The following is a 288,358-nucleotide window of genomic DNA, read 5'->3' on the forward strand; positions in this document are numbered from 1 at the left end:
AGTAGAATCTACACAGGAAGAGGCTGTTAGAATTGCTCCTGTAAGGGTAATAGCAGTTCCCAATGGAAAAACAGATGTGTCTGGAGCCACTCCCATAAGGAACATTGCCATGTACACTCCATTTTCCCGAATGGAATTAAGAACAATAGTGTCCGAATTTCCTGACCCCAGGAAGGATTTAGTTGCTAGCCAAAAATACATCAGGGATCTAGGTAACACTGTAGAACCCAACAACAAGGATTGGCAGATACTGCTAAGAGCTTGTTTACCTTCCAATGTTGACGCAACTCAATTTTTAGCTGATTGTGCATTGGATAAAGATGTACCGCTTACAGACGTGTACAACAAGGATAATGTAAAAAGGATAAATTTACAGCTAAAAGAGTATTTCCCAGCCGTTGTTAAATGGAATAAAATATTTTCCATTAAGCAAAAGGAGTCCGAAACGGCAATAGAATATTTTCACCGGGCACTATTAGAAATGGCAAAGTACACTGGTATAGAAGACATTAAGACCAACCCAAACCATCGAGAAGTAGCAGTATCTGTACTGATGGATGGTTTAAAGGAAACATTAAAGACTAGGGTTCAGACCACGCAACCATGCTGGCGAGGTCTGTCAGTGTCCGGCTTGAGAGAGGCTGCTATTGATCACGACAGAAACATCACTAGGCACAGGGAATCGCAAAGTGATAAGTTGATGTCCGTAAGTATACAGGCGCTGACCACAAGGCAGCCTGCGTATGTACCACCGAATCCTGTGGGTAAGGCAAGTGTAATAACATGTTTTTCTTGTAACAGACCGGGACACTATGCACGAGAATGTAGAACAAAGAATGTACAAAGATCTTTTCAACCCCCTAGACAACAACACAACACACGACATTGGGAGCAGGGTCCACAGAGGCGGAGTTTTGAGCCACATACAGGGGAAACAAAAAGATATCCCCCGAACAGAGATTGGCATGCCTCTGGTAGTTCCCAGCTAACTCCCCCACAAGTAGTTGCTGCCAATGGGATTCAGGGAGGTCAGCATACCCAATAGGGGTATGGCCATACCTGTAATCTGCAGCCAGTTAAGTTGATTGCCAGTCTTGGAAGCGAACCAGAGATTGCAATCAATGTGGCTGGTAAAACTTTAAACTTTCTTGTAGACACAGGGGCGGCCAAGTCAGTGATAAATTCGACAGTGGGCATGAGAACCACTGGTAGGACAATTCCAGCCATGGGAGTAACAGGAGTAGTCCAGCACTACCCTGTTAGCAAACCAGCCGAGATTACAATAGGGCCTTTGCATACCAAGCATTCCTTTTTGCTGGCTGCATCTGCACCAACTAATCTCCTGGGAAGAGACTTACTATGTAAAATGGGTTGCGTCATTTATTGTACTCCTGAAGGTGTATTCTTGGACATTCCTGAGAATCACGCTCAGGAAGTACGAGACATGCTAGACTCCCCATCAAAATTAATGTCACATTCCATTATGACAAATAGGAATCCATCCCAAGTAGAAGAGATGACATCTCAGATACCAGAGTCGCTTTGGACAAAAGATGGACAGGACACTGGATTAATGGCAAACGTAGCTCCAGTAGTTGTGCAAGTAAAAGATGGTAGGATAGCTCCAAAAATCCCACAGTATCCTCTGAAGCCAGAGGTGGAGCTAGGAGTTTTTCCCGTAATAGAGCGCTTGCTACAACAGGGCATTCTAGTAAGAACGTCCAGCACCGCAAATAGTCCCATCTTCCCTGTTAAAAAGAGTGGGGGGAGGGGTTACAGGCTAGTGCAGGATCTAAGGGGGATTAACAAAATAGTTGAGAGTCAGTTCCCCGTAGTGCCTAATCCAGCTGTCATCCTAATGCAAATTCCTCCCACTGCCAAATTTTTCACTGTTATTGACCTCTGCTCCGCTTTCTTTTCGGTACCTCTGCACCCTGACAGCCAATATTTGTTTGCATTCACATACAGAGGAGTCCAATACACGTGGACTCGGTTACCCCAAGGTTTCATAGATAGTCCAAGTATATTTTCTCAGGCTTTGCATGATTGTTTACAGTCTTTCCAACCAGACAGTGGATCAGTATTGATACAGTATGTGGACGATTTATTACTGTGTTCAGATTCACTGGAAGCATCTCTGAAGGATACGAAACAGCTCCTGTTTCATCTTTCAGACACAGGTCACAAGGTTTCCAAAGACAAGTTGCAATTATGCCAAGCTAAGGTAAAATATTTGGGACACTGTCTAACACAAGGACTGAGACACCTGACCGCTGATAGAATCCAAGCCATTAGAGACATGACACTGCCACAAACCCAGCAACAGATCAGGACGTTTTTAGGAATGTGTGGGTATTGCCGTAATTGGATCCCAGGGTTTTCCATATTGGCGCTACCTCTGCAGGAAATGGTCTCTTCAAACAAACCTGATCGGATTTCGCATACAGACGAATCCGAAACAGCATTTGAGAGACTCAAACAGTGTCTAACGCAGGCACCAGCACTAGGTATGCCAGACTATGGGAAACCCTTTGAACTATACGGAACAGAAAGTGCTGGGTGCGCAGCAGGTGTACTAACCCAAACACACGGTGACGCCAGCAGGCCAATTGCATACTACAGCGCCCAGCTAGACACGGTAGCACGATCCCTCCCCACATGCTTGCGTAGCGTTGCGGCGATAGCATTGCTAGTGACAAAAAGCGAAGATGTCGTGCTAGGCCACAACCTCACAATCCATACACCGCATGCGGTATCTGCCTTATTGAATTCTGCCCAAACCAGACACGTCTCATCAGCAAGGTTTACAAGATGGGAATTGGCATTAATGGCCCCAGTAAACATCACCATAAGGAGATGCAGTGCATTAAACCCTGCAACATTTCTCCCAGGTGTGCCTGGTCAGACACAAAGGGTGGAAGGTGAGAGTGATGGGGAAGGAGGATTTAATGCAAAGGAAGATACACATGATTGTATGGAATATTTGACCCAAAATTTTACCACAAGGCCTGACATCAGTGACAATCCACTGGAAGATGCAGAACTCACGTTCTACACGGACGGTAGTTGTCACAGACAGTCAGACTCGGGAGACTTGTGTACTGGATACGCAGTCGTGGATGACCAAGACACCATAGAAGCGGAACCGCTAGGCCCACCTCACTCAGCCCAGGTTGCTGAACTGGTCGCCCTAACCAGAGCATGTGAATTGGCTAAGGGTAAGTCTGCCAATATCTACACCGATTCTAGATACGCGTTCGGGGTAGTACATGATTTCGGAGCGCTATGGCGTCTCAGAAATTTCATGACGGCAGCTGGTACACCGATAGCGCATGCAGCTCACATAAAAAGGCTTCTAACAGCGATACAGGAACCCGATAGAGTGGCTGTTATCAAATGTAAAGCACATACATATAGCCAAGACCCAGTATCCCTTGGTAACAGCCGAGCAGACGAAGCCGCAAAGCTTGCAGCTGCTACCCCCATACAGACAGACACCACACAACTGATGGTATTTAATACCATCAACACACAGAAGTTGTGTGAGATGCAGAATTTGTGTTCCACACAGGAAAGAGCAGTCTGGAAGGCAAAGGGATATGGCCAGGAGTCCTCAGGGCTCTGGACGGATGGACATGGTAAACCAGTGGCCCCCAGGGCATACCTTTCATGTCTGGCTGAAGCAGCTCACGGGCTGACTCATCTAGGCAAGGAGGGGATGTGCAAATTGGTAAGAGCATACTGGTGCGCCCCAGGATTCTCCTCTCATGCGAGTAAAAGAGCAATGTCATGCCTTACCTGTCTGAGAAAGAATATTGGAAAAGCAATACCTACAGAACCATCCCATATCCCACCTGCCGGCGGCCCTTTCCAGGTAATACAAATTGACTTCATTCAATTACCCCCATGTCGAAATTTGAAATATGTACTTGTTTGTATAGATGTTTTCTCGAATTGGGTCGAAGCTTTTCCCGCAGCTACAAATACCGCTATGTTTACAGCTAAGAAAATTGTGCAGGAATTTGTATGTAGATATGGTATCCCTAGAATCATTGAAAGTGATAGGGGTACCCATTTTACAGGTGATGTCTTTCAAGGAATGTGTAAGTTGATGGGAATTGATAGTAAGCTGCACACTCCGTACCGTCCACAGGCGAGTGCGAAGGTCGAAAGAGTGAACAGCACTATTAAAAATAAATTGAGTAAAGTAATGGCAGAGACAGGATTGACGTGGCCAGAAGCTTTACCCATTGTTTTGTATAGCATCAGAACCACTCCCAGGTCCCCTCTTAACCTGTCCCCTTTTGAAATTCTATTTGGTCGACAACCGCATGTCATGATTAACCCTCAGGATGATTTGAAATGTAACAATGAAGTAACTGTAAAATACTTGATTAACATGAGTAAACAGTTGAGGAATCAAAATGATAATCTGAAGTTGGTGATTCCTGATTTACCAGATAGTAATTGTCATGACATTGAACCTGGGGATTATGTAATGATACGAAATTTTCTACGCTCAGGTTGTCTTATTGATAGATGGGAAGGACCATACCAGGTCTTATTGACTAGCACCACAGCATTGAAGGTTGCTGAGAGAGAGACTTGGGTCCATTCATCCCACTGCAAAAAGGTTGCCGATCCAGAGAAGTCCCGTGATAAGGAACAGACGGTAGAGGTTGTATCACTGGAGTGTCTGTTCCAGGAGGACTGAGGCGGCACCTGAGCCTTGAAGACCGAAAGCAGTTGTCGACTCCCTTCTCCCTTTTATTGTTTTTCTCCACTTCCCAGCCCCTCTCCCTTAAGATTTCTTTTTCCCCCTTCTCATTCTTCTCTATTTTTTCCTCAAAGATGGACTTGCCCCAAGAGACTGTGATCCGGATTTTGATGTTAATCATGATGTTGACCAGAGCAGTCTGTTCCGGCGAGAGTACCATAGAGGTCGAGAGAGGTTCTGGAATGGGTTCCGATTATGATGATGGAGGCGTAGTTTTCCAAGATCAACCAAACCAACAAGCAAAGGCGAGTATCAGAAAACGATCCGATAGAAGAAATTGTGATGGATTGTTAGCTGAAGAAAATTGTATCTGTAGGCTCTGTGATAATCTGGTTGAAGATGGATGCATAAAGAAATGCCAATCTAGTTTTAATATCCATATGGACCGGCATCCATTGAGTGACTATCACTCTCTAGTGGGTAACGTGTTAAACCAAACAGATTGTTGGGTATGCTCTCAAGTACCTCAGGGTCACAGTAAATCAGGGCTAGTACCATTTCCTTTAACGTTAGGGGAGGTACTTGAGCTAAGTGGTGGGAGACCGGTGGACCGGAGGTTTAACATCTCCAGCCCTCCTAGTTTGAAGCTCCACCAATACCATGTGGATAGGTCCCTCTTATGTTTTAACATCTCCAATCCCAGAAAACCGGGAAATTGGGAAGTGTCATGGAGCAACCTTACCATGACCTTTTCACACAGAGCAGATAGAATGCCTACAGATACAGAGCTCGTACGCCACATAACCAGTAGAGGAAAATCTTTCCGGTATCGATATACCTTAGGAAATAGGATTACTAGAGTTGGAGAGGTATCACCAGGATACTGTGCACATATCGTACAAACCGATACGTGCATTAGGCAGATGGAAGAATTAGGGTCAGGAGATTTCACCTGGAAGGTTTGTAACATGGTCATGTCCTTCTCCGTCCCTTATGTTCTCCCCGATGATGCATATTTCATATGCGGGAGAAAGGCGTACAAGTGGCTTGCCCCAAACTCTGAAGGATTGTGTTATATTGGAAAAGTATTGCCTGAAGTGATGACTGTAACACATGACAAAATGAAGGACATACACCGTGGTGCCCAAGCTCCTTATACTCACACTCATTACGAGCACCGAGTTAAAAGACAACTGTCAGAAAGGTTAGAGCATCCGGCCTCTGATCTTATCCATGAATCCACCGGGATTCAGGTTCTGGTAGCGTTAGATTTCACTCGTACCGCTCGAGGAGTGATGAATTATAGATACATTTCCGCACTCGCCAATTTGTTAGATAATATCACTGAAATGTATGATGACACGTTTAGATACACTGGAAGAGAACTTCAAGCTTACAAAACAGAACTAGTTCAGCATAGGATGGTTCTTAATTATCTTACAGCAGTAACAGGCGGATATTGTGTTACATTGGCAACACAGTACGGCATAAAGTGTTGCACGTATATCACAAATAGCACCGAGGACCCGGTAGAGGTCATAGACCAAAAGATGGACGATATTCTCCAATTGAAGTGGGAATTTCGTCGAAAACACAATCTCACCCTTGCTGCTGTAGGTAATGAGCTGACTGGTTGGGTGTCATGGTTGAACCCGCGAAATTGGTTCTCCGGTTTGGGAGACTGGGCTCAAGGAGTCATAATGGATGTTGGAAAGTTTCTACTATGTATCTTGGGTGTCATTATATCGATTGGATTGATATTTAGATGCGGGCAGGCTTTAATGAGGTGCAAACAAAGTACAAAAGTGATGAGCTTGAGGAGTGAGGAAACCGTAATTAACCTGGATTTGATTTATGACCCAATGATAGAAACCAGGATGTGATGAAAATGCGATTATACGGTCCGTTTCTTTCACCTGTTTTTCTGCTTTTTCTCCAAGATACAAAGACCCCCTTGGACGAGGAAGCTGACGAGACGAGATGTATACAGACAACGGATTGACCAAAGAAGAAGATTTGACAACTTTAAATATGGACACTTGATGAACTTTGCCATGGATCCCCAGTTTCCCTAGTACTTTTAAACTCACGCTAGCCCAACATTTTTTGTAAATCTGATGGCTCAGACAAAGCTATTTGCTCATGCCCAAGGAGCAATACAGCGCAAAGAAGACGACTCTCAACAGATACCGAACACAACTTCGACGACAGATGTACATTTCCCTGACATAGAATATCATTGCATTTTCCATAAGTGTTCTTTATCTTCATCTCTACAACCCTCAGGTAATGACACACATAGACGATAGGGAATACAGGCACAGATATCAGCAACCACATACCTCCCCCATTCATGTATCATCAACTAAAATGTGCTCCCCATTTTGTTCAAAATCCGAAAAGAGCTCGGTAAAGTTTGACAGCCCATCCACAGACCTGTACCACAGGATAAGAAGGAATTCAAATGTATACTTCGCAATACCTCGAAGCTTGATTTACAACACGTACGGCACGATGATACATGACCCCCCAAACATGGATTCATACACACATGCTTCTGCTATCTCACTAGGTCATACCCTCTTCACACCTTCACCTCTCTCCTCCCTTACCCAACCATGGAAATCAATTAACCCCTGACTTGCATTTTTCTCCTTAAATGTTTTGTGGCAGTTATTATTGACTGCCAAAGGGTGGACTGTCAAAGTCAGAAAAATGTCTCAATGCACGTTGCCATATTTGCACCGCACACTGGTCCGCGCTGCGCGTGCGTACGCTCTCCCGTGGAGGCGCATACCCGCAATAGCGTGCACTCGCAGGCGCGGTATGCGTATTTACGGTAGAGTTTATGTAGTCGTAGCGTGCGACTCATTCGTTACAAATGTTCACAATTAATGTAGTTTATAGATCATGGTCCCTTTGATAGATTCTGAAAGTTTGGTTAAAATACAATGTCCCAGAGCTGAGGAATCCCTCTTTATATCGTACGAAGGGTCTAACAGGAATCATACAGCAGTGTTTGGTACCCATCGGAAGAGTATTTAATTAGCAATATTCCGGTGTTGGTTTGGAGCGTATTAATCGCTCGTGCGAATAGTTATGGACATAAGAAGTTTATGTCCATTTCTATTATTTACACATACTCAGGTATGCGGCGGGAAACCCAGTTTCCCACCCACCTGAGCTGTTGGAAATCGTCACAGCCCACCTGTATGAATCACCCTATGACCTTTTGTTATGATACAGGGCCGAATTCCTTCGGCCAATGGACAATGGGATTGTAGGACCAGGAGATTGCATTGTGTGTGGGGCATAAATAGGCAGGCCGACCACATCCAGCTCTCACTCTTCAACGGTTCTCATTGCTGAAAATCGGGTGCTGGATGTCCAGGCGCATGCGATCGTTTCCCCTTGTGCGTAAGTTTCTCTCCGTAATCATTGTCTTTCTGTGAGCCAATTTCTCTCATCTCATCTCTCTCTCTCTCTCTCTCTCTCTCTCTCTGTTCTGTTCTCTCATATCTCCCCTAGACTAGGCTAGTATTGTATTGTATTAGATAGTATTGTATTGTATTGCATTTAGGTCAGTGTAGTATTGTCTTTTTGTATTTATTGTTTAGTTCTGTGGTTAGGAAGTCTCTGTTATATTGTAGTGTATCATTTGTACTGTTATCCCCTTTTACAAGTATATTAGATATAATACAGTTAATAGGCTTTGGAACCTAAACCAGCATCTGTGTATTTCCTATAGTGTTAAGTGTTCACTTGAGCGTCGGTGACGCTCAAGCAGCTTTGTAGTTAGTCAGGTTACACAAGGTTGCACTTACACCCTGTACTCACATTAAGGTATTCTGTGTATTTCTTTGGTATAAGGTTTAAACATTAAGGTATAGCGTTGTGAGCGTCTGCGCCGCTGGTGACCTCCTCGTGGTCTCGAGCGTAAGCTACGCCATAGCGAATCATTACTCTAGTCATAGCCAATAACGTGTCCTGTGATCCCTGGGCCGTGAGCGAACGTGACGCTTGAGCGTCTCGCCTACGGCTGAGCGATCGTTACGCAACTAGCGTACCATTACGGTACTTCTTAAGTAAACAGCGAACAGTGTTCTTAGCTTCATAAAGGGTTGTTTATACGACAAAGGAATTTAGCATTGTCAGTTACAACATAGAATCAGTACATAGAGCAAAAATAGAGAATCGAGCTCTATTACAGGAAGAATTAATTGGCAATGTTAAAAAGGCTAATGATAAAATAAAAGGTATAAATTTTGTAAGTAAATTTTCATCCCAACATAAACAAGTAGAAGGGATCATACGAAAACATTGGGGGATACTTACTAGAGATCCGTTATTAAAAGGTCACATAATGTCCGTACCGAAATTCATCTATAGAAGGGCCGATAATCTTAAAACCATGTTAGTTAAGAGTACTTTGGAAGTAGAAAAAAGACAAACAAGGATAACATCTAAAGGCTTCTATCGTTGTGGTAGCTGCAACATGTGTAAGAACTGTAAATCAGAATCTACAAAACTAACACATTATAAATCTAATCAAACACAAAAAATACTACCTATTAAAGATTTTATTACTTGCTGTAGTAAAAATGTCATTTATTTGCTGGAATGCCAATGTGGTACCCAATATGTGGGGAGGACAAGTAGAATGCTCAAGGAGCGAATGACTGAACACGTGAGAAACATCAGAAACGGTTTGGAAGGACACAGTGTATCCCTCCATTTTAAGGAAAAACACAAATGTGACATAAAAGGTTTAAAAAGTTTTTGCGGAATAAAAATTGGGAAGGGCAATTGGAGAACTAAAAATACAGAAATTAATTTAGCAAAATTAGAGATGAAAACAATATATGAACTGAGAACTTTAGCACCCAATGGTCTCAATATGGATTTCGAGACAAAATGGTTTATCTAAAATTATAATAAAAAAAACAGTATATTAATCCACCTGTATGGTGTTGTTTTGTCTTTTGTTTCTCCCAACCTATATGAGGTACCTAACAATTGGAAAAGACATGCTATGGACTGTGATTAAAACCCCGATGGAAGAAAGAAAAATACTGCACCTTTTTGGAGGACTTTATAACATCAAAAAAATACATATTGTGTTTGTAATCCTTATAGGCTGGAGCACTGACACCCTATCTATCACAGGGAAATGTATTTTTCAATTCCCACGAAACTAAAACAGGGTTTACTATACCCTCGGGTATACCTGCTCGCTGCCGGCTATAATATCGGTCAGCCACCAGAGGCATTTTAAATACAGCCCTATACATCTATTCCTTGGTTGATATATTTCACCCGGAGTAGGGAATTGGGATCTCCAGATAATTCTATATTGGTAGATACTTCCGTGTGTACGAGATAACATTACCAACCAATAATACTGGTTACGATTTCGGTCAGTCACCAGAGGCATTTTGTATACAGCCCCACTCACTTATTTATCCTTTAGTTGATGCATTTCCCCCGGAGGAGGGTGTCGGTATCTCTAGATAATGCTATAGCTGTAAGTGAGGTTATGCGGGTAACCCATATGGGGGATGTTTCCGTGTGCACTAAATAATATTACCAACAGAGAATATAAGTCCCTGTGTTTTCACATACTTCATTCATTTTTTCAGTTTTTGCCTGGAACATTATATACTAGGGAATAGGATATAGATGAACGGATCAGTCTGCACACGTAGGCAGCTCATACATTACGGGTTTCCTTCACTTAGTATCTCTCCCTTTTGTGTATTTTTTGTATTGTGTGTACAAGGTATGGGAATTAAATTGGTGGAGTAATCATGTAATACGAGACAGGCCACCTCATTAATCATTGATGATTTCGGTTAATGGGTTGTTAGAATACAAATACAGACTGCAGTAAAATAGATAGGTAAAACCTTAAATTAAATGGATGGACAATAGTATTTACAACAGGAAAAAGTTTTATGTGTATTGTGAATGTTTTGATTCAGCTTTTTATATTGTTTTTTAAACATAATTGCCTGTATAGCGAATGATTACAGTCAGCTGTATGTGCACGGAGAGTATAAATATCGGACTAGAGGAAGAGGACGGCACTTCTTGAAAAAGGGGAGTGGACTCCCAGAAACGCGTCGAAGCCGTCCTGTGTCCCGCATACAGAAGGTCCTGGAGATCGGTGATTCGAGTCCTGTGGAGTGCGCTTACCTGTCTGCAGCCGGTGCGTCCTTTCACGGGATTTTTCATCAACTGCCGAGACCCAGTTCCGATGCATGTATGTGGACTTACTTTTAATGACTATTTTGTATTTTAAATAAAAAATCCTTTTTTTTGGAAAACAAGTGTTGTCCTGCTAAGAACTCCTACTGGATACCAACACACAAAAAGGATAAAGATACCTTTATGGGAACGCGGGACAGAAATCTAATGTAAGTTACATCCTGTCAGCTGTATATTGAAAGAATACTGTGATACCAGTGAGCGAAATCCTTAAGCTGTCTAAAGATACCTTTATGGGCACACGTGAAAGAAATAACCTGTAAGTGTCTTTCCAGGAGAGAGAATACACAGGGGATCTCTGCGTGTCAATATTTAGCACCATTCACATTTGTGTTTGCATATAGAGCGCTAGTTTTAAGCAAATATTTTTTTTGTGTGTAAATTTGCTGTTAAATAGGAGGTATTGGGTGTTTCCTCCACTGCATTAGAACTAGCAGCAATTAACAAGCGCAAGGCTGCTATCAATTCCTTTGTTTAAAATATTGCATACACCCTCTTTAGTGGTCTTGCTGTTTGAAAGAGTTTTTTGTGAAAAGGATCTGTAAGAGGATCAAATTTGTCATATATAATAATGCTGAAATTTAGAAAAACCAGACAGGATATGTTGAAAAATTTATTTGAAGATAATGAAAATGTCTCACTCCAGGATGATGATTTAGAAGGGGCTATGAGGAGAATAGAAAAACTCCTGATAAGGGAAGGAAAAGCCTGGTGGGAAATTGTTACCCTGGAAAAATACATTAAAGAAAATATAATTCCCCGTGGGTTAAGGTTGGATAAAATGCCCTCGTTTGAAGGAGAAACAGAAGGTTTTAGAAAAGAATGGTGTAAAATCTTAGATATATGCTCCTTCAGTCTAATGACTCTAATCATTAGAGAGAAAAAGAAATTATTGAGTTCATTGGAACAAGAAATAGAAACAATGGACTCACTAATCAAACCTTCTGCAAATTTGGAGGAGTATAAAGAGTTGGAGGATAGAACCCTGAATAAAGTTGAAAGAAATGAAAGGGACCTAATGAATAAAAAACAAAAGAAATATTATAGAGATAAGGAAGATTATGAAAAGAATAATGTCTATCAATGGGTTAAACCGCAAAATCCTAAAGAACACACATTGACAGACACTAAAAAGGTGGAGGAAATTAACAACAAACCAGATGACAAAAGAACTTTATATAGAGGATATAATAAAGGACAATATTCCAGGAGACGTCAAAACTATTCACAGTGGGATAATGAGATTTACAATCAGGGCACTCCAACTCAGAACAGACGAGAATATAATTCTGGAGGTTATAGGAGGTCACCCATAGGGTTTAGACAACAAAGAACACAATATGGAGACAACTTTAGTCACACATTAGATAGAAACAAACACAAAGAAAATGACAGAAGGATAGAGGATAATTATTTGCAGAAATCATGGGAAAAGCAAGGATGGAATAATCAAAAGGGGGATACATCTGAAAGGAATCCAGGTGAAAATAGACAACAACATTTTTTAGAGAGAAGACCCAGGTATCCCAGAAACACCTAACAATAAAAAATAAAAACAAACGAGGATGTAGGGCAGGAAAATATCTGGGTCTCTCAAAAAAGAAAAGGTTTAATATAAAAAGAAAAAAAGATAATGACATCACCAAAATACAAACCCCTATAGGATTAGAGGATAAAGGTAAAACGAAAATATTTAATCTAAGTGATTATATCCTGACTAAAGAAGAAACTGAGGTCCTGGAGAAAGGGCTGAAATTTGCCCCATCCAGTAAGACTAACGAATTTGAGGTATTCGTAGACCTACAACGTTTCGTACGTAAGTTATCTTTAAAAAGGTTTTTCTCTGAGAAAGGTGAGGAGGATAATTTTGAGGAGGGCAACGTGAAGGTGTTCAGGAGAAAATCTAAATTCTTCCCAAAACACAAAAAGGGATGTTTTGTGGACACGTTTGAACGCCTAGTAAAAGAAGACCTAGAACATACGAAATTCAAACCCATAAAGGGAAATCTAAACCAAACACAAAGAAAAGCAATAGGCTCCCTCAAAAATAACAATTCAATTGTCATAAAACCTGCCGATAAGGGGGGGGGGGGGTGGTGGTCCTGAATAGAGATGATTACCATGCAGAAATCATGAAACAGCTGGCATGTAAAGAAACATACAAAAAACTGAGGGGTGATCCCTCTAATACCATATCAAAGAAATTAGATGTGTTCCTTAGTTTATATCTCTCAAATAGGACACTGTTGGAAACAGAAGCGGAGTACATAAAGCTGGATAATCCTTCTATACCAGTTATTTATGTTCTTCCCAAACTTCATAAGAACATTACCCACCCCCCAGGACGTCCAATTGTAGCAGGGATTAATTCTATATTGTCAAATCTGTCAGCATATATAGATAGTAAGATTCAACCCCTTGTACTAGAGACAAAATCATATCTAAAAGATACAGGTGCCACTATAAAGAAAATGAAGGAAATAGAGTGGAATGCTGACTATTTTTTAGTTACAGCAGATGTAAAATCTTTATATACTATCATTCAGCATCATTTGGGCTTAGAAGCCATGGAGTATCATTTAAGTAATAAGGGTACTGATGTACAGGAGAAAAATCTCATTTTGGATGGTATATCTCTGGTATTAGAAAATAATTTTTTTTGGTATGAGGGGGACTTCTACCTTCAGATATCTGGCACAGCTATGGGCACCAGGCTGGCACCGAGTTATGCTAATTTGTTTATGGCCCACTGGGAGGACAAGTCAGTATGGGCAGGACACCAGTGGGGTGCCAGCCTGGTGCTCTGGGCCAGATACATAGATGATATTATCTTTGTGTGGGGAGGAAATAGATCAGATTTGGACTCCTTCTGTGCATACCTAAATAATAATGATCAAAATATTGAACTTTCCTTCGAAATTAACAAAGAAAGGGTTAATTTTCTCGATTTAACAATTATTTCAGAAGGGGGTAAATTATTTACAACCAATTACAAAAAACCTACAGATAGTAATGCTTATATTAATCAAGAAAGCAATCACCATCAGAACTGGGTCAGAAGTATACCCAAGAGTCAGTTTAGACGACTCAGACGTAATTGCACTACAGATGAATTGTTTGATATTGAAGCATCCACTATGGATATGGATTTTATTCAGAAGGGTTACAACATAGAATCAGTACATAGAGCAAAAATAGAGAATCGAGCTCTATTACAGGAAGAATTAATTGGCAATGTTAAAAAGGCTAATGATAAAATAAAAGGTATAAATTTTGTAAGTAAATTTTCATCCCAACATAAACAAGTAGAAGGGATCATACGAAAACATTGGGGGATACTTACTAGAGATCCGTTATTAAAAGGTCACATAATGTCCGTACCGAAATTCATCTATAGAAGGGCCGATAATCTTAAAACCATGTTAGTTAAGAGTACTTTGGAAGTAGAAAAAAGACAAACAAGGATAACATCTAAAGGCTTCTATCGTTGTGGTAGCTGCAACATGTGTAAGAACTGTAAATCAGAATCTACAAAACTAACACATTATAAATCTAATCAAACACAAAAAATACTACCTATTAAAGATTTTATTACTTGCTGTAGTAAAAATGTCATTTATTTGCTGGAATGCCAATGTGGTACCCAATATGTGGGGAGGACAAGTAGAATGCTCAAGGAGCGAATGACTGAGAAACATCAGAAACGGTTTGGAAGGACACAGTGTATCCCTCCATTTTAAGGAAAAACACAAATGTGACATAAAAGGTTTAAAAATTTTTTGCGGAATAAAAATTGGGAAGGGCAATTGGAGAACTAAAAATACAGAAATTAATTTAGCAAAATTAGAGATGAAAACAATATATGAACTGAGAACTTTAGCACCCAATGGTCTCAATATGGATTTCGAGACAAAATGGTTTATCTAAAATTATAATAAAAAAAACAGTATATTAATCCACCTGTATGGTGTTGTTTTGTCTTTTGTTTCTCCCAACCTATATGAGGTACCTAACAATTGGAAAAGACATGCTATGGACTGTGATTAAAACCCCGATGGAAGAAAGAAAAATACTGCACCTTTTTGGAGGACTTTATAACATCAAAAAAATACATATTGTGTTTGTAATCCTTATAGGCTGGAGCACTGACACCCTATCTATCACAGGGAAATGTATTTTTCAATTCCCACGAAACTAAAACAGGGTTTACTATACCCTCGGGTATACCTGCTCGCTGCCGGCTATAATATCGGTCAGCCACCAGAGGCATTTTAAATACAGCCCTATACATCTATTCCTTGGTTGATATATTTCACCCGGAGTAGGGAATTGGGATCTCCAGATAATTCTATATTGGTAGATACTTCCGTGTGTACGAGATAACATTACCAACCAATAATACTGGTTACGATTTCGGTCAGTCACCAGAGGCATTTTGTATACAGCCCCACTCACTTATTTATCCTTTAGTTGATGCATTTCCCCCGGAGGAGGGTGTCGGTATCTCTAGATAATGCTATAGCTGTAAGTGAGGTTATGCGGGTAACCCATATGGGGGATGTTTCCGTGTGCACTAAATAATATTACCAACAGAGAATATAAGTCCCTGTGTTTTCACATACTTCATTCATTTTTTCAGTTTTTGCCTGGAACATTATATACTAGGGAATAGGATATAGATGAACGGATCAGTCTGCACACGTAGGCAGCTCATACATTACGGGTTTCCTTCACTTAGTATCTCTCCCTTTTGTGCATTTTTTGTATTGTGTGTACAAGGTATGGGAATTAAATTGGTGGAGTAATCATGTAATACGAGACAGGCCACCTCATTAATCATTGATGATTTCGGTTAATGGGTTGTTAGAATACAAATACAGACTGCAGTAAAATAGATAGGTAAAACCTTAAATTAAATGGATGGACAATAGTATTTACAACAGGAAAAAGTTTTATGTGTATTGTGAATGTTTTGATTCAGCTTTTTATATTGTTTTTTAAACATAATTGCCTGTATAGCGAATGATTACAGTCAGCTGTATGTGCACGGAGAGTATAAATATCGGACTAGAGGAAGAGGACGGCACTTCTTGAAAAAGGGGAGTGGACTCCCAGAAACGCGTCGAAGCCGTCCTGTGTCCCGCATACAGAAGGTCCTGGAGATCGGTGATTCGAGTCCTGTGGAGTGCGCTTACCTGTCTGCAGCCGGTGCGTCCTTTCACGGGATTTTTCATCAACTGCCGAGACCCAGTTCCGATGCATGTATGTGGACTTACTTTTAATGACTATTTTGTATTTTAAATAAAAAATCCTTTTTTTGGAAAACAAGTGTTGTCCTGCTAAGAACTCCTACTGGATACCAACACACAAAAAGGATAAAGATACCTTTATGGGAACGCGGGACAGAAATCTAATGTAAGTTACATCCTGTCAGCTGTATATTGAAAGAATACTGTGATACCAGTGAGCGAAATCCTTAAGCTGTCTAAAGATACCTTTATGGGCACACGTGAAAGAAATAACCTGTAAGTGTCTTTCCAGGAGAGAGAATACACAGGGGATCTCTGCGTGTCAATATTTAGCACCATTCACATTTGTGTTTGCATATAGAGCGCTAGTTTTAAGCAAATATTTTTTTTGTGTGTAAATTTGCTGTTAAATAGGAGGTATTGGGTGTTTCCTCCACTGCATTAGAACTAGCAGCAATTAACAAGCGCAAGGCTGCTATCAATTCCTTTGTTTAAAATATTGCATACACCCTCTTTAGTGGTCTTGCTGTTTGAAAGAGTTTTTTGTGAAAAGGATCTGTAAGAGGATCAAATTTGTCATATATAATAATGCTGAAATTTAGAAAAACCAGACAGGATATGTTGAAAAATTTATTTGAAGATAATGAAAATGTCTCACTCCAGGATGATGATTTAGAAGGGGCTATGAGGAGAATAGAAAAACTCCTGATAAGGGAAGGAAAAGCCTGGTGGGAAATTGTTACCCTGGAAAAATACATTAAAGAAAATATAATTCCCCGTGGGTTAAGGTTGGATAAAATGCCCTCGTTTGAAGGAGAAACAGAAGGTTTTAGAAAAGAATGGTGTAAAATCTTAGATATATGCTCCTTCAGTCTAATGACTCTAATCATTAGAGAGAAAAAGAAATTATTGAGTTCATTGGAACAAGAAATAGAAACAATGGACTCACTAATCAAACCTTCGGCAAATTTGGAGGAGTATAAAGAGTTGGAGGATAGAACCCTGAATAAAGTTGAAAGAAATGAAAGGGACCTAATGAATAAAAAACAAAAGAAATATTATAGAGATAAGGAAGATTATGAAAAGAATAATGTCTATCAACGGGTTAAACCGCAAAATCCTAAAGAACACACATTGACAGACACTAAAAAGGTGGAGGAAATTAACAACAAACCAGATGACAAAAGAACTTTATATAGAGGATATAATAAAGGACAATATTCCAGGAGACGTCAAAACTATTCACAGTGGGATAATGAGATTTACAATCAGGGCACTCCAACTCAGAACAGACGAGAATATAATTCTGGAGGTTATAGGAGGTCACCCATAGGGTTTAGACAACAAAGAACACAATATGGAGACAACTTTAGTCACACATTAGATAGAAACAAACACAAAGAAAATGACAGAAGGATAGAGGATAATTATTTGCAGAAATCATGGGAAAAGCAAGGATGGAATAATCAAAAGGGGGATACATCTGAAAGGAATCCAGGTGAAAATAGACAACAACATTTTTTAGAGAGAAGACCCAGGTATCCCAGAAACACCTAACAATAAAAAATAAAAACAAACGAGGATGTAGGGCAGGAAAATATCGGGGTCTCTCAAAAAAGAAAAGGTTTAATATAAAAAGAAAAAAAGATAATGACATCACCAAAATACAAACCCCTATAGGATTAGAGGATAAAGGTAAAACGAAAATATTTAATCTAAGTGATTATATCCTGACTAAAGAAGAAACTGAGGTCCTGGAGAAAGGGCTGAAATTTGCCCCATCCAGTAAGACTAACGAATTTGAGGTATTCGTAGACCTACAACGTTTCGTACGTAAGTTATCTTTAAAAAGGTTTTTCTCTGAGAAAGGTGAGGAGGATAATTTTGAGGAGGGCAACGTGAAGGTGTTCAGGAGAAAATCTAAATTCTTCCCAAAACACAAAAAGGGATGTTTTGTGGACACGTTTGAACGCCTAGTAAAAGAAGACCTAGAACATACGAAATTCAAACCCATAAAGGGAAATCTAAACCAAACACAAAGAAAAGCAATAGGCTCCCTCAAAAATAACAATTCAATTGTCATAAAACCTGCCGATAAGGGGGGGGGGGGGGGTGGTCCTGAATAGAGATGATTACCATGCAGAAATCATGAAACAGCTGGCATGTAAAGAAACATACAAAAAACTGAGGGGTGATCCCTCTAATACCATATCAAAGAAATTAGATGTGTTCCTTAGTTTATATCTCTCAAATAGGACACTGTTGGAAACAGAAGCGGAGTACATAAAGCTGGATAATCCTTCTATACCAGTTATTTATGTTCTTCCCAAACTTCATAAGAACATTACCCACCCCCCAGGACGTCCAATTGTAGCAGGGATTAATTCTATATTGTCAAATCTGTCAGCATATATAGATAGTAAGATTCAACCCCTTGTACTAGAGACAAAATCATATCTAAAAGATACAGGTGCCACTATAAAGAAAATGAAGGAAATAGAGTGGAATGCTGACTATTTTTTAGTTACAGCAGATGTAAAATCTTTATATACTATCATTCAGCATCATTTGGGCTTAGAAGCCATGGAGTATCATTTAAGTAATAAGGGTACCGATGTACAGGAGAAAAATCTCATTTTGGATGGTATATCTCTGGTATTAGAAAATAATTTTTTTTGGTATGAGGGGGACTTCTACCTTCAGATATCTGGCACAGCTATGGGCACCAGGCTGGCACCGAGTTATGCTAATTTGTTTATGGCCCACTGGGAGGACAAGTCAGTATGGGCAGGACACCAGTGGGGTGCCAGCCTGGTGCTCTGGGCCAGATACATAGATGATATTATCTTTGTGTGGGGAGGAAATAGATCAGATTTGGACTCCTTCTGTGCATACCTAAATAATAATGATCAAAATATTGAACTTTCCTTCGAAATTAACAAAGAAAGGGTTAATTTTCTCGATTTAACAATTATTTCAGAAGGGGGTAAATTATTTACAACCAATTACAAAAAACCTACAGATAGTAATGCTTATATTAATCAAGAAAGCAATCACCATCAGAACTGGGTCAGAAGTATACCCAAGAGTCAGTTTAGACGACTCAGACGTAATTGCACTACAGATGAATTGTTTGATATTGAAGCATCCACTATGGAAATGGATTTTATTCAGAAGGGTTACAACATAGAATCAGTACATAGAGCAAAAATAGAGAATCGAGCTCTATTACAGGAAGAATTAATTGGCAATGTTAAAAAGGCTAATGATAAAATAAAAGGTATAAATTTTGTAAGTAAATTTTCATCCCAACATAAACAAGTAGAAGGGATCATACGAAAACATTGGGGGATACTTACTAGAGATCCGTTATTAAAAGGTCACATAATGTCCGTACCGAAATTCATCTATAGAAGGGCCGATAATCTTAAAACCATGTTAGTTAAGAGTACTTTGGAAGTAGAAAAAAGACAAACAAGGATAACATCTAAAGGCTTCTATCGTTGTGGTAGCTGCAACATGTGTAAGAACTGTAAATCAGAATCTACAAAACTAACACATTATAAATCTAATCAAACACAAAAAATACTACCTATTAAAGATTTTATTACTTGCTGTAGTAAAAATGTCATTTATTTGCTGGAATGCCAATGTGGTACCCAATATGTGGGGAGGACAAGTAGAATGCTCAAGGAGCGAATGACTGAACACGTGAGAAACATCAGAAACGGTTTGGAAGGACACAGTGTATCCCTCCATTTTAAGGAAAAACACAAATGTGACATAAAAGGTTTAAAAAGTTTTTGCGGAATAAAAATTGGGAAGGGCAATTGGAGAACTAAAAATACAGAAATTAATTTAGCAAAATTAGAGATGAAAACAATATATGAACTGAGAACTTTAGCACCCAATGGTCTCAATATGGATTTCGAGACAAAATGGTTTATCTAAAATTATAATAAAAAAAACAGTATATTAATCCACCTGTATGGTGTTGTTTTGTCTTTTGTTTCTCCCAACCTATATGAGGTACCTAACAATTGGAAAAGACATGCTATGGACTGTGATTAAAACCCCGATGGAAGAAAGAAAAATACTGCACCTTTTTGGAGGACTTTATAACATCAAAAAAATACATATTGTGTTTGTAATCCTTATAGGCTGGAGCACTGACACCCTATCTATCACAGGGAAATGTATTTTTCAATTCCCACGAAACTAAAACAGGGTTTACTATACCCTCGGGTATACCTGCTCGCTGCCGGCTATAATATCGGTCAGCCACCAGAGGCATTTTAAATACAGCCCTATACATCTATTCCTTGGTTGATATATTTCACCCGGAGTAGGGAATTGGGATCTCCAGATAATTCTATATTGGTAGATACTTCCGTGTGTACGAGATAACATTACCAACCAATAATACTGGTTACGATTTCGGTCAGTCACCAGAGGCATTTTGTATACAGCCCCACTCACTTATTTATCCTTTAGTTGATGCATTTCCCCCGGAGGAGGGTGTCGGTATCTCTAGATAATGCTATAGCTGTAAGTGAGGTTATGCGGGTAACCCATATGGGGGATGTTTCCGTGTGCACTAAATAATATTACCAACAGAGAATATAAGTCCCTGTGTTTTCACATACTTCATTCATTTTTTCAGTTTTTGCCTGGAACATTATATACTAGGGAATAGGATATAGATGAACGGATCAGTCTGCACACGTAGGCAGCTCATACATTACGGGTTTCCTTCACTTAGTATCTCTCCCTTTTGTGTATTTTTTGTATTGTGTGTACAAGGTATGGGAATTAAATTGGTGGAGTAATCATGTAATACGAGACAGGCCACCTCATTAATCATTGATGATTTCGGTTAATGGGTTGTTAGAATACAAATACAGACTGCAGTAAAATAGATAGGTAAAACCTTAAATTAAATGGATGGACAATAGTATTTACAACAGGAAAAAGTTTTATGTGTATTGTGAATGTTTTGATTCAGCTTTTTATATTGTTTTTTAAACATAATTGCCTGTATAGCGAATGATTATAGTCAGCTGTATGTGCACGGAGAGTATAAATATCGGACTAGAGGAAGAGGACGGCACTTCTTGAAAAAGGGGAGTGGACTCCCAGAAACGCGTCGAAGCCGTCCTGTGTCCCGCATACAGAAGGTCCTGGAGATCGGTGATTCGAGTCCTGTGGAGTGCGCTTACCTGTCTGCAGCCGGTGCGTCCTTTCACGGGATTTTTCATCAACTGCCGAGACCCAGTTCCGATGCATGTATGTGGACTTACTTTTAATGACTATTTTGTATTTTAAATAAAAAATCCTTTTTTTGGAAAACAAGTGTTGTCCTGCTAAGAACTCCTACTGGATACCAACACACAAAAAGGATAAAGATACCTTTATGGGAACGCGGGACAGAAATCTAATGTAAGTTACATCCTGTCAGCTGTATATTGAAAGAATACTGTGATACCAGTGAGCGAAATCCTTAAGCTGTCTAAAGATACCTTTATGGGCACACGTGAAAGAAATAACCTGTAAGTGTCTTTCCAGGAGAGAGAATACACAGGGGATCTCTGCGTGTCAATATTTAGCACCATTCACATTTGTGTTTGCATATAGAGCGCTAGTTTTAAGCAAATATTTTTTGTGTGTGTAAATTTGCTGTTAAATAGGAGGTATTGGGTGTTTCCTCCACTGCATTAGAACTAGCAGCAATTAACAAGCGCAAGGCTGCTATCAATTCCTTTGTTTAACATATCCTCATCCTGGTGTACTTCAACAGTGACATCTTCAATTTGACTATCAGGAACTGGACTGCGGGTGCTCCTTCCAGCACTTGCAGGGGGCGGCAAATGGTCGAAGGCGCCACCGCTTCCTGTCCAGTGTTGGGAAGGTCAGGCATCGCAACCGACACAATTGTACCCTCCTTGGGGATTTGTGATTTAGAAGAACGCACAGTTCTTTGCTGTGCTTTTGCCATCTTAAGTCTTTTAAGTTTTCTAGCAGGAGGATGAGTGCTTCCATCCTCATGTGAAGCTGACCCACTAGTCATGAGGAACATAGGAGAGGGCCTCAGCCGTTCCTTGCCACTCCGTGTCGTAAATGGCATATTGGCAAATTTACGCTTCTCCTCAGACGATTTTAATTTTGATTTTTGGGTCATTTTACTGAACTTTTGTTTTTTGGATTTTACATGCTCTCTACTATGACATTGGGCATCGGCCTTGGCAGACGACGTTGATGGCATTTCATCGTCTCGGCCATGACTAGTGGCAGCAGCTTCAGCATGAGGTGGAAGTGGATCTTGATTTTTCCCTCCACATTTTTGTTCTCCATTTTTTAATGTGTGGAATTATATGCCAGTAATATAGTTATCAATAGCAATGGCCTACTACTATATATACTGCGCACAAAAACTGAAATGCACCACAGGTATGGATGGATAGTATACTTGACGACACAGAGGTAGGTAGAGCAGTGGCCTTCTGTACCGTACTGCTATATATTATATACTGGTGGTCAGCAAACTGTGCAAAACTGAAATGCACCACAGGTATGGATGGATAGTATACTTGACGACACAGAGGTAGGTAGAGCAGTGGCCTTCTGTACCGTACTGCTATATATTATATACTGGTGGTCAGCAAACTGTGCAAAACTGAAATGCACCACAGGTATGGATGGATAGTATACTTGACGACACAGAGGTAGGTAGAGCAGTGGCCTACTGTACCGTACTTCTATATATTATATATACTGGTGGTCAGCAAACTGTGCAAAACTGAAATGCACCATAGGTATGGATGGATAGTATACTTGACGACACAGAGGTAGGTAGAGCAGTGGCCCTCTGTTCCATACTGCTATATATTATATGCTGGTGGTCAGCAAACTGAAAAACTGAAATGTACCACAGGTATGGATGGATAGTATACTTGACGACACAGAGGTAGGTAGAGCAGTGGCCTTCTGTACCGTACTGCTATATAGTATATACTGGTGGTCAGCAAACTGTGCAAAACTGAAATGCACCACAGGTATGGATGGATAGTATACTTGACGACACAGAGGTAGGTACAGCAGTGACCTTCTGTACCGTACTGCTATATATTATATACTGGTGGTCAGCAAACTGTGCAAAACTGAAATGCACCACAGGTATGGATGGATAGTATACTTGACGACACAGAGGTAGGTAGAGCAGTGGCCTACTGTACCGTACTGCTATATATTATATACTGGTGGTCAGCAAACTGTGCAAAACTGAAATGCACCACAGGTATGGATGGATAGTATACTTGACGACACAGAGGTAGGTATAGCAGTGGCCTTCTGTACCGTACTGCTATATATTATATACTGGTGGTCAGCAAACTGTGCAAAACTGAAATGCACCACAGGTATGGATGGATAGTATACTTGACGACACAGAGGTAGGTATAGCAGTGGCCTTCTGTACCGTACTGCTATATATTATATACTGGTGGTCAGCAAACTGTGCAAAACTGAAATGCACCACAGGTATGGATGGATAGTATACTTGACGACACAGAGGTAGGTAGAGCAGTGGCCTTCTGTACCGTACTGCTATATATTATATATACTGGTGGACAGCAAACTGTGCAAAACTGAAATGCACCACAGGTATGGATGGATAGTATACTTGACGCCACAGAGGTAGGTAGAGCAGTGGCCTTCTGTACCGTACTGCTATATATTATATACTGGTGGTCAGCAAACTGTGCAAAACTGAAATGTACCACAGGTATGGATGGATAGTATGCTTGACGACACAGAGGTAGGTAGAGCAGTGGCCTTCTGTACCGTACTGCTATATATTATATACTGGTGGTCAGCAAACTGTTCAAAACTGAAATGCACCACAGGTATGGATGGTTAGTATTCTTGATGACACAGAGGTAGGTAGAGCAGTGGCCTACTGTGCCGTACTGCTATATATTATATATACTGGTGGTCAGCAAACTGTGCAAAACTGAAATGCACCACAGGTATGGATGGATAGTATACTTGACGACACAGAGGTAGGTAGAGCAGTGGCCTACTGTACCGTACTGCTATATATTATATACTGGTGGTCAGCAAATTGTGCAAAACTGAAATGCACCACAGGTATGGATGGATAGTATACTTGACGACACAGAGGTAGGTAGAGCAGTGGCCTACTGTACCGTACTGCTATATATTATATACTGGTGGTCAGCAAATTGTGCAAAACTGAAATGCACCACAGGTATGGATGGATAGTATACTTGACGACACAGAGGTAGGTAGAGCAGTGGCCTACTGTACCGTACTGCTATATATTATATACTGGTGGTCAGCAAACTGTGCAAAATTGAAATGCACCACAGGTGTGGATGGGATAGTATACTTGACGACACAGAGGTAGAGCAGTGGCTTACTGTACCATACTGCTATATATTATATACTGGTGGTCAGCAAACTGTGCAAAACTGAAATGCACCACAGGTATGGATGGGATAGTATACTTGACGACACAGAGGTAGAGCAGTGGCTTACTGTACCGTACTGCTATATATATAGTTATACTGGTGGTCAGCAAAATTATGCACTGTCCTCCTACTATATACTACAATGCAGCACAGATATGGAGCGTTTTTCAGGCAGAGAACGTATAATACTGGTGGTCACTGGTCAGCAAAACTCTGCACTGTCCTCCTACTATATAATACTGCTGGTCCCCAGTCCCCACAATAAAGCAATTAGCACACTGAGCACAGATATTTGCAGCACACTGAGCACAGATATTTGCAGCACACTGAGCACAGATATTTGCAGCACACTGAGCACAGATATGGAGCGGTTTTCAGGCAGAGAACGTAGATATTTGCACTTGCAGCACACTGAGCACAGATATTTGCAGCCCACTGAACATAGAAACTGAGAGGACGCCAGCCATGTCCTCTCACGATCATCTCCAATGCACGAGTGAAAAATGGCGGCGACGCGCGGCTCCTTATATAGAATACGAATCTCGCGAGAATCCGACCGCGGGATGATGACGTTCGGGCGCGCTCGGGTTAACCGAGCAAGGCGGGAGGATCCGAGTTGCTCGGACCTGTGCAAAAAAAGGTGAAGTTCGGCGGGTTCGGATCCCGAGGATCCGAACCCGCTCATCACTAGTAGCCATCCTTTCTTTAAACTTTTTGGCAGTATATCTGGTCAAACGGATCTATGTCTCTAGAATAATAGATTTTAAACCAGCTATATGTACACAGCATGCACATGTATCTGAGCAATGTACTTACAATGTGTCATGGCATAAACAGAACCAAGCCTGCACTTGGTTCTGTTTATGGCTGATGTGACCAGCCTTTATACGGTAATTCCCCATGAAGGTGACATTCATTCTGTGAGAAAATAGTTGCTGAGTAAGAATGTTTTCGATGAAGTGCATATACAGTAGATGCTTGGGTAAAATTGTTGGAGATGATCCGCACTAGGAACTTTTTCCTTTATGATTCTAAATATTATATGCAAATTAGGGGGTGTGCCATGGGATCGCAAAGCTTTGGAGAATATAAAAAGTAGGGTTACAGTATGTGTCTGAATCAGCAGGACCTTTTGATTAAAAAATCTAGGTCCAAACAGACTAATAAATTCCCATAGGTAACTCAATTTAACACTCTGTCCCCTGAGATTAACAGAGAGTCCAAAGAACTTTGGAATCTCATACAGTCAGACCATGAATTTGCGATGGAAGATACTAATTTGATGCCATGTTACTCTCGGTCTAGTAACTTACGGGACATCTTGTTTAGGACCAATATTTCAGACGTAGGTAAGAATAAACAAACATTTTCTTTCGGAAAATAAATGGTGTTGTTTCAGGTGTTCCTGTGTGACATGCAAGCATCTGATCATTGGTGACACCTTTTGCCATGCTCACTAAGGCAAAAAGTTTACTACCAGACATCATTTAACATGTGAGTCAAACTTTTAGTTTACCAAATCATATGCCCAAGTACCTTAACAGTCATATATAAAGGTAAAACTACCAGAAAATGTAAAGGAAGGATGGCTACCCACAGATGTAGTATTAAATCAGCATTAGCCACTAATGGATCGGAATAACCAGTAGCATGTCATTTTTTGGCAGCTGGTCATAATCTTTTCTCCCTCAAATATAGGATGATCGATCACTTTCCTCCGTTACCTAGAGGTGGGGACAGGGGAGCTGTACTTTTGAAACGGGAAGCCCTTGGATTCACCGGTTAGATATGGTCGATCCCAGAGGTCTCAATGAGATGAGGCCGTTTCCTGGCTCTTTCTAAAAATATTATATTTACCTTACCTAAATCATTTGCTCTGGTATTACTATTAATCAGTGTAGCGTAATTTCTGGGGTGTCCCTGTGGTATAAGTTTAATACGATACATGTGTATGCTGTGTACTTAACTTGTTTCACTTGTTAAAACTAATTATTCCAGAAATATAGATCAGATTTCAGTGTAGGATCGGTTCTGTTTATGCCAAGACGCATTGTAAGTACATTGATCAGGTACATGTGCATGCTGTGTATATATAGCTGGTTTACTTGTTAAAATCTATTTGTCTAGACTCTAGAGAGACTTAGATCCGTTTGACCAGATTTAAGTGCAACAGTGGTTGTATTTATGTCATAACCAGAATCAGTATCAGCTTTATTGTCCAGGTATACTTGCGTATACTAGGAATTTGTCTTCGGTTTGCTATACAACAGCAAAGTAGGTAACAAATAAGCAGGTGGGGGGGGGGGGGGGGCAAGTAAAATCATACAGATAGGAATACCATGGGGACACAAGTGAGTTACATGTACGTCTAGTCAGTCATTGTTCAGGAGTTCAGCAGGCGGACTGCTTGGGAAAAGAACTTTTGAGGCTTTTGGTGGACCTGTTGGGGACGGCCCTGTAATGCCTGCCTGGTTAAACATGCTGTGGCTGGGTTGTAGCTGGTCCGTTACCATCTGCGTTGCCTGTTTTTTATTTCTGGACAGGTACAGGTCCTGGACTGAGGGAAGGTCGGCCCGATGATCTTCTCTGCAGTTCTGAGCACCTTTTGGAGCCTGCATCTGTCTCTCGTGCTGGCAGAGCCGTACCATTCCACTATCAAGGAGCACAGTACCAACTCCACAATCGCTGAGTAGAAGAGGAGCAGAAGCTTCTGTGGGATGTTGAACTTCCTTTGTTGCCTGAGGAAGAACAACCTCTGCTGCGCTTTCCTGACAGTGGCGTCAACGTTGGACCCCATTTAAGGTCCTGGGAGATTGTGGTCCCCAGGAACTGGATTGAGTCCACAAGTGATACCATACTGTCAGCAATCATTAGCAGAGGTCTTCCTGAAGTCCACTATCATCTCGATAGCTTTGAGGGGGTTGAGATCAAGGTTGTTGTAGCTGCAACACTGGGCCAACCAGTCTACTTCCCGTCTATAGGCCGATTAGTCCCCGTCCTTGATCAGGACGATGACGGTGGTGTCGTCGGCGAATGTGATGATCTTTACCGATTGTGCCTCTGAGATGCAGTCATTTTTGTACAGGGAGAAGAGCAAGGGTGAGAGGACACAGCCCTGAGGGGCCCCTGTACTAATGGTCTGCGCTTGAGAGGTGAATTCCCCCGCTTTCACCACCTGTGTCCTATCTGTCAAGAAGTCTAATATCCAGGAACAGGTAGCTTCTGGGACCTCTAGGCAAAGTAATTTGGGGTGGAGGATGCTGGGGATGATTGTATTGAAGGCCGAACTGAAATCTGTAAATAGGACCCTCGCGTAGGTACCGGGAATGTCTAGGTGGTGTAGAATGTAGTGCAGGCCCAGGTGGATTGCATCCTCAACACACCGAATCGATCAATAGGCGAACCTGTATGCTGCTCTTAGTGGGGTTGTCCCATCTGGCGACTCATGTGTATGCGCAATTGAGCATGCACGCTAAGCTATTTGGATGATACATCATTCTTATCCATGTCGGAACAATATATTGCCTAATGTGCACCCGGCCTTAAATATGCTGGAGGCTGTGGACTATAATGATATATGTGTCAGCTTTTTGAAAACTATAAAGAAGTAAGGATCATTGGCCCTCATTCCGAGTTGATCGCTAGCTGCTTTCGGTCGCAGCGTAGCGATTAGCTGAAAACGCGGCATTCTGCGCATGCGTATGGCCCGCAGTATGCTCGCGTGAAGTACTTCCACACAAAAATATGCAGTTTTACACAAGGTCGAGCAACGCTTTTCTGTCACTCTGCTGATCGGTGAGCGATTGACAGGAAGTGGGTGTTTCTGGGTGGTAACTGAGCGTTTTCCGGGAGTGTGCTAAAAAACGCAGGCGTGTCAGGTAATAACGCAGGCGTGCCTGGGGAAATGGGGGAGTGGCTGGTCGAAACGCAGGGCGTGTTTGTGACGTCATAGCAGGAACTAAACTGACTGAGGTGATCGCAAGGAAGGAGTAGGTCTGGAGCTGCTCAGAAACTGCATGAAAATTTTTATGAGCAGTTCTGCTAACCTTTCGTTCGCACTTCTGCTAAGCTAAGATACACTCCCAGAGGGTGGCGGCCTAGCGTGTGCACTGCTGCTAAAAGCAGCTAGCGAGCGATCAACTCGGAATGAGGGCCATTGTGTAGTTCAGGAAAAATTGTGGATGAGAAATTAGCTCACCAACTGCAAGTATTGGTACCTAATTATTTCTTATCTCTCCAAACTTCGATGAAAGCTGGATACATATGTCTTTCAGATAAAAAATATTCATCTCATATCCCTATTGTAAACTTTTTGAACTGTATTTTACCTGTTGCTTCTGTTAATATGTTTCGCTGCATCTCTTTTAGACTCTATGGTAATCGTAATGCAATTTAATGCTGTTCACCCACTTCAGTTAGTAAACATGTGATTACATTTTATTTGTTAGTGTGGATCCAAAGTAATAAAAAATATTTTATTGTTGATATTTAATGTTTCTAATAAAATATGACATTTTACAGATTTGTTGAATAACTAAATATAAATGTATATATATTTTTTAAATATAAATTTTCTTGTCTGAATTGGGAGTGAAAGCCTGATCAAAACAGGTGCAAGGAAAGTATAAATGTGAGGCAAATGTGTGCAAGCCTTTCAGTGAACTTGGATGGTGATGTGAGTTAAAGGGAGATTTTTGTGAGATTTAAGAGTAAAATGCTTGGAAAAATACCATTGTTATAAACAATTAGTGAAAATAGAGATTACAGGTTGTAGCTAAGGCTTTAATAGGTAAGGTAAAAAGCTATAAACTGATTTGTGAGGGTCTAGGGATAAATGACCAAATTAAATGCCCCCTGATAAATTGGTATCCGGCCATTGTTAATGACACATTCCATGTGACGACTCCTTCTATGTTCCCCATGATTTTAAAGGGAAAATCAGTTCTATCTGGTCTGTGATGTACTGATCTGTGATCGCCAACATTAACTGCACATTTTGTACTCCAGAATGGTGAACAATCAACATTCTGGAGTACATGCTGCAAATATGAAAGTGTGAAGAGGGGAACTGAATTTCTCCTCTGAGCACTACTCCACTAATCTCTGCAAATGATCAATCCCCTCTGAGACAGACTCCACTGTGTGGTAAGGGGTAACACTAATGGGGAGAATCTATTACCACTGGTGGGGTAATACCACTAAGGGATCTGTTGCCATGGAGTGAAAAGTAGGTGGGGGTGGGAGAATACTACAATAGAAACATATAGGAAAAGTAGGAGGGTAAATAAAGTTACCATTTCATAAAAACTACAGTGAGTGGAGCCTTTGAACAAAATTTATCTGGTGTAGAATAACAGATCTACAGTTATTACATAGACAGTCAATAGTTCGACACCGTATAGCCAACGGGCATTAGGTTGATGGGGTCAAAAGGTCGACATGTTCAAATGGTTGGTATGGCAGTGGTCGACACACATATGGTTGACACAAGTTTTTTTTGGGGGGGTTGTATTTTTTTTAAACTTCTGCTTTGGTAACCAGCACAGCGAGCCACCTTGCCCGAAGCGTGGCATGCGAAGTAAGCCTGCGAGGGTCTACATTTCCACTAATTAGGGTCTCAGGATGATGAAACATACAAAATGACACCAACAGAAAAAAAAAGTGTCAACCTTTTTGTGTCAACCATTTCCATGTTGACCTTTTGACCCTGTCGACCTTTTGGCACATGTGCTCCAGAATGTTGATTGTTCACCATTCTGGGGCACAAAACGTTCATTTGATGTTGGTGGTCACAGACCACTACACCACAGCCCAGATAGAACTGATTTACCTTTAAAATTATGAGGGGCCAAGAAGGCGGAGGTGTCACATGGGATGTGTCAGTGACAATTTGTGATTTGGAGGAGTTATCTTTTGGGCCAAGCAGGGCCTGAAAATCCTATATCTGTTCAACGGGAGAGAGGTTTGCAACCCGGATTTAACATCCACCTTTTCTGCTGTTGTTTATGCCTTTGGAACAAAGGCCCTGCACGGTACTAAGCCAATTCTTTTATTCTGTGGTCAATTTGTATGTTTAATTTAAATAAATTTTAAAATTTTACACTGTGAGAGGCCATTGTACATCTCTTTGAGGCTGAAAACCGGATGGAAGTATTGATGGGCTAAAGAAGCTAGAAGGGAGTACTAATGATTACAATGGGGTCTATTCATGAAGCAGTGAAGAGAGTGGAAAAGTTGCCTATGGCACCCAATCAGCTGCTACATATAATTTTGTAGAATGCACTTTTTAAATGTTACAGTACCTCAACACTGATTGGATGACATGGGCAACTTCTCCACTGGCTCACTTCTCCATTCTATTCACGGCTTCATGAATAGATTCCTATATCTCTACCTTGCATGCAATGATATTGGCCTGATCCAGGCCAAAAGAGGGTATGCAGTACATTGGATTGGGTACGTGTTGTGGTATATTATTTGACCCACTGATGTGCACCATGAATAGTGGTTCGTTTATGTTTTTGAGGTAATCAAGAAACCGAGCTGAAAGAACAAGACTTTTTTTCGAAGAAAGGAACAAGGGTGTTTTTGAAGGACTGTTCCACTAAGACTACATTTATTCACATTATCTCAAATTATACCTCATGCCAATAGGAAGTGCTTATTCTACTTTGTTCATTATATACTAGTGGTACAGTGAGTACAGGTTAGCTTGTTTTATCTTGTGTATCAATGGAGATATTTAAGAAAATTCACAAAAAAATCACCAGATGCAGCATTCCATACATTATTATACTGACTTTTCCATCAAATTATTATACCAACAAAATAATTACACTGCAAGAAAAATGATGGGCTTAAGCGATATGTCAAATTCATGCTGTGCAACATATTAATTTAGCCTAGATAATAATGTAACAATCAGAACTGTTTATCACTTCCTCATAGTTTTAATAAGGTTCAGATACATGAACTTTAATTCAAATGAGACAGCACAAGAAAAAGCCCCCTGGCAATACTGTCATGTTAATTGGCAAGTAATGTACTGCAACATGGCAGCAGTGAGTAAACAAGTCAACATTTTGTCTGCAAGGGAAGAATAGGAGAACTCCACAAATCATTATTTGTTAATGTTCTGTGCAGTCACAAAAGTCTCAGGGGAATACACTAAAAGACTATTAGGCTTATTTATTTCTGGTACATCTGGTAATAATATGGAAATGTTGGAAACAAACTCATGACTATTATTATTATTATTATTATTATTATTATTATTTTGTAGGTTTGAACATTTAATCTGGAATGAGGTCAAATGCAGCACAATGTTATTTTATGTGAATCAGATATTCACCTTCAGAGACAAACTCAATGGAGTCCTACTTAATGTCACCTAAGGTTCTAAACATTTACCTAGTCCGGGCCAGGCCACCTGTGACGCTCCAGTTGTTGTTAAGCCCAGCATGCCCTGACAGAGTTTTGCTACAAGTTGAGTCTCCCATATCTAAAATGCTCCGGATCAGCAGCATTTTGAAAATTTTATATTTCCGTATATTATTAATATTTATTACCAGTTATTTATATAGCACACACATATTCCGCAGTGCTGTACAGAGAATATTTGGCCATTCACATCAGTCCCTGCCCCAGTGGAGCTTATAATCTATATTCCCTATCACATGTGCACACACACACATTCACACTAGAGGTAATTTTTGTTGGAAGCCAATTATCCTACCAGTATATTTCTGGATTGTGGGAGGAAACCGTTGTACTCGGAGGAAACCCACGCAAGAACGGGGAGAATATACAAACTCCACACAGTTAGGGCCATGGTGGGAATCAAACCCACGACCTCAGTGCTGTGATGCAGTAATGCTAACCATTACACCATCGTGCTGGAATATTTGCATAAAATAATGAGATATATTGGGGATGGGACACAAGTAAACACAGAATGCATTTATGTTTCATATACACTTTATATGCATACCCTAAAAGTATTTTTACACAATATTTTTTTATAATTTTGTTCATAAAACAAAGTTTGTGTACATTTTTTATGTCTCATATACACATAGCTTGATGATAATTTTATAAAACATTTTAATAATTGTATACATTAAACCAGTGGTTCTCAAACTTTAATTCTCAAACTGTGTGCCTAGGTACCCTGGGGTGCCGCAGGGCACTTGCAGGGGTGCCTTTGATTGGTGGTCCAGGACCAATTGAAATAATTTATGGTCAATGTAATAGGCAAAACAGTGCTGGTGGCTGTCAGTCATAAACTACCGTATGTGGACTAACAGAAGCAAATCTAGTCCCTCCCCACACAACTGATCCTAAGGATGACATAAATAGTTGAAAACATGTAATTTTTGTAAGTGTTGTTGTTCCTACAGTATTATTAACATCAACAACATTCATTTCCAGCAATTTACACTGTGAAATGGCACATTAAACTACGGGAGGGACTCGCATGCCAACAAAAACAAGCTAGATTCAGATTGTAGAACTGAGATCCGACCCCAAAGTGACCTGAGCCCTGACTCAGTTCGACTCGAAATCCAAAGATCAAGGGTGTTTGGTACTCAGCAAAAGTGAATCGTTCATCTCTAGTCTTTACATACGTGTTTTGGTGGTTTCATGTATCATTATGACATACAACGTGCACAAAGGTTGAAAATCACTGCAGTAAGGGGAGAATGGGCAGAGAATGGAATACATTATCTCACTTCTATGCTGACACTGATTGCAAGCTGGTGTCTTTTAGTGTAGTATCTGTGCCTGTGCTCACTCATACAAACAGACATGGGGGCTGATTCAGACCTGATTGGTGCTGTGCGTTTCCGCACAGCAGCAATCAGGTCAGAACTGTGCATGCGCCGGCGCCACTGGCTGTCGTAGCCCTGCGATCGCCTCTGCCTGATTGACAGGCAGAGGCGGTCGCTGGGCAGGAGGGGGCGGGCTGGCAGCATTTAGCCTCCGTTTAGGGGGCACAGTCCGGGCAACGCAGGCGTGCCTGGACCATTGGGAGGGAGGGCCACAGCGGCTGCGTGACGTCCCACGCAGCCGCTGCGATCCGGGCAGCGACGAGTAGCTCCCTGCCAGTGCGCAGGACACGCAGGAGCTGCGCTGGCTGGAAACTACTCCTGAAGTACAAAAGCATCGCCGCTGTGGGATGCTTATGTACTTGTGCGACGGGGCAGGGACTGACATGCGGGGCGGGCTAGCCCTGTGCTGGGCGTTCCCCCGCATGTCAGTGTGACTGATCGTAGATGTGCTAAATTTAACACATCTACAATCAGGTCTGAATTAGCCCCATGGAGACCAGGAGCTGTGATCAGCATGCTGTCAAATACTTTACAAACATGAAGCATTATGTTTTGCAGCAAGCTGCCAACAGTACAGTACAACAATAGAATGGTGAAACATGGTACTGCAGGCATGAAACAGAAATGTGAAAACAATGTGAATCTAGCAGAGCCAGATTACACTATCTAACAATTCCCTCCCCATGTAGATAAATGTTTCTTTCACCCTTCGTACAGGTCCAGTCTTTGTGGTGCATGTCTTACCCGAGGAGAGTAGCGCGGTCTTCATAAATGACCAACAAATTTGGAGCAGGAGCTCTTACGGTGTCTGCGGACTTCAATGTATCTGTGTTCACTCCAACATTATCATTGCATTGAAACAATTGCACTACTCCGGATAAGTTATCCAAACAATCCTCTGTGTCTACGGTTGTAGGATGATAGATAGACAGTGTCTAGTTAGACAGTCAATAGATAGACACCACATGTTAGACAGACATTAGGTCGACATGAAAAAGCTAGACAGTACAAAAGGTTGAAACTAAAAAGATAGACATCATTTTTTTGCATTTTTGTGGTTTGTGTGGATAGTTTTGACATCTGGGACCCCCAATTGTAGAAAGGCATCCCCTCGCAGAGCTTGCCACGCTCGCCACGCTTCGGCCTCAGTGGCTTGCTGCGCTCGCCACAAGTTTTATAGCCAACTCTATGCCGACATGGATAGAAAAGGTATGAAATAGTCCAAAACAATGTAAAAGAAAACAAAAACCCGTGTCTACCTTTTTTTATGTCGACCATTTTCATGTCGACATTTTGACCATGTCGACCCTTTGAGCCTGTCAACCTTTTGTACTGTCAACATTTTTTCATGTCGACCTTTTGACCCTGTTGACCTAACGTCTCTCTAACATATGAGCCTAGATGTAATAGGGTGCGATTTTTTAGGTGTCTAAAAAATCGCACCAAATCGCACGTTTGTAATTTGTGATTTTTTACTAAAAATCACAAATGCAATAGGGTGCGAATTTTAAGGTTAAAACGGAATTCGCATGAGATTATTTGTGGTTTTTAGTAGAGATGAGCGGGTTCGGTTTCCTGAGAACCGAACCCTCCCGTCTTCACTACCTGAGCCCAAATCCAAGTCAGGCATGGGTTTTCCCGCCTGAATCAGAAACCAGAATGAGGCAAAACGTCATCATCCCGCTGTCGGTTTCTCGTGGGGTTTGGATTCCATATAAAGAGCCGCGCGTTGCTGCCATTTTCACTTCGGCATTGGAGAGTGTAGCGAGAGGACGTGTCTCTGTCCTCAGTGTCCTGCATAAGTACAGTGGTAGTGTCTTGTGCTGTATCAGTCCAGTCACACTGGTGGTGTACTCTGCTGCCATATGTCCAGTGCTGCTGTATAAGTCCAGTCCAGTGGTACTGTGTTGTGCTGCATCAGTTCAGTGGTGGTGTATTGTGCTGCATCAGTCCAGTCAAAGTGGTGGTGTCCTCTGCTGCCATATGTCCAGTGCTGCTGTATAAGTCCAGTCCAGTGGTGCTGTGTTGTGCTGCATCTGTTCAGTGGTGGTGTATTGTGCTGCATCAGTCCAGTCACAGTGGTGGTGTCCTCTGCTGCCATATGTCCAGTGCTGCTGTATAAGTCCAGTCCATTGCAGTGGTGCTGTGTTGTCCTGCATCAGTACAGTGGTAGTGTCTTGTGCTACATCAGTCCAAACACAGTGGTGGTGTCCTCTGCTGCCATATGTCCAGTGCTGCTGTATAAGAACAGTCCATTGCACTGGTGCTATGTTGTCCTGCATCAGTACAGTGGTAGTGTCTTGTGCTGCATCAGTCCAGTCACAGTGGTGGTGTCCTCTGCTGCCATATGTCCAGTGCTGCTGTATAAGTCCAGTCCATTGCAGTGGTACTGTGTTGTCCTGCATCAATCCAGTGGTGGTGTCCCTGTGCTGCCGTATATGTCCAGTGGTACTGCTGTATATGTCCAGTGATACTGCCATATATGTCCAGCGGTACTGCAGTATAAATCCAGTTATACTGCCGTATATGTCCAGTGGTACTGCCATATAATTCCAGTGATACTGCCGTATATGTCCAGCGGTACTACCGTATAAATCCAGTGATACTGCCATATAATTCCAGTGGTACTGGCGTATAATTCCAGTGGTACTGGCAGATAAGTCCAGTGATACTGCAGTATAAATCTAGATCAGTGGTACTGCCGTATAAGTCCAGTGGTACTGCCGTATAATTCCAGTGATAATGCCGTATAATTCCAGTGGTACTGGTGTATAAATCCAGTGATACTGCCATATAAATCCAGTCCAGTGGTACTGCTGTATAAGTCCAGTGGTACTGCTATATAATTCAAGTGATACTGCCGTAGAATTCTAGTGGTACTGGCATATAAGTCCAATGATACTGCCATATAAATCTAGTCCAGTGGTACTGCTGTGTAAGTCCAGTGGTACTGCTGTGTAAGTCCAGTGGTACTGCCATATAATTCCAGTGATACTGGCATATATTTCCAGTGATACTGCCATATAATTCCAGTGAGACTGGCGTATAAATCCAGTGATACTGCCGTATAAATCCAGTCCAGTGGTACTACCATATAAGTCCAGTGGTACTGCCGTATAATTCCAGTAATACTGCCGTATAATTCCAGTGGTACTGCCATATATATCCAGTCCAGTGATACTGCCGTATAATTCAAGTGATACTGCTATATAATTTCAGTGATACTACCGTATAAATCCAGTCCAGTTGTACTGCCGTATAAGTCCAGTAATACTGCCGTATAATTCCAGTAATACTGCAGTATAATTCCAGTGGTACTGCCATATAATCCAGTCCAGTGATACTGCCGTATAATTGCAGTGATACTGCCATATAATTCCAGTGATACTGCCGTATAAATCCAGTCCAATGGTACTGCCGTATAAATCCAGTGGTACTGCCAAATAATTCCAGTGATACTGCCATATAATTCCAGTGATACTGCCATATAAATTCAGTGGTACTGCCGTATAATTCCAGTGGTACTGCTGTATAATTCCAGTGGTACTGGCGTATAAATCCAGTGATACTGCCGTATAAATCCAGTCCAGTGGATGTGCCATCCTGTATGACACTGCAGTGCCACTCCCAGATGGGCCAGGTGTTTGTTCCGCCCACTTGTGTCGCTTAGCTTAGTCATCCAGTCACCTCAGTGCAACCTTTTGGCCTAAAAACAATATTGTGAGGTGTGAGGTGTTCATAATAGACTGGAAATGAGTGGAAATGAATGTTATTAAGGTTAATAATACCGTAGGATCAAAATTACCCCCAAATTAAGTGATTTTAGCTGTTTTGATGTTTTTTTTAAATAAAATCATCCAGATCCAACACCAAAACCAAAACGCGAAAGGGTGGTTTTGGCAAAACCAATCAAGATCAAAAACATGAGCATGGAACCAGAACCAAAACCAAAACACAAAACACGAAAAGTGCCTGCCGCACATCTCTAGTTTTTAGTAAAGGAAACATGCAATTTTTTGTAATAAAAACTAGAGATGAGAGGGTTCGGTTTCTCTGAATCCGAACCCGCCCGAACTTCATGTTTTTTTACACGGGTCCGAGCGACTCGGATCTTCCCGCCTTGCTCGGTTAACCCGAGCGCGCCCGAACGTCATCATCACGCTGTCGGATTCTCGCGAGGCTCGGATTCTATCGCGAGACTCGGATTCTATATAAGGAGCCGCGCGTCGCGGCCATTTTCACACGTGCATTGAGATTGATAGGGAGAGGACGTGGCTGGCGTCCTCTCCGTTTAGAAATTAAAATAGATAGGAGAGTGAGAGTGAGACACTTCATTTACTTACTGGAGCTTAGGAGGAGTTATACTAGTGACTGATGACCAGTGACCTGACCACCAGTGCAGTTTTATAATTTATTATTATTTAATAATCCGTTCTGTTCTTGTTCTCTGCCTGAAAAAAACGATACACAGTGACTCAGTCACACTCACATACCATATCTGTGCTCAGTCCAGTGTGCTGCATCATCTATGTATAATATCTGACTGTGCTCACACAGCTTAATTGTGGGGGAGACTGGGGAGCAGTTATAGGTTATAGCAGGAGCCAGGAGTACATATTAAACAGTGCACACTTTTGCTGCCAGAGTGCCACTGCCAGTGTGACTGACCACTGACCACTGTGACCAGTGACCTGACCACACTGACCACCAGTATAGTATATTGTGATTGAATGTCTGCCTGAAAAAGTACACTCGTCGTGTGACTTGTGTGGTGTTTTTTTATTCTATAAAAATTCAAAAACTCATTCTGCTGACAGACAGTGTCCACTCCAGCAGGTCCGTCATTATATAATATATACCTGTCCGGCTGCAGTAGTGATATATATATATTTTTTATATCATTATTTATCATCCAGTCTACTAGCAGCAGACACAGTACGGTAGTTCACGGCTGTAGCTACCTCTGTGTCGGCACTCGGCAGTCCATCCATAATTGTATACCACCTACCCGTGGTTTTTTTTTTCTTTCTTCTTTATACATACTACATCTCATTATCATCCAGTCTATATTAGCAGCAGACACAGTACAGTACGGTAGTCCACGGCTGTAGCTACCTCTGTGTCGGCACTCGGCAGTCCATCCATAATTGTATACCACCTACCCGTGTTTTTTTTTTTCTTTCTTCTTTATACATACTACATCTCATTATCAACCAGTCTATATTAGCAGCAGACACAGTACGGTAGTTCACGGCTGTAGCTACCTCTGTGTCGGCACTCGGCAGTCCATCCATAATTGTATACCACCTACCCGTGGTTTTTTTTTTCTTTCTTCTTTATACATACATACTACATCTCATTATCATCCAGTCTATATTAGCAGCAGACACAGTACAGTACGGTAGTCCACGGCTGTAGCTACCTCTGTGTCAGCACTCGGCAGTCCATCCATAATTGTATACCACCTACCCGTGTTTTTTTTTTCTTTCTTCTTTATACATACTACATCTCATTATCATCCAGTCTATATTAGCAGCAGACACAGTACAGTACGGTAGTCCACGGCTGTAGCTACCTCTGTGTCGGCACTCGGCAGTCCATCCATAATTGTATACCACCTACCCGTGGTTTTTTTTTTCTTTCTTCTTTATACATACTACATCTCATTATCAACCAGTCTATATTAGCAGCAGACACAGTACAGTACGGTAGTCCACGGCTGTAGCTACCTCTGTGTCGGCACTCGGCAGTCCATCCATAATTGTATACCACCTACCCGTGTTTTTTTTTTCTTTCTTCTTTATACATACTACATCTCATTATCATCCAGTCTATATTAGCAGCAGACACAGTACAGTACGGTAGTCCACGGCTGTAGCTACCTCTGTATCGGCACTCGGCAGTCCATCCATAATTGTATACCACCTACCCGTGGTTTTTTTTTTTCTTTCTTCTTTATACATACTACATCTCATTATCATCCAGTCTATATTAGCAGCAGACACAGTACAGTACGGTAGTCCACAGCTGTAGCTACCTCTGTGTCGGCACTCGGCAGTCCATCCATAATTGTATACCACCTACCCGTGGTTTTTTTTTTCTTTCTTCTTTATACATACTACATCTCATTATCATCCAGTCTATATTAGCAGCAGACACAGTACAGTACGGTAGTCCACGGCTGTAGCTACCTCTGTGTCGGCCCTCGGCAGTCCATCCATAATTGTATACCACCTACCCGTGGTTTTTTTTTCTTTCTTCTTTATACATACTACATCTCATTATCAACCAGTCTATATTAGCAGCAGACACAGTACGGTAGTTCACGGCTGTAGCTACCTCTGTGTCGGCACTCGGCAGTCCATCCATAATTGTATACCACCTACCCGTGGTTTTTTTTTTCTTTCTTCTTTATACATACATACTACATCTCATTATCATCCAGTCTATATTAGCAGCAGACACAGTACAGTACGGTAGTCCACGGCTGTAGCTACCTCTGTGTCGGCACTCGGCAGTCCATCCATAAGTATACTAGTATCCATCCATCTCCATTGTTTACCTGAGGTGCCTTTTAGTTGTGCCTATTAAAATATGGAGAACAAAAATGTTGAGGTTCCAAAATTAGGGAAAGATCAAGATCCACTTCCACCTCGTGCTGAAGCTGCTGCCACTAGTCATGGCCGAGACGATGAAATGCCAGCAACGTCGTCTGCCAAGGCCGATGCCCAATGTCATAGTACAGAGCATGTCAAATCCAAAACACCAAATATCAGTAAAAAAAGGACTCCAAAACCTAAAATAAAATTGTCGGAGGAGAAGCGTAAACTTGCCAATATGCCATTTACCACACGGAGTGGCAAGGAACGGCTGAGGCCCTGGCCTATGTTCATGGCTAGTGGTTCAGCTTCACATGAGGATGGAAGCACTCAGCCTCTCGCTAGAAAACTGAAAAGACTCAAGCTGGCAAAAGCACCGCAAAGAACTGTGCGTTCTTCGAAATCCCAAATCCACAAGGAGAGTCCAATTGTGTCGGTTGCGATGCCTGACCTTCCCAACACTGGACGTGAAGAGCATGCGCCTTCCACCATTTGCACGCCCCCTGCAAGTGCTGGAAGGAGCACCCGCAGTCCAGTTCCTGATAGTCAGATTGAAGATGTCAGTGTTGAAGTACACCAGGATGAGGAGGATATGGGTGTTGCTGGCGCTGGGGAGGAAATTGACCAGGAGGATTCTGATGGTGGGGTGGTTTGTTTAAGTCAGGCACCCGGGGAGACACCTGTTGTCCGTGGGAGGAATATGGCCGTTGACATGCCTGGTGAAAATACCAAAAAAATCAGCTCTTCAGTGTGGAGGTATTTCAACAGAAAAGCGGACAACAGGTGTCAAGCCGTGTGTTGCCTTTGTCAAGCTGTAATAAGTAGGGGTAAGGACGTTAACCACCTCGGAACATCCTCCCTTATACGTCACCTGCAGCGCATTCATAATAAGTCAGTGACAAGTTCAAAAACTTTGGGCGACAGCGGAAGCAGTCCACTGACCAGTAAATCCCTTCCTCTTGTAACCAAGCTCACGCAAACCACCCCACCAACTCCCTCAGTGTCAATTTCCTCCTTTCCCAGGAATGCCAATAGTCCTGCAGGCCATGTCACTGGCAATTCTGACGAGTCCTCTCCTGCCTGGGATTCCTCCGATGCATCCTTGCGTGTAACGCCTACTGCTGCTGGCGCTGCTGTTGTTGCTGCTGGGAGTCGATGGTCATCCCAGAGGGGAAGTCGTAAGCCCACTTGTACTACTTCCAGTAAGCAATTGACTGTCCAACAGTCCTTTGCGAGGAAGATGAAATATCACAGCAGTCATCCTGCTGCAAAGCGGATAACTGAGGCCTTGACAACTATGTTGGTGTTAGACGTGCGTCCGGTATCCGCCGTTAGTTCACAGGGAACTAGACAATTTATTGAGGCAGTGTGCCCCCGTTACCAAATACCATCTAGGTTCCACTTCTCTAGGCAGGCGATACCGAGAATGTACACGGACGTCAGAAAAAGACTCACCAGTGTCCTAAAAAATGCAGTTATACCCAATGTCCACTTAACCACGGACATGTGGACAAGTGGAGCAGGGCAGGGTCAGGACTATATGACTGTGACAGCCCACTGGGTAGATGTATGGACTCCCGCCGCAAGAATAGCAGCGGCGGCACCAGTAGCAGCATCTCGCAAACGCCAACTCTTTCCTAGGCAGGCTACGCTTTGTATCACCGCTTTACAGAATACGCACACAGCTGAAAACCTCTTACGGCAACTGAGGAAGATCATCGCGGAATGGCTTACCCCAATTGGACTCTCCTGTGGATTTGTGGCATCGGACAACGCCAGCAATATTGTGTGTGCATTAAATATGGGCAAATTCCAGCACGTCCCATGTTTTGCACATACCTTGAATTTGGTGGTGCAGAATTTTTAAAAAAACGACAGGGGCGTGCAAGAGATGCTGTCGGTGGCCAGAAGAATTGCGGGACACTTTCGGCGTACAGGCACCACGTACAGAAGACTGGAGCACCACCAAAAACTACTGAACCTGCCCTGCCATCATCTGAAGCAAGAAGTGGTAACGAGGTGGAATTCAACCCTCTATATGCTTCAGAGGTTGGAGGAGCAGCAAAAGGCCATTCAAGCCTATACAATTGAGCACGATATAGGAGGTGGAATGCACCTGTTTCAAGTGCAGTGGAGAATGATTTCAACGTTGTGCAAGGTTCTGATGCCCTTTGAACTTGCCACACGTGAAGTCAGTTCAGACACTGCCAGCCTGAGTCAGGTCATTCCCCTCATCAGGCTTTTGCAGAAGAAGCTGGAGACATTGAAGGAGGAGCTAACACGGAGCGATTCCGCTAGGCATGTGGGACTTGTGGATGGAGCCCTTAATTCGCTTAACAAGGATTCACGGGTGGTCAATCTGTTGAAATCAGAGCACTACATTTTGGCCACCGTGCTCGATCCTAGATTTAAAGCCTACCTTGGATCTCTCTTTCCGGCAGACACAAGTCTGCTGGGGTTGAAAGACCTGCTGGTGAGAAAATTGTCAAGTCAAGCGGAACGCGACCTGTCAACATCTCCTCCTTCACATTCTCCCGCAACTGGGGGTGCGAGGAAAAGGCTCAGAATTCCGAGCCCACCCGCTGGCGGTGATGCAGGGCAGTCTGGAGCGACTGCTGATGCTAACATCTGGTCCGGACTGAAGGACCTGACAACGATTACGGACATGTCGTCTACTGTCACTGCATATGATTCTCTCAACATTGATAGAATGGTGGAGGATTATATGAGTGACCGCATCCAAGTAGGCACGTCACACAGTCCGTACTTATACTGGCAGGAAAAAGAGGCAATTTGGAGGCCCTTGCACAAACTGGCTTTATTCTACCTAAGTTGCCCTCCCACAAGTGTGTACTCCGAAAGAGTGTTTAGTGCCGCCGCTCACCTTGTCAGCAATCGGCGTACGAGGTTACATCCAGAAAATGTGGAGAAGATGATGTTCATTAAAATTAATTATAATCAATTCCTCCGTGGAGACATTGACCAGCAGCAATTGCCTCCACAAAGTACACAGGGAGCTGAGATGGTGGATTCCAGTGGGGATGAATTGATAATCTGTGAGGAGGGGGATGTACACGGTGATATATCGGAGGATGATGATGAGGTGGACATCTTGCCTCTGTAGAGCCAGTTTGTGCAAGGAGAGATTAATTGCTTCTTTTTTGGTGGGGGTCCAAACCAACCCGTCATTTCAGTCACAGTCGTGTGGCAGACCCTGTCACTGAAATGATGGGTTGGTTAAAGTGTGCATGTCCTGTTTATACAACATAAGGGTGGGTGGGAGGGCCCAAGGACAATTCCATCTTGCACCTCTTTTTTCTTTAATTTTTCTTTGCGTCATGTGCTGTTTGGGGAGGGTTTTTTGGAAGTGACATCCTGCGTGACACTGCAGTGCCACTCCTAGATGGGCCCGGTGTTTGTGTCGGCCACTAGGGTCGCTTATCTTACTCACACAGCTACCTCATTGCGCCTCTTTTTTTCTTTGCGTCATGTGCTGTTTGGGGAGGGTTTTTTGGAAGGGCCATCCTGCGTGACACTGCAGTGCCACTCCTAGATGGGCCCGGTGTTTGTGTCGGCCACTAGGGTCGCTTATCTTACTCACACAGCTACCTCATTGCGCCTCTTTTTTTCTTTGCGTCATGTGCTGTTTGGGGAGGGTTTTTTGGAAGGGACATCCTGCGTGACACTGCAGTGACACTCCTAGATGGGCCCGGTGTTTGTGTCGGCCACTAGGGTCGCTTATCTTACTCACACAGCTACCTCATTGCGCCTCTTTTTTTCTTTGCGTCATGTGCTGTTTGGGGAGGGTTTTTTGGAAGGGACATCCTGCGTGACACTGCAGTGACACTCCTAGATGGGCCCGGTGTTTGTGTCGGCCACTAGGGTCGCTTATCTTACTCACACAGCTACCTCATTGCGCCTCTTTTTTTCTTTGCGTCATGTGCTGTTTGGGGAGGGTTTTTTGGAAGGGACATCCTGCGTGACACTGCAGTGACACTCCTAGATGGGCCCGGTGTTTGTGTCGGCCACTAGGGTCGCTTATCTTACTCACACAGCTACCTCATTGCGCCTCTTTTTTTCTTTGCGTCATGTGCTGTTTGGGGAGGGTTTTTTGGAAGGGTCATCCTGCGTGACACTGCAGTGCCACTCCTAGATGGGCCCGGTGTTTGTGTCGGCCACTAGGGTCGCTTAGCTTAGTCATCCAGCGACCTAGGTGCAAATTTTAGGACTAAAAATAATATTGTGAGGTGTGAGGTATTCAGAATAGACTGAAAATGAGTGTAAATTATGGTTTTTGAGGTTAATAATACTTTGGGATCAAAATGACCCCCAAATTCTATGATTTAAGCTGTTTTTTAGTGTTTTTAAAAAAAAACACCCGAATCCAAAACACACCCGAATCCGACAAAAAAAATTCGGTGAGGTTTTGCCAAAACGCGGTCGAACCCAAAACACGGCCGCGGAACCGAACCCAAAACCAAAACACAAAACCCGAAAAATTTCCGGCGCTCATCTCTAATAAAAACATGGAGATTTTAGGCCATGTTTTTATTACTTACTCAGAAGCATGCACACATCAGTGAGATACATGCGTGCTTCTGTATGGAACAGTAAAGAAAGTGTAAAAAAAAAATGACGTGCAGGTCCCCCCCCCCAAGAGCATAACCAGCCTCTGGCTATTTGAGCCGTTCCTGGTTGCAAATATACAGGGATAAAATTGATTGGGGGTGCCCCATTTTTCAACAACCAGCACCGGACTCTTAGACCGGTTCTGGTTTCAGAAATACGGGGGACGAAAGAAGTAGGGGTCCCCCGTATTTTTTAAACTAGCACCGGGCTCCACTAGCCAGGAAGGTGATGCCGCAGCCGGGGAACACTTTTATATAGGTTCCTGCGGCCAAAGCATCACTCCCCCCAACTAGTCACCCCTGGCTGGGGTTCCCTGGGGGAGTGGGGACCCCTTAAATCAAGGGGTTTCCCCCTCCAGGCACCCAAAGGCCAGGGGTGAAGCCTGAGGCTGCCCCCCCCCCCCCCCCATCCCTGGGCAGTGGATGGGGGGACTGATAGCCAAAATTGTGTAAAAAAAAATTGTCTTTTGGTGTGGAACTACAAGTCCCAGCAAGCCTACCACGCATGCTGGTACTTGGACAACCACAAGTACCAGCATGCAGGGAAATAACGGGCCCGCTAGTATCTGTAGTTCACAACAAAAGAAATAAAAACACAACACAGGTTTTGAAGATGTTTTGCATCAGACAAGCCTGTCACAATAATGTCATCCAGATAGCATTGGGTACCAGGAACCCCTTGTAACACTTGGTCCATGGCTCGTTGCCAAAGGTCAGGGCCAGAAGCGATGCCGAACACCAAATTATTGTTTCTGTAAAGACCTTTGTACTGTATGTGTTAATGGTGAGAAACACCTTTGATTCATCTTCTATCCCATTTGTAGGCACACATCAGCTAAGTCAATCTTGTTAAACAGTTGTCCTCCTGCCAGATTTACAAAGATATCTTCAACTCGGCTCATGATCTGTCTGCAATACTGGATTTATAGTGACCTTGAAGTCCCCACACAGCCATACTGTGCCATTTTTCTTTACTATTGGAACAACTGGAGCTGCCCGAGGACTTCAATCCACCTTGGATCTGATTTTCTCACCTTGCAGCTGGTCCAACTCCAGATCCACCTTCCTCTGAATAGCGTCAGGGCCGTCTTTTCGTATGGGCTCAATGGGGTCTTGCCCAAGGGCCCCAGGAGTATACGGGCCCTAGGCTGATAGCTGAGGGTCCCCTCTTTCCAGGGGTACCAGATTTTTGAAAATCGGCCCTAGGGAACCGGAGATATCTTACTTGAAAGCAGTGGTCCTCAACCAAGCCTGGTAATTGCTCTTCCCAGTCTGATATCTCGGGTTCTGTCTGACTTAGAGTATTTATGAGGGTATAAGCCAAAATTTCGAACTCTCCCCTTTCAGTGGATACTGACAGCTTGTCTCTACTATGCCCAGAACCAGATATTTCAGCATTCAAGCAGCTGGTCCCTGCTCCAGCTCCACACGCCTAATATGCAGTTTTAGATTTTCCTTTGTGAATTGCTCTGGCTCCTGAACTCTGATCCCCAAGTCCCCAGAACCTTCTGAAAGGTGGGACTCTCTAGTTTTTATCCCATTCAAAGCTAAGAAATATATTTTCAGGAACTTGAGATATCTGCAGTCAAGCAAGCTGCCCTCCCACCAGAAAATTATAAATATTAAGCCCACTCCACTATCCACCCCTCCCCTACATATTAAACACCCCCTACCACCCTGGAAGTCATGTACCAGGGCTTTTTCATTCAACCAAATGCCCCCTTCTACAGTTTAGCCCCATCTGTGCAGTAAAGGAGTAATTAGCAGAAATTACTGTTCCAGGTCCTACATGCTGAGCGGAAGATAGAACACCCCCTACCGCCCGCGGGACATCAAAGCTGCCGCTGATAGCACCTCCCACACCTACCGCTGGAGGATGGGTAGGGGGCCCAGTACATTGCTGTGCCCAGGGGCCTACACTGCTGTTAAGATGGCCCTGAATAGCGTAAGGTACTGGGAGAGCTTTATGGAACCTGGTAACAGCTCCATATATGAACACTACCTTCCCTTTTATATGTTGCAAAATTCCAATGCCTGGTTGGAAAACAGCGTAGCTTGGTTAAGGACTGTCTTAAGGAACAAGGGCGGGGTGTATGTGACTCGACCCCACAATGCTGGGCTGCCTTTTTGTACAATGGCCCTCATTCCAAGTTGATCGTTCGCTAGCTACTTTTAGCAGCCGTGCAAACGCATAGTTGCCGCCCAGAGGTGAGTGTATTTTTGCTTTGCAGGAGTGTGAACGCTTGTACAGCAGAGCGGCTGCAAACACATTTTGTGCAGAACAAGACCAGCCCTGTAGTTACTTATTCTGTGCGATGATTGCTGCGACAAATGACACAGTAATGACGTCAGATACCCGCCCAGCAAACGCCCGGCCATGCCTGCGTTTTTCCAAACACTCCCAGAAAACGGTCAGTTGACACTCAGAAACTCCCACTTTCTGTCAATCTCCTTGCGATCGCCTGTGCGACTGAAAGCGTCGCTAGAACCTGTGCAAAACCACAATGTTTGTACCCGTATGCCACGCGTGCGCATTGCGGTGCATACGCATGTGCAATTTTGCCGTTTTTGTAACTGCTCGCTACGCAGCGAACAACGGCAGCTAGCGATCAACTCGGAATGAGGGCCAATGTCCAGAGTCTCCTGCTGGCCGTTATACTGCACGAGTACAGGCAAAACCCCGCATTGAGTGACATTGTCCCAGTATATGTTTTAAGCAATATCAAAGTTTTGTTTAATCTGACATTTTTAAAATGACTTTTGCACTCTTGCTGTGACATTAGAGAGACTGCTGATCCTGTGTCCTGTTCCATTTTTATAGGTTGGCCATTTACTCGTGGAGTGACCCAAATTGCTTACTTGTCACCCCCTTTTGCTGAAACACTTCCAAACTACCCAGATCATTGTCACTGTCTGAGTACACCTTGCGGTGTTCCAAAGAAAATTTATTGCTTAATTTACTGCGATTCGTTCTCTCATCAGAGGCCTCAGGGTGATATGTCTGCAACTGGCAAACCTGTTTAATAAGCCCTTTTTTTGTTGCATTTCCTACACAGTTTGTTCTTGACCCTGCAGTCCCTGATGTGTATCTGCACCAGGTTGGGCAGATGTAACATGTGCAGATAGACTTAGATATCAGTGGGTTATAGTGTTTTTGTGTGGGGCAAACACTGGCTGCTTAATTTATACACTTAATTTCTACACCCAAACCTAACTCTCTCTGCACATGTTACATCCTTCCCACTTGCAGTGCAACATGATTTTGACCAATTGCTAACTTTTTTGGTTTGTTAACAAACCTGAATAAGGCCTAGGAGGTGCTGGCTTGCTTCCTTTCCGGAGTTCCATAACATCTTTAGCTGCAGTTTCCATCAACAGTGCCACTTGTACTGCACGTTTAAATGTGAGACCTGTCTTTGTTAGTAAACGTTTTTGCACACATTAAAGTCCCACATGCCAGATGATCTCCCAGGGCATCACTCAGACCATCTCCAAACTGGCAGTGCTCCGACAGTCTTTTTAGTTCTGTCACATGTCATGTGCACTTCAGCCACTGACTCTGCCTTCTCTTGGTTTCGTTTATGGAAACTGTTCTGCTATTAGGAGAGGTTTAGGCATACCTCCCAACATTTTGAAAGAACTGGTCAGGACTTTTTGCGTCCTGTTGGTGCGCTCCTGAAAAAGGGGGCAAGGTCTCTGCAAAAGCCCCCTCCCCCCGTTTCTCTAGCATCCATAAGGGATATTGGGGACACATTAGTGCGATGGGTATAGACGGGGTCCAATGGAACCAGTACACTTTAAATTTCTTCGACTGGGTGTGCTGACTCCACCTTTCTATGCGCCCTCCTACAGGCAGTTTAGAAAAAAGTGCCCTCAGGAGAGTATGCACACTCTGCTAGCTCCAGAGTTTTTTTTTCAATTTATTTTAAACTTTTGTTTATTTCGGTATGCTGTTTGGGCAACAGCATACCTGCGCTGTGGGAGTTAGGGGAGGGGACGATCACCGGCCTCCTGACGTGCAGAGCCGTTTTCGCGCTGCAGGACCACCGTCCTGAGGGGTTGTTGTTCAGCGGGGCACTGCGCCTTGGCTGTAGCAACCGCAGCACGCCGCGCACCCCTAACAAAGCCTGAAGGTGATCGTCCTTGGTGAGTACACACCGGGGGCCCCACTAGGGGGGTCCCCCCGGTTCTTGGTGCGGCAGCAGCACAGGAGAGGCATACGGGTCCCTCCTGGGGGGACTGGCAACCGATGGCTGTACCTAGAATTCATGTATAGCTACAGCAGGTTTAGGAGACAGGGCCAGTATAAATATATAGAGGTGGCTCCGGTGCCATTACAGGGTGGGTGGAGCTACATCAGAGCGGGCTCAGCGGCATTTTGGCACTTTCCTCTGCATAAGCAGCAGCAGCTTTACACAGCTCCTCCAGACTGTCACACGCTGGATCACTGGTACAGGGTGTTTAGCTAGGGGGAGAGCCGCTATTTGTGCACAGATTAATTCCTATGAGGGATTTACATTGTAAAAACAGTTCTCACAGTTAGATTAAAATACTGACAACCTCACTGGGGCTCTGCAGCGTGGTGTGTGCTGGGTCCTCTCTTATGTGTGTCTCCTCTCACATTAAATAGGGCAGGCTTCCATTGTTATCAGTCTGTTGTTGTATGTGTACTGTGTGTTTTCATAAAGTTATGCAGTGTGTGTCATACCAGATTTTCCCTTCTCCCATCTGATTCCATATCATGTGAGCAGTGTAGTCAATCCTCACAAAATGCTGAGGACCATGAGGGGGAGAGTCATCAGCCCACTTGGCTGGGGGCTATCAAAACTATGATGTCTGATATGTCTTCTCAGCTCACTGCCAATGCCAATAAAACACAAGAACTGCAAAAAGCAGTAGCAGATCTAGATGCCAGAGCTGACATCCCCCATCCCCCCCCTGTCTTATACAGGTGCACAAAAACGTGCTTTGCCTGCACTTCTATCAGATTCTGATGATGATATACAGGATGATGGGGATGGTGTAGATCCCTTAAGTGGGGATTCCACTCTTACACAGGGTATTGAACCCCTCATTTTAGCTATTAGGGTTGTGCTAAAGCTCCCCCTAGAGGACGCTGCACTTCAATAGTCGTTTTTCCTCCCTCAAGACAAACGGACTGTCACATTTCCTGATTCCAAAGAATTAGATGATTTATTTAAGTTGGCCTGGAAGAATCCAGATAAAAAATATCAGGTGTCAAAACGGTTTTTGCATACATTCCCCTTTGCCCCTGAGGGTAGAAAATTTTGGGAAAAATCTCCGTCTACAGTCTTTCAGTCTCTCACCTCTCTATGAAGGCGGTACTCCCAGCTCCATGCTCCTTTACGGTAAAAGACCCGGGGGATAGGAAAATTGAAGCTACACTGAAATCAATCTACATTGCTGCAGGCGTATCTCAAAGACCGGTTATTGCAGGTTGTTGGATGACACATGCAATTAACTTCTGGGCTACTCAAATTCAGGAGGGTCTCTCGGGTGACATGACCCTAGTTACTACGGTGACTTTCCTAAAACACATTCAGGATACGGCAAGAGTCCTTTGTGGCTCCCTAAAAGAGATTGGCAATAATAATGCTAGGACTACTGCTATGGCTGTGTCAGCACGCAGACACATATGGTTACGTCAGTGGATTGCAGATGCTGACTCCAAACGCAATGTGGAATTTCTTCCCGTTACAGGTGAATGGCTTTTCGGAGGCAAATTGGACGCATGGATCTCCAAAGCTACTGCTGGCAAATCCGTGTTTCTTCCTTCGGGGGCTCCGCCTGCTAGACGTACCTACCCGGGACCATCTACTCAGTCCTTTCTGTCCTCCAGATTTCGATCTAGGGCCGTAGGTGCATCAAATGCAGCTAGAGGCACCAGGGGTAAACCTAAGAAACCAGCTTTTGCCGGCTCTCAAGAACAGAGCACCAGTTCAGCTTCTGCAAAGACCTCAGCATGATGGTGCCCACCCACCCTGGTAGGATCTCAAGGTGGGAGACCGGCTACATCACTTCAGCCACATCTGGGAAAGTTCCTGCCAGGATGCCTGGGTAAGGGACCATATTTCTAAGGGCTACAAGCTGCAGTTTGATGGTGCTCCTCCCCAACGATTTTTCAAATCAAGCTTACCAGCTTTGGAAAATATGCATATTACACTACTACAGGCCATCACAAAGTTGGTCCGGTCCCAAGTCATTGTTTCAGTTCCCCTGCAACAGCAAGGGAAAGGTTACTACTCCAGTCTGTTCGTTGTGCCAAAACCAGACGGGTCTGTGAGGCCGATTTTGAACCTGAAGTCCTTGAATCCTTACCTAAAGGTTTTCAAATTCAAGACGGAATCTTTGAGAGCAGTGATTGCAGGCCTGGAACGTCAGGAATTCCTAATGTCCTTGGATATCAAGGACGCCTACCTTCATATCCCAATTTGGCCTCCCCATCAGGCCTATCTGAGATCCGCCCCGCTGAACGATCACTACCAGTTCCAGGCCTTATTGTTTTGGCCTGTCTACAGCTCCGAGAGTGTTCACGATGGTGATGGCGGAAATGATGTTCCAGCTCAGGGTCCAGGGGGTCAATGTGGTCCCTTACCTGGACGATCTCCTGATAAAGGCGATCTCCAGGGAGCTCCTACTGCTCCATATAGATCGCACTATACACCTTCTGTCACATCACGGGTGGATCCTCAATCTATAGAAGTCCCACCTGGAGCCATCTCAGTGGCTCCTGTTTCTGGGAATGCTACTGGATTCTGTAGCACAGAAAGTGTTCCTCCCAGAGGACAAAGTGTGAACTCTCCAGGAAATGGTTTACATGGTTCTCCGACCGACTCGGGTTTACATTCATCTTTGCATAAGATCACTGGAAAAGATGGTAGCCTTGTTCGAGGCCATTCAGTATGGATGGTTCCATGCCAGACCCTTTCAACTGGACATCCTGAACAAGTGGTCCGGTTCCCATCTTCAGATGCACTGGACGATTCAACTGTCACCCCGAGCCAGGATTTCACTCCTGTGGTGGCTGCAGTCTTCCAATCTCCAAGAAGGTCGGCGCTTCGGAATTCAGGATTGGATTCTCATGACCGACGCGAGTCTGCGAGGATGGGGAGCTGTCACCCAAGGGGTGCAGTTCTAAGGAAGGTGGTCTGCCCAAGAGGCCCTACTTCTGATCAACATCCTGGAACTTCAGGCTATCTACAATACCCTGATTCAGGCCTCCCTTCTGCTCCGGGATCAAGCAATCCAGGTACAGTTGGTCAACGCCATGGCTGTGGCGTACATCAATCGACAAGGAGGGACAAAAAGTAGGGCCTGCATGAGAGAAGTATCAAGAATACTCCTATGGGCGGAAAGAAATGCAATGGTACTGTCCCCAATCTTCATTCCAGGAGTAGACACTGGGAAGTGGACTTCCTTAGTCGCCCACAATCTCCACCCAGGGGAGTAGAGCCTACATCCTCAAGTGTTTCAGCTGATCAGCGACCGGTGGGATTGCCCCCATATTGACTTGATGGCGTCTCGACTCAACAAGAAACTTTGCTCCTATTGCTCGCGAACCAGAGATCCTCAGGCGTGCGCAGTGGATGCACTGACGTCGCCTTGACCTTACCGGCTGGTCTACATATTTCCTTCAATTCCGTTGATCCCGAAGGTGCTCAAGAGGATCCGGCATCAAGGAGTACAAGCAATTCTGCTTGCCCCGGAGAGCGTGGTATGTGGATCTTCTGGACATGTCCGTCGAAGACCCTTGGCCTCTACCACTCAGAAGAGATCTTATTCAACAAGGACTGTACGTCTACCCGGACTTACAGCATCTTCGTTTGACGGCATGGAGGTTGAGCAGAACATCCTAGCTCACAAGGGCCTTTCCAAGAAGGTTATTGCAACCATGGTTCAGGCCAGGAAACCTTTGACGTCAAAACACTGTCATCATAACTAGAGGAGATATGTCTCTTGGTGCAAGGAAAGCACGTATCCGCCTGCAGTGTTTCACTTGGGTCATTTCCTATGTTTCCTGCAGGCTGGTGTGCATAAGAGCTTACGTCTGGGTTCCATTAAGGTCCAGCTGTCAGCTCTCTCCATTTTCTTTCAGAAGAAATTGGCAGTGTTGCCAGAAGTTCAGACCTTCTTGCAAGGAGTACTCCATATACAATCTCCCTTTGTGCTGCCTATGGCACCCTGGAATTTGAATGTAGTGTTGAAATTTCTACAGTCCTCCAGGTTTGAATCTCTGATGATGGTAGAAGACTAGTACCTCATGTGGAAGACAGTGACGTTACTGGCCCTGGCTTCTGCTAGACGTGTCTCAGAATTGGGGGCCTTATCGTATAAAAGTCCGTACTTGGTCTTTTACGAGGATAGAGCGGAGCTCCGGAGTAGACAGCAGTTCCTGCCGAAGGTTGTTTCAGCGTTTCGTCTAAATCAACCTATTGTGATTCCGTCCTGTTCTGACGCATTGGATGCTGTGTGTGCCTTGAAGATCTACGTCAAGCATACAGCTCGGATCAGAAAAACTGATTCCTTGTTTGTGCTCAATGATCCGCAGAAAAAGGGTTGCCCTGCTTCCAAGCAGTCCATTGCTCATTGGATTCGACTTACTATCCAACAGGCCTATGTATCAGCAGCCTTACCTGCTCCTAAGTCTGTAAAAGCTCACTCTACTAGATTGGTGGGCTCTTCCTAGGCGGCTACCTGTGGAGTTTCGGCCTTGCAACTGTGCCGGGCCGTTACCTGGTCGGGGCAGAACACCTTTGTGAAGTTCTACAAGTTTGATACCCTGGCCAAAGCGGATACCCAGTTTGGGTAGGCGGTGCTGCAGATGTCTCCGCATGTTCCTGCCCGGTCTGGAAGTTTTGGGACATCCCCATCATACTAATGTGTCCCCAATATCCCTTATGGATGCTAGAGAAAATAGGATTTTAAATACCTACCGGTAAATCCTTTTCTCGTAGTCCATAAGGGATATTGGGCGCCGGCCTCTGTGCGGTGACTTTCTGCAGGTTCTCTGTTAGATGTAACATGTTCAGCCGTTACTGTTTATGTTGCCAGCTGTTGCTGGCCCAGGTGTGATATGGTGTGCTGGTGTATAAATCTCACCCCACTTCTCGTTATTATGTTCCTTCTCTCAAGTATGTAATTTCTCCAACGGGCACTGTTTTACCTATAACTGCCTGTAGGAGAGGGCATAGAGGGGAGGAGCCAGAACACCCAGTGGAAGAAATTTAAAGTGCACTGGCTCCTTTGGACCCTGTCTATACCCATCGTACTAATGTGTCCCCAATATCCCTTATGGACTACGAGAAAAAGATTTACCAGTAGATATTTAATTTCCTATTTTTTCATCACTGTGGGGGCATGTCCAGCACTCTATGAGCTGCTGGCATGGCCCCAATCAGGGGCGGATCCAGATGAAAATGATAGGGGGGGCACCATGGAAGGGGCAAGTACATTTGCCTGCGGCTTCGGTGCATGTGAGGTGGCGCTTCTTATACAATGCCCACAGTTGTAGCGCTCATTATGCAGTGTCCACTGTACTGGTAGTGCCCCTTATATAGACCCCATAATAGTGGTGCCCCTTATGCAATGCCCGTATTGCCCCCAGTAGTAATATTGCCTTTAGTAATGCCCCCAGTCATTTAGCGCCCTATTAGTTATGCCCCCAGTGGTAATGCCCCTGCAGTTATGACCCCAGTAGTTTACCCCCGCCCCCTTTAGTTTAGCCTCCCAGTGGTAATGCCCCCAGTAGTTTGCCTGCTTGTAGTTTAACCACCAGTAGTAATGCCCCCCTGTAGTTTGCCCCATTGTAGTTTAGCCCCTGTAGTTATGCCCCCCTTGTAGTTTAGCCCCCAGTAGTTTGGCCCCTGTAGTTATCCCCCAGTAGTTTTGCCCCTGTAGTTATGCCCTCAGTAGTTTGGCCCCCCTGTAGTTTAGCCCCCAAGTAGTAATGCCCCTGTAGTTAAGCCACCGGTAGTAATGTCCCTGTAGTTACGCCGCCAGTAGTAATGCCCTCCTGTAGTATGCCCCCAGTAGTTAGCCCCTTTGTAGTTGTCCCCCAGTAATAATGTCCCCAGTAGTTTGCCCCCAGTAGATGCCCCCCAGTAATAATGTCCCCCAGTAATAATGCCCCCAGTAGATGGCCCCAGTAAAAATGTCCCCCAGTAGCTGCCCCCAGTAGTAATGCCCCCAATAGATGACCCCCCCAGTAGTAATGCCCCCAGTAGATGCCCCCCAGTAATAATGCCCCCCATAGTAATGCCCCCCCAGTAGTAATGCCCCTTGTTGATGCCCCCCAGTAGTAATGTCCCCCCATAGTTTGCCCCCAGTAGATGCCCCCGCTGCACTAAGGAAGAAAAAACCATCATACTTACCGAGCCGCCCCGTTCCCGCTTCCAGACCGCTGCAGTCTTCCTCTGGGCGTCCGCTCCTCAGTCAGCACTATGAGAGAGACATCATGACTGATGTCTCTCCCATAGCGCACGCCGCACAGTGACAGCGCCGGAAGCCGGAGTTTAGTACTGAGCTCCTGCCTCCGGCTGCCGCTGTGCAGGGAGACGGGCGCCCGCTGGTAACACAATCTCAGCGGGCACCCATCATCTCCCTGTGCTGCGCCGGGAGGGGACGTGGGACGGAGGCCACAAATGATAGGGGGGGCACGGGCCCGAGTGCCCCCCCCCCCTGGATCCGCCACTGGCCCCAATCCCTCTGTCTCCGGTGAATACAGCATTTATTCACTGTAGATCTGTGAGTGACAGGAATCTCCCAAAAAATCATACAAACTCTCTGCACTCACCTAACTCCTCTCCAAAGTTTCAAAATATTGCAACCATTTGTTAAGCTGACCAGCCACTTCACAGCCTTCCCTCTTGGTCAGTCTCTACACTGACTTTCAATAGTATGAGCATTGCTCGGGTTCAGGTGTCATATGGGTTTTAAATACACAGTATGCTTCTGTCATGGGTTTAGGCCCTGTCCCACTCATTTAAAGAGACAGAACCACATCCAAGCAAATCAGTAATTGAACACCTGGGGAATATCTAACAGCATTAGACTTACATATTAAAAATACGAGTGCGACCACAAAAAATTTATACAAAGAATAGTCTTTAATAGGGATGAGCGGGTTCGGTTCCTCGGAATCCGAACCCGCCCGAACTTCATGTTTTTTTACACGGGGCCGAGCGACTCGGATCTTCCCGCCTTGCTCGGTTAACCCGAGCGCGCCCGAACGTCATCATCCCGCTGTCGGATTCTCGCGAGGCTCGGATTCTATCGCGAGACTCGGATTCTATATAAGGAGCCGCGCGTCGCCGCCATTTTCACACGTGCATTGAGATTCATAGGGAGAGGACGTGGCTGGCGTCCTCTCCGTTTATAGAGAAGAGAGTGAGACAGTAGAGAGAGACACAGTAGTAATTTTGGGGAGCATTAGGAGGAGTACTAGTTACTTGCTGAAGTGATAGATAGTGTGACTGTATATTATCTGACTTGTGGGGGAGACACTGACAGTGGGGAGCAGTTAGAGTCTGAGAGCAGGACTCAGGAGTACATATAACGTACAGTGCACACTTTTGCTGCCAGAGTGCCACACTGCCATTGTGACCACACTGACCACCAGTATAATATATATTGTGAATGTCTGCTTAGGAGTACTACTTGCAAGTTGCTGATAGTGTGACCAGTGACCTGACCACCAGTTTAATAATCACCACCAGTTTAATATATATATATATATATAAAATTGTATATAATATATATATAATATTGTATACCACCTACCCGTTTTTTTTTTTCTTTCTTCTTCTTTATACATACTACTATAGTAGCTTACTGTAGCAGTCTGCGGTGCTGCTGAGCTGACAGTGTCCAGCAGGTCCGTCATCAGTCATTACATAATAAATATATATATACCTGTCCGGCTGCAGTACTAGTGATATTATATATATATATATATATATATATATATATATATTGATTTCATCTCCTTATCATCCAGTCTATATTAGCAGCAGACACAGTACGGTAGTCCACGGCTGTAGCTACCTCTGTGTCGGCAGTCGCTCGTCCATCCATAATTGTATACCACCTACCTGTGGTTTTTTTTTTTTTCTCTTTATACATACTACTATAGTAGCTTACTGTAGCAGTCTGCGGTGCTGCTGAGCTGACAGTGTCCAGCAGGTCCGTCATCAGTCATTACATAATAAATATATATACCTGTCCGGCTGCAGTACTAGTGATATTATATATATATATATATATATATTGATTTCATCTCCTTATCATCCAGTCTATATTAGCAGCAGACACAGTACGGTAGTCCACGGCTGTAGCTACCTCTGTGTCGGCAGTCGCTCGTCCATCCATAATTGTATACCACCTACCCGTGGTTTTTTTTTTTTTCTTTCTTCTTTATACATACTACTATAGTAGCTTACTGTAGCAGTCTGCGGTGCTGCTGAGCTGACAGTGTCCAGCAGGTCCGTCATCAGTCATTACATAATAAATATATATACCTGTCCGGCTGCAGTACTAGTGATATTATATATATATATATATATATATATATATTGATTTCATCTCCTTATCATCCAGTCTATATTAGCAGCAGACACAGTACGGTAGTCCACGGCTGTAGCTACCTCTGTGTCGGCAGTCGCTCGTCCATCCATAATTGTATACCACCTACCCGTGGTTTTTTATTTTTCTTCTTTATACATACTACTATAGTAGCTTACTGTAGCAGTCTGCGGTGCTGCTGAGCTGACAGTGTCCAGCAGGTCCGTCATCAGTCATTACATAATAAATATATATACCTGTCCGGCTGCAGTACTAGTGATATTATATATATATATATATATATATATATATATATTGATTTCATCTCCTTATCATCCAGTCTATATTAGCAGCAGACACAGTACGGTAGTCCACAGCTGTAGCTACCTCTGTGTCGGCAGTCACTCGTCCATCCATAATTGTATACCACCTACCCGTGGTTTTTTTTTTTCTTTCTTCTTTATACATACTACTATAGTAGCTTACTGTAGCAGTCTGCGGTGCTGCTGAGCTGACAGTGTCCAGCAGGTCCGTCATCAGTCATTACATAATAAATATATCTACCTGTCCGGCTGCAGTACTAGTGTGATATAATATATATTGATTTCATCTCATTATCATCCAGTCTATATTAGCAGCAGACACAGTACGGTAGTCCACGGCTGTAGCTACCTCTGTGTCGGCAGTCGCTCGTCCATCCATAATTGTATACCACCTACCCGTGGTTTTTTTTTTTTCTTTCTTCTTTATACATACTACTATAGTAGCTTACTGTAGCAGTCTGCGGTGCTGCTGAGCTGACAGTGTCCAGCAGGTCCGTCATCAGTCATTACATAATAAATATATATACCTGTCCGGCTGCAGTACTAGTGATATTATATATATATATATATATATATATTGATTTCATCTCATTATCATCCAGTCTATATTAGCAGCAGACACAGTACGGTAGTCCACGGCTGTAGCTACCTCTGTGTCGGCAGTCGCTCGTCCATCCATAAGTATACTAGTATCCATCCATCTACATTGTTTACCTGAGGTGCCTTTTAGTTGTGCCTATTAAAATATGGAGAACAAAAATGTTGAGGTTCCAAAATTAGGGAAAGATCAAGATCCACTTCCACCTCGTGCTGAAGCTGCTGCCACTAGTCATGGCCGAGACGATGAAATGCCAGCAACGTTGTCTGCCAAGGCCGATGCCCAATGTCATAGTACAGAGCATGTAAAATCCAAAACACCAAATATCAGTAAAAAAAGGACTCCAAAATCTAAAATAAAATTGTCGGAGGAGAAGCCTAACTTGCCAATATGCCATTTACCACACGGAGTGGCAAGGAACGGCTGAGGCCCTGGCCTATGTTCATGGCTAGTGGTTCAGCTTCACATGAGGGTGGAAGCACTCAGCCTCTCGCTAGAAAACTGAAAAGACTCAAGCTGGCAAAAGCACCGCAAAGAACTGTGCGTTCTTCGAAATCCCAAATCCACAAGGAGAGTCCAATTGTGTCGGTTGCGATGCCTGACCTTCCCAACACTGGACGTGAAGAGCATGCGCCTTCCACCATTTGCACGCCCCCTGCAAGTGCTGGAAGGAGCACCCGCAGTCCAGTTCCTGATAGTCAGATTGAAGATGTCAGTGTTGAAGTACACCAGGATGAGGAGGATATGGGTGTTGCTGGCGCTGGGGAGGAAATTGACAAGGAGGATTCTGATGGTGAGGTGGTTTGTTTAAGTCAGGCACCCGGGGAGACACCTGTTGTCCGTGGGAGGAATAGGGCCGTTGACATGCCTGGTGAAAATACCAAAAAAATCAGCTCTTCGGTGTGGAAGTATTTCACCAGAAATGCGGACAACAGGTGTCAAGCCGTGTGTTGCCTTTGTCAAGCTGTAATAAGTAGGGGTAAGGACGTTAACCACCTCGGAACATCCTCCCTTATACATCACCTGCAGCGCATTCATAATAAGTCAGTGACAAGTTCAAAAACTTTGGGCGACAGCGGAAGCAGTCCACTGACCAGTAAATCCCTTCCTCTTGTAACCAAGCTCACGCAAACCACCCCACCAACTCCCTCAGTGTCAATTTCCTCCTTCCCCAGGAATGCCAATAGTCCTGCATGCCATGTCACTGGCAATTCTGACGAGTCCTCTCCTGCCTGGGATTCCTCCGATGCATCCTTGCGTGTAGCGCCTACTGCTGCTGGCGCTGCTGTTGTTGCTGCTGGGAGTCGATGGTCATCCCAGAGGGGAAGTCGTAAGCCCACTTTTACTACTTCCATCAAGCAATTGACTGTCCAAGAGTCCTTTGCGAGGAAGATGAAATATCACAGCAGTCATCCTGTTGCAAAGCGGATAACTGAGGCCTTGACAACTATGTTGGTGTTAGACGTGCGTCCGGTATCCGCCGTTAGTTCACAGGGAACTAGACAATTTATTGAGGCAGTGTGCCCTCGTTACCAAATACCATCTAGGTTCCACTTCTCTAGGCAGGCGATACCGAGAATGTACACGGACGTCAGAAAAAGACTCACCAGTGTCCTAAAAAATGCAGTTGTACCCAATGTCCACTTAACCACGGACATGTGGACAAGTGGAGCAGGGCAGGGTCAGGACTATATGACTGTGACAGCCCACTGGGTAGATGTATGGACTCCCGCCGCAAGAACAGCAGCGGCGGCACCAGTAGCAGCATCTCGCAAACGCCAACTCTTTCCTAGGCAGGCTACGCTTTGTATCACCGGTTTCCAGAATACGCACACAGCTGAAAACCTCTTACGGCAACTGAGGAAGATCATCGCGGAATGGCTTACCCCAATTGGACTCTCCTGTGGATTTGTGGCATCGGACAATGCCAGCAATATTGTGTGTGCATTAAATATGGGCAAATTCCAGCACGTCCCATGTTTTGCACATACCTTGAATTTGGTGGTGCAGAATTTTTAAAAAAACGACAGGGGCGTGCAAGAGATGCTGTCGGTGGCCAGAAGAATTGCGGGACACTTTTGGCGTACAGGCACCACGTACAGAAGACTGGAGCACCACCAAAAATGCCTGAACCTGCCCTGCCATCATCTGAAGCAAGAAGTGTTAACGAGGTGGAATTCAACCCTCTATATGCTTCAGAGGTTGGAGGAGCAGCAAAAGGCCATTCAAGCCTATACAATTGAGCACGATATAGGAGGTGGAATGTACCTGTCTCAAGCGCAGTGGAGAATGATTTCAACGTTGTGCAAGGTTCTGCAACCTTTTGAACTTGCCACACGTGAATTCAGTTCAGACACTGCCAGCCTGAGTCAGGTCATTCCCCTCATCAGGCTTTTGCAGAAGAAGCTGGAGGCATTGAAGGAGGAGCTAAAAGGGAGCGATTCCGCTAGGCATGTGGGACTTGTGGATGGAGCCCTTAATTCGCTTAACAAGGATTCACGGGTGGTCAATCTGTTGAAATCAGAGCACTACATTTTGGCCACCGTGCTCGATCCTAGATTTAAAACCTACCTTGGATCTCTCTTTCCGGCAGACACAAGTCTGCTGGGGTTCAAAGACCTGCTGGTGACAAAATTGTCAAGTCAAGCGGAACGCGACCTGTCAACATCTCCTCCTTCACATTCTCCCGCAACTGGGGGTGCGAGGAAAAGGATCAGAATTCCGAGCCCACCCGCTGGCGGTGATGCAGGGCAGTCTGGAGCGACTGCTGATGCTGACATCTGGTCCGGACTGAAGGACCTGACAACGATTACGGACATGTCGTCTACTGTCACTGCATATGATTCTCTCACCATTGAAAGAATGGTGGAGGATTATATGAGTGACCGCATCCAAGTAGGCACGTCAGACAGTCCGTACATATACTGGCAGGAAAAAGAGGCAATTTGGAGGCCCTTGCACAAACTGGCTTTATTCTACCTAAGTTGCCCTCCCACAAGTGTGTACTCCGAAAGAGTGTTTAGTGCCGCCGCTCACCTTGTCAGCAATCTGCGTACGAGGTTACTTCCAGAAAATGTGGAGAAGATGATGTTCATTAAAATGAATTATAATCAATTCCTCCGTGGAGACATTGACCAGCAGCAATTGCCTCCACAAAGTACACAGGGAGCTGAGATGGTGGATTCCAGTGGGGACGAATTGATAATCTGTGAGGAGCGGGATGTACACGGTGATATATCGGAGGATGATGATGAGGTGGACATCTTGCCTCTGTAGAGCCAGTTTGTGCAAGGAGAGATTAATTGCTTCTTTTTCGGTGGGGGTCCAAACCAACCCGTCATTTCAGTCACAGTCGTGTGGCAGACCCTGTCACTGAAATGATGGGTTGGTTAAAGTGTGCATGTCCTGTTTATACAACATAAGGGTGGGTGGGAGGGCCCAAGGACAATTCCATCTTGCACCTCTTTTTTCTTTCATTTTTATTTGCGTCATGTGCTGTTTGGGGAGTGTTTTTTGGAAGGGCCATCCTGCGTGACACTGCAGTGCCACTCCTAGATGGGCCAGGTGTTTGTGTCGGCCACTAGGGTCGCTTAGCTTACTCACACAGCTACCTCATTGCGCCTCTTTTTTTCTTCTTTGCGTCATGTGCTGTTTGGGGAGTGTTTTTTGGAAGGGCCATCCTGCGTGACACTGCAGTGCCACTCCTAGATGGGCCAGGTGTTTGTGTCGGCCACTAGGGTCGCTTCGCTTACTCACACAGCTACCTCATTGCGCCTCTTTTTTTCTTCTTTGCGTCATGTGCTGTTTGGGGAGTGTTTTTTGGAAGGGCCATCCTGCGTGACACTGCAGTGCCACTCCTAGATGGGCCAGGTGTTTGTGTCGGCCACTAGGGTCGCTTAGCTTAGTCATCCAGCGACCTCGGTGCAAATTTTAGGACTAAAAATAATATTGTGAGGTGTGAGGTATTCAGAATAGACTGAAAATGAGTGGAAATTATGGTTTTTGAGGTTAATAATACTTTGGGATCAAAATGACCCCCAAATTCTATGATTTAAGCTGTTTTTTAGGGTTTTTTGAAAAAAAACACCCGAATCCAAAACACACCCGAATCCGACAAAAAAAATTCGGTGAGGTTTTGCCAAAACGCGGTCGAACCCAAAACACGGCCGCGGAACCGAACCCAAAACCAAAACACAAAACCCGAAAAATTTCAAGTGCACATCCCTAGTCTTTAATCCACAGCACTCAAACATCCACAGTGCACATGGTATGTGAGACCAACATTTAAATAAAAAAAATACAAACTCAGCACTCACCTAATTACACTCCAAACTGTAATTCATCTGAATTCAGGGAATGTTAGTTTAAAAATATCAAAATATTACAATAATTTTTTAAGCAATGGGAAGCGATTACAATACCGCCGGTCTGTGTTGGAGGGTTAGAGGACTTCAGTGACACTGAGTTTGAAGTAATGGAGGATAACATGCAGGTGACAAGGTTGTGATCTGAGAGAGGGAAAGGAGTGTTAGTGAATTAAAAAACTGAGCATAGTCTGGTAAATACAAGATCAAGGCAGTGGGCCTCCTGATTAGTAGAGGAGTCAATCCACTGGGAGAGGCCAAGAGAGGAGGTTAGAGAGAGTCATTTGGAGGCATGAGCAGCATGTATATAGGGGCAGTGATGTAGTGTAGGGCGTAAAGTGGTCAGTAATTTAGTGTACGGTATGCATTGGTCAGTGATATAGAGTGGGGTATGGAGGGGTCAGTACTGCAGTGTAGGGTACAGGGGGGTCAGTAATGTAGTGTAGGGTACAGAGGGGTCAGTGACGTAGTGTAGGGTATAGAGGTGTCAGTGATGTAGTGTAGGGTGTATAATGGTCAGTAATGTAGTGTTGGGTATAGTGGAGTCACTAATGTAGTGTAGGATATAGAGTGGTCAGTATGTAGTGTAGGATATAGAGGGGTCAGTGATGTAGTGTAGGGTATAGAGGAGTCACTAATGTAGACGCATGTATAGAAGGGTCAGCAATGCAGTGTAGGGTATTATATGAAGTATATGAAGTACTTAGTCTGCTGTTACTGAATTAAGATGCAAAATATATGAACAAGTACATAATATGGGTAAAAAAAGGCAACGGTCAGAGGTCTGTTACCAATTAACCGTGCCATGCTTTGCACCACGTATCATTATGCTTAAACTAAGATGTTACATTTTTTGTATAGGGAGTTGGGCACGCCAAAGGAAATTTTCACTCAAAAGCTCCGCTTGGTCTAGAACAGGCACTGGATGCATTGTCCAAAATAAAAAAAAACAAGTAAAGATTAGCTGTAGTGATTTTGCTTCTAGACAAATCACAACATATACAGTATATACATGTTATAATTTAACAAATTAAATTGTATCCTGTTTCATCCAAATTTAAAACTTGGAAATAATGAAAAGTATAATATTTTGCAGAAGTTGTAATTGCTTACTCTAGTGCGTGGATACTCTTTATAACCTCAGGTACATTTTTTAAGCTTGCACTCTCCATTTTATTTAAGGACAACAATGAAGACTCTTAATCATATATGGCACCGATTTATCTCTTAATTATATTTTCCAATGTAATATTCTATACACATCTTTCACACATTTCTTTATTGAAGATGTACATGAACATTCATTTAGAAGCAATGGAATCATTGGTGTCACTCCAAGAATTAATTAGTTGTAATATAAAGACTGGAAAGATTATACATAAAAACATAACTTACCAAAATAATGCTGTAATTAAAATGGAACAACTGTCCATAATCCCTGGTACAACTAGAAAATGTGGTTAAAAAAAAAATCAATCTTTTCTCGTATAACTATTCAATATAAATACAATTAAAGAAGAATTCTATATTACTTGGAGATTCTCTCCTACCTTAGTATCCTTTTAGAGTAGGGTCCAATGAGAATACTTTTCTTTAATTTGCAGTTCTAGCTTGTAAAATAGTATGTTTTCCTAGGACAATCCCATATTTCCTACCAAAAATGTTTAGCTCACAATATTTATTATCCCTTTATAGTACATATACTGGAGAGTTGTGTATTACATTATAGACAGATGAAAGTGGCTGTTGTCCCTCACTGGCTTTCTAATTGTGATAGGGGAGATTGCTAAAAAAAAAAAAAAAGTTGGTTTTTCGTCCTTTTAAAATTATCTAGCATACCCTCGTTCCTGCCAATAGCTCCTGAATAAAATGTGACACTTGGCATCTATTTGCGTAATGCCTCTGATTAATTCCTTCCGGTTTGGTGTGATTGATTTGTCTATAATAGCTCCACGCCCCTCTTTAATAAATTTAGGGCTTCTCTCTACCATTAGTTTCTTTGCAAAGCTTTTTCATTCCTTTCCACTACTGCATACTGGGGACCTAGATTAGGTCTTCATCTTTCTACCACCCCCCTCCTTTCCTTTTCTCCTGTTTACCTCTGCTTTTCCTGTATCTTGTTACATCATTCATAATACATGGGTAGTTTTGATTACTTCTACTCTTCGCTATAGACTGTAGGTCATACACTCAGAACGCTTGCCCATCTCATCTTGTTCACTATTAATTATTTTTGTATTATGATTGTTCTTCCATATTTTCTTGCAGCTATTTTAGTGACTTTAGTCACAGTTCTACTGGAATCTTGTTTTTTTGAGTTACAATGCAGAACCATAGTATTTGTATATACTGTAGGTATTTCTATTGAAGATTCCAGTATATTAAAGCTGTGACTAGTGCCTTTGCTGTGCCTATGAATCTCCAGAGCCGGCCCTAGGCATAGGTAAACTAGGCAAATGCCTAGGGCATTTGGAATGCCCAGGGGCACAAGCAGATTCTGCTGATTGAAATGATATACAGCATGCCTATATTCCGACTATTGACTGCGGCTGTATTTGCATATGAAATGCTACATTATAGTGTATTCCTGGAAATCACTGTACCGTAGCATTTCGTATGCAGATACAGTAACAGTAGCACACAGAATATAGGCATGCTGCATATCATTTTAATCAGCAAAAGCTGTTTGTGTGCCCTAGTCACATAGCAATGAAAACAAGACACATTTTCTGCAAACAATGGTGCCCAACGTTAGCCATCTGACTCAGGCCAGTTATCTCCTGCTGCATGGCGTATTGAGGCAAGATGTATGAGTACGCATCTGTATGCAAGCAGAGAACAGAGGTCACAGTGTTAGCGGCCATGTGAGTGCTGTGTGCGGGTAGGTTCGTTGCGCAATAGTGTTCGGCATATGTGTAAGGGGCATTATGTGTGTCATGTGCATAAATGCATTAATTCCTGTTTAATCAAGCATTTCCATAATGTCTCTTTTAGTATCTTCATGCTTCTGTATTTTATGAAAATGTACTTCATTATTTTCTGTACTATATTATGCTATGTATCTGTTAAGCGCCTTGAGTCTTATTGGAGAAAGAGCGCTATATAAATAAAATAATAATTATTATTATTATTATTATTATTATTATTATGAATAATGTACAACATATGTGCAATGAATCAGGCCCTAAGTGTGTGGTCACTGCTGTGACAATAACTGCACTGAATAATTCACATTGTGCCCAGCGGCGTAACAAGGTGGCATTGCTCCCTGCGCCAACCCCGCCCCTTGCCAGCAATGCCCTAAAGGCATTACTAATGTGTGGCATTATGTGTACAGGTTGAGTATCCCATATCCAAATATTCCGAAATACGGAATATTCCGAAATACGGACTTTTTTGAGTGAGAGTGAGATAGTGAAACCTTTGTTTTTTGATGGCTCAATGTACACAAACTTTGTTTAATACACAAAGTTATTAATAATATTGTATTAAATGACCTTCAGGCTGTGTCTATAAGGTGTATATGAAACATAAATGAATTGTGTGAATGTAGACACACTTTGTTTAATGCACAAAGTTATAAAAAATATTGGCTAAAATTACTTTCAGGCTGTGTGTAGAAGGTGTATATGTAACATAAATGCATTCTGTTCTTAGATTTAGGTCCCATCACCATGATATCTCATTATGGTATCTAATTATTCCAAAATACGGAAAAATCCGATATCCAAAATACCTCTGGTCCCAAGCATTTTGGATAAGGGATACTCAACCTGTATAAGGTGCTCTTCTGTGTGGTGTAATGTATAGAAAAGGCACTATTGTGTGGTCTAATGTGAATAAAAAGCAATATGGTGTGGTGTAATGTGAATAAGGAGCAATTCAGTGTGATGTAATGTGAATAAAGTTGCACTACTTCATGGCGTAATTTGAATTGGGGGTACTATTGTGTGGCCATGCCCCTTCCCAGCAAGAACACACCCCTTTTTGGTCCGCTTGCTGAAAGTGTGCACTGTTCCTATTTAAAATATAGGGGGTAGGAACACCAAAATGAGGACTGCTATGGGTGAGAGGTGATAGTGCTGGGAAAGGCGTGAAGGGTCAGAGGCGTATCTAGCAGCGGTTCTAGGGGGCACCAGCCAAAATCTTGCCTAGGGCATCATATTGATTAGGGCCGGCTCTGTGCATCTCCATGTACTTTTGTGTTTCGATTTTGTGTATCCATGAACTTTAAATAAATACGTAAAAAAACAAAACAGTAGAGGTTTTAAACTCCAATTCTCAATTACCCCCAACGGCTCATGGGGGTAATTCCAAGTTGATTGCAGCAGGATTTTTGTTAGCAGTTGGGCAAAAACATGTGCACTGCAGGGGAGGCAGATATAACATGTGCAGAAAGAGTTAGATTTGGGTGGGTTATTTTATTTCTGTGCAGGGTAAATACTGGCTGCTTTATTTTTACACTGCAAATTAGATTGCAGATTGAACACACCACACCCAAATCTATCTCTCTCTGCACATGTTAAATCTGCCTCCCCTGCAGTGCACATGGTTTTGCCCAATTGCTAAAAAAATTCCTGCTGTGATCAACTTGGAATTACCCCCCATGTTTCAATTCTATAATCATGCACAGGTGAGTTAATCTGTTTTGGTTTATCAGTATTTATCCCAATTGCCTCCAAAGGCATAAATCCTGAAAACATGAAACATGATCATATATGGATACTTGAGCAAATGGATGGGAAAATCCATATACATATTTATATATATATATATAGATAGATAGATAGATAGATAGATAGATAGATAGAGATAAATAAATATATATATATATATATATATATATATAAGATTTCATCCCCATATAAAGGTACATGGAATATTCAGAACATTGAGATGAGATATTTATAATATTACCTGTGTTAGCATTTGCTAAACCTTCAATACAAGATGTCATGTATACAAATGGCAGCATATACTGTATAATGACAGAATCTTGTAGCACATGTATTATGCTACACTCCTAAATGGCAAACTGAGCTGGAATTAGAACTTTATGAAAGTCATGAATCAAACACCAGGCTTTTCACTGAGCACCTTTTCATATCATTAGATGCTAATTTCCATTCCAAATTTCTTTCATAACCGTGATGCTGACACTAATTATAAATGGTAAAATGGTAAAATACTGTAATGTACGAAGGTAATTGCAGGGAAGATATATAAAGTGCTGCTTTTTATAGCAAGTACAATCCCTTGACACTTCTTAATTGCTAAGGAGGATCTTTACATAAATGTAGTCCAATGCTATTTTTAATATAGGGGATGTATTAAGCAATTATTTTGACTGAATGCCATCCTCTCCGTTCTACAACAGTGACTGAATTGCCGAAAGAAAGGAGTTATCAGTGCAGTTATTTTTAGACTGTACATGAATATGTGCTCTCTAGGGAAGGCATCAGGCAGCACACATGTCATGCAACTAAAATGCATATTTGTCTAGGTCCTTATTTGTATTTCACCAATTTCTTATTGAGCAAAAATAATGTTTAATTCTATGTCTATTTATTTTTCTTCGCTATATGTTGTAATCAGTCTGGTGTTCTTGCACTCATTTCTATATGGGTATATAAATGTGGGAATGGGAATATATAACATGGGAATATACAGTATAACAGTAAATATCTCGGATTAGGCATTGGTTTTGATGACAACAAAACATATAAACCAAAGTGTTAATTTAATAACCACACGGCTCAATGGAAAACATACTTTCTCATTATTATAGTCAACATAGTTAATCAGTAGGCAGTTTATAAGGAGATAGCGCCATCTAAGGGGGTAGGAGAAAATTGAGAAGGTGTTAGTTGCAATGGTGAAGGTTAGTCTTCTAGAATGAAGAAATGAAATTATTGTGAGATTCATGCTATTTTAATTTCTATAGTTCTTCATATTGAAATCTTTTAAAAATACAGATTTTGTCTATTCACTTGGAGGTCTAATCATGACGCAGTGAAAAGTGTGGAGAAGTGAACCAGTGGAGAAATTGCCCATGGTAATCAATCAGCTGCTACATAGAATTTTATAGAATGCACTATATAATGTTAGCTCAACACTGATTGGTTGCCATGGGCAACTTCTCCATTGGCTCACTGCTGCACTCTTTTCACTGCTTCATGAATAGATCCCTTGGTAGTCTCAAAATTCTAGTAGTCTCAAAATTCTATGAAATGATCTCTACTGAGCATGTGCAGGGGTCATCTTGGGACTGTGTGAGACTGATAGAGAATCACAGTGGATGGCACATGTCTTCCACTTAGCTCCAGAGAGACCATGTGTACCTACAGGTACTTGCCTGTTGTGCAACTGGCAAGCCTGATTTGAAGAATCTGTGAGGTGGGAGCTCTTGGAACTCCAGTCTGTAGTCCTAAGAAATAAGATTTATGACCCAGGGATCCTGACACGAACTTGACCAGATCTGACTGAAGAATTGTAGGCGTGCTCCCACCTGACAGCCTTCCAGGCATTGCGGTCCACCGTCATGCTGAAGTCTTTGAGGAAGCAGAGTCTGAGCTCTGTTCCTGAGCACCTGCTGTTGCTGGTTTGCGTTGTTTACCTCTTGCACCGCTGGAAGACGTAGAAGCACCTCAGAATTTGCCTTTGAACTTGGCCGTCCGAAAGGACTGCAACTTAGAAGCTGAAGAAGTCTTCTTGGTTGGGGGGGGGGGGGGGGGGGGGCGGCTGCGTAAGGAAGATACGTAGACTTACCCGCAGTAGCTGTGGAGATCCATTTGTCTAATTCATCTCCAAACAAGGCCTCTCCTGTAAATGGTAGGCCTACCACGCCTTTCCTGGAGTCCACGTCAGCAGTCCACTGATGTAGCCAAGAGCCCCTGCGTGACGACACTGCAATAGTGGTGGTGCATGCGTTAAGCACGCCTATTTCCTTTATGGCTTCAACCATAAAGTTTGCCGAGCCCTGAATATGCTGCAGGAGTAAGACAACATCCCCCATAGATAAGGAATCTAACCCCTCAATTAGGTTACCTGACCATCTATCAATGGCTTTAGTGATCCACGCACATGCAATAGTGGGTCTCTAGACCACCCCAGCAGCTGTGTAAATGATTTTAGTATAGTCTCAATTTTACGATCAGCCGTGTCTTTCAGGGAGGCTGCACCAGGACAAGCAATACATTTTTACGTGACAGCCTAGAGACTGATGCGCCCACTATCGGTGGATTTTCCCATTTTTTCCTATCCTCCAGAGGAAAAGGAAAGGTGAGAGCAACCTTTTTGGGATCTGAAACTTCTTATCAGGATTAACCCATGGTTCTTCAAACGGGGTATTCAATTCCTTTGACACAGGAAAAGTAACTGAGGACTTCTTTTTTACATTAAAATAAGATTCCTCACACTCCCCTGACACCTTATCAGGAATATGCAGAACATCTCTGATAGCCTCTATAAGAGACTCTATTCCCTGTGACAGAGCTGCATCTTCCCTCTGAGTCCACCTCTCCCTCCTCCATGTCTGACCTTTCAGCGTCAGAGTCAGACTGCAGGATATGGGCTAGAGATCGCTTTTGCGGACAAATGGGAGGGGACTGAGACACTTTGTTGGGGACTGAGTCTCTGTTCATAAACTCATCCACAGTCTGTTTTTAAGTATTGCGTCTCTTTCTCATTGCGGGACAATTTTGTAGAAAGAGTTGAGATCATTTCCTTAAGAGAATTAACCCATTCCGGTTCAGCCTTGCTAGTCTATGAACCCTGAGTACCCAGTAGTGAGCCCCCTGGTGAAGAGGAACACTCTGCGGTACAAGACACACACTCTTTGCCTCAGTGGCGTAACTACTGCCCCCGCAGTCCTCGCGGTGGCTTGGGGGCGAGGGGCTGCGGGGGCGCCACTGATTTACAGCAGACTGACATGCGGACGAGCGTCCGCATGTCAGTCTGCTTTCTCCTTCCCTCCGCCACTTGTTGGAGGGACACGGAGGGCACAGCGTGTGCGTCTCCTGTGTCCCTCCTGCATCATCTCCGGCGGCCGCGGGTCTAATAGGGGGAAGTGCCGTCCGTGAGCTCTAATTGGCTCACGAACCGGCACTTCCCCCTATTAGACCCGCGGCCGCCGGAGATGATGCAGGAGGGACACAGGAGACGCTGTGCCCTCCGTGTCCCTCCAACAAGCGGCAGCAGCGGCGGCGGGCATTATCTGGCACTGGGGGGGAATATCTGGCACTGGGGGGGGGGGATCTGGCACTGGGGGCATATATGGCACTGGGGGGGGATATCTGGCACTGGGGGAATATCTGGCACTGGGGGGGGATATCTGGCACTGGGGGCATATATGGCACTGGGGGGGGGATTATCTGGCACTGGGGTATATCTGGCACTGGGGGGGAATATCTGGCACGGGGGGGGGGAATATCTGGCACTGGGGGCATATATGGCACTGGGGGGGAATATCTGGCACTGGGGGAATATCTGGCACTGGGGGGGGATATCTGGCACTGGGGGCATATATGGCACTGGGGGGGAATATCTGGCACTGGGAATATCTGGCACTGGGGGGGGGATATCTGGCACTGGGGCATATATGGCAGGGGGGGGGGATATCTGGCACTGGGGGGGGGATCTGGCACTGGGGGCATATATGGCACTGGGGGGGGGAATATCTGGCACTGGGGGAATATCTGGCACTGGGGGGGGGATATCTGGCACTGGGGGCATATATGGCACTGGGGGGGGATTATCTGGCACTGGGGTATATCTGGCACTGGGGGGGAATATCTGGCACAGGGGGGGGGGAATATCTGGCACTGGGGGCATATATGGCACTGGGGGGGAATATCTGGCACTGGGGGAATATCTGGCACTGGGGGGGGATATCTGGCACTGGGGGCATATATAGCAGTGGGGGGGGGAATATCTGGCACTGGGGGAATATCTGGCACTGGGGGCATATATGGCACTGGGGGGGGGATTATCTGGCACTGGGGTATATCTGGCACTGGGGGGGAATATCTGGCACAGGGGGGGGATATCTGGTACTGGGGGCATATATGGCACTGGGGGGGAATATCTGGCACTGGGGGGGGGATATCTGGCACTGGGGGCATATATGGCACTGGGGGGGAATATCTGGCACTGGGGGAATATCTGGCACTGGGGGGGGGATATCTGGCACTGGGGCATATATGGCAGGGGGGGGATATCTGGCACTGGGGGGGGATATCTGGCACTGGGGGCATATATGGCACTGGGGGGGAATATCTGGCACTGGGGGAATATCTGGCACTGGGGGGGATATCTGGCACTGGGGGCATATATGGCACTGGGGGGGAATATCTGGCACTGGGGGAATATCTGGCACTGGGGGGGGGATATCTGGCACTGGGGGCATATATGGCACTGGGGGGGATATCTGGCACTGGGGGCATATCTGGCACTGGGGGGGAATATATGGCACTGGGGGCATATATGGCACGGGGGGGAATATCTGGCACTGGGGGGGAATATCTGGCACTGGGGGCATATGTGGCACTGGGGGGGAATATCCGGCACTGGGGGCATATGTGGCACTGGGGGGGAATATATGGCACTGGGGGCATATCTGGCACTGGGGGCATATGTGGCACTGGGGGGGAATATCTGGCACTGGGGACATATGTGGCACTGGGAGCACAGCCCTAGCAACAAGGACTACCTCCTAGCAACGAGCATGACACCCAGTGCATGAAACACCTGGCAACGAGCATGACACCCAGTGCATGAAACCCCTGGCAACGAGCATGACACCCTGAGCATGAAAACCCCTGGCACCGTGCATGGAACCAAGAGCATGAAACCCCTGGCAACGAGCATGACACCCAGTGCATGAAACCCCTGACAACGAGCAGGTAATTGAAAAGTAATTAGAAGCCTTACTGTAGGACTTAATGTGTAATGGGCATTACGGTGTGTGGCATAATGTATCACGGACATTGCGGTGTGTGTCATAATGTGTCACAGGCATTACGGTGTATGGTATACTATATCGCGGGCATTGTGATATGTGGTATAATGTCTCAGGGTCATTGCAGTGTGGCATAATACATAACGGGCATTGCGGTGTGTGGCATAGGGTAAAACGGGCAGGGCATTGCGGTATGTGTCACAGGCATTACGGTGTATGGTATACTATATCACGGGCATTGTGGTATAATGTCTCAAGGTCATTGCAGTGTGTGGCATAATGTGTCACAGGCATTGTATGTGCTATAATGTATCGGGCATTGCAGTGTGTGGCATAATGTATCACGGACATTGCGGTGTGTGTCATAATGTGTCACAGGCATTGTATGTGCTATAATGTATCAGGGGCATTGCAGTGTGTAGCATAATGTATAACGGGCATTGCGATTCCTGTCATAATGTGTCACAGGCATTACAGTGTGTGGCATAATATGTCTGGGGCATTACGGTGTGTGCATATTGTGTCTAGAGATGAGCGGGTTCGGTTTCTCTGAATCCGAACCCGCCCGAACTTCATGTTTTTTTACACGGGTCCGAGCGACTCGGATCTTCCCGCCTTGCTCGGTTAACCCGAGCGCGCGCCCGAACGTCATCATCACGCTGTCGGATTCTCGCGAGGCTCGGATTCTATCGCGAGACTCGGATTCTATATAAGGAGCCGCGCGTCGCGGCCATTTTCACACGTGCATTGAGATTGATAGGGAGAGGACGTGGCTGGCGTCCTCTCCGTTTAGAAATTAAAATAGATAGGAGAGTGAGAGTGAGACACTTCATTTACTTACTGGAGCTTAGGAGGAGTTATACTAGTGACTGATGACCAGTGACCTGACCACCAGTGCAGTTTTATAATTTATTATTATTTAATAATCCGTTCTGTTCTTGTTCTCTGCCTGAAAAAAACGATACACAGTGACTCAGTCACACTCACATACCATATCTGTGCTCAGCCCAGTGTGCTGCATCATCTATGTATAATATCTGACTGTGCTCACACAGCTTAATTGTGGAGGAGACTGGGGAGCAGTTATAGGTTATAGCAGGAGCCAGGAGTACATATTAAACAGTGCACACTTTTGCTGCCAGAGTGCCACTGCCAGTGTGACTGACCACTGACCACTGTGACCAGTGACCTGACCACACTGACCACCAGTATAGTATATTGTGATTGAATGTCTGCCTGAAAAAGTACACTCGTCGTGTGACTTGTGTGGTGTTTTTTTATTCTATAAAAATTAAAAAACTCATTCTGCTGACAGACAGTGTCCAGCAGGTCCGTCATTATATAATATATACCTGTCCGGCTGCAGTAGTGATATATATATATTTTTTATATCATTATTTATCATCCAGTCTATACTAGCAGCAGACACAGTACGGTAGTTCACGGCTGTAGCTACCTCTGTGTCGGCACTCGGCAGTCCATCCATAATTGTATACCACCTACCCGTGGTTTTTTTTTTCTTTCTTCTTTATACATACTACATCTCATTATCATCCAGTCTATATTAGCAGCAGACACAGTACAGTACGGTAGTCCACGGCTGTAGCTACCTCTGTGTCGGCACTCGGCAGTCCATCCATAATTGTATACCACCTACCCGTGGTTTTTTTTTTCTTTCTTCTTTATACATACTACATCTCATTATCATCCAGTCTATATTAGCAGCAGACACAGTACAGTACGGTAGTCCACGGCTGTAGCTACCTCTGTGTCGGCACTCGGCAGTCCATCCATAATTGTATACCACCTACCCGTGGTTTTTTTTTTCTTTCTTCTTTATACATACTACATCTCATTATCATCCAGTCTATATTAGCAGCAGACACAGTACAGTACGGTAGTCCACGGCTGTAGCTACCTCTGTGTCGGCACTCGGCAGTCCATCCATAATTGTATACCACCTACCCGTGGTTTTTTTTTTCTTTCTTCTTTATACATACTACATCTCATTATCATCCAGTCTATATTAGCAGCAGACACAGTACAGTACGGTAGTCCACGGCTGTAGCTACCTCTGTGTCGGCACTCGGCAGTCCATCCATAATTGTATACCACCTACCCGTGGTTTTTTTTTTCTTTCTTCTTTATACATACTACATCTCATTATCAACCAGTCTATATTAGCAGCAGACACAGTACAGTACGGTAGTCCACGGCTGTAGCTACCTCTGTGTCGGCACTCGGCAGTCCATCCATAATTGTATACCACCTAGTCCTACCCGTGGTTTTTTTTTTCTTTCTTCTTTATACATACTACATCTCATTATCATCCAGTCTATATTAGCAGCAGACACAGTACAGTACGGTAGTCCACGGCTGTAGCTACCTCTGTGTCGGCACTCGGCAGTCCATCCATAATTGTATACCACCTACCCGTGGTTTTTTTTTCTTTCTTCTTTATACATACTACATCTCATTATCAACCAGTCTATATTAGCAGCAGACACAGTACAGTACGGTAGTCCACGGCTGTAGCTACCTCTGTGTCGGCACTCGGCAGTCCATCCATAATTGTATACTAGTATCCATCCATCTCCATTGTTTACCTGAGGTGCCTTTTAGTTGTGCCTATTAAAATATGGAGAACAAAAATGTTGAGGTTCCAAAATTAGGGAAAGATCAAGATCCACTTCCACCTCGTGCTGAAGCTGCTGCCACTAGTCATGGCCGAGACGATGAAATGCCAGCAACGTCGTCTGCCAAGGCCGATGCCCAATGTCATAGTACAGAGCATGTCAAATCCAAAACACCAAATATCAGTAAAAAAAGGACTCCAAAACCTAAAATAAAATTGTCGGAGGAGAAGCGTAAACTTGCCAATATGCCATTTACCACACGGAGTGGCAAGGAACGGCTGAGGCCCTGGCCTATGTTCATGGCTAGTGGTTCAGCTTCACATGAGGATGGAAGCACTCAGCCTCTCGCTAGAAAACTGAAAAGACTCAAGCTTGCAAAAGCACCGCAAAGAACTGTGCGTTCTTCGAAATCCCAAATCCACAAGGAGAGTCCAATTGTGTCGGTTGCGATGCCTGACCTTCCCAACACTGGACGTGAAGAGCATGCGCCTTCCACCATTTGCACGCCCCCTGCAAGTGCTGGAAGGAGCACCCGCAGTCCAGTTCCTGATAGTCAGATTGAAGATGTCAGTGTTGAAGTACACCAGGATGAGGAGGATATGGGTGTTGCTGGCGCTGGGGAGGAAATTGACCAGGAGGATTCTGATGGTGAGGTGGTTTGTTTAAGTCAGGCACCCGGGGAGACACCTGTTGTCCGTGGGAGGAATATGGCCACTGACATGCCTGGTGAAAATACCAAAAAAATCAGCTCTTCGGTGTGGAAGTATTTCAACAGAAATGCGGACAACAGGTGTCAAGCCGTGTGTTGCCTTTGTCAAGCTGTAATAAGTAGGGGTAAGGACGTTAACCACCTCGGAACATCCTCCCTTATACGTCACCTGCAGCGCATTCATAATAAGTCAGTGACAAGTTCAAAAACTTTGGGCGACAGCGGAAGCAGTCCACTGACCAGTAAATCCCTTCCTCTTGTAACCAAGCTCACGCAAACCACCCCACCAACTCCCTCAGTGTCAATTTCCTCCATCCCCAGGAATGCCAATAGTCCTGCAGGCCATGTCACTGGCAATTCTGACGAGTCCTCTCCTGCCTGGGATTCCTCCGATGCATCCTTGCGTGTAACGCCTACTGCTGCTGGCGCTGCTGTTGTTGCTGCTGGGAGTCGATGGTCATCCCAGAGGGGAAGTCGTAAGCCCACTTGTACTACTTCCAGTAAGCAATTGACTGTTCAACAGTCCTTTGCGAGGAAGATGAAATATCACAGCAGTCATCCTGCTGCAAAGCGGATAACTGAGGCCTTGACAACTATGTTGGTGTTAGACGTGCATCCGGTATCCGCCGTTAGTTCACAGGGAACTAGACAATTTATTGAGGCAGTGTGCCCCCGTTACCAAATACCATCTAGGTTCCACTTCTCTAGGCAGGCGATACCGAGAATGTACACGGACGTCAGAAAAAGACTCACCAGTGTCCTAAAAAATGCAGTTGTACCCAATGTCCACTTAACCACGGACATGTGGACAAGTGGAGCAGGGCAGGGTCAGGACTATATGACTGTGACAGCCCACTGGGTAGATGTATGGACTCCCGCTGCAAGAACAGCAGCGGCGGCACCAGTAGCAGCATCTCGCAAACGCCAACTCTTTCCTAGGCAGGCTACGCTTTGTATCACCGGTTTCCAGAATACGCACACAGCTGAAAACCTCTTACGGCAACTGAGGAAGATCATCGCGGAATGGCTTACCCCAATTGGACTCTCCTGTGGATTTGTGGCATCGGACAACGCCAGCAATATTGTGTGTGCATTAAATATGGGCAAATTCCAGCACGTCCCATGTTTTGCACATACCTTGAATTTGGTGGTGCAGAATTTTTTAAAAAACGACAGGGGCGTGCAAGAGATGCTGTCGGTGGCCAGAAGAATTGCGGGACACTTTCGGCGTACAGGCACCACGTACAGAAGACTGGAGCACCACCAAAAACTACTGAACCTGCCCTGCCATCATCTGAAGCAAGAAGTGGTAACGAGGTGGAATTCAACCCTCTATATGCTTCAGAGGTTGGAGGAGCAGCAAAAGGCCATTCAAGCCTATACAATTGAGCACGATATAGGAGATGGAATGCACCTGTCTCAAGTGCAGTGGATAATGATTTCAACGTTGTGCAAGGTTCTGATGCCCTTTGAACTTGCCACACGTGAAGTCAGTTCAGACACTGCCAGCCTGAGTCAGGTCATTCCCCTCATCAGGCTTTTGCAGAAGAAGCTGGAGACATTGAAGGAGGAGCTAACACGGAGCGATTCCGCTAGGCATGTGGGACTTGTGGATGGAGCCCTTAATTCGCTTAACAAGGATTCACGGGTGGTCAATCTGTTGAAATCAGAGCACTACATTTTGGCCACCGTGCTCGATCCTAGATTTAAAGCCTACCTTGGATCTCTCTTTCCGGCAGACACAAGTCTGCTGGGGTTGAAAGACCTGCTGGTGAGAAAATTGTCAAGTCAAGCGGAACGCGACCTGTCAACATCTCCTCCTTCACATTCTCCCGCAACTGGGGGTGCGAGGAAAAGGCTCAGAATTCCGAGCCCACCCGCTGGCGGTGATGCAGGGCAGTCTGGAGCGACTGCTGATGCTGACATCTGGTCCGGACTGAAGGACCTGACAACGATTACGGACATGTCGTCTACTGTCACTGCATATGATTCTCTCAATATTGAAAGAATGGTGGAGGATTATATGAGTGACCGCATCCAAGTAGGCACGTCACACAGTCCGTACTTATACTGGCAGGAAAAAGAGGCAATTTGGAGGCCCTTGCACAAACTGGCTTTATTCTACCTAAGTTGCCCTCCCACAAGTGTGTACTCCGAAAGAGTGTTTAGTGCCGCCGCTCACCTTGTCAGCAATCGGCGTACGAGGTTACATCCAGAAAATGTGGAGAAGATGATGTTCATTAAAATGAATTATAATCAATTCCTCCGCGGAGACATTGACCAGCAGCAATTGCCTCCACAAAGTACACAGGGAGCTGAGATGGTGGATTCCAGTGGGGACGAATTGATAATCTGTGAGGAGGGGGATGTACACGGTGATATATCGGAGGATGATGATGAGGTGGACATCTTGCCTCTGTAGAGCCAGTTTGTGCAAGGAGAGATTAATTGCTTCTTTTTTGGGGGGGGTCCAAACCAACCCGTCATATCAGTCACAGTCGTGTGGCAGACCCTGTCACTGAAATGATGGGTTGGTTAAAGCGTGCATGTCCTGTTTATACAACATAAGGGTGGGTGGGAGGGCCCAAGGACAATTCCATCTTGCACCTCTTTTTTCTTTAATTTTTCTTTGCGTCATGTGCTGTTTGGGGAGGGTTTTTTGGAAGGGACATCCTGCGTGACACTGCAGTGACACTCCTAGATGGGCCCGGTGTTTGTGTCGGCCACTAGGGTCGCTTATCTTACTCACACAGCTACCTCATTGCGCCTCTTTTTTTCTTTGCGTCATGTGCTGTTTGGGGAGGGTTTTTTGGAAGGGACATCCTGCGTGACACTGCAGTGACACTCCTAGATGGGCCCGGTGTTTGTGTCGGCCACTAGGGTCGCTTATCTTACTCACACAGCTACCTCATTGCGCCTCTTTTTTCCTTTGCGTCATGTGCTGTTTGGGGAGGGTTTTTTGGACGGGACATCCTGCGTGACACTGCAGTGACACTCCTAGATGGGCCCGGTGTTTGTGTCGGCCACTAGGGTCGCTTATCTTACTCACACAGCTACCTCATTGCGCCTCTTTTTTTCTTTGCGTCATGTGCTGTTTGGGGAGGGTTTTTTGGAAGGGACATCCTGCGTGACACTGCAGTGACACTCCTAGATGGGCCCGGTGTTTGTGTCGGCCACTAGGGTCGTTTATCTTACTCACACAGCTACCTCATTGCGCCTCTTTTTTTCTTTGCGTCATGTGCTGTTTGGGGAGGGTTTTTTGGAAGGGACATCCTGCGTGACACTGCAGTGCCACTCCTAGATGGGCCAGGTGTTTGTGTCGGCCACTAGGGTCGCTTAGCTTAGTCATCCAGCGACCTCGGTGCAAATTTTAGGACTAAAAATAATATTGTGAGGTGTGAGGTATTCAGAATAGACTGAAAATGAGTGGAAATGATGGTTTTTGAGGTTAATAATACTTTGGGATCAAAATGACCCCCAAATTCTATGATTTAAGCTGTTTTTTAGGTTTTTTGGAAAAAAACACCCGAATCCAAAACACACCCGAATCCGACAAAAAAAATTCGGTTAGGTTTTGCCAAAACGCGGTCGAACCCAAAACACGGCCGCGGAACCGAACCCAAAACCAAAACACAAAACCCGAAAAATTTCCGGCGCTCATCTCTAATTGTGTCATGTGCATTATTGTGTGTGGCATAATGTCTAAGGGCCATTGCAGTATGTGGAATAATGTATACTGGGCATTACTATAAGGAGGAAAAATGACAAATAATGTAAGGGGCATGAATCAGGATTATTTTTCTTTCCTGTGGTGGCAAACGTCTGGGCGTGCAGGTTGTAAAACTGGGGTATAAGGTAGTCTTTTCCTGCAATGCCACGCCCCTTTATGAGAAACCACGCCCATTCCAACGAAACCACGTCCCTTTTTTGTGGGGCGCGCGCATATTTAGCCCTTTCTTGCTCCCAATTATGGGGCATGGGGGGGGGGGGGCGCTGAAGAATTTTTTGGCTTGGGGGAGAAAAATTTCTAGTTACGCCACTGCTTTGCCTGACATAATGAAATGTGACAGCACACACACACATGAAAGGTTAAGCACAATTAACCCACAAAGAGCCCTTCAGTGAGACACAGAGGTGTTTGGAGCCAGCCCCTACCACGCCCTTATCGCTAATGCCAAGCTTAGCCAGGTTGCAGAATATGTACCCAGAGCCGTCTTAACAGCAGTGTAGGCCCCTGGGCACAGCAATGCACTGGGCCCCCTACCCATCCTCCAGTGGTAGGGGTGGGGGAGCTATCAGCGGCAGCTTTGAAGTCCTGCGGGCGGTAGGGGGTGTTCTATCTTCCGCTCAGCATGTAGGACCTGGAGCAGTAATTTCTCTAATTACTCCTTTACTGCACAGATGGGGCTAAACTGTAGAAGGGGGCATTGGGCTGAATGAAGAAGCCCTGGTACATGACTTCCAGGGTGGTAGGGGGTGCATAATACATAGGGGAGGGGTGGCTAGTGGAGTGGGCTTAATATTTATCATTTTCCGGTGGGAGGGCAGCTTGCTTGACTGCAGATATCTCAAGTTCCTGAAAATATATTTCTTAGCTTTGAATGGGATAAAAAACTAGAGAGGCCCACCTTTCAGATGGTTCTGGGGACTTGGGGATCAGAGTTCAGGAACTAGAGCAATCCACCAATGAAAATATAAAACTGCATACCAGGCGTGTGGAGCTGGAGCAGGGACCAGCTGCTTGAAGGCTGATATCTCTGGTTCTGGGCATAGTAGAGACAAGCATAGGCGTGCGCAGCACATTTTATTAGGGGGTGCACGACTGGAGTGGCGTGCCTAGTCCCGCCTACTGGGCGTGCCTAACCCCGCCTACTGGCGTGCCAGCGCCATATATTAGCAGTCAAAGCAAACTAAATAATACAGGGAATTTGATTAGAGTTTACAGTGAGGGCTGGCAGAGGTTTATTAAACCTAACAAGCTGTAAGCCTGGGACTTCGCTGACATCTGTCCGTTAACCCCTACATTACAGCAGATATATTGTATTGCCTGTATTGTAAATGACTTCAAAGAGCTGGGAAGGTGGGTGTTGGTGGTTTACAAATCTCTGCTCTATGAGATAGACATTTTGTAGGTGTTCGGCAAAATTAGTTTCATTAAAATGGCCCTTACATTAAGAAAAAAGCTATTGTTGCACTATATATATATATATATATATCCCATCGTACTGAGGGCACCCGGGCAACTACTCTGTGACATCTAAGGAGTACTGGACTAGACGCTGCAAAGCTTCTGATCAACGTTTCAATGCATAAGCATTTTCATCAAGATAACAGACATATTCACAAACACTCACCTATATAGTGCACCCATCACCACGAATCTCCTGCCGGGTCTACGACGTCTCCCGCTGTCAGGCGTCGGATACGGGCGTCACCACAGTGCCCGTCTCCAGACTAACAATAATACATAAACAAATACAAATGTTTCAATGTTGACAGCGCTAATTATATCATAAATGCTCAGTAACATTAATCCACTGATAATAGCTAACTTTCAAATATGCGGAAGCAGCGCTATGCATTCTGGGAACAGTCAAAGCTTTTAGCCTGTTGGTACCTCGGATCAAGATCCTACTCTACACCCCAATGTCGTTCCCAGTGGAGCCCAGTGTACCCCGCAGCAGAAATATGCGCTGTCATATGTTGTCATTAAGTATAGTCTGACACGCATTGATCGAGATTCCCTGTATGTATTTGTGACATCTATGATGTGTGAGTGCACTTTAAAAGGAGGGCAACAGGGCCAGAATACAAACATTATTGGATGTACTGTATATAGTGAATGCCGACCACCAAATAAAAAAAAATACACATATATATATATATATATATACATACATACATACATACATACACACACACACAATTATATGTATATATATATATATATATATAATGCACAAACTCCACGGCACTCCCATGATCATCAGACCCCCGAGTCTGTCTTTATTTCGTACGCCGTGAGTGCCGCCCGAACCTGCAGAATATATATATATATATATATATATATATATCTCTGAGTGCCAGTTATTTCTGAAGATTTTATATGTATATATATATACATACATATATACACACACATGACATATATATATATATACACACACACATATATATACACACACATATATATATATATATATATATATACACACATACATATATATATACACATATATATATACATATATATATATAATCACACACATATATATATATACACACACACATATATATATATATATATATATATATATACACACAAGGAAAGAATTGAGGCGGCACTCAGAGACTTGTAACAGCATTCATGTATTTGTGCAAATAGTGCAAATCAAATCAACGTTTCGGGGACATGTTCCCCTTCTTCAGGATAACAAAAAGTGCCAAACATAGGTGTTTAAATAGACAGTACAAACACTTACCCTCTGTCCCCATTCAACCTGCAGCTGTAGCGTGTCCGTCCGGCCGCCCCATCGTGACTTCCGCCCGGCTGCTCGTGTTTCCGCGGAACCGGAAGTGATGTCACAAGTGAAAGACGCGTAACCTTGGTTACCTCTCGAGGCTCTACACACTGCCCGAGTGTCATACCAAGGCTGCGTCATTTGCCCTGCCTCTCACGTGTCACAACGATCCCGCGAGACCTCGAGTCCTGGCGCAGGAACTCCTGGCGTTACCATGGAACCGCTTGTCAACTGTATAAACCAAATAAACAAAAGTGACATGATAAGATGACTTCTTCAACAGTCAATGCTGTGCAAAAAATTCTATTAAAAATATTAGTGTAAATACTATTAAAAATACATTTAAAAACATCTGAAAGTATACAACAATGTAATGTGCACCCGTGGGTCACCCCGTTGTTAACTACGTTGGGAACCTATTAAAAAAGAATATTTATCTCCAAAGCGGACAACTTCTATGTGGCAGCTGGGTTTTCGTAATACTGCTTTATATTTTAGGGATACCCTATACGCGACCCTGACACAAAGTCCACCGGGGCTGTGATGTCTTACACATAGGATCATCAATCAGGGGCTCGGCCATTTTCACAAAAAATTAATTAATCCCAAATTATCATTGAGCCCCCCAGGTTTTAGAGTATTGAGCCTATAGATCCACATGGATTCCAACTGTAATAGTTTCCGTCCTCGATCACCCCCCCGTATTGATTCGGGGACGTGATCAATGATGCGGTGTTTGAATGTGGCCATGGAATGTCTGAATGTCACAAAGTGCTTGGCCACGGGCTGTTCGCCGCTACCAGATGCCAACGCATTCCTGATAGCGAGTCTATGCTGTGCCATTCTGATTTTGAATTGGCATTCAGTTTTGCCGATGTAATATCGCCCACATGGGCAGATGATAGCGTAGATGACAAACTTCGTACTGCATGTCAAGGGCCATTTAATTTTATACGACTTTCCAGAAAACGGATGGGCTATGGTGGTTCCTGTTGACATGTGGCAATGGTTGCTTTAAATGTACAGGATGCACCACCTGTTCCCACATGTCAACAGGAACCACCATAGCCCATCCGTTTTCTGGAAAGTCGTATAAAATTAAATGGCCCTTGACATGCAGTACGAAGTTTGTCATCTACGCCATCATCTGCCCATGTGGGCGATATTACATCGGCAAAACTGAATGCCAATTCAAAATCAGAATGGCACAGCATAGACTCGCTATCAGGAATGCGTTGGCATCTGGTAGCGGCGAACAGCCCGTGGCCAAGCACTTTGTGACATTCAGACATTCCATGGCCACATTCAAACACCGCATCATTGATCACGTCCCCGAATCAATACGGGGGGGTGATCGAGGATGGAAACTATTACAGTTGGAATCCATGTGGATCTATAGGCTCAATACTCTAAAACCTGGGGGGCTCAATGATAATTTGGGATTAATTAATTTTTTGTGAAAATGGCCGAGCCCCTGATTGATGATCCTATGTGTAAGACATCACAGCCCCGGTGGACTTTGTGTCAGGGTCGCGTATAGGGTATCCCTAAAATATAAAGCAGTATTACGAAAACCCAGCTGCCACATAGAAGTTGTCCGCTTTGGAGATAAATATTCTTTTTTAATAGGTTCCCAACGTAGTTAACAACGGGGTGACCCACGGGTGCACATTACATTGTTGTATACTTTCAGATGTTTTTAAATGTATTTTTAATAGTATTTACACTAATATTTTTAATAGAATTTTTTGCACAGCATTGACTGTTAAAGAAGTCATCTTATCATGTCAGTTTTGTTTATTTGGTTTATACAGTTGACAAGCGGTTCCATGGTAACGCCAGGAGTTCCTGCGCCAGGACTCGAGGTCTCGCGGGATCGTTGTGACACGTGAGAGGCAGGGCAAATGACGCAGCCTTGGTATGACACTCGGGCAGTGTGTAGAGCCTCGAGAGGTAACCAAGGTTACGCGTCTTTCACTTGTGACATCACTTCCGGTTCCGCGGAAACACGAGCAGCCGGGCGGAAGTCACGATGGGGCGGCCGGACGGACACGCTACAGCTGCAGGTTGAATGGGGACAGAGGGTAAGTGTTTGTACTGTCTATTTAAACACCTATGTTTGGCACTTTTTGTTATCCTGATGAAGGGGAACATGTCCCCGAAACGTTGATTTGATTTGCACTATTTGCACAAATACATGAATGCTGTTACAAGTCTCTGAGTGCCGCCTCAATTCTTTCCTTGTATGCCACCGGTTCCCGGTCGGGGAGGGCACCAGAGCAAGACTAGTCTAGCATCAGACTATATGGAGTGCCGGAGCAGCTGTTTATTCTACATTCGGTTCCTGATGCATGTGCAATGCATGAAGGTTTCCAGCTCAAGGCACCCACATCTTTACTTTTGAAGGAACGCTTCTTCTCCAGGTCACCATTCACTTTATTTTGCACTTTTGCACAACACTGAAGGCATGCACAGCAAACTTTTTGCATAACGCATATTTGCACAACGCTCTTTTGCACAATTCCAGCACTGACTCCAATTCTGGCACCTCTCCAAACATGGCAGCTCCGGTCTTGGAACAGACAGAGTTCACGTCATTTTTATTACATTGTGACACACAGGAGACCCTGAGCTTCTCGGACCTGGAGGCCGAAAACATTCTCCACAAGGATCCAGCATTTACTGAGAAGGTCATCACATCAGCGGATGAGGCACAGAGGGACCTGCTGCGCCTCATGAAAAGGGAGGTGGACTATTTATACCACAGCAGGACATTATCAGACTACTATAGAGCAAAACAGCTACCCCGTGGGTTTAGGGTCCACAACATTCCAACTATTGGGCGCTACAGCATGGAATTCTGCAGGAAATGGGTCGCGGTTTTAAATAAGTGCTCTATGGACTTAATTCTATTGGTTGTGGAGGAGTCCACCAAGGAATTTGAAAAAACTAAAGCCCTCATTGCACAGTTTAAAATGGACCATGCTGAACTATTAGCAGCCGATGATGCCAGTGGATGGTTGACCAAATTAAAAGATCAAGTTGAGCAGTACAGAGTGAATCTTTTGAAGTTTAAAAAAGAAAAACTGCAAAAAGTGCAAATGGACTATTCCCAACACAGGGTGTACCCGTGGTTGGGCAATGTTTCCAACACTCAAAGTAGACCCAGACCGTTTCGAGGTCGCCGTGAAAGGAGGTGGCAAGGCACGAGTACCACTTCTGCCAGCGACTCCGATGACATGCATGGCGCACCTACAACAAACTCCAAGCGCAATACCCCTTTAGGGGTCAGGACCCGCGCTATTATCGCGGGTCAAGGAAGAAACGCCAGTTCTCCAGAAGAGGGAGACAAAACCAAAGGCAAAAACAAAGCAAAACCTCCAAAACCGAAGAAGCGCTAATTTTCAATTTGTCCAGCACACCATTGTCACCAGCTGAAGAACGTGTGTTAAACAAAGGTCTGACGTTCGTCCCGACCAACTATGGTGATGAGTTTAAAAATAAAATCAGCACGTTCAAACTGCACCGCACTTTAAAAATCAAAGAACACTTTGGGAAACAACCTGCACTGCCATCTAAGGAACCATTACCTCTAAGACCCCAGAAATTGGGCCCAAAGTCACGGTTCGACCCGATCTCCACTAATGCGTCTCTGAAAACGTTTAACAGAATGCTTGAAAACCCAGAAGACCACCGCGACAAACGCCAATTCCACAATTTGCAGCATGATGAGCGGGCAGCTCTAAAAGCACTAAGTAATAGGAAGGACATCATAATTCGTGGTGCCGATAAAGGCGGATCCATCGTGGTGCAGAACACCACAGACTATGTAACCGAGTGTCTGAGACTTCTCGCTGACAGCGAGACATATTGTCCCTTGGACAAAGATCCTTCTGCAGACTACAAATTGGAATTGACAACATTGTTAGAAAATGCTAAATCGCAAGATTTAATCACGACAGACATTTTTCATAGATTGGTACCCGACAAGCCAGTGGTGCCCATCTTTTATACCATTCCCAAGGTCCACAAGGACGCACGGAGACCCCCGGGCAGACCTATTATATCTGCTCGTGGGTCTCTGTGTGAGCCGGTGGCCATTTTCTTGGATACTTACCTACAACCCTGCATTCAAGGTATTTGCACATATTTAAAAGACTCCAGCACCTTATTACAGACACTTAGCACTTTTGATGAAATTCCCACTGATATCTCTCTGGCCTCGGTGGACGTCACCAGCCTTTACACCTGCATCCCTCACCAGCAGGGATTGCAGGCTGTGAGACGTCTCATAGTTGGTAATGCACGATATACTGGGCCCGACATTGAGTTTTTTCTTGAGCTATTATGTTTCACTTTGACACATAATTTTTTCATTTTCGATGGCAAGTTCTACAGGCAGCGAACGGGTTGTGCCATGGGGTCGTCTGTGGCACCCTCGTTCGCAAATGCCTTTATGTGGGAAACTGAACGTGAACTATTCCTTGTCAACAAATCCATCGCTGACAGATTATATGTGTATTACAGATACATAGATGATGTATTGATCTTTTGGCGGGGTGACATACAGGATCTAGGTTCACTGATTGAGTTGCATAATCAATCTGATAACCCGGCCAAACTTACCATGGCCAGCAGCCCAGTGGAAATTTGCTTCCTGGACATTTTAATTAAAATCCAGGAGAGCCAAATCCTGACTTGTCTGTATAGAAAGCCAACTGACCGCAACACTATCTTGCGCTTTGACAGTTTTCACCCCCGGCCCACTGTCAGGGGTCTTCCATACTCCCAGTTTTTAAGGGTGTGTAGGGCCAATAACAGTGATGTAATCAAGATGGACCAGTTGAAAGAAATGGAAGACAGATTCCTGGCCAGAGGATATCCCCGGGCGTTAATACGATCGGCCCGCATAAGGGCAGAGGCCACCCAGAGGGATGCCTCAAAGAAATCTAAACACGCCAAAGATATGTCCAAAATCATCCCTTGGGTGTGCGAATATGATGTCACAAGTAGAGAAAGGCAACGCCAATTAAACCAGCTGTGGCCCATTGTCACGTCAGACCCAGAATTAAAGATGCTACGCGACAAACGTATTATGCCCAGTTACAAAAAAGGAAGAAGCATCAGGGACATATTAGTCAAAACTGACATGGCGAAATTGAAAGTACATCCCACACATTTTCTCACCAGACGCAATGGTTGCTTTAAATGTACAGGATGCCCCACCTGTTCCCACATGTCAACAGGAACCACCATAGCCCATCCGTTTTCTGGAAAGTCGTATAAAATTAAATGGCCCTTGACATGCAGTACGAAGTTTGTCATCTACGCCATCATCTGCCCATGTGGGCGATATTACATCGGCAAAACTGAATGCCAATTCAAAATCAGAATGGCACAGCATAGACTCGCTATCAGGAATGCGTTGGCATCTGGTAGCGGCGAACAGCCCGTGGCCAAGCACTTTGTGACATTCAGACATTCCATGGCCACATTCAAACACCGCATCATTGATCACGTCCCCGAATCAATACGGGGGGGGTGATCGAGGACGGAAACTATTACAGTTGGAATCCATGTGGATCTATAGGCTCAATACTCTAAAACCTGGGGGGCTCAATGATAATTTGGGATTAATTAATTTTTTGTGAAAATGGCCGAGCCCCTGATTGATGATCCTATGTGTAAGACATCACAGCCCCGGTGGACTTTGTGTCAGGGTCGCGTATAGGGTATCCCTAAAATATAAAGCAGTATTACGAAAACCCAGCTGCCACATAGAAGTTGTCCGCTTTGGAGATAAATATTCTTTTTTAATAGGTTCCCAACGTAGTTAACAACGGGGTGACCCACGGGTGCACATTACATTGTTGTATACTTTCAGATGTTTTTAAATGTATTTTTAATAGTATTTACACTAATATTTTTAATAGAATTTTTTGCACAGCATTGACTGTTAAAGAAGTCATCTTATCATGTCACTTTTGTTTATTTGGTTTATACAGTTGACAAGCGGTTCCATGGTAACGCCAGGAGTTCCTGCGCCAGGACTCGAGGTCTCGCGGGATCGTTGTGACACGTGAGAGGCAGGGCAAATGACGCAGCCTTGGTATGACACTCGGGCAGTGTGTAGAGCCTCGAGAGGTAACCAAGGTTACGCGTCTTTCACTTGTGACATCACTTCCGGTTCCGCGGAAACACGAGCAGCCGGGCGGAAGTCACGATGGGGCGGCCGGACGGACACGCTACAGCTGCAGGTTGAATGGGGACAGAGGGTAAGTGTTTGTACTGTCTATTTAAACACCTATGTTTGGCACTTTTTGTTATCCTGAAGAAGGGGAACATGTCCCCAAAACGTTGATTTGATTTGCACTATTTGCACAAATACATGAATGCTGTTACAAGTCTCTGAGTGCCGCCTCAATTCTTTCCTTGTATGCCACCGGTTCCCGGTCGGGGAGGGCACCAGAGCAAGACTAGTCTAGCATCAGACTATATGGAGTGCCGGAGCAGCTGTTTATTCTATATATACACACATATATATATATATACATACATACACACACATATATAGTGCGATAAACCTTTATTTTATTGTGGCAAATTTTATCCCAACCCCGACCCCCGCCTGAACATTGCCCTGGCTGGTGCACACAGAGACAGTGAGTGAGTCTCTCACTCACATTAGGCAGGATGGTGGGACGACTACTGTCTTCCTCTCCGAGTCCTCCTCCAGCGGTCAATAACGTACGGGCCGGGCAGCAGAACAGGGCACACACACACACTTGAAAAAATTTAAATTAGCATGTTCATTTATTTAGCCCGGAGCTGAGAGCCGCGAGTACAGCCCACAGCGCAGCCACTCAGCCAGGGCGGGAAAGAAGGGAGGGAGGGAGGGCGCGCGGTGTGACGTGATGACGTCACACACCGCGAGGCAGTCTGCTTATGACAGTGGCGGTGGGTGGGCTGGGCTGTATTTGGCCAGCCCACCAGTCCAGGAAGAAGCCGCTGCCGCACAGCTGACAGGCAGCTCTGTGTGAGTGTGTGACCGGCGGGCGGCAGCGCAGCGGGACTCGGGAGGGAGAATCAATCAAGTCAATGGTGTTAGGGCAGCGCTGCGCAGCGCGAGCGATGCTGCAGCCAGGTGGAGGAGGTTATCGGAATATCATTAGCATTTAGCACGCAGACAGCGATGATTGATCGGCGTGATGTGCGCGGGGGTGCCGGACATTAGGGGGTGCCTGTGCGCACCAGGCACCCCCCGTGCACACGCCTATGGAGACAAGCTGCCAGTGTCCACCAAAAGGGGAGAGCCACAGCTTTTGTTTTATACCCTCAGATATACTCTAAGGCAGACAGAACCCGAGATATCAGGCTGGGAAGAGCAATTAATAGGCTTGGATGGGGACCACTGCTTTCAAGTTGGATATCTCCGGTTCCCCAGGGCCGATTTTCAAAAATCTGGTACCCCTGGAAAGAGGAGACCCTCAGCTATCAGCCTAGGGCCCTTATTCTCTTGGGGCCCTTGGGCAAGAGCCCATTGAGCCCATACGAAAAGACGGCCCTGTTAATGTACCCTGATAGGGGACATAGTACACTAATAATCGCTCCCCCCCTGCTATGATCCCCTGGTACCAATGAAGTAATCTGGAGTCACACTGGAGGAGCTGCGCGTCCCTGTCCTGTCAGCATCTGTGTCCACTGCAGAGGGAAAATGGCGCTGGTGAGCTGCTGGATCCTCTCATAGTGAAGCTCCACCCCTTCAATGGCGCGCAGTCTTCCCACTTTTTTTATTCTAGCTGAGGAATCTGATGCTTAAAATGGAGAGAACCGTTTTAAGGCTGTTGTGCCAGTATGAGTACTGTGTACAGTGTACTGGGACGCATTCCGCCCCATTTAGAAGCCGTGCATCTCCATACCCTCATGCCGCCATAATGGCCAGCGCCCCGCTAGCAGGGACACCAACTCAGTACTCACCACTCTTCATTCTTCTAGCTCTGTTAGGGGTGGCGGCGTACCCTCGCCGTGGTGGGGCTTGCGAATAGGTCCCTCAGGAGCTCAGTGTCCTGTCAGTTGAGAACGGGACCATTAATCCTTCAAAAGGTTGGGCCTTTCCCCCCCACCCCAAAGTCCCACGAAGCAGGCAGGCTGGTGTCATCCAACCCTGCCTGAATATAACAAACATACAAAATAAATGCAGAAAACTCTTCAGGCGCTTCCTTCAGCATGACCGGCTCCTCCGGGCATATTTTCTAAACTGAGTCTGGTAGGAGGGGCATAGAGGGAGGAACCAGCCCACACTGTCAAATTATTAAAGCGCCCGTGGCTCCTAGTGGACCCATGTATACCTCATGGAACTGAGATGTTAGAGATATTTTGTTAAAAGGTATATTGTCTAGAAAACAGAAATCTACATTCAATACGTTTCATTAAAATGTATTGCACTGTTTTTATTTTCTATGACTGATATTTCACATTATTTTTGTTTTTATTCATGTTAATTGATTTAAATTGTAATTGATTCAGTCATGTAACTCATTTAAAAACATTTAAATTATGAACTCTTTATATACATTATTTTTTCTGTTACTAACATTTTTTTACACTATTGTATACATATAAACTAACCTGTCCAAGCCCAAATATTTCTGAAGAATGATAAAAGCCCCCTTCTTTAACAAATAGGTGATCGAAAATAGGATTTTGGTACCTACCGGCAGGGGCGGATTGGGAACAAAAAGCGGCCCTGGAAAAATTTGTACTAGTGGCCCCACATGGGCAGCACCAGAGGTGTAAGGTCTAGCCATGGGCCATGGCAGCAGCACCCTCCCCCCAAGACTTTCTAGATAGTGGGGATGTCCAGCATCAAGGGGGAAGTTAAAAAGAAATAAAATTAAATATTATGAGCACATTATATGATACGCCTTCAGAATTTAGGAAACTATATCATTCTTTAGAAAGATATATTTTCTTGCTTATTACACCAACCGTATCCCAATCACTATTCACTCAATCTTATATGTCAGCCAAGCAGGCAGACAGAGCATACACTAGATCATCTGCAATCACTGCTAAGTGGCAAAGTAATTTTCATATATGCAAATTATTTTGCATCTTATTCATTATGTCTATTAATAAGGACCACATGTCCTCAAACAAAACAGGCCCTGCGGGGGCATTGGCCCACCGGGAATCTTCCCTGTAGGCCCTATGACCGATCCGCCTCTGCTTACCTGTAAATCCTTTGCTCGTAGTCCATAGAGGATGCTGGGGTTCACATTAGTACCATGGGGGTATAGACGGGTCCACCAGGAGCCTTTGGCACTTTAAGAGTTTGAGAGTGTGGGCTGGCCCCTCCCTCTATGCCCCTCCTACCAGACTCAGTCTAGAAACGGTGTCACGATCCGGGTATCTGGACGCCATTTCTTACCCATCAGATGCCTCCTAAGGCTGGCTCAGCGCTCCAGGACCGGATCCCATCTGTTATCCTAATGTTCACATTCCTGCATCCTCTCCTGTCTCTCTGAGACGCTGTCACAGTAACGCCATATTACATCTGGCATGGCGTCTCCCGCGGCCTCCGCCGCCGTCCCTGAACTTCTGCATGCAGAGTGTCTGAGTGGCGATTACGTCAGCCGCGGCCTCCGCTGTGTCCGCGTGGTTGGATATGCATCTGTCAGCCTGGCGCCTCCTGTCTCCAGTGGCCGGCGCCGCCATTACTGTTTTCATTACCACATGGATTACAAACCAAACTTCCCTCCAAGTGTCTGCATGGGCGCAGCCATCTTGGATTCTGTCAGCTGATCATTTACTCCAATCTGTTGTCAGTATTGTTAATCTGCATAATTGCCTAGCCAATCCCTTCCTTGCTGCAGGTATAAATACACTGTGCCTGAGCAAGGAAGGCGTCAGTGCTTTGGTTGTCAAACCTAGTTCCTGTTTGTCTCTCTCCTGTGATTGTCTTCCAGGTTCCAGCTCCTGTCTCAAGACTTCCACCATAGAGACCCGCACCAGCATTCCACCTGCGGTGTAGCCTGACTCTCCAATCCATTGTGGATTCATCTGTTTCCAGCTACAACATTACCTGCTTCCAGCTCAGCTTCCAGCAGAGTACAACTTCTCTTAAAGGGCCGGTGTCCTTTCTACACTTTACCACTCTCCACCGGTATTATTATTTCTCCGCTCTCAAGTTCTACATTTCATTCATATTGCATCGCTCTCAAGCTTCATTTATATTTAACTGGTTCCAGCCAGTATCCACTAGAGATGAGCGGGTTCGGTTTCTCTGAATCCGAACCCGCCAGAACTTCATGTTTTTTTTCACGGGTCCGAGCGACTCGGATCTTCCCGCCTTGCTCGGTTAACCCGAGCGCGCCCGAACGTCATCATGACGCTGTCGGATTCTCGCGAGGCTCGGATTCTATCGCGAGACTCGGATTCTATATAAGGAGCCGCGCGTCGCCGCCATTTTCACACGTGCATTGAGATTGATAGGGAGAGGACGTGGCTGGCGTCCTCTCCGTTTAGACACTTGATTTACTAATTTTGGGGAGCATTAGGAGTACTCAGTAGTGTACAGTGCAGAGTTTTGCTGATAGTGACCAGTGACCACCACTTTTATTTATAATCCGTTCTCTGCCTGAAAAAAGCGATACACAGCACACAGTGACTCAGTCACATACCATATCTGTGTGCACTGCTCAGGCTCAGGCCAGTGTGCTGCATCATCTATTATCTATATATAATATTATATATCTGTCTGACTGCTCAGCTCACACAGCTTATAATTGTGGGGGAGACTGGGGAGCACTACTGCAGTGCCAGTTATAGGTTATAGCAGGAGCCAGGAGTACATAATATATTATATAGTGAGTGACCACCAGACACACAGTGCAGTTTATTTAATATATCCGTTCTCTGCCTGAAAAAAGCGATACACACAGTGACTCAGTCAGTCACATACCATATCTGTGTGCACTGCTCAGGCTCAGGCCAGTGTGCTGCATCATCTATATATATTATATATCTGTCTGACTGCTCAGCTCACACAGCTTATAATTGTGGGGGAGACTGGGGAGCACTACTGCAGTGCCAGTTATAGGTTATAGCAGGAGCCAGGAGTACATAATATTATATTAAAATTAAACAGTGCACACTTTTGCTGCAGGAGTGCCACTGCCAGTGTGACTAGTGACCAGTGACCTGACCACCAGTATATAATATTAGTAGTATACTATCTCTTTATCAACCAGTCTATATTAGCAGCAGACACAGTACAGTGCGGTAGTTCATGGCTGTGGCTACCTCTGTGTCGGCACTCGGCAGCCCGTCCATAATTGTATATACCACCTAACCGTGTTTTTTTTTTCTTTCTTTATACATACATACTAGTTACGAGTATACTATCTCTTTATCAACCAGTCTATATATTAGCAGCAGACACAGTACAGTGCGGTAGTTCACGGCTGTGGCTACCTCTGTGTCGGCACTCGGCAGCCCGTCCATAATTGTATATACCACCTAACCGTGGTTTTTTTTTCTTTCTTTATACATACATACTAGTTACGAGTATACTATCTCTTTATCAACCAGTCTATATATTAGCAGCAGACACAGTACAGTGCGGTAGTTCACGGCTGTGGCTACCTCTGTGTCGGCACTCGGCAGCCCGTCCATAATTGTATATACCACCTAACCGTGGTTTTTTTTTCTTTCTTTATACATACATACTAGTTACGAGTATACTATCTCTTTATCAACCAGTCTATATATTAGCAGCAGACACAGTACAGTGCGGTAGTTCACGGCTGTGGCTACCTCTGTGTCGGCACTCGGCAGCCCGTCCATAATTGTATATACCACCTAACCGTGGTTTTTTTTTTCTTTCTTTATACATACATACTAGTTACGAGTATACTATCTCTTTATCAACCAGTCTATATATTAGCAGCAGACACAGTACAGTGCGGTAGTTCACGGCTGTGGCTACCTCTGTGTCGGCACTCGGCAGCCCGTCCATAATTGTATACTAGTATCCAATCCATCCATCTCCATTGTTTACCTGAGGTGCCTTTTAGTTGTGCCTATTAAAATATGGAGAACAAAAATGTTGAGGTTCCAAAATTAGGGAAAGATCAAGATCCACTTCCACCTCGTGCTGAAGCTGCTGCCACTAGTCATGGCCGAGACGATGAAATGCCAGCAACGTCGTCTGCCAAGGCCGATGCCCAATGGCATAGTACAGAGCATGTCAAAACCAAAACACCAAATATCAGTAAAAAAAGGACTCCAAAACCTAAAATAAAATTGTCGGAGGAGAAGCGTAAACTTGCCAATATGCCATTTACCACACGGAGTGGCAAGGAACGGCTGAGGCCCTGGCCTATGTTCATGGCTAGTGGTTCAGCTTCACATGAGGATGGAAGCACTCAGCCTCTCGCTAGAAAACTGAAAAGACTCAAGCTGGCAAAAGCACCGCAAAGAACTGTGCGTTCTTTGAAATCCCAAATCCACAAGGAGAGTCCAATTGTGTCGGTTGCGATGCCTGACCTTCCCAACACTGGACGTGAAGAGCATGCGCCTTCCACCATTTGCACGCCCCCTGCAAGTGCTGGAAGGAGCACCCGCAGTCCAGTTCCTGATAGTCAGATTGAAGATGTCAGTGTTGAAGTACACCAGGATGAGGAGGATATGGGTGTTGCTGGCGCTGGGGAGGAAATTGACCAGGAGGATTCTGATGGTGAGGTGGTTTGTTTAAGTCAGGCACCCGGGGAGACACCTGTTGTCCGTGGGAGGAATATGGCCGTTGACATGCCAGGTGAAAATACCAAAAAAATCAGCTCTTCGGTGTGGAGGTATTTCACCAGAAATGCGGACAGCAGGTGTCAAGCCGTGTGTTCCCTTTGTCAAGCTGTAATAAGTAGGGGTAAGGACGTTAACCACCTCGGAACATCCTCCCTTATACGTCACCTGCAGCGCATTCATAATAAGTCAGTGACAAGTTCAAAAACTTTGGGTGACAGCGGAAGCAGTCCACTGACCAGTAAATCCCTTCCTCTTGTAACCAAGCTCACGCAAACCACCCCACCAACTCCCTCAGTGTCAATTTCCTCCTTCCCCAGAAATGCCAATAGTCCTGCAGGCCATGTCACTGGCAAGTCTGACGAGTCCTCTCCTGCCTGGGATTCCTCCGATGCATCCTTGCGTGTAACGCCTACTGCTGCTGGCGCTGCTGTTGTTGCCGCTGGGAGTCGATGGTCATCCCAGAGGGGAAGTCGTAAGCCCACTTGTACTACTTCCAGTAAGCAATTGACTGTTCAACAGTCCTTTGCGAGGAAGATGAAATATCACAGCAGTCATCCTACTGCAAAGCGGATAACTGAGTCCTTGACAACTATGTTGGTGTTAGACGTGCGTCCGGTATCCGCCGTTAGTTCACAGGGAACTAGACAATTTATTGAGGCAGTGTGCCCCCGTTACCAAATACCATCTAGGTTCCACTTCTCTAGGCAGGCGATACCGAGAATGTACACGGACGTCAGAAAAAGACTCACCAGTCTCCTAAAAAATGCAGTTGTACCCAATGTCCACTTAACCACGGACATGTGGACAAGTGGAGCAGGGCAGGGTCAGGACTATATGACTGTGACAGCCCACTGGGTAGATGTATGGACTCCCACCGCAAGAACAGCAGCGGCGGCACCAGTAGCAGCATCTCGCAAACGCCAACTCTTTCCTAGGCAGGCTACGCTTTGTATCACCGCTTTCCAGAATACGCACACAGCTGAAAACCTCTTACGGCAACTGAGGAAGATCATCGCGGAATGGCTTACCCCAATTGGACTCTCCTGTGGATTTGTGGCATCGGACAACGCCAGCAATATTGTGTGTGCATTAAATATGGGCAAATTCCAGCACGTCCCATGTTTTGCACATACCTTGAATTTGGTGGTGCAGAATTTTTTAAAAAACGACAGGGGCGTGCAAGAGATGCTGTCGGTGGCCAGAAAAATTGCGGGACACTTTCGGCGTACAGGCACCACGTACAGAAGACTGGAGCACCACCAAAAACTACTGAACCTGCCCTGCCATCATCTGAAGCAAGAAGTGGTAACGAGGTGGAATTCAACCCTCTATATGCTTCAGAGGTTGGAGGAGCAGCAAAAGGCCATTCAAGCCTATACAATTGAGCACGATATAGGAGATGGAATGCACCTGTCTCAAGTGCAGTGGATAATGATTTCAACGTTGTGCAAGGTTCTGATGCCCTTTGAACTTGCCACACGTGAAGTCAGTTCAGACACTGCCAGCCTGAGTCAGGTCATTCCCCTCATCAGGCTTTTGCAGAAGAAGCTGGAGGCATTGAAGAAGGAGCTAAAAGGGAGCGATTCCGCTAGGCATGTGGGACTTGTGGATGCAGCCCTTAATTCGCTTAACAAGGATTCACGGGTGGTCAATCTGTTGAAATCAGAGCACTACATTTTGGCCACCGTGCTCGATCCTAGATTTAAAGCCTACCTTGGATCTCTCTTTCCGGCAGACACAGGTCTGCTGGGGTTGAAAGACCTGCTGGTGACAAAATTGTCAAGTCAAGCGGAACGCGACCTGTCAACATCTCCTCCTTCACATTCTCCCGCAACTGGGGGTGCGAGGAAAAGGCTCAGAATTCCGAGCCCACCCGCTGGCGGTGATGCAGGGCAGTCTGGAGCGACTGCTGATGCTGACATCTGGTCCGGACTGAAGGACCTGACAACGATTACGGACATGTCGTCTACTGTCACTGCATATGATTCTCTCAACATTGATAGAATGGTGGAGGATTATATGAGTGACCGCATCCAAGTAGGCACGTCACACAGTCCGTACTTATACTGGCAGGAAAAAGAGGCAATTTGGAGGCCCTTGCACAAACTGGCTTTATTCTACCTAAGTTGCCCTCCCACAAGTGTGTACTCCGAAAGAGTGTTTAGTGCCGCCGCTCACCTTGTCAGCAATCGGCGTACGAGGTTACATCCAGAAAATGTGGAGAAGATGATGTTCATTAAAATGAATTATAATCAATTCCTCCGCGGAGACATTGACCAGCAGCAATTGCCTCCACAAAGTACACAGGGAGCTGAGATGGTGGATTCCAGTGGGGACGAATTGATAATCTGTGAGGAGGGGGATGTACACGGTGATATATCGGAGGGTGAAGATGAGGTGGACATCTTGCCTCTGTAGAGCCAGTTTGTGCAAGGAGAGATTAATTGCTTCTTTTTTGGGGGGGGTCCAAACCAACCCGTCATATCAGTCACAGTCGTGTGGCAGACCCTGTCACTGAAATGATGGGTTGGTTAAAGTGTGCATGTCCTGTTTTGTTTATACAACATAAGGGTGGGTGGGAGGGCCCAAGGACAATTCCATCTTGCACCTCTTTTTTCTTTTCTTTTTCTTTGCATCATGTGCTGATTGGGGAGGGTTTTTTTGGAAGGGACATCCTGCGTGACACTGCAGTGCCACTCCTAGATGGGCCCGGTGTTTGTGTCGGCCACTAGGGTCGCTAATCTTACTCACACAGTCAGCTACCTCATTGCGCCTCTTTTTTTCTTTGCGTCATGTGCTGTTTGGGGAGGGTTTTTTGGAAGGGACATCCTGCGTGACACTGCAGTGCCACTCCTAGATGGGCCCGGTGTTTGTGTCGGCCACTAGGGTCGCTAATCTTACTCACACAGCTACCTCATTGCGCCTCTTTTTTTCTTTGCGTCATGTGCTGTTTGGGGAGGGTTTTTTGGAAGGGACATCCTGCGTGACACTGCAGTGCCACTCCTAGATGGGCCCGGTGTTTGTGTCGGCCACTAGGGTCGCTAATCTTACTCACACAGCTACCTCATTGCGCCTCTTTTTTTCTTTGCGTCATGTGCTGTTTGGGGAGGGTTTTTTGGAAGGGACATCCTGCGTGACACTGCAGTGCCACTCCTAGATGGGCCCGGTGTTTGTGTCGGCCACTAGGGTCGCTAATCTTACTCACACAGCTACCTCATTGCGCCTCTTTTTTTCTTTGCGTCATGTGCTGTTTGGGGAGGGTTTTTTGGAAGGGCCATCCTGCGTGACACTGCAGTGCCACTCCTAGATGGGCCCGGTGTTTGTGTCGGCCACTAGGGTCGCTAATCTTACTCACACAGCTACCTCATTGCGCCTCTTTTTTTCTTCTTTGCGTCATGTGCTGTTTGGGGAGGGTTTTTTGGAAGGGACATCCTGCGTGACACTGCAGTGCCACTCCTAGATGGGCCCGGTGTTTGTGTCGGCCACTAGGGTCGCTAATCTTACTCACACAGCTACCTCATTGCGCCTCTTTTTTTCTTTGCGTCATGTGCTGTTTGGGGAGGGTTTTTTGGAAGGGACATCCTGCGTGACACTGCAGTGCCACTCCTAGATGGGCCCGGTGTTTGTGTCGGCCACTAGGGTCGCTTATCTTACTCGCACAGCGACCTCGGTGCAAATTTTAGGACTAAAAATAATATTGTGAGGTGTGAGGTATTCAGAATAGACTGAAAATGAGTGTAAATTATGGTTTTTGAGGTTAATAATACTTTGGGATCAAAATGACCCCCAAATTCTATGATTTAAGCTGTTTTTTAGTGTTTTTTGAAAAAAACACCCGAATCCAAAACACACCCGAATCCGACAAAAAAAATTCGGTGAGGTTTTGCCAAAACGCGTTCGAACCCAAAACACGGCCGCGGAACCGAACCCAAAACCAAAACACAAAACCCGAAAAATTTCAGGCGCTCATCTCTAGTATCCACTCCGTGCTAACAACAGTCTGGTTCCAGCCAGTATCCACAGCAGCCGTTTTATCTTCAGCAACCCAGCTTTTCCTGGAACACCAGCTGGTACAATCCTGGGTTATCTCCATTGCTACAGTCGGGCCTGGTAAGGACTTTCCATCTAGAAGATTATAAGAACTATCTCACACTACCAGTGCCCTGTGGCTCCTGCCACCCTGTAGTACCCAGGAACTGTGTTTATTCTTTGCTGACTTTTATGTTTTCTTTTACTGCTGCTGTGTTGCGGAGTTGTCATAATAAACATCATTGACTTTTATCCAAGTTGTCGTGGTCACGCCTTCGGGCAGTTATTATTCATGTTACTTACATGTCCAGGGGTCTGATACAACCTCCCAGGTTCCGGTACATCTCAGCCCCTACAACTGAGGCTGCCTCCCGTCAGCTCAGGCCCTCAGTTGTGACAAACGGTGCCCGAGGAGACGACATACTTCGAAAGAAGGATTTAACACAGATAGTGGTGAGATTCATACCAGCTCACACATACAAGGCACGTCAAGACAACTAGCTTGAACTACTCAGATACAGCTGAAACATTACCAAGTAACAATGCAGTACTCAACTAAAATGAAATTGTACTGAACCAAATAACAATAGCAGGAAAACGAAGTGCTGGGCGGGCGCCCAGCATCCTCTACGGACTATGAGAAAAGGATTTACCGGTAGGTACCAAAATCCTATTTTCTCTTACGTCCAAGAGGATGCTGGGGTCCACATTAGTACCATGGGGATGTACCAAAGCTCCCAGAACGGGAGGGAGAGTGCGGAGGCTCCTGCAGAACTGATTGACTAAACTTCAGATCATCAGAGGCCAAAGTATCGAACTTGTAAAACTTTGCAAACGTGTTCGACCCTGACCAAGTTTCAGCTCGGCAAAGTTGCATTGCCGAGACACCCCAGGCAGCCGCCCAGGAAGACCCCACCTTATGAGTAGAGTGGGCCTTAACAGATTTTGGACAGGGCAGTCCTGCCGTAGAATAAGCGTGCTGGATAGTGAACCTAATCCAGCGAGAAATAGTCTGCTTAGAAGCAGGACACCCAATTTTCTTGGTATCATATAGGACAAACAGAGAGTCCGACTTTCTGTGATGAGAAGATCTCTTCACATATATCTTCAGAGCGCTCACGACATTCAAGGACTTTGAAGTAATTGAGGAGTCAGCAGCCACTGGCACCACAATAGGTTGGTTGATATGAAATGCCGACACAACCTTTGGAAGAAACTGCTGATGAATCCGGAGCTCAGCTCTATCTTCGAGGAAGATCAAGTAAGGACTTTTACAGGATAAAGCCCCCAGCTCGGAGACACCTCTAGCAGAAGCTAAGGCCAACAAAGTGACCGCCTTCCATGTAAGAAATTTGAGCTCCACCTCCTGTAGAGGCTCAAACCAATCTGACTGGAGGAACTGCAACACCACTTTAAGGTCCCAAGGCGCCGTAGGCGGTACAAAGGGAGGTTGGATGTGCAGAACTCCCTTCAAGAAGGTCTGAACCTCAGGGAGGGCAGACAATTGCTTCTGAAAGAAAATGGATAGGGCTGAAATCTGGACCTTCACAGATACCAACCTCAGCCCCATATCCACTCCTGCCTGCAGGAAGAGGAGGAAACGTCCCAGTTGAAATTCCACCGCAGGAAACTTTTTGGACTCACACCAAGAAACATATTTCCTCCAAATACGATGGTAATGTTTCGACGTTACCCCTTTCCTAGGCTGTATGAGGGTAGGAATAACCTCTTTTGGAATACCCTTCCGAGCAAGAATCAGGCGCTCAACTTCCATGCTGTCAAACGTAGCCACGGTAAGTCTTGATAGGCGAATGGCCCCTGCTGCAGCAGGTCCTCCCGAAGATTAAGAGGCCTCGGCTCTTCTTGCAGTAGATTCACAAGGTCCGAGTACCAAGCCCTTTTTGGCCAGTTTGGGGCAATGAGAATCGCTTGAACCCTTGTTCTCCTTATAAGAATTAGGATTCATGGGATTAGTGGGAGAGGTGGAAACACGTGCACTGACTAGAACACCCACGGAGACACCAAGGTGTCCCCTGCCTGTGGGTCCCTCGACCTGGAACAATAACGCCGAAGCTTCTTGTTGAGACGAGAGGCCATCATGTCTATTTGTGGTAGACCCCAAATATCTGTTACCTCCGGATGGAGACCCCACTCTCCCGGGTGGAGATTATGTCTGCTGATGAAGTCTGCTTCCCAGTTGCCTACTCCCAGAATGAAGATGGCTGACAGTGCCAGCGCGTGCTTTTCCGTCCAGAGGAGTATTCTTGTGACCTCAGACATTGGCGCTCTGCTCTTCGTTCCGCCCTGTCAGTTTATATAAGCCACCATTGTTACGTTGTCCGACTGCACTTGAATGGCCCGGCTTCTTAGAAGAGGGGCCGCCTGAAGAAGACCGTTGTAGACGGCTCTTAGTTCCAGAATGTTGATGGGCAGGCTGGCTTCCTGGCATGACCACCGTCCTTGGAAGGTCACCCCCTGAGTGACTGCTCCCCAGCCCCGGATGCTCGCATCCGTTGTTAGTAGGACCCAGTCCTGAATCCCGAACCTGCGGCCTTCCAGGAGGTGAGGCAACTGGAGCCACCAGAGGAGTGAAATCCTTGCCCTTGGCGACAGACGGATTCTCTGATGCATGTGGAGGTGAGATCCCGACCACTTGTCCAGGAGGTCCAGTTGGAAGGTCCGAGCATGAAATCTCCCATACTGGAGAGCCTCGTAGGAGGCCACCATCTTCCCCAATAGGCGAATGCATTGATGTACCTGTGGCTTCAAGACATCCCGGACCATGGATTGGATCACCAACGCCTTGTCCCGCAGAAGAAAAACCCGCTGCACTTCCGTATCCAGGATCATTCCCAGAAATGACAATCTCTGGGTTGGCTCCAAATGTGACTTTGGAATATTCAGAATCCACCCGTGACTCTGGAGCAGTCACGTTGTGAGAACAATGGACTGCAGCAGCTTCTCCCTGGATGATGCCTTTATCAGGAGATTGTCCAGATAAGGAATGATGTTCACACCCTGCTTTCAGAGTAGCATCATCATTTCCGCCATCACCTTGATAAACACCCTCTGTGCTGTTGAGAGGCCAAATGGCAGGGCCTGGAACTGAAAATGACAGTCCAGCAATGCGAAGCGGAGATAAGACTGATGCGGCAGCCAGATTGGAATGTGAAGGTACGCATCCTTGATATCCAGTGATACCAGGAATTCCCCCTCTTCCAGACCTGATATCACCACCCTGAGAGACTCCACCTTGAACTTGAACTCCTTTAGAAAGGGGTTCAACGATTTTAGGTTCAGAATGGGCCTGACCGAACCATCCGGTTTCGGTACCACGAAAAGGTTTGAATAATAACCCTTTGTCAGCATGTGCGGTGGTACCGGCACAATGACTTGTGCCTCCACCAGCTTTTGGACAACGACTTGAAGCACTGTGCTGTCCTCCAATAGAGGCGGTAAGCCCGACTTGAAAAAACGATGAGGAGGGAGACTTTGAAATTCCAGCCTGTATCCCTGAGATACAATATCTACCACCCAGGGATCCAGGCCGGACGATACCCAGACATGACAGAACTGTCTGAGTCTTGCTCCCACAGGCCCCACCTCCAGGCCCTCCCGTCCACCGTCATGCGGAGGACTTTGGGGTACCTGAAGCAGGCTTCTGTTCTTGGGAACCTGCGGCGGCAGGCTTCTTGGATTTAACTTTACCTCCCCTAAAGAAGGTACTGGATGATTTGGCCTTTCTGGACTTGTTGGGCCGAAAGGACTGCTGCGTAGCTGAGGAGAAGGATCTCTTCGGAGCAGGTGCTGCTGAGGGAAGATACAGAGACTTACCCGATGTAGATATCCACGCGTCTAGGGCTTCCCCAAAGAGTGCCCGGCCTGTATAGGGCAGCGACTCCATGCTTTTTCTGGATTCCGCGTCGGCCGACCATTGGCGGAGCCACAGTCCCCGACGAGCTGGAACAGACATGGAAGAAATTCCCGCAGCCATGGAACCCAAGTCTTTCATGGATTCTACCAATTAAACCTGCAGAATCATGAATGTTGCGCAATTACAGTGCAACGTCATCCTTATCCATTGTATCCAAATCTTCCATTAAAGAAGCCGACCATTTCACTATTGCCTTCGCAATCCATGCACTAGCAATAGTGGAACACAATATGGCCCCTGAAGCAGTGTACACTGATTTCAGAGTATTATCAATTTTCCTATCTGCCGGCTCCTTTAAGGCGGTAGATCCCGGTATCGGTAAAACCACATTCTTTGAGAGTCTGGATACAGATGCGTCAACAATCGGCGGGTTTTCCCACTTTTTCCTATCCTTCTCATGGAAAGGAAAAGCTACCAGAATCCTCTTAGGGATCCGAAATTTATTTTCAGGATTCACCCAGGCCTTATATATATAGCATTCAGCTCCTTTGACGCAGGGAAGGTTAGCGAGGCTTTCTTGTTTTCAGTGAAGAAAGCCTCCTCAACCTGCTCAGGTGTGGCATCATTAACATTTAACACATCCCTGATAGCCTCTATCAACAACTGCACCCCCCTTGCAAGAGATGCGGACCCCCGAAATACATCCCCATCACCATCTGTAGTGTCAGAATCGGTGTCCGTGTCATCTTGTGTTACCTGTACAAGCGCACGTTTGTGGGGGTATATAGAGAGGTGACCTGAGGTACCTGACAATGGCCACACAGCCATAGAGGACTGCAATACCTAGGTTGCAGATTCATTACTGGCAACCCTGTCAGAAATCTGAGAAATCCAAGTCTTGATAGAGGAAAACCACTCTGGTTCCCTTGCTGGAACCTGTGCTAAACCAGTGCTATCCTGATTACATGGAATGGGATCATTCTGGGAGGATAAATCCTCTGCAGCATATGACACTGTATCCCTGGACATTGCTGCAGGTGACCACCAAACACACCACACACACACACACACAGGTTGGGGTAAGACAGAGTTTTCCCCCCCAACAATGGCAAGAGAGAGACAGAGATTGGAGCCAACCCACACCAGCGCTTTGTACAAGGAGAAAACCCTTATCTGCGCTGACTTGTGCTCCTTAATAGGACACACAGTCAATATATCAGCCTCCCCTCCCTTCTACAACCCCCTGGTACCATAATACAGTAATCTGGAGCTGCTGTGGAGGGACCAGAATCTTCCTTCAGCTACAGCATGCAGGAAAATGGCGCTGGAACACTGCAGGATCCACTCTGAGGAGAAGCTCCGCCCCCTTCATGGCGCTGTCTTCCCGCTCATCAGAAGTTTAAACTGGCCTGAGGATTGAGCTGGCTGGAATCCCTTGACCCCGACAGGCTTGCCGACCAGTGTGAGGGGTAGGCACTGGCCCAGGGCGCCCCTCACAGCGCAGCACCGTGTCATCTGGTACCGTCCTGGAGCGCGGTTAATACCGCGCTCCATCCCCTGTTGCCGCCATCTTCACACCAGCCCCCCGCTTCCTAGGGGGGTCGGTGACTGACTCACCACATGCTTCAGCTCTGTACGGGGTCGGCGGCATACTGCTGGGGTGAGTGGTTCCCCTGCGGCGGAGACCGATCAGCCCCTCTGGAGCTCAGTGTCCGGTCAGTGGAGTCAGTGGCTCAGACCCCGCAGGGCGGACACTGCTCCCCCCCTCAGTCCCACGCTGCAGGGAGGCTGTTGCCAGCAGCCTCCCTGTAAAATAAAAAAAACTGTAAACTAAACTTCTTTAGGAAAGCTCAGGAGAGCTCCCCTAGCTGTGACCGGCTACTCCGGGCACATTTTCTAAACTGAGCCTGGTAGGAGGGGCATAGAGGGAGGAGCCAGCCCACACTCTCAAACTCTTAAAGTGCCAATGGCTCCTGGTGGACCCATCTATACCCCATGGTACTAATGTGGACCCCAGCATCCTCTAGGACGTAAGAGAAATAAACAGCAGTAATGAGCACCTGTAGACATACCAGTAAATATAAATTAGTGTATTCTGACGCAACTGATAAATGATATTACAGGCAATTTATTACTTTTTTCTCCTTCCTTTATGTGATTCGAAATGCTTAGGGATTACAAATAAAGGTAGAACAAAGAACCTTTGTTTAACACTCTTATGCCCGAACCAGGGCCGGTTCAAGGGCGCTCTGCGCCCCGGGCAGGAAAAGGGGTGAACAGGTGAACCAGGGACCCCTACCAGGAAGTGACTTTAAGGAGGACCGAACCATTCCCCGAAGCTTCGTCCAGACGATTCGTCCAATTCTCAGACTCCATATGGCAAACACCGCATAAAGGACTGTATCAACCGTAACGCATGAGGAGCTCTCCACTACAGATTCTGGAGCACAATACCCTCTAACGGTAACTAGTCCATTCATTGGACCTTGCCTAAATTCTGAGACTATTGCATAAACTGGACTATAATGATATAGGGGAAATATATCAGGAACGGTCATTGCATCCAACTCCACAAAGTCCTATCTCAATACCTGGCGAATTGGGTAGTCCCTTAAGCTGTTCTTTCACATTTTAGCAATTGTATTTCTTAATACTCTATACATGTGCATATCTTATTATTTATTTTATATCTATTGTGCAATTTTAGGAATAAATATGTTTTATTAATTACATCAGTAGTGTTGTATTCATCAAACTCAGCGCAGTCACAATACCCCTCTTTTTCTTTGCTACGTAAGAGAAATAAACAGCAGTAATGAGCACCTGTAGACATACCAGTAAATATAAATTAGTGTATTCTGACGCAACTGATAAATGATATTACAGGCAATTTATTACTTTTTTCTCCTTCCTTTATGTGATTCGAAATGCTTAGGGATTACAAATAAAGGTAGAACAAAGAACCTTTGTTTAACACTCTTATGCCCGAACCAGGGCCGGTTCAAGGGCGCTCTGCGCCCCGGGCAGGAAAAGGGGTGTGTCCTAATACAGGGGGCGGGGTCAGTTACGCCCCCTGTACATTGCTAGCGCCGCTTGAATGCTGAGCGGTGCGCAATGACGTCATCGCGCACCGCACAGCAAAAGGTCCTCTCCATGAAGGGAAACTAGACGCTATGCGTCTAGTTCCCTTCGTGGAGAGGACCTTTGCTGTGCGGTGCGCGAAGTTACTCTCCACGAAGGGAAACTAGACGCATATCGTCTAGTTCCCTTCACAGGAGGCGGACGGGGACGGCAGCGGGCAGCGGAGGCGGACGGGGGACACAGCTGGCAGCAGTGGCGGATCTTGCCACGGTGCGGCGCCCTCCGGATGGCGCCAGCGCCCTCCGGAAGGCGGCGCCCCGGGCAAAAGTCCTGCTTGCCCGTGGCAAGATCCGCTACTGGCCCGAACATATATGGTGAGGACAGTTTGGGATCCTCGCATTTGCGCTATACGAGATACTTATGCTAGAGCATGTTTCTGCAAAACCAACTTATTGATAATGGAGGGGTTAAATTGTCTATATTACCATAATTGGATGTATCTATTTAAGATGTTTGATTACATTTCTATTTTTGATACACTCAGTAATAAGGAATCTGTGATGTCGGCATATTTGTGCAGGTGTATGTATCTGCACACATATATATGTGCATGTGAGTGTGTACCTGTAAATGTTTGTATACATGTAGGCAGGGCCATCTTAACAGCAGTGTAGACCCCTGGGCACAGCAATGATCGGGGCCCCCTACCCATCCTCCAGCGGTAGGGGTGGGGGGTGCTATCAGCGGCAGCTTTGATGTCCTGCGGACGGTAGGGGGTGTTCTATCTTCCGCTCAGCATGTAGGACCTGGAGCAGTAATTTATGTTAATTACTCCTTTACTGCACAAACTGTAGAAGGGGGCATTGGGCTGAATGAAGAAGCCCTGGTACATGACTTTCAAGGTGGTAGGGGGTGTTTTAATACATAGGGGAGGGGTGGATAGTGGCGTGGGCTTAATATTTATCATTTTCTGGTGGGAGGGCAGCTTGCTTGACAGCAGATATCTCAAGTTTTTGTAAATATATATCTTAGCTTTGAATGCAATAAAAAACTAGAGAGTCCCACCTTTCAGAAATTTCTGGAGACTTGGGGATCAGAGTTCAGGAGCCAGAGCAATCCACCAATGAAAATCTAAAACTGCATATTAGGCGTGTGGAGCTGGAGCTGGAGCAGGGACCAGCTGCTTGAATGCTGATATCTCTGGTTCTGGGCATAGTAGAGACAAGCTGCCAATGTCCACCAAAAGTAGAGAATCCCAGCTTTTGGAATCTACTCTCAGAAAAACCCTAAATCAGACAGAACCTGAGATATCTGATTGGGAAGAGCAATTAACAGGCTTGGATGGGGACCACTGCTTTCAAGTCGGATATCTCCGGTTCTCCAGGGCCGATTTTCTAAAATCTGGTACCCCTGGAAAGAGGGGACCCTCAGCTATCAGCCTAGGGCCCTTATACTAATGGGGCCCTTGGGCAAGAGCCCATTAAGCCCATACGAAAAGACAGCCCTGCGTGTAGGTATATACACACAAAGGAAATTACATAAAGGGTGTCCTCTGGTACTGTCTTGACATGTTTAATCCGTGTGATATAAAAATAAAATATTAACATAACCACCTATTCATGGAGGTGATATGATCTGAGTGTCTATATGATTAATATTGTTTCTGATTTTTCCCTGTCTGGATTCACATGTGTACATATAGGCCCTCATCCCGAGTTGTTCGCTCACTAGCTGCTTTTAGGAGCAGTGCAAACGCTAAACCGCCGCCCTCTGTGAGTGTATCTTAGCTTAGCAGATGTGCGATTTTATCCGACACGCCTGCGTTTTTACACACACTCCCCGAAAACGGTCAGTTACCACACAGAAACACCCACTTCCTGTCAATCACTCTGTGGCCAGCAGTGCGACTGAAAAGCGCAGAAAAGCCGCTTTTTTTACCTAATCGCTGCGCTGCGAACGAAAGCAGCTAGTGATCAACTTGGAATGAGGGCCATAGTTATTGTGGTTTTACAAACAGAAATCAGTGTGACATAATTATATAGAAACAGCAAGCCTTTGCACCAATTTTTTGTGGACAATGTGTTTAATAAACTAATATATATGACTATTCAATTATGGTTAAAGTATGATTTGGCTTCTAATCATTTTACACTATTTACATATTCCTCTCTCATGTTTATATTTTATTTACACAGCCACTGTGAGACTATATGCATACATTCATCATAGGCAAAGGATAGCTCACAGGAGGGTGTGAGAGAGGGTGATTATTCTCCTCTCACCCCAGTGATCAGTGACAGGTGATATCAACACCTGATATACTAAACTGTGAGCAGATTGGGGAAATGACGTTTAAAACAATGGACACCTTGTAATCATGGCAGGCTGAAATGGTGAACAAGCCCGTGAGTGGTGAAATATACGTCCAGCAGCAAGTAAACTCCAGGTAACGGCTCCTCACTGCAGGAGGAAGCCGCATTCGACATCAGTTAACCGCGATCGGCAGCATGGCAAAGCGCGCCTGGCACACAGCCAAGCGTGATCAGCAGCACGGCAACATCCCTCCTCACATATACATCTCTCTCCTTTCCAGGTGTCCACACCTCCCTGCAGGTGCATTTGGACCCTGCAATGCACTTAGTATCAGGGTCCATCTAACACCTGATACAGGGGTACGGAGTGGCGCTGTAACTACACTTCCATCGGCCTGGCACCTTCACCCACTCTCACTCATCATCCGCTCAAAGATGATGATGAGAAGCAGATGGAGATAGTACCGCCTATAAGCACCTTTCTCTCACTCACAATATTCAAGGACACCTCTAATTGATATATGGAATTATTGCTATTTATCCCTGCCTTTTCTTCAATTAATTATGTATTAGAAACATTCATGATATGGTAGGGTAAGGAACAGCACACGTTCAAGTGTAAAAGGTGGATATAATCCTACCCTTCGCTGCATTATCTCTGCTGACACATAGTAAAGAGGGGTACCCCTTGTTAATACTGATGTTTGAATGATCTGATCACTCTGTGTTTCACATTCTGTAGTACAGTATGATAGTTTTCTCATATTACTGTTACAACCATCACGTATATGGATGTCTGGAATTTGGTAAGAATTGAATGTGCTAACTAATTGTGGTCTACACTCATTAATTTGAGTGTTTAGGTATTAAAAGGAGATAATAATCTTTTTCTGCTTTAAAATCTTAAGGGATTATCCAGCTGTGCGAGTTTAAAGCTGCCTCTGAGATTGTAACTAACGCTAAATGCAATGAGAATGGTATGTGTATCTTTTCCTTTTCCTCTTATCTCTGCATATTTCTTAATTTGTATGTCCTAATTGACAATAGGGAAGTGTTATCAGTCAATTGGGGCAAAGCTTGTTGTGCAAATTAAAACTATCTCTAATATTGTATTTGGATTTTAAAACTGTCTCTGAGACAAAGGGGGTCATTCCGAGTTGTTCGCTCGCTGCCGATTTTCGCAGTGCAGCGATCAAGTGAAAAAATGGCACAAATGCGCATGGTACGCAGCGCGCATGCGCTAAGTACTTTAACACAAAACTTTGTAGATTTACACAAGCTCGAACGACATTTTTTCAACGCTCGAGTGATCGTAGTGTGATTGACAGGAAGTGGGTGTTTCTGGGCGGAAACTGTCCGTTTTCAGGGAGTGTGCTAAAAAACGCAGGCGTGCCAGGTAAAAACGCGGGTGTGTCTGTAGAAACGGGGGAGTGGCTGGCCAAACGCAGGGCGTGTTTGTGACGTTAAACCAGGAACTAAACGGACTGAGGTGATCGCAGTCTAGGAGTAGGTCTGGAGCTACTCAGAAACTGCAAAGAATTATTTAGTAGCAGTTCTGCTAATCTTTTGTTCGCTATTCTGCTAAGCTAAGATACACTCCCAGAGGGCGGCGGCCTAGCGTTTGCAATGCTGCTAAAAGCAGCTAGCGAGCGAACAACTCGGAATGACCACCATAGACAGCAAAGTGCTGTTAACAGGTGTATTTTTTTATTTTTCATATTTCAGATGAGCTTTGAGCACACTAATAATATCTGCTCTGACGGGATCAGTACGTAATCCCGCTGGACGGGATCCCGGCGGTCGAAATACCGACGCCGGAATCCCGACCACACAATCCCGACAGGGGTGGCGAGCAGAACGCAGCCCCTTGCGGGCACGGTGCCTCGCTACGCTCGGCACACTATTATTTTCTCCCTCTATGGGTGTCGTGGACACCCACGGAGGGAGAATATGTTGGGATTGTGGCGGTCGGGATTGTGGCGGTCGGGATTCCGGCGTTGGTATTTCGACCGCCGGGATCCCGTCCAGCGGGATGTTGACCGCATCCCGCTCTGACAGGCTGGTCACTTTAAATGTATAAGTGTGGAATAAATATTGCTTTAATATAGAGAGGACGGCTATTCCTCTCCCCTCTTGTGTTCTAGAGATTGTGTTGATCTAACACTCAGCATAAGTAACGGTTCTATTACTCATTGTCAATTGCAACATAATCTCGTATATCAGGATAGTAAGTAACAACAGGGATTATCCCTGTAACAATAAGAATTTACTTACCGATAATTCTATTTCTCGTAGTCCGTAGTGGATGCTGGGACTTCCGTAAGGACCATGGGGAATAGCGGCTCCGCAGGAGACTGGGCACAAAAGTAAAAGCTTTAGACTAGCTGGTGTGCACTGGCTCCTCCCCCTATGACCCTCCTCCAAGCCTCAGTTAGGATACTGTGCCCGGACGAGCGTACATAATAAGGAAGGATTTTGAATCCCGGGTAAGACTCATACCAGCCACACCAATCACACCGTACAACCTGTGATCTGAACCCAGTTAACAGCATGATAAACGTAGGAGCCTCTGAAAAGATGGCTCACAACAATAAACAACCCGATTTTTTTGTAACAATAACTATATACAAGTATTGCAGACAATCCGCACTTGGGATGGGCGCCCAGCATCCACTACGGACTACGAGAAATAGAATTATCGGTAAGTAAATTCTTATTTTCTCTGACGTCCTAGTGGATGCTGGGACTTCCGTAAGGACCATGGGGATTATACCAAAGCTCCCAAACGGGCGGGAGAGTGCGGATGACTCTGCAGCACCGAATGAGAGAACTCCAGGTCCTCCTCAGCCAGGGTATCAAATTTGTAGAATTTAGCAAACGTGTTTGCCCCTGACCAAGTAGCTGCTCGGCAAAGTTGTAAAGCCGAGACCCCTCGGGCAGCCGCCCAAGATGAGCCCACCTTCCTTGTGGAATGGGCTTTTACAGATTTTGGCTGTGGCAGGCCTGCCACAGAATGTGCAAGCTGAATTGTACTACAAATCCAACGAGCAATCGTCTGCTTAGAAGCAGGAGCACCCAGCTTGTTGGGTGCATACAGGATAAACAGCGAGTCAGATTTTCTGACTCCAGCCGTCCTGGAAACATATATTTTCAGGGCCCTGACTACGTCCAGCAACTTGGAGTCCTCCAAGTCCCTAGTCGCCGCAGGTACCACAATAGGCTGGTTCATGTGAAACGCTGAAACCACCTTAGGGAGAAATTGAGGGCGAGTCCTCAGTTCTGCCCTGTCTGAATGAAAAATTAGGTAAGGGCTTTTATATGATAAAGCCGCCAATTCAGAGACACGCCTGGCTGAAGCCAGGGCTAACAGCATGACCACTTTCCATGTGAGATATTTCAATTCCACAGTGGTGAGTGGTTCAAACCAATGTGATTTTAGGAGACTCAACACTACATTGAGATCCCAAGGTGCCACTGGAGGCACAAAAGGAGGTTGTATATGCAGTACCCCTTTGACAAACGTCTGAACTTCAGGCACTGAAGCCAGTTCTTTTTGGAAGAAGATTGACAGGGCCGAAATTTGAACCTTAATGGACCCTAATTTTAGGCCCATAGATAGTCCTGTTTGCAGGAAATGCAGGAAACGACCCAGTTGAAATTCCTCTGTAGGGGCCTTCTTGGCCTCACACCACGCAACATATTTCCGCCAAATGCGGTGATAATGTTTTGCGGTTACACCCTTTCTGGCCTTGACCAGGGTAGGGATGACTTCATCTGGAATGCCTTTTTCCTTCAGGATCCGGCGTTCAACCTCCATGCCGTCAAACGCAGCCGCGGTAAGTCTTGAAACAGACAAGGTCCCTGCTGGAGCAGGTCCTTTCTGAGAGGTAGAGGCCACGGGTCCTCCGTGAGCATCTCTTGCAGTTCCGGGTACCAAGTTCTTCTTGGCCAATCCGGAGCCACGAGTATAGTTCTTACTCCTCTCCTTCTTATGATTCTCAGTACTTTGGGTATGAGAGGCAGAGGAGGGAACACATACACCGACTGGTACACCCACGGTGTTACCAGAGCGTCCACCGCTATTGCCTGAGGGTCCCTTGACCTGGCGCAATATCTGTCCAGTTTTTTGTTGAGACGGGACGCCATCATGTCCACCTTTGGTTTTTCCCAACGGTTTACAATCACTTGGAAGACTTCTGGGTGAAGTCCCCACTCCCCCGGGTGGAGGTCGTGTCTGCTGAGGAAGTCTGCTTCCCAGTTGTCCACTCCCGGAATGAACACTGCTGACAGTGCTACCACATGATTTTCTGCCCAGCGGAGAATCCTTGCAGCTTCTGCCATTGCCCTCCTGCTTCTTGTGCCGCCCTGTCTGTTGACGTGGGCGACTGCCGTGATGTTGTCCGATTGGATCAATACCGACTGACCCTGAAGCAGAGGCCTTGCTTGACTTAGGGCATTGTAAATGGCCCTTAGTTCCAGGATATTTATGTGAAGAGACGTTTCCATGCTTGACCACAAGCCCTGGAAATTTCTTCCCTGTGTGACTGCTCCCCAGCCTCTCAGACTGGCATCCGTGGTCACCAGCATCCAATCCTGAATGCCGAATCTGCGGCCCTCTAGAAGATGAGCACTCTGTAACCACCACAGGAGAGACACCCTTGTCCTTGGAGATAGGGTTATCCACTGATGCATCTGAAGATGCGATCCGGACCATTTGTCCAGCAGATCCCACTGAAAAGTTCTTGCATGGAATCTTCCGAATGGAATTGCTTCGTAAGAAGCCACCATTTTTCCCAGGACTCTCGTGCATTGATGCACTGACACTTGGCCTGGTTTTAGGAGGTTCCTGACTAGCTCGGATAACTCCCTGGCCTTCTCCTCCGGGAGAAACACCTTTTTCTGGACTGTGTCCAGAATCATCCCCAGGAACAGTAGACGTGTTGTTGGAATCAGCTGTGATTTTGGGATATTTAGAATCCACCCGTGCTGACGTAGCACTACCTGAGACAGTGCTACTCCGAACTCTAACTGTTCCCTGGATCTTGCCCTTATCAGGAGATCGTCCAAGTAAGGGATAATTAAGACGCCTTCTCTTCGAAGAAGAATCATCATTTCGGCCATTACCTTGGTAAAGACCCGGGGTGCCGTGGACAATCCAAACGGCAGCGTCTGAAACTGATAATGACAGTTTTGAACCACAAACCTGAGGTACCCCTGGTGAGAAGGGAAGATTGGGACATGGAGATAAGCATCTTTGATGTCCAGAGATACCATATAGTCCCCTTCTTCCAGGTTCGCTATCACTGCTCTGAGTGATTCCATCTTGAATTTGAACCTTTTTATGTAAGTGTTCAAGGATTTCAGATTTAAAATTGGTCTCACCGAGCCGTCCAGCTTCGGTACCACAACCAGCGTGGAATAATACCCCTTTCCCTGTTGTAGGAGGGGTACCTTGATTATCACCTGCTGGGAATACAGCTTGTGAATAGCTTCCAATACTGCCTCCCTGTCGGAGGGAGGTGTTGGAAGAGCAGACTTCAGGAATCGGCGAGGGGGAGACGTCTCGAATTCCAATTTGTACCCCTGTGATACTACCTGCAGGATCCAGGGGTCCACTTGCGAGTGAGCCCACTGCGCGTTGAAATTTTTGAGACGGGCCCCCACCGTGCCTGAGTCCGCTTGTAAAGCCCCAGCGTCATGCTGAAGACTTGGCAGAAGCGGGTGCTGAGAGGTGACCTGGGGTAAAAAGGTGGACTTTCCAGCCGTTGCCGTGGCCACCAGGTCTGATAGACCTACCCCAAATAACTCCTCCCCTTTATACTGCAATACTTCCATATGTCGTTTGGAATCTGCATCACCTGACCACTGTCGCGTCCATAACGCCCTTCTGGCAGAAATGGACATCGCACTTACTCTTGATGCCAGGGTGCAAATATCCCTCTGTGCATCACGCATATATAGTAATGCATCCTTTAAATGCTCTATAGTTAATAAAATACTGTCCCTATCCAGGGTATCAATATTTTCAGTCAGGGAATCCGACCAAGCCACTCCAGCGCTGCACATCCAGGCTGAGGCGATTGCTGGTCGCAGTATAACACCAGTATGTGTGTATATACCTTTTAGGATATTTTCCAGCCTTCTATCAGCTGGTTCCTTGAGGGCGGCCGTATCAGGAGACGGTAACGCCACTTGTTTTGATAAGCGTGTGAGCGCCTTATCTACCCTAGGGGGTGTTTCCCAACGTGCCCTAACCTCTGGCGGGAAAGGGTATAGTGCCAATAATTTGTTAGAAATCAGCAGTGTTTTCTCGGGGGAAACCCACGCTTTATCACACACCTCATTTATCTGATTCAGGAAAAACTACTGGTAGTTTTTTCACACCCCACATAATACCCTTTTTTGTGGTACTTGTAGTGTCAGAAATGTTCAATGCCTCCTTCATTGCCGTGATCATGTAACGTGTGGCCCTACTGGACATTACGTTTGTCTCCTCACCGTCGACACTGGATTCAGTATCCGTGTCTGGGTCTGTGTCGACCATCTGAGGTAACGGGCGTTTTAGCGCCCCTGACGGTGTCTGAGACGCCTGAACAGGCACTAACTGATTTGCCAGCTGTCTCATGTCGTCAACAGTTTTTTGCAAAGTGCTGACATTGTCACGTAATTCTTTAAATACGACCATCCAGTCAGGTGTCGACTCCCTAGGGGGTGACATCACTAACACAGGCAATTGCTCTGCTTCCACATCATTTTCCTCCTCATACATGTCGACACAATCGTACCGACACCCAGCACACACACAGGGAATGCTCTGATAGAGGACAGGACCCCACTAGCCCTTTGGGGAGACAGAGGGAGAGTTTGCCAGCACACACCAGAGCGCTATATATATGCAGGGATAACCTTATATAAGTGTTACTCCCTGTTATAGCTGCTGTATTATATATTAGCTGCCAATAGTGCCCCCCCTCTCTTTTTTTACCCTGATTCTTGTAGCAGGACTGCAGGGGAGAGTCAGGGAGCCTTCCTTCCAGCGTAACTGTGATCGAAAATGGCGCTCGTGTGCTGAGGAGATAGGCTCCGCCCCCTTCTCGGCGGCCTTTTCTCCCGCTTTTTTCAGGAAAACTGGCAGGGGTTAAATGCATCCATATAGCCCAGGAGCTATATGTGATGCATTTCTTTAGCCATATAAGGTTTTTATAGTGTTTTATTGCGTCTCAGGGCGCTCCCCCCCAGCGCCCTGCACCCTCAGTGACCGGAGTGTGAATTGTGCTGAGAGCAATGGCGCACAGCTGCAGTGCTGTGCGCTACCTTATTTGAAGACAGGAACGTCTTCTGCCGCCGCTTTCTCCGGACCTCTTCGCTCTTCTGGCTCTGTAAGGGGGCCGGCGGCGCGGCTCCGGGACCCATCCAGGCTGAACCTGTGATCGTCCCTCTGGAGCTAATGTCCAGTAGCCAAGAAGCCCAATCCACTCTGCACGCAGGTGAGTTCGCTTCTTCTCCCCTTAGTCCCACGCTGCAGTGAGCCTGTTGCCAGCAGTACTCGCTGAAAATAAAAAACCTATTTAAACTTTTACTTCTAAGCAGCTCAGGAGAGCCACCTAGCATGCACCCTTCTCGTTCGGGCACAAAAATCTAACTGAGGCTTGGAGGAGGGTCATAGGGGGAGGAGCCAATGCACACCAGCTAGTCTAAAGCTTTTACTTTTGTGCCCAGTCTCCTGCGGAGCCGCTATTCCCCATGGTCCTTACGGAAGTCCCAGCATCCACTAGGACGTCAGAGAAAACCATTTTCCGTATATAGCAGTGTTTCTCAAACTCGGTCCTCAGGACCCCACACATTGCATGTTTTGCAGGTAACCCAGCAGGTGCACAGGTGTATTAATTACTCACTGACACATTGTAAAAGGTCCACAGGTGGAACTAATTATTTCACTTGCTATTCTGTGAGGAGACCTGCAAAACATGCACTGTGTGGGGTCCTGAGGACCGAGTTTGAGAACCTGTGGTATATAGGATGACTAGAGTGCAGTAAAGCAGACACTTATACTTTATAGTTCACTGTTCCTGTCTGTGAAAGAGTGCACATCGCTCTGGGGGGGTCATTCTGAGTTGTTCGCTAGCTGCTTTCGGTCGCAATGCGGCGATTAGGTGAAAAAGCGGCATTCCTGCGCATGCGTATGGTGCGCAGTGCGCACGCGCGACGTACTTACACACAACTATGCAGTTTCACACAAGGTCTAGCGACGTTTTTCAGTCGCACTGCTGATCGGTGAGTGATTGACAGGAAAGGGGCGTTTCTGGGTGGAAACTGACCGTTTTCCGGGAGTGTGCTGAAAAACGCAGGCGTATCAGGTAAAAATGCAAGCGTGCCTGGGGAAACTGGGGAGTGGCTGGCCGAACGCAGGGCGTGTTTGTGACGTCAAAACAGGAACTAAACAGTCTGAAGTGATCGCTAGCTAGGAGTAAGTCTCGAGCTACTCTGAAACTGCACAATCTTTTTTTGTAGCAGTTCTGCGAACCTTTCGTTCGCACTTCTGCTAAGCGAAGATACACTCCCAAAGAGCGGCGGCTTAGCGTTTGCACTGCTGCTAATAGCAGCTAGCGAGCGATCAACTCGGAATGAGGGCCAGGATACGATAGTAGGAGGAGATTAATTTCCAGAATGTAAGGAGGGGATAATAACTACCATGAGCTTAATCATGGGAAATTAATATTCATACCAGTGCAACAGTTATTATAACTAACTTTTATGTTATATATGAGCCGGAATTATGCTGTAGTGGTTGTAATGTGAAGTACTAGCTCACTTTGTCGAATGCATAGGCAAATTAATATGCTGATTTAATTAATTTTTATCGTGTGAAACGGCATAGCTTTGTGTGAAAGTACGTTGCGCGTGCGCACCATACGCATGCATAGAAATGCCGCTTTTTCACCTAATCGCCGCGCTGCGACCGAAAGCAGCTAGCGAACAACTCGGAATGACCCCCCCCAGAGCGATGTGCACTCTTTCACAGACAGGAACAGTTAACTATAAAGTATAAGTGTCTGCTTTACTGCACTCTAGTTATCCTATATACGGAAAATGGTTGTTACAGGGATAATCCCTATTGTAATTTACTATCCTGAAATAATAAGATTTTACTTACCGGTAAATCTATTTCTCGTAGTCGGTAGTGGATGCTGGGGACTCCGTAAGGACCATGGGGAATAGACGGGCTCCGCAGGAGACAGGGCACTCTAAGAAAGAATTAGGACTACTGGTGTGCACTGGCTCCTCCCTCTATGTCCCTCCTCCAGACCTCAGTTAGAATCTGTGCCCGGTCAGAGCTGGGTGCACTTTAGTGAGCTCTCCTGAGCTTGCTAATAAGAAAGTATTTTATTAGGATTTTTTATTTTCAGAGAGATCTGCTGGCAACAGACTCTCTGCTACGTGGGACTGAGGGGAGAGAAGCAAACCTACTAACTGCGGATAGGTTGCGCTTCTTAGGCTACTGGACACCATTAGCTCCAGAGGGATCAAACACAGGAACTCAACCTTGGTCGTCCGTTCCCGGAGCCGCGCCGCCGTCCCCCTCGCAGAGCCAGAAGACAGAAGCCGGCGAGTGAAGCAAGAAGACATCAAAATCGGCGGCAGAAGCTTCATATGAGGTAGCGCACAGCACTGCAGCTGTGCGCCATTGCTCCCACACTAACCCACACACTCCGGTCACTGTAGGGTGCAGGGCGCAGGGGGTGTGCCCTGGGCAGCAATTGAGTACCTCCTGGCAAAATAGAGCATATATACAGCTGGGCACTGTATATATGCATGAGCCCCCGCCATTATTTTACACAAAATCGCGGGACAGAAGCCCGCCACTGAGGGGGCGGGCTTCTTCCTCAGCACTCACCAGCGCCATTTTCTCTCCACAGCTCCGCTGAGCGGAAGCTCCCCAGGCTCCTCCATCCCAGCATCCACAGCAGCGCCGGGCAGCCAATACGGAAGGAGAGGGGGATGCTGCAGCGGCGCTTACTACCAATGAAAAAGCGCTGCTGCGGCTCCAGTCCCCCTCCCTCCTCCTCCTTCTCAACTGCCTGCACCGAGGGAGCTGCACGAGGAGCCTGTCAGCGGGGAGATGGTAAGTCTCTCTCTCTCTCTCTCTCTCTCTCTCTCTCTCTCTCTCTCTCTCTCCCCGTCTGCCGTAATGTGTAAAAAGGGGGGACCCCGTCTGCCGTAATGTGTAAAAAGGGGGGACCCCGTCTGCCGTAATGTGTAAAAAGGGGGGACCCCGTCTGCCGTAATGTGTAAAAAGGGGGGATGCCGTCTGCCGTAATGTGTAAAAAGGGGGGACGCCGTCTGCCGTAATGTGTAAAAAGGGGGGACGCCGTCTGCCGTAATGTGTAAAAAGGGGGGACGCCGTCTGCCGTAATGTGTAAAAAGGGGGGACGCCGTCTGCCGTAATGTGTAAAAAGGGGGGACGCCGTCTGCCGTAATGTGCAAAAAGGGGGGACGCCGTCTGCCGTAATGTGTAAAAAGGGGGGACGCCGTCTGCCGTAATGTGTAAAAAGGGGGGACGCCGTCTGCCGTAATGTGTAAAAAGGGGGGACGCCGTCTGCCGTAATGTGTAAAAAGGGGGGACGCCGTCTGCCGTAATGTGTAAAAAGGGGGGACGCCGTCTGCCGTAATGTGTAAAAAGGGGGGACGCCGTCTGCCGTAATGTGTAAAAAGGGGGGACGCCGTCTGCCGTAATGTGTAAAAAGGGGGGACGCCGTCTGCCGTAATGTGTAAAAGGGGCTCTACCTGGTGTAGTGGCACTACTGTGCAGCGTAATTTGAATAATGTAGACTACTGTGCAGCGTAATTTGAATAATGTAGACTACTGTGCACTGTAGTATGAATTGCTATTTTGTGGCCACGCCCCCTCCCCACGAAGCCACGCCCCTATGTATTTTTCACGCACCTACGGCGCGCACTGCCCCTATCTTACATGGGGGGGCGCCAATGTCGTTTCTTGCACACAGCGCTAAAATGCCTAGTTACGGCACTGCATATAAGGGGGGTACACACAGAGCGATAATCTAAGCAATCTGCCTAGATTGCTTAGATTTTCAGCAAGATCGCTCCGTGTGTAGCCCTAACAGCTATCGCTGGTGCTAGATTGGCATGCAGGCCAATCTAGCGGGTCACTCACCCCCCCCCCCCCCCCGTCTCCCCCCACACGCTCAGCACAGATCGCGCTGTGCATCGGCCCGTCTATATGGGCCTTTGGCGTTAGTTACAATCTCAGAGGCAGCTTTAAACTCGCACACCTGGATAATCCTTTAAGATTTTAAAGCAGAAAAAGATTATCTCCTTTTGATACCTAAACACTCAAATTAATGAGTGTAGACCACAATTAATTAGCACATTCAATTCTTACCAAATTCCAGACATCCATATACGTGATGGTTGTAACAGTAATATGAGAAAACTATCATACTGTACTACAGAATGTGAAACACAAAGTGATCAGATCATTCAAACATCAGTATTAAAGGGGTACCCCTCTTTACTATGTGTCAGCAGAGATAATGCAGCGAAGGATAGGATTATATCCACCTTTTACACTTGAACATGTGCTGTTGCTTACCTGTCCCTACCATATCATGAATGTTTCTAATACATAATTAATTGAAGAAAAGGCAGGGATAAATAGCAATAATTCCATATATCAATTAGAGGTGTCCTTGAATATTGTGTGAGAGAAAGTACCGCCTATAAGCACCTATCTCCATCTGCTTCTCATCATCATCTTTGAGTGGATGATGAGTGAGAGTGGGTGAAGGTGCCAGGCCGATGGAAGTGTAGTTACAGCGCCACTCCGTACCCCTGTATCAGGTGTTAGATGGACCCTGATACTAAGTGAATTGCAGGGTCCAAATGCACCTGCAGGGAGGTGTGGACACCTGGAAAGGAGAGAGATGTATATGTGAGGAGGGATGTTGCCGTGCTGCTGATCGCGCTTGGCTGTGTGCCAGGCGTGGCTTTGCCATGCTGCCGATCGCGGTTAACTGATGTCGAATGCGGCTTCCTCCTGCACTGAGGAGCTGTTACCTGGAGTTCACTCGCTGCTGGACGTACATTTCACCACTCACGGGCTTGTTCACCATTTCAGCCTGCCATGATTACAAGGTGTCCATTGTTTTAAACGTCATTTCCCCAATCTGCTCACAGTTTAGTATCATACCCTCCAACATGACCCGCCCCACTAGGTACAGAATGCTCTGTTTCTGGACTTCCCTCTTAATTTATTATTGCCATCAACTGTGTAGAAACAGCTTTCTTATCATTTAACTAGTTCAACACAGGTGATGGAAATCATAAATTAAGAGGGAAGTCCAGAAACAGAGCATTTTGTACCTAGTGGGGCGGGTCATGTTGGAGGGTCTATAGTATATCAGGTGTTGATATCACCTGTCACTGATCGCTGGGGTGAGAGGAGAATAATCACCCTCTCTCACACGCTCCTGTGAGCTATCCTTTGCCTATGATGAATGTATGCATATAGTCTCACAGTGGCTGTGTATATAAAATATAAACATGAGAGAGGAACATGTAAATAGTGTAAAATGATTAGAAGCCAAATCATACTTTAACCATAATTGAATAGTCATATATATTAGTTTATTAAACACATTGTCCACAAAACATTGGTGCAAAGGCTTGCTGTTTCTATATAATTATGTCACACTGATTTCTGTTTGTAACACCACAATGGGATCAGTACTAAATGCCGCCGGCCGGAATCCCGGTGGTCGAAATACAGACGCCGGAATCCTGACCACACAATCCCGACAGGGGTGGCGAGCGGAACGCAGCCCCTTGCGGGCTCGCCACGCTGCGGGCACTGTGCCTCGCTACGCTTGGCACACTATTATATTCTCCTTCCATGGGTGTCGTGGACACCCACGGAGGGAGAATATGTCGGGACTGTGGCGGTCGGGATTCCGGCGTCGGTATTTCGACCGCCGGGATTCCGGCCGGCGGCATCTTGACCGCATCCCACCACAATAACTATATGTACACATGTGAATCCAGACAGGGAAAAATCAGAAACAATATTAATCATATAGACACTCAGATCATATCACCTCCATGAATAGGTGGTTATGTTAATATTTTATTCCTATATCACACGGATTAATCATGTCAAGACAGTACCAGTGGTCACCCTTTATGTAATTTCCTTTGTGTGTATATACCTACATGTATACAATGACATTTACAGGTAAACACTCACAAGCACATATATATGTGTGCAGATACATGCACCTGCACAAATATGCCTACATCACAGATTCCTTATTACTGAGTGTATCAAAAATAGAAATGTAATCAAACATCTTAAATAGATACATCCAATTATGGTAATATAGACAATTTATTCCCTCCATTATCAATAAGATGGTTTTGCAGAAACATGCTCTAGCACAGTGGTTCTCAAACTCGGTCCTCAGGACCCCACACAGTGCATGTTTTGCAGGTAACCCAGCAAGTGCACAGATGTATTAATTACTCACTGACACATTTTAAAAGGTCCACAGGTGGAGCTGATTATTTCACTTGTAATTCTGTGAGGAGACCTGCAAAACATGCACCGTGTGGGGTCCTGAGGACCGAGTTTGAGAACCTGTGCTCTAGCATAAGTATCTCGTATAGCGCAAATGCGAGGATCCAAAACTGTCCTCACCATATATGTTCGGGCATAAGAGTGTTAAACAAAGGTTCTTTGTTCAACCTTTATTTGTAATCCCTAAGCATTTCGAATCACATAAAGGAAGGAGAAAAAAGTAATAAATTGCCTGTAATATCAGTCATCAGTTGCGTCAGAATACACTAATGTATATTTACTGGTATGTTTATAGGTGCTCATTACCGCTGTATATTTAAGATAGCGAATGAATCGCTCTTGCAATTTTTCCCCTATTTGTGTGAAACCTGTGTGCACCCTTCCTTTGAATGTTTTACAATGGATTACACAAAAAAAAAAATAAAGTGAATGTCACGGGAACAGAAAGAAAAAAAAAGATTGGCACTTTGGGAATCGAACCCGGGACTCTCAGCGTGGCAGATGGGAGCCTTCATCACTAGCCCACAACACTGCATGGAAGATTCTCAAGTTCATGTGTAAAAGTACTGCAAAGAGCGATTCCTTCCCATTGGTGTTCGTTTATGCCATTAGGGGACTTGGACACTCGATTCGTGCACTATACATACTGTAAAGTCAATGAGCTACATTATTCCTTTTACACATTAGTTGCGTCTGCATACACAAGTGTTTTAACACGTTCATTTGCGTCTGTATAAACTATACACACAGTGATTTGGCATCCAGGAACTTAGGGAGGAGCTTTTATCTCTCCCGATTATACTTAATACTACGGGATTTGGACGCTCACATATCCCTAACATCAATAGACCATAATGTATCTTTAACTTGTTCGTTTGCATCTGTATATGCTGTACTGTTTGCATCTGTACTGTATATACTGTTATATACTGTATGACATACTGTAGCATAATGTAGCGTAATGAGACGCACCAGTAAAGTAGTTCAGTATTGTATTTTAATGGAGACCACACGCTTGAGCATTGGTGATTTTAAAAAGCGACATCTGGTGGATCATCTTAGGTGTTACACTCAAAGGTAACGCCAAACGCTCTGTGCGAATCCCTTCGACTAAGCACGCCTCCTTGCGCCCAGGCACGCTGCGTATGCCTGATCGCGACTAACGCCTCAGTCAGCCAAGATAATGGAGGACCCATCTGTATCTGCAATAGCAACACCTGCACAAACATGATTTACAACAAAACATGGGGACATGTCAGAAGGGATAGCTCTACCATAAAGGGTGACTATCATAAAACCAGATTACTACTTGCAATTTTTGTCCTGACAAATTACGCACTGTATAGAAAAGAAATACTAATGATAACCTCTTTTTGCATGTGACAATGTCTATAATGGTGGAGATAAAGTGTTGCTATTGCAGTAGAATACATTATTTCATTGTTATAATACAGTACCTGTTGCTGATACCAGATGTTAAAAATGCTTGCTGAGATAGTATGCATATCTGTGGATCTCTGCCTGCCTACTGCTTTGAAACTCAGTTTGCAACTATCTTTGTACAGGTTGAGTATCCCATATCCAAATATTCCGAAATACGGACTTTTTTGAGTGAGAGTGAGATAGTGAAACCTTTGTTTTTTGATGGCTCAATGTACACAAACTTTGTTTAATACACAAAGTTATTAAAAATATTGTATTAAATGACCTTCAGGCTGTGTGTATAAGGTGTATATGAAACATAAATGAATTGTGTGAATGTAGACACACTTTGTTTAATGCAAAAAGTTATAAAAAATATTGGCTAAAATTACCTTCAGGCTTTGTGTATAAGGTGTATATGTAACATAAATGCATTCTGTGCTTAGATTCAGGTCCCATCACCATGATATCTCATTATGGGATGCAATTATTCCAAAATACGGAAAAATCCCATATCCAAAATACCTCTGGTCCCAAGCATTTTGGATAAGGGAAACTCAACCTGTATTATCAACATATACTATACAAATATTGCAGGATAGACTATATAGCTTTGGCTGTCTAATACAATGGGCATATTGCAAAGACATGCAGAATATGTGTGTTGCAGATCTGAAAACACTATTGAAATAATACATTTTTATTCCTTTTACTGTAGATCCAACATTATTGTTTTATTGTTTGCCTAACATGAAACTCAATATTCACCCTGATATACACAGATGTGTCCTATTATGTTGTTGCCGGCAATGCGTTTGCATCGGGGACTGAGTGCCGCAGCATAGCGTATTGTAGCAGGGCGTATGTGTATGCATGCTCCTTCTACCCATACGCGATGAATGAGGGAGTCGGTGGCTGCAGGAGGCAGAGCTATGCTGCAATGCATCACCAAGATACGCTGCATCCTGCAGCAACAATGTATGAGGCCACATCTGGATGTGCGAAATATGATCTTACTGTAAGCGTTTCAGGTAATGTTATTGTGCACACAAATAGAAACATAGAAAACACATAATGTGATGGCAGATAAGAACCACTTGGACCATCTAGTCTGCCCTTTTTTTTTTTGGAGCGGAATAAGCACTAATGACCAAGCAGTTACTGTATATTTGCTATTGTGGTTAGGCAGGGGCTTACAATACTGTTTTTAAACCTTTATATTTTTTTAATTTTTTGGTGTACTAAATACACTTTTGTGCCATACAGTATGTATGTGCAGGGGCGGATTGGCCAACCAGGACACCATGACAGATTCCGATGGGCCGGTCCCATATCCCCCTCAGCCAGGCTGATTTACACTCAGGCTGGGCTGGCTCACACTGCGTCCAGTACTTGTGGTTCATTGGAACACAATCTGGAAGTTAGGCTAGCGGGCACTTCCAGGTGCCGCTAGCCATGAAAAGTGGTGAAGCTGTTCTACCAACGGAGTACCTGGAGAAAGTTAACCAGCCCAGCAGCATCCTCTCCCTGGCCCCGGCCAAAGGTCTCTTCAACGAGCCCGGCCCAGGAGCAGCAGCATAGCGATGGTCGGAGCTGGGTTCACTACACCCGCCGCCACCTTAGCTCCCACACTCTCCCTGAACTGGCCAGAGCGGCGACTGAGCACTGAAGAGGACCCGGCAGAGATGTTATTTTTAATTACATTATTTGCATTATCATGTTAGTGTAAGGGTTAGGGCGTCCCAGGTCACAGTATATGGTTTGGGGACTGGACAGGAGCAGGATGTACCTTGTTCTCAGGATGCCAGCTGATCAGGCAGCACTCACAGCCCTGGGACAATCTCTAATGCAACGTCCTTCAACCCTATAGCTGCCCAATGTCGGTCCATGATGATGGTCCTATTTATGAAACGCGTTGACTACGTATGTAATGCGGTGTCTACTGAACGTATGTAATGTGGTGGCTATGTATGTAATGTGGTGCAAGTCATATAATGCGGTGCTATACGTGTAATGTGGTGCTATTTGTGTAATTCAGTACTATATGTGTAGTGTGGTGCTATTCATGTAATAATGTGGTGGCTATGTATGTAATCAGAGGCGGATTGGCCACTGGGGCAGATTCCGCTACCCTGGTCCCGTGTCCATGTTCCACTACTTGTGCGTGCTCCTCCTCCCTGTACTGTGTTGTATGTAGTGTGTGCTCCCTCCCTGTACTGTGCTGTATGTAGTGTGTGCTCCCTCCCTGTACTGTGCTGTATGTAGTGTGTGCTCCCTCCCTGTACTGTGCTGTATGTAGTGTGTGCTCCCTCCCTGTACTGTGTTGTATGTAGTGTGTGCTCCCTCCCTGTACTGTGTTGTATGTAGTGTGTGCTCCCTCCCTGTACTGTGCTGTATGTAGTGTGTGCTTCCCCTCCCTGTACTGTGCTGTATGTAGTGTGTGCTCCCTCCCTGTACTGTGCTGTATGTAGTGTGTGCTCCCTCCCTGTACTGTGCTGTATGTATTGTGTGCTCCCTCCCTGTACTGTGTTGTATGTAGTGTGTGCTCCCTCCCTGTACTGTGTTGTATGTAGTGTGTGCTCCCTCCCTGTACTGTGCTGTATGTAGTGTGTGCTCCCTCCCTGTACTGTGCAGTATGTAGTGTGTGCTCCCTCCCTGTACTGTGTTGTATGTAGTGTGTGCTCCCTCCCTATACTGTATGTAGTGTGTGCTCCCTTCTTGTACTGTGCTGTATATAGTGTGTGCTCCCTCCAGGGCCCGCTCTAGGCATGTTCGAATGTTTAATGGGCGCCGCGCGCTGGCGCCGCCATATTCGAACATGGAGCCGGCCCTGTGCACTGCAGCATCGTCCTTGATTTGTGTGCGCTATACGCGCTGAGCGGCGCCGGTGTCTAAAGTTAGACGCCGGCGCCGCGCAGCGCGCACAGCGCACACAAGCGCCTTGGACTTGGAGGCCTCCTGGCCGCCCGCCCGCACCCGGACCTGCACTGCACCCGCCCGCCCGCACCCGGACCTGCACCCGCCCGCCCGCACCAGGACAGCAGTACTCCTCCCCCTCCAACGCCGCAGGTATTGGGGGGGGGGGTGAATCCTCCCTATAATTTGCTGTATGTAGTGTGTGTTCCCCCTCCCTGTACTGTGCTGTATGTAGTGTGTGCTCCCTCCCTGTACTGTGCTGTATGTAGTATGTGCTCCCTCCCTGTACTGTGCTGTAAGTAGTGTGTACTCCTCCCTATACTGTGCTGTATGTAGTGTGTGTTCCCCCTCCCTGTACTGTGCTGTATGTAGTGTGTGCTTCCCCTCCCTGTACTGTGCTGTATGTAGTGTGTGCTCCCTCCCTGTACTGTGCTGTATGTAGTGTGTGCTCCCTCCCTGTACTGTGTTGTATGTAGTGTGTGCTCCTCCTCCCTGTACTGTGTTGTATGTAGTGTGTGCTCCCTCCCTATACTGTATGTAGTGGGTGCTCCCTCCCTGTACTGTGCTGTATGTAGTGTGTGCTCCCTCCCTGTACTGTGCTGTATGTAGTGTGTGCTCCCTCCCTGTACTGTGCTGTATGTAGTGTGTGCTCCCTCCCTGTACTGTGCTGTATGTAGTGTGTGCTCCCTCCCTGTACTGTGCTGTATGTAGTGCATACTTGCCTACTTTTGAAAACCACTTTCAGGGAGATTTCAGGTGGCAGCAGGATACGCAGCGCTTTCCGTTGGTGGAGGAGGGTATCGGGCCATGCATGTCTAGGTCCACCTATGAGGGTATTTATTGCCACTCAGGGGTGTGTCCTGATGAAAACTATAGTACTAAAAGCAGAAGAAAAAAAAAGCTTAATAATATAGGTACACTATATATTAAGATAGTGTGTACTTAACTGTACACTTGTGAGGAGACTGACAAATAGAGAACCTACAGTATATACACTGGTGTGCAATTGTGTGATATATATATATATATATATATATATATATATATATACACACACACACACACACATTACACCCAGTACACACACAGCACCATAATACATTACATTATACACAGACCCCACATCACACCCAGTACAGGTGTAGTATGGTATGCCGGCGGCCAGGCTCCCGGCGACCAGCATACCGGCGCCAGGAGCCCGACCGCCGGCATACCGACAGCGTGGCGAGCGCAAATGAGCCCCTTGCGGGCACGGTTTTTATTCTCCCTCCAGGGGGGTCGTGGACCCCCACGAGGGAGAATGTGTCGGTATGCTGGGTGTCGGGATTCCGGCGCCGGTATACTGTGCGCCGGGATCCCGACATTCGGCAACCAGAAGACCACCCCCCAGTACACACAGCACCGTAATCTACTACATTATACACACAGCCAGAGCCGTAGCTAGACATTTTGGTGCCCTGTACTGGAAAAAAAATTGGTGTGCCTCCCCACCCACCCACATGCTAGACAGGGACTGCGCGCCGAAGGTGCGCATCAAAAATATATGGGCGTGGCTTCATGGGAAAGGGGCATGACCACATAATTCACATTACATTACCCTGCACAGTATTGTACTTTTGCCACATTACACCACACAGTAGTACCCCTTATACACATTACGCCAGACAGCCCCTTATATACATTACGCCAGGTAGACTCTTACACATATTACCCCAGGTAGACTCTTATACACATTACACCAGGTAGCCTCTTACACACATTACGCCAGGTAGCCTACGTCAGGTAGCCTCTTACACACATTACACCAGGTAGCCTACGCCTGGTAGCCTCCTACACACATTACGCCAAGTAGCCTCTTACACACATTACGCCAAGTAGCCTACGCCATGTAACCCCTTACACACACATTACACCAGGTAGCCTCTTACAGACATTACCCACAGTAGCACATTACATTACACCCCCAATATTACACACAGTAGCACATTACATTACACCCCCCCATATTACACACAGTAGCACATTACACCCCCCCATATTACACACAGTGGCATATTACAACCCCCTCCACATATTACACACAGTAGCACATTACGCCCCCCCCATATTACACACAGTGGCATATTACACTCCCCTCCACATATTACACACAGTAGCACATTACAGTACACCCCCATATTACACACAGTACAACATTACATTACACACACCCCTATTACACACAGTAGCACATTACACACACCCATATTACTTACAGTAGAACATTGCATTACACACACACACACACACACACACACACACACATATTACACGCAGTAGCACATTACATTTTACACTGCCCCATATTACAGACAGTTGCACATTACACACACACACACACACATATTACACACAGTAGCACATTACATTACACTCCCCATATTACACACAGTAGCACATTACATTACACTCCCCATATTACACACAGTAGCACATTACATTACACTCCCCATATTACACACAGTAGCACATTACATTACACCCCCCCCATATTACACACAGTAGCACATTACATTACACTCCCCATATTACACACAGTAGCACATTACATTACACTCCCCATATTACACACAGTAGCACATTACATTACACCCCCCCCCATATTACACACAGTAGCACATTACATTACACTCCCCATATTACACACAGTAGCACATTACATTACACTCCCCATATTACACACAGTAGCACATTACAAACCCCCCCCCATAGTAGCACATTACATCAGAGCCGTAACTAGGTATGTGCGCTGTGTGCCTTGCACACAGCGCAGCATGATCTGGGGAGCAATCAGCAGCCTCCACCACAATCAATATTAGGTGACGGTCAGCTCTACCTATCCCCGCCCCAAGCCGGAGCTTAAGACTGAGAACAGCTCGCACAGTGAGTGACGGTGACGGGAGGAAATGATGCTGCTGCAGTGCGGACACTTGTCTCCTCCCCGTCCGGCGCTGCCAATTTGGGTCTCCTCTCCTCCTCACCGCCGCGGCCAACTGTCTCCTCCCCGTCCCGGCGCTGCTACTCGGGTCTTCCCCCTTCACCGCCGCGGCCTCCTGTCTCCTCACAGTCCCGGCGCTGCTGTACAGTTAGTTTCCCCCTCACTGCCGCGGCCACTTAGGATGCTGGGGCATGCGTGGGCGTCACTATAGCAGCAGGAGCTACGGAGGCAGCGGCCGGGAACGCCAGAGCTGGGGGACGCGATGCGGCGCTGGGAAGCGCTGGAACCTTACCTTCCTTGTCCTCCGCACTCCTCAGCAGCACCTGCACCCTCCGGGACGGGGGCCCGCGGCATCACCACACAGGCGAGATGAGGGAGGGGGGTTGGGGGGGTTGGGTAGCTGTACTGGGTGGGAAGTGTCTGGCCAGCTCACCCTCAGATCATCTGGACTGCAGCTCACCCTCAGATGATCTGGGGATGAGCTGCAGTCCAAGTGACCTGGGGATGAGCTGCAGTCCAAGTGACCTGGGGGTGAGCTGCAGTCCAAGTGATCTGGGCCAGATCACTTGGACTGCAGCTCACCCTCAGATCACTTGGACTGCAGGGACATGGAGGAACAAATGAAATAAATGTAACAAAAATGTATTTTTTTATATATATATATATATATATATATATATATCACACATAGCTGTGAATGGAAATTTTGGGAGAGCATTAGGGACATTGACTTAGTCTGAGTCTACCTTATTGTATGTACTCAATATTGGATCTGTCATTTTACACCCAAAAGATCTTCTATCTTTGAGAATATTATTCACATCTACGGCAAAAGCTGGATGGGATTTTGAATCTTACAAACTTTGACCATATTGATCACGACCCCTGATGAAGTCCTGTATGGACGAAACGCGTTGGGCATTCACGTAATGTGAATTGAACATATTTCTGAACGCTTTTGTGGAAGAATTGGTATTCGATCCAATTGTGGTTACCATCAATACACAATTTGTCAGATAATTATCAGTCTGTATTGTTCATTCATGGTACAAAGTTATTCGCATGTTTTATTGATGCTTTTATATAATGTTACAGTATTTACTGTTAAATTTTAAGAATAAATACATCTGTATGTGACATCTGAGGTGGTTCAGCTCCCATGAGAATCTCTTTTTTTCTATATATATATATATATATATATATATAATCTCACAGCCGCCCACCGCTGACCAACGCACGCTGCACTGCCACTGAAAGCTGACCACAATTGGCGGTGGTCAGAGGGACATCAACGCCGCAGCAACGGACAGCTTAGTACCGCCGTATCCCCGCAGACCATGGGCTCCGCCGCCGCCAACCGTCCCTTCCGCACCTCCGCTGCACGTATCAGGTAATGTTTCCCTGCTTCCCTATATCCCTGCTGTCACTTTCCCTGTCCCTTCTGTCACTCTCTGTCCCTTCTGTCACTCTCTCTCTCCCTGTCCCTGAAATGTAGATCATACCGTGTGCTGTAATGTGAATTTCCGCTCATACCGTGTGTATAAATTTGTGTGTCCAGCACTTTTTTAAATAAGCTATTCAGCCCGGCGTGTTTATCCCGGCGCACTCCTTTTTAACAGCAATCGCTGGAATATATACATATGCCAGAGGGGGGACCCACACGTGACGTTTGTAGGGTCAGTGGGGAGCCCAAACACTGCAGGGGGAGGCAGCGAGACAGCTCCGCAGTGGTGGTGGGTGAGCATTGATGGCGCTGGGAGCCATAAACACTGGCTGATCGTGGCAGCTTGGGGGGAATGCTCTGGGGGGAATGCTCGCGCACGCGCACACACACACACACACACACACTACACCTTGCGCTCTCTCACTCACACACACACACACACACACTTTCTCTCTCACTGTGTGGTGTAATTTGAACAACGGATACTACTGTGAATTGGTACTATTCAGTGGCCACGCCCCTTCCCTTTGAAGCCACGCCCCTGTATTTTAGACGCGTGCCTACAGCGAGCACGTGCCCTGTTTAAAATATGGGGGGGGGGCGCCAATGCCGTTTCTTGCACACAGCGCTAAAATGTCTAGTTACGGCACTGCATTACATTATACATGGGGGAGGTAGCACAGAGCAGCCACATCCAGCAGCAGGAAAGCTGGGCTGTTGCAGGAAGCATACTGTGGTGGGCAGGGCCAGCCACAGTGATGCAGAGCCCCTGGCTGCCGGGTCATGTGCTTTACTGGTGGCTGCTGTGCTCATTTACACCCTGCTGCTGGTCAGACTGCCTGACTCTTGTACAGTGCAGTGACCAGGACTCTCACAGGACACATTCTGCCTCTCTGGCGCAGGCCCCCCCCCCCCCCCCCGCATTTCCGGAATCGTGCATGCGCAGTCAGGATTCACAGGAATGAAGAGTTAAACACCGGGAGGGCTGACAAGGTATGCGGGTTAGCGGGAGGCTCATGTAAAAATCGGGAGCCTCCCGCTGAATACGGAGGGTAGGCAAGCCTGATGTAGTGTGTGCTCTCCCTCCCTGTACTGTGCTGTATGTAGTGTGTGCTCCCTCCCTGTACTGTGCTGTATGTAGTGTGTGCTCCCTCCCTGTACCGTGCTATATGTAGTGTGTGCTCCCTCCCTGTACTGTGCTGTATGTAGTGTGTGCTCCCTCCCTGTACTGTGCTGTATGTAGTGTGTGCTCTCCCTCCCTGTACTGTGCTGTATGTAGTGTGTGCTCCCGCCCTGTACTGTGCTGTATGTAGTGTGTGCTCCCTCCCTGTACTGTGCTGTATGTAGTGTGTGCTCCCTCCCTGTACTGTGCTGTATGTAGTGTGTGCTCTCCCTCCCTGTACTGTGCTGTATGTAGTGTGTGCTCCCTCCCTGTACTGTACTGTATGTAGTGAGTGCTCCCTCCCTGTACTGTGCTGTATGTAGTGTGTGCTCCTCCTCCCTGTACTGTGCTGTATGTAGTGTGTGCTCCCTCCCTGTACTGTGCTGTATGTAGTGTGTGCTCCCTCCCTGTACTGTGCTGTATGTAGTGTGTGCTCTCCCTCCCTGTACTGTGCTGTATGTAGTGTGTGCTCCCTCCCTGTACTGTGCTGTATGTAGTGTGTGCTCTCCCTCCCTGTACTGTGCTGTATGTAGTGTGTGCTCCCTCCCTGTACTGTGTTGTATGTAGTGTGTGCTCCCTCCCTGTACTGTGCTGTATGTAGTGTGTGCTCCCTCCACTGTGCTGTATGTAGTGTGTGCTCCCTCCCTGTACTGTGCTGTATGTAGTGTGTGCTCCCTCCCTGTACTGTGCTGTATGTAGTGAGTGCTCCCTCCCTGTACTGTATGTAGTGAGTGCTCCCTCCCTGTACTGTGCTGTATGTAGTGTGTGCTCCCTCCCTGTACTGTGCTGTATGTAGTGTGTGCTCTCCCTCCCTGTACTGTGCTGTATGTAGTGTGTGCTCTCCCTCCCTGTACTGTGCTGTATGTAGTGTGTGCTCCCTCCCTGTACTGTGCTGTATGTAGTGTGTGCTCCCTCCCTGTACTGTGCTGTATGTAGTGTGTGCTGCTCCTCCCTGTACTTTGTAACAAATAAGGTTAAAAAAAGGGGTTTGTAGACTGAAAAATCAATAAAATCAGAAGTAGAGTAAAGGCATGATAGCCGTGTCAGTAGACACTGAAAGTGGGCATATCAGTCCTTCTATACTCAGATGCACAGATGTACATCAGGGAAGGGCATTGTAGCAGCATATGCTTAAAGTCGCAGGTAAACATTAGCATAACGTAAAGCAAAGGAGGCCCCAACTGTGTCTATATCAGGATCAGGATCTCTGAGGAGTGACCCACGTCCTCTTGACAGGCCCCTCCCCTTCAGACTCCGCCCCCATTAGTGCTGCTTCCATAAATTTCCCGGGCTGGTGTTCGATCCCAATCCGCCCCTGTGTATGTGTTATTTGTGACACAAATTGGTGATTGTCTTCTATATACATATGTTGTATGTTGTAATGCCTATTTTGTGGTAATGAATATTAAACTAACAAAAGTTAAGAACTAATTTAATTTGAACAATCTGAGTGCCTCATTCAAAACAGGACTTTTTTCTTCCTCTATGTTTAGCCTAGTGACAAACTACAGAACAAATCAGATCATCTCCTTGGTTGCAGCAGTCCTGTTCTCTCATTGTGATGTCATGACCTTGCAATGTCACATTTGGTGACCTCTTCCAACATAGCATTTTTAAGTGTTAGGGAAAAACCTAAAGCTACTGATACATTTCATTAAAAGAAGAAAATATCCACTATACAGAGCTGTAGTTGGGTTCTATATTGGCCCTGCCCTCCAAAGAGGCCATTGAGTTTAACAAACAAGTGACCTTAACAGTGGCGGAACTAGCGAGCGGTGGGCCCATGTGCGACAAAATGGCTTGCCCCCCCCCATCCCATCCAAGTCCACCCCCTCACCCCTGGAGAGGATCTGGTGAGGGGGACCTGCTCAGGGCCAGAGAAATGGATACCTAGCAACAGTGCCGTAACTAGACATTTTAGCACTGTGTGCAAAAAACGGCATCGGAGCCCCCCCCCTGCATGCAGAACAGGGGCAGTGCGCGCCGTAGGCGCGCGCAAAAATACATAGTGGCGTGGCTTCGTGGGGAAGGAGTGTGGCCACAAAATAATACCAATTCATAAAACGGTGCACAGTAGTCTCCATTATTCAAATTACGCCGCACAGTAGCACCACTACACCAGGTAGAGACCCTTTTACACCTTACGGCGGACAGATTCCTCTTTTTACACATTACAGCAAACAGCGTCCCCTTTTTACACATTACGGCAGACAGCGTCCCCCTTTTTTACACATAACGGCAGACAGCGTGCCCTTTTTACACATAACGGCAGACAGCGTGCACTTTTTACACATAACGGCAGACAGCGTGCCCTTGTTACACATAGCGGCAGACAGCGTACACTTTTTTCACATAACGGCAGACAGCGTGCCCTTGTTAAACATAGCGGCAGACAGCGTACACTTTTTTCACATAACGGCAGACAGCGTGCCCTTGTTAAACATAGCTGCAGACAGCGTACACTTTTTACACATAACGGCAGACAGCGTGCCCTTGTTAAACATAGCGGCAGACAGCGTGCCCTTTTTACACATTACGGCAGACAGCATGCCCTTTTTACACATTACGGCAGACAGCGTGCCCTTGTTACACATTACGGCAGACAGCGTGCCCTTGTTACACATTACGGCAGGCAGATTCCCCCTTTTTACACATTACGGCAGGCAGATTCCCCCTTTTTACACATTGCGGAAAGCAGATTCCCCCTTTTTACACATTGCGGCAGACAGTCCCCCTTTTTACACATTGCGGCAAACAGATTCCCCGTCTTTACACATTGCGGCAGGCAGATTCCCCCTTTTTACACATTGCGGCAGGCAGATTCCCCGTTGCTGGTTGCACTGGCGGTAGTTCCGCCTCTGGACCTTAAGACACCCCAGTGGCTCTGCGATGGATTTCTAGGCTGCAAGGTGCTGTTCTAGGGGGAGCAACAGTGCCACCTTCTAGGGCCTGCACCCTGGGAGTTGGAACTGCTTGCCAAACCGCAGTTATGGCACTGCCAACATATGACACACCACCCACAGTGGCAAGGTAAGGCTGAGAATATTGCAATTTTATCCTAATACTGGTCCTACTACTGCTTGTAGAACCAGTGAAAAATGCTGAGACCAATGTGAGTATGTATCTTCTGGAACCGCACAGTGCATCACCTGCAAACTCTAATTGTGGGCTGCAGGGACTCCAGAATGATTTTATGTTGTGGGGGGCAAAGTTAGAATTTCATTTTGGCGCCCCTGCTGTGGTGCCGGTCACCTTTTTTTCTACCCCATAGAGCCCCGCCCCACAGTGCAGTATTTCCGCATTCCCGTGGGCAGCTTTGCCTTTAAAAAGTAGTCTGCTGTCGCAGGGTGCGGTGTCCCTACTTCTCCTGCCTCCTCCCAATAATGCATCAGTGAGAGACAGCCGACTAGTACAGAAGAAGGGACTTCGCACGCTACAACAGCAGACTACTTTTAAAGTTGAGACTGCCCACGCGGATCTGAAAGTAAGCGCTCCCTCATACCCGCCTCCATCATGTTTAGGGGGTTAAGCTCCCTGGCACTGTGGGGGTTTAGGGAGTTAAGCTCCCTGGCACTGTGGGGCATTGTAACTGCCCCACAGTGCCAGAAACATGCCCCACAGTGCCAGATACATGCCCCACAGTGCCAGTTACATGCCCCACAGTGCCAGATACATGCCCCACAGTGCCAGATACATGCCCCACAGTGCCAGTTACATTGCCCCACAGTGCCAGATACATGCCTCACAGTGCCAGTTACATACCCCACAGTGCCAGTTACATGCCCCACTGTGCCGGATACATGCCCGCTGTGCCAGATACATGCCCCACTGTGCCAGTTACATGCCCCACTGTGCCAGATACATGCCCCACTGTGCCAGATACATGCCCCACTGTGCCAGATACATGCCCCACTGTTCTCACCCCCTGGTCACTCACCGCTTGTGGCTCGCCTCTGATATGTGAGGGGAGGAGAGCGCAGCGCAGCGCCTCTCCTTCCCCTCATCGCTCCAGGCTGTGTGGCGCCGGTTCGCTAGCCAGTCAGAGCTCGCGGACCGGCAGCCAATCAGGAGCCGATCCGCAAGCTCTGATTGGCTAACGCCGCCAGAGACCGGACACACGCAGCGCTGCTGGCAGCGGCGGTGAGGGGAGGGAGAGACGCTGCGCTCTCCCCCCTCACATTTCGGCGTGACGGGGGCGAGTGGGGCATGATGCCCTGGCCGCCGCAGGCGCCCCCCTCTCCTGGGCCTGCCAAGGCGCCCAGAGCACGTGTCCCACTCACCCTACCCTAGTTACGCCTCTGAATGGGAGTATAATATTCTCGTCCCTTGCATCAATTCCCCGTTTTCTGCATGCTAATACAGTATCTTATTAGCCTTCTCTGCTCCAATCCTACTTTGAGTACTGCTGCTTAGTTTGCTATCTATGAGAACACCTAAGACCTTTTCCAGTACAGAATCCCCTAATATTACCCCATTTACTAAGTAGGTGTTATTTTTGTTCTTGCTACCACAGTGCATTACCTTACACTTGTCTGTATTGAAGAGCATTCTTCATTTGGCTGCCCATGCTTCTAGTTTAACTAAGTCGTTCTGAAGAGACTCAGCATCCTCCTCCGTATTTATAACCTTACACAATTTGGTATCGTCTGCAAAAATTGACACCATGCTCTCTAGACCTGCTGTTAGGTCGTTAATGAAATGTTGAACAATAGTGGTCCTAGTACAGACCCTTGTGGCACACCACTTAGCACTTCAGTCCAATTTGAAAATGATCCATTATCCACAACGCGCTGCTACCTATTATCTAACCAATTTTTAACCCAAGTGCATATTGTGCTCCCTAGTAGTGATGAGCGGGTTCGGTTTCTCGTAAACCGAACCACCCCGAACTTCACCCTTTTTACACGGGTCCGAGCCATACTCGGATTCTCCCGTATGGCTCGGTTAACCCGAGCGTGCCCGAACGTCATCATCCCGCTGTCGGATTCTCGCGAGATTCGGATTCTATATAAGCAGCTGCGCGTCACCGCCATTTTCACTCGTGCATTGGAAATGTTAGGGAGAGGACGTGGCTGGCGTCCTCTCCGTTATTGTTGAACTTGATTGTGCATTATTGCTTAATTGTGGGGAGGGCTGGGGAGCAGCTGTATAATATAGGAGGAGTACAGTGCAGAGTTTTGCTGATCAGTGACCACCAGTTATCCGTTCTCTGCCTGAAAAAAATGCTCCATATCTCTGCTCAGTATGCTGCATATATCTGTGCTCACACTGCTTAATTGTGGTGACTGGGGAGCAGCTGTATTATATAGCAGGAGTACAGTGCAGAGTTTTGCTGACAGTGATCACCAGTATACGTTGTCTGCCTGAAAAACACTCCATATCTGTGCTCAGTGTGCTGCTTTATTCTGGGGACTGGGGACCACCAGTATAATACATACTTGCCTACCCTCCCGCATTCAGCGGGTGGCTCCCGTTTTTTAACTGAGCCTCCCGCTGCCCTGCAAATTGTCCGGTTCCTCACGGTTTTTCGTCTGTACTTGGTGTAAATGCGGACTGCGCATGCGCCAGTCCGAAAGTGCCGAGACGGAGAGCCTGCACAGGGTGAAGAGCACTCACCCAGCATGCTGTGGTCACGGTGGGAGGCGGGGCTGTGGTCTTTGATTGGCAGGGCCGGCTCTGGTGGTGGTTTGTGGGGCAGGGGTAGCCGCCAGCGGCTCTTCGTTTGTGCTGCTCATCTGAGCTGAACCGCCCTGCAGCGGGAGGGAGTGCCGGCGACATAGCATGTGCAGGGGCTGGCTAGCTATAATACAAGCATGCTGCTCCGTTCAGGCGGCCGCTGGCAGGGCAGCTCATTAATCTGAGCCGGCAGCAGTAGGGAGCTCCAGTACGGGTGCGCGGCTAGCAATAGTAAAACATGCCAGAGAGGGGAAGGGAGGAGGGGGGAGAAGGAGGAGAGAGGCTGCCTCTAACACTAACTAGCATGCCCAGACCCAGCAGATCCTCCCCTCCCTTGGGCACTGTGCTGTCAGCCAGCCACCTTGTCTGGCCTGGATCCGCCTGCCTCGGACCTCCTCGTCTGCTTGTACCTCGGTCCGCCGGCCTCCCTCAGTGACACCCTGTAGCTCACCTCGATGTTTATTGGACACAGTGCGGTGAGTAACCTGGAAGCCCTATGTGTGACCCCCTGTGCTCCCTGTGTGTGTGACCCTCTGTACCCCATACCTGTGTGTGTGTGACCCCCTGTACCCTCTACCTGTGTGTGTGACCCCCTGTAGCCCCTGTGTGTGTGTGACCCCCTGTACCCTCTACCTGTGTGTGTGACCCCCTGTAGCCCCTGTGTGTGTGTGACCCCCTGTAACCCCTGTGTGTGTGTGACCCCGGTACCCCCTGTGTGTGTGTGTGTGTGTGTGTGTGTGTGTGTGTGACCCCTGTACCCCCTTCCAGTGTGTGTGACCCCTGTACCCCCTTCCTGGGTGTGTGTGACCCCCTGTACCACCTTCCTGGGTGTGTGAGACCCCCTGTACCCCCCTTCCTATGTGTGTGTAACCTCCCAGTCACAGTTTGTTGCATAACAACCTCTGTCCCCCAGTGACAGTCCGTCGCCCCACAGCCTCCGTCCCCCAGTGACAATCCGTCGCCCCACAGCCTCCGTCCCCCCAGTGACAGTCTGTCGCCTTACAGCTTCCGTCCCCCAGTCACAGTCCGTCGCCCCTCAGCCTCCGTCCCCCAGTCACAGTCCGTCGCCCCCAGCCTCCGTCCCCCAGTCACAGCCCGTCGTCCCCCAGCCTCCGTCCCTCAGTCACAGTCCGTCGCCCCTCAGCCTCCAGTCACACTCTGTCGCCCCACAGCCTCTGTCCCCCGGTCACAGTCCATCGCCCCACAACCTCTGTCCCCCAGTCACAGTCCTTCACCCCACAACCTCTGTCCCCCAGCCTGTTACCACACAACCTCTGATACTTTAAAATGTATTTTTATGTGAATCTGGTATTTTCAGTGGATCTGGATGTTTTCAATGTATTACGTGGATGTGTTATTTTCAAGGTTTTTTTTGTGGGCTTAGCTTTTTTAAATGTATTTTTATGTGGATCTGGCTTTTTGTTATGTATTTTTAGGGGATCTGATGTTTTTAATGTATTATGCGGATCTGGCCTTTTGCAACATATCTTTAGGTGGATCTGTTTTTTCAATGTATCTTTAAGTTGATCTGGCTTTTACAATTTATGCATGGGTCTTGAATTTTCAATGTATTTTTATTTGGATGTAGGTTTTTTAATGTAGGCCAGAGTTTCACAAACTCCGCCATCCAGTCTAGGTTTTAAGGATAGCCATGCTTAAGCACAGGTGACTTAGTAGCTATGCTTGAGCACAGGTGATTTAGGGCCTAATTCCGACCTGATCGCAAAAGCAAAATCTTTGTCTTTGTAATGTGCAAAACCAGAGGTTCTCAAACTCGGTCCTCGGGGGCACACACAGTGCATGTTTTGCAGGTAACCCAGCAGGTGCACAGGTGTATTAATTACTCACTGACACATTTTAAAAGGTCCACAGGTGGAGCTAATTATTTCACTTGCGATTCTGTGAGGAGACCTGCAAAACATGCACTGTGTGGGGTCCTGAGGACCGAGTTTGAGAACCTCTGTGCAAAACCATGTGCACTGCAGGTAGGGCAAATGTAACCCGTGCAGAGAGAGTTAGATTTGGGTGGGTTATATTGTTTCTGTGCAGGGTAAATACTGGCTGCTTTATTGTTACACTGCAATTTAAATTTCAGTTAGAACACACCCCACCCAAATGTAACTTGCCCATTAGAGAAAATTTTTGCTGTTACGATCAGGTCTGAATTAGGCCCATAGTTAGTACCTCAGTCAATTTGATTTAATTATCTGGACTCAAGCATGGATATTCTGAAAACCTGGACTGTAAAGGCGGAGTTTGGGAAACTCTAATGGGACCCATAGTAGCGGTGTCATCAGTTCAAGTTAAAGGTGATGAGAGCAATCATCACTCTTCAAGTTGATGGCGTGCCACTGTGGCAAAATCTGTAGCTATTTTCTGCTGGCTGTGCACAGCATGTTGGGAGGAGGGACAGTATTATCTGCTAGGGGGCACTAATAAAAATCTTGCCTAGGGCTATCAAATTGTCTAGGGCTGGCTCTGTGGGTGGGACTCTGATATATGAGTGACAGCGCTGCTGGGTATGTGAGGAGGTTTAGCTAGTTGTAGCTTGTCTCTGTGGGAGCCGGAGTGATGGAGAGAGGCGGGAGGAGGAGCGATGGGCGGAATGGAAGAGCGGTTCCAAGCTGCTATTGAGAGATAAAGAGGGGAGACATTCCCTGTAACGTGTGACAGTGGTCAGAGACAAGACAACCCCTGGGACTCAAGTGTGGGAGCTAATGGCGGAGTGGGTACTCCTGATCATGTGGTGCTTCAGGTACATAGGACCTATGGATTCCATACTGTGTATGCCTAGTGTGCAGGTAAGGTGGTCATATGCTTATAGTACCTCTCCATGCCCTTTGTTCCTCTTGCTGCATGCCCAGTGAGACACCTGGCATTTGTGGGCATGCATGTCAGCATTGATACAAATTGCTGTATTACACTGTCCCGTGGTTTCCTGTGTGTGCTTCTGTCAGCTGCTCTGCATTTGCACATTTTCTGTGTATTATTATTTTTATTATTATTATTCAGGGCAGCTGTAGGTCTGCTGAGAACAGCAGGGTTTGTCTGAGAGCATACTTGCCTACCCTCTTGTGCTCAGGAGGAGGTTCCTGTTTTTTTTATTAACCCTTCCACTGCCCCACAAATCTTCTGAGTCCTCCTGGTTTTTCACATGCCCTCTGTGTTAATGTGGACTGTGCATGCGCCAGTCTGAAAGTGCTGGGGATGGAGCCTGTACAGTCGACACCCTGACGCGTGAGGTTGTGCTATTTAAATAGCGGCCACCGCAGAGTTGTGGGTAGTGGTGGGCGCCCAGTAGTGTACAAAGGAGAACAAAGAGGCAGGCTGTACAAAATAGCAGGGAAAGTAATAAACCATAGAGCTGACGTATAGCTGAAAAATGTATTATACATATATCACTAAAAACACACACACATACATACATACATACATATATATATATATATATATATATATATATATATATATATATATGTATACCAATGGATTGGCACTCACCCTTTGTGGTAATAGGCGCCCCGGTGCCTTCTGGGATATGTAGTATACAAATCGTCTCCTAGCATGCAGCGGCACTCAGGGAATGTTACATGAAATGTTTTGGCAAAAGGTGTTTATTCCATAGTGAGAAAAATGGTCCAACGTTTCGGGGTGCAACCACCCCTTTGTCAAGGTGAACACAACAAAAGTGAAAACAAAATGCAAAGTGATTACCTTTATACGTGAGGGAGGTGAGGAGGTCCCGCCAGCGGGAGGTGCAGCAGCGTTTCCGGGGACAGGAATGTAATTCCTTCCCTGCTTGTGCGCGTGAAAACGTAGTGCGTCAGCTCCGGTCACGTGGTCCGGCATCGCGTCCCATGGCGTCCTGGTTCCCATAGTAACAGTCCGTGTGACTGTCATGCACTGGCAGCCTGCACGGAGAACAAGAGTACTCACAGGGTGTCATGGCGCGGTGGGCACGGTCCGTGCTGAATGAATGAACATGTGCTATTGAAAGATTAATGTGTCATCAACGAAAAAAACTACATAAAAATACACAATACATACATTTACATGTTAGAGCAGCTATGAAATATAATACTATGGCACATTAACTGTAATCACATGGTGGAGCAGCCCTGTCAAGGCAGCCATATCGCTCCATATTTTAGCAACGTATAATGTTGTATTCAAAATTGCACTAATCGCGTTCTGTAATACAGCTTGTGTTACACACCTGAGGCCAGTGCGCACCCCATCCGATGTCTGCCCCCTGCGGACAGAACACGGAGGGGCGCGCTCCGGGCACAGATATGAACAGGAGCTTTTTAAACTACAATCATTCCTATACCCTGAAGTGATAGTTCTATGGCTAAGAAACTAGCGTTGTTAAATATCAAAATACATTCCACGGCATTTTGTCATTGAGTCCGTTGGGATTAATGGTCGCCAGATTGTAGATCCATCTCGCCTCCAACCTCAATAAGTCGCCTGCTCTGTCTCCACCCCTCAGTTTTTTTGGGCATTGATCAATGATCTGAAATCTTAGATCGTTCATAGAGTGACCGCGGTCGGCATAATGCCGGGCTACCGGCTGTTCTGATGGTTTTCCTGATAGTGCAGTTTTGACAGCAGACCTATGTAGTGCCAGACGATCTCGGGCATTACGGATGGTCTTGCCCACATATTGCAGCCCACAGGGGCAGGTGATTAGATACACTATAAAAGTGCTAGTGCAGGTAAGTATGTGCCTGATATCATATGTTTTTCCTGTACAGCAAGATATGAAAGCGGAGCCAGGATTCATAAATTTACAGGTCTCACAACCTAGACATTTATAACATCCAGGGGGTCTGGAGAGAAACGTGGTTGGTTCCGGTTTGACGAAACCTGTGATGTCACGCGCACAAGCAGGGAAGGAATTACATTCCTGTCCCCGGAAACGCTGCTGCACCTCCCGCTGGCGGGACCTCCTCACCTCCCTCACGTATAAAGGTAATCACTTTGCATTTTGTTTTCACTTTTGTTGTGTTCACCTTGACAAAGGGGTGGTTGCACCCCGAAACGTTGGACCATTTTTCTCACTATGGAATAAACACCTTTTGCCAAAAAATTTCATGTAACATTCCCTGAGTGCCGCTGCATGCTAGGAGACGATTTGTATATATATATATATATATATATATATATATATATATGCAAACAGCTAAAACAATATCTAAAATATAGTTAATACCATGAGTTGAGTCGCTGGAAGAACAAATAATATGTTCAGGATTGATATGGATAAAAGGTATCACTCTATCTGCAGCAATGAAATAAAGTATCCAATGTGTATATTTATGTAGCAGTCTCTATTAGAAAAGTATCCACTTGGATATGAGCAGGCACCATTCAGTTATCCACTGATTGTATGGGTGCAGTTGTAACAGTCTCACATGTCAGCGGCTTCACCGTTTAGTGTGGAAAGTTCAATAATCAAAAGACAGAAACAAGTGGATGTACTAGACACCCAAAACCCAGGCGCAAATTATTATATTGATTTGTTCACTTAAATTAGATACACACTAGCTGCACAGACTGGGGCTTTGCAAGAGCCTAAAAATCGCACTAGAAAAAATGGGGTGTGTCTGTGCGCTTCAGTGACTCCAATTACAGTGATATTGTGTGAGTAATTGCCTTTACCATAAAAACCAAGAGACTTGTTATAATCTATTCTTTTACTATAAACAAATCACATTACACTTGTAAACACATTTATAAAAACCTATAATAAAATATAACAGCTCGATTTTTAATTAGAATTCAACCGGAATGCATTCCACAGTTAATAGAATTATATATATATATGGCCGCTTTTAGCTTAATTAATACAACCTGATCTAACAAGGGTATCCACTTTAAATAAACAGTAGACCTTCTGATTATATTTGCCGTTAGTGCCACAATGTTTCTCATCAATAAATGGCAACTTATATATGAATAGTAATAGAAAGTCTCCACTTATCCTAATTACTGGCGTCCCAGTAAAGGATTAGTCCTTCCTGATGTGTTTTGCCCTAATTATATTGGGTTATATTTACTAGAGATGAGCGCCGGAAATTTTTCGGGTTTTGTGTTTTGGTTTTGGGTTCGGTTCCGCGGCCGTGTTTTGGGTTCGACCGCGTTTTGGCAAAACCTCACCGAATTTTTTTTGTCGGATTCGGGTGTGTTTTGGATTCGGGGGTTTTTTTCCAAAAAACCTAAAAAACAGCTTAAATCATAGAATTTGGCGGTCATTTTGATCCCAAAGTATTATTAACCTCAAAAACCATAATTTCCACTCATTTTCAGTCTATTCTGAATACCTCACACCTCACAATATTATTTTTAGTCCTAAAATTTGCACCGAGGTCGCTGTGTGAGTAAGATTAGCGACCCTAGTGGCCGACACAAACACCGGGCCCATCTAGGAGTGGCACTGCAGTGTCACGCAGGATGTCCCTTCCAAAAAACCCTCCCCAAACAGCACATGACGCAAAGAAAAAAAGAGGCGCAATGAGGTAGCTGTGTGAGTAAGATAAGCGACCCTAGTGGCCGACACAAACACCGGGCCCATCTAGGAGTGTCACTGCAGTGTCACGCAGGATGTCCCTTCCAAAAAACCCTCCCCAAACAGCACATGACGCAAAGAAAAAAAGAGGCGCAATGAGGTAGCTGTGTGAGTAAGATAAGCGACCCTAGTGGCCGACACAAACACCGGGCCCATCTAGGAGTGGCACTGCAGTGTCACGCAGGATGTCCCTTCCAAAAAACCCTCCCCAAACAGCACATGACGCAAAGAAAAAGAAAAGAAAAAAGAGGTGCAAGATGGAATTGTCCTTGGGCCCTCCCACCCACCCTTATGTTGTATAAACAGGACATGCACACTTTAACCAACCCATCATTTCAGTGACAGGGTCTGCCACACGACTGTGACTGATATGACGGGTTGGTTTGGACCCCCACCAAAAAAGAAGCAATTAATCTCTCCTTGCACAAACTGGCTCTACAGAGGCAAGATGTCCACCTCATCATCATCCTCCGATATATCACCGTGTACATCCCCCTCCTCACAGATTATCAATTCGTCCCCACTGGAATCCACCATCTCAGCTCCCTGTGTACTTTGTGGAGGCAATTGCTGCTGGTCAATGTCTCCACGGAGGAATTGATTATAATTCATTTTAATGAACATCATCTTCTCCACATTTTCTGGATGTAACCTCGTACGCCGATTGCTGACAAGGTGAGCGGCGGCACTAAACACTCTTTCGGAGTACACACTTGTGGGAGGGCAACTTAGGTAGAATAAAGCCAGTTTGTGCAAGGGCCTCCAAATTGCCTCTTTTTCCTGCCAGTATAAGTACGGACTGTGTGACGTGCCTACTTGGATGCGGTCACTCATATAATCCTCCACCATTCTTTCAATGGGGAGAGAATCATATGCAGTGACAGTAGACGACATGTCCGTAATCGTTGTCAGGTCCTTCAGTCCGGACCAGATGTCAGCATCAGCAGTCGCTCCAGACTGCCCTGCATCACCGCCAGCGGGTGGGCTCGGAATTCTGAGCCTTTTCCTCGCACCCCCAGTTGCGGGAGAATGTGAAGGAGGAGATGTTGTTGACAGGTCGCGTTCCGCTTGACTTGACAATTTACTCACCAGCAGGTGTTTGAACCCCAGCAGACTTGTGTCTGCCGGAAAGAGAGATCCAAGGTAGGCTTTAAATCTAGGATCGAGCACGGTGGCCAAAATGTAGTGCTCTGATTTCAACAGATTGACCACCCGTGAATCCTTGCTAAGCGAATTAAGGGCTCCATCCACAAGTCCCACATGCCTAGCGGAATCGCTCCGTGTTAGCTCCTCCTTCAATGTCTCCAGCTTCTTCTGCAAAAGCCTGATGAGGGGAATGACCTGACTCAGGCTGGCAGTGTCTGAACTGACTTCACGTGTGGCAAGTTCAAAGGGCATCAGAACCTTGCACAACGTTGAAATCATTCTCCACTGCGCTTGAGACAGGTGCATCCCACCTCCTATATCGTGCTCAATTGTATAGGCTTGAATGGCCTTTTGCTGCTCCTCCAACCTCTGAAGCATATATAGGGTTGAATTCCACCTCGTTACCACTTCTTGCTTCAGATGATGGCAGGGCAGGTTCAGTAGTTTTTGGTGGTGCTCCAGTTTTCTGTACGTGGTGCCTGTACGCCGAAAGTGTCCCGCAATTCTTCGGGCCACCGACAGCATCTCTTGCACGCCCCTGTCGTTTTTTAAAAAATTCTGCACCACCAAATTCAAGGTATGTGCAAAACATGGGACGTGCTGGAATTGGCCCAGATTTAATGCACACACAATATTGCTGGCGTTGTCCGATGCCACAAATCCACAGGAGAGTCCAATTGGGGTAAGCCATTCCGCGATGATCTTCCTCAGTTGCCGTAAGAGGTTTTCAGCTGTGTGCGTATTCTGGAAACCGGTGATACAAAGCGTAGCCTGCCTAGGAAAGAGTTGGCGTTTGCGAGATGCTGCTACTGGTGCCGCCGCTGCTGTTCTTGCGGCGGGAGTCCATACATCTACCCAGTGGGCTGTCACAGTCATATAGTCCTGACCCTGCCCTGCTCCACTTGTCCACATGTCCGTGGTTAAGTGGACATTGGGTACAGCTGCATTTTTTAGGACACTGGTGACTCTTTTTCTGAGGTCTGTGTACATTTTCGGTATCGCCTGCCTAGAGAAATGGAACCTAGATGGTATTTGGTACCGGGGACACAGTACCTCCAACAAGTCTCTAGTTGGCTCTGCAGTAATGATGGATACCGGAACCACGTTTCTCACCACCCAGGATGTCAAGGCCTCAGTTATCCGCTTTGCAGTAGGATGACTGCTGTGATATTTCATCTTCCTCGCAAAGGACTATTGGACAGTCAATTGCTTGGTGGAAGTAGTAAAAGTGGTCTTACGACTTCCCCTCTGGGATGACCATCGACTCCCAGCAGCAACAACAGCAGCGCCAGCAGCAGTAGGCGTTACACGCAAGGATGCATCGGAGGAATCCCAGGCAGGAGAGGACTCGTCAGAATTGCCAGTGACATGGCCTGCAGGACTATTGGCATTCCTGGGGAAGGAGGAAATTGACACTGAGGGAGTTGGTGGGGTGGTTTGCGTGAGCTTGGTTACAAGAGGAAGGGATTTACTGGTCAGTGGACTGCTTCCGCTGTCGGCCCAAGTTTTTGAACTTGTCACTGACTTATTATGAATGCGCTGCAGGTGACGTATAAGGGAGGATGTTCCGAGGTGGTTAACGTCCTTACCCCTACTTATTACAGCTTGACAAAGGGAACACACGGCTTGACACCTGTTGTCCGCATTTCTGGTGAAATACTTCCACACCGAAGAGCTGATTTTTTTGGTATTTTCACCAGGCATGTCAACGGCCATATTCCTACCACGGACAACAGGTGTCTCCCCGGGTGCCTGACTTAAACAAACCACCTCACCATCAGAATCCTCCTGGTCAATTTCCTCCCCAGCGCCAGCAACACCCATATCCTCCTCATCCTGGTGTACTTCAACACTGACATCTTCAATCTGACTATCAGGAACTGGACTGCGGGTGCTCCTTCCATCACTTGCAGGGGGCGTGCAAATGGTGGAAGGCGCATGCTCTTCACGTCCAGTGTTGGGAAGGTCAGGCATCGCAACCGACACAATTGGAGTCGGACTCTCCTTGTGGATTTGGGATTTCGAAGAACGCACAGTTCTTTGCGGTGCTACTGCTTTTGCCAGCTTTAGTCTTTTCATTTTTCTAGCGAGAGGCTGAGTGCTTCCATCCTCATGTGAAGCTGAACCACTAGCCATGAACATAGGCCAGGGCCTCAGCCGTTCCTTGCCACTCCGTGTGGTAAATGGCATATTGGCAAGTTTACGCTTCTCCTCCGACAATTTTATTTTAGGTTTTGGAGTCCTTTTTTTACTGATATTTGGTGTTTTGGATTTGACATGCTCTGTACTATGACATTGGGCATCGGCCTTGGCAGACGACGTTGCTGGCATTTCATCGTCTCGGCCATGACTAGTGGCAGCAGCTTCAGCACGAGGTGGAAGTGGATCTTGATCTTTCCCTAATTTTGGAACCTCAACATTTTTGTTCTCCATATTTTAATAGGCACAACTAAAAGGCACCTCAGGTAAACAATGGAGATGGATGGATTGGATACTAGTATACAATTATGGACGGGCTGCCGAGTGCCGACACAGAGGTAGCCACAGCCGTGAACTACCGCACTGTACTGTGTCTGCTGCTAATATATAGACTGGTTGATAAAGAGATAGTATACTCGTAACTAGTATGTATGTATAAAGAAAGAAAAAAAAACCACGGTTAGGTGGTATATACAATTATGGACGGGCTGCCGAGTGCCGACACAGAGGTAGCCACAGCCGTGAACTACCGCACTGTACTGTGTCTGCTGCTAATATAGACTGGTTGATAAAGAGATAGTATACTCGTAACTAGTATGTATGTATAAAGAAAGAAAAAAAAACCACGGTTAGGTGGTATATACAATTATAGACGGGCTGCCGAGTGCCGACACAGAGGTAGCCACAGCCGTGAACTACCGCACTGTACTGTGTCTGCTGCTAATATATAGACTGGTTGATAAAGAGATAGTATACTCGTAACTAGTATGTATGTATAAAGAAAGAAAAAAAAACCACGGTTAGGTGGTATATACAATTATGGACGGGCTGCCGAGTGCCGACACAGAGGTAGCCACAGCCGTGAACTACCGCACTGTACTGTGTCTGCTGCTAATATATAGACTGGTTGATAAAGAGATAGTATACTCGTAACTAGTATGTATGTATAAAGAAAGAAAAAAAAACCACGGTTAGGTGGTATATACAATTATGGACGGGCTGCCGAGTGCCGACACAGAGGTAGCCACAGCCGTGAACTACCGCACTGTACTGTGTCTGCTGCTAATATATAGACTGGTTGATAAAGAGATAGTATACTCGTAACTAGTATGTATGTATAAAGAAAGAAAAAAAAACCACGGTTAGGTGGTATATACAATTATGGACGGGCTGCCGAGTGCCGACACAGAGGTAGCCACAGCCGTGAACTACCGCACTGTACTGTGTCTGCTGCTAATATAGACTGGTTGATAAAGAGATAGTATACTCGTAACTAGTATGACTATAAAGAAAGAAAAAAAAACCACGGTTAGGTGGTATATACAATTATGGACGGGCTGCCGAGTGCCGACACAGAGGTAGCCACAGCCGTGAACTACCGCACTGTACTGTGTCTGCTGCTAATATAGACTGGTTGATAAAGAGATAGTATACTCATAACTAGTATGTATGTATAAAGAAAGAAAAAAAAACCACGGTTAGGTGGTATATACAATTATGGACGGGCTGCCGAGTGCCGACACAGAGGTAGCCACAGCCGTGAACTACCGCACTGTACTGTGTCTGCTGCTAATATAGACTGGTTGATAAAGAGATAGTATACTCGTAACTAGTATGACTATAAAGAAAGAAAGAAAAACCACGGTTAGGTGGTATATACAATTATGGACGGGCTGCCGAGTGCCGACACAGAGGTAGCCACAGCCGTGAACTACCGCACTGTACTGTGTCTGCTGCTAATATAGACTGGTTGATAAAGAGATAGTATACTACTAATATTATATATACTGGTGGTCAGGTCACTGGTCACTAGTCACACTGGCAGTGGCACTCCTGCAGCAAAAGTGTGCACTGTTTAATTTTAATATAATATTATGTACTCCTGGCTCCTGCTATAACCTATAACTGGCACTGCAGTGCTCCCCAGTCTCCCCCACAATTATAAGCTGTGTGAGCTGAGCACAGTCAGATATATATATACATTGATGCAGCACACTGGGCTGAGCAGTGCACACAGATATGGTATGTGACTGAGTCACTGTGTGTATCGTTTTTTTCAGGCAGAGAACGGATATATTAAATAAAACAAACAACTGCACTGTCTGGTGGTCACTGTGGTCGTCAGTCACTAAACTCTGCACTCTCTTCTACAGTATCACAGCCTCAGGTCAATCTCTCTCTCTCTCTCTCAACCCTAATCTAAATGGAGAGGACGCCAGCCACGTCCTCTCCCTATCAATCTCAATGCACGTGTGAAAATGGCGGCGACGCGCGGCTCCTTATATAGAATCCGAGTCTCGCGAGAATCCGACAGCGTCATGATGACGTTCGGGCGCGCTCGGGTTAACCGAGCAAGGCGGGAGGATCCGAGTCTGCTCGGACCCGTGAAAAAAACATGAAGTTCGTGCGGGTTCGGATTCAGAGAAACCGAACCCGCTCATCTCTAATATTTACCCTTCCTTAGGAATATCCTCCGTTTAGGCACTATGGCACAAGTGCACGGATTCTTTGGGGTGAATACCTTTTGGAAGTTCCCAGCTGTAGGGCAGCGTTTATAGGCACACAGTCAGTAGTGGTGGAGATAACAGCAAGTTGTCAGTGCTGCACTCGGCAGCATTCACGGAGCCACACTGGTGATGAGCCGTAGGTGTGAGTGTCCTTATTTAGATCGGCACACCGTAAACGGCAAGAATCCTCAGCGCACTCGTACAGTGTATGCGGCAGGTGTCCTCAGTGCATCCGCACGCTGTATTTGGCCGCCTGTTAGCACACAGGATGCGGCGAGGTGAGCGGCAGGAATCAGCACAGCACAGACGGCAGAAACGGCAGAGGCGGCCACTGAAAAATCACGTTTGCTGCGGTTGAAAACGGGTGATGACGTCAACGCGTTTCGTCCCGTTAATTCTCGGGACTTCCTCAGGACTGCATTCTCAGTGGGGTGTCAGCTTTTTATCTACCCCTTAATGAGAAGCTCAAATCACCTGTATTTAATTGATTGAAATCCTAATTGAATGATATTCAAAAGCGGTTTCCCTTTGAATCTATGTAAAGTGCTAATTTGTTTGAAAAACCTCTTTATGGGTTCAAAATTTAACAATATTACCATAAAATTAATAGATAGATAAAACAATTCTCTTGGTTATGGCGGAGTAATATTAGATAAACATAATAACCCATATTAATATGGGATATAATAAGAACGGTAATATATAAATAATAATAAAAATAATAATAAAAAAAATGCTCTATGTTCAAAGAAAAAAACACAAGAATAAAAATATATACACAAATGCACATACACATAAAAATAAACTTAAATATACACATGTATATATGTGTATATTATGCACAGTCAGATTCCTATCTATCTTATCCACATATACCTTAATGTATTTTAGTTGCTAATAGACCTCAAATTCGGGGTCATAATACATTGATTTTCTTTTATATTCAAGTTTATTCTTACTTAATTGTTTAATAGACCAATGATTATAGTTAGTATTAAATTTAGCTTGATTCTACCTATGAATCAAATGTGGGCTGATTATATATTCATCTCTATTGCCCTATAAAATTGCTAATTTCTGTGACCCTAAATCTTCCCCCCCTTTGATTATGCTTGGATCTTCAAACTAATCTAGTGGTGTGTAATCCAATGCTTCATTTAAACCTTTTGGGCTTAAAGTGTCAAATTTAAAGATCCAGGATGACTCCCCTAGACACACCTGACGAAATCTATTTCCCCCTCGTTTTGTATTGAGGAATTGTTCCACAACTGTTACCGACAACCCCTTCGGATCACTATTATGCATTTTTACAAAATGTCGGGATACACTGTGTTTCAAAGATTTATTAACAATGTTTCTTCGATGCTCTCTAAATCTTGATTTTACTGATCTTGTAGTTCTACCTACATATTGCAGTGAACAGGGACACTGCAATACATATATACTATAAGTTGATTCACAATTTAAATATTGTTTTATGGGAAAACTAATCCCATTTGCACTGGATGTCACCGAGAGTGCTTTATTATTCATATGGTTACATGTCAAGCAAACAGACTTATTGCATTTATAGTTGCCCATAGGTTTCTTTGGCAACCATGTATTCACTTCAGTGTTAACTTTTTCTACTTTTAGTTCACTGGGTGCTAGTATATTTTTGATGTTAATGTTCTTTTTAAAAACCACTCTCGGTCTCTCTCCTATGGTTTCACCCAGGATGGGATCTTGTTTTAAAATTCCAAAGTTGGTCATAACTATCTTTTTGATGTCCTTAGACTTGGAGTTAAATTTTGATATATACGTCACTGTATCCGGTGATCTTGGCCTAGTTATATCTTGTTGACCTGATGATCTATCATTATTAACTATCATCTCATGTTTAATAGCTCTATTCCTCCCCTTACCTTTCTTTTCTTTTAAAAGAGATGATCTATTGAGGGATCTTGCATAAATTCTAGATTCATCTAACAGCTTTTTTGGGTATCCCCTCAATTCAAAATTATTCATCATAGTCTCCACTTGGTCGTAATAATCTTCATCCCTAGTACAATTACGTCTCAATCTTGTTATCTGATTTTTCGGTATGTTTGTAACCCATGGTTTATAGTGAGCACTGTTATAATGCAAATAATTATTTGCTCCCACAGGTTTAACATAGTTTGAGGATATAATTATATCATTTTGTATGGAGAATGATATATCCAAGAAATTAACGGTGTCATAATCAAACGTGTGAGTGAATGTGAGATTAAATGTGTTTTGATTAAGATAATTAACAAATTCTTGTGCACGTGAAAGACCTCCTTCCCAAATAATAAACAAATCGTCTATAAAACGGCCATAGAGGACCAGATTATCTCTAAATGGGCCGCCCCATATGTACTCTTCCTCGAAGCGGCCCATATAGAGATTTGCGAAGCTTGGCGCAAATCTGGTCCCCATGGCCGTCCCCAGTGCTTGTAAATAATATTCATTGTGAAATAGAAAATAATTGTGAGTTAAAATGTACCAAATAGACTGTAAAATAAAATCACGTCGATTATCCATTAGATTATCATCTTTCATAAGATAATGTTTAACAACATCTAATCCATTTTGATGTGGTATATTCGTGTAGAGGGCCTGGACATCAAGAGTGAGAAATCCCCACCCTCTAGTCCAGTGCATCCCCATAGTTTTTTGTAAAATATGTGTAGTGTCTTTAACATGTGATTCCAGATTATTGACGTGTTTTTGTAAGTGTGTATCAACAAAATAAGATAAATTGGATGTGAGGGACCCTATACCCGAAATTATAGGACGACCAGGAGGTGATAAAAGTGATTTATGAATTTTGGGTAAGTGATAAAAAACAGGAGTGACTGGGTGAGGACATAACAAAAAATAAAATTCATCCTCAGATATAGCATTCTCCATTTTAGCTGTATCTAGCATCATTTTATATTCAAATAGGAAAGGGGAGGTGGGATCACCCTCCAGAGGCATATAATATTTGATGTTTTGTAATTGCCTGTTTGCCTCTGAGATATAATCATCACGGTTTTGAATGATGATTCCACCACCCTTATCCGCTGGTTTAACGACCAAGGAGAGAGTATCTTTAAGTTCTTTGAGGGCTACTCTCTCTGCTTTAGATAGATTTTGGCGGCCAAAATGGTTCTTATGTGTTTTTTGGCAAATACTTTTAAAATCACTTAATGTTTTAGAATAAAAGATATTAATCGCAGGGCTCCTATGTTCCAACGGATAAAATTGCGACTTCTTTTTAAATCTGGGGGTATCCAGGGAAGTCTTGTGGGCCTCTATATCAAATATATTTACAGTATCCACATTATCTTTGAGAAGTTGTTCTAAACATAGTAACCCTTCTTTATCGGATTCATCTAATATAATTGGTATCTCTATGGAATATTGTGGAATCAAGCTAAATTTAATACTAACTATAATCATTGGTCTATTAAACAATTAAGTAAGAATAAACTTGAATATAAAAGAAAATCAATGTATTATGACCCCGAATTTGAGGTCTATTAGCAACTAAAATACATTAAGGTATATGTGGATAAGATAGATAGGAATCTGACTGTGCATAATATACACATATATACATGTGTATATTTAAGTTTATTTTTATGTGTATGTGCATTTGTGTATATATTTTTATTCTTGTGTTTTTTTCTTTGAACATAGAGCATTTTTTTTATTATTATTTTTATTATTATTTATATATTACCGTTCTTATTATATCCCATTTTAATATGGGTTATTATGTTTATCTAATATTACTCCGCCATAACCAAGAGAATTGTTTTATCTATCTATTAATTTTATGGTAATATTGTTAAATTTTGAACCCATAAAGAGGTTTTTCAAACAAATTAGCACTTTACATAGTTTCAAAGGGAAACCGCTTTTGAATATCATTCAATTAGGATTTCAATCAATTAAATACAGGTGATTTGAGCTTCTCATTAAGGGGTAGATAAAAAGCTGACACCCCACTGAGAATGCAGTCCTGAGGAAGTCCCGAGAATTAACGGGACGAAACGCGTTGACGTCATCACCCGTTTTCAACCGCAGCAAACGTGATTTTTCAGTGGCCGCCTCTGCCGTTTCTGCCGTCTGTGCTGTGCTGATTCCTGCCGCTCACCTCGCCGCATCCTGTGTGCTAACAGGCGGCCAAATACAGTGTGCGGATGCACTGAGGACACCTGCCGCATACACTGTACGAGTGCGCTGAGGATTCTTGCCGTTTACGGTGTGCCGATCTAAATAAGGACACTCACACCTACGGCTCATCACCAGTGTGGCTCCGTGAATGCTGCCGAGTGCAGCACTGACAACTTGCTGTTATCTCCACCACTACTGACTGTGTGCCTATAAACGCTGCCCTACAGCTGGGAACTTCCAAAAGGTATTCACCCCAAAGAATCCGTGCACTTGTGCCATAGTGCCTAAACGGAGGATATTCCTAAGGAAGGGTAAATATAACCCAATATAATTAGGGCAAAACACATCAGGATGGACTAATCCTTTACTGGGACGCCAGTAATTAGGATAAGTGGAGACTTTCTATTACTATTCATATATAAGTTGCCATTTATTGATGAGAAACATTGTGGCACTAACGGCAAATATAATCAGAAGGTCTACTGTTTATTTAAAGTGGATACCCTTGTTAGATCAGGTTGTATTAATTAAGCTAAAAGCGGCCATATATATATATAATTCTATTAACTGTGGAATGCATTCCGGTTGAATTCTAATTAAAAATCGAGCTGTTATATTTTATTATAGGTTTTTATAAATGTGTTTACAAGTGTAATGTGATTTGTTTATAGTAAAAGAATAGATTATAACAAGTCTCTTGGTTTTTATGGTAAAGGCAATTACTCACACAATATCACTGTAATTGGAGTCACTGAAGCGCACAGACACACCCCATTTTTTCTAGTGGAAAGTTCAATAACTCAAGTAAATGAGAAATACCTCTTAAAGGGGAGTAGGGGGGCTGGTCCGACCGAGCGTCCTCGGTTTAGGAATCCTGCATTGCCCACGGTTGTGCTGTCCAGAGAGAAGGTATTGTAGTGTCACCCTCTGTACCCTACTCACTAAATGCATATTGTATCACCCTCTGTACCCACAATCCTTAGTGGAAATAGATACGCCCATGGGTGGTGCTAGACACACCCCTTTGGCTGGAACTAGACACGCCCCCTCAACGGCACTCCTACAATCTCCCTGAAACTACTTTTCAAAAGTAGGCAAGTATGGTATAATATTATATAGGAGGAGTACAGTGCAGAGTTTTGCTGACCAGTGACCACCAGTATATAATATATAGCATTACGGTACAGTAGGCGACAGCTGTACCTACCTCTGTGTCGTCATTAAGTATACTATCCATCTACATTCTATACCTGTGGTGCATTTCAGTTGTGCAGTGTGCTGACACAGTGACCACCAGTATATATAGCAGTACGGTACGGAAGGCCACTGCTGTACCTACCTCTGTGTCGTCATTAAGTATACTATCCATCCACATTCTATACCTGTGGTGCATTTTAGTTTTGCAGTTTGCTGACACAGTGACCACCAGTATACTATATATAGCAGTACGGTACGGAAGGCCACTGCTGTACCTACCTCTGTGTCGTCATTAAGTATACTATCCATCTACATTCTATACCTGTGGTGCATTTTAGTTTTGCAGTTTGCTGACACAGTGACCACCAGTATACTATATATAGCAGTACGGTACGGAAGGCCACTGCTGTACCTACCTCTGTGTCGTCATTAAGTATACTATTCATCTACATTCTATACCTGTGGTGCATTTTAGTTTTGCAGTTTGCTGACACAGTGACCACCAGTATACTATATATAGCAGTACGGTACGGAAGGCCACTGCTGTACCTACCTCTGTGTCGTCATTAAGTATACTATCCATCTACATTCTATACCTGTGGTGCATTTTAGTTTTGCAGTTTGCTGACACAGTGACCACCAGTATACTATATATAGCAGTACGGTACGGAAGGCCACTGCTGTACCTACCTCTGTGTCGTCATTAAGTATACTATCCATCTACATTCTATACCTGTGGCGCATTTTAGTTTTGCAGTTTGCTGACACAGTTACCACCAGTATACTATATATAGCAGTACGGTACGGAAGGCCACTGCTGTACCTACCTCTGTGTCGTCATTAAGTATACTATCCATCTACATTCTATACCTGTGGTGCATTTTAGTTTTGCAGTTTGCTGACACAGTGACCACCAGTAAACTATATATAGCAGTACGGTACGGAAGGCCACTGCTGTACCTACCTCTGTGTCGTCAAGTATACTATCCATCCATACCTGTGGTGCATTTCAGTTGTGCGCAGTATATATAGTAGCAGGCCATTGCTATTGATACTGGCATATAATTCCACACATTAAAAAATGGAGAACAAAATGTGGAGGTTAAAATAGGGAAAGATCAAGATCCACTTCCACCTTGTGCTGAAGCTGCTGCCACTAGTCATGGCCGAGACAATGAAATGCCATCAACGTCGTCTGCCAAGGCCGATGCCCAATGTCATAGTAGAGAGCATGTAAAATCCAAAAAACAAAAGTTCAGTAAAATGACCCAAAAATCAAAATTGAAAGCATCTGATGAGAAGCGTAAACTTGCCAATATGCCATTTACGACATGGAGTGGCAAGGAACGGCTGAGGCCCTGGCCTATGTTCATGGCTAGTGGTTCAGATTCACATGAGGATGGAAGCACTCATCCTCTCGCTAGAAAAATGAAAAGACTTAAGCTGGCAAAAGCACAGCAAAGAACTGTGCGTTCTTCTAAATCACAAATCCCCAAGGAGAGTCCAATTGTGTCAGTTGCGATGCCTGACCTTCCCAACACTGGACGGGAAGAGCTTGCGCCTTCCACCCTTTGCACGCCCCCTGCAAGTGCTGGAAGGAGCACCCGCAGTCCAGTTCCTGATAGTCAAATTGAAGATGTCACTGTTGAAGTACACCAGGATGAGGATATGGGTGTTGCTGGCGCTGGGGAGGAAATTGACAAGGAGGATTCTGATGGTGAGGTGGTTTGTTTAAGTCAGGCACCCGGGGAGACACCTGTTGTCCGTGGGACGAATATGGCCATTGACATGCCTGGTCAAAATACAAAAAAAATCAGCTCTTTGGTATGGAATTATTTCAACACAAATGCGGACAACAGGTGTCAAGCCGTGTGTTGCCTTTGTCAAGCTGTAATAAGTAGGGGTAAGGACGTTAACCACCTCGGAACATCCTCCCTTATACGTCACCTGCAGCGTATTCATCATAAGTCAGTGACAAGTTCAAAAACTTTGGATGACAGCGGAAGCAGTCCACTGACCACTAAATCCCTTCCTCTTGTAAACAAGCTCCTGCAAACCACACCACCAACTCCCTCAGTGTCAATTTCCTCCTTACCCAGGAAAGCCAATAGTCCTGCAGGCCATGTCACTGGCAAGTCTGACGAGTCCTCTCCTGCCTGGGATTCCTCCGATGCATCCTTGAGTGTAACGCCTACTGCTGCTGGCGCTGCTGTTGTAGCTGCTGGGAGTCGATCGTCATCCCAGAGGGGAAGTCGGAAGACCACTTGTACTACTTCCAGTAAGCATTTGACTGTCCAACAGTCCTTTGCGAGGAAGATGAAATATCACAGCAGTCATCCTGCTGCAAAGCAGATAACTCAGGCCTTGGCAGCCTGGGAGGTGAGAAACGTGGTTCCAGTATCCACCGTTAATTCAGAGGCAACTAGAGACTTGATTGAGGTACTGTGTCCCCGGTACCAAATACCATCTAGGTTCCATTTCTCTAGGCAGGCGATACCGAAAATGTACACAGACCTCAGAAAAAGAGTCACCAGTGTCCTAAAAAATGCAGTTGTACCCAATGTCCACTTAACCACGGACATGTGGACAAGTGGAGCAGGGCAGACTCAGGACTATATGACTGTGACAGCCCACTGGGTAGATGTATTGCCTCCCGCAGCAAGAACAGCAGCGGCGGCACCAGTAGCAGCATCTCGCAAACGCCAACTCGTTCCTAGGCAGGCTACGCTTTGTATCACCGCTTTCCAGAAGAAGCACACAGCTGACAACCTCTTACGGAAACTGAGGAAGATCATCGCAGAATGGCTTACCCCAATTGGACTCTCCTGGAGATTTGTGACATCGGACAACGCCAGCAATATTGTGCGTGCATTACATCTAGGCAAATTCCAGCACGTCCCATGTTTTGCACATACATTGAATTTGGTGGTGCAGAATTATTTAAAAAACGACAGGGGCGTGCAAGAGATGCTGTCGGTGGCCCGAAGAATTGCGGGCCACTTTTCGGCATTCAGCCACCGTGTACAGAAGACTGGAGCACCACCAAACAGTCCTGAACCTGCCCTGCCATCATCTGAAGCAAGAGGTGGTAACGAGGTGGAATTCAACCCTCTATATGCTTCAGAGGATGGAGGAGCAGCAAAAGGCCATTCAAGCCTATACATCTGGCCACGATATAGGCAAAGGAGGGGGAATGCACCTGACTCAAGCGCAGTGGAGAATGATTTCAACGTTGTGCAAGGTTCTGCAACCCTTTGAACTTGCCACACGTGAAGTCAGTTCAGACACTGCCAGCCTGAGTCAGGTCATTCCCCTCATCAGGCTTTTGCAGAAGAAGCTGGAGACATTGAAGGAGGAGCTAACACAGAGCGATTCCGCTAGGCATGTGGGACTTGTGGATGGAGTCCTTAATTCGTATAACCAGGATTCACAGGTGGTCAATCTGTTGAAATCAGAGCACTACATTTTGGCCACCGTGCTCGATCCTAGATTTAAAACCTACGTTGTATCTCTCTTTCCGGCAAACACAAGTCTGCAGAGGTTCAAAGACCTGCTGGTGAGAAAATTGTCAAGTCAAGCGGAACGTGACCCGTCAACATCTCCTCCTTCACATTCTCCCGTAACTGGGGGTGCGAGGAAAAGGCTAAGAATTCCGAGCCCACCCGCTGGCAGTCTGGAGCGAGTGCTGACATCTGGTCCGGACTGAAGGACCTGCCAACGATTACTGACATGTCGTCTACTGTCACTTCATATGATTCTCTCACCATTGAAAGAATGGTGGAGGATTATATGAGTGACCGCATCCAAGTAGGCACGTCAGACAGTCCGTATGTATACTGGCAGGAAAAAGAGGCAATTTGGAGGCCCTTGCACAAACTGGCTTTATTCTACCTAAGTTGCCCTCCCTCCAGTGTGTACTCCGAAAGAGTGTTTAGTGCAGCCGCTCACCTTGTCAGCAATCGGCGTACGAGGTTACTTCCAGAAAATGTGGAGAAGATGATGTTCATCAAAATGAATTATAATCAATTCCTCCGTGGAGACATTCACAAGCAGCAATTGCCTCCACAAAGTACACAGGGACCTGAGATGGTGGATTCCAGTGGGGACAAATTAATAATCTGTGAGGAGGGGGAAGTACACAGTGAAAGGGGTGAGGAATCGGAGGATGATGATGAGGTGGACATCTTGCCTCTGTAGAGCCAGTTTGTGCAAGGAGAGATTGATTGCTTCTTTTTTTGGTGGGAGCCCAAACCAACCAGTCATTTCAGTCACAGTCGTGTGGCAGACCCTGTCGCTGAGATGATGGGTTCGTTAAAGTGTGCATGTCCTGTTTATACAACATAAGGGTGGGTGGGAGGGCCCAAGGACAATTCCATCTTGCACCTCTTTTTTCTTTAATTTTTCTTTGCATCATGTGCTGTTTGGGGACAATTTTTTTGAAGGTCCATCCTGCCTGACACTGCAGTGCCACTCCTAGATGGGCCAGGTGTTTGTGTCGGCCACTTGTGTCGCTTAGCTTAGTCACACAGCGACCTTGGTGCGCCTCTTTTTTTCTTTGCATCATGTGCTGTTTGGGGACTATTTTTTTGAAGTGCCATCCTGCCTGACACTGCAGTGCCACTCCTAGATGGGCCAGGTGTTTGTGTCGGCCACTTGGGTCGCTTAGCTTAGCCATCCAGCGACCTCGGTGCAAATTTTAGGACTAAAAATAATATTGTGAGGTGTGAGGTGTTCAGAATAGACTGGAAATGAGTGGAAATTATAGTTATTGAGGTTAATAATACTATGGGATCAAAATGACCCCCAAATTCTATGATTTAAGCTGTTTTTTAGGGTTTTTTGTAAAAAAACACCCGAATCCAAAACACACCCGAATCCGACAAAACATTTTCGGTGAGGTTTTGCCAAAACGCGTCCGAATCCAAAACACGGCCGCGGAACCAAATCCAAAACCAAAACACAAAACCCAAAAAATGTCCAGTGCACATCACTACTCCCTAGCCCTATTTCTTGTAGCTTATAGATAAGTCACATGTGTGGTACTGTGCCAAAAGCTTTGGCAAAGTCTAAAAAGATTACATCCACCTCCTTACCCTGATCAAGGTTCGCACTTACTGTTTCATAAAAGACAAGTAAGTTGGTTTGACATGATCTGTCCTTCATAAATCCATGTTGATTCCATTTAATTACATTATTGGCTTCAAGGAACTTCTGAATACTATCCCTTAGAATACCTTCCAATACTTTTCCCACTATAGATGTAAGACTAACTGGTCTATAATTACCCGGTTCAGCTTTACTTCCCTTTTTGAATATAGGCACTACTTCCGCTATATGCCAGTCTTTGGGAACCATACCTGATATAACTGAATCTTTAAAGATCAAAAATAGCGGTCTTGCAAGTTCAGAGTGAAGCTCCATTAGAACCCTTGGGTGAATTCCATTGGGACCCGGTGACTTATTAATCTTTACATTTTTTACTCGGTCTCAGACTACCTCCTCACTTAAATAAGCACTTATCAGTGGGACATTATCATTATTGAGATTGTGTGTTAGTCCCTGAATTTGGTCCTCTCTTGTAAATACTGTTGAAAAAAACTAATTTAGTTTGTCCGCTATGTCATTATCATTTTTGATTAAGACTCCCAACGTATCTTTTAAAGGGCCTATACTCTCATTCTTTAATCTCTTGCTGTTTATGTATTTAAATATTTTTTGGGGATTCGCTTTGCTTTCCTTTGCTACTAGTTTTTCAGTTCCTACTTTAGCCGCTCTTATTTCTTTTTTGCATACTTTGTTACAGTCCTTGTAGTGCTGAAATGACTCCACATTCCCCTCAGATTTGTATTTTTTAAATGCTCACCTATTCTTGCCCATAAGTCCCTTTATCTTTTTGTTAAGCCACATTGGTTTGAGATATTTATTCCTTTTTTGCTGCTCGTGGAATAAATTTGAGAATATTTTTAACTAGCAGTGATTTTAATACATCCCATTTCTCTGTAGTATTTTTTCCTTGAAACAAAATTTCCCATTCAATATCCCTTAAAGCTTCCCTCATCATGTCAAAGTTGGCTTTGCTGAAGTTTAGAGTCCTAGTTGAGCCAGTATAGGACTGTTTATGAAAACTGATATTGAATGTGACCATATTGTGGTCACTGTTTCCTATGAGCTCCCCTACTATAATATTTGAACCAATTGTTTGTTAATACCAGGTCTAAGATTGCATTGTACCTGGTAGGTTCCTCGATTAGTTGAACTAAGTAGTTATCATTTAGTGTGTTTAAAAACATATTGCCCCTAGCAGTATCACATGAATCGTTTTTCCAGTTTATCTCTGGATAGTTAAAATCTCCCATCACTACTATGTCTCCTACTCCTGCTGCTCTTTCAATTTGCTTCAGTAACAATTCCTGATCAGATACATTAATACCAGGCGGCCTGTAGCATAAACCCAATACTGACTTTTTTATTCCTTTTCCCCAGCATGCAATTTCTACCCATAATGTCTCAACAGTGTCTACAGTCCCCTCCTGCATATCTTACAGTCCCCTCCTGCATATCTTCCCGTATATCAGGTTTTAAAAATGGTTTTACGTAAAGACACACCCCTCCACCCCGTTTATTTAGTCTGTCTCTCCTGAACAGCGTATAACCCTCTAGATCAGTGATTTTCAACCTTTTTAAACTCGTGGCACACTAAACGAGATTTTAAAATTGCCAAGGCACACAGTCAGTTTTTTCAACTAATATACTAATATTTCCCGCAGTAATAAAACAGACACATTGGCCCCCACTGTAATAAAAAATTCATTCACCTCCACAGTAAAAAAATATATTAATAGTAATTCCACCACACACTGCCACCCACAGTAATGTCACACATTGTGTAGCCCCCCCAGTAATTCCACCACACACTGTTCCCCCAGTAATGTCACACATTGTGTCCCCCCTGTCAGGGCCGAGTGTTTTTGTGAATCCGTTAACCCTGGACCAACCAAAGGTGTAGGTGCTGGGGTATGATGAAAGCAGGGAGGACGAAGAAAGTTCCGTTTCATATATTTATTAAAGGCAACAATTCCAGTAAGGAGTTAAATGACAAATTATTAATCACCATATATATATATATATATATATATATATATATATATAAACTGACGTATTGCAAAGAATGGTATAATGATAAGCAGGAACAGTCTTAAAGATGCATTGAAGAAATGTTCATAGAATTTAGTTTTTAAACAGTCTTGTGAAAGAATGACGAAATGTCCAAATGAAGCAATGTTTGGTGCCAAACTGTAAGGAGTGTTAACTGGATATTGCAGACATAAATGAATAACTGTGGAGACCTGTACTGACGCTTAAAGATTAAACTGAAAGGCTGTGAAGAATTGTCCTTGATTGCAGCAACAATGAAAATACAATACTGAATGGGTTACTTGCGAGTTCAGAAGATAACACAGCACTGTGAAACTGCAGCAGACGACAATGGTGATGAATGGGTTAAGTTTAGAGCTGAACAAACGAGCACCTGAATTTAGTGGAATCCTCCAAAGGCTGTGTGATTGAAGCAGGCTGAAAGGGTAACCTCTTACAAGACTCTGGAAATCCACTTGTTTGCCACTGGGAGAGCGATTAACTGACAGCACAGCAGGGAGTTTGGTGGATCTTTTGCAGTGAAGGCTGCAGGCAGACCTCTGGGAGCGGAGGCGATATCTGGACCACGGGAATGTACGGAGAGAGCACAGAGCTAGGGCATAGAGTAGATACAACAAAGCACTGGCTCAGAGTAACATAATCCCAGCCTACTTAAAGGCAGCACAAGCACGGGATTGGCTAACACTTACCCACAGGTGTTTCACAAGTGCTCTCTGGTGCTCATTTGGTCTCCAACATGGCCGCCTCCTATACTGCAGACACACAGCGGTGCCTTTGGCCATTTGGTCCCCGCACTCCCAGCTCCCAGAACCTGCATCACCTGTGCCACTGACCACGCCGCGTCCCCACACGGCCGAACAGCACCGCGAGCAACTGCACCGGCAACGGATGGACCCCAGAACCCGCAGAGGTGAGAGATCGGTTCGTGACAGTACCCCCCCCCCCCCCCTTTAAGGGTGGACTCCGGACACCTTTGAGCTTTGTCAGGATTCTTGGAATAGAATTTCTGTACCAGTCTTGGAGCATGAACATCTTCGGCAAAAACCCAGGACCTCTCCTCCGGACCATAACCCTTCCAATCGACCAAAAACTGCAGACGTCTATGTCAGCGACGTGAGTCCACAATCTCCTTAACCTCAAATTCCTCATCCTGCAAAGAGTGAACTTTAGGAGGTTTGGACAGGGTAGTACGAAACTTATTGAGAATCAAAGGTTTCAACAACAATGTATGAAAGGCGTTAGGAATTTTCAAAGACGGTGGCAACTTGACCTTGTATGACACAGGATTGAGTACCTTTACAATGGGAAATGGACCAATAAACTTGGGCGCAAACTTCTTAGAAGGAACTTTGAACTTAAGATTGCGAGTAGAAATCCAAACTTGGTCTCCTACCTTGTAGTTTGGTACAGCCTTACGTTTTCTATCTGCGAAAGATTTATAACGAGCAGAAGATCTAATCAACGACTTGCGCACACAACTCCAGATTTTTGACAAACGTTGAAGCTCTTGATCTGCTGCTGGAACCTCTAGGGCTGGCAACGGATGGAACTCTAGCACACGAGGATGAAAACCAAAGTTAGTATAAAACGGCGTAGATTCTGAAGACAAATGAAAGAGATTATTATGAGCGAATTCTGCCAATGGAAGGTAGTCAACCCAATCATCCTGTGAGGAAGATATGTATAACCGGAGAAAGGTTTCAAGATCTTGATTTACTCTCTCGGTTTGTCCATCTGTCTGGGGATGATATACCGAAGAAAAATTCAACTTAATGTTTAAAAATGAACAAAGCGACCTCCAAAACTTGGCTACAAACTGTGTTCCCCGATCAGAGATGATCTCTCGAGGAAGGCCATGCAACTTGAAGATCTCAGAAATGAACAATCTGGCTAGTGAAGGGGCTGATGGTAATCCAATTAATGGAATGAAATGCGCCATTTTCGAAAATCGATCCACTATCACCCAAATGGTATTCAGCCCTTTTGATGGAGGTAAATCGGTCACGAAGTCCAATGATATATGAGTCCACGGTTGTTTGGGTATAGATAATGGATGTAACAAACCCGGCGGAGAACCCCTTGGACTCTTATGTTGGGCACATTTAGGACATGCTGCAATAAACTCTTGAACATCGGATTTAAGACGTGGCCACCAGTAAGACTGTTGAATAAATTTGAGAGTCTTTAGTACCCCAGAATGACCCATGAAGGATGAAGAGTGAGCCCAAGTAAGCAGTCGTTTTCGAAGATTTGTGTCAACAAAGGTTTTACCAGACGGAGGAACCGGGACCGGAGAAGTTCGAGTCATTAAAAAGGACGTAGGACTCACAATGGCTTGATTCGTGGTAGCATCATTTAATTCAGAAGAATTGAAGGACAGAGAAAGGGCATCTGCTTTTTTGTTCTGAGACCCTGGACGATAGGTGAGCTTAAAATTAAATTGGGTGAAGAAAAGAGCCCATCGAGCTTGTCGTGGATTCAAACACTGAGCCGACTGCAGATATAGAAGATTCTTATGATCAGTATATACTGTAATGGGGTGTTGTGCTCCCTCTAGAAGGTATCTCCTCTCCTCAAATGCCAATTTGATGGCAAGTAATTCCTGCTCCCCAATTGCATAATTACGTTCGGCCGGTAGGAACTTACGGGAGAAATATCCGCAGGAATGGACTTTTTTATCTTCAAAGACTTGTGACAACACAGCTCTCACTGCTTCTGTAGATGCGTCCACCTCCAGTAGAAAGGGACGGTTCAAATCTGGCTGTCGAAGAATGGGGGCTGACACAAAGGCTTGTTTTAAATCAGAGAAGGCTTTGATTGCTTCAGAAGACCTGTTCATAGGATTTGCTCCCTTGCGAGTCAGGGCTGTGATGGGAGTGGCCAACGTAGAGTAATTCTTAATGAATTTCCTATAAAAATTAGCAAAGCCAAGGAATCGCTGAATCCCCTTGAGAGTCGTAGGAGTGGACCAGTCTCGGATAGCTTGTACCTTTACAGGATCCATACATAGCTCTGATCCGGAAATGATGTAACCAAGGAACGGTATAGAAGATACTTCAAAAGTACACTTCTCCAACTTACAATATAGTCGATTTTTCATCAGACGTGTCAGTACCTCTTTAACTTGGTGACTGTGAGACTTCAGATCCTTGGAGAATATTAAGATGTCATCCAAGTACACTACTAAACACTTGTAGAGAAGATCACGAAAAATTTCATTCACATAGCTTTGGAAAACTGCAGGTGCATTACAAAGACCAAAAGGCATTACAAGGTATTCATAATGCCCATCCCGGGTATTAAAGGCAGTCTTCCATTCGTCCCCTGCACGGATGCGGATTAAATTGTAGGCCCCACGAAGATCTAATTTTGTAAACACAGTAGCTCCCTTTACCCGGTCAAATAATTCTGGAATTAACGGCAATGGGTACTTGTTTTTCATAGTGATCTCATTAAGTCCGCGATAATCTATGCATGGTCGTAAACCACCATCTTTCTTCTTAACGAAGAAAAATCCGTCTCCTGCAGGTGAAGAAGATGGTCTAATAAATCCTTTGGTTAAATTATCTTGTATATAATCAGACATAGCTTGAGTCTCTGGGATGGACAGCGGATAAATTCGCTCCCTGGGAGGTGTTTTGCCCGGCACCAAAACGATTGGGCAGTCCCATTCGCGATGAGGGGGTAAGGAGTCTGCCACTTGTTTACTGAAGACATCCACAAAAGATTGATAGACTGAGGGTAACTCAGGAAGACTAACTGACCGGAGGGGTATAATTGAAGCTAAACAGTCCTTGGTACAAGATTCACCCCACAAAAGAATTGCCGTGGTTTGCCAATTAAATTGTGGATTATGTTTCTGTAGCCAAGGTAATCCAAGTATCACATCATGAGAGGCTTTGGGAATCACGAGGAAGGAAATATATTCGGAATGGAGCACACCTACTTTCATCTTGAGACATACGGTTCGATGAGTAATTATGCCGTCTGGAATTCGACTTCCATCCACTGCTGTAACAGCATCTGCTACTTCCAGAGGCATGGTTTGAACTTTAGATCGTATGACAAAGGCTGAGGTGATGAAGTTCTCGGCTGCACCGGAATCTAGGAGAGCTGAAACTTTAACTGTAGAACTCGGAACTTCTAAATGAATAGGCAAAGTCGGCTCTTTCCCGGAACGTGATTCCAAAGTAACTCCTAGCTTAACCTCTCTTGAATAAGCTAGGAGCGAGAGTTTCCCGGCAGGAGTTTGCAAGACTTAACTAAATGTTCGGAGGACCCGCAGTACATGCAGAGGTTACCCTGTCGACGACTAATTCGTTCCTCCTCTGTGAGGCGAGAACGCCCGATCTGCATAGGTTCTCCTGTCGTTACAGGAGACTGAGATGAAGAATCTTGTCGAGGTCTAGGACGATAGCGCGGACTAGATCGCTCTGCCTTGGATTTCTCTAAACATCGCTCTCTGTAGCGTAGATCGAGTTTATTATAGATAGAAATCAATTCATCCAGCTTAGTTGGCACATCACGAATGGTTAAATCATCCTTGATTTTTTCTGAAAGTCCATTCCAAAACGCTGCGACCAGGGCCTCCTCTAAACTCTGAAGATAACGTGAGAAACTGAATAATATATTGACTGACAGGACGTAAACCTTGACGTAGATGGAGAATCTCCAAAGATGCTGAGGTGGTTCTGCCTGGTTCATCGAAGATTTTCCGGAAGGATGATACGAACTCTTTATAATTAGAGAGAATAGGATCTCCCCTCTCCCACAGTGGCAACGCCCACTCCAAGGCCTGACCGGACAGGAGGGCAATAATATATGCGATTTTAGAACGGGCTGATGGAAAACTAACGGACAACAGTTCGAACTGGATCTCGCATTGGTTCAGAAATCCTCTGCAAAGCTTTAGGGTCCCGTCAAACTTACTTGGAGAGGGTAACTGCAAACGGGACATAGTCAACGTCACAGGAGAAACCGTTGTGGTAGCCGAAACCACCGGAGTTGGAACTTGGACTTGAGGTGTCTTTATAGCCGTATGAAGAACCTCCAAACGATCTGCCATAGTTTGCATAAACTGAACTATTTGTGTCTGTATAGACTCCTGATTTTCCAGATGGGAAAGGATGTTTGTCGTAGCACCACCTCCTGCGAATTGGTCACCCGACTTATCCATGTGGCCAGTGCTTACTGTCAAGTTCAAAATGCCGACATTTAAAACGTAGACAGGTCAAAAAGTCAACATAAGTTTTTCATGATTTTTTCATCAAAACCGACTTGTTCATACTTTACCATCCCAGTGGACCTGGAGGGGGAATATAATAGTGTGCCGAGCGCAGTGAGGTACTGTGCCCAGAAGCGAAGGGGCGCAGTACACTTATACGGTGTCCATGTCGACCTATGTCGACATACACACAAAAACCCAATTAAAATGTGTAGACTTTTTGACCTGTTGACATTTTAAATGTCGGTATTTTGACCTTTGTCGGTATTTTGACCTTGTCTGTATTTTGACCATTGGTCAATTGTTGTCGGTATTTTGACCGTCGGATTTTGATCGTAGTTATTTCATACTGTCAAAGTCGGAAAAATATCATGCTACACGCTGCCATATATTCACCCCAAGCGCTTGCCCACTGCACGTACACATTCTCTCCCGTGCATGCGCATATTCGCAGTTGCGTGACGGCGCCTCCTCGGCCATGCGCTCGAGCGCATGGTATGTGCATTTACGGTAGAGTTTGTGTGCGTCTAGCGGGCGCCTCAATTGTTACATAATAAATTCAAATAGTATGTTTTATAGGTAATGTTCCCCTTAATAATAACTGTAAGTTTGTTTAATGTAACTGGTCGCTGGACAGAGGAATTCCTCTTTGCATGGTACGAAGGGTCAGACAGGGTTTGAGCAGTTGTGTTTGGTACCTAACTAAAGAACATTTTATTAGAAACAATCCGGTGCTGGTTAGGTAAAGATTAATCGCTCCTGCATATAGTTATGTCTATTAGTAGTTTCTGGACATTTACTATTTTTACGGTTCATTATCCATGCGGCGGGAATTCTGAGATTCCCTCCCACCTGAGCAGTTTGATATAGACACAGCCCACCTGTTCAAACTAACCTATGACCTTTTGTTATGATGCGAGGAGACATTCCTGTGTCCAATGAACAATGAGATTATAGGGCCCTTTGTAGTACACTGTACGTTGTGTATATAAGGGTCACTGTCCCCAGACCGGCCAGTACTCTCTCTCTCTTCAACATTTATCTCTGATAATTGGAGGACTGGATCCGGTTGCGCTAGCGAGTGTTCCCCCGTATGGTATGTTTCTCTGTGGCCACTTTGTTACCCGTTTAATGTAAGCCATTCATTCTTAGCCTATGTATTTGTGTTTGCGATCGTTCGCTGTTGTGTATATTTCTGTTTAGTTATTCTGTTAGTTATTAATGTTAGCCTGTAGTGTATAAGCTGTTACTGTATCTTTTTTTCCTTTTACTTACTTACATCGTTTAGTAAAGGTGTTGGAACCTTAGCAAGGAGTGTGTTTCACCATTTGTTATTAAGGGTTGCTGAGCATCTCAATCGCTCAAACAGCTAACTAACAGACCAAGGTTAAACCAGTGTTATATCATTGCTATATCTCAACACTAAGAATTACAGTATAAGCATACTCTGTGTAAGGTTTAAAAGGTTATTATCTGTGTGTACGCTCGCTGTGTGTATTCCGTACTCACAGCGCAGCGTGTGTACGTAACTTGCGTACCACGTGCGAGGTCTTTGTACGCAAATAGTGTACGAAGTGCGTAGCACGTGCACGAGGGACAGCGGCCATTACGGCTTCACGATATTAGTAAATAGCTTGTGTTCTAAGGTAAATAATCAGCTTTATCAATTGGGGCCTCGTCCGTCCTCCACATATCCACACTGGTGAACACAGACTTTATCTGTCAGCAAAGGGCGGGAACGCAGTATCCCTTCGTATCCGTATTGGTGGTGAGGGATACAGTGGTGCTGACTAGATAAGCGTCTGTTACGCTACGCTGTAGGAGTGCTGGGGTGGAATCCGAAACCGGAAGGTAGGGAGGTAAGAACAATACGCTATTATCTTTTAAAACTGTTTATTTCTGTTTTGCGTACGCACACACGCACGCACGCACACACCTGCATTGTTGCGGCTCACTCTCTTGTTGCCATTAGAATCGATTATTAGAGACTTGCTGAGGAAATCTGGTGCTATTTAGTTGAGATTAAAAAAGATAATTTTTAAGGGAATAATTGTAAAGGACACACACACAGCATAGCAAATACTGTGTGGTGTACGGTAAGCGATTACAGTTGAACATCGTTTACATTTATAGAAGCGTGTTAGTTGCGTTGCTGTGGGCATATCTGGACTTTGTGCATACGTGTCTCGGGCAACGTGCGAGATTACGTACGCAACACAAAGGCATACGCACGTGGCGTGTTTACGCAACGGAGCGTACGGATACGCCCACCGAGACTCAAATCACACGATAACATTGTTTTAGTGGGGGCGGTATAGTATAGCCACCTGATAATAGCACAGGTTTGTTCAGTTTCCAAAAAGCTTAGTTAAAAGAGAACCTTTTTCTATTGCAAAACCCAGGGATTGGACTACTGCCTGTATGAAAGGAATTTCTGTACAGAAAAATCAGTGTGCATATGAGTGAATAGGAGTGAGTGTGGAAATAAAGGTATTATTTTGTGAACCCAGAAATCGGGATCCCGTCGGAGACCACATCAGGTGAGTGGACACTTGGTGGCGTGGGACTGGCTTGCCTGCGTTAACATTATACAAGGTAAAAGGAGCAAGTAGTATCCGCAGACAAAAGGACTGCGAAGGTTTAAGCGCAGCCCGGGGGGTTTTGCGTAGTACCCATATAGACACAAGTTGAGCTCCGGCTGAAGGTTTCGCAGCCTAAACAACCGATTCCGTTGGTCGTACAGCATATAAATATTAAGTTACTTAACTGGACCGCACGTAATTGTGTGCATTAGTTTGTTACCTTGATACCCATTAAAATTTACTGTGGGATCATAAACGCTATTTGTACATTCTAACGTGATTTGTGTAGGTTTTTGTTATTTTAAGGGAGTTTCGCTGTTTACTCAGGAAATCTCCAACAACCAATACTTACTGGGGAGGGTATCATACTCCCACACGCCCCAGTAAATAGAGGTTACAAAAAGATCCCGCGAATTGGGTACGTCCAGTGATGGGCACATTGCTGGAACTCGTATTGGCCAATTGGGGCGTAAAGTGAGTGAAGGCACTAGTTGAACTTTCACCGTCGCCTTACCGCGGGCAACTTGGTTTGTTTGTAAGAATTCGCTGAGACAGCAATATCTGCAAACGATGGGGGCCAGTTGTTCAAAGAAGGGACGTCCAACAAGGGTTCACGTTGGTATTTGTTGGCCCAAAGGGTCAGCACGGTATATAATGTGTGAAAAATACGGATCACACAGACAGGTATTTTGCAAAGAATGGGAACGAATGACAGAGGATGATGGGGAGCAGTTTCCCCGGGTAGGCAGTTTGAACCCTGAAGTATTGCAGAATCTAAGAAAAAGGATAGGTCTAATAAAATCTGCAAAGCAGAGGATTAGACATTATGATTGTTTACAGGTATGGCAACAGGCAAGTGAAATACAACAGGAATTAGCTCAGAAAGCAAATTCAAATCCTGGTAGGAGTCTGATAGCAACGGCACCACCACCGTATATAGTAGGGGAAAAAGTGGCTGCAGAGAATGACATGCGGGTGTACGATAAGGGTGCACTTAACCAATGTAGTAGTGATAAGAATAAAATGAAAGTTAATGCAAATGTTGATACTAACGCTAACCCATGCAAGTTGTATCCCATTTTAAACTTCCCCCAGGAATATGACCAGGAAGATGAGCCCACTACGATTTCAGCTCTCTCTCTAGTGGCCACCATAAACGATACTCCAGTGGGCACCGCCCAACCAGTAAGAGTGGTATCAAAGGCCCATAGTTCAGGGACAGGTGAGGTTGTATCTAGAGGTAAGTACGGCACTGTACAATATGCTGAAACTGTTGCACCACACACTGTAGAATCAACCCAGAGTGAAGTAATTAATCTTAATCCTGTTAGAGTGATGGCGGTCCCCAATGGGAAGACCGACACAAATGGGGTCACACCCATCAGGAATATTGCAATGCACTGTCCCTGGTCCCGAGCAGAATTAAGAACAATTTTGTCTGAATTTCCTGATCCCAGAAAAGATTTAGCCGCATGTCAGAGGTTCATTAAGGACCTGGGTAACTCCACTGAACCTAACAACAAAGATTGGCGGACACTACTGAGGGCATGCCTGCCCTCTAGTATTGACCCTGTGAAATTTATAGCTGACTGTAAATTAGATGAAGAGGTACCCCTTACGGATGAGTATAATCAAGATAATGTAACCAGGATCAATCTGCAGCTGGGAGTATACTTCCCAGCTGTGGTAAAATGGAACAAAATTTTCTCCATCAAACAAATGGAAGGAGAAACAGCCTCTGACTATTTCCACCGGGCACTGGAGGAAATGGCTAAATATACTGGGATCGTGGACATTGAGGCAAATATACACCATAGAGAGGTAGCGGTGTCCGTCTTGATGGACGGTTTAAAGGAGGTATTAAGGAATAGGGTACAAACCACTCAACCTAACTGGAGAGGTATGTCGGTGGCCGCCTTAAGAGAGACTGCTGTTGGGCACGACAGGAACATCACAAGACGCAGGGAGTCACAGGGTGATAAACTGATGGCGATAAGTATCCAAGCCCTTACAACAAGGCCGCCTCAGTCTAAATCTCCCCTGGTGGTAAGCCGCATATGGTAAAATGTTACAATTGTAACAGGGAAGGTCATTTTGCACGTAACTGCACCAGTAACCCACACAATACATATAAAAACCCTAGACAATGACATGACATACGAGATTGGGATCAAGGACCGCAGAGACGGAGTTATGAGCCACATGCAGGGGAAACAAGAAGGTATCCCCCAAGAAGAGACTGGCAAGTCTCCGATAGTTCCCATTTACCCCCTTCACAGGTAATAGCTGCCAGTGCGATGCAGGGAGGTCACCATGCACCATAGGGGCGGGGCCATACCTGTAATCTGCAGCCAGTGAAATTAATTGCGAGCCTTGGAAGTGAACCCGAGGTTACAATTGATGTAGCTGGTAAATCTCTAAATTTCCTTGTAGACATGGGGGGCGGCCAAGTCAGTGATAAATTCGACCGTGGGCATGAGAACCACTGGTAAAACAATTCCATCCATGGGAGTAACAGGAGTAGTGCGACAATACCCTTTGAGCAAACCAGCAGAGATTACGATAGGGCCTTTGCACACCAAGCATTCTTTTCTGCTGGCTGCATCGGCTCCGACTAATCTCCTAGGGAGAGATTTACTGTGCAAAATGGGATGCGTCATATACTGTACTCCTGAAGGTGTGTTCTTGAACATACCCGAAAACCACGCTCAGGAAGCGCAGGATATGCTAGACTCCCCAACAAGATTAATGTCACACACTGTTGTTGTAAATGGGTGTCCGTCCAAGGTAGAAGAAATGACTTCCCAGATACCGGAGTCACTTTGGACCAAGGACGGACAAGACACTGGATTGATTCCAAACGTAGCCCCAGTAGTTGTGCAAGTAAAAGATGGTAGGATAGCTCCAAAAATCCCACAATACCCTCTGAAGCCAGAGGTGGAGTTAGGGCATTCTGGTAAGGACCTCCAGCACTGCCAATAGTCCCATCTTCCCTGTTAAAAAGAGTGGGGGAGGGGTTACAGATTAGTGCAGGATCTAAGAGGGATCAACAAAATAGTTGAGAGTCAATTCCCCGTAGTGCCAAATCCAGCTGTCATCCTTATGCAAATCCCTCCCACTGCCAAATGTTTCACTGTGATTGACCTCTGCTCCACTTTCTTCTCGGTACCTCTGCACCCTGACAGTCAATACTTATTCGCATTTACATACAGAGGAGTTCAGTACACTTGGACTCGCTTACCACAAGGTTTCATAGACAGTCCAAGTATTTTCTCACAGGCCCTGCATGATTGTTTACAGTCTTTCCAACCAGAGAGTGCATCAATATTGATACAGTATGTGGATGATTTACTGCTGTGTTCAGATTCACTGGAAGCGTCCCTGAGAGATACGAAACAACTCCTGTTTCATCTTTCAGACACAGGACACAAGGTTTCCAAGGACAAGTTACAATTATGCCAAACCCGTGTGAAGTATTTGGGACACTGTCTGACACAAGGACTGAGACACCTTACCGCTGATAGAATTCAAGCAATTCGTGACATGACCCTGCCACAAACCCAGCAACAGATTAGAACGTTTTTAGGAATGTGTGGGTATTGCCGTAACTGGATCCCAGGTTTTTCCATACTGGCCCTACCTTTGCAGGAGATGGTCTCCTCAAACAAACCTGATCGGATTTCGCACACAGACGAGTCTGAGATGGCATTTGAGAGACTTAAACAGTGCCTAATGCAGGCACCAGCATTAGGTATGCCAGATTATGGAAAACCCTTTGAACTGTACGGAACAGAGAGTGCTGGGTGCGCAGCAGGTGTCTTAACCCAGAAACATGGTGATGCCAGCAGGCCGGTAGCCTACTATAGCGCTCAGCTAGATACGGTAGCGCGATCCCTCCCCACATGCTTGCGAAGTGTTGCAGCAATAGCATTGCTAGTCACAAAGAGCGAAGATGTAGTGCTAGGACACAATCTCACAATTCATACACCCCATGCAGTGTCAGCCTTACTGAATTCGGCCCAAACCAGACACGTCTCATCAGCGCGGTTTACAAGATGGGAATTGGCATTGATGGCCCCCGTAAACATCACCATAAGGAGATGCAGCGCACTAAATCCTGCAACATATCTCCCAGGTGTGCCTGGACAGGCACAAAGGGTGGAGGATGAGAGTGATGGTGAAGGAGGATTTAGTAAGGACAGCGACACACATGATTGTATGGAATATTTGGCCCAAAATTTCACGGCAAGGCCTGACATCAGTGACAACCCACTGGAAGATGTAGATTTTACTTTCTACACTGACGGTAGTTGTCACAGACAGACGGACTCGGGAGACTTGTGTACTGGATACGCAGTCGTAGATGACCAAGGTACCATAGAAGCGGAACCGCTAGGCCCACCACACTCGGCACAAGTTGCTGAACTGGTTGCCCTAACCAGAGCATGTGAATTGGCTAAGGGCAAGTCAGACAATATTTACACAGATTCTAGGTACGCCTTCGGAGTAGTCCATGATTTCGGGGCCCTATGGCGCCTCAGAAATTTCATGACGGCAGCTGGCACACCCGTAGCGCATGCAGCCCACATCAAAAGACTTCTAACAGCGATACAGGAACCCGACAGAGTGGCTGTTATCAAGTGTAAAGCTCACACGTATAGCCAAGACCCGGTATCACTTGGTAACAGCCGAGCAGACGAAGCTGCTAAATCAGCAGCCAGTACCCCCATACAGACAGACAGCACACAACTGATGGTATTTAATACTGTAAATACACAGAAATTATATGAAATGCAAAATTTGTGTTCCCCACAAGAAAAGGCAGTCTGGAGATCAAAAGGATATGGCCAGGAGTCCTCAGGACTCTGGACAGACGGACAGGGTAAGCCAGTGGCACCCAGAGCATACCTTCCAAGTCTAGCGGAAGCGGCACATGGGCTGACTCATCTAGGCAAAGAAGGAATGTGTAAGTTGGTAAGAGCTTATTGGTGCGCCCCAGGATTTTCTTCCCATGCGGGTAAAAGAGCGATGACATGTCTCACCTGCTTGAGGAAGAATATCGGAAAGGCAATACCGACAGAGCCATATCCCTCCGACAGATGGCCCTTTTCAGGTAATACAAATTGATTTCATACAATTGCCACCTTGTAGAAATTTAAAATATGTATTGGTCTGTATTGATGTGTTCTCAAATTGGGTTGAAACATTTCCCGCGGCCACAAATACCGCTGTGTTTACTGCAAAGAAAATTGTGCAGGAATTTGTGTGTAGGTACGGTATCCCTAGAATAATTGAAAGCGATAGGGGTACCCATTTTACAGGTGAAGTCTTTCAAACAATGTGTAAGTTGATGGGAATTAATAGTAAGCTGCACACTCCGTACCGCCCTCAGGCGAGTGCGAAAGTGGAAAGAGTAAACAGCACTATTAAAAACAAATTAAGCAAGGTAATGGCTGAAACAGGATTGTTGCGGCCCGAAGCTTTGCCAATCGTATTATACAGCATCAGAACCACTCCCAGGTCCCCTCTTAATCTGTCTCCTTTTGAAATTCTGTTTGGTCGACAACCCCATGTTATGATTAACCCCCAGGATGATTTGAAATGTAACAATGAAGTAACCGTAAAGTACTTGGTTAAGATGAGTAAGCAATTGAGGAATCAGAATGATAATCTAAAGTTGGTGATTCCTGATCTGCCAGACAGTAATTGTCATGACATTGAACCTGGGGATTATGTAATGATACGGAATTTTCTACGCTCAGGTTGCCTTGTTGACAGATGGGAAGGACCATATCAAGTCTTATTGACCAGCACAACTGCATTGAAGGTTGCCGAGAGGGAGACTTGGGTCCATTCGTCTCATTGTAAAAAGGTTGCTGACCCAGAGAGGTCTCGTGATAAAGAACAGATGGTAGAGGTTGTATCACTAGAGTGTCTGTTCAGGGAGGATTGAGATGACACCTGAGCGCTGAGAATAATAAGACTGGAAGCTTGTCGAGCCAGATTTCTTTTTCCCATTTGTTATTTTCTCCAGTTCCCACCTCCCTCCTATTTCCTTTCCCCTTTCTTATTTTTCTCCTTTTACTCCTCTAAGATGGACTTGCCCCAAGAGACTGTGATCCGGATTTTCCTGTTGACCCTGTTGTTGACCAGAGCAGTCTGTTTCGGTGAGAGTACCATGGAGGTTGAGAAAGGATCGGGAATGGGTTCTGATGACCAGGATGGAGGCGTAAATTTCCAAGAGCGACATAATCACCGAGTAAAGGCGAGTATCAGAAAACGATCTGGTAGCATTGACAATAGAAGGAATTGTGAAGGATTGTTAGCTGAAGAGAACTGCATCTGTAGGCATTGTGACAATATAGTTGAGGATGGGTGCATCAAGAAATGTCAGTCCAGTTTTAATGTCCACATGGACCGGCATCCATTGAGTGACTATCACTCCTTAGTGGGTAAAGTGTTAAATCAGACAGACTGTTGGGTATGCTCTCAAGTACCTCAAGGTCATAGCAAATCAGGGCTAGTACCATTCCCTTTAACTGTAGGAGAGGTACTTGAGCTAAGTGGTGGGAGGCCGGTGGACAAGAGGTTTAATATCTCTAGTCCTCTTAGTTTGAAGCTCCACCAGTATCATGTGGATAGGTCTTTAGTATGCTTTAACATTTCCAATCCCCGAAAGCCGGGAAATTGGGAAGTGTCATGGAGTAATCAAACCATGACATTTTCATATAGAGCCGATAGAATGCCCATAGACACAGAACTTATACGCCAGATAGCCGACCATGGAAGATTTTTCCGGTATAGGTACACTCTAGGAAGCAGGACCATGCGAGTTGGAGAAGTATCACCAGGATACTGTGCACATATCGTACAACCTGATACGTGTACTAGACAGATGGGAGAATTAGGGTTAGGAGATTTCACATGGAAAATCTGTAACATGGTAATGTCATACTCCGTCCCATATGTTCTCCCCGATGATGCATATTTCATATGCGGGAGGAAGGCGTATAAGTGGCTTGCCCAAAACTCAGAGGGATTATGTTATATTGGAAAAGTACTGCCTGAAGTAATGACTGTATCTCATAACAAAATGAAAGACATTCACCGCGGTGCCCAAGCTCCTTATACTCACACTCATTACGAGCACATCGTTAAACGGCACCTGATAGAGAGGACAGAGCACTCGGCCTCTGATCTGATCCATGAATCTACCGGGATTCAATTCCTACTCGCGTTAGATATCACTCGTACCACCAGAGGAGTGATAAACTATAAATGCATATCTGCGCTAGCGAACTTGTTAGACAATATCACCGAAATGTATGACGACACGTTCAGGTACACTGGGAAAGAGTTACAAGCCTACAAAACAGAACTGGTTCAGCATAGGATGATTCTCAATTACCTCACAGCTGTGACAGGCGGGTATTGTGTTACCCTAGCAACTCAATATGGAATAAAGTGCTGCACGTATGTCACAAACAGCACAGAGGACCCAGCCGAGGTCATAGACCAAAAGATGGATGACATTTTGCAATTAAAATGGGAGTTCCGAAGGAGACATAATCTCACTCTCGCTGCTGTGGGTAATGAGCTGACCAGTTGGGTGTCATGGTTGAACCCACGAAATTGGTTCTCTGGTTTAGGAGAATGGGCCCAAGGTATTATTATGGATGTAGGGAAAATCCTTTTGTGTATCCTGGGAGTCGTCATATTGGTTGGCCTGATATTTAGATGCGTTCGGGTTTTAACGAAGTGTAAAAGTAATACCAGAGTGATGAGTTTAAGGAGCGAGGACACTGTAATAACAACAACTAATTTGATTTATGACCCAACGATAGAGACAATGTTGTGATGAAAATGTGATTCCACGGTCCGTTTCTTTCACCCGTTTCTCCTTTGTTTTCCTCCAAGGTACAAAGACATCCGCTTGGAAGAAGAATTTGACAACCTCTTTTATACAGACCATTGATGAACTATGCCACAGACCACCAATATCCCTAGTGACTTTAACTTTTACGATAGCCCAATACTTTAGAGACTGTAACTTTATGGACAATGGAACAACTTTTGCTCGCTATTTATTAGAGATGTGCACTTGAAATTTTTCGGGTTTTGTGTTTTGGTTTTGGGTTCGGTTCCGCGGCCGTGTTTTGGGTTCGACCGCGTTTTGGCAAATCCTCACCGAATTTTTTTTGTCGGATTCGGGTGTGTTTTGGATTCGGGTGTTTTTTTCAAAAAACACTAAAAAACAGCTTAAATCATAGAATTTGGGGGTCATTTTGATCCCAAAGTATTATTAACCTCAAAAACCATAATTTCCACTCATTTTCAGTCTATTCTGAATACCTCACACCTCACAATATTATTTTTAGTCCTAAAATTTGCACCGAGGTCGCTGGATGACTAAGCTAAGCGACCCTAGTGGCCGACACAAACACCTGGCCCATCTAGGAGTGGCACTGCAGTGTCACGCAGGATGGCCCTTCCAAAAAACACTCCCCAAACAGCACATGACGCAAAGAAGAAAAAAAGAGGCGCAATGAGGTAGCTGTGTGAGTAAGATAAGCGACCCTAGTGGCCGACACAAACACCTGGCCCATCTAGGAGTGGCACTGCAGTGTCACGCAGGATGGCCCTTCCAAAAAACACTCCCCAAACAGCACATGACGCAAAGAAGAAAAAAAGAGGCGCAATGAGGTAGCTGTGTGAGTAAGCTAAGCGACCCTAGTGGCCGACACAAACACCTGGCCCATCTAGGAGTGGCACTGCAGTGTCACGCAGGATGGCCCTTCCAAAAAACACTCCCCAAACAGCACATGACGCAAAGAAGAAAAAAAGAGGCGCAATGAGGTAGCTGTGTGAGTAAGATAAGCGACCCTAGTGGCCGACACAAACACCTGGCCCATCTAGGAGCGGCACTGCAGTGTCACGCAGGATGGCCCTTCCAAAAAACACTCCCCAAACAGCACATGACGCAAAGAAGAAAAAAAGAGGCGCAATGAGGTAGCTGTGTGAGTAAGCTAAGCGACCCTAGTGGCCGACACAAACACCTGGCCCATCTAGGAGTGGCACTGCAGTGTCACGCAGGATGGCCCTTCCAAAAAACACTCCCCAAACAGCACATGACGCAAAGAAGAAAAAAAGAGGCGCAATGAGGTAGCTGTGTGAGTAAGATAAGCGACCCTAGTGGCCGACACAAACACCTGGCCCATCTAGGAGTGGCACTGCAGTGTCACGCAGGATGGCCCTTCCAAAAAACACTCCCCAAACAGCACATGACGCAAAGAAGAAAAAAAGAGGCGCAATGAGGTAGCTGTGTGAGTAAGCTAAGCGACCCTAGTGGCCGACACAAACACCTGGCCCATCTAGGAGTGGCACTGCAGTGTCACGCAGGATGGCCCTTCCAAAAAACACTCCCCAAACAGCACATGACGCAAAGAAGAAAAAAAGAGGCGCAATGAGGTTGCTGTGTGAGTAAGATAAGCGACCCTAGTGGCCGACACAAACACCTGGCCCATCTAGGAGTGTCACTGCAGTGTCACGCAGGATGGCCCTTCCAAAAAACACTCCCCAAACAGCACATGACGCAAAGAAGAAAAAAAGAGGCGCAATGAGGTAGCTGTGTGAGTAAGCTAAGCGACCCTAGTGGCCGACACAAACACCTGGCCCATCTAGGAGTGGCACTGCAGTGTCACGCAGGATGGCCCTTCCAAAAAACACTCCCCAAACAGCACATGACGCAAAGAAGAAAAAAAGAGGCGCAATGAGGTAGCTGTGTGAGTAAGATAAGCGACCCTAGTGGCCGACACAAACACCTGGCCCATCAAGGAGTGGCACTGCAGTGTCACGCAGGATGGCCCTTCCAAAAAACATTCCCCAAACAGCACATGACGCAAATAAAAATGAAAGAAAAAAGAGGTGCAAGATGGAATTGTCCTTGGGCCCTCCCACCCACCCTTATGTTGTATAAACAGGACATGCACACTTTAACCAACCCATCATTTCAGTGACAGGGTCTGCCACACGACTGTGACTGAAATGACGGGTTGGTTTGGACCCCCACCGAAAAAGAAGCAATTAATCTCTCCTTGCACAAACTGGCTCTACAGAGGCAAGATGTCCACCTCATCATCATCCTCCGATATATCACCGTGTACATCCCGCTCCTCACAGATTATCAATTCGTCCCCACTGGAATCCACCATCTCAGCTCCCTGTGTACTTTGTGGAGGCAATTGCTGCTGGTCAATGTCTCCACGGAGGAATTGATTATAATTCATTTTAATGAACATCATCTTCTCCACATTTTCTGGAAGTAACCTCGTACGCCGATTGCTGACAAGGTGAGCGGCGGCACTAAACACTCTTACGGAGTACACACTTGTGGGAGGGCAACTTAGGTAGAATAAAGCCAGTTTGTGCAAGGGCTTCCAAATTGCCTCTTTTTCCTGCCAGTATAAGTACGGACTGTCTGACGTGCCTACTTGGATGCGGTCACTCATATAATCCTCCACCATTCTTTCAATGGGGAGAGAATCATATGCAGTGACAGTAGACGACATGTCCGTAATCATTGTCAGGTCCTTCAGTCCGGACCAGATGTCAGCATCAGCAGTCGCTCCAGACTGCCCTGCATCACCGCCAGCGGGTGGGCTCGGAATTCTGAGCCTTTTCCTCGCACCCCCAGTTGCGGGAGAATGTGAAGGAGGAGATGTTGACAGGTCGCGTTCCGCTTGACTTGACAATTTTGTCACCAGCAGGTCTTTGAACCCCAGCAGACTTGTGTCTGCCAGAAAGAGAGATCCAAGGTAGGTTTTAAATCTAGGATCGAGCACGGTGGCCAAAATGTAGTGCTCTGATTTCAACAGATTGACCACCCGTGAATCCTTGTTAAGCGAATTAAGGGCTCCATCCACAAGTCCCACATGCCTAGCGGAATCGCTCCCTTTTAGCTCCTCCTTCAATGCCTCCAGCTTCTTCTGCAAAAGCCTGATGAGGGGAATGACCTGACTCAGGCTGGCAGTGTCTGAACTGACTTCACGTGTGGCAAGTTCAAAAGGTTGCAGAACCTTGCACAACGTTGAAATCATTCTCCACTGCGCTTGAGACAGGTACATTCCACCTCCTATATCGTGCTCAATTGTATAGGCTTGAATGGCCTTTTGCTGCTCCTCCAACCTCTGAAGCATATATAGGGTTGAATTCCACCTCGTTGCCACTTCTTGCTTCAGATGATGGCAGGGCAGGTTCAGGCGTTTTTGGTGGTGCTCCAGTCTTCTGTACGTGGTGCCTGTACGCCGAAAGTGTCCCGCAATTCTTCTGGCCACCGACAGCATCTCTTGCACGCCCCTGTCGTTTTTTAAAAAATTCTGCACCACCAAATTCAAGGTATGTGCAAAACATGGGACGTGCTGGAATTTGCCCATATTTAATGCACACACAATATTGCTGGCGTTGTCCGATGCCACAAATCCACAGGAGAGTCCAATTGGGGTAAGCCATTCCGCGATGATCTTCCTCAGTTGCCGTAAGAGGTTTTCAGCTGTGTGCGTATTCTGGAAACCGGTGATACAAAGCGTAGCCTGCCTAGGAAAGAGTTGGCGTTTGCGAGATGCTGCTACTGGTGCCGCCGCTGCTGTTCTTGCGGCGGGAGTCCATACATCTACCCAGTGGGCTGTCACAGTCACCCTGCCCTGCTCCACTTGTCCACATGTCCGTGGTTAAGTGGACATTGGGTACAACTGCATTTTTTAGGACACTGGTGAGTCTTTTTCTGACGTCCGTGTACATTCTCGGTATCGCCTGCCTAGAGAAGTGGAACCTAGATGGTATTTGGTAACGGGGGCACACTACCTAAAGAAATTGTCTAGTTCCCTGTGAACTAACGGCGGATACCGGACGCACGTCTAACACCAACATAGTTGTCAAGGCCTCAGTTATCTCAGTTTGCAACAGGATGACTGCTGTGATATTTCATCTTCCTCGCAAAGGACTGTTGGACAGTCAATTGCTTGGTGGAAGTAGTAAAAGTGGGCTTACGACTTCCCCTCTGGGATGACCATCGACTCCCAGCAGCAACAACAGCAGCGCCAGCAGCAGTAGGCGTTACACGCAAGGATGCATCGGAGGAATCCCAGGCAGGAGAGGACTCGTCAGAATTGCCAGTGACATGGCCTACAGGACTATTGGCATTCCTGGGGAAGGAGGAAATTGACACTGAGGGAGTTGGTGGGGTGGTTTTCGTGAGCTTGGTTACAAGAGGAAGGGATTTACTGGTCAGTGGACTGCTTCCGCTGTCGCCCAAAGTTTTTGAACTTGTCACTGACTTATTATGAATGCGCTGCAGGTGACGTATAAGGGAGGATGTTCCGAGGTGGTTAACGTCCTTACCCCTACTTATTACAGCTTGACAAAGGCAACACATGGCTTGACAAATGTTGTCCGCATTTCTGTTGAAATACTTCCACACCGAAGAGCTGATTTTTTTGGTATTTTCACCAGGCATGTCAACGGCCCTATTCCTCCCACGGACAACAGGTGTCTCCCCGGGTGCCTGACTTAAACAAACCACCTCACCATCAGAATCCTCCTGGTCAATTTCCTCCCCAGCGCCAGCAACACCCATATCCTCCTCATCCTGGTGTACTTCAACACTGACATCTTCAATCTGACTATCAGGAACTGGACTGCGGGTGCTCCTTCCAGCACTTGCAGGGGGCGTGCAAATGGTGGAAGGCGCATGCTCTTCACGTCCAGTGTTGGGAAGGTCAGGCATCGCAACCGACACAATTGGACTCTCCTTGTGGATTTGGGATTTGGAAGAACGCACAGTTCTTTGCGGTGCTTTTGCCAGCTTGAGTCTTTTCATTTTTCTAGCGAGAGGCTGAGTGCTTCCATCCTCATGTGAAGCTGAACCACTAGCCATGAACATAGGCCAGGGCCTCAGCCGTTCCTTGCCACTCCGTGTGGTAAATGGCATATTGGCAAGTTTACGCTTCTCCTCCGACAATTTTATTTTAGATTTTGGAGTCCTTTTTTTACTGATATTTGGTATTTTGGATTTTACATGCTCTGTACTATGACATTGGGCATCGGCCTTGGCAGACGACGTTGCTGGCATTTCATCGTCTCGGCCATGACTAGTGGCAGCAGCTTCAGCACGAGGTGGAAGTGGATCTTGATCTTTCCCTAATTTTGGAACCTCAACATTTTTGTTCTCCATATTTTAATAGGCACAACTAAAAGGCACCTCAGATAAACAATGGAGATGGATGGATACTAGTATACTTATGGATGGACCAGCGACTGCCGACACAGAGGTAGCTACAGCCATGGACTACCGTACTGTGTCTGCTGCTAATATAGACTGGATGATAATGAGATTAAATTAATATATATATATATATATATATAATATCACTAGTACTGTAGCCGGACAGGTATATATATTTATTATGTAATGACTGATGACGGACCTGCTGGACACTGTCAGCTCAGCAGCACCGCAGACTGCTACAGTAAGCTACTATAGTAGTATGTATCAAGAAGAAAGAGAAAAAAAAAAACCACAGGTAGGTGGTATACAATTATGGATGGACCAGCGACTGCCGACACAGAGGTAGCTACAGCCGTGGACTACCGTACTGTGTCTGCTGCTAATATAGACTGGATGATAATGAGATGAAATTAATATATATATATATATATATAATATCACTAGTACTGCAGCCGGACAGGTATATATATTTATTATGTAATGACTGATGACGGACCTGCTGGACACTGTCAGCTCAGCAGCACCGCAGACTGCTACAGTAAGCTACTATAGTAGTATGTATCAAGAAGAAAGAGAAAAAAAAAACCACGGGTAGGTGGTATACAATTATGGATGGACCAGCGACTGCCGACACAGAGGTAGCTACAGCCGTGGACTACCGTACTGTGTCTGCTGCTAATATAGACTGGATGATAATGAGATGAAATTAATATATATATATATATATATATATATATATATAATATCACTAGTACTGCAGCCGGACAGGTATATATATTTATTATGTAATGACTGATGACGGACCTGCTGGACACTGTCAGCTCAGCAGCACCGCAGACTGCTACAGTAAGCTACTATAGTAGTATGTATCAAGAAGAAAGAGAAAAAAAAAAACCACGGGTAGGTGGTATACAATTATGGATGGACCAGCGACTGCCGACACAGAGGTAGCTACAGCCGTGGACTACCGTACTGTGTCTGCTGCTAATATAGACTGGATGATAATGAGATGAAATTAATATATATATATATATATATATAATATCACAAGTACTGCAGCCGGACAGGTATATATATTTATTATGTAATGACTGATGACGGACCTGCTGGACACTGTCAGCTCAGCAGCACCGCAGACTGCTACAGTAAGCTACTATAGTAGTATGTATCAAGAAGAAAGAGAAAAAAAAAACCACGGGTAGGTGGTATACAATTATGGATGGACCAGCGACTGCCGACACAGAGGTAGCTACAGCCGTGGACTACCATACTGTGTCTGCTGCTAATATAGACTGGATGATAATGAGATGAAATTAATATATATATATATATATAATATCACTAGTACTGCAGCCGGACAGGTATATATATTTATTATGTAATGACTGATGACGGACCTGCTGGACACTGTCAGCTCAGCAGCACCGCAGACTGCTACAGTAAGCTACTATAGTAGTATGTATCAAGAAGAAAGAGAAAAAAAAAAACACGGGTAGGTGGTATACAATTATGGATGGACCAGCGACTGCCGACACAGAGGTAGCTACAGCCGTGGACTACCGTACTGTGTCTGCTGCTAATATAGGCTGGATGATAATGAGATGAAATTAATATATATATATATATATATATATAATATCACTAGTACTGCAGCCGGACAGGTATATATATTTATTATGTAATGACTGATGACGGACCTGCTGGACACTGTCAGCTCAGCAGCACCGCAGACTGCTACAGTAAGCTACTATAGTAGTATGTATCAAGAAGAAAGAGAAAAAAAAAACCACGGGTAGGTGGTATACATATACAATTATATATATATTATATACAATTATATATATATATATATATATATTAAACTGGTGGTGATTAATTAAACTGGTGGTCAGGTCACTGGTCACACTATCAGCAACTTGCAAGTAGTACTCCTAAGCAGACAATCACAATATATACTGGTGGTCAGTGTGGTCACAATGGCAGTGTGGCACTCTGGCAGCAGAGTGCCAGCAAAAGTGTGCACTGTACGTTAAAATATGTACTCCTGCTCTCAGACTCTAACTGCTCCCCACTGTCTCCCCCACAAGTCAGATATACAGTCACACTATCACTTCAGCAAGTAGTAGTACTCCTCCTAATGCTCCCCAAAATTACTAAAGTAAATAATACTGTGTCTCTCTCTACTCTAGTAGTCTCACTCTCTATAAACGGAGAGGACGCCAGCCACGTCCTCTCCCTATCAATCTCAATGCACGTGTGAAAATGGCGGCGACGCGCGGCTCCTTATATAGAATCCGAGTCTCGCGATAGAATCCGAGCCTCGCGAGAATCCGACAGCGGGATGATGACGTTCGGGCGCGCTCGGGTTAACCGAGCAAGGCAGGAAGATCCGAGTCGCTCGGACCCGTGTAAAAAAAACTGAAGTTCGGGCGGGTTCGGTTTCCGAGGAACCGAACCCGCTCATCTCTACTATTTATAGCAAAAGCACAGAGAGAGACCAGACAACATGTACATTGGTCAATTGTTGTCGGTATTTTGACCGTCGGATTTTGATCGTAGTTATTTCATACTGTCAAAGTCGGAAAAATATCATGCTACACGCTGCCATATATTCACCCCAAGCGCTTGCCCGCTGCACGTACACATTCTCTCCCGTGCGTGCGCATATTCGCAGTTGCGTGACGGCGCCTCCTCGGCCTTGCGCTCGAGCGCATGGTATGTGCATTTACGGTAGATTTTGTGTGCGTCTAGCGGGCGCCTCAATTGTTACATAATAAATTCAAATAGTATGTTTTATAGGTAATGTTCCCCTTAATAATAACAGTAAGTTTGTTTAATGTAACTGGTCGCTGGACAGAGAAATTCCTCTTTGCATGGTACGAAGGGTCAGACAGGGTTTGAGCAGTTGTGTTTGGTACCTAACTAAAGAACATTTTATTAGAAACAATCCGGTGCTGGTTATGTAAAGATTAATCGCTCCTGCGTATAGTTATGTCTATTAGTAGTTTCTGGACATTTACTATATTTGCGGTTAATTATCCATACGGCGGGAATTCTGAGATTCCCTCCCACCTGAGCAGTTTGATATAGTCACAGCCCACCTGTTCAAACTAACCTATGACCTTTTGTTATGATGCGAGGAGACATTCCTGTGTCCAATGAACAATGAGATTATAGGGCCCTTTGTAGTACACTATATGTTGTGTATGTAAGGGTCACTGTCCCCAGACCGGACAGTACTCTCTCTCTTCAACATTTATCTCTGATAATTGGAGGACTGGATCCGGTTGCGCTAGCGAGTGTTCCCCCATATGGTATGTTTCTCTGTGGCTACTTTGTTACCCGTTTAATGTAAGCCATTCATTCTTAGCCTATGTATTTGTGTTTGCGATCGTTCGCTGTTGTGTATATTTCTGTTTAGTTATTCTGTTAGTTATTAATGTTAGCCTGTAGTGTATAAGCTGTTACTGTATCTTTTTTTCCTTTTACTTACTTACATCATTTAGTAAAGGTGTTGGAACCTTAGCAAGGAGTGTGTTTCACCATTTGTTATTAAGGGTTGCTGAGCATCTCAATCGCTCAAACAGCTAACTTACAGACCAAGGTTAAACCAGTGTTATATCATTGCTATATCTCAACACTAAGAATTACAGTATAAGCGTACTCTGTGTAAGGTTTAAAAGGTTATTATCTGTGTGTACGCTCGCTGTGTGTATTCCGTACTCACAGCGCAGCGTGTGTACGTAACTTGCGTACCACGTGCGAGGTCTTTGTACGCAAATAGTGTACGAAGTGCGTAGCACGTGCACGAGGGACAGCGGCCATTACGGCTTCACGATATTAGTAAATAGCTTGTGTTCTAAGGTAAATAATCAGCTTTATCAATACTGATCCCATTTTGAGTAGCACCAGTGGGGTCTGTCCCTCTCCTACTAGGTGTGCTATGCTGCTTCTGCCCTTCTAGTCCACCTCTTTCTCTCACAGAGGAGACACTTCAGGGACACCCTCTCCAATCTGATGAACCAAAGTGTGGCCTGCATACCAAAGTATGTGTTTCTGGTGAATGAAGTCCTACTCACAGTTGAATAATAGAAGAGAATTTTGAAGCATGTCTTCATATTCAGACTAAGGGGCCTATTTATTAACATCTGCATCCAAGGATGCGGATGTGGTGTGACAAAATCGCCCGAATCCGCACTGCGATAATTGATTACATTGCACGTGTGTATCAATTATCGCATGCAGGGACAGAGCTTGCGTGCATAGATAATGTTAATAAATAGGCCTCTAAAAATCCCCCAATGTCCTGCTGCGTGTGCTCCGCCATCGCGGCGTCGACCACCCATCGCGACTACCCTTCACCCCCCCCCCCCCCCCATGGTCAGGGCTAGCAACAGAAATTTTGGGGCCGGGAATACTATTGTCTCCGGGGCCCCTCTTCCAGGCCACATGCAGAATAGTTGCTGCTAACAATACACATTTCATTGTCAGACACATTGTCAAATTTAGATAAAACTGTTTGTACTGCAGCTGCCAGGAATTCCAGACTCCAGATGGTCCAAGTGTATAGTCGGTACTTAAACTGTCCTGCTTACCCCTCTGCTGCAGGGCCGTGCATATTGCACAGTGTGTCTGTGCGTCCCGTATACTGACATCACGTGCAGCGCTGTGCTTTACCTGGGACGCAGGAGCATGATCATGCCGCGGACCGCACCATTAGCTTTCCAACAGAGGCTGGGAGTGATTGTGAGTTCTCACGTTTAAAGCTAGTGGTGCGATGCAGTCCGTGGGATGACATTGCTCCTGCGTCCCAGGCAAAGCACGTGATGTCAGCATGCCGGGATGCACAGACACACTGTGCAATATGCAGTGGTGCCGAGAGGCAGGGGGAGAGGGTACAAATTACCCGGGCTGCTGGAGGGGCCCCGAGTCGCTAACCCCCTCCCCCCGGATACCTGTACTGCGGCGTCGTCTTCCCGGTGATATCTTCTGGAAGATGGTGCTGCACATAGAGGGTAATTCCAAGTTGATCGCAGCAGGAATTTTGTTAGCAGTTGGGCAAAACCATGTGCACTGCAGGGGGGGCAGATATAACATGTGCAGAGAGAGTTAGATTTGGGTGGGTTATTTTGTTTCTGTGCAGGGTAAATACTGGCTGCTTTATTTTTACACTGCAAATTAGATTGCAGATTGAACACACCACACCCAAATCTAACTCTCCCTGCACATGTTAAATCTGCCTCCCCTGCAGTGCACATGGTTTTGCCCAACTGCTAACAAAAGTCCTGCTGCGATCAACTTGGAATTACCCCCATAAAAAGCAAAGACTCTGGCACATCTTTGCTTTCTAGTGGCCGGCGTCATCTTTCCAAATATCACTGGGAAGATGGCGCTGGCTGGGGAGGAGGGACCCACTTTCAGATTAATTAAGGTAGGAAGCGGGTGCCCTCCCCCTATCCCCCTATTTTAAAATGGTGCTCCCCTTGTAAGTGGCCCTGCAGTTATTTTATTATTCACAAATTTTTAATTGTGGCTTATTAAGTGGGCATAAGCCACACACCCAAACCTTTACCGGGGCCCGGCATAGCTCTCAACGGTCCTGGCAATATGCACGGCCCTGCAGCAGAGAGGTAAGCAGGGCAGTTTAAGTAACGAACAGCCCGACTGTCATCTTATCGTCTTATGTTGTTTCCACGCAACACTGACAGACTGATAATACCCTACCCACTGCCATTGTCTACCACTGCGTCATAGGAATCTCAGGGCCCCTCGGAACCTCTAGACCTTACACAGGTGTCCCCCTTGTCCACCCCTGTCGCCGGGCCTGTCCATGGTTAATATACTTACCAGTTCAGGGAGCCGGTGATCGCTTCTCCTGCAGGGCTGTCGGGCGCCAGAACCTGTGCACTGCTGTGACCCCTGGTGCTGTAAAGTAAGCTGCCGTTTTGCAGTGTAACTTTACTGAAACAGGGGTCACAGTGCAGCATATGGATGACCCAATGCCCGGCAGCCCGCACTGGAGCACCGATCCTCGGCTCTCCGGACTGGCAAGTATGTTTTGTGGGGTTTTTTGCTTTTGTTTTTTTGTTTTAACCAGCGATCAGCTTGTGTGTCCATCTGACCACAATAGCAATAGTATCTCCTATATAACTGCCCAGATCTGTCACTCTGTGACTGTGTGGCTAACGTTGGGTGGAGTCACAGTCACAGAGCTAGGCCAATAGGAGGACGAGGAGGACGGCGCCCCTCAGTCAGTCAGCGACGCCGCTGGATGTGTCACCACTCTGTCTCCCGCCCCTGCCTCCTCCTCTCTCCCCCCGCCCTCCCAGGATCAGCTTCCCTACCCCGGCCGGCAGGGACTCCAAGGCATAGGCGAAGAGAGGCTACCTCATGTCAGCCCCCACACACCAGACACACCCACACAGAGCACGGTGAGTATCTCCCCGGAGCGGCCTCCACCCGGCCCACCTGCACCTTTGTCTCCACCTCCATCTGCCATGTCCCGGGGTACAGGGGATAATATCCCCCTTCGACTGTATACACTGCCCGGATTCTGCTCCCATTCCTCTTGCCCATCCATACACTGCATTACTACACACCATACATAGGGCGGGATGTACTAAGCTGTCCTGCCGCATTAACTGCCTTCTCTACTCTCCCTTTGACATTCTCCACGGTAACTGTTCTCCTCCCCCAGCCGGCGCTGGAGTTCGCTCCCTGTTGTTTTTCCCCAGGCCTCCCCTTGCTGGTATTACACTTGCTCCTCTTCTTCATCGACGTGGACACTCAGACATCCCAAGCTGTGGAATGTGCGCATACACAAGAAAATAGAAAAAGGGGGAGCGCGACATCAACAACGCTGAGACCTGAGTGGCCGCGGCAGTGAAGAGGCGGAGCAAGTGTAATACCAGCGAGGGGAGGCCCGGGGAGAAAACAACAGGGAGCGTATGGCAGCGCCGGCTGGGGGAGGAGAACTGTTACCATTGAGAATGTCAAAGGGAGCGCAGTGAAGGCAGTTAACGCAGCGGGACAGCTTAGTACATCAGCCCATACACTGCACACATTTTATATATATTCCACAAAAAGACCAACGTATCGGGGTCTATGTACCCCTTTGGCAAGGTGAACAACATTGTGATAACCAAGGTACATACCTTATAAACTATAGAATCCCGCCTGGTGCTCCACGCCCGGCCGCACGCGTCCCGGCTTCTCTTCCGGCTCCTTGCTGCTGACGTCACTGAAGCTGCGTCTGGTGGTCATGACTACCACAGACGCTGACCGGCCGGGCTGCGGCACCCGCCACTCCCACAACCACAGCATCTACTAGGTGATTCATCGTGCCATGCGTGCGCTGTGCACCCCATCACAAGGGGCTACAGCCCCTTATCCATCGTACGCCCTTTGTCCGTGCAATATTTATCCACACACAGAATTATGATTGGAGATAATACTCCATATAATCAAAATATTGCATAACCCAAGGGCGTGCAAGGGTTAAGGGGACGTAGCCTCTTGCGACGGTGTAAAGAGCGCCCATAGGGTGCGATGAGTCACCTAGTATAATATGATTACTAGAGTTGTCACCAGTAAAGTTTAAGGGGCCCTACACACTGGCCGACCCGCCACCGAGCTGCCTGATGGCGGATACGGCCGACGAGCGACCCGGCGGCGGGGGGGCAGTGACGGGGGGAGTGAAGTTTCTTCACTCCCCCCGTCACGCGGCTCCATAGAACTGCAGGCAAATATGGACGAGATCGTCCATATTGGCCTGCATGCACAGCCGACGGGGGACCAGCGATGAACGAGCGCGGGACCGCGCATCGTTTATCGCTGGAGCCTCCACACTGAAAGATATGAACGAGTTCTCGTTCATTTATGAACGAGATCGTTCATATCTTTCAAAAAATCGGCCAGTGTGTAGGGCCTATAAGGGACAGAGCATGGCTGCTGCACATGCCCAGTGGTACCAGCAACTTCTGCCAGGTTTGCTGTGTGTGGCTCTGAGTACTCAATGAGTGCACTGGACCAGAGAGTAGCTGCAAAGAAGAAGAGACAGATGCCTTACCATGAGATAATGAATCTGTGCCTAAAAAGTGCAGTTCTGTCTCTTACTGGTTCTTCTATTATGTTTGTGTATTTATATATTTATTTATTTATTTATTTATTTATTATGGGATGCCTGACCTTTTCCCGAACATTTATGTTGTTTATTTTAGTTAAATATGTATTATACAGACTACAGATGGAGCCACGCATGGTTGCTGCATCGCAGGCGGGGACGAGTGGTGTGCCTAGGCGCGCCTGCGCCTTGGCCCGCCGCCGAGGATACACAGGCGATCCCATTCAAAGTGAATGGGGTGCGTGCGCATCTACGACGCACGTGCGTCCCATTTGTTCCCAGCGGTGCACCAAGCGCCCCGCACCTAGTCGCAGATGGAGCCACGATTAGCGTGGCTCCATCTGTATACCATAGACCATCTATACTGTTAATTATTAATATTGTATTTCATACACTATCCAATGGGTAAAAAGGCCGATCTCTGTACAAGGTTATTCTACCACTCTACAATACTCCCTCATTTGAACCAATGTTCCGCAGATTGCGAGATTGTGGACTGCATTTGGAAACCCCCCCTCCCCCTAGCAATCCTGCCATAATAACCCAATACTGAGAAATCCTACAAATCAAACCTGTATTAAATTAAAATAGCTTGACTTCAATATCACCGCAGTGATACCTAGACAATGAAAATTTCAGAATGTCTTAGAACAGTAAGCTGTATTATGTTTTTACACATTCAAAGAAGAAAATGATCTGCAAATGAAATATGCATTATGCCTAGAGCATAGACTAAAAAAAGAACAATTCATCCAATTTGCAATATACTGCAGGTGCTAGATCCATTCACAGAATGACACTCTTATCTTGCAGCATGCCAGCTATTTCTGGTAAATATGCTAATCAGCAGCATCTTCTAGCTTCCTAAAACTATAAATAACACAATTTGAATATATTCTAGCAAATGATTTAATACTGCAATCTGGAGATGAATACTGATTATTAAACCCAGTTGTGTTTCTGCTTCTACACTTGATTGATAGGTGATGGTAGGTTTAAGGAAATATATGAAAACAAAGGGAACAGAAATAGTACTTGCCAGTGCTGACTAATGTTTGACTGACTTCCCAATATCGCTGACCTTTATTGTGTTCTATTTTTTTTTCTTTTACGAAGGTTGACAACTAAGTACAATGATAGAAGCCTTTAGCATTCCAAATATTGCTAAAGTATGGTATCCGGATGGTAGCTTGACACTACTAATGTCGACAGTCAATAGGTCGACCACTGTTGGTCAACATCCATTAGGTCGACATGGACAAAAGGTCGACCTTGTAAAAAGGTCGACATGGTAATGGTCGACACATGAAAATGTCGATATGAGTTTTTTACAAAAAAAATAACTTTCAACTGTGTCATACTTTACCATCCACATGGACTATGATTGGGAATAGTAACCTGGGCCGTGCACAGCGGTAGCAGTGCAAGGCACCTTGCCTGTAGTTTGCTCGCCATGCAAGGGGACGCGGTGCACTATGTGGGGTTTCCAGTGACTTTACGGAGTCAACGGCACCAAAAAAAATAACTCATGTCGACCTTCTTGCAAGCTCTGTCCCAAACAACTGCAAATGAATAAATCACTGTGATAATATGTAACATCGCAATTCGATATTGCTCAATATTATCAAATCACAAGAACATTTCAAATGTGAATTGTGCAAAATGGGGTCCTCAGAGAGAGACTTGTGACCTTGTTCAGGTTATTAAAACACCGCAGTACACTTGCATGATCATGAATGAGATTTATCAAATAAAAGACCATCATATCAAATACATAGAAATATCTAAGATTATTAGAATAACAGTCAAATATCAGTTACAGCTAAAATAATCTTTATTTCATACTAATTGCTAAAAAATGCTCTTAATGGAGCTCTTGTCCCGACAACTGTAGCTTAATACGAGGTGGTTCAATGCCAGGCCAGAGCAGGTAGACCGCTGCTTCCCCTCATGCCAATTAGTCTGTGCCTCATACCATTCATACTGTGCCAACATCAGTTGTAAGATGGCGGGGCTGGCGAACACATGGTCAAACACTGAGGTGTAAACTCTAAAGGGCACATCAGCAACTGAAATTCATTGCCATCTTGTCGAGGTGTACGGTGATAACGTCAGGTCACGGAAACATGTTTGGGTTTGGTGCTGCCTTTGATAATAGCAGAACAGACATTTTCACGGTGAGAAGCGATCCGGCCAGCCAAGCACGTCCACCATCGGCAGTGAACCAAACCCAAATATTCACAAACACTGTTAGTATGCGTATCTTTACACCTGCTAAAGGACAGTACAAGCATTGGCGTTTCTATAATGGGTGCAGGGTCCAGGGGGGGCCCACACCTCACCCTTTGCACCCATTTTAATACTTACCTTTCCGGAGTCCAGCGCCGGGAGCTGCAAACGCAGCGGACATCGCCGCCAAAATGGCCACAGCACATGCGCGGAAGCCAAATTGGTCTCCGGATCATGGCGGGCGCCATGTTTCCGGAGACCTGCGCATGCGCAGTAGACTCTGACACAATGCCGGAGTCTACAGCGCCGTACAGAGGAGGGGGCCCACCCGGAGGTGCACACGGGCCCCCTCCTCTGTAGAAACACCCCTGAGTGCAAGTATGCATTATAAAGATAAACATAGTCACATAGACTGACTCTGCAAAGGTGGATGCAACAGGCATGTATGTTATGTGCAGAAATTCCCATTTTTGCAAGAATGTTTAATTTGGATAATTTATTTCCATTTTACTTCCAATTTTACTTCGTCCCGGTCCCAAAGTTCTCAATCTTTAAAAACATCCCCATGAAAGGTAGGTGCGGCTCGTTTTTTTTGCATTGCATTTGGTTTAGAAATTCTACACTGTGGATTGGAAATAATATACTGTAATGTACTGTAACATTACATTTATCATGTGAGGGAGGGGACATTGAAATTGGTTTTAGTATTTTTCTCTTTTATGTGTCTGAGAGATCTATTCATCATGTTAAAAATAAGCATTACAGAAGCATTCATCATGCCTCATTACAGTACTTACCCTGCTTCTCTGGAGCTCTCCCTCCTCCCTGCATCCTCCCACCTGTGCTCTGTTCCTCTCACACCCATCCCGCATCCTATCACCCATGCTTTGTCCTCTCTCCCTACCTCCTCGCATCCTCTGACCCGTGCTCGTTTCTCTTTCCCACTTCCCCTCATCCTATAACAAATGCTGTACCCCATGGATCCTCTAACACAGTGTTTCCCAACCACGGTCCTCAAGGCACACTAACAGTCCTGGTTTTAGTGATATCCAGGCTTGAACACAGGTGACTTAATTAGTACCTCAGTTATTTTGATTTAACCATCTTTGCTGCAGCCTGGATATCACTAAAACCTGCACTGTTGGTGTGCCTTGAGGACCGTGGTTGGGAATGCCTGCTCTAACACATGCTTGTGCCTTCTGTCCTTCCTCCCCATATCCTCTGACCCATGCTGTGTCCTTTTCCTCCCTCCCCGCATCCCCTCACCCGTGCTGTGCTCTCACCCCCCCATCCCCACATATTCTAACCAATGCTGTGTCCTCTCTCCCTCCTTCCTGAATCCTCCCACCTGTGCTCTGTTCTCCCCCCCCCCCCCCCTCCACACATCCTCTGTCCTATGCTCTGTCCTCTTTTCCCCTACCCTCATCCTATCCCCCATGCTGTGCCTTCTCCCCCTCCCTGCATCATCTTGTGGCAGCCTGGAAAATGGTGTGTGTGCACCTTTAAGGTTTACTTACAGGTCCACAACAGCAAAGGGGAAGCACTGGCACAGCAAGAGTTAAGTGAGGACCCTGGTCTGATCACATGGTCTGAAAGCTGATGGCTGATTGGGCAAGGCAGCCTGGGAACAGAGGAGCCTTGTGGGAAGAAGAAGAAGAAGAAGGAGGAGTCGGGAGAAGTGACTGGAGGTGCTGGACGCATGTTGAGTGAGGGTCAGAGTGGGAGCTGAGGACAGATGCAAACCACAGGGTCATGCTGGGTGGTGAGAGCAGCGCTGCAGAGTGGAAGCAGCAGATGCTACCGGGAAGCCAAGTGCCGGCTGAGGGAGCGTGAGATGTTGCAGCTGGAGACCGGACACCGCCAGGTCTAGTGAAAGGTGCGGATGCCACAGCCATCTTGTAGCAGTGAGGAACCATTGAAAATTGGTCTATCAAGTGAATACATCCGTTCTAAGGGTCTGAGTGAGTAAAAATGTTTTAGTAAATGTAGTTTTATCAAGAATGAGAAAGATACAATACAATACAATACAATACAATTCAATGAATAGCAGTGAAGTCAAAGAACATTGAAAGTTGCAATATACATGTAATATATAAGAAAGAAAGAAAGAAAGAAAAAGAAAGAAAGAAAGAAAGAAAGAAAGAAAGAAAGAAAGAAAGAAAGAAAGAAAGAGGGAAATAAGAGGGAAATAAGAGAATGAGCCATCCTTCTCAGTTTAATCTGTCATTCTTGTGGGTTTGATCAAAAATGTGTATATAAAATAATTCACATGACTTAATATCTAAACAGATACAAACATAAAGGAACAGTGATGTCCGGCACTCTATTATCTCAGCAACTGGTCCCGGTGCCCAGATCAGTAAGTCATATAGTGAAGGTACAATAAACGGCACTCAGGTAGACAATTAGTTAAATGCAAACATGGTCAACGTTTCGGAAACCTTTAATCCCTGTCGTCAGGACATATAAACCAACATTAAAACTTACATACATTAAATAATGTATCACCCAGGTGCTCAGGATGCCCGTGCCCGCTTCCTGGCGCGATCCCTCCGACATCACTGGAAGTGACTTCACGCCCGCGCCATCAGCCAGCCGGCTGCGGAATGGGGGGGCATTCCCAGACAATGTGTTTACCGTCACAATAACAACGAACTGCACAGTTAAGGAAATTATAGCAATATTAGTATCTTAAATCCTGCACATCCTCAATCATAATTGTAAATACGATGTCTAACAGGTAGTACATACTTTAAGATGCATATGCACGATTGCCCTCTCATTGTCAGGATTCTATAGCACCAAGTGGGTAATATCTATTGTAAAGGGTATATATAGACATACACGGACTACAATATGGAAATCAAATACCAGATTAAAGTCTATTAGGCAATTAAGTACCTAAAAAGCTGCTGTAAGAAAGTTGCTCATTGAGACCAAACGGCTGCAGGGTCTGTAACTTATATATCCATTTCTTCTCATGTCGCAAAAGAATATTATCCCTTTTCCCTCTTTTACACGGGGGGGATTCAGTCTGTCATCTTATATCTCAGCGTGGCGAGGGTGTGATGGAAATCACTGAAATGCCTTGCCACTGGTTGATCATTCATTTTAGCTTTTGCTCTAGAGCTGGTTTCAGAATGATCTAAAGCTTTCCTAATGCTGGACATGTGGACTGCCATCCTCTCTTTGAAGCTACGGATCGTTTTGCTTCCATACAAAAGGCCACAAGGGCATTGGATATAATAAATTACATGTGTACTGGAGCAAGTCAAAGGGTAATTAATCCTAAATCTATTCCCAGAACGTGGATGAGCAAAGGTTGCTCCTGTCTCTAGATACTGACAAGTGGTACAATTGATGCATTTAAATTTTCCTGGTTTTCTAGTGAGAAAATTAGTAACTGGGTTTTCTACGTAACCAGTAATGTCATTATGTACCACAGCGTCTTTTATACTCCGACCTCTCCGATAGCCGGGCATCAGTGATTTATTCACCAAGGCAGGTAAAGATGGATCACTATTGATGACAGGCCAGAGCCGGCCCTAACCAATATGATGCCCTAGGCAAGATTTTGGCTGGTGCCCCCTAGCACCGCCACTAGTTCTGCAGGAGATGCCTGGCATGAGTCAGCTGGCAGCTCTGCTAACGTCGGGCGCCTTTTGTTTATGAAAATGCATCTTATTTGCATTGCTATCTGGCTAGGTCGCACAAGCAGCTTCTGCTGCTTAAAATGATATGCAGCATGCCTATATTCTGTGTGCGACTGCGGCTGTATCTGCATACGAAATGCTACATTACAGTGATTTCCAGGAATACACTGCAACGTAGCATTTCGTATGCAGATACTGCCGCAGTCACACACAGAATATAGGCATGCCACATATCATTTTAATCAGCAGAAGCTGCTGGTGCCCCTAAGCATACCAAATGCCCTAGGCAATTGCCTAGTTTGCCTATGCCTAAGGCCGGCTCTGTGACAGGCCAATATATCTTGGCTGCCGTCATGAATAGTTCTGAGTTCACAGCATATTGTTGAGGCCAAATCATCTTATTTTGTGCTGAAGGCTCTCTTTTAAAATTTAGGACCTGTTCTCTGGAACGTGATAATGCTTTATCCCTAGCATCCCTAAGGACTTTGGGGGAGTCATCTCTCATCAGGAATTTATTCAACATGAGATTAATTTGTAGCACTGCATCCTGATGGTTAGAGCAAATGCGTATGTTACGCAGAAACTGTGAATAGGGTAAACCTTGTTTAAGCGAGGAAGGATGATGACTGTCTACATGTAGATACGTATTCCTGTCTACTGCTTTTTGGTACACACTAGTGACTATTTGTTGGTCAACTATGGAGACTGAAACATCTAGAAAATGGAAGTTCAGCAAACTAAATTCATATGTGAACTTAATGTTAATGTTATCGTCCTGTGTGTTTAAATCTTGCAGGAATTTACTTAAATCTTGCTCACTGCCACCCCAGAACATACAGACATCATCCATGTAGCGACAATGTTATATATTGCGATACCTGTGGATTGGAGAAAAATAACTCATTTTCAACTGAAAACATAAAAAATTTTACGTAGCTTGGTGCTACACATGATCACATTGCACACCCGAGCAACTGGATGTACAATGAGCCATCAAACAAGAAGTAATTCCTCTTGAGGGTTAATTCAATTAATGTCAAAAACAAATCCAGATCAGGGCCTTTATAATTAACATTATTTGTCAAATGGCGCCTAAGTGCCTGTAAACCCCTATGATGGGGTATATTGGTATACATGTGTACAATCGTACAAAATGATGGTGTTGGCCTTTACCGGATTTAAACCTTACATTTTCAAAATAAATGAAGTAGTATCCTGTAAAAAACTTTTTTCAGCCTGTACCACTGGCTGTAGATAGTGGTCAAGGAATTGGGACACTGCATAGAACAGGGAGTCTCTGGCTGCATTAATGGGCCTACCTGGCGGTTTTAGCGGATCCTTATGAAGTTTAGGGATCAAATAAAAGACCAGGATCTTAGGCCAGTCCTGCCTTAAAGAATCCCTGATTTTTCTATCTATGGGAACTGTTCCATTGCTGTGTTCAAGACCATGTTTAATTCTTGTTGAAATATCCCTGTAGGATCACTATCAAGTCACTTGTACACACTTGTATCAGACAGCTGTCTAATTGCTTCTGTCCTATAATCACATAGGTTCTGAACAACTAACCCACCTCCCTTATCTGCTACCCTTATCACAATATCCTGATAAGAGCTTAGCGCAGCAAGTGCTTTACGTTCTGGTAGTGAAAGGTTATGTTGTCTGACTTCAGTATTACTGGTTTTAATAACCTCACTTTCCATGCATTGTGTAAACACTTCTATAGCAATGTTAGAGGAAGGGGGGGGTCAAAAGAAGATTTTTTTTTAAAGAAGACAGGTGTCTTAGCATTTTGATAACTCGTGTCTCCAAAATGGTCTCTAAGTCGTAACTGGCGCCCAAATTTGTACAGGTCAACACTGCTTGTAAATCCATCAAAGCCATTGGTTGGGACAAATGTAAGGCCCTTATTGAGAACTGCTAGCTCATGTTCGGTTAGAGTTCTGTCCGGCAGGTTAAACACTAAGTTTTCCTTTTGTATTGTCTTTTTCATTTCGCGTGCCCACTGGTATCCCCGTCTGGTTCTGCTCATTTGGACCTGTGGTCTTTCACCCGAGGGGTAACCCCTAAAGGGGGCTTTTGTGAGGAGGATGGTCCACTGCACCCAGTATATTCTTGGTCACTATTAGTTGACGTGCCCAGAGCCGGCCCTAACCAATATGTTGCCCTAGGCAAGATTTTGGCTGGTGCCCCCTAGCACCGCCGCTAGTTCTGCAGGAGATGCCAGACATGAGTCAGCTGGCAGCTCTGCTAACGTCGGGCGCCTTTTGTTTATGAAAATGCATCTTATTTGCATTACTATGTGGCTAGGATGCAGAAGCAGCTTCTGCTGATTAAAATGATATGCAGCATGCTTATATTCTGTGTGCGACTGTGGCTGTATCTGCATATGAAATGCTACATTACAGTGATTTCCAGGAATATACTAGAGATGAGCGGGTTCGGTTTCTTTGAATCCGAACCCGCACGAACTTCACTTTTTTTTTCACGGGTCCGAGCGACTCGGATCTTCCCGCCTTGCTCGGTTAACCCGAGCGCGCCCGAACGTCATCATGACGCTGTCGGATTCTCGCGAGGCTCGGATTCTATCGCGAGACTCGGATTCTATATAAGGAGCCGCGCGTCGCCGCCATTTTCACACGTGCATTGAGATTGATAGGGAGAGGACGTGGCTGGCGTCCTCTCCATTTAGATTAGATTTAGAAGAGAGAGAGAGAGAGAGATTGCTGTGATACTGTAGATTAGAAGAGAGTGCAGAGTGCAGACAGAGTTTAGTGACTGACGACCACAGTGACCAGTGACCACCAGAGACAGTGCAGTTGTTTGTTTTATTTAATATATCCGTTCTCTGCCTGAAAAAAACGATACACAGTCACACAGTGACTCAGTCTGTGTGCACTGCTCAGCCCAGTGTGCTGCACATCAATGTATTGTATATAAAGCTTATAATTGTGGGGGAGACTGGGGAGCACTGCAGGTTGTTATAGCAGGAGCCAGGAGTACATGATAAATAATATTATATTAAAATTAAACAGTGCACACTTTTGCTGCAGGAGTGCCACTGCCAGTGTGACTAGTGGTGACCAGTGCCTGACCACCAGTATATTAGTAGTATTGTATACTATCTCTTTATCAACCAGTCTATATTAGCAGCAGACACAGTACAGTGCGGTAGTTCACGGCTGTGGCTACCTCTGTGTCGGCACTCGGCAGGCAGTCCGTCCATCCATAATTGTATTATATACCACCTAACCGTGGTTTTTTTTTTCTTTCTTTATACCGTCGTCATAGTCATACTAGTTGTTACGAGTATACTACTATCTCTTTATCAACCAGTGTACAGTGCGGTAGTTCACGGCTGTGGCTACCTCTGTGTCGGAACTCGGCAGGCAGTCCGTCCATCCATAATTGTATTATAATATATACCACCTAACCGTGGTTTTTTTTTCGTTCTTTATACCGTCGTCATACTAGTTGTTACGAGTATACTACTATCTCTTTATCAACCAGTGTACAGTGCGGTAGTTCACGGCTGTGGCTACCTCTGTGTCGGAACTCGGCAGGCAGTCCGTCCATCCATAATTGTATTATAATATATACCACCTAACCGTGGTTTTTTTTTCGTTCTTTATACCGTCGTCATACTAGTTGTTACGAGTATACTACTATCTCTTTATCAACCAGTGTACAGTGCGGTAGTTCACGGCTGTGGCTACCTCTGTGTCGGCACTCGGCAGGCAGTCCGTCCAACCATAATTGTATTATATACCACCTAACCGTGGTTTTTTTTTCATTCTTTATACCGTCGTCATACTAGTTGTTACGAGTATACTACTATCTCTTTATCAACCAGTGTACAGTGCGGTAGTTCACGGCTGTGGCTACCTCTGTGTCGGCACTCGGCAGGCAGTCCGTCCAACCATAATTGTATTATATACCACCTAACCGTGGTTTTTTTTTCATTCTTTATACCGTCGTCATACTAGTTGTTACGAGTATACTACTATCTCTTTATCAACCAGTGTACAGTGCGGTAGTTCACGGCTGTGGCTACCTCTGTGTCGGCACTCGGCAGCCCGTCCATAATTGTATATACCAGTGACCTAACCGTGGTTTTTTTTTCTTTCTTTATACATACATACTAGTTACGAGTATACTATCTCTTTATCAACCAGTCTATATATTAGCAGCAGACACAGTACAGTGCGGTAGTTCACGGCTGTGGCTACCTCTGTGTCGGCACTCGGCAGCCCGTCCATAATTGTATATACCACCTAACCGTGGTTTTTTTTTCTTTCTTTATACATACATACTAGTTACGAGTATACTATCTCTTTATCAACCAGTCTATATATTAGCAGCAGACACAGTACAGTGCGGTAGTTCACGGCTGTGGCTACCTCTGTGTCGGCACTCCGCAGCCCGTCCATAATTGTATATACCAGTGACCTAACCGTGGTTTTTTTTTCTTTCTTTATACATACATACTAGTTACGAGTATACTATCTCTTTATCAACCAGTCTATATATTAGCAGCAGACACAGTACAGTGCGGTCGTTCACGGCTGTGGCTACCTCTGTGTCGGCACTCGGCAGCCCGTCCATAATTGTATATACCAGTGACCTAACCGTGGTTTTTTTTTCTTTCTTTATACATACATACTAGTTACGAGTATACTATCTCTTTATCAACCAGTCTATATATTAGCAGCAGACACAGTACAGTGCGGTAGTTCACGGCTGTGGCTACCTCTGTGTCGGCACTCGGCAGCCCGTCCATAATTGTATATACCAGTGACCTAACCGTGGTTTTTTTTTCTTTCTTTATACATACATACTAGTTACGAGTATACTATCTCTTTATCAACCAGTCTATATATTAGCAGCAGACACAGTACAGTGCGGTAGTTCACGGCTGTGGCTACCTCTGTGTCGGCACTCGGCAGCCCGTCCATAATTGTATACTAGTATCCAATCCATCCATCTGCATTGTTTACCTGAGGTGCCTTTTAGTTGTGCCTATTAAAATATGGAGAACAAAAATGTTGAGGTTCCAAAATTAGGGAAAGATCAAGATCCACTTCCACCTCGTGCTGAAGCTGCTGCCACTAGTCATGGCCGAGACGATGAAATGCCAGCAACGTCGTCTGCCAAGGCCGATGCCCAATGTCATAGTACAGAGCATGTCAAATCCAAAACACCAAATATCAGTAAAAAGCCTCTTTTTTTCTTTGCGTCATGTGCTGTTTGGGGAGGGTTTTTTGGAAGGGACATCCTGCGTGACACTGCAGTGCCACTCCTAGATGGGCCCGGTGTTTGTGTCGGCCACTAGGGTCGCTTATCTTACTCACACAGCGACCTCGGTGCAAATTTTAGGACTAAAAATAATATTGTGAGGTGTGAGGTATTCAGAATAGACTGAAAATGAGTGTAAATTATGGTTTTTGAGGTTAATAATACTTTGGGATCAAAATGACCCCCAAATTCTATGATTTAAGCTGTTTTTTAGTGTTTTTGGAAAAAAACACCCGAATCCAAAACACACCCGAATCCGACAAAAATAATTCGGTGAGGTTTTGCCAAAACGCGTTCGAACCCAAAACACGGCCGCGGAACCGAACCCAAAACCAAAACACAAAACCCGAAAAATTTCAGGCGCTCATCTCTAGAATATACTGCAACGTAGATTTTTGTATGCAGATACAGCCGCAGTCACACACAGAATATAGGCATGCCGCATATCATTTTAATCATCAGAACCTGCTGGTGCCCCTAAGCATACCAAATGCCCTAGGCATTTGCCTAGTTTGCCTATGCCTAAGGTCGGCTCTGCACGTGCCGCCACTGGATGTTTCTGAATCTCTAGGAGGTCGTCTCTGGAATCTGCTTCGTCTGTAGTTATCACCAACCGGGGTTCTATAGTTTACCCACTTGTAAAGTTTAAACCTTCTGTTCAGAATAGTCCTTTTGTACAGTCACTAATTTGGCTTTTTTGAACTTAATTCGTTCAGTGTGGTATTTGTCAATTTGATCACTGAGCTTTTGTAGCCATTGGGTAGTAGTATCATCTTGCAGGTTGTCCAAGTGTTTATTTTCTACTTCACTTATCTGGGACTTAGATTTGGCCAGTTCTTTGGCAGCTTCATCTATCACCAAAAGGATGAGATCGAAAGAGCACTTGTTTAAGATCGCCGCCCACTTGTAGCAAAATTCGGGGTTGTATCGCCCGATAGTGGAGACGTTTTTCACTCTAAAGCCCCAGATACAGACATATACATTTAAATGCCACCGAACAATATGTCGTTATTTATGAAATAAATATTCTTGATAACATATAGGTTATCAGCGATAGAGTATAACAAATCTGTATTATTAGGAAGAGCAATAACACAGCTAAAGTTTGCATCTAGATAAAAACCTAGGCCAAAATGTACTAATATTCGTGCTTTAGCCGTTTTTAAGGGTGTTTGAACTCGAATGGTATCGGGTGCATTTTACTGCAACTTTTTGAATCCTGATACAGTCAGTTACTAAGCTGCCGAGTTTTCCACATTCGTTTTTTCCGATGTCGATGTGATTCGTAATGTCAGGCAGTGTTTTACGGGAGTGAAGAGTAAAACACTGCCTGACAAAACACAAGGAATCCCGGCTGGATCTGTGAGATCCGTGCAGGGCTTCATTGTGCACCTTTTAAAAAAAAATTAAAGTGTTAAAAATCAAGAAAAAAATTGCGTGGGGTCCCCCCTCCTAAGCACAACCAGCCTCGGGCTCTTTCAGCCGGTCCTGGTTGCAAAAATATGGGGGGGAAATTGACAGGGGTTCCCCCATATTTTAACAACCAGCACCGGGCTCTGCGCCTGTTCCTGGTGCCAAAAATACGGGGGACAAAAAGCGTAGGGGTCCCCCGTATTTTTGGAACCAGCACCGGGCTCCACTAGTCAGAGAGATAATGCCACAGCCGGGGGACACTTTTATATAGGTCCCTGCGGCCCTGGCATTAAATCACTAACTAGTCACCCCTGGCCGGGGTACCCTGGAGGAGTGGGAACCCCTTAAATCAAGGGGTCCCCCCCCTCCAGCCACCCAAGGGCCAGGGGTGAAGCCTGAGGCTGTCCCCCCCATCCAAGGGCTGCGGATGGGGGGCTGATAGCCTTGTGAAAAAAATAGAATATTGTTTTATGTAGCAGTACTACAAGTCCCAGCATGCGGTGGAAAAACGGGCCCGTACAACTTTATTACATACATGCACACCTACATTCACACATACTTACCTATGTTCACACTAGGGTCGGTCCACTTCTCCAAGTAGAATCCATGGGTTACCTGAAATTAAAATTATACTCACAAAAATCCAGTGTAGATCGGTCCTCTTCTGAGCTTGTAATCCACGTATTTGGCAAAAAAAACCGGAAACCCAACCACGCACTGAAAGGGGTCCCATGTTTACACATGGGACCCCTTTCCCTGACTGCCAGGACCCCCCCCCCTGACCCCTGTCAAAGAGGGTCCTTTCAGCCAATCAGTGAGCGCCACGTCGTGGCACTCTCCTGATTGGCTGTGTGCTCCTGTAGTGTCAGTGAGGCTGCACACGGCAGAGATACAATGTTGCGCCTATGCGCTCCATTGTATCCAATGGTGGGAACTTTGCGGTCAGCGGTGAGGTTACTTTTGGTCAACCGCTGACCGCAAAGTTCCCACCATTGGATACAATGGAGCGCATAGGCGCAACATTGTATCTCTGCCGTGCGCAGCCTGACTGACAGCTCAGGAGCACACAGCCAATCAGGAGAGTGCCACGACGTGGCGCTCCCTGATTGGCTGAAGGGACTCTCTGTGACAGGAGTCATGGGGCGTCCCGGCAGTCGGGGAAAGGGGTCCCATGTGTAAACATGGGACCCCTTTCAGTGCGTGGTTCGGGTTTTTCAGTTTGTTTTTTTGCCAAGTACGTGGATTACAAGCTCAGAAGAGGACCGATCTACACTGGTTTTTCGTGAGTATAATTTTATTTTCAGGTAACCCATGGATTCTACTTGGAGAAGTGGACCGACCCTCGTGTGAACATAGGTACCGTATATACTCGAGTATAAGTCGACCCGTATATAAGCCGAGGCACCTAATTTTACCCCAAAAACCTGGGAAAACTTATTCACTCGAGTATAAGCCTAGGGTGGGAAATGCAGCTCTAGCCGTACACTGCCCTCATACTGCCAGATATGCCCCCACACTGCCAGATGTGCCTGATATGCCCCACAGTGCCTGATATGCCCCACAGTGCCAGATGTGCCCCACAGTGCCAGATGTGCCCCACAGTGCCAGATATGCTCCACAGTGCCTGATATGCCCCACAGTGCCTGATATGCCCCTCTCTGCCTGATATGCCCCACAGTGCCTGATATGCTCCACAGTGCCTGATATGCCCCCTCTGCCTGATATGCCCCCCTCTGCCTGATATGCCCCACAGTGCCTGATATGCCCCCCTCTGCCTGATATGCCCCACAGTGCCAGATGTGCCCCACAGTGCCAGATGTGCCCCACAGTGCCTGATATGCCCCACAGTGCCTGATATGCTCCACAGTGCCTGATATGCCCCACAGTGCCTGATATGCCCCCCTCTGCCTGATATGCCCCACAGTGCCTGATATGCCCCCCTCTGCCTGATATGCCCCACAGTGCCTGATATGCCCCACAGTGCCTGATATGCCCCACAGTGCCTGATATGCTCCACAGTGCCTGATATGCCCCACAGTTCCTGATATGCCCCCCTCTGCCTGATATGCCCCACAGTGCCTGATATGCTCCACAGTGCCTGATATGCCCCACAGTGCCTGATATGCCCCCCTCTGCCTGATATGCCCCACAGTGCCTGATATGCCCCACAGTGCTAGATACTTACCCTCCGTCGCTCCCGCGCTGTCTTCTGAATGAGGGACACGGAGAGCGCAGCGCGCGGCTCTCCTGTGTCCCTCCTGCATCTCGGGCGGCAGCGGCGTGTGTTAAAGGAAGTGCCGGTTCGTGCACTTCCTTTACCACACAGACGCTGCTGCTGCTGGAGATGCAGGAGGAACACAGGAGAGCCGCGCGCTGCGCTCTCCGTGTCCCTCCTAACGCTGACTCGATTATAAGCCGAGGTGGCTTTTTCAGCACAAAAAAACGTGCTGAAAAAGTTGGCTTATAATCGAGTATATACGGTAAGTATGTGTGAATGTAGGTGTGCATGTATGTAATAATGTTGTTCTTTCAAGGTGTGTGAGTTCTGTTTTTATTTGGGTATTTTTTGTAGTAGTACTACAGGTACCAGCGGGCCCGTTTTTCCACCGCATGCTGGTACTTGTGGTTCTCCAAGTACCATCTTGTGGGGGAGTCTTGCTGGGACTTGTAGTACTGCTACAAAAAACAATATTCTATTTTTTTCACAAGGCTATCAGCCCCCATCCGCAGCCCTTGGATGGGGGGGACAGCCTCGGGCTTCACCCCTGGCCCTTGGGTGGCTGGAGGGGGGACCCCTTGATTTAAGGGGTTCCCACTCCTCTAGGGTACCCCGGCCAGGGGTGACTAGTTAGTGATTTAATGCCAGGGCCGCAGGGACCTATATAAAAGTGTCCCCCGGCTGTGGCATTATCTCTCTGACTAGTGGAGCCCGGTGCTGGTTCCAAAAATACGGGGGACCCCTACGCTTTTTGTCCCCCGTATTTTTGGCACCAGGACCAGGCGCAGAGCCCGGTGCTAGTTGTTAAAATATGGGGGAACCCCTGTCAATTTTTCCCCCACATTTTTGCAACCAGGACCGGCTCAAAGAGCCTGAGGCTGGTTATGCTTAGGAGGGGGGACCCACGCAAAAAATTTTTCCCAGTTTTTACATTAAACAGACCCTTTCCCATAGATAACCATGCACAGATCTCACTGATCCGTGCATGGTTATCCAAACTCGACTGGAAAAAGCAGGTCTATTTTTTTGCTGCTTTTTTTAACGATTTGCAAAAAAATACACCCGCACTTGAGCACTCAGAGACTAACACCCAAATACAAATGAATAGTGAATACCCGTGTTGTAGGAAATAACAGCCGCGTTTGACCGATCATCAATTCATTCGTATTTCTGAACTTTGTCATTCAAACCATTATGAATAGTCCAAACACTGCCGAGATTTGTGCTTAGTGAATTCCCGTGTTGGGACTTAGAAAAAAAACCACAAATCAAACAAACTCCATTTTTTTGTAAATTTTGGCCCTAGTGTGTATAATTCCTATTATTTCTTATCTAAACATATCAATCCTGAATATCCACGTTATACAGTTACTTTGTATAAAAAGGGGTGTCCATTAAAGCATAAATTTGATTCTGTAACGTCTCAGGTTTAGATGAAATAAAAGGACCCCATTTACGAAGAAATTTTGGGATCTCTCGTTGGAATTTATTTCATACCTATCAAAATACATATATCTCGTTAAGAGCTCATCAACCTCCCTTAATGTCAGGGCATGTTTGTCGATCCAGGAATTTAAGATCACCTTCTTCGCCACAGTCACATGAATTGTCAAGAATGTGATCAAATTTTTATTTGTATCTGTTAAATTCCAGCTATCAAAATTGGCAAAAAGTAAAGTAATAGGGTCTGGGGGCCGTGGCCACAGCAGCAAGGGAGTAGGAAGCGGTTTCCCGGAGCTCCCCGGCCCAAGATCCTGTTTACCCATTCGGACTCATCCAGTGGCACTTTCCTGGCCATACAGTGCACTTACCCACTTGAGCGGCTGGTGGTGCCCCGTGGACCTGCTCTGAGTTCCTGCAGTGTCCGGCAGCCGCCTTCCCAGAGTTGCGGCCTGTGACTCCTGTTCATCTCAGGGGCGCGCATCCCTGGCGGTTGGCTCCCTGTTCCTGCGGTGGAGTCTGGCGTCCTCCGGTGCTGGGGCTGGTGGTTTGAACTCCTGAAGGCTGGAGACCCTGAGCGGCTTATACCCTGCCTGTAAGCGCTGCTTGATGCCATTTTGGGAGTCCACATAGCACATAACACACATTGTATTAGCTGGCTCTACATGTGGCTGCTGATTCTGAGAGGGTGCTGTGGAATTTGGAAACAAGTGGTGATTTAATATCTCTGATCTCAGTGAGTACACTGTGCCCTGCCACTGACTCTATCATTTCTCCATTAAACATTATGGGGCTTTTTGGACTGCCCTTGTTTCTGCAGCACGCCTGTTGCTCTTTTTACTATTGGGAGTACCCATGTTGGGGCTCCACGCTACGGCCTGATATCCCTGTGTCAGCCTGGTTCACTACTTTTGCACACAATGGTGAAGGATCACAACCGGGCAGCAGCTACCAAGCTGGAAAAGTTTGCCAGGCAGGCTGTCAGTCAAGACCCTGGTCCCCCTCCTGTGACTCAACCATCTGTTCAACCTGACCCCCCCTCTAAGGCAGAGTCTGGCGCTTCAGCATCTTCTGCGACCCCCTGTATTCAGCAGGTGCTGGAGGCTATTGCAGGCAGTGAGAAGCGCCTTTCTGACAAAATGTAAAAAGTACAGTGTGACCTCTCACTACTGCAACAAGATGTGCAACGTATCCAGGAACGTGTTGGGGAGGTTGAGACTCGTGTTTCTACCCTGGAGGACTCATGTGGACCCCTACAGAAAAGTGTATCCACTCTGTCTCGTCAAGTCTCCTCAATTCAAACTAAGCTCCTTGATATGGAGGGAGGTCTGCGCAGAAACAACGTCAGATTTGTTGGCCTTCCGGAGAAAGAAGAGGGTTCAAATTCTGAGAAATTCTTGGAGTCCTGGCTTAAAGAATTGTTTGGAACTGCCTCCTTTACTCCACAGTTTGCAGTGGAGCGCACTCACAGGATACCCTCCAGGCCCCTTCCCCTTGGTGCCCCACCACGCACATTTATTGCAAAGTTTTTGCAGTATAGATGCCATGATTCTGTCCTCCGTCTGGGGCGTACTAAGGGCCCTCTCACCAGGAATGGTGTTAAGGTTTGCGCATTCCCAGACTTTGCCGCGGACATTCAAAAGGACCGAGCCCAGTTTCTCCCTGGTAAACGTCGCCTCCGGGACCTTAATCTCTCCTATTCTACGATGTTTCCCTCCAAGCTTCATGTGGTAGCAGGGGGAGAATCAAAGCTTTTCAATTCTCCTCGGGAGGTGGCTGCCTGGCTGGATCATTATGCATCAGTGCCCGACAGCTAGCTTCGGACTAGTATCCTGATTTCTCTGACGTCCTAGTGGATGCTGGGACTCCGTAAGGACCATGGGGATATAGCGGCTCCGCAGGAGACAGGGCACAAAATAAAAGCTTAAGGATCAGGTGGTGTGCACTGGCTCCTCCCCCCATGACCCTCCTCCAAGCCTCAGTTAGATTTTTGTGCCCGGCCGAGAAGGGTGCAATCTAGGTGGCTCTCCTGAGCTGCTTAGAATAAAAGTTTAGTTAGGTTTTTTTATTTTCAGTGAGTCCTGCTGGCAACAGGCTCACTGCATCGTGGGACTAAGGGGAGAAGAAACGGACTCACCTGAGTGCAGAGTGGATCGGGTTTCTTAGGCTACTGGACACTAGCTCCAGAGGGACGATCACAGGTTCAGCCTGGATGGGTCACCGGAGCCGCGCCGCCGTCCCCCTTACAGAGCCAGAAGAGACGAAGAGGTCCGGTGAAATCGGCGGCAGAAGACATCCTGTCTTCAGACTAAGGTAGCGCACAGCACCGCAGCTGTGCGCCATTGCTCTCAGCACACTTCACACTCCGGTCACTGAGGGTGCAGGGCGCTGGGGGGGGAGCGCCCTGAGACGCAATATAACAGAATACCTTAGGTGGCAAAACAGAATACATCACATATAGCTCCTGGGCTATATGGATGTATTTTAATCCCCTGCCATTTTACACAAAAAAGCGGGAGATAAGGACGTTGTGAAGGGGCGGAGCCTATCTCCTCAGCACACAAGCGCCATTTTCCCTCACAGCTCCGCTGGAAGGACGGCTCCCTGACTCTCCCCTGCAGTCCTGCTTCAGAATCAGGGTAAAAAAGAGAAGGGGGGGCATTGTTGGCAGCAAATAACAATAATTAACAGCAGCTATAAGGGAATAACACTTATATAAGGTTATCCCTGTATATATATATATATAGCGCTGGGTGTGTGCTGGCAGACTCTCCCTCTGTCTCTCCAAAGGGCTAAGTGGGGTCCTGTCCTCTATCAGAGCATTCCCGGTGTGTGTGTGCTGTGTGTCGGTACGCGTGTGTCGACATGTATGAGGAGGAAAATTATGTGGAGGCGGAGCAGTTGCCTGCGTTGGTGATGTCACCCCCTAGGGAGTCGACACCTGACTGGATGATTGTATTTAAACAATTAAGTGATAATGTCAGCAATTTGCAAAAAACTGTTGACGACATGAGACAGCCGGCAAATCAGTTAGTGCCTGTCCAGGCGTCTCAGACACCGTCAGGGGCGCTAAAACGCCCGTTACCTCAGTGGGTCGACACAGACCCTGACACAGATACTGAGTCTAGTGTCGACGGTGACGAGACAAACGTAATGTCCAGTAGGGCCACACGTTACATGATCACGGCAATGAAAGAGGCATTGAACCTTTCTGACACTACAAGTACCACAAAGAAGGGTATTATGTGGGGTGAGAAAAAACTACCAATATTTTTTCCTGAGTCAGAGGAAATAAATGAGGTGTGTGAAAAAGTGTGGGTTTCTCCCGATAAAAAACAGCTAATTTCTAAAAAATTATTAGCATTATATCCTTTCCCGCCAGAGGTTAGGGCGCGTTGGGAAACACCCCCTAGGGTAGATAAGGCGCTCACACGTTTATCTAAACAAGTAGCGTTACCGTCTCCTGATACGGCTACCCTCAAAGAACCAGCTGATAGAAGGCTGGAAAATATCCTAAAAAGTATATACACACATACTGGTGTTATACTGCGACCAGCAATCGCCTCAGCCTGGATGTGCAGTGCTGGAGTCGCATGGTCGGATTCCCTGACTGAGAATATTGATACCCTGGATAGGGACAATATTTTGTTAACTATAGAACATTTAAAGGATGCATTATTATATATGCGTGATGCACAGAGGGATATTTGCACCCTGGCATCAAGAGTAAGTGCTATGTCCATCTCTGCCAGAAGAGCGTTGTGGACGCGACAGTGGTCAGGGGATGCGGATTCCAAACGGCACATGGAAGTATTGCCGTATAAAGGGGAGGAGTTATTTGGGGCTGGTCTATCGGACCTGGTGGCCACGGCAACGGCTGGAAAATCCACCTTTTTACCCCAGGTCACTCCACATCAGCAGAAAAAGACACCGTCTTTTCAATCTCAGTCCTTTCGTTCCCATAAGTACAAGCGAGCAAAAGGCCACTCCTTTCTGCCCCGGGGCAGAGGAAGAGGAAAAAGACTGCACCATGCAGCCGCTTCCCAAGAGCAGAAGCCCTCCCCTGCTTCTGCCAAGTCTTCAGCATGACGCTGGGGCTTTACAAGCAGACTCAGATATGGTGGGGGCCCGTCTCAAAAATTTCAACGCGCAGTGGGCTCACTCGCAAGTGGATCCCTGGATTCTACAGGTAGTATCGCAGGGGTACAAACTGGAATTCGAGGCGTTTCCCCCTCATCGTTTCCTGAAGTCTGCTTTAACAAAGTCTCCCTCCGACAGGGAGGCAGTTCTAGAAGCCATTCACAAGCTGTATTCCCAGCAGGTGATAATCAAGGTACCCCTCCTGCAACAAGGAAAGGGGTATTATTCCACGCTGTTTGTGGTACCGAAGCCGGACGGCTCGGTGAGACCAATTTTACATCTGAAATCCTTGAACACTTACATAAAAAGGTTCAAATTCAAGATGGAGTCACTCAGAGCAGTGATAGCGAACCTGGAAGAAGGGGACTATATGGTGTCTCTGGACATCAAAGATGCTTATCTCCACGTCCCGATATACCCTTCTCACCAAGGGTACCTCAGGTTTGTAGTACAAAACTGTCATTATCAGTTTCAGACGCTGCCGTTTGGATTGTCCACGGCACCTCGGGTCTTTACCAAGGTAATGGCTGAAATGATGATTCTTCTACGAAGAAAAGGCATTTCAATTATCCCTTACTTGGACGATCTCCTGATAAGGGCAAGATCCAGGGAACAGTTAGAAGTCGGAGTAGCACTATCTCAGGTAGTGTTACGTCAGCACGGGTGGATTCTAAATATTCCAAAATCGCAGCTGATTCCAATGACACGTCTACTGTTCCTAGGAATGATTCTGGACACAGTCCAGAAGAAGGTATTTCTCCCGGAGGAGAAGGCCAGGGAGTTATCCGAGCTAGTCAGGAACCTCCTAAAACCAGGACAGGTCTCAGTGCATCAGTGCACGAGGGTCCTGGGGAAAATGGTGGCTTCTTACGAAGCGATTCCATTCGGAAGATTCCATGCAAGAACATTTCAGTGGGATCTACTGGACAAATGGTCCGGATCGCATCTGCAGATGCATCAGCGGATAACCCTGTCGCCAAGGACAAGGGTGTCTCTCCTGTGGTGGCTGCAGAGTGCTCATCTACTAGAGGGCCGCAGATTTGGCATTCAGGATTGGATCCTGGTAACCACGGATGCCAGCCTGAGAGGCTGGGGAGCAGTCACACAGGGAAGGAATTTCCAGGGCCTGTGGTCAAGCTTGGAAACGTCTCTTCATATAAACATTCTGGAACTAAGGGCCATTTACAATGCCCTAAGTCAAGCAAAACCTCTGTTTCAGGGTCAGGCGGTGTTGATCCAATCGGACAACATCACGTCAGTCGCCCACGTAAACAGACAGGGCGGCACGAGAAGCAGGAGGGCAATGGCAGAAGCTGCAAGGATTCTTCGCTGGGCGGAAAATCATGTGATAGCACTGTCAGCAGTATTCATTCTGGGAGTGGACAACTGGGAAGCAGACTTCCTCAGCAGACACGACCTTCACCCGGGAGAGTGGGGACTTCACCCAGAAGTCTTCCACCTGATTGTAAACCGTTGGGAAAAACCAAAGGTGGACATGATGGCGTCACGTCTAAACAAAAAACTGGACAGATATTGCGCCAGGTCAAGGGACCCTCAGGCAATAGCAGTGGACGCTCTGGTAACGCCGTGGGTGTACCAGTCAGTGTATGTGTTCCCTCCTCTGCCTCTCATACCAAAAGTACTGAGAATCATAAGAAGGAGAGGAGTAAGAACCATACTCGTGGTTCCGGATTGGCCAAGACGGACTTGGTACCCGGAACTTCAAGAGATGCTCACGGACGAACCGTGGCCTCTACCTCTAAGAAAGGACCTGCTACTGCAGGGGCCTTGTCTGTTCCAAGACTTACCGCGGCTGCGTTTGACGGCATGGCGGTTGAACGCCGGATCCTGAGGGAAAAAGGCATTCCAGAAGAAGTCATCCCTACTCTGGTCAAAGCCAGGAAGGACGTAACCGCAAAACATTATCACCGCATTTGGCGTAAATATGTTGCGTGGTGTGAGGCCAAGAAGGCCCCTACAGAGGAATTTCAACTGGGTCGTTTCCTTCATTTCCTGCAAACAGGACTGTCTATGGGCCTAAAATTAGGGTCCATTAAGGTTCAAATTTCGGCCCTGACGATTTTCTTCCAGAAAGAACTGGCTTCAGTACCTGAAGTTCAGACATTTGTAAAAGGGGTGCTGCACATACAGCCTCCTTTTGTGCCTCCAGTGGCACCTTGGGATCTCAATGTGGTGTTGAGTTTTCTAAAGTCACATTGGTTTGAACCACTTTCCACTGTGGACTTAAAATATCTCACATGGAAGGTGTCGATGCTGTTAGCCTTGGCTTCAGCCAGGCGTGTGTCAGAATTGGCGGCTTTATCATATAAAAGCCCTTACTTGATATTTCATTCTGACAGGGCGGAATTGAGGACTCGTCCTCAAATTCTACCTAAGGTGGTTTCTGCATTTCACATGAACCAACCTATTGTGGTACCTGCGGCTACCAGGGACTTAGAGGACTCTAAGTTGCTTGACGTTGTCAGGGCCTTGAAAATATATGTTTCCAGGACGGCTGGAGTCAGAAAATCTGACTCGCTGTTTATCCTGTATGCACCCAACAAGCTGGGTGCTCCTGCTTCTAAGCAGACGATTGCTCGTTGGATTTGTAGTACAATTCAGCTTGCACATTCTGTGGCAGGATTGCCACAGCCAAAATCAGTAAAAGCCCATTCCACAAGGAAGGTGGGCTCATCTTGGGCGGCTGCCCGAGGGGTCTCGGCTTTACAACTTTGCCGAGCAGCTACTTGGTCAGGGGCAAACACGTTTGCTAAATTCTACAAATTTGATACCCTGGCTGAGGAGGACCTGGAGTTCTCTCATTCGGTGCTGCAGAGTCATCCGCACTCTCCCGCCCGTTTGGGAGCTTTGGTATAATCCCCATGGTCCTTACGGAGTCCCAGCATCCACTAGGACGTCAGAGAAAATAAGATTTTACTTACCGATAAATCTATTTCTCGTAGTCCGTAGTGGATGCTGGGCGCCCATCCCTAGTGCGGATTGTCTGCAATACTTGTATATAGTTATTGTTACAAAAATTCGGGTTATTATTGTTGTGAGCCATCTTTTCAGAGGCTCCTTTGCGTTTATCATACTGTTAACTGGGTTCAGATCACAAGTTGTACGGTGTGATTGGTGTGGCTGGTATGAGTCTTACCCGGGATTCAATATCCTTCCTTATTATGTACGCTCGTCCGGGCACAGTATCCTAACTGAGGCTTGGAGGAGGGTCATGGGGGGAGGAGCCAGTGCACACCACCTGATCCTTAAGCTTTTATTTTGTGCCCTGTCTCCTGCGGAGCCGCTATATCCCCATGGTCCTTACGGAGTCCCAGCATCCACTACGGACTACGAGAAATAGATTTATCGGTAAGTAAAATCTTATTTTTTTTGTTATTTTTTGTTTATATTGTATCCTGGATATGCAAGTATTTGCCCGGGGAGCCACTGTGCTCTGGTGGTTTTGGCTTTAAGTTTATCTCCTCACCCATAGCTATAAGTTAGGGTACTGTGTTTTGAGGGTTTGGTTTTGGGATATAAGTATGCCATTGTTTGGGGAGGTATACAGGGTGGGGGGAAGTTGGGAATGGTTTCGTCTCTGCTCTTTTTTTTTGTTCCAGGTTTTTGTTTTTCATATCTCTGTACTGCTATTTTTATTGTGCTTTTGTATTGGTGTGATTATTTTGTGCGATTGATAATTGTGTGGTATTGGTATTGCTCTGAGGTGGTTGATGCCCATTGTTTCTCGCAGACAACTGATGGCTTAGCTTTTGAGGATTGCGTTGCATTATACACCCCATGCCCATTTTTGGTCTCCGTGATTGGACACACTTTTTAGTGAATTTTTGCAACACCCCTGAACACTAACACTGATGTTGCCTTCGCTCCTGGCCCTGGGCGTCTTTCTTATTGTATGGAGTTTACTGTTATTAGTTTATCTAAGGGGATGTATACTTTTATTATCCTTCAGAAATATATTATGCTGCATTTATTATGATCTGATTTAAAATGTATGGCCTGGAATGTCCAGAGCATCAATAACAAGCTGAAACGCTCCCTAGTTTTGAAATTGGTTAAGAAATATGACCTGGACATTGCTTGCCTTAGTGAGACACACCTGGAGGATACTAGACTACTGTCGCTTCATAGGCCTTGGGTTGGGTAGGCATACCACGCTTCCCACTCCTCTTTTTCTAGATGGGTTTCGGTCTTAGGGGGTCATTCCGAGTTGATCGCTCGCTGCCAATTTTCGCAGCGCAGCGATCAGGTGAAAAAACGGCATTTATGCGCATGCGCGATGTACGGGTACAAAGCTCTTTGTGGTTGTGCTCAGGTTCTAGCGAAGTTTTCCTTTGCACTGACGGCTGCAAGAAGATTGACAGGAAGGGGGCGTTTCTGGGTGTCAACTGACCGTTTTCAGGGAGTGTTTGCAAAAACGCAGGCGTGTCTGAAAAAATGCAGGTGTGGCTGAAAAAACGCAGGCTTGGCTGGGGGTTCGCTGGGCAGGTGTATGACGTCAAATCCGGATAGGAATAGGATGAAGTGATCGCAAGCGCTGAGTAGGTTTAGAGCTACTCTGAAACTGCACAAACTGTTTTTGCAGAGCACGGCTGCACATGCGTTCGCACTTCTGCTAAGCTAAAATACACTCCCCAGTGGGCGGCGGCATAGCGTTTGCACGGCTGCTACAAACTGCTAGCGAGCGATCAACTCGGAATGACCCCCTTAATCAAGAAAACTGTACAATTTGAATTACTTTCGATTATGACTGACCCCCGGGGAGATTTGTTTTTATTGAATGTAAATTGTGTTCCCAGCCCTTCTTTACATCGGCGAATTATATTCCGCCCCCCCCCCCCCTTCTTTGCCTATGATGTCCTACAAACCGCTGCCACTTTTATAGCCTCCTCTCCCCACACTCCTGTTAATTGTTTAGGGGTCAATCTCTTTGGTTCTTAAATGGACACTGTGGGTGGAATTCAAATGTATGAAAAGTTGGTTAGGTGTCTGTTTTTTTCCTGTCTATTAGATAGGAAAAAACAGACTCCCAACTGACTTTTCAAACATTTGAATCTCCCCCTTTGTGTCTTTATAGAAATAAATGCCATAAGTGAATGACTATGCTTTGTAAGTTAGTAAGCCACCATCCTGCTCGTTTTAGGTATAATAAGAATTGTAATTTTTTTATTGGTAAAGGTTGACATGCAAGTCATACAGACTAAGATCACTGCAGCTGATTGCATTCAAACACCACAGGTGGGAACATTACCTGATCTAACTGTGATTGGATCCTCTGGGTTTAAAAGCTGCTCAGTGCAGCCTGTGTTATATCCTCTAACGAAACCGCCGTTATACAGGTGCGGAGAAACGCATAAGGAGCAAAGAACTTCACCCTTTGGACATATCGCCTCACCGGCATTGTTCCATTAACAAGTCCAGCCAGCAATCCGCCAGCTAAAATCACACTGGTGTATATTAAGGACTGCAATACAACGACGGCTGAGGAACGCACGGATCCGGTAAGAAAGACCCCCATGCTCACTATGGCTACCAGGACACTGTTATTGTCACTGGGGGCACAGGTGGAGCATAGCGCCTCTATGCTATAGAAGAACTCCGGCGTTATCCCTCTGCACCTGCCGTATACAGTGTATGCACATTCACTCAATGGAGGATATTAATACATCGGTCTGCATTGCCGCTAAAATATCTCACGCTCTGTCTCTGTAATTACTACTACACTGCATCAAAGAGATAAAAGGAGGTGAGCACTGCATTGGGTCTATTCTTTGTTTGGATAACACCTTGAATAATAAATCTGCAATATACGTGCCATATGTTTCCTTTTAAATCTATCTTAAGGACATTAAAAGGCATTGTTTGCTACAATATAGGTCTATTTCAAAGACGGTATATCCAGAGACAATTGTGTCAGCTATTTCTATTTTAATATAGGTTTTTAATGTTTGTTGTATGCTTTGTGTGTCAACCAATACAATATATTGTTTTTAAATCGTTATATCTTTAAGGTGTAACTAATAAAACATTTTTTATTCATCTCCTAAAGCGCTCCCTAGATATTTTTAATATCGTCTTTTTTGTGTGGGAATGCCCTGCTGCACAGTCCTTTTTGGTCTCGGGTCAGGTCGGTTCTGGAAAATACGGGGACACCCCTGAGAGTATTAACACCTAAACTATGTGTTCTGGGGATAGTGAGCTCTGATTACCTGTCCAGATGGAAGGAGTTTTACATTTATAATGTGTGTGCCTTGGCCAAGGTGTGTATTGCTCGACTCTGGATGGCTCCTAAGGCTCCCACTTTTTCCTCCTTTAAGGCACTAGTGAATGACTATCTCTAAGGAACGATTTGTATATATGCAAAATAATGCCAGTTCTAAATTTGAAATGATATGGTCTCTCTGGCTAGAATCCAAGCCTTTTTTGGTCTTCTAGCACACATTTCCTTTTTCCTTACCTGTTCCTTCCTCCTCCTCTTGTTTTCTTTCTCTTTTTCCTTTCTCCCTTATACTTGGCATAATGGTTATATTGTCACTGTTTTTTTGGGCTTGATCTCTCAGAGCTTGTTCTTTATGGCCACTCTTATTTTAATTGCAGTACAATTTATTCTATGTACCTATCTTTCTTCGTTTTGTTTGTTTGCTTGTGTTGTTTGATTATTGTTTTTAGGCAATTGTTAGCCTTAATTGGTTAGGCTGTGTTTGAAAAATGAAAAACACATTATGATTAATAACAAACTTATATACAGATTTGATATAATAATTGTTTATTGCTTTGCAAGTCTCCTGGCAATATATACAGATTTCTGTCTTGCTTCTATATGGAATTGATGTCATGCTGCAATATGTCTATACATGAAGTCATATAATATGTTTGGTTGCTTGTATCATGTTATCTGTATCTGACATTTTTAAGTGAATAAAAATGTACTCTATTAAAAAAAAAAGAGTTGTTTATATAAATCATAATTTTGTGCCAATATCTCCTTATGTATCCGCAGGACCAAACGTTATGAAACAAAGTCGCTGGTGACAAGCTACATTCCGGACAACAGTCAGATTCTCCAACTACAAAATGTTTTCTTTGGCCCTGTGCAATATATCCCATGTGTATAACTATAATATGAACTTCTTGCAAGATAGAGGTCTTTACTGTCCGGATTACTCTGTCGTAGTATTTAAATAAAGTATTGTCATGAAGCAATGATGGAATGTCTTTCTTCACTAACTTGTTTCTCAATTTTTTAAGAAATTGGTTTCAGTAATTTAGTATATAAATGTCTGGGTTTATATTTGTTACTGTATTATTTTACAAATATGTCTTGCAGTGGGTCTGTTGGTTTATCTGACTTTGATATAGCAAATTCAGTTCATAGATCTTGAAAAGATTTCAACACAGTTCCCGGGTCAAAGACTTGCGAAATAGATTTAAGACTCTTTAAAATGAGTCTTTGACAGGCTGAACTTTCTATCCCAGGAGTAAACATAGGGTTACCCCATATCAGAATCCATCCCATTTTAAGAGGGTTACTGTTTAACTGTTACTGTTTTACTGTTTAACTTGTTATGTGAGGACCTCCAGGCATCATATATATCTTTCAACAATAGGTTATTAAGGATATGTTTAGGGATTTGTTGTCTTGGAGTCTGTAACAGTGCTCCAGAGGAATAGAGAGAAAAAAGACCACATTCTATTTCAAAGTCTGTATATACATCTTTTTCCGTCAACTAATCTAGAGCAAACCTAAAAAGAAGCACTCTCGAATATTGGGTGAGGTCTGACCTAAACCTCCTCCTTTCTTTAAACCCCTCATTTTCCACGAGGAGATTCGTGGCTTCTTTGATTTCCAAATAAAGTTGGAGCAAATTTTTGTGATATGTTTAGTATCTTTTGTGGTTACTTTAAGAGGGGGCATCTGCATTATATAGGTTAGATGAGGAAGTAGTATTGCTGTAATTACCTCCATCCTTCCTAGGAGAGATAATGGCAAATCATGACAACTTTCCATGATTTTTTCCATCTGTTTTATAGCTGTGGTGAAATTTAAGGTACTGTATATAAGTTGTTCAGTTTGTTAGGTATCTGCAGGGGCGGTTTGGCCATAGGGCTCACCAGGAAGATCCTGGTAGGCTGACGTGTCTGTGGGGCCTGTTTTGTGTGCTGTCATGTGGCCACCCCCCTAAATGATTGGCAGCCCACCGCACTCAGTACCCTGCATTGTCCCCATTCATTCTGTTATTCCATCTCTGCAGTACACCAACTCTGCCATCCAGTGATGCTGCCATAGCTACACGGTACTGTATGTTACATCTCCTGTGCTGCCCATGTTGGCCACGTCTACAAAATTTAACAGGGCCACTTTTAGTTCCCAATCCACCCCTGGTCTGCAGCAAAAGATGGAAGGAAGGCCGCAATTACATACAATCAGGCAATGTGAGGAGGGATCTTGCGCCCCTCAACAGAACCCACTGCCTCACTAGACCCCACACGCAATAAGGGCTGCTTCCATAAATTTCCCAGGCTGGTTTTCCATCCCAATCCATCCCTGGGAATCTGTATACCTAGATATTTTATAAGGGAGGTCATAACCTTGATATCGCACGTATTATTTGTGGTCGGAAGAATGGGTGTGTCTCCTTTTAGAATGAGCAACTCAGATTTATTTATGTTTATCTTGCATCCTGAGATATCTCCAAATTTGGAAATTATATCTAAAACTACAGGAATGGAATGTGCTGGATTTGAGAGAAAGAGAAGCATATCATCGGCGAATAGAGATACACGATCTCTTCTGCCCACTAGAATCCCTTGGTAGAAAGGGGTCTCTCTCAAGGCTATTGCCAGAGGTTCAAGGGCGAGTATAAATAGCAGCGGAGAAAGTGGGCAGCCCTGTCTGGTTCCTCACAAAATTGGGAAAGGGTCTGCAAGAAGACCATTGCAAACTATCTGAGAAGATGGGTTGTATATAGAGTCTGTAAAAGTAAAATAAATTTATGTGGAAAAGAAAAGGGATGTAGAGCATTATACAGGTGTTCCCAATGCACCATGTCAAAAGTCTTCGTGGCATCAAGTGAAAGAATCGCTTTAGGTGTATTTGACATGGCGCACTGGGAATCACAAACTGCCGCCAGCACCCGTCAAATATAAGCTACTGGGTTTCTACCTTTAACAAAACCTGATTGGTCATTATGTATGAGGGTAGGCAGAGCCTGCTTTAAACGATCCACCAGAATTTTTGTTAATAATTTGTAATCGATGTTTAAGAGTGAGATTGGCCTGTATGAGCCAGGGTTGGAGGGGTTCTTACCAGGTTTAAGCAATACTCGCAACGTAGCCATATTAAAATAATGAGGAATGTTCATTGGATCTAAAATTGAATTAAAAACTGATACTAGAATGGGCACAATCTTTGGGGCTAGTCATTTGTAAAATTGAGGGGTAAAACCATCTTGGCCGGGGGCCTTTCCCAATTTGAGCTGTGAAATAGTGGAAGATATTTCTGCTATAGACATTTTTTCTATTAAGGAATTGCCTAATGTTTCCGACAACTTCGGGAGTGGTAAGTTTTCCCAAAACTCGGGAGTCACCTGTGGGGATAATTTCAGAATCAGCTTTATTGGCCAGATATACTTGCGTATACTAGGAATTTGCTTCCGATTTAGGAGCAGGGGCAGAACTCTGGGAGGCAATGGAGTCAGCTGCTGCCGGGCTCCTGCTTTGAAGGGGGGCACCTCTCCTCCTGTTCTATGTGTTCAGCGACATTAATCAATTAAGTTAATTGACAGCAGCCGGTATCTCTTCCGTAGCCGACTGTGTGTGTGTGTGTGTGTGTGTGTGTGTGTGTGTGTGTGTGTGTGTGTGTATATATATATATATATATTTGAAAAAAGCAGGGAGCGCCAATAGTGCATTAAAAGTGTAAACAATTTATTTAAAAAACATCCAAGACAGTGATCAAGTAAAACCCGTACCGTAAAAGGCGGTTACACCACCGCTTGTATAACCAGCATGAAATTATCCCACAGTACAAATCAGCATTCGTGATTCAGTATCCGTACGTCAGACCACGCTCATACGCGTTTCGTCATCCGACTTCGTCAGTGGGCTTGAAGCCCACTGACTAAGTCGGATGACGAAACGCGTATGGGCGTGGTCTGACGTACGGATACTGAATCACGAATGCTGATTTGTACTGTGGGATAATTTCATGCTGGTTATACAAGCGGTGGTTTAACCGCCTTTTACGGTACGGGTTTTACTTGATCAGTGTTTTGGATGTTTTTTAAATAAATTGTTTACACTTTTAATGCACTATTGGCGCTCCCTGCTTTTTTCAAATTTCTTGGCAGGATCATTACCCGTTCGGAATCGGGTTTGTGGTGGGGAAGCGACAGTTGGAAGTCCCAGAGGTGCACACTGATAAAGATTGATCGACCAGCGAAACTGGGTGTCAGTGATTGTGAGGAACATTTGCTTCTCGTCCAGCCTGGGACTTGTAGTTCCATGGGACTCTGACTTTGCCTTGTTTATGCGCTCATACTATTTATATATATATATATATATATATATATAAAAGCAACAACAAGGACCGGCACTCCTATGCTCCATAAGATGATAAATGCCCAGGTGCCAGTATATGAAAGTGTATAGTCCAAGGTAGAGATACGGCACTCCAGGACTTAATGAAACATGCCAGAAGCAAATTCAAAGAAAGCTGTCAGCGCAGCATAACTTGGTCAACGTTTCATTTAATTTCTTAAATTTCGTCAGGACAACATCAAAAGAACAAACCGATTTACCAACGTATCTCACAACTTCTTCATAGTAGAAGCAATCACGAACTTATCATAGGCGGCGATTTCAATACAATCTCGGACCCTTCAGTTGATAAAAGCCCGGCTCCAGTTAACCGAATGGCCCCCAGTGGGGTCAGATTTCTCGATTACTAGCGGATCACTCCTTAGTTGATCCATGGAGGTTGTTTAATCACACTGACAGATCTTACTTGTTTCACTCGGCGGTCCATGGGTCCTTCTCCCGCATAGATTATATACTGCTGTCCACGCCCTTGCTCTCGCATACTACGGATGCCCGGATGGGTGACATCGCCGTTTCTGACCACACCCCGATATCAGTTACGCTTAGTGCTCACTCCATGGGCTCACTCCCTTTCTTCTGGCGATTCCCCTCATACCTTTATCACTCGGAACAGTTCAAACGATTTCTCAAGTTGAAATGGGCGGAGTTCTCAGATGATAATCTGGAACACTGGGACAACCCTGTCTTGTTTTGGGAAACGTCTAAAGCAGTGATGAGGGGGCACATTATGTCATATGTAGCAAACAGAAATCGGGTAAATAAGGCACAACATGATGACCTGTTACACACGATGCAGTTACGCTTAGCAGAGTATATCGCAAATCCTAACTCCCTCACTCACAACACCTATGTTGACTCTCGTCGCCTGTATGACAGTTTTTTAGTAGCACAAGCCCAGCAGAAACTTGACTACACTACACAAAAATATTTTCGCTGGGGAAACAAAACGGGGACTTTACTAGCAAACATGACTAAAAGCTTTAAGCGACGTGGCCACATTTCTGTGATACGTGACAATCGCACTAATGTCTTACACACTCAAAATGCGGACGTTGTGCGGACGTTCCAGGACTATTTTCGTCAACTTTACACACCGACCCCACATGACCCGGCTTTGTCGACCAAACTACTAGACGAGGCTAATCTCCCTTGTATAACACCCCTACAGCGGGAAGATTTAGAGAGGGCAATCACAGAGGAGGAAATTGCTAAGGCTATCTCCTCTATGCACTTAAACAAGGCGCCAGGACCAGATGGCTATTCAGTTGAATATTATAAACTCTTGCATCACGATGCGATCCCAGCATTACATGCCTTATACAGACATATTCAAGTAGAGTCTCCTTTATATCCCACTTTCAACCAGGCTTATACAACCCTGATACCAAAACCCAATAAAGATCATTCCCTACCATCCTCTTACCGACCTATTACACTTTTGAACGTTGACTTCAAAATTTTGGCTAAGATAATGGCGGACAGACTCCAGTCCTTTTTAGCGTCTATGCTCACGGATCACCAACTGCGTTTCACTAAGGGCAGATACTCGGTGAAGGGGATTCGCACTGCCATAGCTGCAGTTATGGCGGCGAGCCTCCAGACTGACACCCCGAATATGCTCCTGAGCCTAGATGCGACTAAAGCATTTGATATGGTCTCTTGGCCCTATCTTTACGACATATTAGAAAGAAGGGGCTTTGGACGGACATTTCAATGCTTGATAAAAAATTTCTACACCCGACTGTACACTTCATTATTAATTAATGGGACTAAGGGGGACAACATTGAACTTACCAGAGGGACAAGACAGGGTTGCCCACTTTCGCCTTTGCTTTTCAACTTAGCGTTAGATCCCATGTTGCGCGTCCTCCAGAGCTCATCCCACTTCAGGGGCATAAACATTGGCGCGGAGGAGGTAAAAATATCGGCATTTGCAGATGACGTCCTCTTATTCTTGTCAGAACCAAGGAGGGACCTGGGACCGCTGATGGAACGTATTAGAGAATTTGGGCTGGTGTCGGGGTTTGAAGCCAACTTTGAAAAGTCCACGGCCCTGTATTTAAAACCGGGTTATGCGCGCCCGGCTTGGTTTCGGGAGACCCCAGTTGGTTGGGCTACCAAAGCAATTACTTATCTAGGGGTACAGATCCCCAAAAATCTGAATAACTTGTACAGCCTTAATCTGAAACAAATTGTGCGCAGTATGAGGGAGGATACAGAACGCTGGAAACATCTTAAAATTTCGTACCTGGGCAGAGTGAACTTGGTAAAAATTATTTTATTCCCTAGACTTCTATACCCACTGCAATCCCTTCCTATTTTACTGTCTAGGAGTACTACGACAGAAATTAATAAAATCATGCGTACTTTTATTTGGAACGGTAAGCGAGCGCGTATTAGTTTGGTGAAACAGCAGCAGCGTAGACACAATGGAGGTGTAAATCTCCCCAATGTATTGGAATTTAGTTATGCCTCCCACTTACGTTACTTGAGAGACTGGCTACATGGTGGAAATCTGTACTCCAATACGACCTTGGAAACTGCCTTCCTAAATGGCGGTAGTATTATTTCTTTTCTGCATTTACATGAAGGAGAGATACCCACTCCGGTTAGCGCGAACCCACTGCTAATGTCCACTTGGAGAGTTTGGCATTCCCTACGGCGCAAATGCTCCTTAAACCCACATGTGTCCCTTTTCCTTCCCCTAGTCCGCAACCCCAGTTTCCAGGATGGAAACGCAGGCCACCCTTTCACTCTCTGGGAAAAGCATGGTATTACGTCCATACGCCAAATTACACATAGCGAGTTGCGAAAACCACTTACGTTTGCACAGGCAACGTCACTCTTCCCGATATTGAATAGATTCCCCTTAGCGTATTTACAAGCTCAACATTATGTGGCGGTTACCTCTAGGCTACTATCCCCGCAGGACTATAACAACCCATTGGATTAACTATTATTGGTTGGGAACCCCTCTTCCAGGGCAATCTCTATTCATTATTCATTCTTGCACACGCCTCTACAATATGATGACATGACGACGGGACTGGCACAGTGGAGAGACTATTTTCCGTCTCTTACCATGACAAAATTGTTGAGGACCTTTGAGTTATCCGTTAAATTAATACCTGCTGCGTCCTATGTCGAACTCTTCTTGAATGTCTGGCATAGAACGTATCTGTCGCCACACCGTAGACACCTGATGGGATTGTTAGAAGACTCTTAGAGATGAGCGCCTGAAATTTTTCGGGTTTTGTGTTTTGGTTTTGGGTTCGGTTCCGCGGCCGTGTTTTGGGTTCGACCGCGTTTTGGCAAAACCTCACCGAATTTTTTTTGTCGGATTCGGGTGTGTTTTGGATTCGGGTGTTTTTTTCAAAAAACACTAAAAAACAGCTTAAATCATAGAATTTGGGGGTCATTTTGATCCCAAAGTATTATTAACCTCAAAAACCATAATTTACACTCATTTTCAGTCTATTCTGAATACCTCACACCTCACAATATTATTTTTAGTCCTAAAATTTGCACCGAGGTCGCTGTGTGAGTAAGATAAGCGACCCTAGTGGCCGACACAAACACCGGGCCCATCTAGGAGTGGCACTGCAGTGTCACGCAGGATGTCCCTTCCAAAAAACCCTCCCCAAACAGCACATGACGCAAAGAAAAAAAGAGGCGCAATGAGGTAGCTGTGTGAGTAAGATTAGCGACCCTAGTGGCCGACACAAACACCGGGCCCATCTAGGAGTGGCACTGCAGTGTCACGCAGGATGGCCCTTCCAAAAAACCCTCCCCAAACAGCACATGACGCAAAGAAAAAAAGAGGCGCAATGAGGTAGCTGTGTGAGTAAGATTAGCGACCCTAGTGGCCGACACAAACACCGGGCCCATCTAGGAGTGGCACTGCAGTGTCACGCAGGATGGCCCTTCCAAAAAACCCTCCCCAAACAGCACATGACGCAAAGAAAAAAAGAGGCGCAATGAGGTAGCTGTGTGAGTAAGATTAGCGACCCTAGTGGCCGACACAAACACCGGGCCCATCTAGGAGTGGCACTGCAGTGTCACGCAGGATGTCCCTTCCAAAAAACCCTCCCCAAACAGCACATGACGCAAAGAAAAAAAGAGGCGCAATGAGGTAGCTGTGTGAGTAAGATTAGCGACCCTAGTGGCCGACACAAACACCGGGCCCATCTAGGAGTGGCACTGCAGTGTCACGCAGGATGTCCCTTCCAAAAAACCCTCCCCAAACTGCACATGACGCAAAGAAAAAAAGAGGCGCAATGAGGTAGCTGACTGTGTGAGTAAGATTAGCGACCCTAGTGGCCGACACAAACACCGGGCCCATCTAGGAGTGGCACTGCAGTGTCACGCAGGATGTCCCTTCCAAAAAACCCTCCCCAATCAGCACATGATGCAAAGAAAAAGAAAAGAAAAAAGAGGTGCAAGATGGAATTGTCCTTGGGCCCTCCCACCCACCCTTATGTTGTGTAAACAAAACAGGACATGCACACTTTAACCAACCCATCATTTCAGTGACAGGGTCTGCCACACGACTGTGACTGATATGACGGGTTGGTTTGGACCCCCCCCAAAAAAGAAGCAATTAATCTCTCCTTGCACAAACTGGCTCTACAGAGGCAAGATGTCCACCTCATCTTCACCCTCCGATATATCACCGTGTACATCCCCCTCCTCACAGATTATCAATTCGTCCCCACTGGAATCCACCATCTCAGCTCCCTGTGTACTTTGTGGAGGCAATTGCTGCTGGTCAATGTCTCCGCGGAGGAATTGATTATAATTCATTTTAATGAACATCATCTTCTCCACATTTTCTGGATGTAACCTCGTACGCCGATTGCTGACAAGGTGAGCGGCGGCACTAAACACTCTTTCGGAGTACACACTTGTGGGAGGGCAACTTAGGTAGAATAAAGCCAGTTTGTGCAAGGGCCTCCAAATTGCCTCTTTTTCCTGCCAGTATAAGTACGGACTGTGTGACGTGCCTACTTGGATGCGGTCACTCATATAATCCTCCACCATTCTATCAATGTTGAGAGAATCATATGCAGTGACAGTAGACGACATGTCCGTAATCGTTGTCAGGTCCTTCAGTCCGGACCAGATGTCAGCATCAGCAGTCGCTCCAGACTGCCCTGCATCACCGCCAGCGGGTGGGCTCGGAATTCTGAGCCTTTTCCTCGCACCCCCAGTTGCGGGAGAATGTGAAGGAGGAGATGTTGACAGGTCGCGTTCCGCTTGACTTGACAATTTTGTCACCAGCAGGTCTTTCAACCCCAGCAGACCTGTGTCTGCCGGAAAGAGAGATCCAAGGTAGGCTTTAAATCTAGGATCGAGCACGGTGGCCAAAATGTAGTGCTCTGATTTCAACAGATTGACCACCCGTGAATCCTTGTTAAGCGAATTAAGGGCTGCATCCACAAGTCCCACATGCCTAGCGGAATCGCTCCCTTTTAGCTCCTTCTTCAATGCCTCCAGCTTCTTCTGCAAAAGCCTGATGAGGGGAATGACCTGACTCAGGCTGGCAGTGTCTGAACTGACTTCACGTGTGGCAAGTTCAAAGGGCATCAGAACCTTGCACAACGTTGAAATCATTCTCCACTGCACTTGAGACAGGTGCATTCCACCTACTATATCGTGCTCAATTGTATAGGCTTGAATGGCCTTTTGCTGCTCCTCCAACCTCTGAAGCATATAGAGGGTTGAATTCCACCTCGTTACCACTTCTTGCTTCAGATGATGGCAGGGCAGGTTCAGTAGTTTTTGGTGGTGCTCCAGTCTTCTGTACGTGGTGCCTGTACGCCGAAAGTGTCCCGCAATTTTTCTGGCCACCGACAGCATCTCTTGCACGCCCCTGTCGTTTTTTTAAAAATTCTGCACCACCAAATTCAAGGTATGTGCAAAACATGGGACGTGCTGGAATTTGCCCATATTTAATGCACACACAATATTGCTGGCGTTGTCCGATGCCACAAATCCACAGGAGAGTCCAATTGGGGTAAGCCATTCCGCGATGATCTTCCTCAGTTGCCGTAAGAGGTTTTCAGCTGTGTGCGTATTCTGGAAAGCGGTGATACAAAGCGTAGCCTGCCTAGGAAAGAGTTGGCGTTTGCGAGATGCTGCTACTGGTGCCGCCGCTGCTGTTCTTGCGGCGGGAGTCCATACATCTACCCAGTGGGCTGTCACAGTCATATAGTCCTGACCCTGCCCTGCTCCACTTGTCCACATGTCCGTGGTTAAGTGGACATTGGGTACAACTGCATTTTTTAGGACACTGGTGAGTCTTTTTCTGACGTCCGTGTACATTCTCGGTATCGCCTGCTTAGAGAAGTGGAACCTAGATGGTATTTGGTAACGGGGGCACACTGCCTCAATAAATTGTCTAGTTCCCTGTGAACTAACGGCGGATACCGGACGCACGTCTAACACCAACATAGTTGTCAAGGACTCAGTTATCCGCTTTGCAGTAGGATGACTGCTGTGATATTTCATCTTCCTCGCAAAGGACTGTTGAACAGTCAATTGCTTACTGGAAGTAGTACAAGTGGGCTTACGACTTCCCCTCTGGGATGACCATCGACTCCCAGCGGCAACAACAGCAGCGCCAGCAGCAGTAGGCGTTACACGCAAGGATGCATCGGAGGAATCCCAGGCAGGAGAGGACTCGTCAGAATTGCCAGTGACATGGCCTGCAGGACTATTGGCATTCCTGGGGAAGGAGGAAATTGACACTGAGGGAGTTGGTGGGGTGGTTTGCGTGAGCTTGGTTACAAGAGGAAGGGATTTACTGGTCAGTGGACTGCTTCCGCTGTCACCCAAAGTTTTTGAACTTGTCACTGACTTATTATGAATGCGCTGCAGGTGACGTATAAGGGAGGATGTTCCGAGGTGGTTAACGTCCTTACCCCTACTTATTACAGCTTGGCAAAGGGAACACACGGCTTGACACCTGTTGTCCGCATTTCTGGTGAAATACCTCCACACCGAAGAGCTGATTTTTTTGGTATTTTCACCTGGCATGTCAACGGCCATATTCCTCCCACGGACAACAGGTGTCTCCCCGGGTGCCTGACTTAAACAAACCACCTCACCATCAGAATCCTCCTGGTCAATTTCCTCCCCAGCGCCAGCAACACCCATATCCTCCTCATCCTGGTGTACTTCAACACTGACATCTTCAATCTGACTATCAGGAACTGGACTGCGGGTGCTCCTTCCAGCACTTGCAGGGGGCGTGCAAATGGTGGAAGGCGCATGCTCTTCACGTCCAGTGTTGGGAAGGTCAGGCATCGCAACCGACACAATTGGACTCTCCTTGTGGATTTGGGATTTCAAAGAACGCACAGTTCTTTGCGGTGCTTTTGCCAGCTTGAGTCTTTTCAGTTTTCTAGCGAGAGGCTGAGTGCTTCCATCCTCATGTGAAGCTGAACCACTAGCCATGAACATAGGCCAGGGCCTCAGCCGTTCCTTGCCACTCCGTGTGGTAAATGGCATATTGGCAAGTTTACGCTTCTCCTCCGACAATTTTATTTTAGGTTTTGGAGTCCTTTTTTTACTGATATTTGGTGTTTTGGTTTTGACATGCTCTGTACTATGCCATTGGGCATCGGCCTTGGCAGACGACGTTGCTGGCATTTCATCGTCTCGGCCATGACTAGTGGCAGCAGCTTCAGCACGAGGTGGAAGTGGATCTTGATCTTTCCCTAATTTTGGAACCTCAACATTTTTGTTCTCCATATTTTAATAGGCACAACTAAAAGGCACCTCAGGTAAACAATGGAGATGGATGGATTGGATACTAGTATACAATTATGGACGGGCTGCCGAGTGCCGACACAGAGGTAGCCACAGCCGTGAACTACCGCACTGTACTGTGTCTGCTGCTAATATATAGACTGGTTGATAAAGAGATAGTATACTCGTAACTAGTATGTATGTATAAAGAAAGAAAAAAAAACCACGGTTAGGTGGTATATACAATTATGGACGGGCTGCCGAGTGCCGACACAGAGGTAGCCACAGCCGTGAACTACCGCACTGTACTGTGTCTGCTGCTAATATATAGACTGGTTGATAAAGAGATAGTATACTCGTAACTAGTATGTATGTATAAAGAAAGAAAAAAAAACCACGGTTAGGTGGTATATACAATTATGGACGGGCTGCCGAGTGCCGACACAGAGGTAGCCACAGCCGTGAACTACCGCACTGTACTGTGTCTGCTGCTAATATATAGACTGGTTGATAAAGAGATAGTATACTCGTAACTAGTATGTATGTATAAAGAAAGAAAAAAAAACCACGGTTAGGTGGTATATACAATTATGGACGGGCTGCCGAGTGCCGACACAGAGGTAGCCACAGCCGTGAACTACCGCACTGTACTGTGTCTGCTGCTAATATATAGACTGGTTGATAAAGAGATAGTATACTCGTAACTAGTATGTATGTATAAAGAAAGAAAAAAAAACCACGGTTAGGTGGTATATACAATTATGGACGGGCTGCCGAGTGCCGACACAGAGGTAGCCACAGCCGTGAACTACCGCACTGTACTGTGTCTGCTGCTAATATATAGACTGGTTGATAAAGAGATAGTATACTCGTAACTAGTATGTATGTATAAAGAAAGAAAAAAAAACCACGGTTAGGTGGTATATACAATTATGGACGGGCTGCCGAGTGCCGACACAGAGGTAGCCACAGCCGTGAACTACCGCACTGTACTGTGTCTGCTGCTAATATATAGACTGGTTGATAAAGAGATAGTATACTCGTAACTAGTATGTATGTATAAAGAAAGAAAAAAAAAACACGGTTAGGTGGTATATACAATTATGGACGGGCTGCCGAGTGCCGACACAGAGGTAGCCACAGCCGTGAACTACCGCACTGTACTGTGTCTGCTGCTAATATATAGACTGGTTGATAAAGAGATAGTATACTCGTAACTAGTATGTATGTATAAAGAAAGAAAAAAAAACCACGGTTAGGTGGTATATACAATTATGGACGGGCTGCCGAGTGCCGACACAGAGGTAGCCACAGCCGTGAACTACCGCACTGTACTGTGTCTGCTGCTAATATATAGACTGGTTGATAAAGAGATAGTATACTCGTAACTAGTATGTATGTATAAAGAAAGAAAAAAAAACCACGGTTAGGTGGTATATACAATTATGGACGGGCTGCCGAGTGCCGACACAGAGGTAGCCACAGCCGTGAACTACCGCACTGTACTGTGTCTGCTGCTAATATATAGACTGGTTGATAAAGAGATAGTATACTCGTAACTAGTATGTATGTATAAAGAAAGAAAAAAAAACCACGGTTAGGTGGTATATACAATTATGGACGGGCTGCCGAGTGCCGACACAGAGGTAGCCACAGCCGTGAACTACCGCACTGTACTGTGTCTGCTGCTAATATATAGACTGGTTGATAAAGAGATAGTATACTCGTAACTAGTATGTATGTATAAAGAAAGAAAAAAAAACCACGGTTAGGTGGTATATACAATTATGGACGGGCTGCCGAGTGCCGACACAGAGGTAGCCACAGCCGTGAACTACCGCACTGTACTGTGTCTGCTGCTAATATAGACTGGTTGATAAAGAGATAGTATACTACTAATATTATATATACTGGTGGTCAGGTCACTGGTCACTAGTCACACTGGCAGTGGCACTCCTGCAGCAAAAGTGTGCACTGTTTAATTTTAATATAATATTATGTACTCCTGGCTCCTGCTATAACCTATAACTGGCACTGCAGTAGTGCTCCCCAGTCTCCCCCACAATTATAAGCTGTGTGAGCTGAGCAGTCAGACAGATATATAATATATATTATATAGATGATGCAGCACACTGGCCTGAGCCTGAGCAGTGCACACAGATATGGTATGTGACTGACTGAGTCACTGTGTGTATCGCTTTTTTCAGGCAGAGAACGGATATATTAAATAAACTGCACTGTGTGTCTGGTGGTCACTCACTATATAATATATTATGTACTCCTGGCTCCTGCTATAACCTATAACTGGCACTGCAGTAGTGCTCCCCAGTCTCCCCCACAATTATAAGCTGTGTGAGCTGAGCAGTCAGACAGATATATATAATATTATATATAGATAATAGATGATGCAGCACACTGGCCTGAGCCTGAGCAGTGCACACAGATATGGTATGTGACTGAGTCACTGTGTGCTGTGTATCGCTTTTTTCAGGCAGAGAACGGATTATAAATAAAACTGGTGGTCACTGGTCACTATCAGCAAAACTCTGCACTGTACACTACTGAGTACTCCTAATGCTCCCCAAAATTAGTAAATCAAGTGTCTCTCTAATCTATTCTAAACGGAGAGGACGCCAGCCACGTCCTCTCCCTATCAATCTCAATGCACGTGTGAAAATGGCGGCGACGCGCGGCTCCTTATATAGAATCCGAGTCTCGCGATAGAATCCGAGCCTCGCGAGAATCCGACAGCGTCATGATGACGTTCGGGCGCGCTCGGGTTAACCGAGCAAGGCGGGAAGATCCGAGTCGCTCGGACCCGTGAAAAAAAACATGAAGTTCTGGCGGGTTCGGATTCAGAGAAACCGAACCCGCTCATCTCTACTCTTCATGCCCTAGATGCGGTACACAACGGGCTGAGCTCTTTCACTGCCTGTGGGGATGCCCCATAATCCGGAGATTTTGGGTCCAGATATGGAGATACACTACCCAACACTTAGTTAACTATTTACCGCTTACCCCTGAGTGGGCAATATTTGGTATACTGCTGGAGGGTCTTAGGATGGCACAATGTGTCAAAAAATTGTTAATGATAATTTCCGCAGCAGCTAAAAAATGCATCTTACAGATGTGGTTACAACCCTCGGCCCCGTCAATATCCCTCTTCTCAGGGAAGATTTTTCATATTTTCAGAATGGAGTGGTTGGAAGCCTCTTTACAAAAGGAACGGTTTACCATGAAATTTTTTGAGACACGGGAAAGTTACATAGAAACTTTATCCCGCCCATTAAAAGAACAAGTGTGGAGATGTTTTCACAACACTTTGTGGTACGAGACTAGAGTTCATGGACAGGACCCCCAGTTTCATTTGGTACTGACTAGTTTTTAGTTCACCAAACCCATTTGGGGGGGAGGGAGGTCACACTGCTTTGCACTGAAGGGGAATAGATGCGGATACTGGTGTGGACGTGGATCCGGGCTCAAGCAACTTATTTTCATTAACTGAGGGTAACCTCTCTGTGACGATGTTATATATATATATTGATTCCTATATTAATTCATACTATTGCCTTATCTTCATTGTTTGATGAATCGACATTTTTACTATACTCTCAAAAGACTGTATGCCTTGATATACTTTAATGTGAGATTCTCTTTGTTATGCTTCAACTGAAATAAAGAAATGTAAAAATAAAAAAAAAGAACAAACCGAAGTGCTTACCTTATATACCAACACCACATACAGACTTGTCCATGCAGCATGAGCGGGTCCCGAACGGGGCCTGATGACGTCACCGTCAAGCGACGTGCGCTCTCCAGCGCCGTTGTCATGGTAACCTGCCGGGCTTAGCCGCACCAATGCTGAGGGTCAAAAAAATACAATAAACACACATAAAAAAGGAGAATAACTTCAATATGACTGGACATGAGCCCATAAGTTTGCAATATACAGATATCCATAAGGTTTATAATAAAGCTTATATGCATCCGGAAAATGCACTTTTTATGTGCCAAATCACAAGATGCATGTAATAAGAAAGTCATAGGTAATATATCAAACGATGTTAATATACCAAGTATAAATGCATACAATGAAATGATTTATCAAACGAATATCAAATATAATACGCAACTAATCAATCTCAAAAGTTGCTAGGTCATAGAGAAATTAAGCTTAAAGGACAATCACAAGAAATAATGAAAATCACAAAAAAATCACACACAAAAAATCACAAAAACATCCCAAGTTTTTAGATTCATTGAGCCCGTTCGGGACAAGTGTGCGAAGCTCAAATATCCAGCGAGCCTCTTTACGAAGTAGAAGGGCTCCTCGATCACCCCCCCCCCCCCCCCCCCCCCCCCGAATGTTACTGGGGACATGGTCAATGACCTTATGACGCAAACTGGCTAAAGAATGTTTGGCCTCACGGAAGTGACGGGCTACCGGCTGTTCTTGAGGGGTACCCTCTAGGGCAGAACGTATGGCCTGGCGATGTAATGCCATTCTTTCCCTAAATTGGCAAATGGTCTTGCCAATGTAGAGCAAGCCACAAGGGCATTTGATATAATAAATAACAAATGAACTCAGGCAAGATAAGACATGCTTAATCCTGATTTTGGTGCCTGAGTGAGGATGATTAAAGGTGGGACCACATTCCATCGACCTAGAAGTGGTGCAGCCCAGACACTTGTAGCACCCTGGTTGCCGAGCCAAGAAGGTCCTAGGGGTTGCACTATCCATATATGAAATGTCATTTTTGACCAACATATCACGAAGATTTCGTTTTCGTTTATAGCTAGGCATTAGTTTGCAGTCCTTGATGGATTTAAGGTCAGGATCAGCGGTAAGAATGGGCCACAACCTTTTGACCATCTGCATATTTTTATGATTGAATGGATGATACTCCTGTACAAAGGGAACCCTGTTGTCTCTACTATGGCCTGTTGCCTTGATAGAGAGAACCTCATGTCTTGGTATATCCAGAACCTGTTTTTTAATTGCTTTCAACCGGGCAATTTCATAACCACGAACCACAAAGTCCTGTATCATCAGATCAATACGTTTTTCAGCCTTTTCCAGAGTATCGCAAGTGCGGACCGCCCGCAGAAATTGTGATTTTGGTAAACTGCGGGCAACAAAGCCAGGGTGTTAGCTATCTGCCCTCAATTGTGTTGCGGTCCGTGGGTTTCTTGAAAAGATCAGTAGTGACCTTCCCATCTTGTAGGGAAACTTCAACATCCAAATAATGGACCATTTTATCACTAATATGATACGTAAATTGTATATTGGCATCCATCGTGTTAATATGCTCCATCGCCAAGCTGAATTCCCGGCTGGTGCCAGCCCAAATGATGAACAAGTCATCTATGTACCGTGTTAGGTACACAATTTTGGATTGCATGCTGGGATTCAAAAGAAAAAGATTTTTGTCAAGCTCAAACATAAAAATATTAGCCAGGGACGGCCCCACACAAGACCCCATGGCACAGCCCCGCAGTTGGACATACCATTGTTGGTCAAATAGAAAATAATTTCTCGTTAGAGACAATGTCAGTAGCTCACAGAAGAAGTTAATGTCAGGGCCCCGGTACGCCAGATTACCCGTGAGGAATCTTCGGACAGCTTGCACCCCTCGGTTATGGGGAATGTTGGTGTATAATGATACCACGTCCAGTGTGCACAAATGGCATCCATCTGGTAGAGTAGGTAAAGTAACCAATTTTCTGAGAAAGGTGGAAGAGTCCTTGAGATAAGTTGGTTGATCCTGGATAAGTTCCTGAAGGAAACTGTCAAGATACTGTGAAATAATATAGTAAATAGAATCCCGGGCACTGATGATAGGCCGCCCGGGTGGATGTGTAGAGTTTTTGTGCAACTTTGGAATTGAATATAAAACAGGAGTACTGGGGTGGTTTGTGGTCAATGCTTGACTAACTTTATCCGTGATATAGCCGCTGTGAAATGTGTGATTAAGCCGCTGTGTGTGGAATGAGGAGGCCCTGATCGCGGCGTTTTGGAATGGACTTTCAGAAAAAATCAAGGATGATTTAACCATTCGGGATGTGCCAACTAAGCTGGATGAATTGATTTCTATCTGTAATAAACTTGACCTACGCTACAGAGAGCGATGTTTAGAGAAATCCAAGGCAGAGCAACCTAGTCCGCGCTATCATCCTAGACCTCGACAAGATTCTTCATCTCAGTCTCCTGTAACGACAGGAGAACCTATGCAGATTGGGCGCTCTCGCCTCACAGAGGAGGAACGAATTCGTCGTCGACAGGGTAACCTCTGCATGTACTGCGGGTCCTCCGAACATTTAGTTAAGTCTTGCAAACTCCGGCCGGGAAACTCTTGCTCCTAGCTTATTCAAGAGAGGTTAAGCTAGGAGTTACTTTGGAATCACGTTCTGGGAAAGAGCCGACTTTGCCTATTCATTTAGAAGTTCCAAGTTCTACAGTTAAAGTTTCAGCTCTCCTAGATTCCGGTGCAGCTGAGAACTTCCTCACCTCAGCCTTTGTCATACGATCTAAAGTTCAAACCATGCCTCTGGGAGCAGCAGTAGCTGTTACAGCAGTGGATGGAAGTCGAATTCCAGACGGCATAATTACTCATCGAACCGTATGTCTCAAGATGAAAGTAGGTGTGCTCCATTCCGAATATATTTCCTTCTTCGTGATTCCCAAAGCCTCTCATGATGTGATACTTGGATTACCTTGGCTACAGAAACATAATCCACAATTTAATTGGTAAACCATGGAAGTTCTTTCGTGGGGTAAATCCTGTACCAAGGACTGTTTAGCTTCAATTATACCTCTCCGGTCAGTTAGTCTTCCCTCAGTCTATCAATCTTTTGTGGATGTCTTCAGTAAACAAGCAGCAGACTCCTTACCCCCCTCATCGCGAATGGGACTGCCCAATCATTTTGGTACCAGGCAAAACACCTCCTAGGGGGCGAATCTATCCGCTATCCATCCCAGAGACTCAAGCTATGTCTGATTATATACAAGAGAATTTAACCAAAGGATTTATCAGACCATCTTCTTCACCTGCAGGAGCCGGATTCTTCTTCGTTAAGAAGAAAGATGGTGGGTTACGACCATGCATAGATTACCGTGGACTTAATGAGATCACTGTGAAAAACAAGTACCCATTACCGTTAATTCCAGAATTATTTGACCGGGTAAAGGGAGCTACTGTGTTTACAAAATTAGATCTTCGAGGGGCCTACAATTTAATCCGCATCCGTGCAGGGGACGAATGGAAGACTGCCTTTAATACCCGGGATGGGCATTACGAATACCTTGTAATGCCTTTTGGTCTTTGTAACGCGCCTGCAGTTTTTCAAAGCTATGTGAATGAACTCTTTTTTGTGATCTTCTCTACAAGTGTCTAGTAGTGTACTTGGATGATATCTTAATATTCTCCAAGGACCTGAAGTCTCACCGTCACCAAGTTAAAGAGGTACTGACACGTCTGAGGAAAAAATCGACTATATTGTAAGTCGGAGTGTACTTTTGAAGTATCCTCTATACCGTTCCTTGGTTACATCATTTCCGGATCAGAGCTATGTATGGATCCTGTAAAGGTACAAGCTATCCGAGACTGGTCCACTCCTACGACTCTCAAGGGGATTCAGCGATTCCTTGGCTTTGCTAATTTTTATAGGAGATTCATTAAGAATTACTCTACGTTGGCCGCTCCCATCACAGCCTTGATGCGCAAGGGAGCAAATCCTATGAACTGGTCTTCTGAAGCAATCAAAGCCTTCTCTGATTTAAAACAAGCTTTTGTGTCAGCCCCCATTCTTCGACAGCCAGATTTGAACCGTCCCTTTCTACTGGAGGTGGACACATCTACGGAAGCAGTGGGAGCTGTGTTGTCACAAGTCTTTGAAGATAAAAAAAAGTCCATCCCTGCGGATATTTCTCTCGTAAGCTCCTACCGGCCGAACGTAATTATGCAATTGGGGAGCAGGAATTACTTGCCATCAAGTTGGCATTTGAGGAGTGGAGATACCTTCTAGAGGGAGCACAACACCCCATTACAGTAAATACTGATCATAAGAATCTTCTATATCTGCAGTCAGCTCAGTGTTTGAATCCACGACAAGCTCGATGGGCTCTTTTCTTCACACAACTTAATTTTAAGCTCACCTATCGTCCAGGGTCTCAGAACAAAAAGGCAGATGCCCTTTCTCGGTCCTTCAATTCTTCTGAATTAAATGATGCTACCACGAATCAAGCCATTGTGAGTCCTACGTCCTTTTTAATGACTGGAACTTCTCCGGTTCCTCCGCCTGGCAAAACCTTTGTCGCCACAAATCTTCGAAAACGACTGCTTACTTGGGCTCACTCTTCATCCTTCATGGGTCATCCTGGGGTTCTAAAGACTTTCAAATTTATTCAACAGTCTTACTGGTGGCCACGTCTTAAAGCCGATGTTCAAGAGTTTATAGCAGCATGTCCTAAATGTGCCCAACATAAGAGTCCAAGGGGTTCTCCGCCAGGTTTGTTACATCCATTATCTATACCCAAACAACCGTGGACTCATATCTCAATGGATTTCGTGACCGATTTACCTCCATCAAAAGGGCGGAATACCATTTGGGTGATAGTGGATCGATTTTCGAAAATGGCGCATTTCATTCCATTAATTGGATTACCATCAGCCCCTTCACTAGCCAGATTGTTCATTTCTGAGATCTTCAAGTTGCATGGCCTTCCTCGAGAGATCATCTCTGATCGGGGAACACAGTTTGTAGCCAAGTTTTGGAGGTCGCTTTGTTCATCTTTAAACATTAAGTTGAATTTTTCTTCGGCATATCATCCTCAGACAGATGGACAAACTGAGAGAGTAAATCAAGATCTTGAAACCTTTCTCCGGCTATACATATCGTCCTCACAGGATGATTGGGTTGACCACCTTCCATTGGCAGAATTCGCTCATAATAATCTCTTTCATTCGTCTTCAGAATTTACGCCGTTTTATACTAACTTTGGTTTTCATCCTCGTGTGCCAGAGTTCCATCCGTTGCCAGCCCTAGAGGTTCCAGCAGCAGATCAAGAGCTTCAACGTTTATCTAGAATCTGGAGTTGTGTGCGCAAGTCGTTGATCAAATCTTCTGCTCGTTATAAATCTTTCGCAGATAGAAAACGTAAGGCTGTACCAAACTACAAGGTAGGAGACCAAGTTTGGATTTCTACTCGCAATCTTAAGTTCAAAGTTCCTTCTAAGAAGTTTGCTCCCAAGTTTATTGGCCCATTTCCCATTGTAAAGGTACTCAATCCTGTGTCATACAAAGTCAAGTTGCCACCGTCTTTGAAAATTCCTAACGCTTTTCATACATCGTTGTTGAAACCTTTGATTCTCAATAAGTTTCGTACTACCCTGTCCAAACCTCCTAAAGTTTACTCTTTGCAGGATGAGGAATTTGAGGTTAAGGAGATTGTGGACTTACGTCGCCAATATGGACGTCTGCAGTTTTTGGTCTATTGGAAGGGTTATGGTCCAGAGGAGAGGTCCTGGGTTTTTGCCGAAGATGTTCATGCTCCAAGACTGGTACAGAAATTCTATTCCAAGAATCCTGATAAAGTTCAAAGGTGTCCGGAGTCCACCCTTAAAGGGGGGGGGGGGGTTCTTTCACGAACCGATCTCTCACCTCTGCGGGTTCTGGGGTTCATCCGTTGCCGGTGCGGTTGCTCGCGGTGCTGTGCGGCCGTGTGGGGACGCGGCGTGGTCAGTGGCACAGGTGATGCAGGATCTGGGAGCTGGGAGTGCGGGGACCAAATGGCCAAAGGCACCGCTATGTGTCTGCAGTATAGGAGGTGGCCATGTTGGAGACCAAATAAGCAATACAGAGCACTTGTGAAACACCTGTGGGTAAGTGTAAGCCAATCCCGTGCTTGTGCTGCCTTTAAGTAGGCTGGGATTATGTTACTCTGAGCCAGTGCTTTGTTGTATCTACTCTATGCCCTAGCTCTGTGCTCTCTCCGTGCATTCCCGTGTGAATTCCGTGGTCCAGATATCGCCTCAACTCCCAGAGGTCTGCCTGCAGCCTTCACTGCTAAAGATCCACCAGCTCCCTGCTGTGCTGTCAGTCAATCACTCTCCCAGTGGCAAACAAGTGGATTCCCAGAGTCTTGTAAGAGGTTACCCTGTCTGCCTGCTTCAACCACACAGACTTTGGAGGATTCTACTAACATCAGCTGTTCGTTTGTTCTGCTATAAACTTAACCCATTCATCACCATTGTCGTCTGCTGCAGTTTCACAGTGATCTTAAGAACTCGCAAGTAACCCATTTCAGTACTGTATTTTCTGTGTTGCTGCAATCAAGGACAATTCTTCACAGCCTTTAAGTTTAATCTCTAAGCTTCATCACAAGTCTCTACAGTTACTCATTTATGTCTGCATTATCCAGTTAACACTCTTTACAGTTCAGCATCAAATCTTGTTTCTTTTGGACAATTCATCATTCATTCACAAGCTTGTTTAAAACTCAGTTCTATGAACATTTCCTCAATGTATCTTTAAGACTGTTCCTGCTTATCATTCTACCACTTTATGCAATACATCAGTTTATATATGGTGATTAATAATTTGTCATTTAACTCCTTACTGGAATTGTTGCTTTCAATAAATATATGAAACGGAACTTTCTTTGTCCTCCCTGCTTTCATCATACCCCAGCACCTACACCTTTGGTTGGTCCAGGGTCAACGGATTCACAAAAACACTCGGCCCTGACATAGGCGTTACACTCAAGGATGCATCGGAGGAATCCCAGGCAGGAGAGGACTCGTCAGACTTGACCGTGACATGGCCTGCAGGACTATTAGCTTTCCTGTGTAAGGAGGAAATTGACACTGAGGGAGTTGGTGGTGTGGTTTGCAGGAGCTTGGTTACAAGAGGAAGGGATTTAGTGGTCAGTGGACTGCTTCCGCTGTCATCCAAAGTTTTTGAATTTGTCACTGACTTCTGATGAATGCGGTCCAGGTGACGTATAAGGGAGGATGTTCCGAGGTGGTTAACGCCCTTACCCCTACTTATTACAGCTTGACAAAGGCAACACACGGCTTGACACCAGTTGTCCGCATTTCTGTTGAAATAATTCCACACCGAAGAGGTGATTTTTTTTGTATTTTGACCAGGCATGTCAATGGCCATATTCGTCCCACGGACAACAGGTGTCTCCCCGGATGCCTGACTTAAACAAACCACCTCACCATCAGAATCCTCCTTGTCAATTTCCTCCCCAGCGCCAGCAACACCCATATCCTCATCCTGGTGTACTTCAACAGTGACATCTTCAATTTGACTATCAGGAACTGGACTGCGGGTGCTCCTTCCAGCACTTGCAGGGGGCGTGCAAATGGTGGAAGGCGCAACCTCTTCTTGTCCAGTGTTGGGTAGGTTAGGCATCGCAACCGACACAATCGGACTCTCTGGGGATTTGTGATTTAGAAGAACGCACAGTTCTTTGCTGTGCTTTTGCCATCTTAACTCTTTTAAGTTTTCTAGCAGGAGGATGAGTGCTTCCATCCTCAGGTGAAGCTGAACCACTAGCCTTGAACATAGGCCAGGGCCTCAGCCGTTCCTTGCCACTCCGTGTCGTAAATGGCACATTGGCAAGTTTACGCTTCTCCTCAGACGATTTTGATTTAGATTTTTGGGTCATTTTACTGAGCTTTATTTTTTTGGATTTTACATGCTCTCTACTATGACATTGGGCATCGGCCTTGGCAGACGACGTTAATGGCATTTCATCGTCTCGGCCATGACTAGTGGCAGCAGCTTCAGCATGAGGTGGAAGTGGATCTTGATCTTTCCCTATTTTACCCTCCACATTTTTGTTCTCCATTTTTTAATGTGTGGAATTATATGCCAGTAATATATCAATAGCAATGGCATACTACTATATATACTGCGCAAAAGTGAAATGCACCACAGGTATGGATGGATAGTATACTTGACGACACAGAGGTAGGTAAAGCAGTGGACTACTGTACCGTACAGCTATATATATAGTTATACTGGTGGTCAGCAAACTGTGCAAAACTGAAATGCACCACAGGTATGGATGGATAGTATACTTGACGACACAGAGGTAGTTAGAGCAGTGTCCTTCTGTACCGTACTGCTATATAGTATATACTGGTGGTCAGCAAACTGTGCAAAACTGAAATGCACCACAGGTATGGATGGATAGTATACTTGACGACACAGAGGTAGGTAGAGCAGTGGACTACTGTACCGTACTGCTATATATATAGTTATACTGGTGGTCAGCAAACTGTGCAAAACTGAAATGCACCACAGGTATGGATGGATAGTATACTTGACGACACAGAGGTAGGTAGAGCAGTGTCCTTCTGTACCGTACTGCTATATAGTATATACTGGTGGTCAGCAAACTGTGCAAAACTGAAATGCACCACAGGTATGGATGGATAGTATACTTGATGACACAGAGGTAGGTAGAGCAGTGTCCTTCTGTACCGTACTGCTATATAGTATATACTGGTGGTCAGCAAACTGTGCAAAACTGAAATGCACCACAGGTATGGATGGATAGTATACTTGACGACACAGAGGTAGGTAGAGCAGTGGACTACTGTACCGTACTGCTATATATATAGTTATACTGGTGGTCAACAAACTGTGCAAAACAGAAATGCACCACAGGTATGGATGGATAGTATACTTGACGACACAGAGGTAGGTAGAGCAGTGGACTACTGTACCGTACTGCTATATATATAGTTATACTGGTGGTCAGCAAACTGTGCAAAACTGAAATGCACCACAGGTATGGATGGATAGTATACTTGACGACACAGAGGTAGGTAGAGCAGTGGACTACTGTACCGTACTGCTATATATATAGTTATACTGGTGGTCAGCAAACTGTGCAAAACTGAAATGCACCACAGGTATGGATGGATAGTATACTTGACGACACAGAGGTAGTTAGAGCAGTGGCCTTCTGTACCGTACTGCTATATAGTATATACTGGTGGTCAGCAAACTGTGCAAAACTGAAATGCACCACAGGTATGGATGGATAGTATACTTGACGACACAGAGGTAGGTAGAGCAGTGGACTACTGTACCGTACTGCTATATATATAGTTATACTGGTGGTCAGCAAAATTCTGCACTGTCCTTCTACTATATACTACAATGCAGCACAGATATGGAGCATTTTTCAGGCAAAGAACGTATGATACTGGTGGTCACTTGTCAGCAAAACTCTGCACTGTCCTCCTACTATATAATACTGCTGGTCCCCAGTCCCCACAATAAAGCAATTAGCACACTGAGCACAGATATTTGCAGCACACTGAGCACAGTCAGATATGGAGCGTTTTTCAGGCAGAGAACGTAGATATTTGCACTTGCAGCACACTGAGCACAGATATTTGCAGCACACTGAGCACAGATATTTGCAGCACAATTTGCAGCTCACTGAACATAGAAACTGAGAGGACGCCAGCCACGTCCTCTCACGATCATCTCCAATGCACGAGTGAAAAATGGCGGCGACGCGCGGCTCCTTATATAGAATACGAATCTCGCGAGAATCTGACCGCGGGATGATGACGTTCGGGCGCGCTCGGGTTAACCGAGCAAGGCGGGAGGATCCGAGTTGCTCGGACCCGTGAAAAAAAAGGTGAAGTTCGGGCGGGTTCGGATCCCGAGGATCCGAACCCGCTCATCACTAGTTAATAGCTGTGATTCAATTGATTGTCTTTTGCATCTTTGAATATTCCATTGTGGTGTGAACTGTAGCCAATTGTTTTCTTGTTATCTTCTTTGGATGTCAAAGTCCTCTTATGATTTTTATTCAATCTTTTATGCCAATTAATCCATCATCATCCAGAGTTCATTGCGGCTCAATAAAAGACATCCTGTTGGAATTGTTGATTCACTCCTGTTTTGTATTAATCTATCCTACCTCTCTGAACACTGTACTACAGGACAAGGTACAGGAGAAACATTTCAGGGGAAGGTTCTGTCACATAGCCACCCAACACCTGTGATTTCTCTGACGTCCTAGTGGATGCTGGGACTCCGTCAGGACCATGGGGAACAGCGGCTCCGCAGGAGACAGGGCACAAAATTTTAAAGTTTGACCACTAGGTGGTGTGTACTGGCTCCTCCCCCATGACCCTCCTCCAAGCCTCAGTTAGGTTTTTGTGCCCGTCCGAGCAGGGTGCAATCTAGGTGGCTCTCCTAAAGAGCTGCTTAGAAAAAGTTTGTTAGGTTTTTTATTTTCAGTGAGTCTTGCTGGCAACAGGCTCACTGCAGCGAGGGACTTAGGGGAGAAGAAGTGAACTCACCTGCGTGCAGGATGGATTTGCTTCTTAGGCTACTGGACACTAGCTCCAGAGGGACGATCACAGGTACAGCCTGGATGGGTCACCGGAGCCGCGCCGCCGACCCCCTTGCAGATGCCGAATAGAGAAGAGGTCCAGAAACCGGCGGCAGAAGATGTCTCAGTCTTCATGAGGTAGCGCACAGCACTGCAGCTGTGCGCCATTGCTCTCCGCACACTTCACACCAGCGGTCACTGAGGGTGCAGGGCGCTGGGGGGGGCGCCCTGGGCAGCAATGTAATATACCTATTCTGGCTAAAATATATCACATATAGCCCCTGGGGCTATATGGATGTATTTAACCCCTGCCAGGTTCCAAAAAAAACCGGGAGAAGAAGCCCGCCGAAAAGGGGGCGGGGCCTATTCTCCTCAGCACACAGCGCCATTTTCCTGCCCAGCTCCGCTGCGAGGAAGGCTCCCAGGACTCTCCCCTGCACTGCACTACAGAAACAGGGTAAAAACAGAGAGGGGGGGCACTTATTGGCGATATTTATAATATTTGAGCTGCTATAAAGGGAACACACTTATTAAGGTTGTCCCTATATATATTTATAGCGCTTGGGTGTGTGCTGGCAAACTCTCCCTCTGTCTCCCCAAAGGGCTAGTGGGGTCCTGTCTTCTATCAGAGCATTCCCTGTGTGTCTGCTGTGTGTCGGTACGTGTGTGTCGACATGTATGAGGACGATGTTGGCGTGGAGGCGGAGCAATTGCCTGTAATGGTGATGTCACCCCCTAGGGAGTCGACACCAGAATGGATGGCTTTGTTTATGGAATTATGGGATAGTGTCAGCACGCTACAAAAGTCGGTTGACGACATGAGACAGCCGGCAAACCAGTTAGTACCTGTCCAGGCGTCTCAGACACCATCAGGGGCTGTAAAACGCCCTTTACCTCAGTCGGTCGACACAGACCCAGAAACTGACACTGAATCCAGTGTCGACGGTGAAGAAACAAACGTATTTTCCAGTAGGGCCACACGTTATATGATCACGGCAATGAAGGAGGCTTTGCATATCTCTGATACTGCAAGTACCACAAAAAGGGGTATTATGTGGGGTGTGAAAAAACTACAGATAGTTTTTCCTGAATCAGAGGAACTGAATGAAGTGTGTGATGAAGCGTGGGTTACCCCAGATAGAAAACTGCTAATTTCAAAGAAGTTATTGGCATTATACCCTTTCCCGCCAGAGGTTAGGGCGCGCTGGGAAACACCTCCTAGGGTGGATAAGGCGCTCACACGCTTATCAAGTTAAAGGATGCATTTCTTTATATGCGAGATGCACAGAGAGATATTTGCACTCTGGCATCAAGAGTAAGTGCGATGTCCATATCTGCCAGAAGAAGTTTATGGACGCGCCAGTGGTCAGGTGATGCGGATTCCAAACGACATATGGAAGTATTGCCGTATAAGGGGGAGGAATTATTTGGGGTCGGTCTATCGGATCTGGTGGCCACGGCAACGGCCGGAAAATCCACCTTTTTACCCCAGGTCACCTCCCAGCAGAAAAAGCCGCAGGCTTTTCAGCCGCAGTCCTTTCGTTCCTATAAGAACAAACGAGCAAAAGGACATTCCTATTTGCCCCGAGGCAAAGGAAAGGGTAAGAGACTGCAACAAGCAGCTCCTTCCCAGGAGCAGAAGCCCTCCCTGGCTTCTACAAAGGCGTCAGCATGACGCTGGGACCTTACAAGCAGACTCAGGGGCGGTGGGGGGTCGCCTCAAACATTTCAGCGCACAGTGGGCTCACTCGCAGGTGGACCCCTGGATCCTGCAGGTAGTATCTCAGGGTTACAGGTTGGAATTCGAGAAGTCCCCTCCTCGCCGTTTCCTAAAGTCTGCTTTGCCAACGTCTCCCTCCGACAGGGCGACGGTATTGGAGGCCATTCACAAGCTGTATTCTCAGCAGGTGATAGTCAAGGTACCCCTCCTACAACAGGGACAGGGGTATTACTCCACGCTATTTGTGGTACCGAAGCCGGACGGCTCAGTAAGACCGATTCTAAATCTAAAATCTCTGAACCTGTACATACAAAAATTCAAGTTCAAGATGGAGTCACTCAGAGCAGTGATAGCGAATCTGGAAGAAGGGGATTTTATGGTGTCCTTGGACATCAAGGATGCTTACCTTCATGTTCCAATTTGTCCTTCACACCAAGAGTACCTCAGGTTCGTGGTCCAAAACTGTCATTATCAGTTTCAGACGCTGCCGTTTGGATTGTCCACGGCACCCCGGGTCTTTACCAAGGTAATGGCCGAAATGATGATCCTTCTTCGAAGAGAAGGCGTCTTCATTATCCCTTACTTGGACGATCTCCTGATAAGGGCAAGATCCAGAGAACAGCTGGAGGTCGGAGTAGCACTAACCCAAGTAGTGCTCCAACAACACGGGTGGATTCTGAATTTTCCAAAATCCCAACTGATCCCGACGACACGTCTGTTGTTCCTAGGGATGATTCTGGACACTGTTCAGAAAAAGGTATTTCTTCCGGAGGAGAAAGCCAGGGAGTTATCCGATCTAGTCAGGAACCTCCTAAAACCAGGAAAAGTATCTGTGCATCAATGCACAAGAGTCCTGGGAAAAATGGTAGCTTCTTACGAAGCGATTCCATTCGGCAGATTCCATGCACGAACTTTTCAGTGGGATCTGCTGGACAAATGGTCCGGATCGCATCTGCAGATGCATCAGCGGATAAAATTGTCCACAAGGACAAGAGTGTCTCTGCTATGGTGGTTGCAGAGTGCTCATCTGTTAGAGGGCCGCAGATTCGGCATACAGAACTGGGTCCTAGTGACCACGGATGCCAGCCTGAGAGGCTGGGGAGCGGTCACACAGGGAAGAAACTTCCAGGGCGTGTGGTCAAGCCTGGAGACGTCTCTTCACATAAATATACTGGAGCTAAGAGCAATCTACAATGCTCTAAGCCTGGCAAAACCTCTGATTCAGGGTCAGCCGGTGTTGATTCAGTCGGACAACATCACGGCAGTCGCCCACGTAAACAGACAGGGCGGCACAAGAAGCAGGAGGGCAATGGCAGAAGCTGCAAGGATTCTCCGCTGGGCAGAAAATCATGTGTTAGCACTGTCAGCTGTGTTCATCCCGGGAGTGGACAACTGGGAAGCAGACTTCCTCAGCAGACACGATCTGCACCCGGGAGAGTGGGGACTTCATCCAGAAGTCTTCCACATGATTGTGGTCCATTGGGAAAGACCAATGGTGGACATGATGGCGTCCCGCCTCAACAAAAAACTGGACAGGTATTGCGCCAGGTCAAGAGACCCTCAGGCAATAGCTGTAGACGCTCTGGTAACACCATGGGTGTACCAGTCAGTGTATGTGTTTCCTCCTCTGCCTCTCATACCAAAAGTACTGAGAATTATACGGCAAAGGGGAGTAAGAACGATACTCGTGGCTCCGGATTGGCCAAGAAGAACTTGGTACCCGGAACTTCAGGAGATGCTCACGGAAGATCCGTGGCCTCTACCTCTAAGACGGGACCTGCTTCAGCAGGGACCGTGTCTATTCCAAGACTTACCGCGGCTGCGTTTGACGGCATGGCGGTTGAACGCCGAATCCTAAGGGAAAAAGGCATTCCGGAAGAGGTCATACCTACCCTGGTAAAAGCCAGGAAGGAGGTGACTGCACAACATTATCACCGCATTGGGAGAAAATATGTTGCGTGGTGTGAGGCCAGGAAGGCCCCGACGGAGGAATTTCAACTGGGTCGATTCCTACATTTCCTGCAAACAGGATTGTCTATGGGTCTCAAATTAGGGTCCATTAAGGTTCAAATTTCGGCCCTGTCGATTTTCTTCCAGAAAGAATTGGCTTCAGTTCCTGAAGTCCAGACTTTTGTAAAAGGAGTACTACATATACAGCCCCCGGTTGTGCCCCCAGTGGCACCGTGGGATCTTAATGTAGTTTTGGATTTTCTCAAATCCCATTGGTTTGAGCCACTCAAATCGGTGGATTTGAAATATCTTACATGGAAAGTAACCATGCTACTGGCCCTGGCTTCAGCCAGGAGAGTGTCAGAATTGGCGGCTTTATCGTATAAAAGCCCATATCTGATTTTCCATTCGGACAGGGCAGAACTGCGGACGCGTCCTCACTTTCTGCCTAAGGTGGTTTCAGCGTTTCACCTGAACCAGCCTATTGTGGTGCCTGCGGCTACTAGCGATTTGGAGGATTCCAAGTTGCTGGACGTTGTCAGAGCATTGAAAATATATATTTCAAAGACGGCTGGAGTCAGAAAATCTGACTCGCTGTTTATACTGTATGCACCCAACAAGCTGGGTGCTCCTGCTTCTAAGCAGACGATTGCTCGTTGGATTTGTAGCACAATTCAACTTGCACATTCTGTGGCAGGCCTGCCACAGCCTAAATCTGTCAAGGCCCATTCCACAAGGAAGGTGGGCTCATCTTGGGCGGCTGCCCGAGGGGTCTCGGCATTACAACTCTGCCGAGCAGCTACGTGGTCAGGGGAGAACACGTTTGTAAAATTCTACAAATTTGATTCCCTGGCTAAGGAGGACCTGGAGTTCTCTCATTCGGTGCTGCAGAGTCATCCGCACTCTCCCGCCCGTTTGGGAGCTTTGGTATAATCCCCATGGTCCTGACGGAGTCCCAGCATCCACTAGGACGTCAGAGAAAATAAGATTTTACTTACCGATAAATCTATTTCTCGTAGTCCGTAGTGGATGCTGGGCGCCCATCCCAAGTGCGGATTGTCTGCAATACTTGTACATAGTTATTGTTACAAAAAAATCGGGTTGTTATTGTTGTGAGCCGTCTGTTCAGAGGCTCCTACGTTTGTCATACTGTTAACTGGGTTCAGATCACAAGTTGTACGGTGTGATTGGTGTGGCTGGTTTGAGTCTTACCCGGGATTCAAAATCCTTCCTTATTGTGTACGCTCGTCCGGGCACAGTATCCTAACTGAGGCTTGGAGGAGGGTCATAGGGGGAGGAGCCAGTACACACCACCTAGTGGTCAAACTTTTAAATTTTGTGCCCTGTCTCCTGCGGAGCCGCTGTTCCCCATGGTCCTGACGGAGTCCCAGCATCCACTACGGACTACGAGAAATAGATTTATCGGTAAGTAAAATCTTATTATCTCTCTCAACCACTTAGACATACCCGCCAACCCTGGGGTGTTACAATCTCACCCATTCTGTGCACCCCTGCATCCTCCCACCCATGCTTTGCCCTCTCCCCCTCCACATTCTCTCACTGTACTGTGCCCTCCCCACTTGCACCCTCTACCTTACACTGTACTTTCTCACTCCTCCCCTCATCCTCTGACCCTTGCTGTGTCCTTTCTCCCTCATCCCCTGACCTGTGCTGTGCTCTTTCCTCCTATTTCCGTATGCTCTGACCTATGCTGTGTTCTATTTCTCTCCTCCCCGCATCCTCTCTTCCATTCCCCACATCCTCTGACCCATGCTAGAGCCAGTGGCGTGCGGTGAGGTCAGTGGCTGGTGAAGCACTGCAGCCATAATGTCTGTTGAGTCCAGCCGATGACTCCTACCGCCGCCGAGCTAATGCCCACTACTGCTGCTGCCCCATTTTGGGAGGGTACTGTGTCTGGGGAACCAGTGGGCAGGGTGGGGAATGTGTGTCCCTGGGGCCAGGGGGAGGAGGTGGTAGGGTGGGTAGTGTACTGTATGTACCCGCTGGCCTGGGGGTGTACTGTATGTTCAAGAGGCCGGGGGGAGTGGGCGGATTACGGGTATGTTCTAGAGGCAGGAGTGTTAGTTTGGATGGTTACTGTACTGTGAGACATTGAGCACAAGCTCCATACACTCTGCTACTGCTGGGGCCCGGGTGGGAGGAATAGTGGGAAGCAGGATGGGAGCAGTAGAAGTGCAGAGCAGGGGGTGGGATGGGAGTAGTCATGGGGGAGAGCAGGGAGCAGGCTGAGAGTAGTAGTGGTGGAGAACAGGGGGCGGGCTGGGATTGGTAGTAGTGAGGAGCAGTGGTGGGGAGCAGGGAGCAGGCTGGAAGTAGTAGTGGAAAGTGGGGGACAGGATGGGAGTAAGAGTAGTGCAGAGTAGGAGGGCAGGCAGGAAGTAATAGAAGGGGGGCAGGATGGGAGTAGTGGTGGGAAGATGTGGGCAGGATGAGAGTGGAAGGGAATCGGCAAGCATAACTTAGAATAAGCTGAACAAGGATCTCACCTCCTCTTTAGCTCCCGGGTCCCAGCCACCGGTGCTCCTTCCATACTGACAGCAGGCTCACACAGGATGGGTGGACACTCGGACATCGGGAGTGGAAGTGATGGGTCCCTCTTCTCCGGTACCTCACACCTGTCTCTTTCCTGTGTGATCCAGCGGAGCTTGGACACGAGGGTGGACGCGGCCTGCAATCGGGATGGGGGGGAGTGGCGCCGAACCTCTGCTCCAGCTGTACATGATCAGCTCGTCAATGCTTCCATGTTTGCATGCTCGCAGTAGAGCCCGCCTCGTCACTGGTGCCAGCCGTTTGCAGTACAGGCTGCACTGGCTGCAGCCTACAGACATTCTTGAACACGGCTGGTGCTGTCTGGGTGACAGTTGGTGGCGGTCGGCACTGGGATGGGGGCATGACCTCCGTTGCAGCCCAGCTCTCCCTGCATATGATGCAGCTTTAGAAGGGGTAATGCCGCTGCTGTATATTCCAACGGGGAATGGTGGTGGAGGGGAGTGGGGGGGTTGGTATGTTTTCAACATGACCTGTGTATTTTGAAAATGTGTCATGTGGTAATACATACACCTGTGCACCAGCAATGGGATTTGTCAAAGAGCCTTAACAAATCCCCTTGCTGGTGCATAGGTGTATGTATCACCATCTGACACATTTTCAAAATACACAGGTCATGTTGGAAACATACAACCCCACACCCCTCTTCTGCATCCCCCAACCCCCCATTTCAAAGGCTGAAGTAGGGACCATTAACATGAGTCATGTTAACAAACAAAACTGCCATATAGATTGGCCTATCGCTTAATAAATGAGACACTCTCTTACCAAATTTACATTTACAGCCCAGGTGCTTTTCCAGTATAGTCTACTATTAATGTGAAGGAAAATAAGTATGCTGCACAGTATTCAGCCACACTGCACCTAATCCAGAGGTAACCTATTCTGTACATGCTAATTTGAAGAGGGACTGTAGCCAACATTGGGGTCACCCCCCCCCACCCCCATCATTCCCCTGCTAAAGCTGCATCATTTGTAGGGAGGGCAGGGCTGCAACGGAGGTCATAGTACCCCCTGTCCCAGTGCTAACCGCTGTCTCCGTTGCAGCCCTAATCCCTGATGTGGCGCTGCTGTATACCCTAGCAGGAGCTGCGGTGAGAGACTTGCGTTTGCGGCAGCCGGCCCGGGTAGTGTCTTGTCACACCGCCAGGCCGATCCGCCCCCTGCCTGCAAGTGCCGAGCACAGCATATTGCTGCTCGGCTACATCAGAGCTGCCCACTGCCCAATTAGAGCTGTTTCAGTGACAGGGGGCGTGCTTTCACATGGCTGAAAGCACGCCCCTGTCACAGAGGCACTTGTATAAGTGCCGCTTATGTTACTTTTTTTAATGGGCTTTTACTGCCCGATACTCGGCCCCGCCCCCCGCTTCCGGCTCTGTTACATTGATATCGGGAGGCACCTGGAGCGGTGCCTCCGAAACAAAAATTTAAACTTTTTTTTTATGCTGAAAAATTACTAAAATAATACAAAGTTAAAGCATATACTTATGACACATAATATGTGTCATAAGTATCTTCTTTGTGTTATTTTAATAATTAATGACAGGGGAGGCACTGCCTCCCCTGACTGCACGTCCCTGGCTAGAGCCCCCCCCATCCTACATGTGGAATGCCAGGTAATGCCGGCCATAGCGGAGCACTCAGGAGGATTTGTCAGCAGGTGATTTTGGGGGGGTGGGCTGCAGTAGCACAGAGCGTATGTCTATAGCGCTGATCACCCGTGCTATGTCCTCTCTCCCTTCCCACATCCTCTGACCGTTGTCTCCTCAACACCCATAGAGGGAGAATAGAACGTGTGGCGAATGGAGCTCGCCACCAAACCGTCAGCGGGGCGAGTACAGCAAGCCTGCAAGGGACTTCGCTGCACTCACCTCACTGACAGCATTCTGGCACACAGGATGCCGATGTCGGTATCCTGACATACTGCATCCCATGCGGTGGTATCACATACCAATCCGCCCAAAACATGTATCCTCTCCAACCCTTTATTGCATTACACTAATATGGAATCTCTATTCCTGAACTCATCCAGAATACAAGGTGTCTTGGTGCGACTACTGTACACCTTACTTTGCAAAGAAATTGCTTAATTTCAACCTAGGGCTGTAACTTGACGTTTTGGCGCCCTGGGCCAGAAAAAGCATTGGCGCCCCCATTCTTAAATAGCCAAAACCCACATAACCAACCCAGATTTCAAGATAATAAATAAAATATTCTTGAAAACTAATAAAAAAAACTTACTGACAGACGCAGCCCAGTCATATAATAAGGAGGAATTTGGGGTCTGAAATGTTCTCCCTCCAGGTCACCCTTTAATCATGTGAGACGCTGACCAACACTGCCAGACTGGCAGGGCCAGATACTTGGGTACTGCAGTGAATGGCACAGCCGAGTTACTGCACATAGTATCAGCTCCCAAAGATCTGTGGAAGATTTCATGACATCCAGGGTTTGACTGGCCCAGAGGGGTACAGGGGAAACCCCAGGTGGGCACCACTGATGGGAGGACCATCCCCTCCTCTGAGGATCCTGTTCCAGACTGCACTTGAATTTATTGTATACATGACTATTGGATATTTTCTACATTGCATTCCTGTTATTAATATGGTACATTATCATGCATGCACTAACAGTATTTACTATATATATTTATCAGTGGGCTAATACCATGCACTCTAATGGTTAGGCATACCAATGTGGTGGCTGGCCACACCCCCTCTGGAGACTGGCCACACACAGCTAAACATGGGCCATACCACTGCATTTCCCTGATGGGCCCTTCATGCCCCAGTCCGACACTGATGGCATCTATCCTTACACAGTGTGGGTGGCCCGTATCTGGCGTGAAGTGGCGTTTCACACACTGCTAGCATAACATTCAGTCTGCGCCATCTTATCCAAATCAATGAGCACAACATGCCAAAGTTGTTTTTGCCTTGCATGCCTTGTAGTTACATTACCCACTGTGTATAGATGATGAGTGCTAACAGCGCAAAATACCATGAAACACAAAGAACTTTTCATTATTGTTAATACGCAACATGACATATACTATGTACATGCAAGAGATACAGAATATATAATATTCAGCAAGAACAAAAGATATACTACACTTTGCCAATTCATCTTCAGAGGAAATAAATCAGATCAGAATACATTGCCTCCTCATTTAAGATCTCTGAGCAATCACCACTAACTTGAAGTGCAACTAAACATGGGACCTAAAATGCTTTAGTTCAAACATACTTCATTAAATATATCGGCAGCTAAGCCACTCTCTTCAAAATCAATATTAAACCTCCTAATTGAAATTCTGCTTCTGAAGAGAATACTTTCCAATTCAAGGCCCTTTCCAGTCCTAAGAATATGAGTTTTCATGACAAGGGTACATTTGATGTTTTATTATTTCTTGTTTAGCAGCTGGCAATGAGCACTTGAGAGGTTTCCATTATGGGAGAAATTACACTTGAAACTTAAGTACATGCACTAGAAAACAGGCAAGACGTAAATAAGACCTAAATATCCTCCCTCTGGGTAACAGTCATGACCTGACCCTGCAAGAAAGTTTTCAATTACATTTTTGTAAACGTTTTTAATAGAGATGAGTGGGTTCAGTTCACAGAGAACCGAACCCCCCGAACATCCAGTTCCGAGCCCGGATCCGAGTCAGGCTCGGGATTTCCCACCAGACCTGCGCTCACCCTCTATTTGGTGTTTGTATGTGAGAAATGATGTATCTCTATGATCTGTAAATACCTTTATAAGTCACAATGCTTAGTATAACAGATGGTACAATAATTCATATATAATTGATGATATTGTGATTACACATAAATGCCCTTATTTGCAAATAGTAACATGCATATTGTGTGAACATCCGATGTATCGGGAAATTAAACACAAGATGAAATAAATTATGGTATTGCCGCTTGATGAATATCCTAAAAAAAAAAAAAGTCTTGTGAGAAAAGGAGTATCTTTGTTCCAGATATATAGGAGTCAGTCTTTATCTGAAGGGATTTCCTTTCCCCTCAGTGTGAGTCTAAACAGTGTGCCCAGAGGCGGTTCTTTTGTCAATAATTGATCGTAGGTGGAGGTCGTGTTCTGGGAGGCAGGCGTCCGGGCCTGCCAGGTGCAACTTACCCTCACGATGTGATGTTTAGTTCTCTTTGTTCACTCTGTGGTGAGTGATGATGTGGCCACTTGCGCTGTTTCCGCTGTATGCGTCCCCGGTGGTGCTCCTCAGCAGACAGGGCTGGAAGCCTTCCTGGCTCTGCTGCTAGGCTGCCGGGTCCCGCCGGAAGCCGCACTGAACAACCGGAAGTTGCGTTGCCGCAACGCTTCGCTTCTTCCTATGTCCTGTGCGGTCTCAACGGCCGCTTCACTTGCCGGCCGGCGAGGAGTCTTGTGGATGTAGTTTGCGGTGATGTGCTGGCAAGCTTGAGGTGTCTGCATGGATCTGTTTCCAACGTGTTTCAGCCGCAACTGGCCTTCTTCAGGATCTACATCCACAAGACTCCTCGCCAGCCGACTCCTCGCCGGCCGGCGAGTGGAGCGGCCGTTGAGACCGCACAGGACATTGGAAGAAGCGGAGCGTTGCGGCAACGCAACTTCCGGTTGTTCAGTGCGGCTTCCGGCGGGACCCGGCAGCCTAGCAGCAGAGCCAGGAAGGCTTCCAGCCCTGTCTGCTGAGGAGCACCACCGGGGACGGATACAGCGCAAGTGGCCACATCATCACTCACCACAGAGTGAACAAAGAGAACTAAACATCACATCGTGAGGGTAAGTTAAACCTGGCAGGCCGGGACGCCGGCCTCCCAGAACACGACCTCCACCTACGATCAATTATTGACAAAAGAACCGCCTCTGGGCACACTGTTTAGACTCACACTGAGGGGAAAGGAAATCCCTTCAGATAAAGACTGACTTATATATCTGGAACAAAGATACTCCTTTTCTCACAAGACTTTTTTTTTTTTTTTTTTTTTTAGGATATTCATCAAGCGGCAATACCATATTTTATTTTATCTTGTGTTTAATTTCCCGATACATCGGATGTTCACACAATATGCATGTTACTATTTGCAAATAAGGGCATTTATGTGTAATCACAATATCATCAATTATATATGAATTATTGTACCATCTGTTATACTAAGCATTGTGACATATAAAGGTATTTACAGATCATAGAGATACATCATTTCTCACATACAAACACCAAATAGAGGGTGAGCGCAGGTATCCAAAACCTGTACGATAACACTAGCCCTAGAGTCTGGACAACTCTCCAGATACCAGCAGCCCCCTTGAACAAGATACACATACTGTGCGCTCCACGCAAACCCTTTGATTCCATAGACTTAGAAACCAGAATGAGGACATACGTCATCATCCCACTGTCGGATTCTCGTGGGTTTTGGATTCCATATAAACAGCCGCACGTCGCCGCCATTTTCACTACGGACTTGGAGAGTGAGGGCTACAGACCTCTGTCTCTCTCTGTGGGTGGTGGTGTTGGGTGGGGATAGTGTGTGCTCTGTAGGGGTGCTGCTGCAGTCACTGTGGTGTTCCTGTGCTGTGTTAGGGGTGCTGTCCTGGCTGTCACTGGTGGTTCATCTGCTGTTACAGGAGCGGTTTATGGTCATTAGGTCCACAGCACTTAAGTCAACAGTCATTAGGTCGACCAGTATTGGTTGACATACATTAGGTCGATATGGTCAATAGGTTGAGATGTACTAGGTCGACATGGAAAAGGTCGACAAGAGATTTTTATGTTTTTTTTTTGTTTTTTTAACTTATTCATACTTTATGATCCACGTGGACTACAATTGAGAACGGTAACCTGTGCCTGAGTGCAGTGGTAGGGGAGCAAGGCACCTTGCCCGAAGCTTGGCGAACGAAGCGAGCCATGCGAGGGGACACAGTCCACTAATTGGGGTTCCCCGTCACTTTACGAAGAAAACGACACCAAAAACAGTCAAAAAACTCATGCCGTCCTTTTTCCATGTTGACCTAGTACATGTCGACCTATTGACCATGTTGACCTACTGTATGTCGACCAATAGTGGTCGACCTAATGACTGTTGACCTAAGTGTGGTCAACCTAATGACCCATACCCACGGGTGCTGCAGCTGTACATGGGTGTAGCTGTTCTTCTGTATGCTGTAAAATATAGTGGTACTGCTGTTCAAATAACATTACAATGGCCCTGTATGCTGTAAAAATTCAGTGGTGCAGTTGTTAAAAATGAAAAGCACACTGCTCCTGTATGTTGTAAAATATAGGGGTACTGTTGTTAAATTAACATTACACTGGCCCTGTATGCTGTAAAAATTCAGGGGTGCAGTTGTTAAAGATTAAAAGCACACTCCTCCTGTATGCTGTAAACATATAGGGGTGCTGCTGTTAAAATAACATTACACTGGCTCTGTATGCTGTATAAATTTGGGGCTGCAATTGTTAAAAATTAAAAGCACACTGGTCCTGTATGCTGTAAATATATAGGGGTGCTGCTGTTAAAATAACATTACACTGGCCCTGTGTGCTGTGAACATTCAAGGGTGCAGTTGTTAAAAATTAAAAGCACACTGGTCCTGTATGCTGTAAAAATATAGGGGTGCTGCTGTTAAAATAACATTACACTGGCCCTGTATGTTGTAAAAATTCAGAGGCGCAGTTGTTAAAAATTAAAAGCACACTGCTTCTGTGTGCTGTACAAATATAGGGGTGCTGCTGTCAAAATAACATTACACTGGCTCTGTATGCTGCATAAATTTGGGGCTGCAATTGTTAAAAATTAAATGCACACTGGTCCTGTATGCTGTAAAAATATAGGGGTTCTTCTGTTAAAATAACATTACACTGGCCCTGTGTGCTGTGAACATTCAAGGGTGCAGTTGTTAAAAATTAAAAGCACACTGGTCCTGTATGCTGTAAAAATATAGGGGTGCTGCTGTTAAAATAACATTACACTGGCCCTGTATGTTGCAAAAATTCAGAGGTGCAGTTGTTAAAAATTAAAAGCATACTGCTGCTGTGTGCTGTACAAATATAGGGGTGCTGCTGTTAAAATAACATTACACTGGCCCTGTATGTTGTAAAAATTCAGAGGTGCAGTTGGTAAAAGTTAAAAGCACACTGGTCCTATATGCTGTAAAAATATAGGGGTGCTGCTGTTAAAATAACATTACACTAGACCTGTATGTTGTAAAAGTTCAAGGGTGCAATTGTTAAAAATTAAAAGCACACTGGTCCTCTATGTTGTAAAAATATAGGGGTACTGCTGTTAAAATAACATTACACTGGCCCTGTATGCTGTAAAAATTCAAGGATGCATTTGTTAAAATAAAAGTTGTAAGAATACTGGGGTGCTCTGAAAATAAAGGGGCACTGTTCTGTGTGCTGTAATAATAAAGGGGTGCTGTCCTGTGAAATGGAGGACAACAATTTGAAGAAAAAAATAGAGGAAGATCAGAAACCATTTCCAGTTCCTAGAACTAGTGCTGAAGCTGCTGGTGCTCCCACCAGTCATGACATTGACGATGCAATTCCATCAATGTCGTCTGCTAAGGCCGATGGCCAATGTCATAGAGGGCATGTAAAATCCAAGAAGCAAAAATTAATAATCAGGAAAAAAAATAAATTATCTGACGAGAAACTTAAAATCGGCAATATGCCATTCACGACACAAAGTGGCAAGGAAAGGCTAAGGCCTTGGCCTATGTCCATGACTGGTAGCTCATCTTCTCATAAGGATGGAAGCCCTCCTCCCTCTCAAAAAATGAAAACATTAAGCTTGTTAAAGCACAGGAAAAAACAACTGTCCGTTCAGAGATATCACAAATCCCCAAGGAGAGTCCAAGTATATCCACGGTTGCAATGTCTAGGCCTGACCTTCCCAAGACTGTATGGAAAGAGGAGACTTCTACCACCATTTGCACACCCCCTGCAAGTTCTGGGAAGAGCACCGTCAGCTCAGTTGCTGATATTGAGATTGAGGATGTCACTGTACATGTAAACCAGGATGAGGAGGATATTGGTGTAGCTGGCGCTGAGGAGGAAGTTGATGATGAGGATGTGGTTTGTTTGAATAAGGCACCAGTGGAGACAGTTGTTGTCCATGGGATGAGAAAGTCCATTGTCATGCCTGGGCAAAATACCAAAAAAGCCACCTCTTCGGTGTGGAATTATTTCTCCACAATCCGAACATCAGGTGTCAAGCCGTGTGTTGCATTTGTCAATCCGTTGTCAAGTTCAGAAACTTTGGGTAATAGCGTAAGCAGACCACTGACACCTAAATCCCTTCTTCCTGTTGTACCCAAGCTCCTGAAAGCCACACCACCAACTCCCTCAAAGTCAATTTCCTCCTCAGTCAGGAACGTTAGTAGTCCTGCAGGCCATGTCACTGGCATGACTGACAAGTCATCTCCTAACCGGGATTTCTCCGGAGGATCCTTGAGTGGTACGCCTACTGCTGCTGCTATCGCTGCTGTTGTTGCTGCTGGGAGTTGATCTTCATCCCAGAGGGGTAGTCGGAAGACCATTTGTACTACTTCAACTAAGCAACTGACTGTCCAACAGTCCTTTGCGAGGAAGATTAAATATGACAGCAGTCACCCTGTTTCAAAGCGGATAATTGAAACCATAACAACTATGTTGGTGTTAGAAGTGCATCCGGTATCCGCAATTAGTGCAGTGGGATTTAGAAAGTTGATGGATGTACTGTGTCCCTGGTACCAAATCCCGTCTAGATTCCACTTTACTAGGAAAGCGATTCCTGGACTGTACAGTAAGAAAAATGTCCTCAGTGTCCTGAAAAATACAGTTGTACCCAGTGTCCAAATAAACACGGACATGTGGACAAGTGGAGCAGGGAAAACTAAGGACTACATGACTGTGACAGCCCACTGGGTAGATGTATTACCCACCGCAGCAACAGTGGTGGCACCAGTAGCAGCATCTCACAAACACCAACTCATTCCTAGGCAGGCCACGCTGTGTATCACCGGTTTCTGTAAGAGGCACACCGCTGACAACCTCTTACGGAAACTGAGGGACATCATCGCACAATGGGGATTTATGATATCGGACAACGCCACCAATATTGTGCGTGCATTACATCTGGGCAAATTCCAGCACGTCCCATGTTTTGCACATACAATTAATTTGGTGGTGCAGAATTTTTAGAAAAATGACAGGGGCATGCAGGAGATGCTGTCTGTGGCCTGAAAAATTGTGGGCCACTTTCGACATTCAGCGCCACTGTGTGCAGAAGACTGGAGAGCCAGCAAACACTCCTGAACCTGCCCTGCCATCACCTGAAGCTAGAGGTGGTAACGAGGTGGAATTCAACACTCTATATGCTTCAGAGGATGGAGGAGCAGCAAAAGGCCATTCAAGCCTATACATCAACCTACGATATAGGCAAAGGATGGGGAATGCACTTGACTCAAGCGCAGTGGAGAATGATTTCTGTGTTGTGCAAGTTTGCCCAACCCTTCAGACTTGCCACACGTGAAGTCAGTTCAGACACTGCCAGCTTGAGTCAGGTCATTCCCCTCATCAGACTTTTGCAGAAGCAGCTGGAGAAATTGAAGGAGGAGCTAAGACAGAGTGATTCCGCTAAGTATGTGGGACTTGTGGATGGAGCCCTTCATTTGCTTTGCCGGGATTCAAGGGTGGTCAATCTGTTGAAATCAGAGCACTACATTTTGGCCACCGTGCTCGATCCTAGGTTTAAAGCCTGTATTTTGTATCTCTCTTTCCAGCAGACACAAGTCTGCAGAGGTTTAAAGACCTGCTGGTGTGAAAATTGTCAACTCAAGCGGAATGTGATTCGTCAACAGCTCCTCCTTCATTTCCTCCCACAACTGGACAGTCATGGAAACAGGGCAGTCAGGAACAAGTGTTGACATCTGGTCCAGACTTAAGGAGCTGCCAACATTTACTGACATGTCTACTGTCACTGCATATGATGCTGTCACCATTGAAAGAATGGTGGAGGATTATATGGGTGACGCCATCCAAGTAGGCATGTCAGACTGGCAGGAAAAATATGCAATTTGGAGGCCCTTGCACAAACTGGCTTTATTTTACCTAAGATGATGTTCATCAAAATGAATTATAAATACCTCCGGGAAAACATTTACAGGCAATTGCCTCCAGAAAGTACACAGGGACCTGTGATGGTGGATTCCAGTGGGGACGAATAAATACTCTGTGAGGATGAGGATGTACACACTGAAAGGGGTAAAGAATTGGAGGATGAGGATGACATTTTGCCTCTGTAGAGCCACTTTGTTCAAGGAGAGATTAATTGCTTCTTGTTTGGTGGGGGGATTTATTGCTTCTTTTTTTGTTGGGGCCCAAATAAACCAATCATTTCAGCCAAAGTCGTGTGGCAGACCCTGATGCTGAAATAATTGGCTTGTTAAAGTGTGCATGTCCTGTTTATACAACATAAGGATGGGTGTGAGGGCCCAAGGACAATTCCATCTTGCACCTCTTTTTTTTCTTTGCATGATGTGCTCTTTGGGGCCTAGTTTTTAAAACTGCCATCCTGTCTGCCACTGTAGTGCCACCCCTAGATGGGCCAGGTGTTTGTGCCACCCACTTGTGTTGCTTAGCTTATTCATCCAGCTACCTCGGTGCAACCTTTTGGCCTAAAAACAATATTGCGAGGTGTTCAGAATAGCCTGGAAATGAGTGGAAATTAATGTTATTGAGGTTAATAATACCATAGGATCAAAATGACCCCCAAATTCTGTGATTTTAGCTGTTTTTATGTTCAAAAATCATTCATATCCAAAACCAAAATCAAAACCCAAAAGGGTGGTTTTGGCAAAACCAATCCAGATCCAAAACACGAGCGGGTATAAAGATCCAAAACCAAAACACGAAAGTGTCCGCCGCACATCTCTAGTTTTTAATCAGCAAATAACCAAATAAGTCACAAGAGACTAATATGAGTCTCTCCTATTTACAGCACTAATAGATTTATAGAACATGTAGAACTGTGCTTCCCTGGAGTGTCTATTGGGAGGGATTCTAGACCAGGGCTGGGCAACATGCGGGCCGGATGCGGCCCGCGAACCGATCCTGCCTGGCCCGCTGTCCCCCACCAGTGCCCAATGACAAGCGGCCCGACTGGCTGAGCCGCTTGTCATTGCACTACAGCAGCTCCAAGACGCGGCGCCGCTGAGGAAATCCCGGTCACGTCACAGGGGCTGCTGACCAGGATTTCCTTTCCGACGTGAGGCGCTGGGCGGTGCGGGGGGCGGAGCCAAAGCAGGGGCAGCAGCGGATGCGGGCAGCAGGGGATGGGGCCAGCGGTTCATCTGGGCAGCTGGACGCCGACTGTCTCCTGCTCCCTGGCTAACCACCTCGGCCAGCTCCACCCCCTGCTCCCTGCTGCAGCACCATAGAGGAACAGCGGCAGCATCTCCCGCACCCTCCCTCCTCCAGGGAGGAGGAAGCAGACCTTGGCCTCCCGGTCACAGTTCCGGCCTCACACCCGAAATAACTGGCGGCACGGCTCCATGGGCTGCAGAACACTTGTTGAGTGACCAGCCTGGATCCCCCTGGCCTGTATATGGGTCCCGCATATCACACCCTGCAGCTCAGTGGATTGGTGCAGAGAGAGGTGAGCACCCTGGGAGCCCTGTACCCACCTACCCCCCCCCCCGTGTGAATCACTGTACCTCATACCTCTGTGTGTGACCCCCACTACCCCCTCACCCCTGGTGTGTGTCCCACTACCCTCCTACCCCTGTGTGTGTGTTACACACCTTGTACTCCCCCCCCCTGTGTTTGATACCCAGTACCACCTACCTCTGTGTATATGGCACCCTGTACCCCTACCTCTGTGTATATGGCACCCTGTACCCCTACCTCTGTGTATATGGCACCCTGTACCCCTACCTTCCTGACGTTTTTGACAGTGTACACCCCCTGACGCTTTGTGTGACACCCTGTACCCACCTATTTGTGTGCGGCCCTCGAATATTCGCTGGAATGTGTTATGTGGCCCCCAAGCTGAAATAATTGCCCACCCCTGTAGACTGTACTCCCTAACTACATGTAATGAGAGGTGCTACCTACCTGAGGCTTATAATGCTACACACAAAGAGAAAAAAGATGCAGGTGCATTGTTCAAACATTGCTAATTAGCATAAGTGGACCTCATTCAGGTTTATTAGCAGGTCTGCTTAAATTGCACAACTGCTACTGCTAAAAATAGCATGCTGAGAGGCGCCCAGCACAATGCAAGGCCGCCCAGCATGTGAAGCGCAGCCCTACAATGCATTCGTATTTCAAATGTGAACACATAGCAGAAAACGAGTACCATTGGGAACACCTTTTGCCCACCTGCCCACAACGAAAACGGCTATGACACACCTGCATTTACCGCACCACTCCCCACCAATACCGCGTTGCTGCCCCCGAATGCCCGCCAGCTATTAATCACTATGCGATCACATCATGCCGGGATGTGAAAGTCCATGCACGTGCATTATGAACACAGCGCATCCGCAGACGCCAGATAATCTGCGTTTTAGCAAAATTGCAACCAAAGCTGAATAAGGCCAATAATACATTTTGCGATAAGAGGTTTTTAGCATAGTCATGGGAGGCTTATGCTTACCCACCACTCCAGTTATCCTCATCAGGTAAGTCCCTAACATTCTAAGGGGTCAAGTCTAGGGCATGGAACACCACCAAACCAGCCTAGCCAAACAGTGGTGTAACTTCATCCCAGTCGCCTGGAGGCAAGATACTGGTAGCAATGACTTCCATACAGCACTAAACGCATTTTTGTGATCACCAAACAATACGGAGAGCATTGTAGTAACTGCCACATAATACAGAGACCATCAGTGCCTACCGTATAATTCAGAGCATTGCAGTGCCCGTTATATAATGCAGTGTGTCTCAGTGACCACCATATATGCGACACCATACCAGTGTCGCAGTGCCAACCATATAGTGCAGAGAGTATCACAGTGCCCACCATATAATGCATAGTGTCGCAGTGCCCACGATATAGTGCAGAGAGTGTCACAGTGCTCATCATATAATGCAGAGTGTCGCAGTACCTGCCATATAATGCAAAGAGTGTTGCATCCCAAAAAAGAACCTCTTGCCCACATGCCCTTTCACTCTGTGTTGGGAGTTCCGCATATGGGCCCTCATTCCGAGTTGTTCGCTCGGTATTTTTCATCGCATCGCAGTGAGAATTCTCTTAGTGCGCATGCGTAATGTTCGCACTGCGCATGCGTCAAGTAACTTTACTAAGAAGAAAGTAATTTTACTCACGGCTTTTTCGTCGCTCCGGAGAACGCATTGTGATTGACAGGAAATGGGTGTTACTGGGCGGATGTACGGCGTTTTAGGGGCGTGTGGCAGGAAACGCTACCGTTTCCGGAAAAAACGCAGGCGTGTCTGGAGAAACGGTGGGAGTGCTTGGGCGAACGCTGGGTGTGTTTATGACGTCAGCCGGGACCGAAAAGCACTGAATTGATCGCACAGGCAGAGTAAGTCTGGAGTTACTCAGAAACTGCTAACTCGGTTTTGATCGCAATATTGCGAATACATCGGTCGCACATTTAAGATGTTTAGATTCACTCCCAGTAGGCGGCGGCTTAGCGTGTGTAACTCTGCTACATTCGCCTTGCGAGCGAACAACTCGGAATGAGGGCCATGGTTACAGAAACTAGAGATGTGCGGCTGGCACTTTTTGTGTTTTGGTTCTAATTCCACTTTCTTGTTTTGGTTTTGGCTTGGTTTTGCCAAAACCACCCTTTCGTGTTTTGGTTTTGATTTTGGATCTGGGTGATTTTTGGAGAAAAAAAACATTAAAACAGCTAAAATCACAGAATTTGGGGGTAATTTTGCTCCTATGGTATTATTAACCTCAATAACATTCATTTCCACTCATTTCCAGTCTTTTCTGAACACCTCACAATATTGTTTTTAGGCCTAAAAGTTGCACCGAGGTGGCTGTATGACCAAGCTAAGCGACACAAGTGGTGGCACTGCAGTTGCAGACAAGATGGCACTATTCAAAAACTTGTCCCCAAACAGCACATGATGCAAAGAAGAAAAAGGGGTGCACCGAGGCTGCTGTATGACTAAGCCAAGCGACACAAGTGTGCGGCACAAACACCTGGCCCATCTAGGAGTGGCACTGCAGTGTCAGACAGGATGGCACTTTTCAAAAACTAGGCCCCAAACAGCACCTCAAAGATGTAGAAGAGGTGCAATGAGGTAGCTGTATGACTAAGCCAAGCGACACAAACAATTCCCTCTGGAATTATACGTCCAAATCACTGGAATTATACGTCCAAATCACTGGCATTAAATGGCAAAATCACTGGAGTTAAATGGCAAAATCACTGGATTTATACTGCAAAATCACTGTAATTATACGTCCAAATCATTGTAAATATACATCCAAATCACTGTAATTATACGTCCAAATCACTGTAATTGTACGTCCAAATCACTGGAATTATACGTCCAAATCACTGGAATTAAATGGCAAAATCACTGGAATTATATGTCAAAATCACTGGAATTATACGGCCAAATCTCTGGAATTAAATGGCAAAATCACCGGAATTATACTGCAAAATCACTGTAATAATACTGCAAAATCACTGGAATTATACGTCCAAATCACTGGAATTAAATGGCAAAATCTAGGTATCGCCTGCCTAGTGAAGTGGAATCTAGATGGGATTTGGTGCCGGGGACACAATACCTCCATCAATTGTCTAAATCCCACTGCACTAATGGCGGATACCGGACGCACGTCTAACACCAACATAAGTGTCAAGGCCTCAGTTATGAGGGCTTCCATCATTATGTGAAGCTGAGCCACTAGTCATGAACATAGGCCAGGGCCTCAGCCGTTCCTTGCCACTTCATGTCTTAAAGGGAATATTGGCAAGTTTACCAATATGTATAAATATACATGTCCGTTTGTCCACAAGGTACAAAATTCTACTGTATTGAAGAGTAGAATTTTGTACCTTGTGGACAAACGGACATGTATATTTATATTTATTTATTTATATGTAGGTGTATGTGTATATATTTCTGTTTGATATGGTGGATTATATTAAATGTATATATATTTATTTAATGAAAGTAGTATGTATCCGTATATGGAATACTATAAGGAGGTGGATCAGGAGGTGGAACCAAATATATGTTTAACCAGGTGCATTGCATTAATTATTAGTGATGAGCGAGGTTCGGTTTTACTCGGTTCTCAAAACGGCATCTTATTGGCTATCCAAAACACGTGACATCCGTGAGCCAATAAGATGCCGTTTTGAGAACCGAGTAAAACCGAGTAAAACTGAGTAAAACCGAATCCGCTCATCACTATTAATTATATTAATGCACCAATAGAAGTGAAGGATACTACCTTTAAATAGGGTCCTGGAGCATTTGGGGATCATTCCTTGATAAAGCACCTTTAAAAGCAGCAAAACGCGTCAGAAAGTATTGGACCCCCAAAGCAGCACTGCACACTGTAGGGAAGGGATGGTATGTCAAAAAATAATAATGTAGCTCCAGTGTCTACTGTCAGATTAAAATTATGTCATTTAGTTACCCATATAGAAAGGATAGATCAATGAAAGCAAGTAAAAAAAATCACTAATAAACAATGAAATATTCATGCATAAGGGAAAAACATGCAAAAGTTCAAACAAATAGTACATAGGGGTGAGCACTCACATTCCCAAATAGGTAGTGCAAATGTGACGGTAGGTGATTTTTTTTAAGAGTGCTGTTAATTCCACAGTAAAGAGTACAGCCTTTACATGGACCTGACAGTTTTGTTGGGACCCTACTTTGAGCGTTAGGACGCTGTAATCACCCCATTGTGTGTCATCTCTTCTAGGAGTAGACTATTTCACCCAGGGTAATCCTACCCAGTGTGCCCTAGATGGCTGCCCCAACTGGTATTCTGCAAGTGTGGAAAACACAATCCGAGGAAGTTATTACTCAAAATGCCTACACCAAACATACATTATATTTCCTGTGCCTTCTTTTTTTTAATGTCTGAGCAGCTTGAATATCGCTGTATTACTTAAATCTTCTGTATTATGTGCATTGTTTTTGATGTCTGTAAAGAGCCTTGAGCCCTGTTGGAGAAAGAGCGCTATATAAATAAAATTATTATTATTATTATTATTATTATTATTATTATTATTATTATTATTATTATTATTATTATTTATATCACACTTGCCTGTGTTGCCACGGAAGAGAAAATACAGTATAGTGCCAATGCACAATCTACAATACCAAACACTGCTAGTCTGAAGAAATTATAATAAACTCTGCAATCTAACATAGAGAAAAAATTGTAGTTCTTGCTTTGGCATATTTATTGGCCAAAAAAATACCAGCACACCAACCAGCGTCTAGGTTACCTCATCTCTGGTTTGTCAATAATACTACGTTTAAGCTTGGGCCACGGAATTCCACAAAGCCATCAAAGACTAGTCACCCCAGGTCAGCACACCAGTGAGAAGCTATGTGTTAAAGGTGTTACACAGGTGAAAGATGTTAAATAAAATGCTAAAAATAGTATTAGTGGGAAAGATATTTGTGCGTTAGGATGCTGTAATCACCCCATTGTGTGTCATCTCGTCCCTAAAACTGACAAATTGTACAAATTTACTAGTTAAAAATATAGATAAGCAGTTCCTTAAATCCGAACCCCTCTGAACTTGGGTATCCGAGTCCTGGCTCTAATTTTCCCACCAGCCTCGGATTTCAAACCGAGGCCAACCGTCATCCTCCTTGCGTCAGATTTTGGATTCTTTATAAGGGTGCCAAGGTCGGGACCCAGCACCATTTCACTCTCAAGCATGCTGCTGTTTGCTGTGCTGTGTCCAGACTCACAAGCTGTGCACTGTATAGTAAATGTGTACAGGGGCACGCTACTGTATGCTGTATGTTGTGCTCTACTCTGCTGTAACTTGGCTGAGCTGTGTCCAGAGTACAGACTTGTAAAACATGTGGCTGTGCTCTTTATAGTCAGACTATAGGTGCTCGCTGCTGTATGCTGCACTGTAGTCTGCTGTAAATTGCCTGAGGTGTGTCCAGACTCATAAAATAAGTGTCTGTGCTTTGTATAGTCAGTGTATATGGGCACGCTGATGTAAGCGGCACTGTACTTTACTTTATATTGGCTGTGGCCATCTAAAGTGGCTGTTCATATGCAGCACTACATTGTGTATTGTCATTGTCAGTTGCAAAAAAAGTAAAAATAGTTTTAAAAAATTGATTATTGTACGTTTGCACGGTATGCCTTTAAAATACCGCCCGTCGGGATCTCAGCCGTCACAATATCACCGCCCTAATCCCAACAGGGGTACTATCCCACTGCGGGAATACCGATGAGGTAGGTGATTCTCACACCCATAGAGGGAGAATAGAACCTGTGGCAAACAAAGCGCTCGCCCTGCTGCCGACATTCTGGCACCCGGGATGCCGATGTAAGTAAAAGTGACATTCGGCATCCTGTACACCGGAATCCCATACCGATCCCGTTTGAACAACCTGTGTGTGCTGTACCCCTGTGCATTTACTATTTGCATACATAATAAATAAAACCCCTCTAAATTGCCAGAGTAAGAACTGAAATGCAAAATTAAAAATAAATATATTCTTGAACTGTTTGGAGTGCTTTACTCTAGTGCACTTTGTTTACATGCTTCTATAAGCCCTGTGACTTCATGCAGTTTGAATTGAGCTGCAAATTTAAAAAATAATATTAATAAAAAATATATAGTTAAGTTCTATTGTTTGTACTGTTTGGTGCACTTTACCCTAGTGCACTTTGTTAATGTGCATTTATAAGCCCTGTGACTCCACACAGTGATCTGCTAATTTAAAAATTAATAACGAGTTTAGAGAAGCTGCTGCCACTAGTCTTGATGATGACGCTAGTCCTTCAACATCATCTACTAAACACAATGCTCAAGGGTATAGAGAGTCTAAGTCAAGGCATCTAACCTAATAAAAAATTATACAGTGGTAAAAAAAAAAAACACCTCTAACAAAGGTAGATTTTGCGAAATGCTGGCCGAACTCAAACTTTTTTAAAAACGACAGTCATATACAAGGCAATATCCATGCCTTGTAAATGACTGCTGCTTTCAAAAAAATGTTGTTCAGCCTGCATTCTACACCTCTGGCAAAACCAGACGCCATTAAATCCCACCTAAAATTGGCAACATGCCATACACGACACACAGTGACAAGAAAAGACTCAGGCCTTAGCCTTTATTTATGAATGGTGTTCTCCAGCTCTCAGTGAGGCATTTTCTTCTACCTCTCATGACAATGCAAGACCTTTTCCCTTAGAGTCTAGAAGAGGTGTAAAAAAAGATGAAAACCACTAAGGCAGTAGAACAAACTGTGTTCAGAAACAGAAAAGTCACAAATCCCTGAGGAGAGTTTAAGTATGTCCTCAAGCGCTATGTGTGAACCTGACCTTTCCATCATTAAACTCCCTCTGCAAATGTGGGAATGAGCAGCAGAAGTAAAGCTGATGACATAGAAATTAAGAATGCCACCATGGAAGTGCAAAAGGATGAGGGGAAATTTGTGTAGCTGACACCAATGTTAATGAAGATGTTGTTTGTGTAAGTCAGGCACCAATGGAAGCAGCTTTTGGCCATGATAAGAAACAAAAAGTTAGTAACTGCTCATTCCAATTAATAGTGTCATCCAGGTGCATGAAAGGGAGGGATTATTCTGAACAAAAAACACTAGTATACCCCAGCACACTGGATGAAATCAAGAACAGGATTTGATAACTACCATACATTGTGGTAAAAATTTCAGAGATCTCATTTGCATACATTTGCAAAGGTATGGGAAGCCCCCAGGCCAACTACAAGGCGTCTGTGATTACTGGGGGTACCTAACATTAAGTCTAAGTCCGGAGAGCGATGCCCCTCAAACCAGCAAGGGACAGACACCCCAGGGCAGCACACCAGTGTGAGACTAAAGTGTGAGTTGTTATCTTTAATACCTAATAAAAACAGTTTGCATAAAGTGTAAGTGAATATTAGGAAGCAGAGGCTATATATAAAATAAGATACACATGAAAAGTGTAATTGAAACTTAAAAAAGTGATTAGTAGAAAATTATATGAAAGTGATGTACAAAGTGATAAAATTAAATGTTACAGTGTGCTACCCCAAAGCAGCCCAGCCCCACCAGTCCAGGGAGCACCGCGCCCCAAACTCTTAGACTTAATGCTTAGACTTAATGTCAGGTACCCCCAGTAATCAGAGATGCCTTGTAGTTGGCCTGGGGGCTTCCCATACCTTTGCAAATGTATGCAACTGAGATCTCTGAAATTTCCACCACAATGTAGTTTATAAAATCCTGTTGCTGATGTCATCCAGTTTGCTGGGTGATACTAGTGTTTCTTGGCCATGATAAGAAGAAGGCCATTGTCATGACCAACAAATACACGTCTTATGTGTGGAATCATTTTTACCCAAATCCTGACAACAATTGTCAAGCCATCTATAGCATTTGTAAAACCACAGTAAGTAGAGGTATGGACGTTCACCATTTCTGTTACATCATTTGCAGAGAGGTCATGAAAAGTGTTTAACAACATCAGAAACTAGTGTAAAAAATAACAACAAGCAGTCCAGCTAGTCTCTCAACTAGATCCCATCACCTGCAATCTCCACCACCACCACCTTCATTCTCGTAGCCTCCTCGCAGCTGCCTAGTCTGGATGTGCTGTCCAGTGGTACTGCCGTATAAGTCCAGTGGTACTACCATATAATTCCAGTGGTACTGCCGTATAAGTCCAGTGGTACTGCCATATAAGTCCAGTGGTACTGCCGTATAAATCCAGTCCAGTGGTACTGCCGTAAAAGGCCAGTGGTACTGCCATATAAGTCCAGTGGTACTGCCTTATAAGTCCAGTGATACTGACGTATATGTCCAGTGGTACTGCCGTATAAATTCAGTAGTACTGCCATATAAATCCAGTCCAGTGGTACTGCCGTAAACGTTCAGTCCAGTGGTGTTGCCGTATAAGGTGGTGCTATCCTGTGCTGTATATTATTTTCTCCAAATAAAGGGGTTATTAATATTTAATCTAAATAATTTTTACAGGGTTTGCCCTGTGTGGTGAAGAGGTACGCTCTCCTGTGCCGCAAATTGTTATATAAGTCCAGAAAAAATAATGGAGAACAAAATTTTGGAGGATAAAATAGGGAAAGATCAAGAACCACTTCCTCCTAATGCTAAAGCTGCTGTCACTAGTCATGACATAGATGATGAAATGCCATCAACGCCGTCTGTCAAGGCCTATGCCCAATGTCATAGTAGAGGGCATGTAAAATCCAAAAAGCCAAAGTTTAGTAAAGTGACCCAAAAAAATTAAATAGTCTGAGGAGAAACGTAAACTTGCCATTATGCCAGTTACGACACGGAGTGGCAAGGAACGGCTAAGGCCCTAGCCTATGGTCATGACTAGTGGATCAGCTTCACCTGACGATGGAAGCCTTTATCATCCCGCTAGAAAAATGATGAGTTAGGGGGCGTGGCCTAGCTGCTGAAGAAGGCAAACGTGTAGCTCTGGAGCTCCTGCACACTAAGTTCCAAAAAGCCCTCTATATGGCCCCTGTTATCATCCCCTCCTACCCTATATACACCCCCACTACCCTCCGGCTGGCTTAGGTTGCACTGGGGGGGTGCTGCGGAATCGGGGAGTGACTTTAAGCACTCCTGCGGGTTGCGGCCCTCTTCCAAGTCTGAAGCCAAGGCCTAGGGTAGACATTGGACCCGGCCTAGACTCGCGGAGCCGAGCCGGACTGGCCATGGCACCTCGGACTGCCCTACAACGCCCCCGGGACCCTGTGGTGCATCTCCTGCACTCCTACCTCCACTTAACTGCCTGCGGAGACGATCAGGACCGGAGACGCCAGCATCCGGAGCTCTGTGTGACTGAGACCAGCGGGAGTGCGGCCGCCATCTGGCGAGCTCCAGTCTCACCGCAGCTTCCTCTGGAGTCTGGAGTGGGCAGAGCAGAGTGCCTGTTCGCGGCTCCCTGCGCCTGGCTCGTTGCCGCATCCGACTGACGGGGCGCCCGCAGCGGGTCTTCAGGGAAGCGGCGCGGAAATGGGCTGTTGATCCCGGAGCTAAGGGGATCACGCTGTACCGCACTGCATTGCCGCACAACACCAAGGCCCACTGACATCCCTGCAACTCTCCCTCCTCTCACAGACCACTCATCACATTCTCTGTGGCCCTCCCTGTCCCCAGTAACCGCAATACTGATACCCCAGGGCGGTCTATATTTTGTGGCCCCCCTCCCCGGGGTGAAGGTGATTACTCCGGCCCCCCCATCCTGTACCTCAGCCCGGTTTATCACGGAAGGGGCGCAAAAGTAAAGAAGAACCCTTCTCACCTGCTTGCTATATTCCTACCGCACCGGCATCCGGGCGGGACACGAACTGTCACTGCTCGTGGCCCCCCACCGCTGCTACAGATCACTGGTGGGTCCGTGGTGGCCCCTGTTGGCGACTCCCTGCGCCCACCTTATACGTACCTTATACTCCTTGGTCGCCCGTGCCCCGGGTCACCGAGACATCTCACTCCATCTCACCGTGATTCTCTACTAATGGCCGCCCGTACTCTAGGAGGCGCTCCGGGGTGCTCCCGATGCCTGCCCTAGACTAGCCTATCCTGCGGTCACCTAGCGCTAGGGGGTCAGCTACCCTCCTACCCGAGGCCTCTCTCAGGATTATTTTCCGGATACATATGAGATTTCCTAAGCGGAGCTGATTTTCTTGATATCTACTTCCTTGCCTTTCCCGCTCTATTATGTCGCAAAAAAAATGCAAATCGAATGCTGCAAATAAACCCAGCATCCTCCATGCATGGGAGAAAGCGGGATCTACTTCTCGTAACTCTTCAACTGCTGATCGAATGTCTGATTTGGAGGATGCACCATCGCCAAGAGCTCACCTTACCACCCAGGACGTCATCTCTATTGTCACCAAAACTATTCAAACCGAAATGAGGTCAGCGCTTGCAGAATTTAGAAAAGATCTGATTGACTTGGGCACGCGTACTGATTCGTTGGAACGCAAGATGGATGAGGATTGCCAATACCAGACCGTGCTTGAATAGGAGTTAACTGACCTCCGCACTGATGTCGACGTGCATGTGGATCACCTAGAGGATTTGGACAACCGGAACAGGAGAAATAATATCAGGATCCGTAATATCCCTGTGTTAGGCGCCGTGGTCCGCGATGTCCTCGCGGCCTGGCGCCTAGCAACTAGGGACGCCGAGCGTGCTAGCCGCCGGGTCCCTAGCAACGTTGGGACGCCGTGCGCGCTGAGCCGCCGGCTCCCTAGCAACGCTGGGACGCTGGGCGCGCTGCGCCGCCTGGACCCTAGCAACGGGGACGCCACGGGCGGACCGCGCTCCCCGTTGCAGGGTCAATCAAGTTAACCACACATACACTTGTCTTCTGGTCGTGCAGCAAGGCAGCTGCACGCCATTTATGCTAATCAGGCTCTGAACATCTGATTGGAGGACTCCCTGCTAAATACCTTCTCAGTGCTTCACACAGACGCCGGTAATAGCTTCCTGCATGCTGCTTAGGTTTGCTGAACGTCTGTTCCAGTCCTGCTGTGTCCGGTCATTCCTGTCCTCAGAGTTCCTGAATCTTGGAGTTGTCATCTCATCCCAAGGAGTCTTCTGGTCCTCAATTGCCCCAATAGTCGCCAGAGGATCTCGTGTGGTTTTCGTGAGTTGCGGCTCTGCCGCGTGCTGCGGCCTAGCCCGCTTCATTTTGTATTCTGTTTCGGAGCATTTGCGGAGGTTTCCGCTTCCACAAGTCCTCTCCGGAACTCGGCGGTGCCGGGTAGGAGAGTGGACAAGTGGGTATTTTGGTTGTCCTTTTCCCTGGCGGTTTTCCGCACATATTCTAGTTTTAGGTTAGTTTGTAGCCCCTGGCTTTGTTGTTCAGTTAGAGGGCCCCTTGTTATCACCCTGTCTCGAATTTCTCTTTGTCTCCCATTAAGACCTGAGGGGGCATCGGAGTTGGGCAGACGTAATCCGCCCTTCAAACGTGGCTGCCATGGGCTCAAGCAACCATAGTCCCGCAAGAGATTTCTGACAGCACGGGCGAGACAACGGAGTTAGGGCGCCAGGGGCTATTCCCGTTCCCGCTCCCTTTCCCAGCATTACGTTCCAGTGCTCAGGTCCTTGCTATAAGATCTCCCCAGACCAGAGTGCTGGAATCATAACATTATTACCGGCCATACCAAAACTTAAAATTAAACGGGGTTTAATTTTTTCTCATTCTGTTTTTGTGAGAGTTTATCGGCCTCATGAATCCGACAGGTTTAGGGCCAAATCCCGGTCAGCTCTTAGTCAACCAGATTCAAGAACTTACTCAGATGGTTCAGGATCTTTCTCTTCGGGTGAGATTGCAGGAAGATCTTTTGCGAGCCTCCCCGAAGGTAGTCCCTGAACCAAAGATGCATTTGCCCGACCGTTTTTCCGGTGACAGAAAAGATTTTTTTAATTTTAAAGAAGCCTGTAAGCTTTATTTTCGTTTAAGACCTACATCCTCTGGTACCGAATCTCAGCGGGTTGGGATTATTATTTATTTACTCCAGGGGGATCCTCAGACCTGGGCATTTGGTTTAAAAGCTGAGGATCCTGCGTTGTTTTCTGTAGACGCCTTTTTTAAGTCATTAGGGCTCTTGTATGATGACCCAGATAGAGAGGCGTCCGCTGAGAGTCATCTGCGCGCTCTCAAACAAGGTAGAAATCCAGCAGAGGTTTATTGTACCGAGTTTCGCAGTTGGTCGAACGACTGTGGCTGGAATGACCCGGCCCTGCGCAGTCAGTTTCGCCTTGGTTTATCTGAATTTATTAAAGACAGTCTCCTCCAGTACCCCGCTCCTGAGACTCTCGATAAACTCATGGAGCTTGCTATAAAGATTGATCTCGTCTCCGAGAGCGGAGGGCTGAAAGAGGAACAACTGTAAGGTCTAGTCCTTGTGTTTATACCTTCCCAGAGGACGTCGAGGAGCCCATGCAGATAGGTCTCTCCCGGCTGTCTCCTGAGGAAAGAACCAGAAGACAAAAATCCGGTCTTTGTTTGTACTGTGGGGATAAGGGACATTTTGCTCGTAACTGCCCGAACAAGTCGGGAAACGCTCTGACCAGGTGAATTGTGAGGGGGTTCACTTAGTTCTGCAGCTTATCTCCTCAAACAACTCTCTATTAGTCCCTGTTAAGGTTTCCTTTGGCAGCCTCAGTTCTTTGGTGTCGGCTTTTGTCAACAGTGGAGCTGCAGGAAACTTTATGGATTTAACTTGGGCTAAGGCCTTAGGCATTCCACATTTACCGTTAGATAGATGTATCACCATGCACGGCGTAGATGGGGGTCCGCTTTCCAATGGGGTAATTACTCACCGTACACCTCCAGTAGTACTTACAGTAGGAGCCTTACATTCTGAAGATATTGAATTCTACCTTACACATTGCCCGGCAGTTCCTGTTGTTTTGAGTCACCCTTGGCTTGCCTTTCATAATCCCACCATTGATTGGCGGTCCGGGGAGATTTCCCAATGGGGTACTTTTTGTGTTAAAGAATGTATTTCGTATCCAGTCAGAGTTGCAGCAGTCGTCCCAGAGCTCATTCCTGTGGAATACCAGGAGTTTGCCGATGTCTTCTCCAAAGGCAATGCGGACATTCTGCCTCCCCATCGGCTCTATGGTTGTGCAATTGAGCTAGTTCCAGGTGCCACTTTGCCTAAGGGGAGATTATATGCCTTGTCCGGGCCAGAAACCACGGCCATGAATAATTATATTCAGGAAAGACTAAAGAAGGGATTTATTAGACCATCGAAATCTCCTTTAAGTGCTGGTTTTTTCTTTGTTGAGAAAAAAGATGGCTCGCTTAGACCATGCATTGATTTTAGGGCTCTGAATAAGATCTCCGTTAAAAACACCTATCCTTTGCCGTTAATTTCTGTGCTTTTTGATCAGTTACGTTCCGCCGTGATTTTTTCTAAAATTGACCTTAGGGGAGCTTACAACCTCATCTGAATTAAATCTGGGGATGAGTGGAAGACGGCTTTCAGCACTCAGTCGGGTCACTATGAATACCTGGTGATGCCGTTCGGCCTGTCAAATGCTCCGGCAGTTTTTCAAGACCTCATTAACGATGTTCTCCGTGACTTCCTAGGGAAATTCGTGGTCGTTTATTTAGACGACATCTTGATTTATTCTGAATCGATGGAACAACATGTTACCCAGGTGCGTCTGGTTCTTCAAAAGTTACGTGAGAATCATTTATATGCCAAGCTGGAGAAGTGTGATTTTCACATCACAGAAGTATCTTTTTTAGGGTACATAATTTCTCCCCAGGGATTTTCCATGGAACCGAAGAAGCTCCAGGCCATCCTTAATTGGGCGCAACCCACTAATTTAAAAGCAATTTAGCGCTTTTTAGGGTTTGCAAATTATTATAGGCGGTTCATTCATTCTTTTTCTGACCTGGTTGCTCCCATTGTAGCTCTGATTAAAAAAGGAGCGGATCCTTCCAATTGGTCGCATGAAGCTGAGTTGTCTTTCCAGGCCTTGAAACAAGCCTTTGTCTCGGCTCCTGTCCTCAGACATCCTAATCCGGAATTGCCCTTTATTGTGGAGGTTGATGCCTCAGAGGTTGGAGTGGGGGCTGTCCTTTCTCAAGAAGATCCGGAGTCTCTGGAGTTACATCCTTGTGCCTTTATGTCCAGGAAATTCTCCTCCGCTGAATCCAACTATGACGTTGGTAATCGGGAGTTACTGGCAGTAAAATGGGCTTTCGAGGAATGGAGGCATTGGCTGGAGGGAGCTAGACATACTATTTCGGTTTTAACTGACCATAAGAACCGGCAATATATTGAATCTGCTAAACGGCTTAATGCTCGGCAGGCACGTTGGGCATTATTTTTTACTCATTTCAGGTTTATCATCACTTTCAGGCCTGGTTCCAAGAATACGAAAGCTGATGCCCTGTCACGTAGCTTTCTTCCGGTTCACAATAGCAATCCTGTTGTTACCCCCATAGTTCCATCTTCGGTCATCCGGGCAGGCCTCACACAGGATTTATTTACCCAGTTAAACCAGCTTCAACACCAAGCTCCTAGACTTACTCCTGCTGGTCGTCTTTATGTCCCTGAATTTTTGAGAGCCACTGTTTTAACTGAGTTTCATGACAACAAAGTCTCAGGGCATCCGGGTATCACTAAGACCTTGGAGTTAGTCTCTCGCTCAGTGTGGTGGCCTAGTCTTTCTAAAGACGTTAAGGAATTCGTCCATTCCTGTCAGGTTTGTGCACAGCATAAGGTTCCTCGTTCGTTACCTATCGGGCAACTCATGCCTTTAACTGTTCCTCTCAGGCCATGGTCTCATATCTCCATGGATTTCGTGGTTGACCTTCCCCTTTCAGCCGGATTCCGAGTCATTTGGGTGGTAGTGGACCGTTTTAGTAAAATGGCTCATTTTATTGCTCTTCCCCGATTGCCTTCTGCTCAAGGGTTGGCAGTTTTGTTCCTCCGCCATGTGTTCAGGCTTCATGGTTTGCCCACTGATATTGTTTCTGATCGGGGTCCACAATTCATCGCACAATTCTGGAAACGTTTTTGTGCCTCATTGAAGATGAAACTGTCTTTAACATCTGGTTATCACCCACAGTCTAACGGGCAAACCGAACGAGTCAACCAGTCATTAAAACAATATTTACGTTTGTATTCAGCCAAACTCCAGAATGATTGGTCCGAGTTTCTCCCTTTGGCTGAATTTGCTTATAATAACTCTTGTCATTCCTCCACCAAAGAGTCTCCATTCTTTTCAGTTTTTGGTTTTCACCCCAGAGCCAATTCTTTTTTTCATCATTCTCCAGTCTCCTCGCTGACCTTAACCTCCCATCTCAGAGCAATTTGGAGAAAAGTGCACCTTGCTCTCAGAAAAGCGGCCTTCCGAGAGAAGAAATTTTCTGACAGGCTCCGACGTCCTTGCACTTTTAAGGTGGGAGATAAGGTGTGGTTGTCTACTCGCAACATCAAGCTTCGACAATCCTCGGCTAGACTGGGACCCAAATTTATTGGACCGTTTCTTATTATTAAGAAGGTCAACCCAGTTGCCTTTCGGCTACGTTTACCAAGATCTCTCAGAATTGGAAATACTTTTCACTGTTCCCTGTTGAAACAATATGTTTCTTCCAGTAGATTTCCTCGGAGGATCTCTCAGGGTAGATCTCCAGTGGATGTGCAGGGACAACAGGAGTTCTTGGTAGAGAAAGTTCTTGATTCTAGAATGTCCCGGGGTCGGCTTTATTTTTTGGTTCACTGGAAAGGCTATGGTCCGGAGGAAAGGTCTTGGGTCCTGGATAAGGATCTTCATGCCCCTAAACTCAAGAGAGCATTTTTTCTGGAATTTCCTCAGAAACCTGGCTTTAAGGGTTCGTTGACCCCTCCTCAAGGGGGGGGTACTGTTAGGCGCCGTGGTCCGTGATGTCCTCGCGGCCCGGCGCCTAGCAACTAGGGACGCCGAGCGTGCTAGCCGCCGGGTCCCTAGCAACGCTGGGAAGCCATGCGCGCTGAGCCGCCGGCTCCCTTGCAACGCTGGGACGCCGGGCGCACTGAGCCGCCTGGACCCTAGCAACGGGGACGCCACGGGCGGACCGCGCTCCCCGTTGCAGGGTCAATCAAGTTAACCACACATACACTTGTCTTCTGGTCGGGCAGCAAGGCAGCTGCACGGCATTTATGCTAATCAGGCTCTGAACATCTGATTGGAGGACTCCCTGCTAAATACCTTCTCAGTGCTTCACACAGACGCCGGTAATAGCTTCCTGCATGCTGCTTAGGTTTGCTGAACGTCTGTTCCAGTCCTGCTGTGTCCGGTCATTCCTGTCCTCAGAGTTCCTGACTCTTGGAGTTGTCATCTCATCCCAAGGAGTCTTCTGGTCCTCAATTGCCCGCCAGGGGATCTCGTGTGGTTTTCGTGAGTTGCGGCTCTGCCGCGTGCTGCGGCCTAGCCCGCTTCATTTTGTATTCTGTTTCGGAGCATTTGCGGAGGTTTCCGCTTCCACAAGTCCTCTCCGGAACTCGGCGGTGCCGGGTAGGAGAGTGGACAAGTGGGTATTTTGGTTGTCCTTTTCCCTGGCGGTTTTCCGCACATATTCTAGTTTTAGGTTAGTTTGTAGCCCCTGGCTTTGTTGTTCAGTTAGAGGGCCCCTTGTTATCACCCTGTCTCGGATTTCTCTTTGTCTCCCATTAAGACCTGAGGGGGCATCGGAGTTGGGCAGACGTAATCCGCCCTTCAAACGCGGCTGCCATGGGCTCAAGCAACCATAGTCTCGCAAGAGATTTCTGACAGCACGGGCGAGACAACGGAGTTAGGGCGCCAGGGGCTATTCCCGTTCCCGCTCACTTTCCCAGCATTACGTTCCAGTGCTCAGGTCCTTGCTATAAGATCTCCCCAGACCAGAGTGCTGGAATCATAACACCCTGAGAGTGTCATCTTGGAAGCCTTCCCAGGTTTTCTAGAAGGCCTATTTCTGAATTTGGTCCCGATACTCCGAAAGACCTACTCCTTCTAGATAGAGCGCATAGAGTGCTCCATCCTCGCCCTCCCCCGTCTCAACCACCCCGAGATGTCATCCTCCGATTCCACTATTATAAGACAAAGGAAAAGCTCATGTCGGCTGCGCGGGAACTCCAAACCGTAGATTACTCTGGCACTCAACTTCAAATATATCAAGACTTAGCTCCCTCTACGCTTAGAAAACGTCGACACCTTGCTGTACTTACCAGAGTCCTCCGTTCTAATTCTATTAAGTATAAATGGGGATTCCCTTTTCAGCTCCAAGTTACCAAAGATGGGTCCCATCACTCAATTAAAACCCCTGCTCAAGGCTACGACCTTCTCAAGACTCTTGGAATTCTCGATACTCTACCTAGCGAGCTTAGGAATCAGCTCACTCCCACATCTCCGGTGAGGCCTATAGCACCGACTCCTGAGTGGTCTACTAAATAACAGAGCTCTCTGATGACTACAGATACGTAACTATGTTCTCCTGATTACTGGACAATTTCTCCCCCCCCCCCTCCCCCCGTGTTTTTTTTTCTCCTTCTCTCTCCTCCCCCTTCCCCCTACATTTTACACGCACTGCTCGAGCTGTTTTACGAACTGTTTGATTTATGGGACTTTCGGGTGCTAGTCCGGCCTGGACCCATTTGGACAATGTTTACTGTGCCTTGACTTGGTAAGGCTAATATTGAACTTAATAGAATGGGGCCGCTTCAGGCTTTAGATATGATATTGTTGCTACTCCTAACCCGCTTCCCACTGTAATATACTACAGTCATTCACTAACTGTCATTGACATTGTTTGCTCTCCCAAATATGTTAATTTTTTTTTCTCTCTTCCCGTGTCTAGTTGCTATCACTGTAGTCATTTAGATGTATATTTGACTAGTTATGTCAGGATGTCAAATTTCTCTTTTTATGTCTTGGCCTATTTATGTCTTTGCCCTTGCGCTTGACCGCAGGATATTTTTTGTTCTTGTTATACACGTTCTGATTTTTACTTACTGTTTTCTTATATTGTTGCTACCCCCCTCACCGAAGGGGCTGCCTGATTGGCACTACCCCTTCCTTTTTTAGGCCCTACCCGCTTTTAGGAATAGGCCTGTCCTTTGAGTTCCTTCTTGCTCTCATTCTCTTCTATCCCTTTCTGTCCTGTCGCTTCTTCTATGATTAGCCACACCACTGGTTGTTCACTGTACTGCATTCTAGTGACTATTACCCTCCATGACCTTGAAATTGCTATCCATTAATGTCAATGGTCTTAACTCCCCGACTAAGCGTTCCATGGCGTTCCTTTTTTTTGCTCGGCACAAGCCGTCTATAGTATTTCTACAAGAAACTCATTTTAAAGACCCCCACTCTTCCTTAAACAGTAAAAAGTACCCTCACACCTTTCACTCGACTATGTCAGCCAAGCACAGAGGTACTGCTATAATGATCCACCGAGATCTCCCCATGGTCGTTCGTGATTCTATTCACGACGACAATGGTAGATTTGTAATCCTCTCAGGTACCCTCAATCAACACCCTATCACCGTGGCATCTGTATATGCCCCAAACATGCAGCAGGGTTCTTTCTTTGGGACCTTCTCTGACCAGCTCTCTAAATTCTCGAATTCCAAAATTATAATTGCTGGGGATTGTAATATTACCCTTGACCCTTACTTTGATAGGTCTCACCCAGGCATGGGGACGTCTTCTCATACGAGGTTGTCTAAGCTTTTGTGGAACTGCATCTCCTCTCACAACTTATACGATAGCTGGAGGACTTTGTATCCTTCTGCCCGAGGCTACACTCATTATTCACCCCCATACGACCTCTACACCCGCATCGACTACATTTTGTTGACCGTGACTCCACTCAGAGCCTCCACGGGGCACAAATAATCCCCACTACTTGGTCAGACCACTATGCCCTTATATTGGATATTGCTATCCCCCATACACTATCGTCCCCTCGGACATGGTGCTTGAATGAGTCTCTTCTCCTTAAACCCTCTAACATTGTTGAAATTAACGCCATGATTCGCACCTACCTTACTGATAATAACTCTCCTGATATTTCCCCTGCGGTGTTATGGGAGGCTCACAAGGTCACGTTACGTGGCCTCCTCATTAATCTTGCTTCGACTCACAAAAAGATTGAAGCTAAACGTATCCTTGATTTGGAAACGGAGTTACCTTCTCTAGCCCTTCTCCACCAACGCTTCCCGAAAAAACGACTTTATACTAAGATCCTTTCACTTAAGAGGCAACTGTCGCAAATCCTCACTAAAAAAAACGGTTAACTCACTTTTATGGATCCGCCAGAAATTTTCTGAAAAATCGGATAGAGCGGACACTATGTTGGCTCGCCGTCTCCGGGCAAAAAGGACGCAAAATCACATACTTGCCTTGAAATGCTCTGACGGATCCGTGACTTGTGACCCCAAAGTTATGGCCTCACAATTTCATGATTATTATGAATCACTCTACAATTTACCCTCACCTGCTCCTGATCCTCTCCACATCCCCAACATCCAACATTACCTCACCAACTGTCGCTTACCGAAACTTTCCGCTTCAGACCTAGACACACTTAATGCCCCTATTTCCAACGAGGAAATTCTGATCACGATAGATCAGCTACGCCGCTCGTCTGCCCCGGGTCCCAATGGCTATACTGCCATCTATTACAAAAAAATTGTGCAATCTCTTCTTACAATGCTTCACTCATTATTTAACTCTTTGCTGGGCTCACTTGTTCGCAGCCACCACCAGGGCCAACGTTATCGTTATACCCAAGCCTGAACGCGACCCGCTTGAAATGAAAAACTATAGACCCATTTCACTGTTAAATACAGACCTCAAGTTGTTCGCTAAAATTCTGGCGAACAGGTTGGCCCCATTCCTGTCGGTTTTAGTGCATCCGGATCAAGTCGGTTTTATTCCTAACCGGCAAGCAGCGGACAACACTCGCCGACTTATCAATCTTATCCATCTCTCTCAATGGGAGTCCCTTCCGACCCTGGTGGTGGCTCTGGATGCAGAAAAAGCCTTTGATAGAGTAGCATGGCCCTTTATTCAACAAACCCTGAGAAATATAGGCCTGCACGGAGCTTTTTATAATGCCGTTACTTCACTATCACAACCCCTCTGCCTCCATTCTCGTCAACGGTCTTTCCTCCCCATCTCTTTCTATTAGAAATGGCACCCGACAGGGCTGCCCACTCTCCGCATTGTTATTCGCTCTGGTGATGGAGCCTTTGGTGGCCAAAATCAGACTGAACGCTAACATCTCGGGCATTGCAGTAGGGAATCATGAATTCAAGATAGCGCTGTATGCTGACGATGTCATCTTAACTTTAACTGACCCACTCATATCTCTACAACATCTGTTTGAGGAGATTCAAACTTATAGTCGTCTGTCTAATTACAAACTCAACACTAATAAAACAGAGATCTTGGATATACACGTGTCTCCCCGGGATCTACGCCTCCTACAATCTCCTTACCCGTTAAAGTGGCAACACACTAAGCTTAAATATCTAGGTATCTATTTAACTAAGTCTCACGCATCACTATACGCTGCCAATTTCCCACGTCTATTCGCGTCTATACGCACTAATCTAGTTGGATGGAACAAATTCTATATCTCTTGGTTTGGGTGCATAGCTGCTATCAAAATGAACGTACTCCCGCGACTACTATATCTTTGGCAGACCCTTCCAATCCACATACCGACTAAAATATTGAAGAATCTTCAAAGGGATCTGTCTATCTTCATTTGGGCCGGAAAGAAACCCAGAGTCAAAATACGATTACTCCAACAACATCGTACTTCAGGGGGCCTTGGAATGCCGGACTTGATTAGTTATTACCGTGCTACACACTTAGCCTCCTGTGTTCTCTGGCACTCGCCTCCTGAACAGAGATTGTGAACGCTTTTGGAAGCTCATGCAGTAAATATGTATTCATCTTCAACTCTATTATGGTGCATGCCTCGCTCCCGTCCGGCCTCGTCTCTCTTATTGCCGGCAATGCGCTTTACATTGTCGGTCTGGGATTATTGCACCCGCTTTTATCGACTTCGATCCTATAATCCGCTTCTGACTCCTCTTTGGGACAATATTGAGTTCCCTCCAGGTACTAACCACCTTGCTTTTAAACATTGGACTTCACACAACGTCCTTTTCTTGCTAGATCTGGCCCCTCTTTCTTCATTTCCCTCGTTTACGGACCTACAATCACGCTTCTCTCTTCCCCACTCGACTTTCTATCAATTTCTGCAAATTCGCCACTTTTATATTACTCTTTGCAAAACTGCTCATCCTACGGCCAAAACTGCATTTGAATCTCTATGTTGTGGTCAACGCTTTACAAAAGGTTTGTTATCCGCCATTTACCAAATCTTACTTTCACACAATACCCCCGCGAAAGAGGCTCATGAATTAGCATGGGAACGAGATATAGGGGAAACATTAACTGTCGAGGAGTGGGCTGACATCAGACAGGAAATTGCTAAGAGCTCATTGTCAGTGCGTATCAAGGAAAATTCTTATAAGATCTATTACCGATGGTACTTAGTACCGTCTAGGCTTCAGGCTATTTACCCTTCCTGCACTGATAGATGCTGGAGACTTTGTGGGCAGAGGGAACCATGCTGCATGTTTGGTGGTCCTGTGGGATCGCCCGCCGCTACTGGCGCCAGATTCATAAGCTAATTTTAGAAATCACTGGTGTGGTTATTCCCGACTCACCCTTTTACTCTCTGCTTTTGCGACCTGTCCCGGATACTTCGAGCCATCTACTAAGACTAATTAAGCACATTTTAAATACGGCCAAATGCCAAATTGCAACAAATTGGAAATCCACTTCTCCTCCTACTCTTCCCGCCACTATTAATGCTATATGGACCACATACAAACTGGAACGCATTACTGCTGCCCTTCATGACACATCAGGCACTTTTATATGCACTTGGACGCCATGGACAATGCACTTTAATGCTAAACCGCCATTGACAACCATCTGATCCACTATCTATATATGTGACAGAACTCGATAATGTGACCAACCTTGTCTGGCCGACACTCTCGCCCCCCCTCCCCCCCTTTTTTCTTTTTCTTGTTCTTGCTTCTTCTTCTCTCTTTCCTCGTTTTGTTCTTTCAATAACTGTATTGTTGTTTCAATTCTTCTTTTTTGATAAATGATGAATAGGATCACCATGGGCCGTGCTGTTACTATGTCTAACTGTTGCCTCATCTTTACGCACCTTCTGTATTGATCCATTTGTATTGTTTAATGTTTATAAATTTGTTTTTCTTATTACAAAAACCAATAAAACTTATTTTAAAAAAAATGATGAGTTAAAGCTGGCAAAAGCACAGCAAAGTACTGTGCGTTCTAAGATGGTATCACAAATCCCCAAGGAGAGTCCAAGTGTGTCGGCGGTTGTGATGCCTGACCTTCCCAACACTGGACGGGAAGAGGTGGCTCTTTCCACCATTTGCACGCCCTCTGCAAGTGTTGGAAAGATCACCCACAGTCCAGTTTCTGATATTCAAATTGAAGATGAAACTGTTGGAGTACACAAGGATGAGGATATGGGTGTTGCTGGTGCTGAGGAGGAAGTTGACAAGGAGGATTCTGATGGTGATGTGGTTTATTTAAATCAGGCAACAGGGGAGACAGTTGTTGTCCGTGGGATGAATAAGCCCATTGTCATGCCTGGGCAAAATGCCAAAAAAGCCACCTCTTCAGTGTGGAATTATTTCTCCACAAATCCAGGCAACAGGTGTCAAGCCGTGTGTTGCCTTTGTCAATCCGTAATAAGTAGGGGTAAGTACGTTAACCACCTAGGAACATCCTCCCTTATACGTCACCTGCAGGGCATTCATCAGAAGTCATTCTCAAGTTCAGAAACTTTGGGGAAGAGCGTAAGCAGTCCACTGACGCCTAAATCCCTTCTTTCTCTTGTACCCAAGCTCCTTCAAGTAACACCACCAACTCCCTCAACGTCAATTTCCTCCTCAGTCAGTAACATTAGTAGTCCTGCAGGCCATGTCACTGGCATGACTGACAAGTCCTCTTCTAACCGAGATTCTGTCAGGATTCTGATTTTGTTTGTCCCCGGAAGGGGGCGCTAGTGGGTCAGTGTTGGTGTGACGTAATACACGAGGAGACCGAAGCATAGTCCTGCGCATAGGCGCTGATATTTATTATGTCACAGGGATCACAAAGCAATTGAATAACAGGTGCAGTGGAATGCAATTGCAGTGGAATGCAAAACCAGAAATAACAGGAAATAAATATTCAAAAGTCACTGGTAACTATGATTGAAACAAACAGAACTCCGGTAATTGTAAAAAGCACACAGTCTCAGTATAACTCAGGATGAAATAACTTTGGAGAAACAAAACTCTGATAAATGTACAGTCTCTATGAAGCACAAGTCCAGATAGCCTAACAGGCTTAAGCAGGAGACAGTCTCTAAGCAAATAGATGTTAACTGCTGAGATGCATAGATGGTAATGATAATGAGTGCACAGGTAGATAATGATAAAACACCTGAGGAGAGTCTCTTACTGCTGGTGGATTGTGGCTGGCTGTGGCTGGAGTTTGTAGTTCCACAGGAACACTGGAACAGGGAGATGACTTGGAGATGCCAGAAATAGAAGACTGCTGGAAACAAAGGCTTGAAGACTGGAACCTGGAACTGGAACTGCTGGGAACTGTAGTTCCACAGGCCCAATACACAGGGGTATCTCTGCAGACAGATGACTGCAAACAGTAGACGCCTGTTCACAGAATGTGACGTGTTGTCCAAGGCGATGAGACTGAGCCAGGAACTGGAGTTTATACCCCTTGGTCTGTGATGATTGGATGTTGCATCTCTGTGAGGACACACCCTGCTGGATTAGGTGTTCAGATCAGCTGTGGGTTAGCTGAAGCACTGTGTACTCCAGGCTGCAGTAGACTGAAAACTGGAACTGGAACAGAACTGAACTGTGCTGGAACCTGTAGTTCCACAGTAGTGATGCGACGGAGAATGCAGATTCCTGACAGATTCCTCCGGAGGATCCCTGAGTGGTACGCCTACTGCTGCTGCCACTGCTGTTGTTGCTGCTGGGAGTCAATAGTAATCCCAGAGGGAAAGTCCGAAGACTGCTTGTACTACTTCAACTAAGCAATTGACTGTCCAACAGTCCTTTGCGAGGAAGAGGAAATATGACAGCAGTCATCCTGTTGCAAAGCGGATAACTGAGGCCTTGACAGCTATGTCGTGCATCCGGTATCCGCCATTGGTGCAGTGGGATCAGTGACAATTGATGGAGGTAGTGTGTTCCCGGTACCAAATCCCATCTAGATTCCACTTCACTAGGAAAGCGATTCCTGGACTGTACAGGGACATTAAGAAAAGTGTCCTCAGTGTCCTGAAAAATGTGTCTGTACCCAGTGTTCACTTAACCACGGACATGTGGACAAGTGGAGCAGGGCAAAAACTAAGGACTACATGACTGTGACAGCCCACTGGGTAGATGTATTGCCTCCCGCACAACAACAGCAGCGGCACCAGTAGCAGCATCTCACAAACGCCAACTCGTTCTTAGGCAGGTTATGCTATGTATCACCGGTTTCCGTAAGAGGCACACCACTGACAACCTCTTACGGAAACTGAGGCACATCATCGCACAATGGCTTACCCCACTTAGACTCACCTGGGGATTTGCAATATTGGACGTAATATTTGTAATATCTGGGCAAATTCCAGCACGTCCTATGTTTTGCACATACAATTAATTTGTTGGTGCAGAATATTTTTAAAAATGACAGGGGCATGCAGGAGATGCTGTTGGTGGCCCGAAAAATTTGGGGGCCACTTTCGGCCTCCACGTTCCGATGACTGGAGCGCCAGCAAACACACCTGAACCTGCCCTGCCATCACCTGAAGCAAGAGGTGGTAACGAGGTGGAATTTAACACTTTATATGCTTCAGAGGATGGAGGAACAGCAAAAGGACATTATGCCTATACATTCACCTACGATATAGGCAAGGGAGGGGGAATGCACCTGACTCAAGCGCAGTGGAGAATGATTTCCATGTTGTGCAAGGTTCTCCAACCCTTCGAACTTGCCACACGTGAAGTCAGTTCAGACACTGCCAGCTTGAGTCAGGTCATTCCCCTAATCAGACTTTTGCAGAAGCAGCTGGAGAAATTGAAGGAGGAGTTAAGACGGAGCGATTCTGCTAAGTATATGGGACTTGTGGATGGAGCCCTTCATTCACTTTGCCAGGATTCAAGGGTGGTGAATCTGTTGAAATCAGAGCACTACATTTTGACCACCGTGTTCGATCCTAGGTTAAAGCCTACGTTGTATCTCTCTTTCCGGCAGACACAAGTTTGCTGTTGAGACAATTGT

This window comes from Pseudophryne corroboree, chromosome 5 (assembly GCF_028390025.1).
Source record: "Pseudophryne corroboree isolate aPseCor3 chromosome 5, aPseCor3.hap2, whole genome shotgun sequence".
Taxonomy (NCBI): domain Eukaryota; kingdom Metazoa; phylum Chordata; class Amphibia; order Anura; family Myobatrachidae; genus Pseudophryne; species Pseudophryne corroboree.